Source organism: Tasmannia lanceolata, unplaced genomic scaffold (assembly GCF_043159265.1).
Source record: "Tasmannia lanceolata isolate RefF3 unplaced genomic scaffold, GAP_Taslan_0.1 ptg000018l, whole genome shotgun sequence".
In the NCBI taxonomy this organism is placed as follows: domain Eukaryota; kingdom Viridiplantae; phylum Streptophyta; class Magnoliopsida; order Canellales; family Winteraceae; genus Tasmannia; species Tasmannia lanceolata.
The window spans coordinates 49184506-49472863 of record NW_027518695.1 but is presented as its reverse complement, the minus strand read 5'-3'; the positions used below and the strand labels follow the sequence as shown (position 1 = coordinate 49472863).

General features: G+C 40.2%; 2 protein-coding genes and 1 long non-coding RNA gene across 6 annotated transcripts; 1 reads left to right on the top strand and 2 right to left on the bottom strand.

Moving 5' to 3' along the window:
* Positions 1–110414: 110414 nt before the first annotated feature.
* On the bottom strand, positions 110415–115802 carry LOC143850381 (uncharacterized). Its single transcript, XM_077359636.1, has 3 exons — positions 115622–115802; positions 110757–111749; positions 110415–110422 (listed from the first exon to the last, which is right to left on the bottom strand). Exons 2-3 carry the CDS (start codon positions 111676–111678, stop codon positions 110415–110417), a joined length of 930 nt encoding a protein of 309 aa, XP_077215751.1. The 5' UTR covers positions 111679–111749; positions 115622–115802.
* A 10598-nt stretch (positions 115803–126400) lies between these two features.
* Positions 126401–241925, top strand: LOC143851184 (phospholipid-transporting ATPase 2-like). Of its 4 annotated transcripts, none has more exons than XM_077360530.1 (25): positions 126401–126540; positions 126773–126964; positions 130231–130444; positions 135983–136099; positions 137221–137313; positions 137436–137610; positions 155541–155707; positions 160119–160223; positions 162408–162505; positions 162594–162736; positions 174730–174826; positions 174937–175046; positions 175155–175319; positions 198431–198585; positions 198682–198762; positions 198914–199034; positions 202723–202829; positions 210807–210938; positions 217482–217635; positions 239586–239703; positions 239871–240044; positions 240209–240260; positions 240892–241019; positions 241120–241270; positions 241474–241925. In XM_077360530.1, the coding sequence occupies exons 2-25, from the start codon at positions 126843–126845 to the stop codon at positions 241810–241812; spliced, it is 3318 nt and encodes a 1105-aa protein (XP_077216645.1). In that variant the 5' UTR covers positions 126401–126540; positions 126773–126842; the 3' UTR covers positions 241813–241925. The 4 variants fall into 4 exon arrangements, with proteins under 4 accessions (XP_077216645.1, XP_077216644.1, XP_077216648.1 ...); XM_077360531.1 differs by lacking the exon at positions 126401–126540 and adding an exon at positions 126556–126679; XM_077360529.1 differs by lacking the exon at positions 126401–126540 and having other exon boundaries at positions 126550–126964.
* On the bottom strand, positions 207829–208842 carry LOC143851510 (uncharacterized). Its single transcript, XR_013236367.1, has 2 exons — positions 208750–208842; positions 207829–208481 (listed from the first exon to the last, which is right to left on the bottom strand). It is a non-coding gene; the product is annotated as an uncharacterized LOC143851510 (long non-coding RNA).
* Positions 241926–288358: the final 46433 nt, after the last annotated feature.

Sequence of the window (288358 nt, the reverse complement as noted above, 5' to 3'; positions counted from 1 at the left end):
GATTCCTAAAGTTTCTATTTCGATAGTTTAAAGATTGAATAAACGATGGAGCATTAGAATTCTCTGAAAATTTTTATAACAATTTGAATTTGCTTAAGGATTTTACAATTTCAGTTCAGATTACAGATTTACACATAAACTTAGAGCAAATCTAATTGGATTAAGCTGAATATTTACAGTAGCTTTTTCTTGACCAGAAAAGGTTACTGTAATATTTTCATGAATTTTCAAATTGATTTACTATTAGTTTTTCAATGTTGAAGGTGTTAGTCCAGATTATAGATTTACACACCGACTTGTAGGAAACCAAATCTAAATGATTTTAAATTTTTATAGTAACTTTCTCTTGACCAGAAAAGCTTACTGTAGTATTTTCATTAACTTTAAGTGTGTTTTGCTATAGATTGTCCAAAGTTGAAGAGATTTGTCCAGACTATAGATTTACACAACGACTTATAGCAAATCTCCTCTAAATGAGTTGAAATTTTTACAGTAGCTTTCTCTTGACCAGAGTCGACTACTGACTTTTCATGGATTGTTAAGATGATTTAATATCAATAATCGATTTTAAAGATATCTGTCCAGATTATGAAATTACAACGAAACACATAGTAAAAATAATCCAAATTAACCCAAACTTTGCGAAAACATGTACCTTCAGCCATAAATCTCAATAGAATGTTTCCAGAATTTTCCATTGCAATGTGCTATTTTTTCCTGATTTAACATGGCATGCTTGATTTGGCATAAAATCATAAACAAACATCTAATAGCAATTAAAAATCTTAAAAAAATTTAAATAGATTAGATCAGGTCTTAATTACTTCTCATCCAAATTTCATCTCTGGAAACCCTATATATTTCTCGAAAATTAGTTTTTTCCAAAAATACCCTTAGAATTAAATAAATTTTTAAACCTTTTAATTAAAATCCAAAATTCTTCCAAAAATTCATACTGTTCTAAAACATAAAAAGTATACTATGTTTAAATTTTCATTGATTTTTGATCTGTTTTGACATCTTTTTAAATTCGATCTTTGGAATTTTACCCCTTTAAGGGTAAAGTTCAAAAGGTCAAATCATGGTCAAAACGAAGTCAAAGTTTCTGAAATTTCCAGATTTCTATGCTTTCTAATACACAAAAGACTCAGAGATTGAAAAATTCAAGAAATTTCAAAGGCTTATTAAAGTTTGCTTTGTAAAGTAGATTTAAACCCTCTTAATTTCAAAAATTAGATTTTAATATTAAAAAATAGATTTTTCAAGAAATAATTTTAGATTGTGAAATAACCTAAACCTGATCTCATCTCCTCAAAATTTCACATGCAAATACTTTCATCTTCATAATTTTTCAAAGAAAATCACAAATTCAATCCTAGCATGCTTCTAGTTTAAACTCCATAAAGAGGGTTTTAGAAGACCAACCTTGCTAGCTCTCCTTGTCTCTAGGGTAAGTAATCCTTGGATAGACGTTTGACTTACCTTTTTAATCGCAAAGAAAACCCCGAAGAATAATAATATAGCCTCCAATGTTGAATATGTTGAATATATGAAAGCATTTTGTGTAGAACCAAGTGGAAGAGATGAACACCAAAACAACAATAGAGAGGAATGAATTCCAAGGAGGAAGAAAGAGAAAGTTGAATTTTCTAGAGAAAAGCCAAAGGTTTTTTTCTTGCTTTGTTTTTATAGAAAAAGTTAGGGTTAGATTGGATTTGGAAGTTTTCAATATCAGGACTCCTACCTTTAGTTAGTTTCCAATTCTCACCTATGACTTGCTTTTCCCTTACCTTCTAAATTGGATTTACTTCTAATATTGATTTCTTGCAAACCAAGCAATGTTAAATTACATAATGGAGATCCTTCAAGATCAATCTAGAAGCCTTCTCACATAGGAAACTAGCTTTTATGAACGATTTTCGTCCAAAAAGAGCTGTCGGATGTTTGAGCTCATTTTTGACCCATTTAGAGGCTGATTTAGAAAAAGTCATAAATTAGAAAGTTGTAGATCTTTTTGAGACATCCAAAACAAATATATTATCAAAAATTTTGAAAGAGAAGGTAAAACGTTATGGCCATTTTAGTAACCTAGCCATACAAGCCCTTTCTAATTATAACTGTTCATTTCCTTATTATTTTTACAAAACAAATATGATGTCACCAACCACCTCATCCCATGTTGGACATTTTTGCATGTAACCTCCTCATGTGGGGCGACCACTTATGTGGCCGACCCACATGGGTGGGTCCACATGGTCCCCCACCTTGTGGGCTTTAGCCCAATGGGCCTTCTCATATGGGTTTTGGGTTTTTTCATGAAAATTTAATAAAATTCTTTTAAATTCAATATTTCATGGATGGACCTAACCCATGTGACCTTTATGGTGCACCCCTAACATATGGTTGAACCATCGACTTTAAAGAAACTAATGTTTTGGACCAAAATACCCTTATTTGAACATTACCCACCAAAATGCGACCAAATTTTCCTCAAATTGGTTCATTTTTTAAAGGGGAAAGTTAAAAATGGAAAGTTTTCGTAGTCAAACCTCAAAAATATAAACTTTTTAAGTTCGCTTCTTTTGGTGGGTAATATCAAACAGGATCATTTGACATTCCCTGAATATGCCTAAAATGCCCTCAACACTCAAAATTTTCAAATCAAGCGAAACCCCTGAGAGGTTCTAAATTTAGCATGTTTTTCAAAATTCATGGAATCACTCAAGATTTTTCATACTCAACCCGGGGGTCCAACGAAACACATTGGAAACTACCAAATTACCCCTGTGGTGCAAAAATTGATAAAATTAGGAAAAATCCTGAGAAATTCCAAAAATAGTAGATTTTCTTACTTGATTAGAAACTTGAATTCTCATCTTCCGGAGACTAATGGAACCTCCTAAAGACCTTCGTGATTGCGAATCAACTTTAAAACACCTAAAATGAGGTGAAATTCATCCTAAAATGCAAGAATGCCTAACCTGATGCAGATGACTGACACAGACCAAACTAACATTTCCCTTTTTAAAGCGTAGCAAAAATGGGGTGTCTACAGATGCCAATCTTTGGTATAGATGACATAGTCATTGAATACCAAAGTAAAAGTGACAGATCCAGTTTGCGTAGCTTTAATTAACAAAAGATTCACTACACACAATGCAACCTAAATGCAAGACCCTAGACAAAGTCCTAGAATTTCAAGAAATTGGATTATTATGATGAAATTGTTTGTCATAGAGGCACTAAGCTTTTTCTCTATGGCAGAAGAAAGAATCTTTTTAGTTTAGAGGCTCCTGCGCTTTTACTCTAAACCAAAAGGAAGAAGAATATCTCGATTTAGATGCACTTTCGCTTGTTCTTTGAAAAGAGAAAAAATGGAAGATGGAATTTCGATCCAGAGACACTTTCGCTTTTTCTCTGAAAGGAAAAGGAATTTTCAATCTATAGGCACCTTCGCTTTTTCTCTGAAAAGAAGGAAAAATGAATTTTCAATCCAGAGGCACCATCGTTTTTTCTCTGAAAAGAAGGGAAAAGGGATTTTCAATCTAGAAGCATCTTCACTTTTTCTCTGAAAAGAAGGGAAAAGGGATTTTCAATCCAGAAGCACCTTCGCTTTTTCTCTGAAAAGAAAAGGAAAATAGATTTTTGATCTAGAGGCACTTTCACTTTTTTTCTGAAAAGAAAAGGAAGATAGATTTTCGATCCAAAGGCACCTTTGCTTTTTCTCTGAAATGAATGGAAAAAGAATTTTCAGTTTAGAGCCACTTTCGCTTTTTCTCTGAAAGAAAGCAGAGAGAATTTTCAATCTAGAGGCACCTTCGCTTTTTCTCTGAAAAGAAAGGAGAGAGAATTTTTAATCCAGAGGCACCTTCGCACCTTCGCTTTTTCTCTAAAAAGAAAGGATTTTCGATCCAGAGGCATTTTCTCTTTTTCTCTGAAAAGAAAGGAAAATGAATTTTTGATCCAGATGCACTTTCGCTTTTTCTCTGAAAAGAAAATTGAAGATGAATTTAGATCTAGAGGCACTTTTGCTTTTTCTCTGTAAAAAAAGGAGGATGAATTTCGATCCAGAGGCACTTTCGTTTTTTCTCTGAAAAGAAAAGGGGTTGAATTTCGATCCAGAGGCACTTTCGTTTTTTCTCCGAAAAAAAAAGGAAGATGGATTTTCGATCTAGAGGCACTTTCACTTTTTCTTTGAAAAACAAGGAGGATGAATTTCGATCTAGAGGCACTTTCCCTTTTTCTCCAAAAAGTAAAGGAAGATGGATTTTCGATCTAGAGGCACTTTCGCTTTTTCTCTGAAAAGAAAGGAAAAAGAATTTTCAATCCAAAGGCACTTTCGCTTTTTCTCTGAAAAGAAATGGAAAATAGATTTTGAAATTTAATCTGAACTTGATTTGATGACCTGAAATGAATGTGAATTTGAAATTTTGAAATGGACTTGAGTTTATGATTTGAAATGAACTTGAATTTGAAAATTTGAAATGCAATTGAGTTGATGATTTGAAATGAACTTGAACTTAGAGATTTGAACATGAACTTGAATTTGATAAATTTAGAAATTGATGAACTTTAGATGTGTGAAATTGGATTCGAGGACAAATAGATATTGTGGAAGACCAAAATTCAAACGAATGACGAGACGACGCATATCATGAGCTAAATGCAACGGCTATCGACATTTATCCCTAGAGAAGAAATGATGAAACATGACTTATGAGAATTTCTAAGAATGCTTTCAGGAACTTTTAAGAAGAGGTCATTGCCTAAATACCATTGGTCTTCATTGCTGGAGATTCTTGGTATTCATAATTGAAACCTTGATCTAAATACCTGAACTGGTAATCTAGAACAATGGCTCTCTTGGATACTGAAATTGAAAGGTGGGATTTTTTTTCTGGCAGGTATTTTGACAAACATTTCTCGACGGTCATGGTATGCAATACGCTGGAAAGAAATTCTGAATTTTAATATTTCATCTTGCTGAGGAATCGATCCAACCATCGTCACATATGAGACTCTCCCAAGCCTATGGTGCCTTTCTAGGACATGGTCTTCTTATGGAAACTGTGCCTTCTGATGTTCTGCTTCTAAATTCTTTCTGAAGTGGCTTGCTTAAATCGAATCTTTCATATGACGACTCCTGAAGTTCTTCCATCAAGATTTGTATGGCTCAAGTACAGTTGCAGATAAGCTGACGCCTTACCTTTTTCGCCAAGACAGCTGCGACCTTCGGACTAAAAGACAATGATGTCGTGTGTAGGGCTTTTCAAAGAATGACTTAAGGTTTAGCAAAGATGTCGACCAAACTTGGAACAGGTTGCTTACGTATCCCAGTGCGGGAATCAGGTCGTGTGTAGTTCAGGGCAGATGCCCTTAGTATAAAGGTAAAAATTTTCTCTTTTTTTTTCTTTTCTTCTGTACTAGACTTTTTCTTATTTCTTTCTTCTTCTCTTTTTTTTTGAAGGACCGAACTTGGATTGACCAAGTATAAAGGTAAAATATGTAATTTTTTTTTATGGATTTATTTTGACAGCGACCGAACTTAGATTGAACAAGCTGCCTACGTACCCCAGTGTAGGGATCAGGCCGAGCGTAGTTCAGGGCAGATGCCCCTAGTGTAATGGGTTTCAAAGAAAATATTATTTAAGCTCAAAGGGTTTTGCAAAATGGTATTCTATTCTTCTTATCATTGGGTTATGACTTTAGGGGTTTGTTCGGCCAAATGAGGCCTTCCAATGTTCAGGTTTAGAATTGATCTAGGTTGATAAATTTTCTTCATTATTTTTTTTCACAGAGTTTGACGGCATTTCCAGGTAAGAGATAATGGGTCTTCTTCTTTCAAGATTCTGATATGCACTTTTGACTTTGATGGAGCGAAACTTGTTCTTTAACATCCTCCATTTATAAATCGGTAACTTTTGATATTTGACGATCGCTTTTCAATACTTGCTCTTGAACTCTTATCTTGAATTTGTTGGTTTCATATTATGAATTTGGGAACCAAGGTCATTGACTGGAGATATGAAAGTTGTTTCCAATCCATGCCCCTTATATAGTATATGTCTCTCACTTCATTATCTTTAGCTTTCTATCTATGTCTTACCCCTGGTATCAGTTATAACGCATATAGATAATCCTCTTATCCTCAAAATGAGTTTATTTCGTGCTTTTTTGGATGTTAATGCCTTTTCAATTGGCATTTACTGGATTAAAATTTTCATGCCAATGTTTATCATTTCAATTTCCTCTTTGTGAGGCTGGGCCCGGCGCTCTTCCTCTTGTTTGAACATATGCTGCCAATCAAGGAGAGTTTCGTCGGTATCTTTTTCTTTATTTGAGGAGGGAGTCTCATTTTTATTTACTAAGATCATAAGCAATCACTGAAACATTATTGGGAAGCAAATTTCATTTAATAGAAAGACACTACAAATGATGACCTATCCTGAACGTGCTTAGGATTCACAATTTTTAGACTTGAAAATAAATGCAGAAAAAGACTCACCCGACTAGGCGTTGACTCTATAACCTTGTAAGACTAGACTCAATTCCTGAACTAACATATTGACCGACTCAATACAAAATAGTAAATGACTGAAACTTTAACTTTAAACGCTGCAAAGATCTGGCATTGGAGGCTCGGTAAATGCTGGTTCATGACTGGTACTTTCAACCTCCTTCACTGCAACTGGACCTATGCTTCTTTGAACCTTGGGTTGTCTTAAGCATTGGTCGGTGACGGTACTGCATGAGTCGGCATAGGATTATTGACAACGTTAGGCCTTTGTTGAAATGCTAATTTTTTCTCATCAATCTACTTCTGGATCACATACTTCAAGGCTATGCATCGATCAGTGATGTAGCCCGGGCCCTGGTGGTAATCGCAGTGCTCATGTGCTCTCCAACTTCGGGGTAAAGGATTGGGAGGTGGTCTAATGGGAGGTAAGATGAAGCGACCTGAGGCTAAACATTCTTGTAGGATTTTAGAAGGTAGAACAGGTAAAGGATCAAAATCCTTCCTTGGTTCCTGCTGGGGTGTGACCATGGGTTGATCATAATCCATGACTATAGGGTTCTGAGGTCTTGGCGGTTGAGGATTAACACGAGAGACATTGCCAACCTCTTTGACTTGTGCGGCTGCAAGCTTCTTAAAATCTCGGGTATTAGAATTGCTTCGGTTATACACCCCTTGTGACATTGCTTCTTCAATTTGTGTGCCAGCATTAATGAGGAGCTCGAAGTTAGGATAGTACTTGAGAGACATGTGATAATAGAGCAGGACAGGTTTTTTAGTATCATCTGAACTCGCGCTTTCTCAGTGGGACGATCAATCATCTGTGCTGCCAACCCCCTCCATCTTTTCACAAATGTCAAAAAAGATTCCCTTGAATCTTGTTTGGTCTTTTCCAAGTCTTTCTTAGTGATCTCTGCCTCGTCATCATACTTGAATTGCTCCACAAACTGTTCAGCAATGTCTTTCCATGTCCTATAGCGGGTCTTGTCCAATCCCAAAAACCACCTTCTGGCAACCTTAGTTAAAGAGACTGGGAAAAGCTGGGCCATCTGTTCAGAAGATAAGCTCTGAGGTTGGCACATGATAGTGAACATCTGGAGATGGGAAGTAGGGCACCCCGTGCCATCACACTTATCAAAGTCTGGCATCTGAAAATTTTTAGGGAGACAAATTTCTGGGAAGAGTGTAAGATCATTTAAGCTAAATGTTCCTTACTCATGAATCTGTATGTTGTCAACCTTCTTAGTTAGCAGTTCTAATTTCTTCATGACCGACTTATCAGCTGGCATTGAGACCGAATTGTACTTCTCATCACCATATTGTTCTTCATCAATAACATCAAATGGGCCTTGAGGAATGGGAATTACCATAGGCTTAGGAGGAGGCTCTGACATGATAGGGTTCATGAGTTCTTTGCCCTTTGAAGGTGATGAACCAAACTTCTCGGCGAATTGGGCTTTAAGAAACTGATTATCTTCTTTGATTTCTTTCATTTTCTCGAGGAGTGTAGCCATCATAACTTCAAGTTTATTGGTCTGAGGGTTCTCAACGTGTTCTGCCGTGGGTGTAGATGGAGATGAAGGAGATAAAGGAGGAGACTTCCTGACCCGACGAGAGTCTGTTCGAACCCAAGTTGCTTGAGGGTCATCAATGGTGAATGCTCCTGACATGGAAACAATAAGCACAAGGTATAAGATTGAGATTCAGCATGTATTTCTTCTCTATGATTAGAGATGACTCTGGCCTTTGCAACCAATGGGATGACAAAATGAATCCTGAAATGAGCAAGGTATGACAATGGGGACATGATGAGTAAATGGGAATGCCCCTAGTCTAAGGACTACGGAAATGAACACTTGGGTATAAAGAAAGAAGATTTAAATAATGCTCCTAGTACAAAGGAACATAATTCTAAACTAGGAATGCAAGGAGCTCAAACTCGGGTATCATGGAATGGACTTTCTTGACTAGAATGAGACCAATGAGTTCTTCAAATACAGCTTTAAGTATGAGAGACGGATGAACAGACAAATGAGAGGAAATGACAACCTTGACAATGATCCGAACAAAGACTGACGAGGTAATGGACCTATGAAATGTACTTTCTAAACCTCAAAATGATGAAGATTAAGCAAGAAAAATTTAGAAGATGAAACCAATGAAAGCTACGGGATCATAGGAATATGGAGATAGAATCACCATTCGTGATAGATGGATCATAGATGAAGAAAGACACAATCAAGATAAGATCGTACATGAGAGATAATCTAAGAAGATAACCTATGAGATCTTGGAAAAAGATGAGATTTATATCCTAACTCTATGGAAAAGCTTTTAATCTTCTTACATCTTCTTACCTAAAGGCATCCACCCTAATCCTAATCTAACGGAGTGGAGAGAGGATCTCGACTCATGACTTCGTTTGTGTACCTAAAACCGATCGTACCATTGGAAGATGGACTACGGCCTAATCTGGACACAAATGGGTAGGATATCCTAATCTAGGCTCACACACGTGATGCACGCTTGTTCGTACTATATGCATGTGTGGAGTAATCTAGGGGTAAGGCCAAGAGTTCCCTTAGCGCGAATCCGTGCTCAATATATTGTACCAGTGTCTGGCGTATCAGTACGTGAACAAGAGATCTGTTTACGCACCTTAAAGGTACTAGGCTAAGAGTGGAATGCTTCTCCATTACGGAGGCAGCAGGTGATGAAATTCCAGTCAACCATGCTAGATAACACTCCGCGTTCCTAAAATAGGACGTGTGTGCATGTGAGATGCAACAGTTTAGATGCAAGTGATATAAGTGTGTGAAATAAGTTTACGTCATCTATGATGCCTTCAGGTTTTGTTAGATTAAGTTTGAGTATGATGTGATGAGAAAATAAAATATACAAACTAATCTATCAAGCATATAAGATATAAGATAGAGTTTTCATGAGCCAATTAAAATCAATTCAAATGAGTTATCCTTTGGAATTTTAATGAAGTTAGGTGGTCCCCAGCAGAGTCGCCAATCTGTGGGACCCGATCCCGCGAGAGGGGCGCAGCGCGTGACCCGCATCTCTTGGTCGCCCGTACCCACGCGAATGGCATGTGCTGTTTTTTATTATTAATTTAATTCATCTTTTCTGTGAACTTGGGATCACTAAAGCAATCCGAATTTCACGCAAAAGAGAATGACAGAGTCGCCATCTAGATGAAAGATCTAGGACCCATAATTGACAAGGAATGTAGATTCGTTACCTGATTACGAGAATGGAAGGTATGGGGAGTTACCACCACATGTACCATTCTTACCCGATAATCCGGTCTTCAATTCCAAAAGTTAACTCTCTTGAATTTCTTTTAAATGGCTAATTTAACTCTATATTAATGTGCGAATTATATGACATGCATCCTAAGATCTAATTTCAATACATTTCCTAATGTGTATCTTGATTTTCTTAATTCGTTTGTATTCAATATATGTGAAAGTTCTCCTAAAATTCTAATTTGGGGAAAAGACCTAAGTGATTTAATCAATTTTAATTTAAGGTTTTAAATGATGAAAGAAAATAAAAACTACTCTAAAAAACTCCACTGATTGTATGTGGGGCCGACTCGTGATTGGTATGCCACAAAGCATCCAAGCTGCCTACATACCCAAGCCTCACTGGGATCAGAGTCGACGTAGTTCGGTGCTTAAACTAAGCTATATGCCTAGACACCAATCTAAACTAGACTAACTGTTTCAACAGTTTTCAAAAGATTACTTAATTCAAGTTGAATTGATATTATTATCTTAGGACTCCATCTAAGAAGCTATATGATCTTATCTAAATGCAAGACATCCCTTAGACTAAAGTAGGTAAACCTACATCCTAGGTAACTAGGCGTGTCGTATGGAAAAAGAGGTAACTAGATCTATGACTCAATGGCTAATAATAGCAATTGGTCCTGATGAGGCTGGACATCCTAACTCTAGGACACCCTAAAACCTAGAACACAACATCACGTAAATGTTCCTGAAGCGGCTCTAAAGGTTCCTACGAGGGAGACCGCAATCCAACGGTTCCAAAGACATGGATTAAATTAATTCAGTTTGCTGAAATTAACGATTTTTAGTTCTTTAAAGGTTTTCGAATCATAAAATCTAAGGAATACCAATGGCTCTAATATTGACAAATTTCAGCCTTGATTTGCATTCATGGAAGGGAATCGTGTTTTCCACCCTTGCATAATTTAGCATGTAAGTTATAATATGTTATTGCTTGGCATATTTCTTAGGATTTTTGTGGACAGTGGACCTTGGAGCCAACAACATACTATAATTTAAATGCTCAAATTATTAAGGATTGATCGCAATTAAGATACGATTATGGACGCAGTCTTGGTTGCTAAACTATCATAGCATTGCAAATTAGCAAAGGAAATCAAGGATTCCCAAAGTTTCTATTTTAATAGTTTAAAGATTGAATACACGATGGAGCATTAAAATTCTCTGAAAATTTTTATAACAATTTGAATTTGCTTAAGGATTTTACAATTTCAGTTCAGATTATAGATTTGCACATAAACTTATAGCAAATCTAATCGAATTACGTTGAAATTTTTCCAGTATCTTTCTCTTGACCAGAAAAGGTTTCTGTAATATTTTCATGAATTTCCAAAGTGATTTACTATCAGTTTTTCAATGTTGAAGGTGTCTGTCCAGATTATTGATTTACACACCGACATATCGGAAATCTATTCTAAATGATTTAAAATTTTTATAGTAGATTTCTCTTGACCAAAAAAGGTTACTGTAATATTTATATGAATTTTAAATGTGTTTTGCTATCAATTGTCCAAAGTTGAAGAAATATGTCCAGATTGTAGATTTATACATCGACTTATAGCAAATCTCCACTAAATGAGTTGAACTTTTTACAGTAGTGTTCTGTTAACCAAGGAAGACTAGTGCAAAATTTTCATGGATTGTTAAGATGATTTAATATCAATAATAGATTTTAAAGGTATCTGTCCAGATTATGAAATTAATACAAAACACATAGTAAAAATAATTGAAATTAACCCAAACTTTGTGAAAACTTGTAATTCAACCAGTAAATCTCAATAGAATATTTCCAGAATTTTTCATTGCAATGTACTATTTTTTTCTGATTTAACATGGCATGCTTGATTTGGCATAAAAATCATAAACAAACATCTAACAGCAACTAAAAACTTGAAAATTTCAAGAGATTAGATCAGGTCATAATTACTTCTCATCTAAATTTCATCTCTGGAAACCAGATATATTTCTCAAAAATTAGTTTTTTCCAAAACTACCCTTAGAATTAAATAAATTGTTAAACCTCTTAAATAAAATCTAAAATTCTTCCAAAAATTCATACTATTCCAAAACCTTAAAAGTCTGTTATGTTTAAATTTTTATTTATTTTTTATCTGTTTTGACATCTTTTTAAATTCGATCTTTGAAATTTTACCCCTTTAAGGGTAAAGTTCAAAAGGTCAAATCGTGGTCAAAACGAAGTCAAAATTTCTGGAAATTTTTTATTTCTTTGATTTTTAATACACAAAAGACTTAGAGATTGAAAAATGAAGAAATTTCAAAGGCTTATTAAAGTTGCTTTGAAAAGTTGATTTAAACCCTCTTAATTTCAAAAATTAGATTTTAATATTAAAAAATAGATTTTTCAAGAAATAATTTTAGATTATGAAATAACCTAAACCTGATCTCATCTTCTCAAAATTTCACATGCAAACACTTTTATCTTCATAGCTTTTCAAAGAAAATCACAAATTCAATCCTAGCATGCTTCTAGTTTAAACTACATGAAAGAGAGTTTTAGAAGACCAACCTTTCTAGCTCTCCTTATCGCTAGGGTAACTAATCCTTGGATATACGCTTTGACTTACCCTTTTAATCACAAAGAATACCATGAAGAATTATAATAGAGCCTCCAATGTTGAATATGTTGAATATATGAAAGCACTTTGTGTAGAACCAAGTGGAAGAGATGAACACCAAAGCAACAAAAGAGAGGAATGAATTCCAAGGAGGAAGAAAGAGAGGGATGAATTTTCAAGAGAAAGCCAAAGGTTGTGCTTGCTTTGCTTTTATAGAAAAAGTTGGGGTTAGATTGGATTTGGAAGTTTCCAATGTGAGGACTCCTACCTTTAGTTAGTTTTCAATTCTCACCTATGGCTTGCTTTTCCCTTACCTTCTAAATTGGATTTACTTCTAATATTGATTTCTTGCAAGCCAAGAAATGCTAAATTACACAATGGAGATCCTTCAAGATCAATCTAGAAGCCTTCTCACATAGGAAACTAGCTTTTATGAATGATTTTCGTCTAAAAAGGATTGCCTGATGTTTGAGCTCATTATTTACCTATTTAGAGGATGATTCAGGAAAAGTCATAAACTAGAAAGTTGTAAATCTTTCTAAGATGTTCGAAACAAGTATAATTACAAAGTTTTTGGAGAAGAAGATAAAAAGTTATGGCTATTTTAGTAACCTAGCCATATAAGCCCTTTCTAATTATAACTCTTCATTTCTTTATTATTTTTACAAAATAAATATGATGTTACCAACCACCTCATCTCATGTTGGACGTTTTTGCATGTGACCTCCTCATGTGGGGAGACCACTTATGTGGCCGACCCACATGGGTGGGTCCACATGGACCCTCACCTTGTGGGCTTTAGCCCAATGGGCCTTCTCATACGGGTTTTGGGTTTTTTTTGTAAAAATTTAATAAAATTCTTTTAAATTCAATATTTTATGGTTGGACCTAACCCATGTGACCTTTATGGTGCACCCCTAACACATGGTTGAACCAACTCCTTTAAAGAAACAAATTTTTTGGACCAAAACACCCCTATTTGACCATTACCCACTAAAATGAGACCAAATTTCCCTCAAATTGGTTCATTTTTAAAGGGGAAAGTTTTCGTGGTCAAACCTCAAAAATAGAAAGTTCTTAAGTTTGCTTCTTTTGGTGGGTAATATCAAACAGAATCATTTGGCATTCCCTGAAAATGCCCAAAATGCCCTCAACACTCAAAATTTTCAAATCAAGTGAAACCCCTGAGAGATTCTAAATTTAGCAGGTTTTTCAAAAATTCATGGAATCACTCAAGATTTTTTAGACTCAACCCGGTGGTCCAACGAAACACATTGGAAATTACCAAATTACCCCTGTGGTGCAAAAATTGATAAAATTAGGAAAAATCGTGAGAAATTCCAAAAATAGCAGATTTTCTTACTTGATAGAAAACTTGAATTCTCATCTTCCGGAGACTAATGGAATCCTCTAGAGACCTTCGTGATTGTGAATCAACTTTAAAACACCTAAAATGAGGTGAAATTCACCCTAAAATGCAAGAATACCTAACCTAATGCAGATGACTGACACAGACCAAACAAACCTTTCATTTTTTAAAGCGTAGCAAAATTGGGGTGTCTATAGAGGAGAACTATATATTATATCTAAATTTCCACCTAAATTAATTACAAGTATGAAATTTGAAGACAACACTATTATAACAACATTTTTTAGATATGAACTATTGACTCCCCAACTCTATCATCTATAATGATATTAACATAACCATGTGTTCCAGCTTGCCTAATCCCATCTTGTCTTTTACTGAATTAATTTCACTTATACTTTCAACTTTAATTAGCTAAACAGTTCACATCGAAATACTTCCACATCAAACAGCTAGGTTCTTTCTAATACAACAGCCCCCTTTACTCCATTACCTTAACGTGACCATTGCCATCTCGATCACCAAAACCAAACAACCTATACCCTCCTTTTTCATTTTATTCTTCCTCTTACCAACAGACCAAATCTAACAGCTCTTTATCTTACTACACCTTGGAGTCAACCCAATTTCATATGAGAGCCTTATTTATTAGTTGCCCTACATCGTACTCCCTTTTCTATAATTTCTCAAGTGATTAGCTAACCTCACTCTATCTAGAGTTTCTTTCAATAATAGAAAAAACAAGCTGAACAAGATAAACTCTTATAGAAGCCAAACATAATAATATTGAGCATCTACCAAAATGCAACTTGCATTAGGAAAATGAGCTATGCAATATAAACTCCCACAAAAAAATGCCATAACACTTAAATATGAAGATTTTAGCATAATCAGTAGAAGTAATTTAATACCATTACTGATAAAAACCTAATAAAACTTCCACAACAGTACTCTCAATGGAATTTCAAATAAATAACAAGCTTTAAACAGATTTATTATCAATATAACCTAATTTTACATTTAAAGATAAGGCATATAAACATGTTCCAAGAGCACACTTCCACAACGAACAATATTTCTATCAAATTAAGATTAAAGATCACGTTCAATTGCTGTTTCAACACTAAAAACTCTAACATAATTTATTAAAATCCATAGATCCTAATTATCATCTCATTGATTTACCTTAGAAACTGATTGAGAAATTAAATAACCGCAAGTGCACGGGTCGTGTAAATACGGGTCGAACTCAAGGAAGAGAAATCTAGTTGTCAATCCTATTCTTTTACCGATTAGAATACTAGCTATGATATAATGTTGCCTGGAATGGACTCAGGATTTCCGTGGACTTAGACCTCGGAGCCAACACTATATATAAGCGTGTATTCTATTCAATCTAAGAATCGGATTCAACTACGATCTTGATTTGGAAATCTTAATTTAGGCAAAGTGTACCAAAATTCTAATGATCTTGATTAACTACTTATCTAATCTGATTAGAAAACTAAAATTCTAAAGGCCTAAATTAATTGAAAAATTGCGAAAGTATTTTGGAATAGTGTAAAAACCTTAATTCAATATAAAAGATTACTTAGGGTTAGAATCCACCATGGGTTTGGATTAGATTGATTAATTAAAACAATTCTTGAATTAGGTTGAAAATTCGATTAACTAGTCAATAAGGAATAAGATCAAAGGGATGTCATTCCTTATAAGTAATTAATCAAATCCACTCTCCAATTTACATTGATTATATAGAACTTTATATTTGTTAATCAACAATCATTCATACGAAAGGGGAAAGCCAATGGCATGAATGATTGGGATTTTCCAAACACAAACTCCTACACAATTTTTTCAATTGAGTAGATTGATTTAATTATAAATATTTCTCCTTCCCCATGGTTTCAACTAAACCCTAAGTAAATAGGATTTAGTTACTCATGAAAAAGGGAAGAAAAACAAAAATATACGAGATAGATGGGAGAAGAATTGCCATATAGAACTTGAAAGAAAATTAAACAAAAACTAATTACTTCTTCATAACTTGAATTGAAACAAAATTACATCAAATTGAACTTAAAATAAATAACAAAAATTAAATAGAACTTAGTCTTTTTCTCCTCCAACTTTGGTTGCATCTTCCTCCTTCAAGCTTTAATGTCACCTTGAGTTTTAATGGTAGATGATGATGCCTTGGATTGAGAGTTGAAAAGAAAAAGAAAAAAAAAGAACAAGAAAACCTAAGGGAGAGAGCTTGAGAGTAGTGGAGAGAAAAAGAGAAAATAGAGTAAGAGATTAAAGAGAGGGTAGAGAGTAGTGGAGAGAAAAAAAAAAAGAATAGAGTCTAGAGAATGTCTTCTTTTTCCCATATGTAGCTTTCTTCTCCTTCTATTTTCATCTCCAAGAAAAGACACAATCTTGGCATCTTTTTGTATTTTTGGCAACCCCACCTGTCTTTGGCAATTTCTGAAACTTTTAGTATTTGTTGGTAAGAGCAAACTTACTCTTTTCTTTCTTCACAATTTCAGCAACTTAGCACCCATTTTTGGTAAGTTGTCTCTTCCTTTTTGAATTTTCAACGTGGGAGAGTGGATGGAATCTTGCTATAAGACAAAAGAAATGTATTAATATATTACCAAAAGTTATGAGAGTAATATTAAATAGCAAATGGGGCCACTTTCTATGGTATATGATTTCAATTTATAAACTTACTATCTTTCTACAAACCCAAAACGTGGGTGCAAGCCAAATTAGCAAGTGGGTCCAATGTGTGCATGGAATAACAATTAGAAAAAGCTATTTTCTAACAAAAACATGAGAGGGCTGTTGTTATGAAAAAATTACATGCTTTAGAAACAACTAGAAAATACTATTTTCTAAAGGGAAAGAACCATGGGCTGTATGTAATGTGAAATGGAAAGTGGGTGCAAGTGGGCCCCCACTAGCTTGCATGTAATAACAACACACAGTTTAGAAACTATCAAAACGTTGGCTGCTGTGCTTTGTTTTGGAAACGTGGAACCCACCATTTCTATTGTTAAAAAATTCAAACCTCTTTGTTCAACGATCCTTACTGTTTTCTCTCATCTCACGTGCATGTATATGCATGCTTTTGTAACTCAAGCATGAGAACTGAAGTGGGTCCCACGTTAATTGCCATTCCTAATCCAAAAAAAAAAATAGAGCCACACGTGGACCCCCATTGCTTGCTTGCTTCCGGTACATACTAAAAAATACGGGCTGCTCTTGTACAATTCCAAATTGTTTTCTTGCCCTTTATGTGGAACTTTGCCTAAATGTTAACAGCCCACTTTAAATCTTTCAAGAAATGATCTCAACCATCCAATTTTGTGGACTGCATCATAAATGGATCGCACCCTACAAATTGACTCCATAAGAAGATCCGAACGGTCCAAATGGTGGGCGACTATGTAAAGTAGTTGCACCCTTCAACCCACTGCCACAACATAATCTAAACCGTCGAATTGATGGACCTCCGTGTAAATTGATGGTACCCATAAACAATTCTTTAGGGTGATCTAGATCAATTGATGGATCGCATCACAATTCACTTGCCGCCCCCTTTCTCAACTTTCAGCCATAATAGGTTCCACTTTCAAGCTCACACATAAACTCTACTTTGTATAGAATCCAATGATTTGTGAATTTTTTCTTTGGAATTTCATCTCTTTAGCTCCATTTTCCATGAACTCCATAAATAGCCCTGCACACCACAAACACGGAAAATACTTTAAGTAGCATCGCACTAAACATTAAAAATATGCATGATTTCTTACCTAAGATTCACACATAAATGTATTCATCAGAAACCATCAAGTGAGGTCAAACATGAACTAAACATGATACTCACAAAAACATAGCTGATATAAACACTTATCTGAGCTCTAGCAAGATTAATTGAATAAGAATGAGCAGATTCCAGAAGCTCAAAACACAGATTTCGTATCTTTGCCTCAGATCTGAAGTATATGACTCGGATTGTCCAATACTTTGCCAAAGAAGAGCAGAAATGAAGAAACGTAGAGCAGAAATGAAGAAATTCAAAGTGAAAGCTCTCAAACCTTTATTATCCTTCAGAAACTCATTAGAGTTTAAGCAATTTCAACCAAAGCTTATGGCCAATGAGATTGATGAGAAAAAAAAATCTCAATTCCAATGATAATGAAGTTAGATCAATGAATCTTAAAGCAGGATCTAGAGTTTCAGGTTATGAAAATAGGGTTTAAGAGGATCTTATAGCTTCTAGAAAAGAAAGTAATGGATCTAAATCTTTTGAACTTGAGGTAGGGTTTCAACGAAAAGAAATCAAAGCTATGTGATGTGGTTTGCATAAGATGAGCGAAGATCAACCGTAATCCAGCAAAGACTGCTGGAGAAGATGAAGAAAATGATTAGGGTTTGAAAATCGTCATGTTTCTCTCTCTCGCTCTCTCTCTCTCTCTGCAAAAAAATTTTAAACGAAAGTCAAGAATCTCAAAAAAAGAAGAAGAGGGCATCTCTATTTATAGCTATTTTGGTGTTAATTTATCACCCCATAAGTTTCCCTCGGACAACCTCTTTTGATAAATGTTCACATGGTTTCGGTTGAATAAGGTGGTACATAAGAAAGAGTTTTAGTAAAAATTGAAGGATAATTTCGTGTTCCTTTAAGCTACCTGGGACAACCTCCCTACCGCAAAATACATTAACTGGACAACCCCAGACTGGATAAATCACTCCCCTTCTGCTTCACTTCTCTACTCTACGACGCTCGTTTGCTAGGCAAATATCAACGGACTTTGACGAAACTTTGTGAGGACCTACTTGTGACCCCAACCTACTATAGGATAGAAAATGGGACTCTAAAACACTAGTTTACTAAGGTTTTAACTCAAACCATGTTATTTGGGGCGCGGTCAAAATGGGGTGTCTACACATATACATCAGGCATCGATCCAAATTCACAAAATCTGTGGATAAACCCAACCAAAAAAGCACATATACATCAACCATTGTTCGGTAAACCTGAGAATACACAAAACCAGCCATTGTGCACTAAACCCTGTTTGAAAACCACATTTACATCATCCAATGTTCACCGAACCTGTGAGTACCTAAAACCAGCCATTGTACTTGAAACCAAAGTAAAAATCCCAACCACAAATACATTAGCCAATGAATCATACTTCACTAAATCTGTGAATACGAAAAGTGTTCACTAAATCCAACCCAAAAACCATAAATACACCCAAGTGACACCCAAAAAACTATCAACATGCCAAGAGCTATCATTTGGGACCACGAGCTAAAGATTGTTGCGTCCCAACATACGACCCAGTGTAGTCATCACCCCTTGCCACACCCGAGGTACTGCTCGTAGCCGAAGTACTTCCCACACCTGAAATAGATTTCTTCCGAGGAGACTGCATTTGAATCAGGAGCATCAAGTTAGCTGATATGGTATTATTCAAAGTATAACATAACAAGTAAAAATACTACTTACTTGTCTTGTTGGAATTGAGTAAAACTGGCCATTATAGAGACCAATCGAAATGGTGCACCTCTCCCGCCTCGCCTCCCTCCACCTCGACCCCTCCCACCTCTTCCTCCACTTCCTCAACTAATCAATGTTTCCTGCATGCATAAATACTACATTAGAAGTAGCCACATGAGCAAAGATATCCCTTACATAGAAGCTGATTTAGAAGGGTAGAGGTATCACATTAATATCGACTTACCTGTGCAGAGCTATCGATTACACCTTTGCCTCTGCCACCATATGATGGAGCTCCTCTTCCTCCACTAACTATTGTTTCCTGCATGCACTAATTAGAAATAAATATCACTAAGTAATCACATAAACTGGTTGTAAAGGGGTTACCCATTAAGTACATGACTGAGCTATCCCTTCCCTTCAATCTACTATTACATGCCCAGACCTATCCCTTACACCGTTCCCTTACACCTCTGCCTGTTATGTACATGATGAATTAATCACATGAATAGTGAATTATCTGTCCAGAGCTAGGAGGAACACCTCTGCCTATGCTAACATATGATGGAGCTCCTCTTCCTCCACTAACCAATGTATCTTGCATCTACAATTAACATGAAAATATCATGCATATACTATTAACTATTAAGTTCATGGTGAATTAATCACATGAGTAGTGAATTACCTGTCCAGAGCTAGGAGGAACACCTATGCCTCTGCCACTAAATGAATGGGCTCCACCCCTTCGAATGGGCTCCTTTGATCTGGTGTTTCCATCAGTTCTTCCACTAGGTGTAGTATCCCTCCCTGACTGTTGCTTGAATGTAAGTGTCCGTTTAGAAGTAGCCATTTGTTTTCCCTTGATTGGCCCTTTGCAAGTACGTGAGTTGTGGCCAAACTTCCCACACTTACTGCATTTCAAAGATATATACTTCCTTGTCACTTTGAAAGAATTCGAAGGTCTCCGAGGCTCATCTATATCCCTCCTCCTCAACTTCTTTAGCCTTCCTAGAGGCCTTCTCAACGGAGGGGGTTGTACATGATCCATGTCTAATCTAGGCCATTGTTCAATGCTAGGCATGGGGTGAATGATCTCTTCATAACTTCTAAGGAACGCATATCGATGATAGTAAGGATGCACATATTTTTTTACCTCCTCTTGCTTTAAGAATATCGCAGCTACTGCATGGCTGCATGGGATACCCGTTAAATTCCAATTTTGACAACCACAAAACTGTTGGTCTAAATTCACCACATATTGTTTTCCAAATTTCTCAACCTCATACTCCACATGGCAGTGACAAGCTAACATCTTTATCTTCTCCAACTTCTCCAGAATTTTAGGGCATATGGGACCCTGGTACTTCTCCATCTCTGATCGTTGCTTTTGAAACCTACCCATAAATAATCTCCTTATTGTTTCCAACATTGTAAAAATTGGCTTATCTCTAGCAGGGAGAATGAATGTATTGAAAGTCTCACACAAATTGGTCACCAAGAGACCGCACTTGGACTTAGGACTGAAGGCGGATCTCGCCAAAATGTTGGATTTATCAGATATTCATATGCTTTCTTATCTAGCTTCTCCAAGGCAGTCATATGCTTTTCAAATTCAATCGAAGTAGAAGCATATGCCGCTGCCCACATAGTGTCTTTGAGGATCTTCCCTTTATACTCCGCCTTGAAATTAGCATACAAATGCCTCACACAAAACCTATGGGCTGCATTAGGAAAGATCTCCTCAAAGGTCTCAACAAGTCCCTGTCAGAAAAGGATAAACATGTTAGGTTAGTTGATATTGGATGACATAAATAAAGAGCACCATGAAAAAGAGAAATACAGGTGTGACAACCCAAGATGGGGGGGGTGAATTGGTCAATTAGAAATTTTAGGCTTAATTAGGGGAAGATTAAAATTTAATCCACTAATTAAACACTAATTAGTCTAACCCTTGTTTAAATAGGCATATTAACCAAAGCTAGGGTTTTGACATTCTAATCATGCACATTTCCTAACCCTTGTTCAAATAAATATTATAATGCAATTAGGGTTTAAACATTTTAACCAAGTGCATTTACTAACCCTTATTCCATTAAAGCATAAACAAGTTAGGGTTAGAGATTACCAATCACCACACGTGCAAGAGAAAGAAAGGAAGAGAGAGAGGGAGACAATGAACACAAGATTTATAGTGGTTCGGTCAATCACAAGACATACTCCACTCTTCACGTCCACGCACGAGTTCCACTATCTCGATCCTCCTTCAAGGCCGGATCAATGAGCCATTTACAATGACCGAGCTTTTCTTTTCTTAAGGGCCAAAGCGTAAGCCCATCTGCGTGAAGCCTTCGGCGAGGGATTACACCCTCATGTGCCGGATTCACTATTCTTAACGGGTCGAATCAAAGACCCTCAAAGATGAAGAACAAAAAGAAAAAGAAAAACTTTCATGCCTCTTAATAGGTGGATTACAACATTCATAACTCACAATCATTCCAAAGAAATAAGCAAATAAAAAGCCCTATGGAGTGCCTCTTGAAAGAATGTGGAAATACATGTTCAAAGAGGTTTATGCTTTTGATTCAAAAGTTGAAGCTCAAAGAGAAACGGGATTTGATCTTTCTCAAATGTTCAAAAGCTTGTTTAGATAGGTTTTAATAGTGTATATATAGTGTATTTGAAAATATGACCTTTGGGGGTAAAACTGTAAAAAACTGGGTTGAAAAAGTCAACCTGCGAAAGCCCCAACAGCTAGTTTGCCCGACTGTCGCGGTCGACCGAACCACCGCGGTCGTCCGCCCCTATCGGGCGCCCTTTTTTATTTTCAAATATCTTACGGTCGCGGTCGACCGGCGAGGGCTACTTGTCCGCTCAAAAATTTGGCTCAAAAACCTATCCCGGTCGACCGACTCACGGCGGTCTCTCGCCCAAGACCAAACTGGATTGTTTCTGTTTGAAACATAAACATATCCGCGGTCGCCCGGCTTGCCCCAGTCGACCAGCCTGATAAATTTTGAGATGTCCTGGACTTCCAGGTTCCATCCTGTGGTCGGTCGACCGGCCCTGGTAAAAATTTCATTTTACCTTTAAAGATCAGGGGCTTTCGGGCTAAGGTCTTTGGGCTTAAGTCCTAGGTTTTCAAACACATTTTTGGGTGTGTTAATGATTTTCAAAGATGTAAAATATTAAGTATAAAAACCATTAGAAAACCTTTTGAAAGTGCATTTAAACTTAAAATCAAGAGGACTCCAAATACAATCTAAAAGATGTAAACCTTGAGTATTCTTGGAATGTAAATGCTCCTTTGCACTTTCTTTGACTTCTTCTACTTGGGTGAAGATCTTGACCTTGTCTTGGCTCTTGTGACTTGTCCTCCAATCTTCAATGCATGTTAAGGTACATGAGATGTCACCAATGGCTAGTTCATCTCAAAGCTCCTTCTTGACACTTTGTTAGGAACTTGTGGGATCTTGATGTTGAGCTTCTTGACTTGAGCATCTTCAAATAATGATGTCTCCAATGTAGGTGCAAGCTCTTGGTTCCTTTGCTCCTTGATCCACAAGCCATGTGTTGAGAGGAGTTGTGTAATGGCGATTATGACATGAAAATCCTGTATATAGCACAACACCTCAAAGAAACACATCAGTCCATAAATGCTAATCCATTTAGTTTGCTAGCATCAAAACAAGAAGGTAAGGTGAATGATTAACCCATGGGAACCCTTGGGCTTACATTCTCCCCCTTTCTTTATGATGGCAAACAAATTGATTAGGGAGGCAGGAGATATTAAACAAATAGATGAATAAGCATTAAATATTATAAACATTGAAGCCATGCTCCCCCTCACTATATGCACAAGAGTAATATATGACTGTAAAGCATGTGGTGCATATACAATGTGGACTACCTAATCAATTCTCAAAATTCTCCCCCTTTTACCTACAAAAAAAAGGTAGGGATATATAAGTGAAAGTGCAAGTGGGGTGTCAAGATACAGAATAACTCATAAGAGTTATTCTAAATGTATATGATATTACATTAAAGCTCATATGATGCTTATCAAAATATAAGGCAAGGTAAAATGCATGATAAGCAGATTTTTTTTTTAAAGATATGCAAGTTAAGCACAATTATGGGAGTAATAAACCGTGTAAGCATATCACAATGGTCAATATAAACATAAATAAGATACCATTTCGCTCTCCCCCTATTTATTTGTTAGAGGCCCTAGGTGAAACCTATGTTAGGGCCAGACAAGGTAGAATGGTTGGAAAGGTGATGGGTTTTAATTTTGAACTCTCGGGTAATGAGCAGACAAGTCTCTTCCAGAGTATGGATACTCTGAACTTATAAAATAACTCTTTTAATCACAAGTTGCTTACCCTAGAGATTTGAAATTAAAGCTCTCCCTAACTATGTGCAATGAACTAAATGTAATAGTTCAAGCACATAGGGCAATTCAGTCGCCACTTTACACCTTTAACCATTCATTATTAATCCATTTAAAAGAATTTTTCATTTAAAATATGAATGGAGGAATATCAGACAAAAGATATACCAAATGAAATGAATGTAGTCTGATATAAAAATGCACATGGATACAAAAATAGAAGAGTGAATACCATATCCATGGCAAATAATGGAACATGTATATATAGATAAAACAAAATAAAGTTCTATATACATGAACCAAAAATGGAAGAAATTTTACAATTTAAGCTCAATTTATAATGTCATGATTTCTCTCCCAAAGAACTTATCATGTATATTAAATGTCTAAAGTAAATCATACATGATAAGAACAATCAAACATAGACATGTGGAATGTCAGTGTAAGGCACATCTACGTTTGAAAAATGGCATAGATGAAGAGAATTACTGTAATACACTTCTATGACCCATGAAGCTGCAAAGACTATGCTTATGAAGGATAGGCACAGTGAATGATAAGCATATACCTTGCACGGAAGGTTGTTAAGGAAGTCTTTGGACCTGATTAACGATCCTCTTGGAATTGGCAGATTAGTTACTTCTCGAGATGATTTGAAAATCTCTCGAAAGAAGTAAAACTGAACTGCACATCATTCTTTCCGGAACTCTTTTTCAAAATAATTTAGATGAGCTCTACAATACTCTACATATAGTTAGAGCTCACATGCAAGGGACTCTATAAGATGAGTTACGGAATAACTCTCCAAGAGGGAAACGATTGAGATACAAGACAAGTGATGAAAGATTAGACGAACTTAGATCAGTGCTTGATCTTTTCATCCTTGTCCATAATGTTGGCATCCTTAACAATCTTCTAGATTTGAGAGACTATGTACTTGTCTTAAATATTTTTTCTCAACAAAGGATCATCCTTGAAAGGATTCAGGAAATGCACATGCCAGCCAATAGATATGAATCATCAATTTCCTTAGTCTATGTTCATCCTTCATTGTGGAAAGAGATAGGATTGGACGGAGAAAAATTGTGTACATCTACAATCTTATTACATCTGGCACGATGGAGAGAGACAAGTACCTTAGACAAGCTGCGAAGAACCAATTTTCTGAGTTGGTCTTTTCTTTCGTAGACAAGCAAGGTGATGAGCAATGGGACATGACAAACTCAAGGATATTAAGGAAGATACTCTGTCAGCTAAGGAATCATCTCTCCCTCAAACAATTGTCATTGGCCTTAGATAAAAACTATAGGATAAGGCATGACAATACACAATGGCTATAGATATAACTGTAAAAACATAGCCATTTGATCTTATCATGATAAAAGATGTTCTTACCTTTAAAAGCACATGATAAGAGACTACTCCATAGACAATGAGATGATCATCTTAAGCATTGCCCTATGAAGGAGAGTTCTAGAGATTTTTCAAACTCTAGAACAAGATACTTATCATTGGAAATTATGAAATCATATAAGTTCATCCATGTTAGACCTAAAATCGGTAACAGGTACAGCAGTGATGTAAGAGCTGAGCTGGATGACTAGGGGAGCTGAGTCCTGAGGGACCGGAGTGAACGAGGAGTGAGGTGGTCGAGAAAGAGTCCTGCTATGAGGGCTGAGTCCTGCACAAGGCAAGCGAGGTCAGAAGACCAGACCGGGTTTTACTCCGGACAGGCCCTTCGACACTCAAGTCAGTATGAGCAGGAGTGAAGGGGAGATGTCTAAGAGTTTTTAGGGAGAGAAGGGATTTTTCGCATTACCCATTGGTCTGAGCTTTGATCCTCTATTTATAGGGAAAATCTGGTGAGGTGTCCTGGACAGGTGTCCAGGACAGGTGGCGGCCTGTGAGAGGCTGCAGCTCACCTACTCTGAGACAGGTGGCGGCCTGTGAGAGGCTGCAGCTCACCTACTCTGGGACAGGTGGCGGCCTGTGAGAGGCTGCAGCTCACCTACTCTGGGACAGGTGGCGGCCTGTGAGAGGCTGGTGTTTTCACACCCCATCAGTTGCCCCCCAGTTTTCCAAGTCATTGAGAGACTTGGGAAAGTGTGATCAATCGATTCTCTTAATGGGTAGGCATTGTCTGGGAGTGAGTCAGAAAATTAAGTTCAGAAATCCAGTCCGGAGTCCGGCTGGAAGTTGAGTTCGGAGATCCAGTCCGGAGTCCGGCTGGAAGTTGAGTCCGGAGATCCAGTCCGGAGTCCGGCTGGAAGTTGAGTCTGGAGATCCGGACTCCAGTCCGGAGTCCGGCTGGAAGTTGAGTCCGGAGATCCAGTCCGGAGTCCGGCTGGAAGTTGAGTCCGGAGATCCAGTCCGGGGTCCGGCTGGAAGTTGAGTCCGGAGATCCAGTCCGGAGTCCGGCTGGAAGTTGAGTCCGGAGTCCGGCTGGAAGTTGAGTCCGGAGATCCGCTCCGGAGTCCGGCTGGAAGTTGAGTTTGGAGATCCAGTCCGGAGTCCGGCTGGAAGTTGAGTCCGGAGATCCAGTCCGGAGTCCGGCTGGAAGTTGAGTCCGGCTGGAAGTTGAGTCCGGAGATCCAGTCCGGAGTCCGGCTGGAAGTTGAGTCCGGAGTCCGGCTGGAAGTTGAGTCCGGAGATCCAGTCCGGAGTCCGGCTGGAAGTTGAGTCCGGAGATCCAGTCCGGAGTCCGGCTGGAAGTTGAGTCCGGTTCGGACCGGACTGATTTTTGTCGTTTTGTTGAAACGCGTTATATCCAGTTCGGCTTTTTCCGGGCTGATTTTTGTCGTCTTGCGGCCAGTCCGGTTCGGACCGGACTGATTTTTGTCGTTTTGTTGAAACGCGTTATATCCAGTTCGGCTTTAAAGATCCAGCACGGAGTGCGAAGCATGGAGTACGGAGCATGGAGTACGGAGCATGGAGATGTGAATTTTCATGCGCGTAGGAACACGCGCGTGTTTGATCGTATTTTTGAGTGGGAGAATGTGTCCGTCATAAATATGGGACACGTGGCGCCATTCGAGTGTCCTCGAGATGCGTGCGTCGCATTTAATGCCCCACCGCCTCTGAAAAGCTATAAAAGGAGGTTTACCCCCTTTCATTTTTTTTACTTTTTACTTTTCATCTTTTCTTTTATTCTTGCTCTGGGAGCTTCGACTTCTCAGTTCTCAGCTCGCAGTTCGCAGTGGGAGTTACGCAAGGACTTGACGAGCTCCACTCACCGGTATTCCTCTCAGCCCTTCTCTTTACTGCATGTCTGATAGTAATTCGAGTTCCGAGTCCGGTACGGAGTCCTCCACTAGCAGTAGTTCAGAATTTAGGCCGCCGCAGGAGCCTATAATGGCTAGGACGTCCGCTAGGATAGATCTTGTAGATAGCGACGACGGAGGGGACAGGGACGAGGTGTTTTTAGACTTGAACGCCACTCCACTCCCCACTGGTAGTCTCCCCCGAGCAGAAGGGAGTGTTGAAAGTGACGTTGCTGAGGCGTCTACAACATTCCTTCCTGGCCGGGCGGTGGAGGTGGTCGCTAGAGCGCGGATGGATGCCAACCCAAAATACAACCTGCGAGCTCTAGTCGAGGAGAACTACCTCACCAGGTCCATGCTAGGGGACATTAGGGATAAGTACTGTGTGCCTCCAAGATTTGAACTGAAGGCAGCTATAGAGGGAGACAGAGCCTGTAACGAGAGTCGAGATCTCTGTATCTATGAGGAGTCAATGAGGGCGGGACTCCGATTTCCTTTGCACCCATTCTTCGCAGCGGTGCTTCGATACTACGGATTGGCCCCAGCTCAAGTAGCTCCGAACTCATGGAGACTACTGACTGGGTTCTTGTATCTCGTCCACGGCCGGTTAGAGAGGAGCGTGAGCTTGTCGCTATTCCGTGCTTGTGCACATTTGAAGAGGCATAAGGAAGGGGGCTGGATCTACATCAGCCAGCGCCCTGAACTAAAAATCATTACCGGCATCCCCTCGTCAATACATTCATGGAAGAATAGGTTCTTCTACGTCGAGGATAAGGAGGCTAGTGAGCCCTGGCCTGTCCCTCTAGTGTGGGACACTCCGGACACTTCCAAATTAAGTCGAAAGCCGCTCCTCGAGAGTGAGGACAGAGAGACTTTCGCCTTGATGCGGAAGGAGATTGAGCAATCAGGCCTTATCCGCTGTGCAGAGTTCTCAGGAGAGGAGGTGCTAGTTGGACTGGGCGTGAGTGCCGCGACTCCAGAACGTATGTAGCTAGACTTGTCTTTAGAATATGTTTACTTTTATATGCTTGCTTCTGACTGGTCGCTTGTCTTGCAGAAATGAAGAAACAATCGACCGTTGAGAAGATAAGACAGGGAGCCCAGCCACGGGCACAGGAGGGTGCTGCACAGGCATAACAGGAGCGCCAGAAGAGAAAGGCGACTGTACTGGCGAGTCCGGCCCCATCACAGGGCACTCCTCCACCTCCATCTCAGAGGGCCAAGACTACGGTGAAGCTAATAGGCCCCTTTGCCCAGGGCGCTGGCTCTTCTAAGTCCGGTGGTGCTTCTACTGGAACCGGTTCTGGAGCTCGTCCTCCTACGGGGCTTAGTGAGAACGTCTTTCGACCCAATTGGGCCGTTCTGAAGGATGACACTGCCCTAGGCGAGAGCCGAGTAGCAGCAGAGATTATGAGCAAGTGTCTACTACGGAAGGACAAGCAACAGGTCCTTCACGAGCCGCCAGCTACAGGAGAGGAGGCTGTGTTATCCTCAGCTTACCAGGTAAGGAAGAGGTGATCAGTTTGCTAACTTTCTGCTCATTTCCTCCTTTGACCATACTGATGCCTGTTTCTTTCTGCAGATCTTGCTCTACTACAATGATCTCAAGGAGAAGAGTAAGAAGTTCTCCGAAGCCATCACCGCATCTGAAGAGGTGAACGGAAAGTTGGCCACTGAGGTCCAGGAGCTTCAAACGAGCATCGGGCGAGTACAGGAGGAGAAGAAGTTGTTGATGGAGGATCTGGCCTCAGAGAAGAAGAAACTGGTCAAGGCTGCCGAAGCCATGGAGGCCCAAAGAGGAAGAGCCAAAGAGAGGCAGGAGACGGCAGTGAAGGAGGCCACAGAGGCGAAGGAGGCTGAACTTTTCAGCCTGTCGAGCGAGGCTTATAGTCTTGGATACTACGACTGCCTCCAGGAGCTCTAGGCCTGCAATCCAAACTTAGTGATGCAGAATATGACTCTCCCTGCCAGGCCAAAGATTACTGATGAGGAGCCAGATGCTCCTACTGATGCTCCTGCTGACATCACCTCTCTTCCAGATGCTTAGTATTTTTATTTTTATTTTTTGTTTATTCTGACCTCATTTTGTAATGGTCCTTGAGACCCTACAGCTCTTAGCAGCCTCTTTAAAATGAATTTTGTAATGGCCCTCGAGGCCCCACATATTCTGATCAATGAAATCACATTTGTCCTTCTGTCTCTGATATTTCTCAACTGAGTGATCTGCTCGACTTGTCTTTTTAATTTTGATAACCTGGGACTGAGGCTGTTGATAGTCGAATTGTGACGAGCTGGTCTTCCAGCAAGTACCCAAGTTTAGGAACTGGGTTTCCAACAAGTACCCAAGTTTAAGAACTGGGTTTCCAGTGAGTACCCAAGTTTAAGAACTGGGTTTCCAGTGAGTACCCAAGTTTTGTGAACTGGGTTTCCAATGAGTACCCAAGTTTAAGAACTGGGTTTCCAATGAGTACCCAAGTTTAAGAACTGGGTTTCCAATGAGTACCCGAGTTTTGTGAACTGGGTTTCCGATGAGTACCCAAGTTTTGTGAACTGGGTTTCCAATGAGTACCCGAGTTTTGTGAACTGGGTTTCCAATGAGTACCCAAGTTTTGTGAACTGGGTTTCCAATGAGTACCCGAGTTTTGTGAACTGGGTTTCCGATGAGTACCCGAGTTTTGTGAACTAGGTTTCCAGAGAGTAAGAGTGAAACAAAGTCTACAAAAAAGATTATTTATTTATAACAACAAATTTACAAATTTACAAAGTCACCTTTTTACGCCGGACATTTTGTCTATTGATAATATCTCCTGAGATTTTTGGAGTTCCATGCGTGAGGTAATAAGTGCTCCTCCAGTGTCTCCAGCTTGTAGCTTCCTGGCCGGATAACTTCTTTCACTCGATATGGCCCTTCCCAAGTCGGGGAGAGTTTCCCGACTTTCGTCGGTTGGGAGACGGCTGCCTTTCTCAGGACCAAATCTCCTGTCCTGAATTCTCTGGGGCGAATCTTGGAGTTGTGATAATTTGATACCCTCTGCTTATAAGCGGCGACCCGGATTCGAGATTCTTCCCGGATTTCTTCTAGTAAGTCGAGATCGGCACGGAGCCCGTCGCCGTTAAGCTGCTCGTTGAAGCTGGTGATTCTGGGAGACGGAGCGCCTATATCGACTGGTATCACAGCCTCAGTGCCAAAGGAGAGGTTGAACGGCGATTCACCAGTCGTCGTTCGAGGAGTAGTGCGGTAAGCCCACAGAACGTGATAGAGCTCATCTGCCCATCGGCCAGCTTTTTCATCCAGCCTCTTCTTTATCCCCTGAAGCAGGATTCTATTAGTTACTTCCGTTTGCCCATTGGTCTGGGGGTGAGCAACCGAAGTGAATCTCTGTTCAATCTTTAGGTCCGAGCAGAACTTTCGAAAGTTCCGGCAGTCGAATTGTTTGCCGTTGTCTGTGATCAAGACACGGGGAATCCCAAATCTACAGACTACTGCCTTCCAGAAGAAGTTCTGCACATTCTGCTCAGTGATCTGGGCCAGAGGTTCTGCCTCCACCCACTTAGTGAAATAGTCGATCGCCACTACCACGAACATGCGCTTTCCAGAGGCCGGTGGGAAAGGGCCCAGGATGTCCATCCCCCATACTGCGAAGGGGAGCGGACTAATAATTGGAGCCATTGCTACGGTGGGCTGGTGGATGGTAGGAGAGAACTTCTGACACCTCTCACACCTTTTAACCAGATCAAAGGCATCCTGCTTGATAGTAGGCCAATACAGTCCTCTGAGCAGCACCTTTATCGCCAGAGCTTTGCCCCCCAGATGTTCTCCACAAATTCCTTCATGAGTCTCTTGTGGTGCATACGCGGCGTCGCTCGGCCTCAGACACTTTAGATATGGGAGAGTATATGACCTTTTGTATAAATTGTCACCACTGAGGGAGAATCGGGCAGCTCTCTGTATCACCTTACGAGCTTCCTTCTTATCCTCCGGGAGTCTAGCATCGCGCAGATAACCCATGATCTCATCCATCCAGCACGGCTCATCTTCCACCTGCATGACTTCCATGGCTTTACTGTCGATGCTGGACCTTTGTAGAAACTCCATGTGTATGCTTCCGAGAGTGGTATATCCAGAGGCAGCCAGTTTTGACAGCACGTCAGCTTTGGCATTTTCTGTTCTTGGTACTCTGATGACCTCGAAACTTGCAAACCGGCTGGAAATTTGGCGAACCTTGGCGAGGTATTTAATCATACGCTCGTCTCGGGCTTCGTAGACCCCTTGGATCTGGTTTGCTACCAGCTGCGAGTCGCAGTATGCTTTCAATTTTTGGGCGCCGGTCTGAATCACTAGGCTCATTCCGGCAAGGAGGGCTTCATATTCTGCCTCATTGTTTGATGCACGGAACCCGAATCTCAGGGCGTAATCCGCAGTGAACTCATCAGGCCCAGTGAGGATGAGGCCAGCTCCACAGCCGTTTTTATTTGAAGATCCGTCGACATATACTTCCCAAGTCGGTGTGCTGGTTATGGAGTCCTGTCCGGCTGACGGTGGCCTGATTTCCGTCCGAATTTCCTCTGTCATACGTTCTTCAGGGACTACTTTCTCTACAACTGGGAGCTGCAATGCTTCAGGGTCGGCGACCTGCTGGGGGATAGTGCACTCGGCTACAAAATCTGCCAGTACTTGGGCCTTGATAGCTGGCCTGGGTGCGTACTGAATATCGAACTCGCTTAGCTCTACAGCCCATTTCACAAGTCGCCCGGAGATATCTGGTCGATGGAGAACTTGTCGAAGTGGCTGATCAGTCAAGACCTTTACAGTGTGAGCTTGGAAGTACGGCCTTAACTTCCTGGCGGCCATTACCAGCGCGTAAGCCAATTTCTCGACCCGCTGGTACCTTGTTTCTGCGTCGTGAAGAACCTTGCTGACATAGTAAATAGGTTTTTGCTGGCGGTGCTCTTCACGGACGAGGACAGCTGCCAGAGCCGTGGAGCTGATGGAGAGATACAAAAATAGCTCCTCGCCCGGCTCCGGCTTTGTTAATAATGGGGGAGAGGACAAATACCTTTTCAGCTCTTCGAATGCGATCTGGCATTCTTCCGTCCAGGGCGCAGTCTTGAGTCCCTTGACCGCGCTGAAAAAGGGCAGGCACCTTTCCGCTGATTTGGAGATAAAGCGACCCAACGCCGCTATCATTCCCGTGAGCCGCTGGACTTCCCTGATGGTTTTTGGAGCAGTAAGCTCCATCACGGCTCTGATCTTTTCTGGGTTTGCTTCTATCCCTCGCTGGCTCACCATGAATCCTAAGAACTTCCCCGAGCTGACACCAAAGGTGCACTTGGTGGGGTTAAGTTTCATGTTGTGCTTCTTCAGGACCTGGAATGTTTCACTGAGATCAGACGCATGATCCTGCGCACTCCGACTTTTGACCAGCATATCGTCTACATAGACTTCCATGTTACGGCCGATCTGGTTCTGAAAAAGTCTGTTCACAAGCCTTTGGTAAGTAGCTCCGGCATTTTTGAGGCCGAAGGGCATAACTCGGTAGCAGTAAGTCCCTTGATCTGTGACGAAGGAGGTCTTTGGTATATCCGACTCGTACACCCTGATCTGATTATATCCGGAGAAGGCGTCCATGAAGCTCAACAGTTCATGACCCGCTGTGGCGTCAATGAGTTGGTCGATATTCGGGAGTGGATAGCTGTCCTTAGGACAAGCCTTATTTAGATCGGTGAAGTCGACGCAGGTCCTCCATTTCCCATTAGTCTTCTTGACTAGGACTACGTTTGCCAACCAGACCGGGTATCGAATCTCGCGAATGAAGTCAGCCTTCAGAAGCCTCTCCACTTCTTCTTTTATTGCCTGCCGCCTTTCGAAGGCGAAATGTCGTCTCTTCTGCTTCACCGGTTTACAGGTTGAATCAACACCGAGCCTGTGTGTGCTAATCTCTGGATCAATGCCGGGCATATCGGCAGGAACCCATGCAAAGACATCTGCATTGTCCTGGAGAAAATTGGTGAGCTGGTGCTGAATGCTGCTGCTGAGGGAGGAACCGATCAGAGCGACTTTCTCACTGTCCTCTGGGCACAGTGGGATGGAGAGGAGGTCTTCAGCAGGTTGAGTCCCTCTGAGCTCGTCCCTTACATCGAGCAGTTCAATTGGCAGTGATTCCACTGCATTTTTGCCTTTGAGTGCCATTGCGTAGCACTCTCTGGATTGAGGCTGATCTCCTCGAACTTCCCCCACACCATTGGGGGTTATGAACTTCATTTTTTGGTGGTAGGCCGAGGCTACTGCACGGATGAGGTTCTGGCCAGGCCGTCCCAAGATAGCATTATAGACCGAAGTGGCCCTTACTACCAGAAAGTTGACCATGGCGAAAGCTTGACAAGGTGGATCTCCGACAAGAACAGGGAGCTCGATCTGCCCCACCACTTTCACGACCTCTCCGGAGAAGCCAAATAAATCTGAGTTCGCCGGCTTCAGACGGTCGTCGCCTATCATCATTTTCTCAAAGGCGTGGTAGTATAGAATGTCCGCCGAACTCCCATTGTCTACGAGGATTTTCTTCACCTCCCAGTTGGCAACGAGCATGGTTAAAACCAGTGCATCGTTGTGGGGCAGGATAAGATTATCCAGATCTGCATCTGAGAAGGAGATCTCATTCTCCGTTCTCGTCTTTTTGCTGGTTGTGTGCACGGCGTTAACTCACCGCGCATATGTTTTGCGAGCGGTAGAGGAGGTGCCCCCAGCCGCAGGCCCACCCATAATTGTACCGATGACCCCCCTTGGCTGAGATCGGGGTGCCTCAGGCTGCGCATTGGCCAGCTGAGGGGTTTTGTCCCGAGCAGGGGGCTGCTGTGATCTTCGAGGGCTGCGGCCCTGGGGGCTCTTTCCTCTGCGCTCTTGGTTGCGGCTGTCAGTTCGGATATACTTTTTCAAATAGCCCCGGCTGATGAGTTGCTCAATTTCCTCCTTGAGTTGCCAACAATCATCTGTGTCGTGGCCGTGGTCCTTGTGGAACCGACAGTACTTTGAAGGATCTCTTATGTTTCCCTTGGAGATCATTCTAGCAGGCCACTTCACGAACTCTTCTTCGCTGATCGCCGCCAGTATGTGCTTTCTGGAGGTGTTGAGAGGCGTGAAGTTTTCTTCTCTTCTCTGAGGAGGCGGAGACTTCTCTCTCCTGGGAGGTTTATCCTCCCTGCGCTGCTTAGGGAGATTCATCTCTTCAGAGGTTATCCTCCGATTTGAATTAAGAGCTGTCAGTGTTTCTTCCACCGTTATGTACTCTTCTGCTCCGGCCATAAGATCCGCTAGTGAGTGCGGATTTTGTCGAGCCACCGCTCGACGGAAATCATTAGACCTGGCGCCTGCGAGGAGCGCATTCATTGCTGCTGAGGGATCTAGATTTGGCACTTGAAGTGCCTCCCTGTTGAATCGGCGGACGAACACCTTCAGAGGCTCGTTGTCGTCCTGTCGCAAGGCCATCAGGGAAGCTGTTGTTTTCCTTGGCCTGCGGCTGCTCATGAAGTGGCGGACAAGATCCTCTCCAAAATCATCAAAATTGTTGATGGAGTTCGGTTTGATCCTGGAATACCAGTCTCTTGCCGCGCCAGTTAGCGTCGTTGGAAACGCTCTGCAAAGAAAGCCATCGGAAGCTCCGTGGAGGAGCATAATTGTTCTGAACGTCTCCAAGTGGTCCACGGGGTCTGTAGTGCCGTCATACTGAGGGACGGCGGGCATTTTAAACCCTCTGGGTGCTGGGGCACCCAGAACATCATCAGTGAATGGCATCCTGCTTGAGAACGCCCTGGAGACGGGCCGGCTCTGGTCCTTCGCCAGTTCCTCTATCCGATGACCCATCTCCTCCATTCTCTGTAGCAGTGGATCCGTCCTATGGTCCAAGGACCTGATCCTTTCCACAGACTGGCTCGCCGCGGAGCCGGATTGGCTCTCCCGACTCATACGACGAGGTCGACGTTTCGCTGGTGGCGCACGATCTTGATGAGCTCGGCGCCTCTGTGCGGAGGGGGACCGCGACCTTTCACGGTGATGAGGCTCTGTTTGGGCATGCCTCGTCGTGGGGTGAGGGACTTGTCTGGTGGAATGATGAGTTCGGCCCTCACCATGGTGTGATGACTCTCCCCTGTGGACGTCTGGCCTTCCTTGGACAGATCGCGGAGCCTCTGGGGGAGGTTGAGGGGGCACTTGAAGTAGTTGCTGGTACTGCCCAACGAGGGCTGTCATCTGCTGAAATAGAGCTTGAACTTGCTCCGGGGTGGGCAAGGGATTCAGATGTTCTGAGCGAGCCGGGCTCTGCTCTGCTGTAGCAGAAGCTGCTACTACTAGTGATGCAATTCGCTCGCTCCGGGTCCTGCGGGGTAGCGCGGTTTGGGTAGTCCGCGCCCGCGCAGTAGGCATCCGCGTACTCTTGCGTCCTGCCATTTTTGTGAGTGGGATGTGTAAGGACAGCTTTTAGTTCTGGAGTCCCACGGATGGCGCCAATCTGTTAGACCTAAAATCGGTAACAGGTACAGCAGTGATGTAAGAGCTGAGCTGGATGACTAGGGGAGCTGAGTCCTGAGGGACCGGAGTGAACGAGGAGTGAGGTGGTCGAGAAAGAGTCCTGCTATGAGGGCTGAGTCCTGCACAAGGCAAGCGAGGTCAGAAGACCAGACCGGGTTTTACTCCGGACAGGCCCTTCGACACTCAAGTCAGTATGAGCAGGAGTGAAGGGGAGATGTCTAAGAGTTTTTAGGGAGAGAAGGGATTTTTCGCATTACCCATTGGTCTGAGCTTTGATCCTCTATTTATAGGGAAAATTTGGTGAGGTGTCCTGGACAGGTGTCCAGGACAGGTGGCGGCCTGTGAGAGGCTGCAGCTCACCTACTCTGGGACAGGTGGCGGCCTGTGAGAGGCTGCAGCTCACCTACTCTGGGACAGGTGGCGGCCTGTGAGAGGCTGGTGTTTTCACACCCCATCAATCCAAGATAAGTATAAAGCCTAAGATGATATGACATTAAGGCATAGGCTAAGGGATTTTGTCACAAATGAGAGATGATCTCAAAAATGTAAGAATAAGAGAAATTCCAACTACCACACATATGAAGCAATAAAGCTCCATATGGGTGAACTCATCACATGTAGTGTGATACCCATATCTAACTATATATGATAAGATGGAAAGGACATATATAAATGTAAAGCTCCCCCTTTGTTAGAGACTCATACATGGTATGAATCCAGAGGACTGTCCTAACACAAAAGCACCAAGGGATTTAAAGGTGAATGATTTACAAACCACCCTTGGGCTACAAATGCATGATTGCTATAGGTAGTCATATGATATCAAAAGAGATGATAATCTAGCAAACCATGCTCCCCCTAAATATGTGCATGTAATATATAAGTATGACACACAAAGCACATATGGCTTATCATGGTTAAGATGTTGGCTAGAAGCCAAAGTAATTTGATGTTTTAATTAAGATGAAGGTACAATCTTCCTCTTAGCCAGTAAGAAGGCTAAAAGTACCAATTGAGTAGCTTTTAACTTTAAGGTTCATCATCTTTACCATGAGCTAATACCATACAAGGGGAAATAACTATAGATTATATATAAAATATGTCAATTTAGTACAAATCTATAGAACTCGGACAAAATGTGAATAGTCTATAGAGAACATGTCTGAGAGAGACATCCATGGCTCATGCAAGTGATAGTCTATCACTTATGGGTAAACATGAGTAAGATATGATATTTTTTAAACCTCCATGGATAGTCTACCAAGATTGGACACAAGGGCGTATGGTCCAACCAACCACTATCCACAAATCATTAGATACAAGTTTATTCTATCTCAAGCAAAGTTTGACACATTTAAACTTTTCTAATTGTGGATGCTAAGTGCACAAGTAATGTGATTTTGCACTTAGGTGGATTTTTACAAAGAAAAAAATATGATCATTAAAGCACGCTAAAAATATAGATACATTCAGTTAAAGATTGCACCCTTATGGGTATCTACATTCATGATAACAAGATATATCAATTAAGCTCATATATTCTAGATACAAAGAATAAATCAATGAATTGAGGTATCTAGAATGAATGTGAATGATATAACAATTTAGCATAGCCCCTAAACTAACTCATTCACTAATCAGTTTAGAGGGATTCTTTTGGAACCCATATCCCTTTGGTTCCATCCAAGTTTGTTTGTGGGAGTGTACCTTTTCTTATCCAAACAAACTTGTTAGATTTCACAATTCCAAGCTTACACTCAGAATTGTGATGTCCATATCTACCACAATTGGCAGATGTAGAACAATTAGAATCACAAGACTTGGAAGTATTTTTATCTTTTTCTTCTTGAAGTCTTTGATTCTTAATAGAGAATTTTTCTTTTCCTAATTCAATCTCATTAAATTGATTTTCATGTTGATGAGATAAATTAGTTTTCAATTGTTCTTCATTTTCACAAACATGTTTATATTTTTCAATTAATTCTATGTTTGTGATTTCAAGGCTTTTAATTTCTTTTTCAAAGGCATTGCATCTTTGAAATAAGAAAACATTTTTATTTAACAAAAATATGCTCAATTGACTTAATTTCTCATTTCTTCTCAAACTTTCATTTATTTTCAATTTTAGATTTTCAATTTGAATTTTCAAATCGAAAATAGAATGTTTGAAAGAACTTTTTTTTGCAAAAGATTTTTTCTGAAATATCTTTTTGTCTAAAAATTTTATCATTTGAAAAGAGACAAATATTTTTCTCAAAAGTGTTTTCTAACGAAGTCCAAATATCTTTTGCATTGATGCAATTTGAAATATTATCAAAAATGTTTGGAGTTAAACCACAACAAAATAAAATCATTGCCTTTAAGTTCAAGAAAAATAATTTTAAATCACTTTCAGTGCATTTCCTTGAAAAAAAAATTCCCTCTTCAATGACATCTAAAATGTCATGATCTATCGTTTTGAAATAGGCTTGCATTTGTGCTTTCCAAGCTCCATAATTCGTTCTATCAAAGAATGGAGGAATTAGGGCGGATTAGCCTTTCTCAAAATTCATAGGGATTGTCACAGATCTTTTCTCTTGTAGATTTTTAAAGTTAAAAATCTCTTTAAGAGCCTAGGCTCTGATACCAAATGAAATACAGGTGTAACAACCCAAGAGGGTGGTGAATTGGTCAATTAGAAATTTTAGGCTTAATTAGGGGAAGATTAAAATTTAATCCACTAATTAAACACTAATTAGTCTAACCCTTGTTCAAATAGGCATATTAACCAAAGCTAGGGTTTTGACATTCTAATCATGCACATTTTCTAACCCTTGTTCAGATAAATATTATAATGCAATTAGGGTTTAAACATTTTAACCAAGTGCATTTACTAACCCTTGTTCCATTAAAGCATAAACAAGTTAGGGTTAGAGATTACCAATCACCACACGTGAAAGAGAAGGAAAGGAAGAGAGAGAAGGAGACAATTAACACAATATTTATAGTGGTTCGGTCTATCACAAGACCTACTCCACTCTTCACGTCCACGTGTGAGTTCCACTATCTCGATCCTCCTTCTAGGCCGGATCAATGAGCCATTTACAATGACCAAGCTTTTCCTTTCTCAAGGGCCAAAGCGTAAGCCCATTTGCACGAAGCCTTCGGCGAGGGGACACACCCTCATATGCCGGATTCACTATTCTTAACGGGCCGAATCGGAGACCCTAAAAAATGAAGAACAAAAAGAAAAAGAAAAACTCTCATGCCTCTTAATAGGCGGATTACAACAATAATAGCTCACAATCACTCCAAAGAAATAAGCAAATAAAAAGCCATATGGAGTGCCTCTTGAAAGAATGTGGAAATACATGTTTAAAGAGGCTTTTGCTTTTGATTCAAAAGTTGAAGCTCAAAGAGAAATGGGATTTGATATTTCTCAAATGTTCAAAAGCTTGTTTAGATAGGTTTTAATAGTGTATATATAGTGCATTTGAAAATATGAGAGTTTGGGGGTAAAACTGTAAAAAACTGGGTTGAAAAAGTCAACCTGCGAAAGCCCCAACTGCTAGTTTGCCCGACTGTCGCAGTCGACCGAACCACCGCAGTCGTCCGCCCCTATCGGGTGCCCTTTTTTATTTGCAAATATCTTACGGTCGCGATCGACCGGCCCCATGACGGTGGCCCGACGAGGGCTACCTATCTGCTCAAAAATTCGGCTCAAAAACCTATCCAAGTCGACCGACCCACGGCGGTCTCCCGCCCAAGACCAAACTGGATTGTTTTTACTTGAAACAGAAACATATCCGAGGTCACCCGGCTTGCCCCGGTCGACCCGCCCGATAAATTTTGAGATGTCCTGGACTTCCAGGTTCCATCTCGCATCGCCCAGCATAGCCCGTCGACCGGCCCTAGTAAAAATTTCATTTTAACTTTAAATATCAGGGGCTTTTGGGCCAAGGTCTTTGGGCTTAAGTCCTAGGTTTTCAAACACATTTTTGGGTGTGTTAATGGTTTTCAAAGATGTAAAATGTTAAGTATAAAAATCATTTGGAAACCTTTTGAAAGTACATTTAAGCATAAAATCAAGAGGACTCCAAATACAATCTAAAAGATTTAAACCATGAGTCTTCTTGGAATGTATAGGCTCCTTTGCACTTTCTTGGACTTCTTCTACTTGGGTGAACATCTGGACCTTGTTTTGGCTCTTGTGACTTGTCCTCCAATCTTCAATGCATAGTCCTCCAATCTTCAATGCATATTGAGGTACATGAGGTGTCACCAATGGCTAGTTCATCTCCAAGCTCCTTCTTGACACTTTGTTAGGAACTTGTGGGATCTTGATGTTGAGCTTCTTTACTTGAACATCTTCAAATGATGATGTCTCCATTGTAGGTGCAAGCTCTTGGTTCCTTTGCTCCATGATCCACAAGCCATGTGTTGAGAGGAGTTGTGTAATGGCAATTATGATATGAAAATCATGTATATAGCACAACACCTCAAAGCAACACATCAGTCCGTAAATGCTGATCAATTTAGTTTGGTAGCATCAAAACAGGAAGGTAAGGTGAATGATTAACCCATGGGAACCCTTGGGCTTACAAAAAGCAATGTCAACAAGCTTTGGTTTGAACTCATACCTTCTGTCTGTCAGATATTGAAGTCCAACCATGAATCTCAATTGAACCAATGTCATTTAACAATGTTGTCAAGAACCAAGTCCATGATTCCTTTAGTTCCGCCTCTACAATGGCATAAGCAATAGGGAACATTTGGTCATTGCCATCTTTTCCAACTGCAGATAAGAGTTGACCACCACAAGGACCTTTTAAATGCCAGCCATCTAGACCTATGAAAGGTCTATAGCCTGCCAAAAAACATGTCCTTGTCGCATGCAGACTAACATATAGTCTTTGAAACGTAGGTAACACGTCTAATGATGGCCTATCAACCTTTAGCTTTAAACAACTTCCGAGATTTATAGCCCTTACGAGGTCACAATAATCCCAAATTCTTCCATATTGTTCCATATATCCTCCCTCAATGTTGTCAACAGCTTTCCTCTTTGCCCTGTATATTTTAGACTTCGTAACATCCACCTTGAAGTCTCTTCTCACACTCCTTTGGATCGCAGTTACTTTCCAATAAGGGTCATCTCTTATCTTCTCCATGTATTTCAAAGAAAGCCAAGATGCAGTAACTTGGTGGTTTCTAAATGTTCTTGTGCATGTATGCTTTTGAATGAAGCTTTTAATTTGGAAACCCTCCCCCTTCTGCATAAGAGAGGCATGTATCCTCCAACCACAATTGCAATTGCTCTTGGAAACAGCAGTAACTCTTGTACTCTCATTCTTCTTCAATACGTAGTTGAACCTATGTGCTATGGCATACTCCTTCAAAGCACCTCTGAATACTTGAGGTGAACTAAAAACCATCCCCACAACTAGAGTTGGGTGTTGCATGTCAACAAGCTCTTTGAACTCTCTTATCAGTTCATCTCCCTCATCAGAAGATCCTCTTGGAATTCTCAAGTCTCCATCTTCCTCAAGTAAATTAAAGTTAGGAGGATTTTCATTTACAACCTCCTCCTCAACTGCTTCAGGTAATTCCTCATCACCTACATCAATTCCTTCATCAACATAATCATCAGAATCACCACCACTACTGCCTATGTTGGCAGATCTTCTACCAACAAAATAATCATCATCACTGCTACTATTACATCCACGGCCATCATCTGTTAGTTCATGACCCACCAAACCATAGTTAACTCCATCTCCCTCCAAACCCACGGAACCTTCAACTACCTCTTCATCCACTTCTACATCAAATTGTTTACCACCATCAGTTGTTGGGGTGGGGGTCTCCACATGTCTATCCAAACCATCAGGGCCTTCATTTGTTCGAATATGTGTCTCCACCTGTGCAGCCAAACCAACAGAACCTTCATTTGGTGGAATACGGGGGTGTCAACATAAATAGGAATAAAAGGCTTCCCTCGATGAATGGCTATCATTTCCAAGACATCTATGTCATTTTCTATCTTGCGAAAGCCACCTTCCCTAGGCCTTCCTTGCACCTTATAGTAAATGAAAAGGTGGATAGGAATGCCAACAATTTCTACCAACATGTCTTGTATTTCAAACAAAGATAGTTTGTCTCGGTCAATATCATCAACATGGTCAACTTTACCTCCTTTATGTCTTACATTTACTGTCGAATTGTCCACCATGATGGACCTCAAAGGAAATATATTGGGAGCCCATCACTGTTAGAGGAAAAAACAAACAAACAAACTTAGCATATCGACATAGTGTTTGAGACCACAAATAATCCTAATCTATACAGCACAAAGCAGGATTTTTGAAAGATTGCAAAAGGGGGGACCAGACATCACAATCATGTAAAAGTTTCCTTTTTTTTACAAACAGAAATTGAAAAACGACATCACAGACAAGAAAACCCACCACATTGTTGTATGTACTGTAATGGAGAAGTGTCTTTTTCCAATCTATGTTTGCAAATGGGGACCACATGTCCCTCATTTGCAAATAGAAATTAGAAGAAGACACGCAACTAACCCCACCAGATTTCCAATCTATGTTTGAAACCACACATTCAAAGAGTAGAATACACAGATTCCAAATAAAATCCTAAACAAACTGGTACAAAACCCACATTCGTGTAGTAAAAACCACAATGGTAAAAACCCCTAAACACATTGTAGAAACAGAACCCAGATTCGAGTATTAAAATAATGATAGATTCAAAAAAAAAACCTTTAACTCATAGGGTTTCTGTTGAAAGACGAATATTTAGTATAAAAGACATATTATTATAGTATAAAAACACTATTTTAATGTAAAGCCCCTTTTTATTCTCTACTAAACAAACCCTAAAAGAAAACCCTTTTTTACACAGAGAACTATGGGGAGGGGTCTTCAAAAACCTATAAAACCCTAACATCATTACACAGTATAAAAACAACACTATTTTAATGTAAAGCCCCTTCTTCCCAAACCATCAACCTCATTAATAATGAAAAGAAAAAATGAGTAGCTTATCAAAAAAAAAAAGATAAGTTGCTCACCTCAGTTGTTGTTGCAGTGAACAGAGCTTCAAGACGCTCAAGGTTGAAGATTAAGTACATTCGAAAAACCCTAGCTTCGTTCAATAGAAATGAGGAAATAGACGAAATGGGGTTTTTTTTTACTTATAATGAAAGGGTATAGTAGTCATTTCACCCAATCCGTCAGCTCCATTACGTTAAAAAAATCCATGGGAACCACAAGGGGTGTGTTTGATGACTTTGAAACCTCAGGGTCTAAAATGGAATATGGCCACACCACAGGGGGTCTATATGTAATTTTCCCTAAAAAAAAGAGGGGAGGAAAGAGAGATGAAAGATGAGAGTAAGATATGCATGAGTTCTAAAATGGATGTACGAGTCCTAATATGCATGTTTTATCATGAATTAAAACAAGAGAAAATGAGAAGAGAATTGGGAGAGTTGTATAAACTACATGAACTCTAATATGGAGAGGTATAAATTAAGCTATCATGAACATGAATCTGAATCCTATGATGAGTAAAAATCAAAGGACCTACCTCTTCTGAAGCTCGATGTAGACCCACTTTGCTCTTTCCCCTTGAATTTTTCTTTCGATGTTGTATTTGGTGAAGCCCGAATGCTAATCCAAGTAGATTAACAAAATGAGTACATTAGAATGTCCGATCAGGGGCCGGCGAGAATTGGGAAAAGTGCGTAACTGAGGGAATTGTAGGGTGAATGTATAGGTCCGATTGGCTTTTTGGGTGAGGGAGTAGAACCAAGTGGTCTGGAATGGAAAAGGAAGAGGGTGTATGAGTACATGGGCATCCTAATGAGGTATAAGAACGGGGGTGATAGCTATGGGTACTCTATTGGATGGAGCATAAGGAATAAGAGATCAATTAAGGGGATGGTGTAGGATGTATGGGCGTACGATGGCTATGGGTATGATATTTTGTCTAGGCTATGGGATATGGGCTTGCTTTTCTATGGGGTGATAAATTGACATGGGATTGGAGGAGGAGCTTGGACGAACTCTATGGAAAAAAAGAAACTTGCCCCTTTTTTCTATGGAGTGGGTGGGTATTTATAGGGAATGAAGAGCCAAAGTTGCTAAGTTGGAGCCGAAGAGAAGCAATGGTTGAGATTAAAAGTTGGCAATTTAGAAAGGGCTAAAGGGAGAAGATGAAAGTATCTAGAGGATTCTTTTCCTCAATTTTGGGAAACACTAGATGATGCCACTTGTCCGAATCACTAACCATTATGTAAAGCTGCCATCTTCTGCCCTTTATTACATAGAATACCTCCTATTATAAAATAATACAAATATCAATGTGGATCTCCCAATTTGGACATTTTCCCACCATCAAGTCATAGCTGTCCAAAAAAAATCAACAAGATTATCTTGCATGCCCCATATTTAGCAACCACTTCACGTAAAAAAAAATCTGCTATTACCCTTTATGTATGGCTACTGTTGGGGGTAAAATCAACATTAACCGTTGATGAGCGACACGTGGCACCTCTGAATAAACAGAAACTGACTCATCCAACCTAGGAGAAAGTAAATAAAATCTTATCCTCTCCTTATAAATAGCATCGTCCATACTTGGGAAACCACCTCTCAAACAGGTAATATGCCCTTAAGGCGGTGGATTTCCAAAGAAAGGAGTCCCATTCATAGTAACGTATTTGTATAGGGAAATAAGATATCTATTAAAAATAAATGTAAACTTATCTCCTAGGGAAGTCAACCAATTAGGCAAGACTCCTAAAAATAGTAAGATTCTAATCATCGTGGACTCTATTCTCTATAAAAGGGATCCTCATATTCATAATGGAACTACGTTAGACTTGATCCTCAAAGAAGGGGTACGTAGGCAGCTTGGCAACAACCAAGTTCAGTCACAATCCCTCTCCTTCCATCTTCGTGGGTAACACTTCTAAATTTAATCGCCTTCCCTTCAATTCACTTGTGATTCCGATTTCTAGCTTAAATATTGAAGTATTATAATTTCGGTTCTACTAAACTCTTTTATGTTAGTACAAGTTGCTTACAGGATCAACTCTATCACCACTAGATCATGTAGAGTGGATTTCGGCATCGTCAGATTGGCGCCATCCGTGGGACCTCCATGACAAATTTGAGATCAAAAGCCTTGAAATTTGTCACTGCCAAGCTACATGGTGAAGGAATAACGACTAGGAGTCAAACACAGGCCACAATCCTCGGAAATCCTATTCTAGAGGAAGCGCCTACCAATGAAGATACTACGCCAGTCACTATGACTATGTTCAACCAACTAGCAATGCAAGTTGGGGATGTCTCTGTTGCTCTTCAAGAAATATTAAGACGTTTACCACCTCCCCCACCGACGGTTCAAAACATCAGTATTCCTCCACTAATCGCGGAAGTGAGGAATCCGCCTTTAGAGAAGAAAAAGACGAATCGCCTGAGGGCAGAAATCCTAGTAGTAGAAGGCCAGTAAATCATCGACCTTCGGCTTCAATCACTATCCCCACGCCGAATCATGGAAACGAGGAGGCGAACGATCGACGGGCACCGGAATTGACCTTTAGGCCTATTCCAGCCCAGAACAACAATATCCCCCAAAGGGCTAATAGCGCGGGAAATCCGAATCAAGGGCAAGACAACCCACATTAAAATTTGAGAAACGAAATTAGTACCACTGATTAGGGTCTCCTCACCGAGCTTCAGCGACAAATCAATGAGATGCAACATCATGTTAAGAAACCTTATGAACTAGATCTTCTAGCTGAATGGGAGAATGAAATATAATCACCATTCGTAGAGGCCATAGCATAAGTCCAATTGATACCAAATTTCGACCTGTCGAGGCTCAGTCTCTACGATGGTACATCAGACCCATTGGAATACCTGCAAGCCTATCGAAGGGTGATGGAATTCAAAGCCGCTAACGACACAGTCATGTGTCGCGCTTTTTCTTCATACTTGAAAAGGGGAGCAAACAGTTGGTAGGGCCGCCTTAAACCCAATTCCATATCCTCGTTCTGAGAATTGGGTCGGGAGTTTGTTACGTACTTTGCTAATAGCCGACCACAAAAGAAGCCCGCCAACGCACTCCTTGCTCTCTGATAAGGAAAAGAGGAAACTTTGTGATCCTTCACAGAGCAGTTCAGGGCTGAGTTATCCCAAATTAAGGACCCTAATCATGAGATGGTTAGAGCAGCGATGAAGTCAGTTGTCCATGATAGAGATCTCAAAGTAGCCCTGAATATCGGCCCTCCCAGAGATCTCCAGGAACTAATGGCTGTAGCAGACAAATATGTCAACAACGAAGAATCTTTCGCTATAGAAAGAGAGTTAGAACTCACCAAAGCTCCGGAAAAGCGGAAGGAGGAGACTCGGTCGAACAATGGATAGGCTAAACCTCCTCGATCCGACAATCGACGGTCACAATCTGGCAACTAAACTCCCTCACGGCAGTTTGAAAGGTACAATTACACTCCTCTGAATACGTATGTCGCAAACATCCTTTATGAGATCCGAGGAAAGGAAGACCTCCAATGGCCAAAAAAGATGAAAGGAACTGGTCGAAAGCGTAACACTAGCAAATATTGTCATCATCACGGCAATCATGGCCATACGACAGACGACTGTTATAACCTAAAGAATGAGATCGAAAGGTTAGTAGAGCTTGGGTGCATTGATAAATACTTATTGAACCTGAGAAATATCGGATCTTCTCATAAATCCGAGGTTCGAAAGACACCCGGTCCCTCTAATCCAATTCCCTCGTCCATCGGACCTGACCAAACCAGACACGTCTCTGAACTTCGACACTCACCAGACGTAAGAATTGATGCTCCACTCAGGATTGCAAGAAGCATCAATGTGATCACCGGAGGTTTGGCCTCAGGAGGACCAACAATTCCCGGACAGAAGGCTTATGCCCCCCAGATTCATGCGGTGGAGGCTTTAGCAAAGTCGTTACGGTCGGATTCGACCGGTAATGAGGAACAAATACTCTTCTCCGAGAAAGATTATGAAAAGTCCACGTCCCCCATGATGACGCGGTAGTTGCCCGCCTCACTATTACAAATTATAACGTAAGTAAGGTACTGATAGAAACTTATAGTTCTGTCAATATTTTGCATTACGATGCTTTTAAGGAGATGCACCTCTGGATGGACAGACTTGTACCAGTTGAATGGTCGATATATGAATTTTCTGGTGGATCGATCCGTATCGAGGGTACGATAAACCTCCCTGTAACGTTCGGTACCGAACCTCATCAGAAAACTATCATGCGAACCTTCTTGGTGGTCAAAGTCCCCTCCACCTATAATGCTATCATAGGGCGTCCGGCTCTGAATAAGCTTGAAGCAGTTGTTTCCACTCCCCACCTCAAAGTCAAGTTCCTGGCAAAAGCAGGAGTCGGAGAGGTAAGGGGAGATCAAGAAAGAGCTAGAAACTGCTATGCCGATTACGCCAAGGTAGTAAAAAAGTCAAAGAAATCCCTCCAAATAGCCGGTACCGACCCACGCTTGGATAATTACCTGACGCGCGGAGAACCGGTAGAAGAGCTAACTCAAGTACCACTGTTTGGAGAAGACGATGAAATGACAGTCCAGATTGGATCACTTCTCACAAGTACGCCCGAACCAACCTGGTCAATTTTTTGAAAGCTAATGCGGATGTTTTTGCATGGTCTGCTTTAGATATGCCAGGTATCCAAACGGACGTTGCTTTCCATCGGCTCAATGTCGACCCCTCTCATAGGCCCGTTAAACAAAAGAAACGGAACTTCGCTCTCGAGCGATAGAAAGCTATGAAAGATCAGGTCGATAAACTCCTACAAGCTGAGTTCATCCGAGAAATACATTACCCAGAATGGCTTGCCAATGTAGTAATGATAAAAAAAAGCAAGCAGGAAGTGGTGGATATGCGTAGACTTTACTAACCTAAAATAAAGCCTGCCCAAAGGACCACTATCCCCTCCCCAGAATCGACATGTTGAGATGCTACATTCGGCCACGAGATGCTCAGCTTCATGGATGCTTTCTCCGGATATGACCAGATACGCATGTACTCCCCCGATATCCCCAAAACGTCCTTTGTCACAGAATAAGGGCTATTTTGTTACAAGGTCATGCCCTTTGGCCTTAAGAACGCGGGAGCCACGTACCAACTGTTGGTGAATAAAATTTTCGCCTCACAAATCGGTTGGAACATGGAGGTATATGTAGATAACATGCTTGTTAAAAGTTTAAAAACTACCAACCATGATACCGACCTTCAGGAAGCTTTCACGATGTTGCAGAAATATCAGATGAAGCTCAACCCCTCAAAGTGTGCCTTTGGGGTAACCTCCGGCAAGTTCCTCGGATTCATGGTAAGTCAACGAGGCATAGAGCTTGATCCCGAGAAGATACAAGCCATCCTCAAAATGACACCTCCACGAACCGTGAACGAGGTACAATGGCTCGCAGGAAGGATAGCGGCTCTGAACCAATTCATGTCCAAATCCACCGACAAATGCCTCCCATTCTTTAAGATACTGGGAAACATGAAAAATTTTCAATGGACTAATGAATGCCAAGAAGCATTCGAAAAACTCAAACTGTATCTCTAATCTCCTCCGGTATTGATGAAATCATTACTGAACGAAGAGTTATACCTCTATCTAGAGGTAAGCCCCTTGGCTGTGAGTGTTGTACTTGTCAGCCAAGAGCAAAGGACAGAACATCCTATATATTACGTCAGCGGAGTACTACACGATGCTAATGAAACAAGGTATCAAAATATTGAGAAGTTCGCATTTGCGGTGGTCGTTGCCGCCAGAAAATTGCATCCATACTTTCAAGCCCACACAATAGTTGTTCTCACCGACCAACCATTGTGAAAAATCCTTCAGAAGCCCGATAATTTGGGCAGATTAATCAATTGGGCGGTCAAACTGGGCGAATTTGACACACAACTGCGACCTCACCCCACAATTAAGTCGCAAGTGCTTGCTGACTTTGTTGTAGAATGCACGGCTCTGACCGAAGACTTGGGGGGGAAGGAGGAGATAAAAGAGGAACAACAGGAAAAATAATATCCATGGATGTTGTTCGTCGACAAATTAGCCAATGCAGGCAGAAGCGGAGCAGCTAGTCTTGGCCGGACCCGACAAATTCTTAGTAGAATACGCTTTGAAAATCGACTTCGATGCTTCCAACAATGAAGCCGAATATGAAGCACTTCTTGCCGGACTATCGTTGGCTCTTGAATTGGAAGCTGACAGATTGAAAGCCCATACTGACTCTCAACTCATCGTCGGGCACATTAATGGACTTTACGAAGCAAAGGACCGAAGAATGCTCAAATACTTGGAAAAGGTGAGAGGGAAAATCTCCCTTTTCAAGGAATTTGAGATTGTACAGATTTCTAGAACTCTTAATGCAAGAGCTGATGCTCTATCTAGAATGGCCTCCTCTGAAACCAATAGCTGGGGAAACGTGTATACCGAGGTCCTCTCCCACCCTAGCATAGAGAGAGAAGAGGTTACCCATATCGATAACGAACCCAGTTGGATGGACGCCATAATTCAGTACCTCAAAAGATGATACCTTACCTGAGGACCGAAAGGAACCAAGCAGAATTACTGCCAAATCTGCCCCTTATATCCTAAAAGGTGAAGTACTTTACAAACGATCATTTTCCTGGCCACTATTAAAGTGTCTCCGATCCACAGAGGCCGACCGAGCAATGGCTGAGGTACATGAAGGCATATGTGGAGATCATTCGAGGGGCAAGGTGCTGGCTCACAAGATCCTTCGCCGAGGACTCTTCTGGCCGACAATACTTGAAGACACGCAGAACTACGTCAGGAAGTGCGAACAGTGCCAAAAGTTTTCCTCGGTACCTCGTCAGCCAGTAACCCAATACTCCCTTATCTCCAGTCCAATTCCCTTTGCGATGTGGGGAATGGATCTATTAGGCCCCTTCCCACCATCAGTCGGCGGACATACGATGCTATACGTCGCGATAGACTATTTCACTAAATGGGTAGAAGCCAAAGCAGTAAAGAAGGCCACCTCCAAGGCAACAAAAAATTTTTTCTACCACGACATTATATTCAGATATGGAATACCAAGGGTGTTGGTTACAGACAATGGGCCCCAGTTCGCTAGCGAACAATTTAGGAATTTTTCCGAAAGGCTCATGATCGACCAAAGATTTACTTCGGTGGGACACCCACAGGCAAATGGACAAGTCGAGGTAACCAACCGAATCCTCCTTCAAAGTTTCAAAAAAAGAGTTGAAGATGCCAAAAATACGTGGGCGTTAGAGTTACCGAACGTCCTATGGACCTACCGGACTACCCCACGAAGCACAATGGGGGAATCCCCTTTCAACCTAGCATTCGGTGTCGAAGCAATTATTCCAGCTGAGATAGCCATCCCTTCTCCAAGGGTCGAGAGCTATAATGAACAAATGAATGACGACCTCATGAGAAGCAATTTGGACCTCGTTGAGGAGACCAGGGAGAAGGCTCGAATCAGGGTCACCTCATATCAGCAAAGGGTTGCTCGGTACTACAACCATCAGATGAAAGAAAGAGCTCTTAAGCAAGGAGATCTGGTACTCCGACGGGCAGAGGTTTCAAACCCAAGGAACACCGAAAAACTCGCCCCCTCATGAGAAGGGCCCTACAGAGTTATAAGGATCCTACGCCCAGGAGCATACCAATTAGAAAATCTGGATAGAACACCGATCCCCAGGACATGGCACATGCAGAACTTAAGGAAATTATATCAGTAAGTCTAGTTAATTTTTTCTTTATTTACTTTCGTTATTTCGTTTCTTTTTTCTTTTTCAAATGCATGAATAAGTAGAGACAATTCTTATGAAAGGATGTAATAAGGAGTAGCTTAATGAAATAAATTTAAAGTTTGTTTCAAAAGTGTTCCTATTATGCTCCTCTGTGTGAAATATGTTTCTATGCATGCTTGAAAATATTAAATAATTTCAGTCCCTGCCAATCGTGTAGGCAAACTGATTGAACAAGGTAAAAATGCTTGTCCAACCCTTGAAATGTGCAGAGACGAAGCTCATATATACTTATGTTTAAAATATAAATTATATGGTTAACTCATAAGGTTAATCCCCACCGGACGAGCTTTTAAGCCGACTGAGTATGGTAAGGCACTTGTCCGACCCATGAGACAGGAGGACTGCCATTACATCAATTAACCACATAAGGTTAATGCCCACCGTCCAAGTATATAAACCGGCCGAGTAGGGTGAGGCACTCGTCCGACCCAAAGGTAGGAGGACCCGATGCCCAGATCTTCGGATCAATCAGATGATATGTGAAGTGCGAGTGAGGTTGATCATCTCGGATGCCACTAAAAATATCACTGGATAACGAGCTCCCTCCTAACATGAGGGAATACCAGAAAGTTGTTACCTTTATAAAGGAACAATAGAGCGTATCCCTAACTAACATGAGAAATAGGGAACATGATCGAACGTCCGGCCCGCTTCTCGTAAAAAGGAACAGGACCGAGCGTTCGGCCATTCACTTACCTGGATTTTCCCTTTTTTTACTTTTAAATAAGAATGAGAGAGGAAATAACTAGCGTAATGAAAGAAAACCCTGCCCCTCACAGAGGAAAGGCATGAGGTTTATAAAATTAAAAGCATGAGTCTCATTCCCCCCATAGAGGCGAGGAATAGAACTTGTGTATCGTATATATATAAAAACAAAACGAAGGTACTTATAAGTACCAAATCAACAAGAGCCAACAAAGGCACGGCACCACAAAGTATATGCCCCACTGTAGAGGCAAATATTACATACCAACAAAATAAATAAGTTTTTGCACTTCAAGTGCATCCAAAATAAACTTATAAAATTAACAGAAGAAAAGACCTAAAGATCCAGGTCGGTCACGAGTGGAGGATCAATGATGACTGTATCGGTCTTTGGGGAGACAAAGCGGTCCACGGGGAAATCCGGTATGATTTCTAGAACTTGCCTTTTGCATTCAGCAAATCCCTTGACCTCGAAGTCGAGGGCATGGAAGGCCAACTCAAAGCCGTATTCCTCGCTTTCTTTAAATTTGGCCACCGTCTGAGCCTCAGCCGCCGCTCGATCTTGAGTGAGCTCGTTGAGGGCCTCTTCAGACTCTTTAAACTTCCTCTATGCATCCTCCAAATCCTTGAGCAAAGAGTTTATGACCTCCTCCTCGTCCTTCTCCTTCATCTCTAGTTTGGATACTCGCGTTTTCAGAGTGCGGTTCTTCCCCTCTAGGCCGCTAACTACGTCCCTGAGCTTTAGATTGTCCGCCAAAGTGTCCGTGATACAGTTGGAAGCCATGGCGCTGAGATCATTCATCTAACAAAATATATGGAGGGATAAGTTTGCGGAGTATAAAGAACGAAAAGGAAAAAGAAAGGGCCCAATAGTCCTTACTTTCTTCCGTTGATGGAGGAAGGAGCAGCTCAAAGCTCCGGAACTTAGCTTTCGTAATTCTTCCCTATCACTCGGAGGCACACTGCTCAGGCACATTTCCACCCCAACCCACTGGTTATGAATGGCAGAGTCTTTGTCCCTGACCTTCCAGGAAAGGAGGAATGGGTCACCCTGGACTTTGGCCTCGTCCTCTGTTATCTCAACACGGTGAAAGAGAAGTTCTGTTCACCTACTCCCGTCAACAATAAAAACAGGGGGAAGGTCGCTAGAGGCTCCATCGGTCGGCATTTCAGAGGTGGTCCCCTTAAGCTTCTTCCCAGGGTCAGGTCTCTCACCACCAGAAGGTTCTCTGGACTTTCCGAGAAGAGTCTTTAAGGATGCGGCAACAGCAGATTGGCTCCCCCCATATTTGACTCTCCGAGCCCTTTCCAAAGATGCTACCGGTATAACTAGAGTCGGTTGCGAGAGAATCTCGGGCTTCTTAGGAGCTTTATCGGGAACCTTAACTTTTTTGGGAATCCTGGCCTTCTCTGAAACCTCGGCATCTTTGGAGTCACCAGCAGGATGGGAAGACATTCCTGTACAAAAAAATAAAACGATTGATAATCCTCTCAATATAGGAGCAGTCGGTTAAATGGGCGTGGAAATGAGAATTACCTCTCTTCGAGGCTCCGACTCCTCTGATGGAAACTTTGGGCCGAATAACTTTGCGACACAAGCCATACTCAACGAGCTTTTCTTGGTCCTTGAAGTCCCAGGTATCAATTCTAAAACCTGAAGAAATGGAGCCGAATATTGTATTCCCCATTTTCCAAGGATCGGTACGACACTTGATTTGACAGCGGAAGGTCTCCTCCAGTCAAAAGGAAAATCCCATCCGGTATTGAAAGGTGGCCGAACGAAGAAAAAATCATTTTCCAACCCTTGATCGATGAAGGGGTTTTGGCCCCAACCATTATGTTTCTACGGTGGGTGATAGTTAGCCATCCCCCATCATCTTTCAGCTTGAAGGTTTGACGGAAAATATCGACCGATACATCGGCGTTCAGAAGTTTGCTTTTGGCCAAATAGGCCAATAAGTTCCTCCAACTGTTCGGAAAGACTTGGGAGGGAGCTACCCCATAAAATCAGAATATCTGAGGGATTACCCCTATTAAAGGGAACCTTAGACCTCCCTTGAAAGCTTCAAGGTAGAAGGTCGTTCCGCCCTCAACAGAGCTCTTGCACACCCGCTCTTTGGAACTTGACAATCGAATGACGTATTCATCGGGAATAAGGTACTCATTACAAATATCAACGATGTTCTTTCCTATGAGGGTACAAACTTGAGAAGTAGCCACTTCTGGTTTATGAGACTGCCCAATATCCCCGAAGACTTCAAAAAAGTCTGCCGACTCTTTGAAATTCCAAGGGTAGGCCCGAGTACTATTCTAATGGCAACTTATGAGGAGGAAAAATTAGGTTTCCAACAAGTTTTAAGCTTTTGAAAACTCTAACCCAATTTTGAAGATTTAGGAGATCAAAAAGGCAATTAAACATACAAGTTAAATCATAAGTGCAATGCAAATGTAAACAAGAGATAAGAGAGAGTGCACCCGAGATTTAAAGTGGTTCGGTCCTCAAAACGTGAGGCCTACTCCACTCCACCAACCAAACCCGTTGATGGCTTCACTATTTTGATCTTCTTAACTTCGGCGAAGATCGGTGCCAATTACAATTCCAATTGCCTTTAACCTTGGTGGCAATCCTCACCACGGAGAGTGGGCTTCGCTTCTCCGAACACTCGCTTGAATACAATCATTTGAACAAGAAAGAAAGAACAAAAAATCCCTCACAAGGGTTTACAAGGTTTGTAGAAGTTGTACAAATTTGAGCCTATGATCCAAATCCTAATTCTAGAGGATGAGAGGTATAAACAAGCTTGATTCACTCTTAGGATGTTCAAATAGAGTTTTTGAGTGTTAGGATTAATAATTGGGAAGTTTAGAATACCCATATATATAGAAAAACCCGAATATGACCATTTGGGGGCATAGTCGTAATTCTGGCAAAGTTCCCCAACGGATATATTTTTTCCCGTTATAGTGTTCTCGGAGTTCCGAGAGATTTTCTCGAAGTTCCGAGAATTTCTCTCGGAGTTCCGGGAATTGAAACAGAAGATGGAAAATGTTACTGGACCAAATCTCGGAGCTCCGAGAAATTGTCTCAGAGTTCCGAGCTCGGAGCTCCGAGAATTCTCTCGAAGTTCCGAGAAGCCTATTTCCAGCAGATTTTCAATTCTTGTTTCTTATTTGTTTTGGGCTTCCAAATCTTCACCAAGTGGGATTGTTATGAGGGTTCCAAATTGTTGGAACACCACAAGGACAACCACTTAAGCATTTAGGGTGAGTGAATACTTATTTATGCCTCTTAAACTTAAGCTAGGATTGGATCAATACAAACTAAAAAAAGGCTTAAAATGGTCTTCACTTGCAATGCTTCAAGTCTTCTAGAGTCTTGAATTTCCGATGACTTTGGCCTTCCGAATGTGGTCAAATAAGTGCTTCTTGGGCTCAATCCAAATAATCTTATCTTAACACAATCATTATCTACAACTTAGACATTCAAACACATTAGTGATATAAAATCACTTGTGTATTGGAATCATCAAAAGAAGATGGGAATGCCAAGGTGGGAACCATTGGGCTTACAATCTCCCCCTTTTTGATGATGACAAGCACAAGAGATTTTCCAATAAAAGCATACATATATTTCCTTACACAAGATTTTTCTCCCCCTTTGCCATCAATCAAAAAGATGGGGTAAAAGAAAATCAAAGGGATAAAATTTTCAATTTTAAGCTCCCCCTTTTTCAAGGAAAAAGACAAACAGAGAACTCTCCCTATTTAAAGTTTTTATTCAACACAAGAGGGGATATTTAAACAACCATACAAAGATATTCAATTTTAAATGCAAGCCCCTAATCTAAACACATATGAAGAGAATCATATGGGGGCTTTAGGAACCCAAGCTTTCTTGGTTCCACTACAATCCCTAATCTTAGATGCACATTGGAATTGGTAGTGACCATTGATTCCACAATAATGGCATCTAACATGAGGGTTAGATAGACTAGTCCTATTATAAAATACATGATTAGGTCTATGACTAGCCTTTTTCAAGATTATGTCAATAATTTTATCACCATTTAAGAATCCATGGAGACATAATCTTAACCTTTCATTTTCATTATGAAGATGGGTTATTTGATTTAGAAAATCATTAGTGTCATCTTCATAAGATTTAAAAGAGCTTGCCACATTATCAAATTGTACTAATTGGCAAGATTTCTCATCCAAAATACCCTTAAGGGTTTTAATCTCAAGTTTAAAATTTTCAATTTGTGCTTGAGATTTAGATATGGAGGAAGATGACTCATTTTTCAAAACATCAAGTTCATTTTCTAATTTTGAAATAGATATTTTAAGAACTTTATTGTTAAAAATTTGAGAATGCAAGGTAATACACAATTCATCATAAGATATGTTTCCACTATCACTACTTGATGAATTACAAGAGGGGTTAGAATTTACCTCATCTTCATGGGTGAGTGCCATGAAGCAAAGATCATCCTTATTAGCTTCCCCTTCACTTGAGCTTTTTTCTGAAGTGCTAGAAGCATCCCAAGCGGCTACAAGACCCTTGTTCTTCTTCCATTCCTTCTTCTTTCCCTTGTACTTCGAGGAAGATGAGTTGAGAAGAGGGCACTCCGGTTTTTTGTGTCCCGTCTTCTTACAATTATAGCATCTTATACCACCCTCAAATTCACTTTCTTCTTTCTTCTTCTTTTTATCCTTTTTGTGCTTCTTTTTTCATAAGCTTTTGAATTTTCTCAAAGCTTCTTCTTCATCACTATCCGCCTCACTTGAGGAAGATGAGTCCGCTTTCACCTTGAGTGCTAAGGATCTACTCTCTTTTTCTTTCTCTTTTGGCTTCTTCTCCTCTTGTCGGCTAGTGAGGAGCATCTCATGAGTGATAATAGATCCTACAAGCTCCTCCATAGTTAGCGTCTTGAGATCCTTTGATTCTTGTATGGGGGTGACCTTTGGATCCCAATGTGGAGGAAGTGATCTAAGCAACTTACCCACAAGCTCATCAGTAGGATAAGATTTACCAAGATTAGCTAATTCATTTGATATTTTAGAAAATCGGGTATACATTTCGGAAATACTTTCATTTTGACCCATTCTAAACATTTCATATTTGTTCTTTAACAAGTTTATTTTGGAATCCTTGACTTGTGATGTTCCCTCATGGGTAACGGCAAGAGTATCCCAAATAACCTTGGCGGAATAAAAAAGAGCTACTCTATTAAACTCCTCCGTAGATAAGGCGCAAAACAAAGAGTTTATAGCTTTGTAATTTAAATTTGCATGCATTTTCTCTACAACATTCCATTCTTCAAATGGTTTGGAAGGCAAAGTGTATCCATTTTCAACAATATGCCAAAGCTTCACATCTATAGAGAGAAGATAGATGCACATCCTTGTCTTCCAATGTCCATAGTTGGACCCATCAAAGAAAAGAGGTCTAGTTGTGGAATGGCCTTCCGGAAGTCCGGTTCCATTTATGTTTGCTATTTCACAATTAGAAAGTTGCCAATGATCTTATGATCTTTCCCTTGTTAAAAAAAAATTTTACCAAAGATTTTAAGAAAAGAAAATATTTTAAGAGCCAAGGCTCTGATACCAAGTAAAATTCCAAGGGTAGGCCTGAGTACTATTCTAATGGCAACTTATAAGGTGAAAAAATTAGGTTTCTAACAAGTTTTATGCTTTTGAAAACTCTAACCCAATTTTGAAGATTTAGGAGATCAAAAAGGCAATTAAACATACAAGTTAAATCCTAAGTGCAATGCAAATGTAAAGCAAGAGATAAGAGAGAGTGCACCCGAGATTTAAAGTGGTTCGGTCCTCAAAACGCGAGGCCTACTCCACTCCACCAACCAAACCCGTTGATGGCTTCATTATGTTGATCTTCTTAACTTCGGTGAAGATCAGTGCCAATTACAATTCCAATTGCCTTTAACCTTGGTGGCAATCCTCACCACAGAGAGTGGGCTTCGCTTCTCCGAACACTCTCCTGAATACAATCGTTTGAACAAGAAAGAAAGAACAAAAAATGCCTCACAAGGGTTTATAAGGTTTGTAGAAAATGTACAAATTTGAGCCTATGATCCAAATCCTAATTCTAGAGGATGAGAGGCATAAACAAGCTTGATTCACTCTTAGGATGTTCAAATAGAGTTTTTGAGTGTTAGGATTAATAACTGGGAAGTTTAGAATACCCATATATATAGAAAAACCCAAATATGATCGTTTGGGGGCATAGTCGTAATTCTGACAAAGTTCCCCAACGGATATATTTTTTCCCGTTATAGTGTTCTCGGAGTTCCGAGAAATTCTCGGATCGGAGTTCCGAGAATTTCTCTTGGATTTCCGGGAATTGAAACAGAAGATGGAAAATGTTACTTGACCAAATCTCGGAGCTCCGAGAAATTCTCTCAGAGTTCCGAGAAGCCTATTTCCAGCAGATTTTCAATTCTTGTTTCTTATTTGTTTTGGGCTTCCAAATCTTCACCAAGTGGGATTGTTATGAGGGTTCCAAATTGTTGGAACACCACAAGGACAACCACTTAAGCATTTAGGGTGAGTGGATACTTATTTATGCCTCTTAAACTTAAGCTAGGATTGGATCAATACAAACTAAAAAAGACTTAAAATGGTCTTCACTTGCAATGCTTCAAGTCTTCTAGAGTCTTGGATTTCCGACGACTTTGGCCTTCCGAATGTGGTGAAATGAGTGCTTCTTGGCCTCAATCCAAGCAATCTTGTCTTAACACAATCATGATCTACAACTTAGACATTCAAACACATTAGTGATATAAAATCCCTTGTGTATTGGAATCATCAAAAGAAGATGGGAATGCCAAGGTGGGAACCATTGGGCTTACACTCTTGGACCAACAATATGTGTTGTTCCTCTAATGATTTTCTTATCTTTAAGCTAAGAGGGGTCTGATCGGATCAATAGACACTAATAGTCGCCTCCGAATCAGTTTTAGCCTTCTTAGAAGTTCTAAAGATTTTCTCTTTCCTAGTGAATTTCCTTTTCTTGCGAGACTCTAATGGAGCCGATGGCTCACTAGCACTAGCCTCATCTCCAATCTCTTTATCCGGAACGGCCCTAGGAGGAGACTTTGAGTTCTCCATGTGGCAGCGCTTCCAAAGAGATTTTGTGAGTCTGTAGCTTCAGACATGCCTATGAACGGAAATAAAAAGGTAGAGGAAGGAGAACTTACTGAATCTAGAACGGATGAGGGTATCAGATAAACCTTCCAAAGCAAGAAAAGTCCCGTTGTTCCTTAGCACCACCCTTGAAGCGAAATCAACAAGGTAAAATGGTTTTGTGTAAAAAGTAAAAAGGGAAAAAAGCCTTATAAATGGGTTAAAAACTCTTGGGCGAGAAAAATAGAGGTTACCATTCAAAGAGGGACATGTGTCACTTCCCTAGGCATTGGTGCTTCACATCTCCCATCATTGCACCGAAAAGGATGGTTGTTACCATTATGAGTAAAAGCTTCATTTCCCAAGGTAGTAACCATCAAAAGGAAAAGGAAAGTGACCATGTGACTCGGTACCGACTCTGTTCTCCTACAGATAGGTTCCTATCAAACAAGCCATGATAAACGAGAAAAGGGATAACAAGGGTGATTCCTAAACATATTCATGCCTCGGTAACGATCTATGTACACTCATACCAGCATAGGATAACTTCTCGAATGAAATTTTAGGGAATCAGAAGCATGGATCTCCAAGTAAAGGTCTATTCTAAGAGGTAAATACCGATTAATGTACACATGCATATTGTCACTGGTACAGACAAGTTGTAGAATAAAAAGGAAAGCTGAGCAGACAATTGACAAGTACAAGTAAAGTAAATTTTCATTGATTTGATCAAACTAGTTACATATGGGGGGGCTTCGAGGTCAAAATCATGAAAACGAAAAGACAAAATAAAAAGAGACTATGATCAACAAAATCTTGAAGAAGACCGCTCGAACTTTCGCACCATCGCCAAAAAGGAGCTGCCCCCGGATCCTAGGAGAAGTGCAAAGAACAATGTCTTCGCCTCCTCGATAATGAGATCAGAACCCCGGGATACCGAGGGAAGTCACTCGGTAGGGTTCTCCTCAGAAGGAACCTCCGAGGGACCTGCATCCCAGGACAAACTCGTGAGGCGGGCATGCAACGCCATGTTTTCCTCCTCCGCGCCATTTTCTCCTCCTCCAGTAGGGCCGCGTCACACAGCTCCTTCCGCCAGTTTTATGAACCTGCCAGCAAACTCCAAACTCCAGTCCTATGCACGCCTTACTGAGCGCCGGTAGTTACAAGCAAACAATCGCAGCCCCTTCAAGTCGGACATCTCGCACTGGTTGTCTGATTGGGCGGGAGAGTAAGGTGCAACCTTTTCCGGCCTCTTTTTGGCCGCCGACAGTGTAGGAGAGGGAGGCGTAGCGGTCTCCTCTTTTACTCCTTCTTTCTTCACAGCCTCCTTTCCTGTAGAGGCTCTCCTGGTTCTCTTTACCACCGGCTCTACTGGCGGCTCCGGTAGAGACGTAAGAACAACCTCCGCCTCTGGCATCAATTCCACATCAATGATTTGGGCTTCGAAAAGCCCTAGAGTTGAGAGGTCGAGATCTTCCGCCATGGGGTTTTTCAAGGAAAACGGTTGAAGTAAAGAAAAGAAAGAGGAAGACAAGTCACAGCCAAAGAGATTTGGTGGTTGAAAAGAGAAGGGAAACCCCTATAAATAGAATTCCAAGAGAGGCAAAAATGCTACGAAGCGCCATTAGGCGCCTTTTGGGCTTTTTTCCGCCTCCTTGCCACATGGCACAATGCCATTCGCCCTAAGAAACGACGCCCATTATGAGGGGATCCTTTCCCGTCACTTCATTATGATAAAAACCGTCATTTCGAATATCAAGAATGACTTGACGGTTCCCCGTTATGAACAACGAGGAATGAGAAAGTTAAATATGATTGCATTTATAAGACTCGGTTTCATTTCGGAAAACCGACCAAGTATTGAAGATCGAATTGATCGATGCGAAGGTGCGTTCATATTATCATCGGTACCGAACAAACTCCCTACGAAATAGATGAATCGCCAAACTACTTCCTCGACCCAAAAACGGTTCAAGAAAGTGAGGGGGCAATATGTTGGGGTAAAATCGGCATTAACTGTTAATGAGCGACACGTTGCACCTCCGAATAAACAGAAACCAACTCATCTGACCTAGGAGAAAGTAAATAAAATCTTATCCTCTCCTTATAAATAGCATCGTCCATAGTTGGGAAACCGCCTCTCAAAGAGGTAATATGCCCTAAGGCGGTGGATTTCCAAAGAAAGGAGTCCCATTCATAGTAACTGTAAGCCCAATGGTTCCCACCTTGGCATTACCTTCTTGTTTTGATGATTCCATATACAAGTCATTTTATATCACTAATGTTCTTTTGAATTTCTAAGTTGTAGATCTCATTAGTGTGCAATCAAGGAAGCTTGGATCAAGGCATTGAAGCTAACTTGGAATGATTTTGGAGTGCCCCAAAGCTAAGAAGATCCAAGAAGCATGATGGACTTGAAACCTTGAAGTTCAAGAGAAGATTGAAGTGCTTTTGAAGTCAATTTAGTTTGTACTTCTCTCCTTTGTTTTTAGAGATGTCAAAGGCACTTAACAAAGGTTTAAAATAAACCTGAAAATATATTTGAAAATGTATGACTAAAAGCCCATAGACCATGGCCCAAGACCCTGAGTTTTTATATGTTAAAATGGTTTTTCAAACAGGGCCGGTCCACCGGGGTGTACCGGGCGACCACAGAAGCAGTGCTGGAAATCCAGCACTTGCATTTCAAAAGCGGGCCGGTCAACCGGGGAGTGCTGGACGACCGCGGAAATGGTTCTGTTGCGCAGAAATATTTCCAGCATGGTTTGGGTGGGCGACTGCCATAGGCCGGTCGACCGCGGATAGTGTTTGAGCTAAATTTTTAATCAAACAGATTGCCCTCGTCGGGCGACAGCCATTGGCTCGATCGACCGCGACGGTTTGAAATTTGAAAAATAAAAAAGAGAGCTCGATAAGGGCGGACGACCGCCGCGGCATGGAAAACTAGTTGTTGGGGCTTGAGCAGGTTGACTTTTTCAACCCAGTTTGTTTACAGTTTTACCCTCAAACGATCATATTTTCAAATGGGCTATATATACACTATCCAAACCGTTCTAAGACATCTTTTTGCAATATCTTGAACATCCTAAAGAAAAACTCAAAGTGTTTTAGTGCCTCTCTCATCTCTAAGCAAGGAAGTGGATTAGGCTTATATTTTTACATCTTTTATCCATCCTTGGTAACCCTCTTGAAGGGATTTTAGTTTTCTTTCTCAAAAGATTATTGTAATTTGGCGAGTGTGCGTGGAGTCGCGGAGCCATCTCCAAGAGAGCGAGTGTTGGGGACGTGGAGCTTTCTCCGGGTTGGCAAGTCTTGCGAAGCGGAGCCATCATCTTTGTATTTGGGTTGATTCCCCTCTGTTAAGGGAATCTGTAGTGAAATCACCAAGAAGTCTTGGTGGAGTGGAGTAGGTCCTTGGTAGTGACCGAACCACTATAAATCTCGGGTGCACTCTTTCTATCTCTTTGTGCATTTATGGTTTGTTTTCATTTGTGTGCTTAAGGTTCTAAATTGCCATTTATTTTTTAATTCCGCAATATTTTTGGCAAAGTTTTGAAATCCAATTCACCCCCCTTCTTGGGTTGCCATCACCCCTGCGATTTCACTTGGTATCAGAGCACAAGGCTCCTATTTAGGTTTTTGAAAATTTTCAAAAATAGAAGAGAAAAAGATAATGGTAACCCCATCCGGATATGTTGAAGGACAATCCGTTTCTATATCCCCATATTTTAATGGTTCAAATTACGGGTATTGGAAAACCCGGATGAGCTTCTTTTTACAATCTTTAGATTATGAAATGTGGGAATTAATTGAAGATGGATACATTCCTCCCACAAGTGAAAAAAGTGAGTGGACGGCCTGTCAAAAGAAGTGAGCCGCATTGAATGTTAAAGGAGTGAACACAATCTTTTGTGCTCTATCTCCCGACGAATTCTATCAGGTGTCCACTTGTAAAACGGCTAAGGAAATAAGGACAACCCTTGAAACCACTCATGAGGGGACTTCACAAGTCAAAAAGTCTAAAGTTAGTCTCTTGTTAGTGACATAGAAGCTTTTAAAATGAGTGAAAATGAATCTATTTCTTAAATGTATTCTCGTTTAACTAATATTGTTAATGAGCTTGAAGGTTTAGGTAAAACTTATACAAATTTGAAATTGGTGATGAGCCTTCTCCGGTGTCTTCCATTTAGTTTGGACCCCAAGGTCACGGTGATCGGAGAATCGAAAGATCTTGATAATGTGAAGTCGGATGAGTTAGTTGGATCCCTCATTACACATGAAATGAAGATGAAGAGAAGGGAAAGCCAACAAGCCGAAGCTTCAAAGCACAAGGAGAAAGACAAAGGAAAATCCATTGCCTTTACCTCCAAATCATCATCTTCTTCCTCAAGTTCTGATAGTGATGAATTGGAAGCCTTCAAGAAGTTTAAGAAAATGTGAAAGAAGAAGGGAAGAAAAGATAAGAAGAAAAAGGAAGAAAAGAATGAGGACTTAATAAGATGTTTTGAATGTGGCAAACCCGGACACATAAAGCCGGAATGCCCTCTCCTCAAGCACAAAACGAAGAAATATGGGAAGAAGAAGTTTGGAGCACACGCTGCAAATTGGGACGGGCTTAGTGAGAGCAATAGTTCATCATCAAGCGAGAGCTCTAAGGAAGAAAAATCAAACATATGCATCTCGGCCCAGAAAGAAGATTTTATTGTGTGTCTCACGGCTAACACCGAAGAAAATGAGGTATGCTCCCATCCATCTTCTAGTTCAAGTTCTAGTGATAATGAAATGTCTTATAATGAAGTTTGCCAAACCTTAGATTTGCAAATGTCAAAAAATAAGGCTTTAAAGAAAAATCTTTCTCTTATTAAAAAAGAACTTTAATCTTTAAGTTAAAACTTTTCTTCTAAGTTTCAAGCCCAAGCCAAAATGGAAGATGATTTAAAGCTTGAAAATGAGACCCTTAAGAGTCACTTGAGTGAACTTGAAACTCAAGTTTTGAGCTCTCAAAACTTGGCAAGTTCATCCTAGTCTTTTGAAGATGAAAGATTTGAGTTTTCAAACCATTTAAACCATCTTCAAAATGAAAATGAGAGGCTAAGGACATGTCTCTATGGCTTTATGAATTGAAATAAGATCATAGACATAATCCTTAAAAAGCCTAGTATAAGATCTAGTAGTACATATCATAATGTAACTAGCCTAGCTAACCCCTCAATTCGATGCCATTATTGCGGCCTTCATGGGCATTATCAATTCCAATGTGCGTCAAAATTGGGTAGGGATAGCATTGGGACCAAGAGATCTTGGGTTCCCAAAAGCCCCACTTGATTTCATTTTGAAATAAGTGTAGTTTAAGGGCTTGTGCTTAAAACTTGAATATCCTTCATAATTTGTGATTTAAAGCCCAAGGTTCAAATGTATTCTTGGTTATTTGATTACCAAGGCATGTTTTGTCTTTAAAAAAAAAATCCCTCTCATTTTGAGTTTTTGTCTTTGATAGGGGGAGTTATATGTTTGCATGATTTCCTTGATTTAAGGGGAGTTTATATATTGTATATCTTTTCCCTTGTTTTTATCTCTTGCCCCATTATTTTTGTTGATGCCATAAGGGGAGAGAATTGCTATGCTTATTGGAAAATCTCTTGTGAATGTCATCATAAAAAAGGGGGAGAATGTAAGCCCAATGGTTCCCACCTTGGCATTACCTTCTTGTTTTGATGATTCCATATACAAGTGATTTTATATCACTAATGTGCTTTTGATTGTCTAAGTTGTAGATCTCATTAGTGTTCAATCAAGCAAGCTTGGATCAAGGCATTGAAGCTAACTTGGAATGATTTTGGAGTGCCCCAAAGCTAGGAAGATCCAAGAAGCATGATGGACTTGAAACCTTGAAGTTCAAGAGACGATTGAAGTGCTTTTCAAGTCAATTTAGTTTGTACTCCTCTCCTTTGTTTTTAGAGATGTCAAAGGCACTTAACAAAGGTTTAAAATGAACTTGAAAATGTAGGACTAAAAGCCCATAGACCATGGCCCAAGACCCTGATTTTTTATATGTTAAAATGGTTTTTCAAACAGGGCCGGGCGACCGCGGAAGCAGTGCTGGAAATCCAGCACTTGCATTTCAAAAGCGGGCCAGGCGACCGGGGAGTGCCGGGCGACCGCGGAAATGGTTCTGTTGCTAAGAAACATTTCCAGCATGGTTTGGGTGGGCGACCGCCATAGGCCGGTCGACCGCGGATAGTGTTTGAGCTAAATTTTTAATCAAATAGATTGCCCTCGCCGGGCGACCGCCATTGGCTCGGTCGACCACGATGGTTTGAAATTTGAAAATAAAAAAGAGAGCCCGATAAGGGTAGACGACTGCCGAACCTTGGTCGACCGCCGCGGCCTGGAAAACTAACTGTTGGGGCTTGCGTAGGTTGACTTTTTCAACCCAGTTTGTTTACAGTTTTACCCTCAAATGGTCATATTTTCAAATGGGCTATATATACACTATCCAAACCATTATAACACATCTTTTTGCATTATCTTGAACATCCTAAAGAGAAAATCAAAGTGTTTTAGTGCCTCTCTCATCTCTAAGCAAGGAAGTATATTAGGCTTATATTTTTACATCTTTTATCCATCCTTTGTAACCCTCTTGAAGGGATTTTAGTTTTCTTTCTCAAACGATTATTGTAATTTGGCGAGTGTGCGTGGAGTCGCAGAGCCATCTCCACGAGAGCGAGTGTTGGGGAGGCGGAGCTTTCTCCGGATTGGCAAGTCTTGCGGTGCGGAGCCATCATCTTTTGTAATCCGGAAGGCTATCGATCACCCATGTTTTGATTGTAACGAAACCCATGTTGATTGAGTATGCCAAAGTGTTTGCATATGAGATGAACAGGTTAATGCACTGAATGCAAGCAAGACATCGTGGACATCACAAATGACCTATGGAACCTCGACGATCACAAACCGAAGGTCAATCGAAGACAAAGAGAAGATTGAACTAGAAGATTGAAGACTCAAGAAGCCCAGAAGAGATGTTGATCTCATGTGCTTAGTTCTTTTTATGTCTCTCTTGGTTTATTGAATATCTGGCACTTAGGGAGTCCTAAAATAAACTTAGACATCTCTAGGAATCACACTCCCTATAGTAGGTTCAAGGCCGTAGTAAATTTCCTCAAGAAATATGATATTTAGTATCCAAAGGAATACGGACGTCCGGGATATTGGCGGACGTCCGTCTGAACTTTTGAATCTCAAGTGAAATAACCGAGAAGAATATGGTTGTCGAGAAAACTGGCGGACGTCCGTCTGTACATGAGATTTTTAACCGAGAAATATGCGGTCGTCCAGGATATGGCGGACGTCCGTGAACGGACTTTGGCATGCGTTTGGAATTTAAACGACTAGTTCCGGCGGACGTCCGGCACTTCCTCCGCGACACGTTTGAAAGCCAAAAGTTAGGGTTTCTTTGTGACTTGCTATTTAAACAACATCTTGGAAAACCCTAAATATAACTCTTGTGTTCTAAAAACCCTAACTATCATCTTTCAAGGCGTTAACTCTCACCTACTCTAATCTTAATATTGATTGTGAGATTCTTCTACATTGAGTTCTCTCTAGGGTGCCATTACTTTCTATCTTCTAAGAGAGAACTTTATAGGGTTGATTTTCTTAAGTGAGAGATAAGAGTTATTATTGTTCTTCTACATTTGTATATGCCTATTAAAGAGGCTTGAGAGCTTTGATTCTTTCATCTACCATAGTAAAAGAAGAGTTGTTACCCTTGGTGAGTTTAAAGACTTGGTGAGTTTAAAGACTCAATTGTTGTAAGGAGCCTTGAAGCCGGACGTTGTGTGGTCTTCGGATAGTGGACAACCTTGAGTGCGACCTCAAGAAGAGTGGAGTAGGTCTCGTTTGTGGACCGAACCACTATAAATCTCGGTGTTCTCGTGGTGTGCATTCTACTTACTCTCTCACTATCTCCTTGCAATTATATTGGTAATATCCTAACATCCTTGCATTACAAATATTCTTTTAAATAGTTATATTGTGAATCATAAGGAAAAGATATTTTAAAAAAAGGGTTTCTAAACTACAATTTTTTATAAACCTAATTCACCCCCCCCCCTCTTAGGTTGCCTAGCATATTTTCACTTGGTATCAAAGCTTTGGACTCTTAATATAGCATTTTGAGTGTTCAAAATCTTACAAGAGTAAAAGATCATGGCAACCTCTTCCGGAAATGTCGAAGGACAATCCGTAACAAGACCACCATATTTTAATGGCACTAACTATGGTTATTGGAAAACTAGAATGACTTTCTTTCTTCAATCACATGATTATGATATGTGGGAACTAGTAGAAGATGGATACATTCCGCCTTCAACCCAAAGAAGTGAGTGGACGGATGCTCAAAAGAAGAGAGCCCCCTTAAACTCCAAAGGAGTAAATACACTTTTTTGTGCATTATCTCCCGAGGAACTTAATCCAGTCTCTACTTGCAAAACGGCCAAAGATATTTGGACCACCCTCGAAACTACTCAGGAGGGAACCACTCAAGTTAAAAAGACCAAGATAAATTTTCTTGTTAGTGATTTTGAAGCTTTTAAAATGAAAAATGATGAATCTATTTCTGAAATGTATACTCGCTTCACTAACATTATCAATGAGTTGGAAGGATTAGGTAAAACCTACACAAATGAAGAGATCGGGAACAAGCTACTTCGATCGCTTCCCGCTTCCTGGGATCCGAAGATTACTGCTATTGAAGAAGTAAAGAATCTTGATACCATCCTTCTAGAAGAACTCGTTGGGTCTCTCATTACCCACGAGATGAAGATGAAAAAGAGATCGGATCAACAAGGCCATAAGGACGACCCAAAGAAGAAGGGAGTCGCCTTCAAGGACAATGCGGACAGTGAGAGCGAGAGCGAAGGAGAGAAGTTTCAAAACCTAGGAGGACTAGCTCTCCTCACAAAGAAGTTTCGTCATTTCTTAAGGAGAAAGAAAGGATGCTTCAAGAAGGATAAGCCATCATAGAGAGAGAAAGATGCAAAAGAAGATGACCCTCCAAGATGCTATAGATGCAAGAAAGTCGGACACATCCGACCCAATTGTCCCCTAAACAAACTAGAGGACAATTCGAAAAGGAAGAAGAAAGAAAAGAATAAAAGCTTCGGTGCAACTTGCGATGGGCTCAGTTGCTCATCCGCAACCGAGTCATGCGAGGAAGAAGATGCTAACGTATGCTTCATGGCTCTTGAATCCCATGAAGATGAGGTATATGTCGAAACCCTTAACTCAGATAGTGAGTTCATTGAAAAAGAAAATGATATTGAAAATCTTTTACATATGATGAACTCTTTGATGCTTGTGAAAAGTTTCAAGAAGGTCTTCTTCTTGAGGTTTCGAAAACCAAGAACCTCAAGAGTTCAATAGAGAAATTTACCAAAGAGTTTGGAATTCTCACAAAGGAACGTGATCTTCTCGCCTATGAAAATAACTCCTCGAATCAAAGGATTGACAATCTTGTCTTAAAAAATAAGGAATTGAAAGAAGAAAATGAAAAGTTACATGAAGACATTGAAAAACTCTTTCTTGAAAATAAAGAATTGAAACAAGATAATGACAAGCTCCAACTAAACTTCTCATGTGGAAAATCTAAACTCGATGAAATTCTTGAGAAGAACATTTCCAATGGAATGGCCGGTTTGGGATACCGACCATTTCAAAAGAAAAAATCTTACAAGAACAAGTTTGTCCAACCGTATAAACAAAAGAGAGACTTAAGGTTAAACATGAAGGCTAACTCTTTTGTTCCTACGTGTCATTATTATGGAAAAGTCGGACACCATAACTATGATTGTAGAGTAAGAAAGCAAATAAATGTGAAGTATGTATGGGTAAGAAAATATGAGTTGTATGATACTAACATGGAAGGACCCAAGAGAACTTAGGTACCTAAGAACAGAACATGAACTTTGTCATTGTAGATGTGTGTGAAAGGAAGTATCACCACCGACAAATGGTACTTGGATAGTGTGGGACCTGATCCCGCGAGAGGGGCGTGGGGCGCGAGCCGCCGCGCGCTCTCCTTTGGTCTCTCGTTCCCACGCGATTGGCGTGTGCATTTTATTTGTTGATTTGAATTCGTCTTTCCTGTGGACTTGGGATCACTAAGGCAATCCGAATTCCACACGAAAGAGACTGACAGAGTCGCCACCTAGATGTGGGATCTAGGACCCATAATTAACCAGAAATCTAGACTCGCTACCTGGTTACGAGAATGGAAGGTATGGGGAGTTATCCACCACATGCACCATTCTTGTCCGATAATCGGTCTTCGATTCCAAAAGCTAACTCTTTTAAATTTATTTTAAATGGCTCATTCAACTCTATGTTAATGTGCGAACTAAGTGACATGCATCCTAGAATCTAATTTCAATGTGAATCCTAGATGTGTATCTTGATTTATTAATTTGTCTGGATTCATTCTAAGTGAAAGTTCTCCTAGAATTCTAATTTCATGGAAAACCCTAACTGATTGGATTAAGTATTTACAAGAAAATTAATATACAAAACACCACAATTTGTTGTGGTGCCGACTCGCGGGTGGTATGCCGTCAGACATCCAAGCTGCCTACGTACCCAAGCCTCACTGGGATCAGAGTCGACGTAGTTCAGTGCACCTAAGCTAAGCTACATATGCCTAACTCAACTAGGACACCGACTTAGACGGATTTGACTGTTTCAACAGTTTTAAGAGGAATTATTTAATTCAAGTTGAGGATTTTATTATCTTAGGATTTCATCTAAGATGCTATATGATTCTTATCTGAATGCAAGTTGTCCCTTAGACTAATGCAGGTTTTGCCTACATCCTAGTTTACTAGGCTTGTCCTAGGGAAAGATCGGGTGACTAGTGTAACTAGACCTATGGTACGGTTGCTATTCATAGCAAGCGTCCGTGATGAGGCTGGACTCCTAACTCTAGGACTCCCTAAAACCTAGGACACGGCACGACACCAGTGTTCCTAAATTGGGCTCTAATGGTTCTTAGATTGGAAACCATAATCCAATGGTTCCGAAAGACACAAGATAAATCGATTTAAGTTCTCGAGGTTAATGAGTTTCAGATTTCGAAGATTTTCAGTTTCTAGACATTTAAGGATTACCAATGGTTCTAGGGTTCACCAATTTCGGCCTTGAATGGCATCCAAAGGAGGGAATCGTGCGCTCTTTCCTTGTGCAATTTAATACTTAGGTTATAGCATCTTATTGCCTGGCAGAATCTCAGGATTTCCGTGGACACTAACCTCGGAGCCAACAACATGCTATAACTTAAATATTCAAATTGTCAAAGATCAAGTTGCAATTGGGATACGATTATGGATGCACGGGCCATTTTTCCAGGAAAATCTAAAGATCCTAAAATTTCTGTTTCAATGGATTAAGGAGTGAACATGTGACAGAATTTTAAAGTTCTTTAGGAATTTTTATATGATTTTCAATTAATTTCGAATTTTCCATGGATTTTATCAATTTTAAGCATATGAGCGGTTTTACAAGTGAAATTGTTGCAAATAAATTCGAAATGATTTGAAATTTCTACAGCAGTAAGATGAAAATGTATTTAGCTTACAGGATGAGTTTTGCATATTTTTACATTAAATTCACATTTAATCTTGATTAAACCATTAAATGTCCAGATTGCACAATTAACACATAAACTAGTAGAAATATAACTCTAAATTCTATGAAATTTCTACAGAAATACTATATGAATCAAAATAGCATGCAGTGAGATTTTCATGAATTTTAGAAATTATTTACTACCAATTTCGGATTTTACAATTTCCAGACCAGATTATAAATTAACACTACATCCCATATTAAAACAGATCCAAATCACACGAAAATTTTACAGTAACAAGTAATATGGAAGATAAGACTACTGTAAAAATTTTATGAATTTTAATGATGATCTGATGTTAGTAAAAATTCTCCTAAAATCTGATAAGTTTCAAAGAAAATATTAAATAATATACCAAATAAACTCCAAAAATCTTTACAAATTCATGGTAAAATGAATCAGTAACATATTATTTTCCCACGAAATTTCATTAATTTTAGAATCTGTTTGGTATATAATTTAAGTTTTCTTCGTCAAAAGATGTTTTTTGAAGAGTTTTCCATTTTTAAAACACAATTTGCGGAAAAAATCAGAAAAATTCGGAAAAATACAGAAATATTTTGAGAACAATGCACCTACCTGTGGTGAAGATCTCCGCCCAATCCAAAAAATATAAAAAATCCTGCCGCCGCCGATCCGCTCCGCCGTCTTTCGCTTTCTCTGGAGTGTTTAGAGGGAGTGATTGAGGGAGTGAAGAGATAATGGAAGAAGAATATTAGGGAGAGGGATGGAAGAATATATTGAAGAAATGGATTGGAGGGAGTGATTAGAAGAGATAATGGAAGAGAAAGAGATAATGGAAGATAAATTTCTTTTTTTTTTCCTCTCTCTCTTATGGATGGGAAGGGAGATATATATAGGGAGAGAAAGAGAGAGAGAGAGATATGTTGGTGGAGAGCTCATCATGTTGTCCCTCTTAGTGGAGAATCCATCATTATTGTTCTTAGTGGAGGGCCCATCATGTTTCTTAGTGGAGAGTCCATCATTATTGCTCTTAGTGGAGGGCCCATCATGTTTCTTAGTGGAGAGTCCATCATTATTGCTCTTAGTGGAGGGCCCATCATGTTTCTTAGTGGAGAGTCCATCATTATTGCTCTTAGTGGAGGGCCCATCATGTTTCTTAGTGGAGAGTCCATCATTATTGCTCTTAGTGGAGGGCCCATCATATTTCTTAGTGGAGAGCTACCATCATTGCTCTTCATAAGAGGCCTCACAAGAGGCCCCACTGAGGCCCCACAACGCGGGCCCCACAATGTGGGCCCTCGGTTGATTCGATTTTAAACAAATGTTCAATGCGGGCCCACCAAACGAGTCCAAATTTAATCAAAATGCATCATGCGGCCCCACCAAATGGGTCCAACTTTCTCGATCCAAATTTAATCGAAGCACCCAATGCGGGCCCACCAAACGGGTCCCAATTCTCTCTGGTTTAGATTTTTCTGAATAATCCTTCTCAACATTTAGCGGGAAAATACGAAACACGACGGAAACGACCAAAAATATTTAGAAATGTAACAAACGGATGCGGGAAAGAAAGACATTGGAAAACCGACGGAAAACAAACCCTAATTTCTTTATCGATTAAGGTAGAGCAAAATGGGGTGTCTACAGATGCCCCTCTTTGGTAGAGATGACGTAGTCATCGAATACCAAAGTCAAAATGACAGAGCCATTTTGCGTAGCTTTAATCGACAAAAGACTCTACACAAACGGAACTTAGACGCAAACATTTACTACCTAATGCAAGGCCCTAAATGAAATCCTAGAATTAGAACATAATAAGAAATCCTGATGCGGTGCCGTTCACAAACGGGCAACGAGAGAATGAGATACCACTTTCGAATGGATTCCGAACAGAAAGAACAAAGATCGTTCTCAAGCGGTTTTTTTTTTTTTTTTTTTTTTTTTTTTTAAAAAAGAAAATGAGACATCTTTCACAAGCGGGCTCAAGGAGGATAAGAGACCATTCACAAATGGATTCAGAAAATGAGGTACCGTTCACAAACGGGCTCAAGGAGAAGACGAGACCATTCACAAATGGACTCGAAAATGAGGTACCGTTTACAAACGGGCTTAAAGAGAACACATGACCATTCACAAATGGACTCGAGAAACGAGGCACCGTTCACAAACGGGCTCAAGGAGAACATGAGACCATTCACAAATGGACTCAGAAAATGAGGTACCATTCACAAACGGGCTCAAGGAGAATAAAAGACCATTCACAAATGGGCTCAGAAAATGAGGTACCGTTCGCCAACGGGCTCAAGGAGAAGACGAGACCATTTACAAATGGATTCGAGAAACGAGGCACCGTTCACAAACGGGCTCAAGGAAAACATGAGACCATTCACAAATAGACTCAGAAAATGAGGTACCGTTCACAAACGGGCTCAAGGAGAATAAAAAGACCATTCACAAATGGGCTCAGAAAATGAGGTACCGTTCACCAACGGGCTCAAGGAGAAGACGAGACCATTCACAAATGGATTCGAGAAACGAGGCACCGTTCACAAACGGGCTCAAGGAAAACATGAGACCATTCACAAATAGACTCAGAAAATGAGGTACCGTTCACAAACGGGCTTAAGGAGAAGACGAGACCATTCACAAATGGACTCGAGAAACGAGGCACCGTTCACAAACGGGCTCTAGGAGAACATGAGACCATTCATAAATGGACTCGAGAAATGAGGCACCGTTCACAAATGGGCTCAAAGAAACAAGATAGCTTCAACCACGAAGAATTTAGAGATTTTTCATAAACTTGAATTTGACGTAGGATTGGATTTGATGAATTTTTGATTTTTCAGAAATAAGGCAGCGTCCACAAACGGGCTCAAGGAGGACATGAGACCATTCACAAATAGACTCAGAAAATGAAGTACCGTTCACAAACGGGCTTAAGGAGAAGACGGGACCATTTACAAATGGACTCGAGAAATGAGGCACCGTTCACAAACGGGCTCAAAGAAACAAGATAGCTTTGATTGATGAACTCAACAATGAAGAATTTAGAGTTTTTTCATGAACTTGAATTTGACATAGGATTGGATTTGATGAATTTTTGATTTTTCAGAAATAAGGCACCGTCCACAAACGGGCTCAAGGAGGACATGAGACCGTAAATGGACTCAGAAAAATGAGACACCGTTCACAAACGTGTTCAAGGAGAAGACGAGACCATTTACAAATGGACTCGAGAAACGAGGCACCGTTCACAAACGGGCTCTAGGAGAACATGAGACCATTCATAAATGGACTCGAGAAATGAGGCACCGTTCACAAATGGGCTCAAAGAAACAAGATAGCTTCAACCACGAAGAATTTAGAGATTTTTCATAAACTTGAATTTGACGTAGGATTGGATTTGATGAATTTTTGATTTTTCAGAAATAAGGCAGCGTCCACAAACGGGCTCAAGGAGGACATGAGACCATTCACAAATAGACTCAGAAAATGAAGTACCGTTCACAAACGGGCTTAAGGAGAAGACGGGACCATTTACAAATGGACTCGAGAAATGAGGCACCGTTCACAAACGGGCTCAAAGAAACAAGATAGCTTTGATTGATGAACTCAACAACGAAGAATTTAGAGTTTTTTCATGAACTTGAATTTGACATAGGATTGGATTTGATGAATTTTTGATTTTTCAGAAATAAGGCACCGTCCACAAACGGGTTCAAGGAGGACATGAGACCGTAAATGGACTCAGAAAAATGAGACACCGTTCACAAACGGGTTCAAGGAGAAGACGAGACCATTTACAAATGGACTCGAGAAACGAGGCACCGTTCACAAACGGGCTCTAGGAGAACATAAGACCATTCATAAATGGACTCGAGAAATGAGGCACCGTTCACAAATGGGCTCAAAGAAACAAGATAGCTTCAACCACGAAGAATTTAGAGATTTTTCATAAACTTGAATTTGACGTAGGATTGGATTTGATGAATTTTTGATTTTTCAGAAATAAGGCAGCGTCCACAAACGGGCTCAAGGAGGACATGAGACCATTCACAAATAGACTCAGAAAATGAAGTACCGTTCACAAACGGGCTTAAGGAGAAGACGGGACCATTTACAAATGGACTCGAGAAATGAGGCACCGTTCACAAACGGGCTCAAAGAAACAAGATAGCTTTGATTGATGAACTCAACAACGAAGAATTTAGAGTTTTTTCATGAACTTGAATTTGACATAGGATTGGATTTGATGAATTTTTGATTTTTCAGAAATAAGGCACCGTCCACAAACGGGCTCAAAGAGGACATGAGACCGTAAATGGACTCAGAAAAATGAGACACCGTTCACAAACGGGTTCAAGGAGAAGACGAGACCATTTACAAATGGACTCGAGAAAAGAGGCACCGTTCACAAACAGGCTCAAAGAAACAAGATAGCTTTGATTGATGAATTCAACAACGAAGAATTTAGAGTTTTTTCATGAACTTGAATTTGACATAGGATTGGATTTGATGAATTTTTGATTTTTCAGAAATAAGGCACCGTCCACAAACGGGCTCAAGGAGGACATGAGACCGTAAATGGACTCAGAAAAATGAGACACCGTTCACAAACGGGTTCAAGGAGAAGACGAGACTATTTACAAATGGACTCGAGAAAAGAGGCACCGTTCACAAACAGGCTCAAAGAAACAAGATAGCTTTGATTGATGAATTCAATAACGAAGAATTTAGAGATTTTTCATGAACTTGAATTTGACATAGGATTGGATTTGATAAATTTTTGATTTTTTTGAACTTAATGAAATCGAGGATGTTATAGATCGTGCCTGACAAAGATATCGGAAACTAGGACTTTGACGAATGATGAAACGGCAAACCGAAGAACCATTACTAACAAGAATGGATTAGAAACACTTTTATGAAACTTCAACAAGATTTTTCTCAAAGAGACTGCTGGTCTTGTCTTTGGGGATTTGGATGACTGAAACCTTGAACAAGACACTTGAAATTGGTAATCTAGAACAACGGCTCTCTTGGATATAATCATGGAAAAGTGGGACTTGCCTCTTGATAGGTGTTTAGATAAACATTTCTTGACCAGGAAAGTATTTAACTAACTGGAAGGAAATTCTGAATTTTAACGGTTCATCTTTCTGAGAAATTGGCTCGACCATCATTGCATCTGAGGCTCTTCCAAGCTTAAGATGCCTTCCTGGGGTATGATCTTTTTACGGAAGCTGGGCTTTCTGATGTTTCTACTTCTGAATTCTTCTGGGTTGATCATCTTTGAAATATAGCTGTTTGACTAGATTCTCGAACTTTTTCAGGTACAATCGCAGGGAGCTGACGAGGCCGGGCCTCCTTCACCGAGACAGTTGCATCATTTGGACATATGGATGACGATTGACTCTTTTTAAATAGAAAACTTAGATAAAAGGCACTACTCAAAGGATTGAGGAGCTCTAAAGGAGTGAACATAGAATAACAACGATTGATTAACTACACTGACAGACACAGTAATGCTTCTGACTTAGTTAACGTTTTATTTGGTAAGTCTATCCTTTCAAGGAATATTTTTTTCAATTGGTAAACACTGGACTTTTTCCTTAAAACAGTAATGCCTCAATGATTTAATTACAACTCCTAGGATTGCTTAGCTCCAATGCCCCCAGTTTTGAGGATGTCACTTGAATTTGTTTGAACTTCAATTGATCTTCAGTCCTGATACCGGCTGTAACCTTCTTATAAATTTGCTTGAACTTCAGTTGATCTTCAGTCTTGATACTGGCTGTAGCCTTCTTATAATGATTCTCTTACCGTGACCAAGTCACCTCTTCAGGGTTTTTAACTTGGCGGACCGTGGTAGCCTTAACTTTTGCCTGAACCGTCTTTCTAGGTTTTCGATTCAGCAGGCTATCCCCTTAGCTTTTGCCTAAGCCGCCCTTTCGGGTTTTCAACTTAACAGGGGAATGATCTTAAATTTTGCCTAAACCGCCCTTTCAGGTTTTCAGTCTAGCAGATCTTCAAACTCCATTTTTTTTTATTCATCATCATTTTTTTTTTGTTTCGGGACCTAGATCATTAGTTCTGAACACCGGAAGGACTTTATAGGTAGGATAGGGCTTTTCAAAGAATGGCTTAAGGTTCAACAAAGATTTCGACCGAACCTGTGAATAGGTTGCCTACATATCCCAAGGTAGGAATCAGGTCGTGTATAGTTCAGGGCGAATGCCCCTAGTTTGAAGATAAATTGTTCGAAAATTTATTGATTTTTCTTTTTTTTTCTTCTTTCTGGAATAATTGACTTCTCTTCTTTAGGAACTTGTCCCCTTTTTTTTTTCTGAAAGGATTGAAATTTTTTTTTTTTTTTGGATTGATTGAATTGCTTTTCTTTTTTGAATTGACCGAACTCAGTTTAACCGAGCTGCCTACGTACCCCAGTGTAGGGATCAGGTCTCGCGTAGTTCGGGGCGAATGCCCCTAGTTTGATGGGTTTTCAAGAAAATTTCATTTAGGCTCGAAGGGTTTGCAAACCAGTATTCTTTTGACGTTGGGTTCTGATTTTGGAATTTATTCAGCCAAAGGAGGCCTTCCGATGTTCAGATTGGGAATCGATCTAGGTTACTAGAGTCCCTCTGGTACTGATTATTATTATTTTTTTCATTTTTTTTTCGGAGTTTGACGGCATTTCCAGGTAAGAGATAATGGATCTTCTTCTTTCAAGATTCTAATACGTGCTTTCGACTTTCATAGAGCGAAACTTGTTCTTTGACATCGTCCATTTATGGATTTGTAACTCTTGATATCCGATGACCACTTTTCAATACTTGCTCTTGAACTTCTTATCTTGAATTTGTTAGCTTCATGTTATGAATTTGAGAACCAAGGTCATTGATTGGAAATATGAAAGTTGTTTCCACTCCATGCCCTTTGCATAGCATATGATATTCACTTCATTCTTTCTTGAACCTTCTATCTGGGTCTTTCTCTTGGCATTAATGGTAACGCTTACCGGACCATCTTTTTATCTTCAAAATGGGTTTACCAATTCTTCACACTCTTCAGAGGGTAATGTATTTTCAATCGGCATTTACTGGATCAAGGTTTCAGTGCCAGTGTTTACCACTTTAATTTCATCTTTGAAAGGCTGAGATTGGTGCTCCTCCTCTTGTTCAAGTAATCGTTGTGACTCAAGTGGAGTTTCGTCAATTTTGTCCTCATTTGAGGAGGGAGTCTTATTTTAAGATCAGAAGCACACTTAAGAAATAGACACAAGTGAACTCTTGGAACTGAAATTTTATTTAAAGAAAAAGATACTACATCTCACAACCTATCCTGAACATGTTCATGATTCACAACTCTAAAAGAAAAGCAAAAGATAACTTGCCTGGACTAGGCATTAACCTTGAACTGTAGAACCGGACTCAACAATTGTACTGACCATGATGGCTGACTCGCATAGGGGAACGCCCCTAGTTCAAGGATTATGATAGTGAACTCTGAAGGACTTAGCAAAATATTCTTGAAAAAGGTTGCCCTTAGAGTAAGAAAAGACCAAGGGTACAAGCAAGATTGGATCATCTGGACCAGGCATGATCAGATCATGAGATTGCATAATCGAAAGATTGTGAGATTCTGCTCCTGCCAGTTAGGGGATGGCATGAAGATACGATCGAATCGTATGACAGAAGAATGAAAGACGCACGATCAAGAGATTAGATGAGATAGTATAGGATTGCTTTCAACGGATAGATCATGAATGACTAATCCTATGAGATCTTTGGAAATGATGGGATTTATATCCTAACCCCAAAGGAAAAGTTTTTAGTCTTCGCACATTTTAACAGTGTTACCTGAAGGCATCAACCCTAATCCTAATCTAGCGGAGTGGAGAGAGGATCTCGACTCATGACTTTGTTTGTGTACCTAGGACCGATCGTAGCCATTGGAAGATGGACTACGGCCTAATCTAGACACAAATGGGTAAGATATCCTAAACTAGGCTCACACATGTGGTGCACATGTGTTCGTATACTGCATGCATGTGTGGGTTAATCTAGGGGTAAGGCCAAGAGTCCCCTTAGCGCGAATCCATGTTCGATATACTGTACCAGTGTCCGGCGTATCAGTACGTGAACAAGAGATCCGTTTACGCACCATAAAGGTACTAGGCTAAGGGTGGAATGCTTCTCTAGCACAGAGGCACCAGGTGATGAAATCCCAGTCAACCATGCTAGATAACACTCCGGGTTCCTAAAATAGGACGTGTGTGCATGTGAAATGCAAGGGTTTAGATGCAAGTGATGTAAGTGTGTGCAATAAGTTCGCGCAATCTATGATGCCTTCAGGTTTTGTTAAATTAAGTTCGAGTAAAATGTGATGAGAAAATAAAACGAGACAAACTAATCTAACAAGTATAGAGTTTTTATGAGCCAGTTAAATTAAATTCAAATGAATTATCTTTTGAAATTTTAATGAAGTTAGGTGGTCCCCAGCAGAGTCGCCAGACTGTGGGACCTGATCCCGCGAGAGGGGCGTGGGGCGCGAGCCGCCGCGCGCTCTCCTTTGGTCTCTCGTTCCCACGCGATTGGCGTGTGCATTTTATTTGTTGATTTGAATTCGTCTTTCCTGTGGACTTGGGATCACTAAGGCAATCCGAATTCCACACGAAAGAGACTGACAGAGTCGCCACCTAGATGTGGGATCTAGGACCCATAATTAACCAGAAATCTAGACTCGCTACCTGGTTACGAGAATGGAAGGTATGGGGAGTTATCCACCACATGCACCATTCTTGTCCGATAATCGGTCTTCGATTCCAAAAGCTAACTCTTTTAAATTTATTTTAAATGGCTCATTCAACTCTATGTTAATGTGCGAACTAAGTGACATGCATCCTAGAATCTAATTTCAATGTGAATCCTAGATGTGTATCTTGATTTATTAATTTGTCTGGATTCATTCTAAGTGAAAGTTCTCCTAGAATTCTAATTTCATGGAAAACCCTAACTGATTGGATTAAGTATTTACAAGAAAATTAATATACAAAACACCACAATTTGTTGTGGTGCCGACTCGCGGGTGGTATGCCGTCAGACATCCAAGCTGCCTACGTACCCAAGCCTCACTGGGATCAGAGTCGACGTAGTTCGGTGCACCTAAGCTAAGCTACATATGCCTAACTCAACTAGGACACCGACTTAGACGGATTTGACTGTTTCAACAGTTTTAAGAGGAATTATTTAATTCAAGTTGAGGATTTTATTATCTTAGGATTTCATCTAAGATGCTATATGATTCTTATCTGAATGCAAGTTGTCCCTTAGACTAATGCAGGTTTTGCCTACATCCTAGTTTACTAGGCTTGTCCTAGGGAAAGATCGGGTGACTAGTGTAACTAGACCTATGGTACGGTTGCTATTCATAGCAAGCGTCCGTGATGAGGCTGGACTCCTAACTCTAGGACTCCCTAAAACCTAGGACACGGCACGACACCAGTGTTCCTAAATTGGGCTCTAATGGTTCTTAGATTGGAAACCATAATCCAATGGTTCCGAAAGACACAAGATAAATCGATTTAAGTTCTCGAGGTTAATGAGTTTCAGATTTCGAAGATTTTCAGTTTCTAGACATTTAAGGATTACCAATGGTTCTAGGGTTCACCAATTTCGGCCTTGAATGGCATCCAAAGGAGGGAATCGTGCGCTCTTTCCTTGTGCAATTTAATACTTAGGTTATAGCATCTTATTGCCTGGCAGAATCTCAGGATTTCCGTGGACACTAACCTCGGAGCCAACAACATGCTATAACTTAAATATTCAAATTGTCAAAGATCAAGTTGCAATTGGGATACGATTATGGATGCACGGGCCATTTTTCCAGGAAAATCTAAAGATCCTAAAATTTCTGTTTCAATGGATTAAGGAGTGAACATGTGACAGAATTTTAAAGTTCTTTAGGAATTTTTATATGATTTTCAATTAATTTCGAATTTTCCATGGATTTTATCAATTTTAAGCATATGAGCGGTTTTACAAGTGAAATTGTTGCAAATAAATTCGAAATGATTTGAAATTTCTACAGCAGTAAGATGAAAATGTATTTAGCTTACAGGATGAGTTTTGCATATTTTTACATTAAATTCACATTTAATCTTGATTAAACCATTAAATGTCCAGATTGCACAATTAACACATAAACTAGTAGAAATATAACTCTAAATTCTATGAAATTTCTACAGAAATACTATATGAATCAAAATAGCATGCAGTGAGATTTTCATGAATTTTAGAAATTATTTACTACCAATTTCGGATTTTACAATTTCCAGACCAGATTATAAATTAACACTACATCCCATATTAAAACAGATCCAAATCACACGAAAATTTTACAGTAACAAGTAATATGGAAGATAAGACTACTGTAAAAATTTTATGAATTTTAATGATGATCTGATGTTAGTAAAAATTCTCCTAAAATCTGATAAGTTTCAAAGAAAATATTAAATAATATACCAAATAAACTCCAAAAATCTTTACAAATTCATGGTAAAATGAATCAGTAACATATTATTTTCCCACGAAATTTCATTAATTTTAGAATCTGTTTGGTATATAATTTAAGTTTTCTTCGTCAAAAGATGTTTTTTGAAGAGTTTTCCATTTTTAAAACACAATTTGCGGAAAAAATCAGAAAAATTCGGAAAAATACAGAAATATTTTGAGAACAATGCACCTACCTGTGGTGAAGATCTCCGCCCAATCCAAAAAATATAAAAAATCCTGCCGCCGCCGATCCGCTCCGCCGTCTTTCGCTTTCTCTGGAGTGTTTAGAGGGAGTGATTGAGGGAGTGAAGAGATAATGGAAGAAGAATATTAGGGAGAGGGATGGAAGAATATATTGAAGAAATGGATTGGAGGGAGTGATTAGAAGAGATAATGGAAGAGAAAGAGATAATGGAAGATAAATTTCTTTTTTTTTTCCTCTCTCTCTTATGGATGGGAAGGGAGATATATATAGGGAGAGAAAGAGAGAGAGAGAGATATGTTGGTGGAGAGCTCATCATGTTGTCCCTCTTAGTGGAGAATCCATCATTATTGTTCTTAGTGGAGGGCCCATTGTGGTACCCGATCCCGCGAGAGGGGTGGGGCGCGAGCCGCCGCTCTCTCTCTCTTGGTCTCTCGTATCCACGCGATTGGCGTGTGCATTTTAATATTGATTTGAATTAATCTTTCCTGTGAACTTGGGATCACTAAGGCAATCCGAATTCCACACGAAAGAGACTGACAGAGTCGCCACCTAGATGTGGGATCTAGGACCCGTAATTAACCAGAAATCTAGACTCGCTACCTGGTTACGAGAATGGAAGGTATGGGGAGTTATCCACCACATGCACCATTCCTGCCCGATAATCGGTCTTCGATTCCAAAAGCTAACTCTTTTAAATTTATTTTAAATGGCTCATTCAACTCTATGTTAATGTGCGAACTAAGTGACATGCATCCTATGATCTAATTTCAATGTGAATCCTAAATGTGTATCTTGATTTATTAATTTGTCTGGATTCAATCTAAGTGAAAGTTCTCCTAAAATTCTAATTTCATGGAAAGTCCTAAGTGATTTGATTAAGCATTTACAAGAAAATTAATATACAAAACACCACAATTTGTTTGTGGTGCCGACTCGCGGGTGGTATGCCATCAGACATCCAAGCTGCCTACGTACCCAAGCCTCACTGGGATCAGAGTCGACGTAGTTCGGTGCACCTAAGCTAAGTTACATATGCCTAACTCAACTAAGACACCGACCTAGACGGGATTGACTGTTTCAACAGTTTTAGGAGAAGTTATTTAATTCAAGTTGAAGATTTTATTATGTTAGGATTTCATCTAAGATGCTATATGATTCTCATCTAAATGCAAATGGTCCCTTAGACTAATGCAGGTTTGCCTTACATCCTAGTTTACTAGGCTTGTCCTAGGGAAAGATTGGGTGACTAGTGTAACTTGACCTATGGCACGGTTGCTATACATAGCAAGCGTCCGTGATGAGGCTGGACTCCTAACTCTAGGACTCCCTAAAACTTAGGACACAACACGACACGACACCATTGTTCCTAAATTGGGCTCTAAGGGTTCTTACGACGGAAACCATAATCCAATGGTTCCGAGAGACACGAGATGAATCGAGATGATGAATAGTGTGAGGGAATGGGAAAGATAGAGAAAGGTGCGACTGAACTTGGGAGTGCCAAATTGCCTACGTACCCCGTGATGGGGATCAAGCCACACGTAGTTCCACTGGGGAGGTTACTTGGATTTTGGAAAACAGAATTGGTATTTGGATCAGGAATCGGGTTTGTATTTGAGCATTGGACTTGAGATTCAGAAACATTGATTTAGCAATGGGATTTTGGAATTGGGAATTTGCATCAAAGAATTGAGCATATAGGAATCATCAAGGGTTTGAATTTTCGGAATTCAAAGTGGGCGGGCTTATGAGATTCGGCCAAATGGATTCAGACATGCGACTCGGATTGTGTTGGGATATTACTTGGTTGGATTGGGTTAATGATTAGGGTCAAGTGAGTCGGGTCTAAGTTAGGAGCAAACCCGAGACTAGCCATGGTCTAACTAGGAGGAAGCAGGGTACAAACCAGGGTGCGGACCAGGGTGCACCAGGGTGCGAACCAGCAGGGAACCAGGGTGCGAACCAGCAGGGGAACCAGGGTGCAACCAGCAGGGAACCTGGGTGCAACCAGCAGCGAACCTGGGTGCGAACCAGCAGGGAACCAGGGTGCGAACCAGCAGGGGAACCAGGGTGCAACCAGCAGGGAACCTGGGTGCAACCAGCAGCGAACCTGGGTGCGAACCAGCAGGGAACCAGGGTGCGAACCAGCAGGGGAACCAGGGTGCAACCAGGAGGGAACCTGGGTGCAACCAGCAGCGAACCTGGGTGCAACCAGGGTCTAACCAGAGTGCGAACCAGCAGGGAACCAGGGTGCGAACCAATATCGAACCAGGGTGCGAACCAGTAGGGAACCAGGGTGCAACCAGCAGGGAACCAGGGTGCAACCAGTAGGGAACCAGGGTGCAACCAGCAGGGGAACCAGGGTGCGAATCAGTAGGGAACCAGGGTGCAACCAGCATCGAACCTGGGTGCAACCAGCAGCGAACCTGGGTGCAACCAGGGTCTAACCAGAGGCTAACCAGGGGGAAAACGGACCCTACATGCTTCCTAACATGGTTTTTCTTTTAAAGTAAAAGATATGCATGAAAACAGACCCTACATAGAATTGAAATAAATGCCTACCTCTTTGGAAACCCACTTTGTGTTTGATTTTTCTTTGATGTTAATTCCTTGAAGATGATTCCTTGCTTGATAATGACTGCTTTTGATATATATCACCCAACGTATAAAATCACCCGATCCGGCAAGGATGGCCGAACCCTTGAAGAGATGAGGGAGAGGGATGAATTTTCTAAGAGAGGGGTTCTTTTTTTCTTTCTGTTGGATGGTGGGATGAGAGGGTATTTATAGGAGAATGGGATAGGAGGTTAGGTGAGGTTAGGTGAGGTTAGGTAAGGTTAGGTGAGGTTAGGTGGTTAGGTGAGGTTAGGTGAGGTTAGGTGAGGTTTGGATGGTTAGGATGAGAGGAGAGGTTAGGTGAGGTTAGGTGAGGTTTGGATGGTTAGGATGAGAGGAGAGGTTAGGTGGTTTTGGATGGTTAGACCCAGGTCAAGATCTGCCATTGATCTAACGATTTACGGAAATCGGGTCTCGGAATGGAATCAGGGTTCGGGCTATGAAGTGACCCTATCTTATTTTGTCCCGATTGATGATCCGTAAAGTCAGATCAAGATATTAATGACCTAAAACATATATTAGGTTATTGTTGGTTAAAGTAAAGCAAAATGTGGGTGTCTACAGATGCCCCTCTTTGGTAGAGACGACGTAGTCATCGAATACCAAAGTTAAAATGACAGAACCATTTTGCGTAACTTTAATCGACAAAGGAACCCCCTAAACACAATGCAACCTAATATAATGCAAGACCTTAGATGAAATCCTAGAATTGGAATGCAATAAAACAAACCCGCTGCGGTGCCGCTGGCAACGAGAGAAATGGGATACCATTTTCAAATGGATTTTCGGAGGGAAAGGAATATCGCTTTTGAACAGCTTCAGAGGAAATGAGACGTCATTTTCAAATGGTCTCAGAGAGAATAATGGATGACTTTTGAAAGATTCTTAATGAAAATGCAGCATCATTTTTGAATGGGCTTGGGCAAGATAAAATACCGTATTTATACGGATTCCAAGGAAATGAGACATCATAGTTGTATGATGTTCAAAGGGTATAAGAGATCATTGTTGTATGGACTTGAAGAGAATGAAATACCGTATTTGTACGGATTCCAAGGAAATGAGACATCATAGTTGTATGATGTTCAAAGGGGATAAGAGATCAAAGTTGTATGGACTCGAAGAGAATGAAATACCGTATTTGTACGGATTCCAAGGAAATGAGACATCATAGTTGTATGATGTTCAAAGAGGATAAGAGACCATAGTTGTATGGACTTGAAGAGAATGAAATACCATATTTGTACGGATTCCAAGGAAATGAGACATCATAGTTGTATGATGTTCAAAGGGGATAAGAGACCATAGTTGTATGGACTCGAAGAGAATGAAATACCGTATTTGTACGGATTCCAAGGAAATGAGACATCATAGTTGTATGATGTTCAAAGGGTATAAGAGACCATAGTTGTATGGACTCGAAGAGAATGAAATACCGTATTTGTAAGGATTCCAAGGAAATGAGACATCATAGTTGTATGATGTTCAAAGGGGATAAGAGACCATAGTTGTATGGACTCGAAGAGAATGAAATACCGTATTTGTACGGATTCCAAGGAAATGAGACATCATAGATGTATGATGTTCAAAGAGGATAAGAGACCATAGTTGTATGGATTCGAAGAAAAGAGGCACCGTTCACAAACGGGCTCAAGGAGAAGACAAGACCATTCACAAATGGACTCGAGAAATGAGGCACCATTCACAAACGGGCTCAAGGAGGACGATACCATTCACAAATGGATTCGAGAAAAGAGGCGCCATTCACAAATGGGCTCAAGGATAAGACAAGACCATTCACAAATGGACTCGAGAAATGAGGCACCATTCACAAACGGGCTCAAGGAGAAGACGAGACCATTCACAAATGGATTCGAGAAATGAGGCACCGTTCACAAACGGGCTCAAGGAGAAGACAAGACCATTCACAAATGGACTCGAGAAATGAGGCACCGTTCACAAACGGGCTCAAAGAGGACACGAGACCATTCACAAATGGACTCAGAAAATGAGGCACCGTTCACAAACGGGCTCAAGGAGAAGATGAGACCATTCACAAATGGACTCAGAGAATGAGACACCGTTCACAAACGGGTTCAAGGAGAAGACGAGACCATTCACAAATGGACTTGAGAAATGAGGCCCCGTTCACAAACGGGCTCGAAGAATTTAGAGATTTTTTATGAACTTGAATTTGACGTAGGATTGGATTTTTTTTATTTTTTTTTTAATTAAGGATTTGGATTTGATAAATTTTTTATTTTTGGAAAATGAGGTACCGTCCGCAAACGGGCTCAAGGAGAAGATGAGACCATTCACAAATGGCCTCGAGAACAGAGGCACCGTTCACAAACGGGCTCAAAGAGGACATTAGAGCATTCACAAATGGACTCAGAGAATGAGAAACCTGTTCACAAACGGGTTCAAGGAGAAGACGAGACCATTCACAAATGGACTTGAGAAATGAGGCCCCGTTCACAAACGGGCTCGAAGAATTTAGAGATTTTTTATGAACTTGAATTTGACGTAGGATTGGATTTTTTTTTTATTTTTATTTTTTTTAATTAAGGATTTGGATTTGATAAATTTTTTTATTTTTGGAAAATGAGGTACCGTCCGCAAACGGGCTCAAGGAGAAGATGAGACCATTCCCAAATGGCCTCGAGAACAGAGGCACCGTTCACAAACGGGCTCAAAGAGGACATTAGAGCATTCACAAATGGACTCAGAGAATGAGAAACCTGTTCACAAACGGGTTCAAGGAGAAGACGAGACCATTCACAAATGGACTCGAGAAATGAGGCACCTTTCACAAAAGGGCTCAAAGAGGACATGAGATTTTTCATGAACTTGAATTTGACGTAAGATTGGATTTGTTTGAATCGGGGATTGGATTTGATGAATTTTGGATTTTTTTTTTTTTTTTTTTTTTGAACTCAATGAAATCGGGGACATTATAGATCGTGCCCAGTAAAGATATTGGAAACCAAGACTTTGACGAATGATGAGACGACCAACCTTATGAACGAAGAACCATTAGTAACAAGAATGGATTAGGAACACTTTTATGAAACTTCAACAAGATTTTTCTCAATGAGACTGTTGGTCTTGTCTTCTGGGGATTTTGATAACTGAAACCTTGAACAAGATACTTGAAATTGGTAATTTAGAACAACGGCTCTCTAACATGGAAAAGCGGGATCTGTTTTTTGACAGGTGCTTAGATGAACATTTCTTGACCAGGATAGTATTTAACTAACCGGAAGGAAATTCTGAATTTTAATGGTTCATCTTTCTGAGAAATTGGCTCAACCACCATTGCATCTGGGGCTCTTCCAAGCTTAAGGTGCCTTCCTGGGGTATGATCTTTTTACGGAAGCTGGGCTTTCTGATGTTTCTACTTCTGAACTCTTCTGAGTTGATCTTCTTTGAAATGTAGCTGTTTGACTAGATTCTCGAACCCTTTCAGGTATAATTGCAGGGAGCTGCCTAGGCCGGGCCTCCTTCACCAAGACAGTTACATCATTTGGACATAGGAACGACGATTGACTCTTTCTAAAGAGAAAACTTAGATGAAAGGCACTACTCAAAGGATTGAGCAGCCCTGAAGGAGTGAACTTAGAATAACAAAGATTGACTGACTATACTGACAAACACAGTGATGCTTCTGACTTAGTTAATATTTTGTTTGGTAAGTCTATCCTTTCGAGGAATAGTTTTTCAATTGGTAAACACTGGACTTTTTCCTTAAAACAGTAATGCCTCAAGGATTTAATTACGCCCCCTAAGATTGCTTAGCTTCAACGCCCCCAGTTTTGAGGATATCACTTGAATTTGCTTGAACTTCAGTTGATCTTCAGTCTTGATACCAGCTGTAGCCTTCTTATAATGATTCTCTTACCGTGACCAAGTCACCTCTTCGGGGTTTTTAACTTGGCGGACCGCGCTAGCCTTAACTTTTGCCTGAACCACCATTCTAGGTTTTCGATCCAGCAGGCTATCCCCTTAGCCTTTGCCTAAGCCGCCCTTTCGGGTTTTCAACTTAGCAGGGGAATGATCTTAAATTTTGCCTAGACCGCCCTTTCAGGTTTTCAGTCTAGCAGATCTTCAAACTCCGTTCGTTTTCTTATTCATCATTTTTTTTTATTGTGTCTCGGGACCTAGCTCATTAGTTCTGAACACCAGAAGGACTTTATAGGTAGGATAGGGCTTTTCAAAGAATGGCTTAAGGTTCAACAAAGATTTCGACCGAACCTGTGAACAGGTTGCCTACATATCCCAAGGTAGGAATCAGGTCGTGTGTAGGTCAAGGCGAATGCCCCTAGTTTGAAGATCAATTGTTTGAAGGTTAATTGATTTTTTTCCTTTTTTCTTTTCTTTCTGGAACAATTAACTTCTCTTCTTTTGGAACTTGTCCCTCTTTTTTTTTCTGGAACGATTGATTTTTCTTTTTCTTTTTTTTTGAATCGACCGAACTCGGTTTAACCGAGCTGCCTACGTACCCCAGTGTAGGGATCAGGTCTCGCGTAGTTCGGGGCGGATGCCCCTAGTTTGATGGGTTTTCAAGAAAATTTGATTCAGGCTCGAAGGGTTTGCAAACCGGTATTCTTTTGACGTTGGGTTCTGATTTTGGGATTTATTCGGCCAAAGGAGGCCTTCCGATGTTCAAATTGGGAATCGATCTAGGTTACTAGGGTCCCTCTGGTACTGATTATTTATTTATTTTTTCTTTTCTTTTTTTTTCACAGAATTTGACGGCATTTCCAGGTAAGAGATAATGGATCTTCTTCTTCCAAGAATCTAATACGTGCTTTTGATTTTCATAGAGTGAAACTTGTTCTTTGACATCCTCCATCTATGGATTCGTACTCTCGATATCTGATGATCACTTTTCATTGTTTGCTCTTGAACTTTTCATCTTGAATTTGTTGGCTTTATGTTATGAATTTGAGAACCAAGGTCATTGATTGGAAATATGAAAGTTGTTTCCACTCTATGCCCCTTGTATAGCATATATCTTCTCACTTTCTTCATTTTCTTTGAGCTTTCCATCTATGTCTTGCCCCTGGTATCGGTTGTAGCTTTTCTAGACAATCTTCTTATTCTTGAAATAATTTTATCAATTCTTCACACTCTTTAGAGGGTAATGTATTTTCAATCGGCATTCACTGAATCAAAGTTTCAGTGCCAGTGTTTATCATTTCAATTTCATCTTTGAAAGGTTGGGATTGGCGCTCCTCCTCTCGTTCAAGTAATTGCTGTGACTCAAGTGGAGTTTCGTCAATTTTGTCCTCATTTGAAGAGGGAGTCTTATTTTAAGATCAGAAGCACACTTAAGAACAGACACAAGTGAACTTTTTGGAACTGACTGAAATTTTATTTAAAGAAAAGCTATTACATTAGACGACCTATCCTGAACATGCTCAGGATTCACAACTCTAAATAAGAAAGGAAAACAGAAGATAACTTGCCTGGACTAGGCATTGACCTTTAACTGTAAGACCGGACTCAACAATTATACTGACCATGATGACTGACTCAACATAAAATAGTAAGTGACTAAAACTTTAACTGCTGCAACTGTTTGGCGTTGAAGGCTCGGCGAAGGCTGGTTCGTTCTGAACATCATCATGGCTGATACTTTCAATTTTGGACAATGATGACTGATTCGCATAGGGAAATGCCCCTAGCTCAAGGATTCTGAGAGTGAACTCTGAAGGACTTAGCAAAATAATCTTGAAAAAGGTAGCCCCTAGAGGAGGAACAGACCAGTTGTACAAGCAAGATTGGATTATCTGGACCAGGCATGATCAGATCATGAGAACGCATAATCGAAAGATTGTGAGATTCTGCATCTGCCAGTTAGGGGATGGCATGAAGATACGATCGAATCGTATGACAGAAGAACGAAAGGCGCACGATCAAAAGATTAGATGAGATAGCATAAGATTGCTTTCAACGGATAGATCATGAATGACTAATCCTATGAGATCTTTAGAAATGATGGGATTTATATCCTAACCCAAAGGGAATTTTTTTTTTTTTCACATTTTATCAGTGTTACCTGAAGGCATCAACCTTAATCCTAATCTATCGGAGTGGAGAGAGAATCTCGACTCATGACTTTGTTCGTGTATATAAGGACCGATCGTGACCATTGGAAGATGGACCACGGCCTAATCTAGACACCAATGGGTAGGATATCCTAAACTAGGCTCACACACGTGATGCACATGTGTTCGTATACTACATGCATGTGTAGGTTAATCTAGGGGTAAGGCCAAGAGTTCCCTTAGCGCGAATCCCTGCTCGATATACTGTACCAGTGTCCGGCGTATCAGTACGTGAACAAGAGATCCGTTTACGTACCATAAAGGTACCAGGCTAAGGGTGGAATGCTTCTCTAGCACAGAGGCACCAGGTGATGAAATCCCAGTCAACCATGCTAGATAACACTCCGGGTTCCTAAAATAGGACGTGTGTGCACGTGAGATGCAAGAGTTTAGATGCAAGTGATGTAAGTGTGTGCAATAAGTTCGCGCGATCTATGATGCCTTCAGGTTTTGTTAGATTAAGTTTGAGTAAAATGTGATGAGAAAATAAAACAAGACAAACTAATCTGACAAGTATACAAGAGATAGAGTTCTTATGAGCCAGTTAAATTAAATTCAAATGAATTATCTTTTGGAATTTTAATGAAGTTAGGTGATCCCCAGCAGAGTCGCCAAACTGTGGTACCCGATCCCGCGAGAGGGGTGGGGCGCGAGCCGCCGCTCTCTCTCTCTTGGTCTCTCGTATCCACGCGATTGGCGTGTGCATTTTAATATTGATTTGAATTAATCTTTCCTGTGAACTTGGGATCACTAAGGCAATCCGAATTCCACACGAAAGAGACTGACAGAGTCGCCACCTAGATGTGGGATCTAGGACCCGTAATTAACCAGAAATCTAGACTCGCTACCTGGTTACGAGAATGGAAGGTATGGGGAGTTATCCACCACATGCACCATTCCTGCCCGATAATCGGTCTTCGATTCCAAAAGCTAACTCTTTTAAATTTATTTTAAATGGCTCATTCAACTCTATGTTAATGTGCGAACTAAGTGACATGCATCCTATGATCTAATTTCAATGTGAATCCTAAATGTGTATCTTGATTTATTAATTTGTCTGGATTCAATCTAAGTGAAAGTTCTCCTAAAATTCTAATTTCATGGAAAGTCCTAAGTGATTTGATTAAGCATTTACAAGAAAATTAATATACAAAACACCACAATTTGTTTGTGGTGCCGACTCGCGGGTGGTATGCCATCAGACATCCAAGCTGCCTACGTACCCAAGCCTCACTGGGATCAGAGTCGACGTAGTTCGGTGCACCTAAGCTAAGTTACATATGCCTAACTCAACTAAGACACCGACCTAGACGGGATTGACTGTTTCAACAGTTTTAGGAGAAGTTATTTAATTCAAGTTGAAGATTTTATTATGTTAGGATTTCATCTAAGATGCTATATGATTCTCATCTAAATGCAAATGGTCCCTTAGACTAATGCAGGTTTGCCTTACATCCTAGTTTACTAGGCTTGTCCTAGGGAAAGATTGGGTGACTAGTGTAACTTGACCTATGGCACGGTTGCTATACATAGCAAGCGTCCGTGATGAGGCTGGACTCCTAACTCTAGGACTCCCTAAAACTTAGGACACAACACGACACGACACCATTGTTCCTAAATTGGGCTCTAAGGGTTCTTACGACGGAAACCATAATCCAATGGTTCCGAGAGACACGAGATGAATCGAGATGATGAATAGTGTGAGGGAATGGGAAAGATAGAGAAAGGTGCGACTGAACTTGGGAGTGCCAAATTGCCTACGTACCCCGTGATGGGGATCAAGCCACACGTAGTTCCACTGGGGAGGTTACTTGGATTTTGGAAAACAGAATTGGTATTTGGATCAGGAATCGGGTTTGTATTTGAGCATTGGACTTGAGATTCAGAAACATTGATTTAGCAATGGGATTTTGGAATTGGGAATTTGCATCAAAGAATTGAGCATATAGGAATCATCAAGGGTTTGAATTTTCGGAATTCAAAGTGGGCGGGCTTATGAGATTCGGCCAAATGGATTCAGACATGCGACTCGGATTGTGTTGGGATATTACTTGGTTGGATTGGGTTAATGATTAGGGTCAAGTGAGTCGGGTCTAAGTTAGGAGCAAACCCGAGACTAGCCATGGTCTAACTAGGAGGAAGCAGGGTACAAACCAGGGTGCGGACCAGGGTGCACCAGGGTGCGAACCAGCAGGGAACCAGGGTGCGAACCAGCAGGGGAACCAGGGTGCAACCAGCAGGGAACCTGGGTGCAACCAGCAGCGAACCTGGGTGCGAACCAGCAGGGAACCAGGGTGCGAACCAGCAGGGGAACCAGGGTGCAACCAGCAGGGAACCTGGGTGCAACCAGCAGCGAACCTGGGTGCGAACCAGCAGGGAACCAGGGTGCGAACCAGCAGGGGAACCAGGGTGCAACCAGGAGGGAACCTGGGTGCAACCAGCAGCGAACCTGGGTGCAACCAGGGTCTAACCAGAGTGCGAACCAGCAGGGAACCAGGGTGCGAACCAATATCGAACCAGGGTGCGAACCAGTAGGGAACCAGGGTGCAACCAGCAGGGAACCAGGGTGCAACCAGTAGGGAACCAGGGTGCAACCAGCAGGGGAACCAGGGTGCGAATCAGTAGGGAACCAGGGTGCAACCAGCATCGAACCTGGGTGCAACCAGCAGCGAACCTGGGTGCAACCAGGGTCTAACCAGAGGCTAACCAGGGGGAAAACGGACCCTACATGCTTCCTAACATGGTTTTTCTTTTAAAGTAAAAGATATGCATGAAAACAGACCCTACATAGAATTGAAATAAATGCCTACCTCTTTGGAAACCCACTTTGTGTTTGATTTTTCTTTGATGTTAATTCCTTGAAGATGATTCCTTGCTTGATAATGACTGCTTTTGATATATATCACCCAACGTATAAAATCACCCGATCCGGCAAGGATGGCCGAACCCTTGAAGAGATGAGGGAGAGGGATGAATTTTCTAAGAGAGGGGTTCTTTTTTTCTTTCTGTTGGATGGTGGGATGAGAGGGTATTTATAGGAGAATGGGATAGGAGGTTAGGTGAGGTTAGGTGAGGTTAGGTAAGGTTAGGTGAGGTTAGGTGGTTAGGTGAGGTTAGGTGAGGTTAGGTGAGGTTTGGATGGTTAGGATGAGAGGAGAGGTTAGGTGAGGTTAGGTGAGGTTTGGATGGTTAGGATGAGAGGAGAGGTTAGGTGGTTTTGGATGGTTAGACCCAGGTCAAGATCTGCCATTGATCTAACGATTTACGGAAATCGGGTCTCGGAATGGAATCAGGGTTCGGGCTATGAAGTGACCCTATCTTATTTTGTCCCGATTGATGATCCGTAAAGTCAGATCAAGATATTAATGACCTAAAACATATATTAGGTTATTGTTGGTTAAAGTAAAGCAAAATGTGGGTGTCTACACCCATCATGTTTCTTAGTGGAGAGTCCATCATTATTGCTCTTAGTGGAGGGCCCATCATGTTTCTTAGTGGAGAGTCCATCATTATTGCTCTTAGTGGAGGGCCCATCATGTTTCTTAGTGGAGAGTCCATCATTATTGCTCTTAGTGGAGGGCCCATCATGTTTCTTAGTGGAGAGTCCATCATTATTGCTCTTAGTGGAGGGCCCATCATATTTCTTAGTGGAGAGCTACCATCATTGCTCTTCATAAGAGGCCTCACAAGAGGCCTCACTGAGGCCCCACAACGCGGGCCCCACAATGTGGGCCCTCGGTTGATTCGATTTTAAACAAATGTTCAATGCGGGCCCACCAAACGAGTCCAAATTTAATCAAAATGCATCATGCGGCCCCACCAAATGGGTCCAACTTTCTCGATCCAAATTTAATCGAAGCACCCAATGCGGGCCCACCAAACGGGTCCCAATTCTCTCTGGTTTAGATTTTTCTGAATAATCCTTCTCAACATTTAGCGGGAAAATACGAAACACGACGGAAACGACCAAAAATATTTAGAAATGTAACAAACGGATGCGGGAAAGAAAGACATTGGAAAACCGACGGAAAACAAACCCTAATTTCTTTATCGATTAAGGTAGAGCAAAATGGGGTGTCTACAGATAGCGGGTGCTCGAGACACATGACCGGAGACCCATCCAAGTTTTCATCCATTACCATTGGGAATCAAGGTAAGGTCACCTTCGGCGACAACAAGAAAGGAAAAATCATCGGTGAAGGTACAATTACTTTTAAAGACATTACTAAATCCAATGTTTTGCTTGTTGTTTAGCTATGAGTTTTAGCATTAGTCAACTTTGTGATGTTGTTAATGATGTCACATTTAGAAATGATAAATGCATTGTCAAAGGCACACACAGTAACACAGTTAGTTTCATTGCCACTAGAAATGATAATGTTTACACTCTTGACTAGAAGAACTCAGAACACAAAATGTCAAATGTCTCTCGTCTATTGATAACAATTCATGGACTTGGCATAGAAGATTAGGACATGCACATATGGAATTATTGTCAAAACTTTGCAATAAAGAAATAGTCAATGGTTTGCCTAAACTCAAGTTCTCAAATGATCATGTTTGTAGAGCTTGTCAAAAAGGAAAACACACCTGGCGCTAAAGCGTGGGTGTTTTGTACCCATTACAAGCCAAGGACTCTTTTAAACCCAAAAGTGTTATGTCTACCACTAGACCACTACAACTTCTTCATATGGATGTTTTTGGTCCTATGAAAACTTGTAGCATCGGTGGAAAGAGATATGTATATGTTGTTGTTGATGATATTTCTAGATATACATGGGTTATGTTCTTGAGTAGTAAAGATGAAACCTTTCAAATATTTTTCAAACTGTGCAACAAGGTTCAAAATGAAAAAGAAATTTCTATTACATCTATAAGAAGAGATCATGGAACCGAATTTGAAAATATTGACTTTCAAAACTATTGCTCTAAACATGGAATTGATCATAACTTCTCTACACCTAGAACTCCTCAACAAAGTGATGTAGTGGAAAGGAAAATCGAGTGCTTCAAGAGATGCAAGAACTATGTTAAATGATTATGACACCCCTAGGAACTTTTCGGCCGAAGCTGTTAACACGGCATGCTATGTCATTAACAGAGTTCTCATAAGACCAAGAACTATTAAGACTCCATATGAACTTTGGAAAGGAAGAAAACCTAACATAAGTCACTTTAAAGTCTTTGGCTGTAAATGTTATATTCTAAATATCAAGGATAATCTTCATAAATTCGATCCAAAGTCAGATGATGGGATCTTCCTTGGATATTCTAACCGAAGTAAAGCATATAGAGTTTACAATAAAAGAACCTTGATTGTAGAAGAAGCTATCCATGTAAAATTTGATGAATCTCAAGACCCCAAATCAATCATTAATGATGAAGAAGAAGACGACCCTCAAAAATCTCTAGAAAATAATAAAACTAATGACATAACAAAGAAACTCAAGGAAGTCAATCTTGAAAATGAAAAATTAATTGAAGAAGAAGAAAAGGAGGAAGAAATCATGACTAACAAAGGAAAGAGAATTATGAAGAATCACTCAAATTCACAAGTTTTAGGTGACCCTTCACATGGAATCAAACCTAGAGCACAATATAGAACTATCTGTGGAGAATTTGTTTTTTTATCTCATATTGAACCTAAAAGCATCACCGAAGCCGAACAAGATGAATTCTGGATGATTGCTATGCAAAAGGAACTCAACCAATTCGAGAGAAATAAGGTTTGGAAGTTGGTTCCTAGGCCTAACAATCAATCCACCATTGGCACTAGGTGGGTCTATAGAAATAAACTTGTTGAACATGGAAACATTCAAAGGAACAAAACAAGACTTGTTGCTCAAGGTTACATCAAGAAGAGGGCATCGATTATGATGAAACCTTTGCTCCGGTTGCTAGATTAGAAGCTATAAGAATGCTCATTGCCTTTGCATGTCATAAACGATTCAAACTCTATAAAATGGATGTTAAAAGTGCTTTTCTAAATGGTTATATAATAGAAGTGTATGTTGAGCAACCCCCTGGATTTGAAAATTTTAAATATCCTAATCATGTTTACAAATTGGACAAGGCATTGTATGGTTTAAAACAAGCTCCTAGAGCTTGGTATGAAAGATTGACATCATTTTTGTTGAACAAAGGTTTTGAAACCAGAAAAATTAATAAGACTCTTTTCATCAAAAGAAAGAATGATGATATGTTGATTGTGCAAATTTATGTTAATGATACTATTTTTGGTTCAACAAATGAAAGTATGTGTGGTGAGTTTTTCCAATACATAAAGAATGAATTTGAAATGAGCATGACGAATGAGCTTAGATTCTTTCTTGGTCTTCAAATACATCAATTGAATAATGGTATTTTCATTAACCAAGAAAAATATACACATGAAATTGAAAAGATTTGGCATGGATACATCTCCTGTGAAACCTACCCCCATGAGTACATCTACAAAACTATCTAAAGAAGATAATAGTGCAAAAGTTGACCAAAAGAAATTTAGAGGTATGATTGGTAGCCTCTTGTATTTTACTGCTAGTAGACCTGACATCATGTTCAGTGTTTGCTTATGTGCACGATTTCAATCAGACCCAAGAGAGTCTCATTTGTTTGCAGTCAAAATAATTTTCAAATATTTGAGAGGAACTCCCTCATTTAGTTTATAGTATTGTAAATCTGATTCTTTTGACCAAGAGGGCTACTCCGATGCCTAGTTTTTCTATCATCGAGTAGATAGGAAGAGCACAAGTGGAACATGTCAATTTCTTTGGAGATCACTGATCTCCTAGTTTAGCAAGAACCAAAACTTTGTTGCCCTATCTACTACTGAGGCCGAATATATTGCGGCTGGAGCTTGTTGTGCTCAAGTTCTTTAGATGAAAAATACACTGTTGGATTTTGGCTTAAACTTTAAATGTATACATATTCATTGTGATAACACTAGTGCCATAAATCTCACCAAAAATCCAATCCAACATTCCAGAACTAAGAACATTAAAATTAGACATCATTTTTTGAGAGATCGCTCTAAAAAAGGAGACATTTCAATTGAATATATTCACACCAATGATCAACTAGCGAATATCTTCACAAAACCTCTTAATGAAGAACGTTTTTGTGATATCCGTAGTGGCTTAAACATTTCGAGCATGTCTCATGTACTGGAATTCGATAATGATCATTGAAATTTTGATTGTTTGATGTGTGGGCAAGTCCCCTTGGCTATTGTGTATGATAATTGTGTGCATGTATGATTATTTCCATGAATCACTTATTTCTTATGCCACTAGAACTCTTGGGCTATTCAAAAAATACAATTACTGGCTCAAAATTGAACCAAAAGAGTTAAAATGTTCAAATATCGTCCTTCTGGGCGGACGGACACCCGCCGTCTCCTGGACATCCGGGAGAAAGCGCTAAGCGTGGACGAACGGGTTAAAACCCCATTTGACCACTCATTTTTCACTTTCATCTCTTTCCTCCTTCTCTCTTTTCTCATCTTTTTACTTTGTCCGGCAAACCATTCCATCCGGCACCACTCTGTCCGCCAACCTCCCTCTGGCGACGTTGCTTCGTCTGGAGTGCATCTCTCCGTCATTCTTGTTCTTCTTTACTTTATTTTCGATTGCACGATGTCGAAATCTCGCACCGCTCAAGGTGAAGGTTCCTCACGAGGAAGAAACAAGGGAAAATGCGTTCGCGACCAAGATTGATCACCTTCTCCTCCGCCGCCGCCACCTCAAACGTACTCGGAACTCATGATTCAACAAATCCCTGAGCAGAAGATTTTAACTGGACGTCGAGTCGACACGGAAGCCTACGAGCAATTCCCTCTCATCAACGAATTCACTAACCTTGGTTGGGAAAGTATTCTCGCCTACGAAGGTCCATGGTGCGTATATCCCGCTTTTGTTTAAGAATTTTATTCGAATCTTAGGATTTCCCTTGAAAACATGACCCTCACTACCAAAGTTCGTCACAAAAAGGTAACTCTTTCCCTAGACGAATTTGCCAACATCTTTGACCTTTCCAATGATGGAGCTCAAGTTTATTTTTGGCCAAATGACAACATTGATTCTACCAGTATTCCATCTCTCACCATGAACTCAGGCATTTGCAAAGCCTATGATCCATCCACTCCGGTCAAGACCCATGACCTTTTTGAGACTGCCCGTATCTATCATCTGATTATTTACAGTAATATCACCCCTCGGGCAGGGTGTAAGGATGAAGTACGCTCTCTAGAGGCGTTTCTCACATTTGCACTCCTTACCAATACCCCTGTCAGTCTCGCCTATGTCATCTTTCGACATATGGCAAAGGTCCCCACAAAGGCACACACTCATCTTCCTTATGGTTTGCTCCTAAACCATTTGTTTCAATTTCTTGACATTCCTCTCGAGAATATGAAATCTTCTCCGGCCACTATGGACATTGATAAAACCACCATTCGACGGATGTGCATTCCTCAATTCCTAGAAAACATCCATGCGCATGTAGATTCTAATGTCCTTGAGGATAGTGCCGACGAGGCTGGTGAGGACGATCCTGATGCTCCTATTGTTGATCTCGTTCCTCCGCATCCATTCCCATACACTGGTGGTCCAGTTCCTCCTACCTTCACAGGTACTGCACGCGATTTTGTCATCCTCTACCTGTGGTACCTAGCCCGTGAGGGAGTGTGGGGCGCGAGCCGCCACGCGCTCTCTCTTGGTCTCTCGTATCCACGCGATTGGCGTGTGTTTTTAATTGTTGATTGTAATTCGTCTTTTATGTGAACTTGGGATCACTAAGGCAATCCGAATTCCACACGAAAGAGACTGACAGAGTCGCCACCTAGATGTGGGATCTAGGACCCGAAATTAACCAGAAATCTAGACTCGCTACCTGGTTACGAGAATGGAAGGTATGGGGAGTTATCCGCCACCTGCACCATTCTTGCCCGATAATCGGTCTTCGATTCCAAAAGCTAACTCTTTTAAATTTATTTTAAATGGCTCATTCAACTCTATGTTAATGTGCGAACTAAGTGACATGCATCCTATGATCTAATTTCAATGAGAATCCTAAATGTGTATCTTGATTTATTAATTTGTCTGGATTCAATCTAAGTGAAAGTTCTCCTAGAATTCTAATTTCATGGAAAGCCCTAAATGATTTGATTAAGCATTTACAAGAAAATTAATATCCAAAACACCACAATTTGTTGTGGTGCCGACTCGCGGGTGGTATGCCGTCAGACATCCAAGCTGCCTACGTACCCAAGCCTCACTGGGATCAGAGTCGACGTAGTTCGGTGCACCTAAGCTAAGTTACATATGCCTAACTCAACTACGACACCGACCTAGACGGGATTGACTGTTTCAACAGTTTTAGGAGAAGTTATTTAATTCAAGTTGAGGATTTTATTATCTTAGGATTTCATCTAAGATGCTATATGATTCTCATCTAAATGCAAATGGTCCCTTAGACTAATGCAGGTTTGCCTTACATCCTAGTTTACTAGGCTTGTCCTAGGGAAAGATTGGGTGACTAGTGTAACTAGACCTATGGCACGGTTGCTATACATAGCAAACGTCCGTGATGAGGCTGGACTCCTAACTCTAGGACTCTCTAAAACTTAGGACACGACACGACACCGGTGTTCCTAAATTGGGCTCTAAGGGTCCTTACGACGGAAACCGTGATCCAACGGTTCCGAAAGACACAAGACAAATCGATTTAAATTCTCGAGGTTAGTGAAAAAAAAAAATGGAAGAGATGATGAAATAGTGTGAGGGAATGAGAAAGATAGAGAAAGGTGCGACTGAACTTGGGAGTGCCAAATTGCCTACGTACCCCGCGATGGGGATCAAGCCACACGTAGTTCCGCTGGGGAGGTTGCTTGGATTTTGGAAAACAGGATTGGTATTTGGATCAGGAATCGGGTTTGTATTTGAGCATTGGACTTGAGATTCAGAAACATTGATTTAGCAATGGGATTTTGGAATTGGGAATTTGCATCAAAGAATTGAGCATATAGGAATCATCAAGGGTTTGAATTTTGGGAATTCAAAATGGGCGGGCTTATGAGATTCGGTCAAATGGATTCAGACATGCGACTCAGATTGTGTTGGGATATGACTTGGTTAGGCAAAAGGGAGGAAGTTCTATTAGGTGTAAAAGGGCATTAGTAGAATAGGGGAATGACTCGGTTGTGACATGGAAGGCCGCAACTTGGTCGAATGCGACTCGGTTGCATTGGGATGGGTTGATTAAGGAATTGGATTGAGTCAACTAAGGGGGGAGTCCAATCGGTTAAAGAGGTTGAGCATACTCGACTAGAGAGTTGGGTCAACTCGACTAGGGAGGTTGGCTAGAGTTGACTCAGTTGAGCTGGGTTGGGATCCCACTTGGATGGATTGTATTGGGGCGATTTGACTTAAGCTGCAGGTGGCCTGGCTGGGTTAGATTTAATGTAACCAGATTTATGGATAAATGGTGTGCCTCAGTGAGTGGACAAAGGTATGGCTTGGGTTGATGTGACTCGGTTGAGTTGTGCTAGGGTCAGGTTAGGTGGGGTTAATGGTTGAGTTGGATTGGATTGGGTTAATGGTCAAGGTCAAGTGCGGGTTGACTTGGCTTAGACTGGATTGGAACTGGTTGAGCGTGGATTGGGGTGCGGCTTGAGGTTTGGGTGGTTGGAGTATCTTAGGAACCAATAGGGCAAAGTGGCTCTTAAGGGGAATGAATTAATTGGGCCGAATGGGCCCGATGGCCGGGTTAACTGGGTTGGCCGGGTCTATTGTAGGGGTGTATGAGGGTACTGTTGGGTGGATGAATGAAAGGCATGTGGTGTATGATGTGTGGCTATGGTTATAGGGTTTAAGGCTTATGGGTATGGGTTTAGGTGTGGTTAATGGTTAGGTTGGATTGGGTTAATGGTTAGGTTGGATTGGGTTAATGGTTAGGGTCAAGTGAGTCGGGTCTAAGTTAGGAGCAAACCCGAGACTAGCCATGGTCTAACTAGGAGGAAGCAGGGTACAAACCAGGGTGCGGACCAGGGTGCACCAGGGTGCGAACCAGCAGGGAACCAGGGTGCGAACCAGCAGGGGAACCAGGGTGCAACCAGCAGGGAACCTGGGTGCAACCAGCAGTGAACCTGGGTGCAACCAGGGTCTAACCAGAGTGCGAACCAGCAGGGAACCAGGGTGCGAACCAGCAGGGGAACCAGGGTGCAACCAGCAGGGAAACCAGGGTGCAACCAGCAGGGAACCTGGGTGCAACCCGCAGCGAACCTGGGTGTGAACCAGTATCGAACCTGGGTGCAACCAGCAACGAACCTGGGTGCAACCAGGGTCTAACCAGAGTGCGAACCAGCAGGGAACCAGGGTGCGAACCAGTATCGAACCTGGGTGCAACCAGCAACGAACCTGGGTGCAACCAGGGTCTAACCAGAGGCTAACCAGGGGGAACCAGGGTGTGAACCATTAGGAAAAAATAAAAATGAAGATAAGATGGGTTAAGAGAAGAGGGAAACATGTATAACTTCACAGTCTACCATCAAGAAGAATGAGTAAAGATTGATCCTAGATGCTTCCTAACATGGTTTTTCTTTTAAAGTAAAAGATATGCATGAAAACAGACCCTACATAGAATTGAAATAAATGCCTACCTCTTTGAAAACCCACTTTGTGTTTGATTTTTCTTTGATGTTAATTCCTTGAAGATGATTCCTTGCTTGATAATGACTGCTTTTGATATATATCACCCAACGTATCACCCGATCCGGCAAGGATGGCCGAACCCTTGAAGAGATGAGGGAGAGGGATGAATTTTCTAAGAGAGGGATTCTTTTTTTTCTTCTCCCTTGGATGGTGGGATGAGAGGGTATTTATAGGAGAATGGGATAGGAGGTTAGGTGAGGTTAGGTGAGGTTAGGTAAGGTTAGGTGAGGTTAGGTAAGGTTAGGTGAGGTTAGGTGAGGTTAGGTGAGGTTTGGGTGAGGTTTGGGTGGTTAGGATGAGAGGAGAGGTTAGGTGAGGTTAGGTGAGGTTTGGATGGTTAGGATGAGAGGAGAGGTTAGGTGGTTTTGGATGGTGAGACCCAGGTCAAGATCTGTCATTGATCTAACGATTTACGGAAATCAGGTCTCGGAATGGAATCAGGGTCCGGGCTATGAAGTGACCCTAGCTTATTTTGTCCCGATTGATGATCCGTAAAGTCAGATCAAGATATTAATGACCTAAAACATATAAATCAATGATAGAGGGGGTTCTCACATGGATTTAACACACTAAATTCACTAATCAGGGTATTTTTCAATTTTTCGGATCTAATCATCTCACCAGGTACATCTCTTTATCATTTTGTTTTTTTTTTCAAAAAATTTGAGGATGGATCAATATATTAGGTTATTGTTGGTTAAAGTAAAGCAAAATGTGGGTGTCTACAGATGCCCCTCTTTGGTAGAGACGACGTAGTCATCGAATACCAAAGTCAAAATGACAGAACCATTTTGCGTAGCTTTAATCGACAAAGGACCCCCTAAACACAATGCAACCTAATATAATGCAAGACCTTAGATGAAATCCTAGAATTGGAATGCAATAAAACAAACCCGCTGCGGTGCCGCTGGCAACGAGAGAAATGGGATACCATTTTCAAATGGATTTTCGGAGGGAAAGGAATATCGCTTTTGAACAGCTTCAGAGGAAATGAGACGTCATTTTCAAATGGTCTCAGAGAATAATGGATGACTTTTGAAAGATTCTTAATGAAAATGCAGCATCATTTTTGAATGGGCTTGGGCAAGATGAAATACCGTATTTATACGGATTCCAAGGAAATGAGACATCATAGTTGTATGATGTTCAAAGGGTATAAGAGACCATAGTTGTATGGATTCGAAGAGAATGAAATACCATATTTGTACGGATTCCAAGGAAATGAGACATCATAGTTGTATGATGTTCAAAGGGGATAAGAGACCATAGTTGTATGAACTCGAAGAGAATGAAATACCGTATTTGTACGGATTCCAAGGAAATGAGACATCATAGTTGTATGATGTTCAAAGGGGATAAGAGACCATAGTCGTATGGACTCGGAGAGTGAAATACCGTATTTGTACGGACTCCAAGGAAGCGAGATATCATATTTGTGTGATGTTCAGAGAGAAAATATCTTTTTCCAAATGGATTCAGAGAGATATGATGATTTGAGCTTTGAGAGAAATCGAAATTTCCAATTAACAACTTTAGAAGCAAAGGATTTAATAACACTATGCAGCAAAAGAACTTCAGGGCTTAAATATGGGATGCCACTTCATTAGCAATCTGCCTCAGTTTGAGGCATTCTAACCTTCTTCTATTCGTTGACCAGAGATTATTCTTTCAAAGATCTTCGTCATTCGTGACAGCGTCACCTTTTTCCAAGTTCCTCAGAACCTGTTAATGAACCTGCCTTCAGAGTGATTGCACCCTACAACAATTCTAAATTTTTTTTTTTTTTTTTTTTTTTTTAAATAGAACTACAGACACTTGTAATAAAAACACAAAATAAGAAAGATTACTCCAGTAATCTCGTGATGCTTCTGACTTATCAGTATTTTCTTTTGGGTTAGACTAGCCTCTTTTAAAGAACGTTTCTCCATTGATAAACATCTTCACTTATTTTTAATACAGTGATACCTCATATATCTTTCTATCAACTTTCAGATTGCTTCAAAATTAATGCCCCTAGTTTCGAGAATCATTGTGTATTAGCTTCGCCTGACCTACCGCGAGTTCAGAGACCGATGTAATTCTTTTGGCGTGAATCCAATCTTACCACGACCAAGTCTTCCTTTTTTGGATTTTCAACTTGGTGGACCGCTCGGCCTTAACTTTTGCCTGAATCGCCTTTTCAGGTTTTCGACTCAGCGGGCCACCCCCTTACCTTTTGCCTAAGCCGCCCTTTCAGGTTTTCAACTTAGCAGGGGAATGATCCTAAATTTTGCCTAGATCGCCTTTTCATGTTTTTCAATCTAGCGGATCTTCAAGCTCCATTTCTTTTCTTTTTTATTATTTTTTTTTTATCTTCTTTTCTTTTTACTTGAACACCAAAAGGACTTTATAGGTGAGGTAGGGCTTTTCAAAGAATGGCTTAAGGTTTTGCAAGGGTCTCGACCGAACCTATGAACAGGTTGCCTACGTATCCCAGTGTAGGAATCAGATCATGCGTAGTTCAGGGCGAATGCCCCTAGTATATTGGGATTTGAAGGAAAATTTTATTTAGGCTCAAAAGGGTTTGCAAAAGGTTATAAATTTTTTGATTTTTGGTTATGAATTTGGGATTTATTCGGCCAAAGGACGGCCTTCTGATGTTCAAGCATAGAACCTCTTGAGTTGATCAAGATTTGTTGGTTCTGGCAATATTTCTCCATTTAAATTACGGAGCTTGACGGCTTTTCCGGGTAAGATTTGGTCCACAATGTATGGTCCTGACCAATTTGGTTTGAACTTGCCCCTTGGGTCAAACATTGGTGCTCGATTCTCTTTTAGAACAAGATTGCCTTCTTCTAAATCTCTGACCTTAACCTTTTTATTAAAAGCACGGGCTATTCTGCGCTGATAACCTTGCACATGGTAAAGCGCCTTTAATCTCTTCTCGTCTAGCATGTTCAACTCTTTATACCTGGCATCTGCCCATTCATTTTCTGGTAACTTGACTTCAGTCAATACTCGGAGCGAAGGTACACGGATCTCAACAGGTAGCACTGCTTCCATCCCGTAAACAAGAGAGTAAGGGGTTGCCCCAGTTGAAGCCCTAATTGATGTTCTGTAAGCCCACAAGGCGTATGGTAACTTATTCGACCAATCTTTATAAGTTTCTGACATTTTGCTAATGATAGTCTTGACATTTTTGTTTGCAGCTTCTACCGCTCCATTTGTCTGCGGACGATAAGGCGAGGATTTATGATGCTTAATCTTGAACTCTTCGCAAAGAGAGATTACTTCCTTCTTGAAATGAGATCCATTATCTGAGATAAGTTCATGGGGAATTCCATATCTGCAAATTATGTTGGTGCGTATGAATTTAGCAACTGATGAGGATGTAAGCTTTGCATAAGAAGCGGCCTCAACCCACTTGGTGAAGTAATCAATAGCAACGAGTATGTACTCGTGACCATTAGACGACTTGGGAGAAATCTTGCCAATGATGTCAATTCCCCATACCGAAAACGGCCAAGGAGAGGTAAGAGAATGCAATTCGGTGGGTGGTACATGGATGAGATTCGCATGTATCTGACATTTATAGCATCTCTTCACAAATGTGTGACAATCTGCTTCTAATGTCGGCCAATAATACCCCAGACGTAGGATCTTCCTTGCCAACATCTTCCCATTCATATGAGGCCCACACACCCCTTCATGAATATCTGCGAGAATTTCTTCTGCCTGATCTTCAGTGACACATAAGAGTTGAATTCCATCGAAAGACCGTCGATACAACTCTCCTCCACAAATGACGAAATTAGCTGCCAATCTCTGCAAAGTCCTTATTTCTTTACTCGACGCCTCATTGGGATGCCCCTGGCCTGAGATGTAGTTCTTTATGTCTGTATACCATGGCTTTCCATCGGGACATCTTGCAGCTATTTCTATAGCATCAACATATGCAGGAGCCCATTGCTCTTGAACCGTGATGGGCCTCATCTTCATATTGTGAGGTATGTCAATCATGGAAGCTAACGTTGCTAAGGCATCGGCGAATCTATTCTTCAACCTTGGCAAATAACTGAAAGTGACGCGTTGAAATTGCTTAGCGAGAATATCCAAGTATTCATGATATGGCAATAGCTTTTCTTCTTTGGTTCTCCACTCTCCTTGAGTTTGGCAAATGATTAGCTTCGAATCTCCATATACGTCAAGATTCTCTATGCCTAAGGCCAATGCAGCCTCAAGCCCAACAATGCATGCTTCATATTCTGCCATATTGTTGGTGCAATTGAATTGTAACTTAACGGCAACGGGGACATGCTCATTTCGAGGCGACACAAGCAATGCCCCTACTCCTTGTCCTGTTTGGTTTGCTGCTCCATCAAAATAGAGGGTCCAACCAGTTTCTGGATACTCATCTTCAACCATCATGATCTCTTCATCTGGGAACATCGGCTTGAAATGCTGACTTTCTTCTCGGGGTGCTTCCGCCAATTGTTCAGCAATGGCTCGGCCCTTTACTGATTTTTGGGTTACATGAGTGATGTCAAATTCAGACAACAATAATAACCATCTGGCAGTCCTGCCTGTCAGGGCTGGTTTTTCAAAGAGATACTTCAGAGGATCCATCCTCGACAAAAGCAGGACCTTATGTGATAAAAGGTAATGCCTGAGTCGCTGAGTGGCCCAAACCAAGGCTAAGCAGGTTTTTTCTAGGACAGTATACTTTTGTTCATACTCCAACATCTTCTTGCTAAGATAATACACAGCCTTTTCATGCTTGGTTTCTGGATCTTGCTGTGCTAACATACAACCCATTGTGGTTTCTGTTACTGACAAGTAAAGCAGCAATGGATGCCCCGGTATCACTGGTGCTACTATCGGTGGCTCAGACAAACTTTGCTTTATCTTTTCAAAGGCCTGCTGACATTCCTCTGTCCATTCTTTGGAAGAGTTCTTCTTTAAGAGCTTAAAGATAGGTTCACAAGTTGATGTCAGATGAGCGATGAATCGCCTTAGGAACTGTATCCTTCCTAGGAATCCCCGAATTTCCTTCTCGGTTCTAGGCGGTGGCATCTCCTGGATAGCCTTAATCTTCTGAGGATCTACCTCTATACCCCTTTGACTCACCATAAATCCAAGCAACTTACCGGAGGTAACCCCGAACACACACTTGCTAGGATTCAGGCGAAGCTGGTATTTGAGAATTCTTTCAAAGAACTTCTTAAGGTTCGGGATATGATCTTTCCTTTCCTTGGCTTTTACAATCATATCATCGACATAAACTTCGACTTCTCTATGTATCATGTCATGGAGCAAGGCTGTAGCTGCTCTTTGGTATGTCGCACCGGCATTCTTAAGACCAAATGGCATTACCCGATAGCAATATGTCCCCCATTGTGTAATGAACGAGGTCTTAGCCATGTCCTCGGGTGCCATCTTAATTTGATTGTAGCCCGAGAAACCATCCATAAAAGATAGTAATTCATGCCCGGCCGTATTGTCCACCAAGATATCGATATGTGGTAGAGGGAAATCATCTTTTGGACTTGCCTTGTTCAAATCCCTGAAATCTACACACATTCTCACCTTTCCATCTTTCTTCGGTACAGGTACTATATTTGCGAGCCATTCTGGATATTCCACCACTTGCAGAAATCCAGCATTCAACTGCTTAGTAACCTCTTCTTCTACTTTCAGGACCCACTCAGGCTTCATTCTCCTTAGCTTCTGCTTTTTAGGTTTAATCCCAGGCAATAAAGGTAGCTTGTGCTGAACAATGTCTTCGCTCAACCCGGGCATATCTTTGTAGGACCAGGCAAAAACTTCTTTATATTCCTTAAGTAGGTTTATTAATTCATCGCGCTCTTCAGAGGATAGAGTATTTCCAATTCGTATTTCCTGTATTAAATCTTCTGTTCCGATGTTTATAATTTCGATTTCATCTTTAAGAGGCTGGGCTCGGCGCTCCTCCTCTTGTTTGAGCATATGCTGCAATTCAAGGGGAGTTTCGTCGATCCCCCCTTCCTCATCTGAGGAGGGAGTGTTATCATTATTATTAAAGTCAGAAGCAAACACAGAGACATACTGAGAATCAGATTTCATTGAATTGAAAGAAGTTACATCATTATCATTGGACTCATCCTGAACAGGTTCAGGATTCACATAGTAAATAAACTCAGAAAATGACTCGCCTGGACTAGGCACTGACACTGATTCACTCGACTTGACTAGACTTGACTTAGCAATAAAATAAGATGGAAAAACATCAGAACTCCAGTTTGAAAGATTTTCTGTTGCAGGTGCAATCTGACTCTGAGGTTCAGTAAAGGTATCATTACTCTGAATAACTGCCACTAGCATATCTTCACAATCTGTCTCTTCTTGTTCTTCAGAATAGTAATCAACATCAGGCACATTTTCTTCAAACAAAGATTCCAGCACATCTGGCTCAAGGTAGACTAACCAGTCCTCAACAGTTTTCTCAACATAATATATCGGCGGTTCTGTTTCTGGGAGAGCAAGGCCACTGAATATTTCAAAACCGGGTATCATGATCCCTGTCACTGAGTCATACCATGGTTCAGAAAACCCATAGTATGGAAACGTCTCACCTTCTTTGATAAAATGACCATTCATTGATAAGGGATATGGAGCCATTAGGAGTACCCTTCCGGTGCGGCGGATTTCTTCCTTCAATTTCAACAATTTTTCCATGGCTTCCTCCTCCTCTTCAGTAGGTACATATCCAAGACCGAAAATTCCATGGTTTGCTTTGATTGGGCGCCAGTGAGATGCCTTGCTTGGATCACGGCCCAAATTCATACCAGGGAAGTAGTTCATTTTTCTCATCATCTTGGCCACCACAGAACTGATGGCGAACGGCAAACACAACTCCTCCCGAGAGGCATCCTTGTAAGAGATAACAGCAACCTCGAATGCGAAACCATTCAAGTTGTAGTCATCTGCTTTTGCAACTGGAAGGATCAAAGTTTCTCCTGTTATTTGCCCTATTTCTGGCTCTTCATCACCTCTGACAGTGAACAACTTCCCATCTTTAATGAACTTCAATTTTTGGTGAAGGGTTGAAGCGACAGCACCTTCCTTATGCAACCAGGGACGTCCTAGAAGCATATTGAACGAGGCTTTGATATCAATAACTTGAAACTCAACCTCAAATTCTTGACCGCCCATAACGATCTTGGTGGTGAGGACTCCGACCACATTTCTTCGGGTATTGTCATATGCGAGGATACCAAGGGTTGATTCGGCAAAATCAGTGGGACCGAAACCCAAGGTAATGGCAGTTCTTAATGGACACACATTCAACGCGGATCCGTTATCTACCAACACAGATGGTACTTTCTTGCCTCCACAAACAATAGTGACATGAAGAGCTCTAGCATGATTCCGACCTTGAGGAGGCAGCTCTTGATCTGAGAAACTAATGGCCCTGGTGGCCTGGGTTAGAGCAACAACTTCAGCCAGTTGCTCCGGAGATATCTCTGAGGATACCTGTGTTGTATTCAATTCTTTTAACACAGCCTCTCTGTGTTTCTTTGATGCTATCAATAATCCCCATACAGATATAACAGCCTGAGTTTTCTTTAACTGCTGCACAACTTCATCATCTGGATCTTTCACATATTGCGGCTCCTCTCCTCGAGCCAATGCCCCTGGATTTTCGACTCTCAATTCAACAGGTTTGAAAATTCTTCCGCCCCTTGTCACATGTCTGACTTCATCCAATTCAGGCTCATCATAAGTGATAATTTGAGGGACTTGTGGCTCATAGGTGATTACCAAGGGAGGTACAGACTCTCTTAGGTGTGATTCATCACAGAATATGATTTGGGGTTCAGAGATGGGTTCTAAGGCACATATGAGGGTAAGAGGGTCAAACTCAGGATCTCCTATGGTTATGGCATTAACGGCAGCAGGAGGATTTGCATGACCAGGTAATGGGTTTTGGGTGACATTGGGTCTTGGCTGGAATGCAATGACTTTCTCATCAATGAGTTTCTGGATTCTAAATTTCAAGGCAATGCAGTTGTCAGTAAGATGACCAGGACCTCTGTGGTACTCACAGTGTAGGTCAGCTCGCCAACTTGCAGGTAGAGGATTGGGGGGAGGCCGGATGGCAGGTAAGGTTATGCGACCTGAAGCAAGACACTGCTTAAGCACCTCTGAAGATGGAATGGGAAGAGGGGTAAATTCTACCCGGGTTTGTTGCCGAGGTGCGGTTGCGGTTTGAGCATAGTCCATTACTAAAGGTTCTTGGGACCTAGAGGATTGAGCATTGGAACGGGAAATACTATTGACTTGGGCTGGAGGGGACTTTTTGAAATCTCTGGGGTTTGGGTTGCTACGGTTGAATACACCTTGAGCCATAGCCTCCTCTATCTGGGTGCCAGCCACGATGAAGTGTTTGAAGTCTGGATAGTATTGCAAAGACATGTGATACTGGAGCTGGGGGGAAATATTTTTCATGATTATCTGGACTTGTTCTTCCTCAGACGGGCGCTCCATCATCTGAGCTGCTATTCTCCTCCATCTTTTCACAAAAATCAAAAAGGATTCCCTCAAGTCTTGCTTTGTTCTCTCTAAATCCTTTCTGGTGATTTCTGTCCCATCATCATATTTGAATTGCCTGATGAACTGCTCGCCGATATCCTTCCATGTCCTGTAACGAGTCTTGTCCAAGACCATGAACCATCTCCTCGCAACCTTGGTTAGGGAAACTGGGAACAATTGAGCCATTTGCTCAGAAGATAACCCTTGAGGCTGACACATGATGGTGAACATTTGCAAATGTGTGATTGGACAACCCACACCATCATATTTGTCGAAATCGGGCATTTGAAAATTGGCAGGAAGGCGAATTTCGGGAAATAAAGTAAGATCACTGGGATTGAAACCACCCTGGTCTTGAAACTGAATGTCTTGAACTTTCCTGGTAAGAGTCTCTAATTTCTCCATAACAGACTTATCAACCATGGACTGAGAAGGCCTACTGTGATTCTCGCTGTACTGCTCTTTTTCTAAGTCTTCTTCGACTTTATCAGGGATATTGATGAACACTGTTTGGGCAGGTGCTACTGGAGTAGCTGCTTGGCGCATAGGCCCTTTATCCTTGGACAACGACGGTCCCAACTTTTCAGAAAGCTGAGCCTTGATAACTCGGTTTTCTTCTTTGAGTTCTTGAAGCTGTTGGAGAATCAAGGTAAGAGTATCGGTAATAGCAGCGGGTGGAAGACCATCTTGGTTGTCTGCCATTGGTGAGGATGAGGACGGGAAAGAAGGAGATGCTGGGGTTCTTAGAGAAGGTGGCGGAGAAACAGATTTCCTCTCTAACCGCGAAGAGACCCGAACCCAAGGAGTATTAGGGTTAGCTATGATGTTTATTGCCCTGTAATATCCGAAAGACATATTTTAAAATCAGAGAGAAGAATAGACGATGATGCACACATAGACAAAGATAATGAAAGAGAAGGATGGACTTTATTGATCAATCATTAAAATTTGAGTACATGGTTCAATCTTTCAAAGATAAACATGGAACTAAGCATTCTTTTTAGACTTCTTCTTCGGACGACAATCTTCCTCAACTGACTCCTTTAAAGGTTTGATGATTCTTGCATCCCAAGCAGATGAAACAGCTTTGACAATCTTGGGCTTGAGACCCTCAGGCGGATAGAAATGATGAAGGGGAGGCACAATGGATTGCTCCCTTCCATACTGACGCTGAATCCTGGCAGGAACATAAAAGGAAGTCTTTTTGAGACCAAGAAGGCGAACGTAGTTAGCTTCTCCGGTGTTGAAGACAGCTTCTTGGATTCCGGGAATTTGCCAATAAATCTGATCTTCTTGGCGAGAATTTAACCATTCAACCCAATCGCTTTTATGATCGAAAGAAACATCATGACGCCATTCACTGAAGGTGTATAACGTATGATCAAAATGGACAGGAGCTGCAATTTTTAGCTTGTGGCATAACCACACTTGAAGTAATGCAGGACATCCTGAGAAAGACCCAACGAAAGAGCGAATATAAGAGCTTGGACCTGAACTGGCACGAAGGTGAGCCATATCATCCAATCCATTGAAAGTTTCTGCAAGCATAGTAGGAATTGGATTGGCGCCACGATCCATTTGATCAACGAGGTCCAGAAGAACAGCTGACGCAAAGCGAGAAGGCTGGACAGTGAGGAACCTAGCAAAGGAGCAGAATCTCAAAGCGCGCCGTCGAGCTTTTTGAATATCAACAGCACCAATGTATCCAACAGGAGGGTAAATGTCAATCAGTCGCTGCATGGACACTTCTTGGCCTTTCATGAAAGAGTTCATGGATTCATCTGGATTATCCATCAAGCAAAGGAACAAAGGACGATAATCTGGAACACAGGATGGCTTCACTAGAGGGCCATCCACAGGATATTCCAATAAGGCACACCATTCTTCAAAGGTGGGACACATTTCTTGGTTGCCAAAACGGAAGACATGATGATCGGGATCCCAACACTCTGATGCGGCATAGAGTAATCCCCAATCGAGCTTGATGGTTGCCACGTAGCCGAAGAGATTTTTCTCTTGTTCACTTATGGCGTAGATATGGGATTCTCTTAATGTACCACGGATCCAATCAAGAATTGTACGAGTAGACATAGTGCCCGTAAGCCAAGAGAAGGGATATAAGAATGATCAGGATTACATGAACACGAGATTAGGATAAGTTCCTGCCAGTACAAGGAAAGTATGAATACATGATCGAATCACACGATAGAAGAATGAAAGGCATACGATCGAAAGATTAGATGAGATAGCATAAGATTGCTTTCAACGGATAGATCAAGAATGACTAATCCTATGAGATCTTTGGAAATGATAGGATTTATATCCTAACCCCTAAAGGAAATTTTTTTTTTTTTTAATCTCGCACATTTTAACAGTGTGACCTGAAGGCATCAACCCTAATCCTAATCAAGCGGAGTGGAGAGAGGATCTCGACTCATGACTTTGTTCGTGTACCTAGGACCGATCGTAGCCATTGGAAGATGGTCTACGGCCTAATCTAGACACAAATAGGCAGGATATCCTAAACTAGGCTCACACACGTGATGCACATGTGTTCGTATACTACATGCATGTGTGGGTTAATCTAGGGGTAAGGCCAAGAGTTCCCTTAGCGCGAATCCCTGTTCGATATACTGTACCAGTGTCCGGCGTATCAGTACGTGAACAAGAGATCCGTTTACGTACCATAATGGTACTAGGCTAAGGGTGGAATGCTTCTCTAGCACAGAGGCACCAGGTGATGAAATCCCAGTCAACCATGCTAGATAACACTCCGGGTTCCTAAAATAGGACGTGTGTGCACGTGAGATGCAGAGTTTAGATGCAAGTGATGTAAGTGTGTGCAATATGTTTGCGCAATCTATGATGCCTTCAGGTTTTGTTAGATTAAGTTTGAGTAAAGTGTGATGAGAAAATAAAACAAGACAAACTAATCTAACAAGTATAGAGTTTTTATGAGCCAATTAAATTGAATTCAAATGAATTATCTTTTGAAATTTTAATGAAGTTAGGTGGTCCCCAGCAGAGTCGCCAAACTGTGGTACCTAGCCCGTGAGGGAGTGTGGGGCGCGAGCCGCCACGCGCTCTCTCTTGGTCTCTCGTATCCACGCGATTGGCGTGTGTTTTTAATTGTTGATTGTAATTCGTCTTTTATGTGAACTTGGGATCACTAAGGCAATCCGAATTCCACACGAAAGAGACTGACAGAGTCGCCACCTAGATGTGGGATCTAGGACCCGAAATTAACCAGAAATCTAGACTCGCTACCTGGTTACGAGAATGGAAGGTATGGGGAGTTATCCGCCACCTGCACCATTCTTGCCCGATAATCGGTCTTCGATTCCAAAAGCTAACTCTTTTAAATTTATTTTAAATGGCTCATTCAACTCTATGTTAATGTGCGAACTAAGTGACATGCATCCTATGATCTAATTTCAATGAGAATCCTAAATGTGTATCTTGATTTATTAATTTGTCTGGATTCAATCTAAGTGAAAGTTCTCCTAGAATTCTAATTTCATGGAAAGCCCTAAATGATTTGATTAAGCATTTACAAGAAAATTAATATCCAAAACACCACAATTTGTTGTGGTGCCGACTCGCGGGTGGTATGCCGTCAGACATCCAAGCTGCCTACGTACCCAAGCCTCACTGGGATCAGAGTCGACGTAGTTCGGTGCACCTAAGCTAAGTTACATATGCCTAACTCAACTACGACACCGACCTAGACGGGATTGACTGTTTCAACAGTTTTAGGAGAAGTTATTTAATTCAAGTTGAGGATTTTATTATCTTAGGATTTCATCTAAGATGCTATATGATTCTCATCTAAATGCAAATGGTCCCTTAGACTAATGCAGGTTTGCCTTACATCCTAGTTTACTAGGCTTGTCCTAGGGAAAGATTGGGTGACTAGTGTAACTAGACCTATGGCACGGTTGCTATACATAGCAAACGTCCGTGATGAGGCTGGACTCCTAACTCTAGGACTCTCTAAAACTTAGGACACGACACGACACCGGTGTTCCTAAATTGGGCTCTAAGGGTCCTTACGACGGAAACCGTGATCCAACGGTTCCGAAAGACACAAGACAAATCGATTTAAATTCTCGAGGTTAGTGAAAAAAAAAAATGGAAGAGATGATGAAATAGTGTGAGGGAATGAGAAAGATAGAGAAAGGTGCGACTGAACTTGGGAGTGCCAAATTGCCTACGTACCCCGCGATGGGGATCAAGCCACACGTAGTTCCGCTGGGGAGGTTGCTTGGATTTTGGAAAACAGGATTGGTATTTGGATCAGGAATCGGGTTTGTATTTGAGCATTGGACTTGAGATTCAGAAACATTGATTTAGCAATGGGATTTTGGAATTGGGAATTTGCATCAAAGAATTGAGCATATAGGAATCATCAAGGGTTTGAATTTTGGGAATTCAAAATGGGCGGGCTTATGAGATTCGGTCAAATGGATTCAGACATGCGACTCAGATTGTGTTGGGATATGACTTGGTTAGGCAAAAGGGAGGAAGTTCTATTAGGTGTAAAAGGGCATTAGTAGAATAGGGGAATGACTCGGTTGTGACATGGAAGGCCGCAACTTGGTCGAATGCGACTCGGTTGCATTGGGATGGGTTGATTAAGGAATTGGATTGAGTCAACTAAGGGGGGAGTCCAATCGGTTAAAGAGGTTGAGCATACTCGACTAGAGAGTTGGGTCAACTCGACTAGGGAGGTTGGCTAGAGTTGACTCAGTTGAGCTGGGTTGGGATCCCACTTGGATGGATTGTATTGGGGCGATTTGACTTAAGCTGCAGGTGGCCTGGCTGGGTTAGATTTAATGTAACCAGATTTATGGATAAATGGTGTGCCTCAGTGAGTGGACAAAGGTATGGCTTGGGTTGATGTGACTCGGTTGAGTTGTGCTAGGGTCAGGTTAGGTGGGGTTAATGGTTGAGTTGGATTGGATTGGGTTAATGGTCAAGGTCAAGTGCGGGTTGACTTGGCTTAGACTGGATTGGAACTGGTTGAGCGTGGATTGGGGTGCGGCTTGAGGTTTGGGTGGTTGGAGTATCTTAGGAACCAATAGGGCAAAGTGGCTCTTAAGGGGAATGAATTAATTGGGCCGAATGGGCCCGATGGCCGGGTTAACTGGGTTGGCCGGGTCTATTGTAGGGGTGTATGAGGGTACTGTTGGGTGGATGAATGAAAGGCATGTGGTGTATGATGTGTGGCTATGGTTATAGGGTTTAAGGCTTATGGGTATGGGTTTAGGTGTGGTTAATGGTTAGGTTGGATTGGGTTAATGGTTAGGTTGGATTGGGTTAATGGTTAGGGTCAAGTGAGTCGGGTCTAAGTTAGGAGCAAACCCGAGACTAGCCATGGTCTAACTAGGAGGAAGCAGGGTACAAACCAGGGTGCGGACCAGGGTGCACCAGGGTGCGAACCAGCAGGGAACCAGGGTGCGAACCAGCAGGGGAACCAGGGTGCAACCAGCAGGGAACCTGGGTGCAACCAGCAGTGAACCTGGGTGCAACCAGGGTCTAACCAGAGTGCGAACCAGCAGGGAACCAGGGTGCGAACCAGCAGGGGAACCAGGGTGCAACCAGCAGGGAAACCAGGGTGCAACCAGCAGGGAACCTGGGTGCAACCCGCAGCGAACCTGGGTGTGAACCAGTATCGAACCTGGGTGCAACCAGCAACGAACCTGGGTGCAACCAGGGTCTAACCAGAGTGCGAACCAGCAGGGAACCAGGGTGCGAACCAGTATCGAACCTGGGTGCAACCAGCAACGAACCTGGGTGCAACCAGGGTCTAACCAGAGGCTAACCAGGGGGAACCAGGGTGTGAACCATTAGGAAAAAATAAAAATGAAGATAAGATGGGTTAAGAGAAGAGGGAAACATGTATAACTTCACAGTCTACCATCAAGAAGAATGAGTAAAGATTGATCCTAGATGCTTCCTAACATGGTTTTTCTTTTAAAGTAAAAGATATGCATGAAAACAGACCCTACATAGAATTGAAATAAATGCCTACCTCTTTGAAAACCCACTTTGTGTTTGATTTTTCTTTGATGTTAATTCCTTGAAGATGATTCCTTGCTTGATAATGACTGCTTTTGATATATATCACCCAACGTATCACCCGATCCGGCAAGGATGGCCGAACCCTTGAAGAGATGAGGGAGAGGGATGAATTTTCTAAGAGAGGGATTCTTTTTTTTCTTCTCCCTTGGATGGTGGGATGAGAGGGTATTTATAGGAGAATGGGATAGGAGGTTAGGTGAGGTTAGGTGAGGTTAGGTAAGGTTAGGTGAGGTTAGGTAAGGTTAGGTGAGGTTAGGTGAGGTTAGGTGAGGTTTGGGTGAGGTTTGGGTGGTTAGGATGAGAGGAGAGGTTAGGTGAGGTTAGGTGAGGTTTGGATGGTTAGGATGAGAGGAGAGGTTAGGTGGTTTTGGATGGTGAGACCCAGGTCAAGATCTGTCATTGATCTAACGATTTACGGAAATCGGGTCTCGGAATGGAATCAGGGTCCGGGCTATGAAGTGACCCTAGCTTATTTTGTCCCGATTGATGATCCGTAAAGTCAGATCAAGATATTAATGACCTAAAACATATAAATCAATGATAGAGGGGGTTCTCACATGGATTTAACACACTAAATTCACTAATCAGGGTATTTTTCAATTTTTCGGATCTAATCATCTCACCAGGTACATCTCTTTATCATTTTGTTTTTTTTTTCAAAAAATTTGAGGATGGATCAATATATTAGGTTATTGTTGGTTAAAGTAAAGCAAAATGTGGGTGTCTACACTACCGTGGTCTCCAGGGGTCTTTTGTTCATCACTATGATAGGCTCCAGCACTCTGCGGAGCAATTTCGATTGGAGAATAAAGCACAGTATGACACTCTCTCTAGGTCCATTGCTACCCTCTCAGGATCTCTGACTGATCTGTCGATTGATGTGTCACATATTTATGAGGATTTCACTGCGTTCCACGAACGCTTTGGTGCCGCTCCACCACCACCAGAGGACTAGGACTTCGAGTCCTATTGCCTCATTTGCATGCATGCACCTTGGTTTTATATTTCTATCTATTCGTTTTGGAATGTATCATTCAGGTTTTACAAACTACTTATCTCTTCACTGCAGCGTCCTTGATACTTCTTTTGGGGCTTTCTAGCTCCTTATGTTGGTTATTATGGCTTGGTTGCTTGATGCCATAACTTAGACATGGTTGATATGCTCTGATATGGTTTTCTTTTATTGTGTGGATGATCTATATGTTGGTTGAATGGTATGTATATTATATGGTTGATATGGTTGAATTGTATTTACTGATTTGGTCTATTTTTCTTTAACTGGATGATGGATTACTTACTTCTCACAATGCCATGGTCTCTTTATTTGATTAACTGTTGAATGGAATCCTTTTTTCTTATGTCGAAGGGGGAGAAAATGCATATATGATATGACTTCATTGCTTGCACATATCTTCAAATTGCTTGCACATATCTTCAAAACTATATGATCTGGTTCAGAAGTCTCCTATACTAACTGGTGCAAATATTAAGGGGGAGCTCCTGTTGAGGGGGAGCAAGCATTATATATTATCTCTTTAGCTCCTACCACGCAATCAATCTGGGTTTTTGCCACCAATCAAAAAGGGGGAGATTGTAAGCCAGAAGGCAATTGTAAGCCCAAGGGTACATCCCTCTCTTGTTTTGATGATCAACAAACCCAAATTGATGGTAGTTTGCTAATGGCTTCTCTAGTGTTGTGATTTAGACAGGTTTCATCCCTGTCAACACTAGAAGCTAGAAGAACAAGGGCTAGTCTTGGAGAAAGTCAAGTGTTGGTGGTCAACCTTCAAGCCATATGGTGTATCGAAGAATCAAAGGAACCACAAGTGCAAGAACATGTTCAAAGACTATCTCAAGACAAAGGATGGCTCATCCTCTTGGCATTAAATGTTTGCATGCTGTGATGTTTTCAAATCGTCTTTAAAACCATTTTTCTAAGTGCATAATGTATTTGAAAACACATGTCTAAAGCCCAAAGACCAAGGCCCAAACTCCCTTGCACAAAATGTTTAAAACCAAGTTTTTAAAGAAGGGCCGGTCGACCGGGCTAGGCCGAGCGACCGAGGGATGCAACTTGGACTTCCAGGACATCTCGAATTTTATCGGGTCGGTCGACCGGACCAATCCGGTCGACCGCATATCGATTTTCTAGAAATCCATAAAACTTCCAGGTTGGTCTCAGCGGACAACCGCAACCCCCCCGGTCGACCGCGTAATGTTTCAAAGGCAAAATATTTTTCAAACAGGTAGCCCATGGAGGGCGACCGTTGTGGCTCGGTTTAAATTTTGAAAATAAAAAAGGGCCCGCGATAAGGGCGGGTGACCGTTGTGGCTTCGTCGACCGCGCGGATGTCGCGAAAGAGCTGTTGGGTTTGCAGTGGGTAGGTGCAACCACCCAGTTTTATTACAGTTTTGCCCTTAAACCCTCCTAAATCAACTAAGGCTATTTAAACCCTATCAATGACCTTCTTTAACACCTTTTGAAAATTTATCAAACCCTAGAGCTTTCTTCTTTGAAATCAAAAGGATTATTCTTCAAACCTCTTATGCATTTAACACTTGCATTCATTTCTTGTCAAGAGGAACTCCTCAAAGCATTTAGTTTCAATCATTGGGAGTATTGTGAGCATTGAGAGTTGTATATGTCTTAAAGAGGCTTGAGAGCTTTTCATTTTTCCTTCTTCCTTCTTTATTGTATTTGGAGTTGGAAAGAAGAGTTTCTTTTTTCAAGGCGGTGATGCAACGAAGAAGAACGTCCACGGAGGCGGATTGTATCGAAGGGTGTGTCCTCTTGTTGAGGAGGTGATTGTTGCATACGCTTTGTGAGACGGCGTTGAGGAGTCTTACCGTAGCGGAGAAAATCCCAAGGAAAGACCAAGTACTTATGTAGTGGAGTAGGTCAAGTTGTAACCGAACCACTATAAAATCTTCGTTAGTCTCCTTGCTCCCTCTCCTCTCACCCGTTGGTGTGCGCGGGGTGGGCGTATCGAACCACCCCGCGTACACCAACGGGTGAATCACCGTTCAACCTGTCCTTTGGAACCGAGGCAGTAATACCAGTCGATTTAGGCACCCCGTCTCCCAGAGTCACCAACTTCAGCGAGCAGCTCAATAATGATGGGCTCCGTGCGAACCTCGACTTGCTGGAAGAAGCCCGGGAAGAGTCTCGAATTAGGGTCGCCGCTTACAAGCAGAAAGTGTCCAACTATCATGATTGGAAGACACGCCCCAGAGAATTCCAAGCAAGAGATCTAGTCATAAGGAAAGCTGCTATCTCCCAGCCAAAAAAGGTCGAGAAACTTTCTCCGACCTGGGAGGGACCGTAAATAGTGAAAGAGGTAATTCGCCCGGGCAGTTATAGGCTGGAAACGCTGGAGGATAACCTATTACCCCATGCATGGAACTCCAAGAATCTCCGGAAATACTACCAATAGTAAATCGCCGGGCGTAAAAGGTGACTTTGTAAATGTAAATATTGTTAAAAATGAATGATATAGAGACTCTTTTGCAGATCTCCGCGTACTCTTGGAAACCCAGTTCACTAAAACTAGGGTACTCGACGCTTGGTTCGCCACGGCTCGTCTCCGCAAAGACCGGGAGCGCACTCCTGGTCCGGGGCCAGTCCGGATGCAAAAAACCAAAGCTCCTCAGAAACCCAGTTCGCTAAAACTTGGGTACTCATCAAATTGGAAACCCAGTTCACTAAAACTAGGGTACTCGACGCTTGGTTCGCCACGGCTCGTCTCCGCAAAGACCAGGAGCGCACTCCTGGTCCGGGGCCAGTCCGGATGCAAAAAAACCAAAGCTCCTCAGGAACCCAGTTCGATAAAACTTGGGTACTCATCAAATCGGAAACCCAGTTCACTAAAACTAGGGTACTCGACGCTTGGTTCGCCACGGCTCGTCTCCGCAAAGACTGGGAGCGCACTCCTGGTCCGGGGCCAGTCCGGATGCAAAAACCAAAGCTCCTTAGAAACCCAGTTCTCTAAAACTTGGGTACTCATCAAATTTGGAACCCAGCCCGGATGCAAAAATCCAAAGCTCCAAAGAAATCCAGTCGCTAAAGCCAGGCTACTCGATGGTTGGAACACCACGGTTTGCCCCCGCAAGGACCAGGTTCAACCAACCTAAGCTTGAAACGTATGTTTGGGGTGTTATCTACCCAGCATAGAACCAAACAGTATTAACCTGAAGCAGACAAGCGGAGAAGGGGTGGACAATAAAGTTTACTTTCCATTCATGAAGTAGGGCCTCAAAGGACCATTACAAGAATAATGCCTCAAAAGGCTACTACAAAAGTTGGGCCTCCACGGGGCCACTACAAAAAGAAATCATCAAAAGAGAAGGAAGAAGGGGAGCTCAAGGCACCCCCTGGCTACCATCCCGTGCTGGCTCCGTCTCCGGGGCCACTGGTGCAGCCGTTGTGGCCAACTCGCCACCGCCCATCGTCGGTGGGTCAGGGAGAACCATTCCAGTCAAAACCACGGCCGGATTGGATTCCTTAACCTGCTCAAGGCAGTCAAAGCCCCCGATCTTGTAGGCCTCACTGGACAGAATAACAAGTTCGTCCTCCCTTTTCTGAACGGCCGCTATCTGCCTCTCTCGGGCTCTCTCTCTCTCTCTCTCTCTCTCTCTCTCTCTCTCTCTCTCTCTCTCTCTCTCTGAGTGTTGACGGCTTCTCCTGCCTTCTCCTTCTGTGAGGCCAACTGAGCGGCAAAATCCTCCTTGAGCCGCTTGTTTTCCTCGGCCGTCTTTTTGATGGACCTCTGTAGCTCTTTTGCCTCCTGTATCAATTTCCCGTTCTCCTCCTCAGACTTTGTTATAGCCTTAGAAAACTTCTGGCTCTTCTCTCGGAGGTCGTTATAGTACAATAAAATCTGCAGACCAGCCAGTGTTAACACAGGAAAGCGAAGCAAGAAATAAAGATAAACAAGCACTCGAGGGCCATCTCACCTGGTAAGCGGACGAAAAGATGGCCTCATCAGCCGCAACTGGAGGTTCGCTGAGAATCTGAAGTTTGTCATTGCTGAGGAGAACTTTGCTGAGGAGCTCCTTAGCTACCCGGCTCTCACCGAGGCCGGTGTCATTTTTCTGAACGGCCCAATTGGGCCGAAAAACATTGTCTCCGGACCTCGCCGGGGGAGGACGGGCTCCAGCAGATGTCCCCCCCGACTTCGAGGACCCTGCACCTCGGCCATAGGCGCCCACCAACTTCACTGTACTCTTGGCTTTGGGAGGCGGCGGCGTGTCCTGGGTTTGGGCCGAACTCGCTATCTCTATAACCTTTCTTTTCTGGCCTTGCTGGACCTTCCCGAATGCCCCCTTCCTCATTTTGTCTATCAAGGACTGCTGCTGCATCTCTGAAAGTCGACATAGACAAACAAAACCAGTCAGAAGCAAGAAAAAGAGGAAAAATAAGTTTTAAACAAGACTAGCCACGTACGTGCCGGGGTCGCAGTACTAAGGCCAAGCCCAACCAGAACCTCTTCCCCGTGGAAATCCGAACAATGAATGGGTCCCTCACGGTCCAGCTCCTCCCGGAGTAAGGCAAACATCCTCACATCCTCGCCCTCAAGGAACGGCTTGCAACTGTATCCAGGGTGTCCCATTTCAAAGGAACCGGCCAGGGCTCGTTGGACTCCCTGTCCTCGACGTAGAAGAACCTGTTTCTCCATAAGTGTATCGAGGAAGGAATGCCAGTGATCATTTTGACCTCCAGGCGCTGGCTAATGTAAATCCAACCCCCGCCCTTGTGCCTCTTCAATTGCGCACACGCGCGGAACAACGGCACAGACAAGTTCCTCTGAAGCCGGCCCTGGACGAGGTATAAGAACCCCGTCAGCATCCTCCATGAGTTTGGCGCTACCTGAGCCGGGGCCAGCCCGTAGTGTCGAAGCACCGCGGCGAAGAATGGGTGCAAAGGGAACCTGAGTCCGGCCCTCAACGACTCATCGTATATGCAAACATCAGAGCTTTCATTACAGGCCCTATCTCCCTCCGTCACCTCCGTCAGCCCAAACCTGGAGGGAACACAGTACCTATCCCTAATGCCTGCCATCATGGACTCATCAAGGTAATTCTCCTCGTGAAGAGCCTGTACGTTGTATTTAGAATTGGCGTCCATCCGGGCCCTCGCCACGACCTCAACAGCCCGGCCAGGGAGAAACGTTGTGGACACCTTGCCGGCGTCACTACCAACACTCCCCTCTACTTGGAGATAACTATCCGTTGGGAGCGGAATGGTGTTCAAATCCAAAATCACTTCGTCCCCAACCACCTCGTCATCACTACCTACGATATCCACACTGCCATCAGGACTTGCCATTTGGGGGGCTGGTGTCCAGATCGGCCTATCCTGGGTCCTAATCGACGACCTAGACCCTGAGCTACTAGAGGACGACTCCCCCGAACCGGACTCAGAACTAGAGCTACTACTTGACATGAAAGCAGGAAAAGAAACGAATGAAAGGCGCGCTCAAGAAGATTACTGGACAGAACTGAAATCTCCCGGTTTCGAACTGAAAGCTCGCAAATCCTCAGCCGTTCACAACCACGAACTACGCAACCCGAACTGGCAGAACAAAAAAGCAGAAGGAGAGTAAAAAGTGAAAAGTAAGAAATGAAAGGTGAAAACCCTCCTTTTATAAGCCTTGGAGATGGGAACCTGCATTTAATGAAGGGCACGGGCACGCGGGCGCCTGTACGGCGAAACATGTCTTTCATTAATGATGGGCACAAACTTCGAGGCAAGGGCGTAAGTGAAAATACGCGTGTATCTCCAAAAGACTAAGGGCACCTGTGAAAGTGATCGTGTGGAGGATAGCTCTTAAAAGCGATTGAGTCCGGCACAAAAAGCAGTCCGGCCCAAGCCGGACTGGATATGACGCGTCTCGCTAGATGACAAAAAGCAGTCCGGCCCAAGCCGGACTGGATATGACACGTCTCGCTAGACGACAAAAAGCAGTCCGGCCCAAGCCGGACTGGATATGACGCGTCTCGCTAGACGACAAAAAGCAGTCAGGCCCAAGCCGGACTGGATATGACGCGTCTCGCTAGACGACAAAAAGCAGTCCGGCCCAAGCCGGACTGGATATGACGCGTCTCGCTAGACGACAAAAAGCAGTCCGGCCCAAGCCGGACTGGATATGACGCGTCTCGTTAGACGACAAAAACAAACCGGCCCAAGCCGGACTCCATATGACGTGTCTCGCTACACGACAAAAAACAGTCCGGCCCAAGCCGGACTGACAAATTTCGGGACTGACTCACGAGCCGGACTGACAAATCTCCGGACTGACTCACGGGCCGGACTGACAAATCTCTGGACTGACTCACGGGCCGGACTGACAAATTTCAGAAGTGACTCACAAGCCGGACTGACTCACAGACCGGACTGACTCACGGGCCGGACTGACAAATCTCCGGACTGACTCACTGGCCAGACTGACAAATTTCCGGACTGACTCACGGGCCGGACTGACTCACAGGCCAGACTGACAAATTTCCGGATTGACTTACAGACCGGACTGACAAATCTCCAGACTGACTCACAGGCCGGACTGACAAATTTCCGGACTGACTCCCACCGATCAGAGATATAACTCACCACATTTCCCCAAGTCATCATAATGACTTGGAGAACTGGGGGGCAACTGATGGGGTATAAAAACAGCAGCCTATTAGATGTCGACACGTGGCCCAAGGATGGCCCACCACAGACCCCGCGTCAGCAGGGGTAGTTTGGTAATTACAGCAGAGTAGGTGAGCTCGAACCTCTCGCTGGCCGACACCTGTCCAGGAGTAATAACTCCTCAACTACCCCCGTTTTCTCTCTATAAAAGGGCTTCCAAAGCTCATAAACAGGGTAATAACTTCTCACCCACCACTCTTAAACTCGCTCTGCACTCCTGCTCATACTGACTTGAGTGTCGAAGGGCCTGTCCGGAGTAACACTCCGGGTTGGTCATTCTGACCTCGTTTGCTCTTTACGCAGGGATCAGCTACTCAGCTCCCTCACCTCGGTTTCACGGGTCCTCCAACTCGGCTCTTACGTCACTGTCATATCTGTTACCGATTTTAGGCCTAACACCTGGATTCATGTTTCTTTTAACTAGAAACCCTAACTTTTTCACATCCTAAAGCCTGTCTGTTACTTTCCTCGTTTAAAACTTTAGATTCTCTTAAAAAATCTATATCATAGTTCGGAGATCTCAAACTTGAGTTGTTCTAAGCGATTCTTTCACCTTTTGTTGAAGAGCTTTGGAATCAAAATTTCTGTTGACAAGATCTGATCATCATAATATCATTGCTGATTTTGAAAGTTCAGATCGAAGTTGATGAAATAAAAATTCAAAGGCATTTATCAACTGTTTCGGAAGAAATTTCAGGTAAGTTTCTCTTTTGGAATACTTATGTATATTTTGAGTTGTTTGATTAAAAAGGTTAGATGTTTAGATGAAATTGCTAGGTTTGTATAAGAATTTTCATTTAAAGCAAGATCGAAGGTTTTTCTTCTCATGATTTGCATAGATTTGTTCTCTAAATTGCACATATTGATGAGATGATAAAAAATAATTTCTATAGATCTCGTATGAATTTTCTGTATTCTTTTATGAAGGTTTTTTTTTCCATATGATTTTATCTCTTGATTTCACTCTGATCTTACTAATATGACTGAATTTCATGATTTTATTTATCAATTTTAGTAAATAAGGTAGGAACTAGGAAGTCAAAGTATAAGTTTATGCTCTAAGCAAAAACTTGGGAAAAAGTTAGTGTATTCATAAAAATAGAGTTTTTTTTTTATGAACACCCCTTTCCAAGACCACCCAATTCAACCAAAACCAGTGCAAAGAAGACTGAATCCATTCGATTTCGAAAAAGGATTACTAATCCGTCATCAGTGGTTGTGAATGACTGACTTTTTCAATCTTTTCGACCTTGGTTCCGTAGGAGCAAGTTTCAGATGTAATTGAGGGCAAAGAGGGAAGATTTCGTGAGACTCTACTTGGTAAACGGGTCGATTATTCAGGGCGTTCCGTCATTGTCGCGGGCCATTCGCTTTCATTACATCGATGTGGATTACCTCGAGAACAAATACAAGGAAGCTGTCCTTAGCAAAATAGGAGGTGTGCTTTATCAAACTCTATAAATAGTAGACCCGACAAAAAGTAACCCCGACCCGCAGGTCTACCCGGCCCGTCCGGGTATTGCGGGTCTGGGTCATAAATTAGAACCCGTTTGCAGTTTTTACTTGGCCCGTACGGGTCGTAAAATTGATGACCTGTGGGTACCCGCAGGTACCCGTAAAACTTGAAGTTGGTTAAAAGTTAAAAGTTAAAACCTAAATGGCTAAATATCGTGTGTGGCTCTCCTAATTTTCTCTCAAGTCTCAATAGAACAAATAGGCTTGAAACCCTAACCGCTTTCTCTCCGGCCGTGATTCCGGCCGTCTCCGACCATCCGGTCCGTTGCCGGTGTCTGACGGCCTCCTACCTTCATCGAGGTTTCTCTCTCTACCTCTCTCTCTCTCTCTCTCTCTCTCTCTCTCTTTCTCATCTGTTTTAATTTTATTTTGATTTTAACAGGGTTAGGGGGTATGATCCTAAGCCTAACTCTATGTCTCTCTTGCCCTCAGATCACTAGATTTTTGGGGTAGGGTTTGAACTTTGGGGTTGGGTAATCCCTGTTAGGGTTAGGGTTTCGATTTTTTGTCTGTTAAGGTTAGGGTTAGGGTTAGGATTTCGAAGGAGAAGGGTATTATACCCGAAGGTCTCAAAAATCTTCCCCAAAACCAATCATTTCACACACACACAAAAATCCTAACCCCTAGCTTTTCTCTCTCTCTCTCTCTCTCTCTCTCTCTCTCTCTCTCTCTCTCTCTCTCTCTAAAGCTTCGATGTTTAGTTCAGTTCGTTGAATCGAAGCTCGTTTGCAAGAGATCTGCAGAACAAGGTGAATTTTTGTCTTTTTTTTTCTTTTTCTTTTTTCTAGTTTTGTTTCTGGTCAAGGCATTCAATTTGGAGCCCTACTTTCCAGAAAAAAACAGTGGATTTCCAAACTGGTTTTTATCTCATTATCAAGTAGCTAGAAACCACTCCAGTTTTACTATCAAGCTCTGTATTAGGTGTTGAATCTTGTATTTGGAGTTTATGAGTTTAAATCAATGGGCCTTTACTTAATTTCCCTGAAACTGAACTTCCATGGCTGCATATACACTAATTTTCATATATGAGCCAAACAAGCTCAAGAATCACATGCACTTGTAGAAGTACAAAATTACACTGCGCAACTATAATACTTGTTTCAGTTGCCGGGTTACCCGCTACCCGCAGGTATGCCCGTGCCCGCCCGGGTAAGATCTGGGTACATAAAATGGCTACCTGTAGAATCACGGGTAAAAGCTACCCGTACCCATCGTACCCGTACCCGTCCGGGTCGTGCCCGTACCCGCCCGGGTTACCCGTTTGCCGGGTCTACTTATCTGACCTCTCATAGCATTACAAAACTTGCAGGTCCATTCAAATGTCGCTGTACAGAGTTAATTAACCAAAGGTTGGTCTAAAGAGAAACAACACACTGATGGCCCACCATTTCCACTCAAATCCATGCATTGGGATGGGATCCACGATGATGTGTCTCACCACCTCCCATCAAACCTATGCATCCTGTAGAGCCAACCATTTTACCGCACAGGTTTTCTTGCGGTGGGGCCACCACCATCTCTACCCAAACCCGTTGTGGCTCACCATTTCTCCTTGCTGTGTTATTGATGGGTGGGCCTACCATCTCTATCCTAACCCGCTTGTATTTTTCGACATTCGGAGGGGAATGTATTTGACGAAGAAGAAAATCCTAGATCTATTCTTGGTAAGCACACACCCTTTCTCCTTCTCGCAGACTTGACGAGCGAAATTCGACTTGAAATCCTGGCCCTTGATTCTCTTTCTAAAGATTTTATTTTATTTCCCCTATATTCATTTTTTGCAGGGATGTATTTCTAGATTTTGTAGGCCTTTTCTGTGTGTGTTTTTCTTGTGATGATTTGGTTGTTTTTTTATCATTGAAATTTGAAGAGGGAAATTCTGATTTTCTTTTTCAGGATTTTCATCCCTCGTATGATGCTTGCAAGGGGTGTATATATAACATGATCATTTGCTTTTTGGTTAAGAATGAGGCGCTATGTATACATCGACGATAGCGATCAACAAGATTTGTATTGTGATAATCGCATATCAAATAGGAAATATACTATATTGAATTTTCTCCCCAAAAATCTATGGGAACAATTCAGGTGATCCTTTAACTTTTATTCATTGTTTCCTCAAATTATTGCTTACTTTTTATTCATTGTATCTTTGTTTTGGTAAGTTATTTTGTAGAATTTTGTTGATATAAGTATTCTTGTGCAGAAGTATCATGCTCCCAAACTTCTAATTGAACAACTTAATTTGTTATTATAATAATGTTTAGCCACACTCTTATGATTTATGGATGCACACACGAGTGTCGCGTATCATGTCAGACACGGCAAACCCTCAAAATTTAGTAACAAGAACACGGCAAAAATAGAAAGTATATATAATCAAGATTTGTGGATATGGATTCCGTGTGTCAAGTTTCGACATGGATACAAGTTGTCTGACATGGCAACATCTAAAAATTTAGAAATGGTGGCACGTACATACATATGAAATTGTTGATTACTATCATATTTTGTAACAATATAAATATGGTAACCATTAAAAAAAGGGAAATGATTTCAGCACATCCATGTTTTGATACTTGCGCTCATGTATCTTGTCTTTTAGCATTTAATTGTCGCGTAATTGCTTTTTAGAGACTGCAAAAACGCTTTTACAACTCTTTAAATGTAAAAGACAAGAAACATGAGCGTCATGTATCAAAACATGTTTGTGTGGAAATCATTTCGCTAAAAAACAATATAAATATGGTATTCATTTAACAAACTAATAAATCTTAGAATTAATCACTTATAATCTAAAACAGACATGAGATGATCATTAATATGGTGTTTGCCAATTTGTTCTAGTTCTATTCCGTATCCAAAATACTGTGAGAAACGGATGCCAATATGATACAATGAGTATGATATTAGAATGAGAGTTTGTTTAGGGTTTTAGGTTTAGGGGAGGGGATATAACAACAAATATTAGTTAAAGAAGTGCTAAAAGAAGAGGTTATAATAAAAAAGAGAGTTTATAATAAAAGAAAAGTTAATAATATAGGAGGTTTACACAATATTTCATAATAAAACAGAACGTCACACTTGCAACAATACAAAAATGTGTCCAAAGGAGTTCATTTAAAAGAGGTATACACAAAAACATCAAGTCTAACACTTCTAGCAGTACATTTAAAAGTGCTGAAGGAGTGTCGACACATGTCGTCATGCTTGTCACAACACGTGTCAGCAATGAATTCAAAGTGTCGACTAAATCCTGACTTGTGCCATGCGTCTGGATTTTCCTAGGTTCGATGGATCAAACCTGTTGAGTGGATTTGGAAGGGGGACTAGTGTTTTGTGTGCCACCAAGTTCTTGATGATAAATGGGTTCAGATCTCTTCGTTTCACCTTGAAGTCAAGGCATTACAATGGTACCAATGAGTGAGAAAATTGGCATGGGATGATTTCAAGCAGGGCTATACCATGTTGAGAGTTGGAAATACCATGTTGAGAGTTGGAGAGAAGAGAATGAGAGAAAATTAGTAAGTTGGAGAAGAGCTCCCCCTCACTTATGCATTTATATAAAGAGGAAAATGTACAAAGACGAAAGTGCCCATAGTCACATATACACTTCTAATAGTGAAAATGTTTTCTACTTGGTGAGAGGTGCAAGAATCAAGATGAGGTAGTTGAACCTGTGTTTGGTCTCCTCATGATCTCTAGGTTCAAGCTTATGAGCTTGGCACTTATTTTACCATGGAAGAGATCAATATGAGTTGGAACATTTCTTTTATTTCCTAACGAAGTGCATTTTGAACCAAATAGTGTCAAAAAGTTGTTAATGCCATGGAGTAAATGCATTGGCAGTCAGTCACAGTTTTAAGTTTGCGAACAGATTGTGTGGCTAAGTTTATAATGCCATAAAAAGTGATTTTTTTTTTCAAGGGGAAAATTTCTCCATTTTATGTGGCTAAGTTTATAATCCCATAAAAAAGTGTTTTTTTTTCAAGGGGAAAATTTCTCCTTAAAAAAGTGTTCTTAGATGAAGACCAGATTTTTAAAGTAGATATAGTCAGATTTAAAGTAGGATACTGTCATTACTGTCATTGAAGTGGATCCAACATAGAATAGCTTTCCCCTCAAATGTTGTCTAGCAATCATTTAGCTCCTGATCATATCTTGAATACAAAAATGGATAAGTAAAAAATGACTTAAAATTTTGTCCAGCAACTTGATTATAGGAGATTAACTTCTTTTTAAGGTCATGCATTATCTGTAAATTCCGGCTTCTTCTACGGGCCACTACGCCATCCATGACCTCGTCTATGAATGATTAGTGCATAATTATTAGAAAACAATATTGTTGTAATTGCTACCCTAGCGTATTTTAGAGTCTCTTCCTGTGCGTGCGCTCGGTGGGGTGTGTGCGTGCGTGTGGGGGTGATTCTTCCTAGTGGTAGATCTGATGAATTCCAAATTTTGGGAGATGAAAGGTGGATAATGGTTAGGATGCGATAATGTTTTCAAATGATGGTGAGGTGATTATTGAAATAGGAAAAATAAATGAAAAATGCATCAAAGCATGAGGTTAAGTGCGAGAATCCTGCTTTTGATGGTTGTGATTGACGTTGTTGGTTAGTTATCAAGTAATATTCTATAGAAGCAGCTTGAATGAGAGTCTAGAGCTTAAATACCATGAAGAAACTAGACTGGCATTATCTGAGATTAGCAATGAACCTAAATAAGGGCTTGATACAATAAGATTATGGAAAAATGGGAAATGCTCTTACAAGATACATGATGTACACACCAAACAGCCTTAAGAATTAAGGTCTAACTTAATGACAAGAGCATTACTAATATACATATTTAAACAAAGTTTTTAAACAATGTGTGCATCCACTAGAAGCTGAACTGTTTTCACCATATTTTTGTTTTCTCATACAACTACATGCTCTATCCACTTCCCTATCCTGGTGGTATACCATCTATTTTCCCTTATTCATATCTTTGCAACAGAAATCGAATTGAGCATCCACTGTTTTCTAATTTATTTCTAGTTTCTTGTAGGAACTAGGGTGTATATGATCATCCACTGTCTGAGTAGCTTGCGTTAATTCATCTATTTTCGTGTTTGTATAATCTTACAATGTTTCGTACTTACTGTTCATTTCATGTGTTTTTTTTGCAAATTAACTGTACATTTTTAATTTGAATTCTAAAGCATTAGCAACTTCTATTTCACCGGAATTTTCTAAAGTACTGACCATTTAATTGTCGTTTTATTTTTTTATGTTGATGGATACCATTCTTCCACAATTCTTTATACTGTTCTAATAAATTCTTCTTAATATGTTTATTTTTGCTTCCAGTCGGTTCATGAATCAATATTTTTTGCTGATTGCGTGCCTCCAACTATGGTCACTTATCACTCCTGTAAATCCTGCAAGTACATGGGGTCCACTTATTTTTATATTTGCAGTCTCGGCTACGAAAGAGGCATGGGATGACTATAATAGATACCTCTCTGACAAGCAAGCAAACGAGAAAGAAGTATGGGTTGTAAAACAAGGGACAAAAAAGCAGGTATTGTGAAAATCAATTAATTGTACTTGTTTTATTATATCAATGGAAAACCAAAATGTAAAGTCATGGGCAACCACCCGATCAAACTGGTTCACTCAGGGGATTCTCATTGCACTTGTACAATGGCTACTTCTATGGGTAATATTTTGAATTGAAACCATGTTTTAAAATCAATGGTTCATATAGAATATGCTCATAATTACTGTATTATTGTTTATATCATTAGTAGACTAATCTGAATTCTTTTGCCTATTTTAAATGGTCCATCTGCTCCCTTTAAAAAATGGAATTTGATGTACCTGTATCGTTGGTAGAAAATTTGTTGCATATTCAACTAGAAAGACAATCACTATCCAAATTAACATGAATGGGCATAATCCCATATACACATTGCGTAGGTGTTTGATAATTGGGATCATTGACCTGACGGGTCACCATTGATAAAGATCCTTCACAAGAAATATGATTTCAAGTGAATGGGGCATACTTATTTCGATTGAAACTTTGAAATTTCAGATGAAATTTGGGTTAGAATCTCACCCAAAAATCTCGATTCTTCATAATTATTTAATAGGGCATCCAATGTACAATGACTACAATACCCTCTATCTTACCATTAATGACTAAACTACCCTTTGCACATTATTCAACAGGTTTTAAATTTCTACTGAAACTGTTACAAAATAACCAAAATGTTTATGTTTCCTTCACCGAAATCAAACCGAAATCGAAACCCATATTGAAACCAAAATTGTAATTGTATTAGTGGAATCTATAGCAGTAACTGTTATATAATTATATTTGTATGAATTGCATGGGAAATGTCGTGCATGTATTATGTAATAATATTTATATGAATTATATGTGAAATGTGGTATGTACTAAATTATCAGACGTGTATGTCAGTTAGTGTTTAATCTTGTTTAACAATTATGGATGATTGTCTTACTTATGTGATGGTTTATTTGTGTTTATTTGTTCTTATTCTAGCATTTCGTGAAGTTTCATCGTAAAATTCTATCATTTGCATATATTTCTATATATTTCTACAATTTTATATGATTTCCACCAAAATTTCCCATTGAAATCGAAACGTTTCTGTGGTACCAGACGTGTAAACCAGTAGGTGTTTGATGTTGTTAAACAGTTATGGATGATTATCTTACTTATGTGATGGTTTATATGTGTGTATTTGTTCTTGTTCTAGTATTTCGCGAAATTTCATCGTTAAATTCTATCATTTGCATATATTTCTATGATTTTACATGATTTCCACTGAAATTTCCCACTGAAACGGAAACGTTTCTGTTTCCTTGGCAACTGAAACCGAAGCCAAAACTGAAATTTTAATCCTTGAGTGTACGGCTCCGGCTAGTAAACTTAGTAGAATCGAGTTTCTTGCAACGACTTTCGTGTAGCTACATGACAGACTCATATATTCGAGAGAAGCACATTGAGAGTGAGCATTCTTAAGGATAGTGGTCTTTTTTTGAAAAGACGGTTAAGGATAGTGGTAATGACCTTATGAGATCCGAGGTATTTAGTTGGGATTACATAGAAGTATTAGATTGCCTAAGGATAGTTGTAAAACTTGTAATGACCTTATGACATTCTACACTTCTATGTAATACTAGCTAAAGTCCTTGTATTTAAGGCTTTCTTAAATATTTCCTGCCATTCAAAAAAGAAAAAAAAAAAAAAAAAAAGATGGAAATCCTGAAATTTCTTTATGAGATTAGATAATAGTGATGGCCTATGGAGAGTAGCCAAATTTCTATATGAGATTAGTGCTATGCAAAAAATGATAGGCACATTTCTTTTGTTCATATTCCCAGGAGCGTCAACAAACTAACTAATTTGGAAAGAGACATACTTTAGGAATAGATGAAGAGAGAACCGTATTCAAAATACCTCCCTTGATTTCTTCTATGAATATTATTTGAAAAGAATTGTAATTCACTATTGTTAGGTTCTTTATTCCAATCACCAAAAAGGCGGAGGACTGGCAATGCCCCTATTGTCTTTACCACAACTTCGGCTGGCAAGATAGATGTAGAAGATGCTCGAAAGCTAGAGCGAAATCGACCCCTTCACCTAGTTCGCTTCCGGATGATGGGAGAAGGCCTACAGGGAGTTCTAGGCAAAATCAAGGTACTGGGGTTTGGTTCTGCTCTCCCTGTCAATATCTTAATTTCAGATGGCAGAACGAATGTCGCTGGTGTTATCGGGCCAAACTCCCCTCGAAGTGGGTTCCTGGTTTTAGCTCACCTTCTAGGGTAGAATCCAATGGTGGTGATGATGATATTTGGCCTGATTCGGGCAAAATCTATCACCACAAAAGCTCAGGGAATCCTTTTTTATCTGTCTCGGGCAAAGAGGTGGACACACGAATGGGTTTACTAAGAGGTTGCCTAATAATGAAAATGAAAAATCATATCGAGACCTTACCTGAGCTTTGGAATTGGGCACAAAAGTATTGGAATATCCCATCTTTACATTGTCCTTCTATATTGGCGAAGAATGAAATCCTCTTTATGTTTGAAACAGAATCACAGGCATCACAGATCCTTCGTAAGGGTCCTGAGGCTTTGGGTAATCATTTGCTCGTCCTCTAACCATGGAAAAGGGACTTTATTCAAGGTGAGGAAGCTCATTAGTTCACTTTTATGGTATCCCTTTACATGCTTGGGCTGTTTCAACGGTGGAGGCTATAGGGGTCCTCTTTGGTAAGATTGTAGAAACCAAGATGGAAGGCAATCACCAGAATTGTATGAGTTATGTCTCGGCCAAAATTCTAACCCCACGTTGGCACCTCCCTAGATCCTGTTTTAAAATCAAAGTTCTTGACCAGACCTATACTATTGGGATTGAGCTCCCTATCTTGACTACTGGAGCGACGAAGGATCTAGCTCAGGGGATCGGGGTTTCTTTCTCCGACAAACCGTTGGATCAAGCAGGAATTTCAAATTTCAAATTGTCTAAACCTGAGGGCATGTTTCTTATAGTTTCTTTACCTTTCTGTAAAGGGCTCATTACTTTGCTTCCATGGACAGTTCTGATGAGCTAATTTGGTCTTTGGAGCAGCGTGGGTTGTTTTCAATTAAATCTTATTATTCTCTAATCATGCATAATTCCATGGACCACTCTGATGAGCTAATTTGGTCTTTGGAGCAAGGTTGGTTGTTTTCGATTAAATCTTATTACTCTCTAATCGTGCATAATAGTTTGATTTTAGATTTCCAAACATTTGGAACTACCTAACTTCTCCTAGAGATATTGTGTTATTTTCGTGTGTTAATAGTACTAATTATTCGAAAGAAAAATCCATGACCTGCTGCATTGTGTCTTTCGTGGATCTTAAAGGGAGCCCTTGAACCACATTTTCATACATTGCCCTCGGCCGGCTTCAATTTGGAGCTATGTTTTGGTTATTATAGATGCCGAGCCATTTCTGGAGCAGTAGTCGGGAATGTAGAATTGGGTGGGAGAAGTTATTATTGAGAATTGTTGGTTGACTCTTCTTGAATCCCATGCATGCCATGTCACAACAAGGAAGCAGGATGATCTTATGGGATCGATAAGTAGTGGAGTGGTACCCTTCATAAACAAAAAAAATAGTAGTAGAGTGGCTGTGAAGACTAGAAACATTGTCTGGGACGCCGTTCCATGGGATCATGGTCAAAGGACTTCATCTCTCATTTTAGTCCAACCTTTTGCGGTGGTCTGGGGCTGTAATAGAAGATTGGGGGAGCAGGGATAGGCTTTCGACATGGAAGAAAGGGAGGGAGTTTTGAGACGACTATTATGAAATGTGAGTTATTTTCCATTGTTGTCCTTTGAAGGAAAGGAGGAAGTGAGCATTCTATGCATTTTTTGAATGATAGCTTTTTCCTGCATTACATGAGAGAATAGAAAAGGAGAACTCAAGGATTTATGCTGTACCAAAATCTAAGGGAGAAGCTTGTCCATGTAGGGAACTTGCCAAGTTGGTATATAATGGAAGAAATTCTGTTGCTGGCCGTTTGAAAGGTAAAAGTATCAAAAGGTAGAAGTAGGCCTGTGAAGAGAGTTGGGGAAAATAAGAAGCTTATGGTTATCAATAGCCCTTAGTTGGAACATAAGGGGCCCAGACAACTTAAAAAAATGAGTCCTAGCTGAGCAAAAACCAATAGTTTTTGCACTGCATGAGATGGAGACAGATACTAATACTATTGAGTATACAGAATTACAATCTTTGTGGTGTGGAAATGGATGCAGGTGGACATTTCTTGGGGCAATTGGAGCTTTCGTGGGATCCTTCTAGCTTAGAACCTGATGCAAGACCAATAAGAATAAAACTAGATATTGTAACTCTGATACTAATTGATGCAAGACATTCTGTGGAAGGGCTAGGTAAGGTTTTTGGAAGTAAACTAGATGAAATCCAAGTCAAGGGTTTCAATAAGAAAGCAATTGAATTCTCAAATTGGGAAAACATGATAAAACTAACAATTGGCCTAGGGGATCATAGAAGATCTGACCGTTGGGTCTCTTCAAAGTTTGGATGGAAATAGAAATAGAAATAAATCTATCCTAAATTCCTAATTGCCATGAAAGAAAATGGAAATAAATCTAGCCTAAATGATATGTAGGAAAATAGAAACAAATCAGCCCGTAGGATTTGGGTTGCATCAGAAGAGCCACCAATGGAATGAATCAAATGAATAACTTAAAGCTAGTTATGAGGTGGCTCCTCTCCTGAAAGAGGGGGGCTGTGAAATGCGATTTATGAAATTGCCTAGACTCTCTCTCTCTCTCTTTCTCTCTCTGTATATATATACTAGTATTCTAGGCCCATGCTATGTATGGGTGTAAAATGGTGGGTCCCACACCATCAAAACATGAGTTGTAAAATGGTGGACCCCACCTGGTCCCCGATGCATAAGGTTGGGTTGAGATGGTGGGCCCCACCCCATCAAAGGTTGAGGTGTAAAATGGTAGGCCCCATCCCATCAATTACTTGAGGTGTAAAATGATGGGCCGCACCTTATGCATGGGTTCCAGTGGTGGGCCATCTACATCAAAACATGAGATGTGAAGGGACCCAATTATGCTAGGCATGGTTATAAAATGTTGGGCCCTGCACCATAATAGCATGAGGTGTAAAATAGTGGGCCCCACCATATGCATGGGTTTGGGTAGAGATTGTGGGCCTACCAGGTCAAGTGTAAAAGGCTGGTCACAACTCATGCTATGCTTGGGTATAAAATGTTGGGCCTCATCTCTATCAAAACAAAACATGAGGTAAAAAGAAAAGGAAAGAAATATGCTTAGTATATATTATAGATAGATAGATGTATCTATACTAAACACTGATGGTAGGGAATGCCTCACTTTTGATCTTTGGTTCTGTTCTATTTTAACATTGAATCACTAAATTTACTGGTCTGCTTTCATTCTCATTGGTAGGTATTCCATTTGACAATGTCAATTACTACTCTCTGTATTATGTTTTTTCAAACCTCTTTTTCCTACCCTGATGAGGTTTTCATGTTTTAGATTCAAGCACAGGACATTCATGTCGGTAACATAGTATGGCTTCGTGAAAATGATGAAGTGCCATGCGATCTTGTTTTAATTGGTACTTCTGAACCACAAGGCATATGCTTTATTGAGGTATTTATAGGCTTTGCACCTTTTATTTTATTGTTTTATATTGCTTATCATTCAGCAGAAGATACTCTGCCTACCATTATTCTTTGAAAGGTTTAGCCACAGGCCATGTGAAATGTGAACTTTACTCAGCAAATTCATCAATTCTCTGTATATGCTATTATATTAAGCTATTAAGAGAGATTATATGGTGTCTCCACTTGTATTTTTGTGGAAACACGTGTGCGGAAAAAGTACAATGGGCCTACCAATTTGGATGATTGAAACTATTCATTTTTGGCCTATCGTGCCCCAAAAAATCTTCTCCATAGGACGATCCCAACCATTCTATTTGTAGAGGCTTCTATACCGTTCGTTTTTTGAACTTTCAGAGCCGTCCATTTTGCACCATATATATCAGAGGGTTAAGATCATCTATGAAGAAGATTTTTGTGACACAAATGTCAAATTTATCTTTTAAGACCTTCTGGAGGGCTCATCAACTCATATTTGTATTTGTATTCTCTGACATTCGCTTCATGTTCTGATGCAGTCATTAAACGATTAAATTAAAGAAAGTCTGTCTTAGAGCCCTTCAGTGGTTATGGTCTGGGTGACTTCCCACCTGTAGTATAGGCAGCTGAAAAATCCCTAGTGTTTCACTATTCGAAGTAAGAACGTTATGACACTTTGTGGTTTTGCTCCAACTGGAAGGCCAAGATATTTTTCGTCCCTAGATGCGGCAAATGAAAACAGAAAAGGACGAATGACTTTTTTTGTATAATAAAAATTCTGACTATACTAATAATTGTTTGGCGCACTGCCTTTTGCGATAACATTCAATGCATTTGATCAAACTTATAAACATTCTATTATTTTTCTACTAATATTTTTCAAATGATGCTATTCATGTTGTGCTTCAACTGTTCTAGATCAAACAGTGACATTCTAATATTCTATCCTTTAGTATGCTCCTCATTCCTTTGAGTATTTCTTTAAGCACAAATGCCAATTGTATGTCCGGGTTGATTTTGTCTAGATTTTTTTTGAACTTGGTCTTTCGAGACATACCGGAGTGTGGTGTGATATATATCTCCTTGACATATATGGTGCCTGTGAAAGTAATTACCTATTTACATCTGCAGACTGCAGCCCTAGATGGTGAAACTGATCTGAAGACAAGGGTTATACCCTCAGCTTGCATGGGGATAGCTTCTGAATTGTTGCACAAAATCAAGGCAACCTTTTCTTCTGGATTTACATTGCTGGAACATTTTTTTATTTTATATATCTGTTTGCTATTTGAGTGCAATTGCTTTCTTTCTTTCTTTCTTTCATTTTTTTTTAATTTCATGGGCAGGGTGTCATTGAGTGCTCCAACCCTGATAAGGACATTCGAAGATTTGATGCCAACTTGAGGTTGTTTCCTCCCTTTATTGATAATGATTTGTGCCCCTTAACAATCAACAATACATTGCTGCAATCATGCTACTTGCGAAATACAGAATGGGCCTGCGGAGTGGCTGTGTATACAGGCAAGTTTTGTTATTTAATATCTTGGAGTAATGGTCACTGATCTTAGCCTCAATCCATATTATCTTTTTTTTTTTTAAATTTCAATGCATTGGATTGATGGTCATCATGTGAATGCATGAGTTGGAATGAATTTACTTCACTTGTTTAAATCCTATTTGGATATTATAGTGTGGGTTATTGTATGGTATTGCCATGTGCATGATGTAATTGTTCTATATTAAGAAACACAATGTTTTTTGTATGCATATGTTAGTGGTATGGTGTTTCTGCATTACTTAGTGTGTTCTTGTAACAAAGGGTAGTTTGGGAGCTTTAATTTATCACTTATGAGTGGGCTTAATTTTAATTATTTGAAAGTCTTATATATTATAGAAATTTTGTAGTGTTGCGTGATAGGACTAACGACTTCTCGTCCCTTCTCCCATCTCACAAACTTCTCTCTTTCTTTTCTCCATTTTTTAATATTAAATGGTATTAGAGTTAAATCCTAGAACAACCAAGGGTTGTCCCTCTTGTTTGCTTCTTGGAAGTTAACCTTCTGCATTGTTGAGGAATGCGAATCTTGTAATTTCTCTCCTAGGAAAAAAAACGAGGTTTTAAACATTGTTTAAGGCCATCTTTGAGGTGACTTTTCTTGTATTTTGATGTGGATTGGATCTCTATTTTGATGGGATGCATTTTCATCGGCAATGAGTAGAACTTTGTTTTCATGCTTAAATATAGAACTTTGTTACAGAGGAAACCCTAGTTTCTTTTGGTTTGGAACAATATTTCAATCATATTTTGGTGGCGGAGGTGCCGACTGGTTGTGTTGACTTGTGAACTGGTTAATTTTAATGGTGAGGATTGGCTTATATGTTGGCATTTGGATTTTTGTGAGCTGTTTCTTGCTGAAGTTGGAGCTGGAGTTTGTAGTTGAATGCTTTATTCCTCGCTGTCCTGTTATAAGACTTATTTTCTCTCGTTACTATAGCTGTGGTCAACAAGGACTGACAGAGAGCCTTAGTATCACATTCAAGGAAGCACGGGTACTCTCCCGGGGGTCCCGTACCCGTACCCCACACGTATGGGGTGCGGGTACGTTCGGGTACGCCCCGGGTACGTCCCGGGTGCGCACCCCTCATTTAAAAAAAAAAAACAAAATTTTTGTTTTGGGTGCGTGTCGGGTGCGTCGTGGGTGCGCACCCACCCGTGCCCGACACGTTTGGGTGGGTTTTAATTAAGAAGGGGGGTGCTTCAACGACTTAAGGGGTGGCTTTATAACATATTGGGGGGGGCGGGGGTGGGTGGGGGGTGGGGGTTGTTTAGAAAACAAATAAAAGGGAAAAAAAACCCTCGATTCTCTCTCCCTCTCTCAAAACCCTACTTTCCTAAACCTAAACCCATCTTCTCCGGTGAGATCCCTCCACTCCGGCGACATCCCTCCCCTCCGACGGCCATTAAAGGTAACCCTCTCTCTCTCTCTGTGATTCTCTCTCTCTCTCCTCTCTCTCTCTCAGCCTCTATCTCTCTCTCTCTGTTACTCTCTCTCTCTCTCTGTTTCCCTCTCTCTCTCTCTCTCAGCCTCTCTCTCTGTGTTTCTCTCTCTCTCTGTATCTCTTTCTCTCTCTGTTTTTTTTTTTGGATTTTGTCAATCGATTTTGAGTCCAAAACAGATTATTGGGCCCTGTTTGTTTTGGATTTTGAGAACAAATTGTGAATCCAAAGCAGATTTTTGGACTCACAATCTGTTGAATCTAATTTTGAGTCCAAGAATCAGCTTCGGACTCACAATCTGTTCTCAAAATCCAAATCTGATTTTTGGGTGCAATACATGTTGGCTGTTGAGAGTCCAAAATTGAGTTTTGGGTGCAATACCTGTTGGCTGTTGAGAGTCCAAAATTGATTTTTGGGTGCAATACCTGTTGGCTGTTGAGAGTCCAAAATTGATTTTTGGGTGGAATACCTGTTGGCTGTTGAGAGTTTAAAACATATTTTTGGGTGCAATACCTGTTGGGCTGTTGAGAGTCCAAAACTGATTTTTGGGTGCAATACCTGTTGTCTGTTACTCTGTTGAGAGTCCAAAACTGATTTTTGGGTGCAATACGCCAATACCTGTTGAGACTTGAGAGTCTAAAATTGCTTCATTATAAATTTATAATTGCATTGCATTGGATTGCCATTTGCCATTTGCCATTTGCCACTTGCCTTTTGAATTTACATTGGTATGTTTGGTTGTGTATACAATTGTTTAATTTACATGGGTATGTTTGGTTGTGTATACAAATTTACAATTGTTGTTGCCTTGTAACCTTGTTTGTTTCAATTTGTGTAATTGAGAATTAGAGTCCCTTGTTTTGTTGGGTTGCAACGTTACTAAAATTGTTTTTGTTGTTTAATAGATTTTAGAATGTCTTCATCCGGTGCTAGTGCCGCCCAAGCCGCACATACGTCTTCTACTGATGAAGATTTGTCGAAGCCTTTATGGAAGCATGTCTCTAGATTTGATAAAGATCCTAAGGGTGGAGGGAATGTGAGGTGGCAATGTAATTTTTGTAGTAAGAGTTTCAGTAGCTTGTATACAAGGGTTAGGGCGTACTTGTTGAAGATAGCGGGACAAGGAATCAGACCATGTGCTAAAGTGAAAGCAAGTGATCTACTTGCAATGCAAATGTTTGAGGAAGAATGCAAAGAGCGTATGAAGCAAAATGCTCCCAAGAGAGTGCCATTGCCGCCATCATCAAGTAGTGGATCATTGAGTTTCCCAAGTAATATGTCTGTCCCTCCAAGTTTTGATCTAAAGAGGAGGAAGACAAGTGGTCCAAGTGGAAGTGTGAGTGCTATTGAAAAGGCATTCAACATGGCGGCCCGTGATCACCTACATGGCGAGATTGCTCGGATGTTTTACTCCGGTGGCTTGCCATTTCACCTAGCAAGGAACCCACACTATGCGAGTTCATACTCTTACGCGGCCAACAATCCAATTTCCGGTTATTTGCCTCCGGGGTACAACTTGCTAAGGACGACTCTACTACAAAAAGAGAGGGCAAATGTTGATATGTTGTTGCAACCCCTTAGAGATACATGGAAGGATAAAGGGGTGAGCATTGTTAGTGAGGGATGGAGTGACTCACAAAGGCGGCCTCTCATTAACTTCATGGCGGTAACCGAGGGTAGCCCTATGTTTCTCAAGGCGGTAGATTGTTCGGGGGAGACAAAGGACAAACATTTCATTGCCAACTTGTTGAAGGAGGTAATTATGGAAGTTGGGCATGAAAATGTTGTCCAAGTAATTACCGACAACGCGCAAATTGTAAGGCGGCCGGGCAACTTATTGAGGCACAATTTTCTTCCATCTTTTGGACCCCATGTGTGGTGCACACCCTCAACCTTGCTTTGAAGAACATATGTGCGGCGAAGAATGTGGAAGCAAATCAAGTTACATATGATGAATGTAGTTGGATAACGGATGTTTCGGGAGATGCTAGCATCATTAAGAATTTCATAATGAATCATTCTATAAGACTAGCCATATTCAACGAGTTCAACACTTTGAAGTTGCTTTCCGTGGTGGTGACTCCATTCGCTAGTGTTATGTTATGCTTAAGAGATTGAAACTCTTAAAGCAAGGTCTTCGAGCAATGGTTATTAGCGACAAATGGACTTGTTATAGAGAGGATGACGTGGGGAAAGCGAGGTTTGTAAAAGAGAAGGTGTTAGATGACGTATGGTGGGATTCTATTGAGTACATACTCGCATTTACATCCCCCATCTATGACATGCTTAGAGAGTGTGACACGGATACGCCTTGCCTTCACTTGGTTTATGATTTGTGGGATACCATGATAGAGAAAGTAAGGGCGGCGATGTATAGGAAGGAAGGAAAGAGGAAAGAGGAAAGAGGAAAGAAGAGGAGTCCAAATTTTTTGACGTGGTGAACGAGATTCTTGTTGCTCGTTGGAACAAGAGCAACACTCCACTTCATTGCTTGGCTCATTCATTGAATCCAAGGTTAGGTGACTTTAAATTTATTTAGATTATTAGCTATTTATATTTATTTCTAAGTTCTAACTTTTGACTTGAAATTTGAAGCTAAATTAGTTTTTTCTTTCTTAAAGGTGTTATAGTGAGCAATGGCTCAGTGAAGATTCGAGTCGGGTGCCTCCACATAAGGATGCGAAAATTTATACCGAGAGGATAAAGTGCTTCAAGAGGTACTTCACCAATTTCGAGGACCGCACGAGAGTTAATGTGGAGTTCGCCAAATTCTCCATGAAGTCCGGATTATTCAATGATGTTGATTCCATCAATGAACAGTTCACTATCAAGCCTTATGAGTGGTGGGCCATCCATGGTACATGTGCCCCTATGCTTCAAAGCATAGCTTTGAAGATTCTTATGCAACCTTCATCGTCATTTTGTGCCGAGAGGAATTGGAGCACTTACTCTTTTGTGCATTCTTTCAAGAGGTTCAAGATAACTCCACAACGGGCTCAAGATTTAGTTTTCGTCTATAGCAATCTTCGGCTTCTCTCAAGACAAACTCCACAATATAAGCAAGGAGAGACAAAGATGTGGGACATAGGTGGCGATACATTTGATTCCTTCGAGGATGTAGGGGTACTTGAAGTTGCTAGTCTTTCTTTGGATGAACCGGAGTTGGAGTCCATTGTTTTTACCGACGACGTAGAGGACGATGTTGTCAATATTCGAGATGATGCGACGGACTTCTAGGAATAAGGATTGATGATGCATTGATGCTTTATGTTATTTTGGTGCTTTAATGATGAACTTAATCACGTATGAAATGAAGAGTAATATTAGAATTTTCCATTTTGGTGATGTTATTGTTATTTGATTGCTCTCCTTTTCTCTTTCTTTTTTATAAATATATAATAAAATAATAAAAATATTATTATATTCAACACACCCGAACGCACCCGCACCCGCACCCAAGTTTTTTGGAAAATCGCATACCCGCGTACCCGTGTCGTGTCGCACCCGCACCCGTGCTTCATAGACCACAATTACCCTCGGAATGTTAAATTCGAGAATTATCTTTCTTGGTTTTGTTGGCGAAAAATCAAAATTGAGTTATCTTGATTGTTGGATCAGAGAACCTAAAAGTTAGTGATCCAAAAGATGCTTTGTGGTATTTTGATTGCCTCATTGTGATGAGATGCCTTTTTAATTCCCCGGTGTCATATATTAGTAGTGAGTTCTTGCTCTCTAAAACTGCTATGGAAGTTTGAAGTGTAATGCATGAACTTTATGGAAAACAAAAAACTCTCCTGGCTATATCAATTGGATCACGAGCTAGCTTAGTGTAGACATGGTGACAAAAAATTTATTGCCAAGGCTTTAATGCCCTTCAAAATATTTGGATGGAATTGAGTTTTCTTTTTCATATTCTGTCTCTGTGTCAACCAGGTGCCGATGAAATTTGAAAAAACTTAATATGAAAGGATATTTGAGTTCTTAATTTTTTTGATGGGTAAACTGGGGTTAGGCAGGACCCCTATCACATATATGAAATGAAAGAGTGTAACGACCCGGATTTGGGGCAAATATTTAGGCATGAATTTTTTTCCTTTTTTTTCAAAATCCCAAAATCCGAGTTGCTACCCCAAAAGGGAAACAAGCTGACACACATCTATAAATTACTAATTGTATTTCATTTTGAAATTACATACCTTCATCACTAAAATCCAAAAGTTTCCTGACAAGGATAGCTTCTCAGACCAACAAGTTCACCCGGCCGAACACTCTTCCCTTGATCCCTTTAAGCTCTCTTATTTTGTGTTCATGTCATCACGTCAACCTACAAAGTCTGTATGTTGTAACTGAGTCAAAACGAGCTGAGCAAGATCACATAGTGGGCTCACATAATAAGAGTGCACAATAATGAAATTGCATTGTTGAGCTTTCTTAATTTTTCACTCAGATGAGGTTGCTTGTTGAGCTTGTATGCAATGAATGGAGAAAAGGTCAGCTGCTGATGTTGATGCTCATTAGCAAGCCCAGAAGGGATCTTGTTTGAACCATGGAGTCCAGGGGACCAATCTATTCTTAGGTTGGGGAAGTTGTTGGCAATCTCAGAACCAGAATCATCATTAGATGGATCGGTTGCATTAGAACTAGTAGAGAATCATGTAAAACCATGAAAACCACTAAAATCTGATGAAAATCACTAAAAAACTCTTAGGCTGAGTCCAGCTCTTCTTCCATAAAGAGGAGAAAGAACAAGAAGTTTGAGTAAGGCTTGACGTTGGATCCATAAACGTTGATCTTCTTGGCAAAGATGTTCTCCGTTCTCTTCTTTATGTTCGTCCTCTAATGACACAAGAGGCAGACAAGAGGAAAGTTTCCGTTGTTCTATGCCTACAGATCCTTTTTTTTTTGAAAGGATGCCAACAGATCCTAATGTGAAAGAATTTCCTCTTCTCTTTACTCTTGCAGCACAATCAATTGGTTACCTCTACGCCGCTGCTGAGAGTGATCTTCTGAGAGGTTTCTCTTGGGGAATCTGTTGTATCTCACCGTCAGTATGTAAAAAATACCATTGTTATTTCCTCCGCTACATAGTATCACCTTTTTTTTTAATCAATATCCTAATTTTGTTTATTTAAGATGCTGTAGGACTGATTAGGGAAGTTAGTCTCAAGTCTGTTGAATCTAATTACAACCGTGGAGATAAGGGGTAAAGGCTTATATTTAGGGGTGTAGCTATTGTTTAGGTGAAATGAAGTCTAGTAGTCGGCTAGGTAGCATGGAGTAGGTGACTGTTGATTTAGCAGAAAACACAAGTTATGTGCAGGGATTCAAGAATGGGAAACAACAGAGATTAAAACAAAGAGAATGGAAAGAATAAAAGAAGAATCGCTGTATGTTTCCTAGCAGTCATACCTAGGGTGGAGTATCACGCTCCGCAACAAAGGTTGTAGCAGTTGAAAATATCTCTCCAATTCTATATCTCATAGGGCCATAGGCCTTAATATTCATAAGCAAACCAAACCCTTGGAAAATTGGTTGTGGGCTTTTAGAGCTATAATCCTACTAGTTCAAAACATAAAACTTTTCGAAGACTTGGACTCTTCTTATTCACCTTGGACTTGGACTCTTCATCTCTTATTCACCTTGGACTTGGACTCCTTTGTTGGCCAAACATGTAGAAACAAAACCCTTTGTATCAATAAGATTCTGATCCATGAAAATTTGGGCTCTCCCTAATGTTGTCACCATATGATGAGCTCGTTTGGTTCACTTAAATGACAAGGCTTCGTTTGGTTGCACAAATGCTCGGCAGCCGTCGTAATTTGGCTTGGATTTGGCATGCCATTACATGTTTGTTTGCGAAAATAGCATTGGACTCCCCTGGATGTCTCCCATGTAATAATTACTTGTCTGCTTCCTTGTCCCCTCTTAAAACAAATCCTTCCGAAAAATTTTGGTTGAATTTTCTAGGGAATGATGCTCTTTCTCTCTCTTTCTTCTCTCTCTGTATTGGTAATGACACCCATACTTATTCTCCTACTCTATGAGGATATGCCGTGCAAACCAAACACTACCTACACTATTCTCCGAGGTAATTCCAGACAAATCAAAATGCCTTTCTCCTCCCTTTTGACTCCTTATTCCACTACTGTCCGAGCCACCCCTGCCCAACCAAACATAGCCGAAGTGAATTAAGTATATGCGGGCCCCTTGGATCACATAAATGACTTAATAATAAAGTACAAACCGCCCTTACAACTAAGGGGAAAGACAAAGATCCCCATTAGCTAGGGAATAGCTCATGTGGGCCCTCCATCATTCTGATGCCAAATCAGGACAAGGGCTTTGGAGTTGGGTCCTTGTCTCCTCTGGTACACGTTCTGGGTCTATTTTAGATTCTTATCTAAGAGACAACATATCAGAAGATCAATAAAATCCGTTGTTTGTTGGATTCATATTTATGATGCTTGGGCAAACTCTATCATCAAAATTCTTTTCTTTTAAGGCATCTCATTTCTCTATTAAATACCTTGGGCTCCCTTTATAGGAAGGCGCCTTGAGTCTACACGTCTTGGTCCCCATGGTTGAGTGGATTCAGTCAAATTGAAAACTGTCATGGCAACTAGTGCATACCTTTATTTTCTAAGAGGATACCCTTTTAAAGTCGTCTTTTTCTACCATCTCCACAATTACCTTTCCACTTTTAAAGTCGTTTTTTTTCCACTTTTAAAGGCAACTTTTTCTAACATCTCGACATATTACCTTTCTATGTTTCGGATCCCCATCTTGTGGCTGAAAGAATTGAGCGGATCCAAAAATATTTCCGATGGAATTAATCTCCAACTTCAATAACAATCAACTTAATCAATTGGAATCTGACTTGCCATCCTAACATGTGGGAGGCATTGGTCTTAAGAACATAAGATTCCAAAATAGATCTCTATCAGCAAAGTAGTGGTGGAGATTGTTTAACAACATGAATGAATTATGGGGCTCTATAAGTAAGGCAAAGTACTAGAATCTTGTTTCGAATCACCGTCGGATTGTTGGCAAATCAGGGGTCTCAAATATGTAGCTCTTGAAAAAGGTGTTTAACCAAGTTAATTAAATATCCGATGCAATATTAGAAATGGGGAAAGTACCCTCTTTTGGCTGGATAGATGGTGCATGATCTGAAAGTTTCATCTATTTAACAAGTAGTGAATTTTTATGGGGACCATTCTAGGTCCGATATTCTTATTTTTAAGTGTCCTTTAGATGTCTTTTAACTCCCTTAAATTATAGGAGGGGTACCACAATCTTCCCCCCCAAAGTTGTTGGTGATTAAAATGGGGCCCATGTGTTTATTACAAAAATCTTAAGTGATAGGGGCATTTAAGTTATTTATAATTAATCGTTTAAGTTGTTAAGTGATTACAAAGGCTCACATTGCAAAGAGAGTGCTTGTATTTGTGGGACTTTAAGAGAGTTAGTTTCTATGATGAGTTAGGAGTCCTAGTGTAGTTGAAGAGTCCTAGTTTACTTGTAGCAAGATTGTCTATGTAATAGTTTTATTTCAATTAAGAGTTAATAGTTTAAGTATAATAGGAGTCCTAATTAGACTACGAGTTGTTTTACAACCATGATTAGGAGTCATTTTTTTATTATTATTCAATTTTCATATGGAAGGCCTATTGGTCTTGAGAACAATTGAATTTGAATGAAAATTGATGCTATCTTATATTTATTTGGTGTGATGTCTTTTTCTGAAGTGTGATGCTTCATATCTTGTCAATTTTCTTCCTTTTTTTTGAATGTTTAACAAATGTATTGATTCAGTAAGTAAAAAGGAACAAGCCCCACGACCGAGATGGTCGATACAAAGAGGAAGGATAAAGAGATTATACATACAATAGGAAGAAATTCTCAAGGAGGAAAGAAATAAAAAAACTCCAAATCCGCCCTATCTATTTCATCCCTAGCAAGGTGATCGGCCACACTATTAGCAGATCGCCTAACATGCTGAAATCTATCCTTAAACTCGTATCTTTCTTTCTTTCTTTTCACTTGTCCTTCTCTCTTCTCACCTTCACCCCATCTCGGTTTGGATTTTTAATCCGACGCCCCTTGTCCTTCTCCCTTCTTGTATCATTTTCTTTCACGGTTTTCTATCCCTAAACTCTTTAACGTTCTTTATTTCTTTTCACTTATCCTTCTCATCGCTGCCCCCATTCCCTCTCGGTTGGGATTATAAGATGACACACCCATATCCTTCTCTCTTCTTGCATCCTTTTCACCATCCCCTCTTTATTTTCTTATATCTTTCTCGTCCCATTTATCTTTTCCCCTCCTCTTCTCCATCACTTCTTCACCCTTTCTAGTTGTGTTCATAAAACGCTTCTCTTCTATCCTATCTTTCTCACTATTGAACTTCCCTTGATCTTAATCGCTTTCCTGATCTTGATTCTTTTCTTGTTCCCTTTCTTTTCTTCTGTTCTTTTTCTCGCTCTTCCCAGAAAAAGTAATCTCTGAACCTCAGATTACATCAATTTGGCATCAAAGCTAGTTTCATTTCACTTTAGTATCAGAGCCTCAATTCGAATGGCTTATTGAAATAGAGGGCTATGACGGAAAGATTCAAGGCTATGGATCTTAATCAATTCACTATGGGGATTAGCGACATAACATGATTTTATGGAGTTAATGGATGAGAATGTCTTGATTAGGTAGAAGCAAGGTTGCCAAGGCGGGAATCGAAAGCGGGATTCGATTTGGGATTTGAAAGCGGGAATCGAAGGCTCCTGGGATGGTTGGAAGCGGGAATCGTGGGTTTGCCAGAGAGTCGACGGAGATTCGACGGGGATTCGTCGGGGAATCGTCGGGGAATCGCTGAGAGTCGCTGGGGAGTTGGGATTCGCTGGGGATTCACAGGGAATTGCTTGGGAATCGGGGTTCCTATAAAGTGGGAATCGGGGTTTTCATAAATTGGGAATCGGGGTTCCCCAGAATCGGGGATTCGAATCGAATCACGGTTTGGATTCGCGATTCGGGGATTCGCGAATCCCCAACTCCAGGTACGAATCCTGATTCTCTGGGTAGAAGCATGGAGAATTATTTATCGTTTCATAATCCTATCGATGATCAAATGACTTGCATTACAAACATAATTTGGCCGGGCGTGCCTTAGAGTGAGGAGTAACACCGAAGCAGAAATGACACATAATGGGAAAACCATTCATTGGATTGACATGAGGCATCAATTTTTGGAAAAAGTTTGCTCGAAAGACTTTTTAGGAATGTAAAATGCTACTAGCTAGAACGATTTAAGAGGATATATCCAAGAAAGACAAAGCTTGAGCAATAAAATTATCCTGTTTTAAGATCTAGAAAACTTGGCGAATTTACTTGGACAAACAACTATACAAAAGACAATTATCTTCAATCATCCAGTTCCAAGCTCGTATGAGAGGATTGCGCGGATTGGTAGCGCGCAGTCACTCTATTTAAATCAATGAACAAGAGCTGCACTAGTGATCCAACAATAATTTTTTTTTTGAAAGATGACATACTTTATTAATATTAAGGATGCATTCGGGACCGGGAGTCCCATCATGCTTTATAGAATATTAATGAGTAACGGACTGGGCATACCCAAGGCCAACTCGAGGAGTAGAAACTGAAATAACCTAATCTACTCCTTTCTTCCTTTCAACCACCTTTTGCCTTTACAACTCCCTTAATGATTCTGCACAGTTACATTTGTACCCTTCTAAACATTCGGGTAGAAGCAGCTTTTCTAACAAGGGCCAAAGTTGCACTCTAAAGTTCTAAAACTCTAGATCTGACGAGAGCCTCCAGGAAGGTATAGCAAGACTAGAGTATCCGATAAGGCAGAATCTCTCAAGCCATGACTTTTGAATATTGAGTATTTCTGGGAATAGGTAGATAATTCAGAATGCTATTAAACATATTAGCTATCTTGTGTGGGCCTCAACCAAGGTTTAAATTTCGGTTTCGAGCGAAATTTCGGTGTTTCCCGAAACTGAAATTTCGGTCGAAATTGGGTAAAAGCTCTCGAAATACCTGTTTTTTAAGCTGAAATTTCGGCTGAAATTACCAAAATTTCGGTAATTTCAGCTGAAATTTGGAAGGGATTAAAATAATAATAATTAATCGTTTATTTTGCCGAAATTTTGTAATTTCAGAAATTTCGATTTCGTAGTGATTTTGTTTCGGTCCGATTTCGGTCCAAAATTTCGGATTTCGGTCAAAATTTAAAACCATGGCCTCAACAGGATTAACCATCTACAACCTTATCAGTGACTTTCCATGCTAAGATTCTTTCGACGACCTTTGCAGCAAAACCTAAATTACTTCTTTAATTCCAACCTAATCAACACAATAGTCCTCCTTTCTTTGACCTGAGACTTCTTCAGACAAGACTTTACTGCTCAAACTCCTTCCCTTCCTTTCTTCCCTGCCTCTTTTTTCTTATCTCTTGCCACCATTGCGAGAAATATGTCTTTGGTTGCGCCTAGGGGTGGCAATGGTTCGGTTTCGGTTCTCTTTGACCCCCAAACCGACCCAAACTGAAATTTGAATTGGTTTGGTTCTACTGAACCAAAACCAAACCGAAATTTGAATCGGTTTGGTTTAACCAAACCAAAACCGAATTTTCGGTTCGGTTTGGCCAATTTCGCCACCCATTATTCACAATCATTGGAAATCAGGGGCAACGGTTCGGTTTCGGTTCGGTTTGAAATTTGAATCGGTTTGGCTCTACCAAACCGAAACCAAAAGTAAACCGAAATTTGAACCGGTTTGGTTTAACCAAATTTGAAACCGAATTTTCGGTTTCGATTCAATTTCGGTTCGGTTCGGATGATTTTGCCACCGTTAGTTGCGCTCAAGTTCTCATCATATTTAATCCCAAATACATCACCCATTCTTAAGAAATCTGCAAATTCATTCGGGACTGGGGCTTGACCCAATGATTCTTCTTGGCTACCATCAACCTGCTTTTCCTTACCTTTAGGGTCCCCATTGGGCCCTTGGGGATCCCCTGAACGTGTTCTTCTTCCCGCCTTAAGACTTCCAGGATAGGGGCTGCCTAAAAATTCGGGCTATCTTGGCTGTTCTCAACGTCCCTAGTTACCAAAGTTCTTTCCTCCCAAAGGCGCCGCCGGGTGCGTCTTTCATTTTCTAAAACTTTGCTGAACATGGGGAGCTCAAGGAGGGAAAGATGCATTTCCCTATCACTCGTCGATTTAGAGTGATTAAGGTCGGTGCTAGCAATACTGGAAGAAGCTCTCCTTAGCCTAGCCCAACGCTTCTTTAGCGGGCTAAGAGAAGGCTCACAAGGGGTTGGAGATTCCTTCCTAGCTAACTTTTCATTGTAGCGCAAATCTTTCTGGAGTTCAAGATCTCCGGCCCCAAAAGAGAAATTCTGGGCAGAAGGGATGTTTCCACCCAGATTTGATTCCTTTTTGGCATGGCTAGTGAGGAGATGCTGTCGAAGTTTCGGAGGAGCTTTTGAGAGTCCTCAACAAGCCTTCTCTTTCTGTGGGCCTCTTTCCTAAATATACCTTTCAGTTTCTTGTGAATACGGATAGACCACCTCGAGTGGCTAGTAACTGTACTTCCGAGGTAGTACTTCTACGCGATAGGTTACCTTTCCGTATACACGAGCGCTTATCCTTAGAATTTTTGCTTTCAATATTAAGTCTGATTTTTATTTTCAGAGCTCTTTTCTCCTTATCCGGATTCAATATACAGCTATTAGCAATACCCTTACGGAGAGCCTTTCCTTTCACGCCTCGAGTAGCCACAATTAATGTTTTCGGAGCTGATTTACCTTCAGACTGACCCCACCTTCTAGATGCAGCGACTCTACTCTCTGACATTCTAGGTGACATGATGGGTGCAGGATCAAGTAAGGGTTTGGAAATTTCAAAATTCAAACTTGGGCCCACCAACGGCTCCCTGGCCGTATTGCCACCCTTGGGATTAGCGCCTGTTACCCATTCTGGTGGGACCGCCCTCGCCGGTGGCTGACTGCCGGAGCCCTGCTAGGGGCCCTCACAAACAGCCAAATTATCCTTACAGCTGGACTCACCCATTACCGACATCGCCAGGCTATAAATACTATCCTCAACAATCGCCTTAACTCCTACAAAGTAAATGTTGGATTCTACTAAGATTAATGGTTGAGGGGATAGATTTCCGAAGGGGAGTTAAGATCAGAGCCGAGGCAAAGGCTATACAATGATCATGATTGCCAAAAAGTTGGGGTTGAATCACCTGGCCCAGATGCTGCCCGAGGGTTTCCACAGTTGTCAAAGACGCGGCATGAAGATATCATAAAATCTAACCCTAATGGTTCTAGCACTCGTGTTATATGCCGGAAACCAGGGTTGAAGGGCGGATGGATACCCCCCCCCCCCCCCTCAAAGCATCACCTCCACGCTTAAAAATGGAGGTCGCCTGTAACTCTGACTCAAAGCAACTCCTGCATGCCCCAACATTTTTTAGCCTACTCCCAAACGTCTTCTAACCATGGTTTAAATTTCGATTTCTGTACCGGTTCGGACATCACCCAAAACCGAAATTTGAGCCGAAATTCGACAAAATGTTAAAAATAGTATTTTATTTGTTACAAAATTTCGTTTGAAAATTTAGGAAAATAATAAAAAATTTAAAAGTAGAGATTTTCTACTTACGAAAAGCTTTTCAAATCTGTGGTAAATGGCACGTGTCACAACAAAGTAAACTTAGATTGGGTCAACAAAAAAGCAAATACCACATGTCAACAGGAGAGTAACTTGGCTTGCATGAGCCCAACGTGGCTTCTCCATTCCCATTGAGAGAGAGAGAGAGAGAGAGAGAGAGAGAGAGAGAGAGAGAGAGATGGGTTTCACATGGTGAGAGAGAGAGATAGAGAGTGATGTATATCTCATTCTCGTGATAACTTTTACAACTTTCCTTTTGATAATTACACCCATTGAAACTTAAGAAAAACCAAAATTTTGACTGAAATTTCGAAATTTCGGACGAAATAAAGTAACATTTCGAGTAAGTGTATTTTGGTTTCGGTCTCAACCGAAACACGAAATTTCGGATTTCGGTCAAAATTTAAAACCATGCTTCTAACAACCATGATCCCGCCTTTAAACTCCCAACGAGAACCGAAATTTCGGATTTCTGTCAAAATTTAAAACCATGCTTCTAACAACCATGATCCCGCCTTCAAACTCCCAACGAGACATCTCTTAAGACTCCTCTTTCTTTCCTCCACCAGACTAGGTGGGGCCTCGAGTGCCAGTGTTCAACGTGAAAATCAACCTGATAGGGGACAACTTTAGGCTTCCAGACCATGGCTGGGTCAATTTGGACTTAGGCTCAGAGCATTTTCTACAGACATTTCGTGATCCAAAATTTTTGTATTGACATTTCAGGCACATCCAATCACTACCATTAAAGTGCAGGCGTCTGTTAGCCTCAGTGGGTCGACGTCCGGGGATTCTGGCCCCAAAATCGAACCGTCTCACTCTGGTGTACCTGTCCTCAATACTACCCAAGGACCCCGAATGGGATCTGGGGGAATTCCATTGGGGCCGAACCGGGTTATCGCCTTGCCTAAACAAACATAAAGTCCTTCGACAGCAAATGCTGAGAACCCGCAGGGATTCAAACGCTTCCAAAGCGTATACCCTGATTCTATAAAGTTGAAGGAATGAGGACGAAATAAAGTAACATTTCGGGTAAGTGTGATTTCGGTTTTAGTCTCAACCGAGGTCCGAAATTTCGGATTTCGGTCGAAATTTAAAACCATGCTTCTAACAACCATGATCTTGCCTTCAAACTCTCAATGAGACATCTCTTAAGACTCCTCTTTCTTTCGTCCACCAGACTAGGCGGGACCTCTAGTGCCAGGGGTTCAGCGTGAAAATCAACCTGAGAGGGGAGGACTTTAGGTTTCCAGACCATGGCTGGGTCAATTTGGACTTAGGCTCAGAGCATTTTCTACAGACATTTTGCGATCCAAAATTTTTGTATTGACATTTCAGGTACATCCAATCACTACCATTAGAGTGCAGGCGTCTGTTAGCCTCAGTGGGTCGACGTCCGGGGATTCTGGCCCCAAAATCAAACCGTCTCGCCCTGGTGTTCCTGTCCTCAACATGGTTTTAAATTTCAACCGAAATCACCAAAAACCGAAACGATATTTTAATTCGGCCGCCGAAATTTCGGATTTCGGTCGAAATTTAATATTGAATAAAATATTATTTTGTTTGTTGTACCGGATTTCGACCGAAATTTCCAAATTTCAGCCGTAATTTAATATTGAATAAAATATTATTTTGTTTGTTGTACCAGATTTCGACCGAAATTTCGAAAATTTGAAATTTCAGGTCCGAAATTGGTACCGAAACCAAAATTTTAAACCTTGGTCCTCAATACTACCCAAGGACCCCGAATGGGATATGGGGGAATTCCATTGGAGCCGAACCGGGTTATCGCCTTGCCGAAACAAATATAAAGTCCTTCGACAGCAAATGCTGAGAACCCCCGAGGGATTCAAACGCTTCCAAAGCGTGATACCCTGACTCTATATAGTTGAAGGAATGAGCCACTGTATGGTCAAGGTTGGAGCTACACGAACAAATAAGAGGATCCGCCAAAAAACTAGAGGCAGCGGCCGTCGGAGGAAGAATACACCGACCTCTGAAAACATCCCTAATATTCATCCCTTTTTTAGTTTTCCTTTACTATTAAATACTTCTTCCTTTACTATTAAATACTTCTTCCAACAATAATTTCAACACTACGTGACTTGCCCATATTACGTAAGGATTCAAAAAATGTCCATCATACTTTTGTCGATAAGTTTGCCCGTCGACACGATCTGAATATGGTCATAGTAAACAAAAGTGAATATACGGTAAGAGAAGATATTCAAATCCAAGATAATACTTTTGTCGATATATGCTCAATGGAGTTACCGATCATAGTGTCTGGACCCTTGCCAAATTTCCAGTATTTAATTGGGAGAGCACGAGCAAGCGCTAAGGAAAAGATTTGTCCAAAGCCACTTGTTTATTAGAAAGGACAGTCGTATGAGACTTGCGTGCAATGATTTCAATTGAACTCCCACCGTCATGCCAATCATTATATTTGACGGAGTCGAATCTTTTGAAGTTGGAGAGTGTGATGGAGACCATCCTAAGGCTATATTCTAATTTAAGTGTCCTTTAGGTGTCTTTTAAGTCTCTTAAGTTATATGAGGGGTTCCATGGTCTTTTTCCACCAATATCGCTTAGTTTCTTTAAGTCGTAGGTGCTTAAAATAGGGCCCACATGTTTATTACGAAAATCTTAATTGACAAGGGGCATTTTTTAAGTTATTTGTAATTAATCACTTGAGTTGTTAAGTGACCTCAAGGGCCTACATTGTAATATAAGAGAGTCCTTGTATTTGTGGGACTTTTAAGTGGGTCAGTTTCTATGATGAATTACGTGTCCTTGTGGGTTTGAAGAGACACGCGAACATTTCAAAAAAAAAAATAGCTCTATTTCAATGTGAGTTGGTATTTTAAGTATGATAAGAGTCCTAATTTGACTAGGAGTTGTTTTGTAACAAGGATAAGGAGTCTTTCTTTAATTTTTGTATGGCTTGCATAGCCTATAAATATGGAACGTTATTGGCCCTGAAAACAACAGAATATGAATCGAAATTGATGCTCCACATTTTGAATAGTGTAGTCTTTTTAAACAAGATTGTGCTTGAACCACGTTTCTTATTTGTATATACATTGGACAACCCCAGAGTAAACTTTTATCTAGGTTTTGTTTATATTCATTGTATTTGAGTAGATGTCCTGACTGATTGTCCATTTTGAGTACTAAGATTCCTTTGAATAGCTCTTATGGTGACAAGGTAATGCAACTATTTTCTGCTTTGGTGTTAGAGTCTTAGTTTTACCTATAAGTTCCTAGTAACGATTTAGCTAATAAGTATGAATTTTTAAAATATTTTCAGTAAGTCCGAAGAAACTATTGTTAACATAGATTAGAATATTTATTATTTTTTTTTGAAAAATATACTTCAACTCTAAAAAGCTCTGTTGCCTGAAAGTTTTATTTATATATTCTTATGGGAACCTTTTATTTTCCAACAAATATATTCGCACAAAAATCTCAATGTTTTAGAATAGGGAACACTGGAGCTACAAAGATTTTAGCCAAATTTTGTAATTTGGTATTTTTTAGAAAGCATTTTTGTGAGTAAAATGTTTGGTGATATATTTTTCAAGAATGTCTACCTATTGGACACTTAATAATATTCAATGAATGATTGGGATTTATTTTGAAGAATTTGAGCTTATCTGGAGAAAGCCCATGGTCATATTTTGCAATGTACGCTAAATTTTATTAGTGGGGGACTCATGTGGTTATCACTTTTTTTATCTTATTTTCAGGCAATGAAACTAAGTTGGGCATGAGTAGAGGTATTCCAGAACCAAAACTTACTGCTGTTGATGCAATGATTGACAAGTTGATTGGAGCAATATTTTTGTTCCAAATAGTGGTTGTTATTGTTCTTGGCATAGCGGGTAATGTCTGGAAGGATACTGAAGCTCGAAAGGTTTGTTGCATTTTGGTCTTTCATAAAGATTAATCTCATTCTTTGAACATAATAATGTATTGGTTTCTACATTATGAGTGTGCATTATCCACATCTCTGCTTGTAATGCTAATGGAACACATAGTTTATTCAATGATTTTTTGTGAGCATATATCTTCTTAAACTATCCGCCACTTCTTGCTGATTTGGTTGATCTTCTTGTTTACAAATTATATATTCACTTTTATTTAGTTCTCTTCTATACTATCTGCCTTGATATATGTTCACTGTTATCTGCTCGACCGAACAGATAACTTATCTGCTCTGTCGCCTGAAATAGAGTGGGACCCGATGTATGGAGTTTTAAAATTAATAGCACAATGTAGATTAATAACCATTCATTTGTTGGGCACACCCTATCTACGCCAAGGCCCGACATATGAATGGTTTGGATCACCCAAACAATGCGGCCCCACTCTAATCTGGCGATGGACAGTCCGGTCGGTCGACCAGAAACACTCTTTCTATATATGTATATGTGTGTATATGTGTGTGTGTGTGTGTGTGTGTGTGTGTGTGTGTGAGAGAGAGAGAGAGAGAGAGAGAGAGAGAGAGAGAGAGAGAGAGAGAGAGAGAGAGAGAGAGAGAGACTATTTGTGCATTTTCTCTCTTCTTCTTTGTTAAGTGACCATTTAATTAATAAATGAAAAGGGAAATTACAAGAGGTTTGTAGATTAACCCATTACTTCTAACGTCTTTGAACGCAACATAATTTGCTACCTCATTAGCATCACACCCAATATGACATAAGTACAAATGTTTCTTTGACCAGATCAAGTATCTCGTCTACAAGGTCGGTGAATATCTAATTTTCACATGCTTTTCCTCAAGGCCCACTCGGATAATGGCATTGTATGAGTTCCCTACTGCCCTTTGCCTTTTTTATTCGGTTTGCACTGAATTAGTGATTTCAGAATGGATCTAGCTTCAATTTAGCGAGTCTTTAACTCCTATTGTTCTTTTTTTTGATGAGTAAGCTAGGGTTAGGCAGGACCCCGACCAGGAATATTAAAAAACAACAAGAAGATACAAGAGAAGGGGCCAAAGAGGCCTACAAAACAGAGACAAAGCTGCTGAAAGAAAAATTACAATCTCATATAGACGTTCTCCGCACGATCAAAATTGAGGAACTGGAGGAGTGAAGCAGAGGATAATAGCACAGGTACCCTACTGCCTTTGAAAGGGAAAGCACGCTTAGAGAGAATATCAGCAGCACCATTTGCTTCTCTCCATACATGAGAGATGCAAAATGAGACGAAGATGCTCTTCAGCTGAAGGATTTGGTCCAAAAGGGCTGCCTTCTTCCATGGCGGCTTAGCTGAAGCGAGAATCAGGTCCACCACGAACTTGGAATCCGATTCCAACCAAATTTTTTCCATCTCCATTGATGCCGCCAGCTCCAGGCCATATTTGACAGCCAGCAACTCAAGTTCATAAATTTCTTCTCTCAACTTCCAATGCGAACATTGCTATTGCCATACCAAGTCCAAGACCCCCACCGTCTGAATCAAGGGAAGCATCAGTGTTTATTTTGATCTCTTCTATAGCAGGTTTCTTCCAAAGGCATTGCTTTAAGAGTTTGTCTAACAGAATGAAGCGATATCCGAAGTTCAGCGCACAAGCTTAAGATCTGGGATTAATGTTGTCTGATAGGTCCATACAATTTATCTTAGTCTTCAGCTCATATTGTTCTTGGGGACACAAAATATGACTCGCATGGCTTTCAGAAACACTGATCTTGGCTGGCCCAAAATTTCCCATTGAACTCATATAAAAAGCACTTGTATGGTCCATTGTTTTAGTAGATGATTTTATTGAAAAAGAAAAGAGACTAGGAAAAAAATAATAACGAGAAGAAGATATCAGTCTCGAGAAGGCACCATATGCCAAAAATACAAAACCACATAAAATATTACCACTTGGCATTTTATCCCAAATTTTTACTTCGTTACAAAGGGGACCCAAAATTAGCTAATTTGTTGGATCTAAAGTTTTCTTCTCTGTGGATGCGAGCTTACTGCCTCCATCTCTCTAGAAATCCTTAAAATCTCCACGGCAGCCGCAGATCTCTCTTAAGCCATGAAATATTGTTAAGAGAATTGCCCTCCACGCATACTCGATGAACCAAAACCTTAAGCCATTTTATCCCAAATCAAGCAACTTTGACTTCAACATTGATAGCTTGATAATATCTACTTGGACCTGCATAAGCCAAAATAACCCTACCATTAGGGTCCAAGCTAGTCTCACTAGTAACCGCCTTTCTGTCATGATATTAGTCCCTTTGATACTTTATTACTTCTGTCATAATTAAGCTTAAGCTATCCCTCCGAGGGACCTACCGACAACCTGTGGTCTACTAGGTGGAATGTCAAATGAAAGAAACACTTTTCCAGTTGAATATTAGAGAATTTGAGTGGCAGTTTCCTTTAGATCTGGATTTTGGACTGTTCTTTTGTTTTTTGGAATATCCTTGTGATGAATTTTCTTTTGATAGTTTTGGCACTTGCATCAGTATTTCCGTTCTAGTTATGTTCTTTTGATGATTGTGGAACTACATAAGATTTATTTGTTATTGTGGTGGTTTTTGTTCGTAATAAATTCCCAAATGCTATATTATTCTAGATTTGTTCTATTTGTAGGAGGATGGTTGACTGCCTGCTTTTTAAAAAAAAAAAAATCATGGATCTTATTATGATTTCTTGATTATTGTTGGACATTTGTGCATGGTTGTCAGACGTTTTTTTATGGTTGCTGACCAGCATAAGTGGTATCAGATGATCCGTACCCAGGGTATACAACAAAAAGGAGCTAGATCTTGGATGTGTTTATCTAATCCCGTTCTGAGACCATATAGAAACTAATAACAATTAAGGCCGTAGAAGAAAGACAGAAGAAAAGAAGATAGAAAAGAAGGAGAAGAAAAATATCTTGGAATTATAGTGTACTTCTCTTCGTGGGGCATACCCTATTTTATCCACTTAAGTAATATAATTCAGAAATGACATCAATCCCCATATGGCTTAGTGACATAAATAAGAGAGCAAAACCATAAAACTCAAATGATGGTCAAACAAAACATGTAACTAATGTATATTTCAATAACCTACTCAGCACGATGATGGACTCTTATATGCTGATCGTGGGAACTTGGTTTGGACTCCTTCAAGAAGGAACTCTATGAATTTGGAGGTCGCATCTGTGGTCAGTCTGGCAAAGACTCTAGACAGCACATTCTGTAGAAGACAGGGAAGGGATAGGAGGGTGTTGATGTGGGCCCCAAGTGAGAATTTCTCAGTCAAATCCTTGTATCATACGTGGACCTCCTGGAGTTATCAGATTTTGTTGGAAAGGGCTGGGAAAGATCCTCACCACTAATCACCTCATTCATCATCAATGAAGCATTATGAACAGATGTATCATTGGACCATGCATTGCTATGGAAGATCTACAATGGTAAAGCGTTTTGTATTCTTAGGATATGGTAGTACTGCTACATAGTTTGAAGCAATTTGGAGCCTAGAAGGAGAATTGTTCCAAGATGATAGCCACTTCCACAAGGGAAATTCAAGTTGAACTTTGATGGTTCTAGTCAGAGCAATCTTGGTCCGATTGGCATAGGGGGAATCATTAGAGATGGGGTGGCGGGTCAGGCTCATCTATCCAGGTCTAGTGGAAGAGAAGGGGTCTTCTAAGGTCGAGGGCTTGGCTCTTAGACATGGGGTTGAAATGCTTATCTTTATGTTTGATGGCCTAACGTTTATTGCGGGGGACTCAATGTGATCAGGTAGTTAAGTTCAGGAGACCCTTGTGTTCTGGTGGATGTGTTCGAGGAGGCTTTGGACTGTTTATAAGAACATCAGGTGCAATTTACTTATATAGGGAGAGATGCTAATGCACAAGCATAGTCCTCTTATCATTAAGGACCATATGCCATTGCAGTAATGGGCTCCAGATTCTGAATAATTTATTATTTTACCATAACAAAGTTGCTTCTTAATGAATTATTTCAACACTTTGTAGCTGAATACATTAGTTGATTGTTGAATTATTTTGATTGAAACATCTTTACTTCACTGGCTACTCCTTATGCTTTGACTTTGGATTGGAAGTTCTGAAATTTAGTTATCGTTGCAGTTCAGAAGTTCATCATATTAGCTTTTATTGTTTTCATGGTATTTTTTTTTTCGTTGAAGATTGTTTAGTCGGAATTTACTTTTGCTTGTTCAATATTCTCTCTATCAATCGAGATATCTTTCATTGGTGTACTGTTGAGCTATTATTTTTCTACGGTTGGCTTAACCTCACAACACTTAGTACCTTTCTGCCATTTGATAGTTAAGCCCAATACTCACTTTCTGATTCCTTGTAGCAATGGTATGTTATGTATCCAACGGAAGGACCGTGGTACGAACTTTTGGTTATCCCTCTCCGTTTTGAGCTTTTATGTTCGATCATGATCCCTATATCTATTAAGGTATGAAGCTACATAGTTTATATTTTTCATTGTTGTTCTAAGCTACTTTGTTACTTTGTTATGGGTTATGATTCTTCATCTTTATTTCATATTATAAGTTCTTGACCCAATTTAGAAATCAGTGTAGGCTGACCCTGGTTCTTTATTGGAATCCCAAGTTCTCAGTAGACAGATTCTATATATATCATGTTTCAAACTAATAAGGATCGCAATTAATTTAATTTTTAAATTTCAAGGTTTTGTACATGTGTCTAACTAATAAGGACCTGACGTGGATATTTACATCCCAATTAAACTCGACTTACAAATGGTGTAAATTATCAGTTATCTAGTCTTTGTAGTTTTAAAAAAGATCTAATTAAGCAACTTTCACACAGAAATATAAGGGAAATGATATTTACGCCCCTTTTGATCACCAGGGACACCCATTGCCGGTATTCTTTGCAATCAAAGCCACTGGATTTTTCTGACATCAAGTACATGAGCCCTCTTTTTGTCATTGATACACTGACGCGGGTGCCCCTGGTGATCAAAAGGGGCGTAAATATCACTTCCCAAATATAAAATCCTTAAACCAATCTGCATGAGTTCATCACCTATTATCCTGGAATGGGAGATCCAATTTTGTATTAAAATAGCATATTATTGTGGTCTATACTTTTTAAGATAATTATTTGCAATAAAATGGAATACTTGAGGTATAGGTTCATTCTTGTTATTGCTAAAAATGTTGTTTAATAGCTGACACCCAAGGAAATAGGTTTGACGCATCTAATATAGGATATTTATTTTTCAATTGTTCTTACTATTCTTGGTGTTTCTAGTACTTTTTTACCTTCTTAAACAAACTTTACCTTTTTTTTTGGGTGCTCTAGGTTTCTTTTTCTGTTTTGTTTATACTAATTATAGATGTTCTCGAGATATCGACATTGCTCATCAATTTAAGAGTTTCTTTTTTTTGGGGTCCTCTCAATTTTCTTTTCTTTTATCCATAAATTAGCTTGAATACCCGAAATAAATACTTAATTCTCTGTTATTGTGTCAAAATTTTGAACTTGGAGTTATGAACCTATGATTTTGGATGAAAATCAGAATTATGTAAGAAGATTTCAAGTTCTTCAGTTTAATAGTCCTTCATTGGGTCTGATTCTAGGCCAGGTGGCCTTTTGTGGCCAACTTTGTTTTTTCCCTTTGCCTTTTGGTTTCTCTCTAAAAGTCCTTTTTCATTCTTAAAAAATTGACCCTTTTACTTTCACCACCAATGCACTCAGATGTTTTTTTTCCCTTTGCCGTTTTGTTTCTCTCTAAAAGTCCTTTTTAATTGATCCTTTTACTTTCACCACCAATACACTTAGATGGGTGGTATGGGTGCCACCTTTCGAACCATCTTGCATTCTCTACTCCAAAAATGTAGCAATGGGCACATTTCTATTGCAAATAGATAGATAAATAAGTTATAAGAGAGCCTAGTAAAAATAAAATGAAGAGGTAATTACGGAAAATATCAACATAGTTCTGGTCAAGAGCATCTATTAATATCTAAACTAGTGATCGATTAAAAGAAGATGACAATCATGAAATAACTCTTTCAAGATAACATAACCTGCATGAATGTAATGCAACCAAAGTCCAAACACTAATTTGTGAGAGATTCACTCATGAGTAATTTGAATACCATGAATGTGGAGGCGGTGTTGTGTGCTAGGAGTGAAAAAACTTCAGCATAATGAAAGAAGAGAAAAAAGGCTTTGTAAGAGTCTCGTGTTGTGTTAGGAAGTGTCCAGGTAGCACTTGGACCACCTACGGTTTTTAATGTTTCTTTCTTTGATGTATTTCGGTATTTCCTATTAATTTTTTCATTTTTTAAAATAATAATTCATTGCGAGTTGTCCATGATGGAGCATCACGCCAACTAGCTGTAATCAGTGACATTGGTAATTTATTTCACAACCTCAACAAATCTTGCATAATCCTTGTTTTATGAATATTGTATTGATCAGATTTCACAGCGATTTATTAGAGATCTTGTTCTGAATAGATTTTTATAATTGCGGCCTCTTACTGTATTTGTTGAGTTCCATGAATTCTTTGGGTTTTTATATTTCCTAGGCTAGGCTATTTGAATTAGTAGGGTAACTTTATCTCGATGTCAAATGTTTCAAGAGGAATCTGTATTTGTGCCAGGTATCTTTAGATCTTGTGAAGAGTTTGTATGCAAAGTTCATTGATTGGGACGAGGAGATGTATGATGAGGAGACTACTACTCCTTCCCATGCAACAAAGTAAGGAAGTCAATTTATATGCATCTTTGAGATATTCATCAAGTTTTGGTACATAATTTTTAGGGCAAGATGTGTTGGTTGCTTGCAGCACAGCAATAAGTGAGGATTTGGGACAAGTTGAGTACATTTTGACTGATAAAACTGGGACACTTACCGAGAATAGAATGATCTTTCGAAGATGCTGTATTAACGGCATATTCTACGGAAATGAAAGTGGGGATGCCTTGAAAGGTCTGTTTTGCCATGATTTATCAATGGAGATATCTACCTTTCTGTTATCAATACAGTGTTTTATCTAATTTATTTCTCTCTATTGCACCATGAAATATCCTTATATATGATTTTCTGTTTGTGGTTTTTTCAAAATTTTGATACTTTGGCTGATGGAAACAACTCCGTATTGATTTTTAGGGATTTCATTGATGAGGAAGTATTCATTCCCTTTAATCTTGCGTATTGTAGAATGGAAAAATGAAAACGATGAAACCTCTGTCTAGATACGAAAATAGGTTTGCAAGTATTAAATGGAGATTATGACTGAGAAACTACCAGTTACTCCAAAGCTTAAACTGTTGGAGATGGCGTTATTTAATCCTTTTTATACTTTAACACTCCCCCTCACATGTGGCCCCTCTTTTGGGTTTGGGCTACCCGTGGCACATGTGGCTCCACTTTTGGGTTGACCATTTTTTTTTGAATGGTTGGGTTGACCATTGCATGTGGATTTTTTACATCAAGGAGGTTTGAACTCAGGACCTTCGCTCTTATACCATGTGAAACAACAAGTTACTCCAAAAGCTTAAGCTGTTGGAGATGGCGTTATTTAATCTTTTTTATACTTTTAACACTGACATTAAGGGAAGGCTAGATGCAGTCAGAAGAGGGGAGGTCTAGTCTTGACTTCATCTAATTTTCATTGTGCACAGTGAAGAATTATTCTTTCCCTTGCTAGTTGCCACCATGCATTAGCCTTGGAATCTTTTATGGTTTTGATTCTTTCTCCATGTTTTCACAGCTACCTTAAGGATGAGATTGCATGATTTCTTTCTTTTATAGCTAAACACATGAAGTAAGAAATGAGTTTGAAATGAAAGAAAGGATATGGAACGAAATAAAGCTTTAACTTTCCTGGACTTGAAGCCTTTAGAGGAGAATCGAAGCCCTTGAGGTTGAACTTGAGTTGAAGAGAATAGTAGCCTTCACTTGAAGTTTGAAGCCTTTGGAAATTTGTAGTGTGGTCTTGAGTCTTGACCCTTGTAGTTGTAAGTTGAAGGTAAGCCTTCCCTTTGCTCTAAAATGGACTTGGATTAAAGATTATAGAAGTTGAAGAAGAGTGTAGAAGACTTAGTAGAATAGTGTAAGTGAAAGTAGAAAAGAGAAGGAATGAATCACTTATGTGAAGGTGAAGGAGAAGTTGGTAGGGAAAGGGCTATTTGTAGAGTTTTTTATGGTTTGTGTAAGTATAAATGACTAAAATACCCTTCCCAACAGCTATAAACGGTCACATTTTGGGGCCAAAATGGTAAAAATAGAAAAATAGCCATTACAGGGGCATTTCCGTAAATTTTGGGCGTTTAAAAGTCAAAACTAGCCGTTATTGACGATTTCAGACGAAATCTGGAATTTCGTCTGGAATTAGGGGTGTAAATGAGCCGAGCTTGGCCAGGCTCGGCTCGGCTCGTTAAGCTCAAAAGCTCGGCTCGGGCTAGAACCAAGCTCGGGCTCGCGAGCGGCTCGCGAGCCTTACCGAGCTCGGGTTATATTCAGTTCACACCCCTCATCTTCCCTGGACAGCCCTATCTAGTGTAATTTGACTACTTTTTTTACACTATAGGGGGTGGTCCAAGTAACAAATGGGGTTCCAAAAATGAAGTGACATATTTTGCCTCCCATTTTCACTCCATGGACAACCCTTTTAGTGTATATATTAATATATAATATATATATTAAATGTATTAAATTCTTAACGAGCCTTAACGAGTCGAGTCGAGCCGAGCCGAGCCTGGCCTAAATCGGGCTCGGCTCGTTAAGCTTAACGAGCCTGGAGAGCCGGCTCGGCTCGGCTCGTTAAGGATTCGAGCCGAGCTCGAGCGAGCTTCCGAGCCCGAGCCAAAATTGACACCCTTATCTGGAATGACCGAAATTTCCATCGAAACAAAATTTTTGGGATTTGTTTCGTTTTCGGAATGAAATCGAAACGTTTCGTCCATTTAACGAAACAGAACGAAATTTACATCTAAGCCGTAGATGGATTTCTTTAATCGACATACGGAGGAGGACATCTCTCCCTAAGCAACATACCCAGGAGGTTGCTCCATGTACACCTCCTCCGTGAGCTCACCATGAAGGAATGCATTCTTGACATCTAGCTGATGGAGAGGCCAGCCATGGTTGACATCAAGAGAGTACAGGCGGTATAGCCTTTGGCAACCAAACGCGCCTTAAGGCGTTCAACAGATCCATCAGGCAAGTACTTAACCATGAAAACCCAACGACATCCAACAAGACGAGCACTAGGAGGAAAAGGTACTAAGTCCCAAGTCTGGTTGGCCTGAAAGGCCTCCATCTCAAGGTCCATGCCTCCCCGCCACCCCGGGTGATCAAGTGCCGCAGGCAAGGGACTCTGGTAAGGAAACAAAAGATAAGGAAGATACAAAGCTGCGAAAAACAGGTTAGAGATAATCATAGGAAAGAACAAAAGAGAGAGGATGAGTAGTACTATGAAAACGAGTACGAGAATCAATAGGAGAGTCAACAAGTGCCTCTGTAGGGGAAGGAGGGTTCTCATGCTGAGCTAACGATGGTGCTGCCGGAGAGAGATGAGCCGCATATTTGAGGCGGCGTTGGTAGGTCTTCTTAGTTACTGGCGGTTGACGAGCAGGTACTTGTAAGGGAGAAGTCTCGCAAACAGGGACAATCTCAGGCGTAAGGGAGGAAATGGAGACGGAGGGACAACCGGGCCAGGAATAAGGAGAGAAAGATCGGAATAAGGGGAGCTAGGGGTAGCCTCCTGAGGACGGAGAAAGTAAGATTCAGTCTCAAAGAAGGTAGCATCTGCCGAGACAAAGGACCAACATAATCGTGGGCTGTAGCAACGATAACCTTTATGGGTTCGTGAGTAACCCAGGAAGATACATCGTTCAGATCAAGAATCCAACTTATCCAATCCAGGACCAAGGTTGTGGAGACAAAACTCCGGGTCCAGATGGTTTTTGTATGGCTTTCCTCCAGTCTTGTTGGGATTATGTGAAAGGGGATGCCATGAGATTCTTTTGTGAATTCTTTGATGGTTTGGAGCTTGATCGTGGAACTTGTTCGACTTTCATTGCTCTTATTCCTAAGGTGAAGGGGGCCTCATCAATTGGAGAGTTCGGCCTATTAGTCTAGTCGGGTGCCTTTATAAGCTTCTTGTAAAGGTTCAGGCTACGAGGTTGAAAGTGGTGATGCCCTTCATTATCTCGGAACATCAATCGGTTTTTGTTAGTAAGAGGCAAATTCTAGACTGCTCCCTTATAGCTAATGAGACCATTGACTATTATGCTACATGCGGATGGAGTAGTGTGGTTTGCAAACTGGATATGGAAAAAGCTTATGATAGAGTGGAGTGGCATTATCTGGATTATGTGTTGGATAGTATGGGTTTTGGGGGAAAGTGGAGAGGCTGGATGACGAAGTGTATATCTTCTCCATAGTTTTCAGTTTTGATAAATGGTGTTCCTTTTGGTTATTTCAAATCTTCGAGGGGTCTTAGGCAAGGAGATCCCCTGTCCCCTTTTCTCTTTGTTATGGTCGCAGAATCTCTTAACGGATTGTTAGCGAAAGGGAGTGTCACTAAGATTATTCAAGGTTTCTATGTTGGTCATAACGAAGTGGAGGTCACTCATCTTCAGTTTGCGGATGATACTTTGCTCTTCTCTTCGTCAGAGGTCGAATCAGTTCTCTATCTTAAAGCTATTATTCGTTGGTACGAATTGATTTCTGGCCAACGGGTGAATTTCCATAAGTCTAAGCTGTATGGAGTCAATATTGATCTTGAGTTGTCTCTTGGATTGGCGGGCATTATGGGCTGTAAGTTGGATTATCTTCCTTCATCTTATATGGGGCTGCCTTTGGGTTTTGGGAGGCTAAGTATTGCTAGCTGGGCACCGATTATCGAGAGGGTGGAGAAGAGATTTGATACTTGGAAGAGAAATCTTGTATCTCGTGGTGGTCGTCTTACTTTGATTAAGGTAGTATTAGCAAGCATTCCGATCTATCAATTGTCGGTATACAGATGCCCCGTGAGTGTTTCAAAAAGAATTGAACAAATTCAGAGGAGATTTCCTTGGGGGGGGGGGGGGGGGGTCTGAGAAAAATAAGGGTATTTCGTTAGTGGGCTGGAAGAAGGTCTGCTTCCCGATAAAAGCAGGTGGTTTGGGTATTAAAAGAGTTAAGATAGTGAATCAGCCTTTGATGGGAAAGTGGTTGTGGAGGTTTGGTGAAGAAGTGGATGCTCTTTGGGTGAGGGTTATTGCTAGTAAGTATGGCTCGGATTTGTGTCGTTGGGTATCTGTTGATAGATTTTCTAGGAAAGGTTGCACGGTTTGGAGGGATATCTTGGGTGTTTCTTTAGATTTTCATAAGGGCATTAGGTTCTAGGTGCAGAGTGGTGATCAAGTGAGATTTTGGTTGGATTTATGGTGTGGAAAGGTTCTATTGAAAGATGAATTTCCGGACTTATTTTTGGTGGCGTCTGAGAAGGATGTTTTGGTTAGGGATTGTTTTGTTAGGATGGATGGTAGGGTCATTTGGGCGCCTGCTTTTAGGCGGAACTTCTTTGATAGAGAGCTTATTTCAGTTTCTAGGCTCTTTGATGCTCTTGAAAGGTGTTATATTAAGAGGGATGGGGCGGACACCAGGATATGGATTTGGAATACGGGGGGTGAATTTTCGCCTAAATCTTTTTACAATCATTGATTGCCTTCTTTGATTACTTCTGTGACTGCCAAAGTTTGGGATATTCCTGCTCCACCTTCGGTTGTTGTGTTTGGCTGGGTGGCCTTATTAGGGAGGATTCAAACGATTGATTTTTTGAGAGATAGAAAGATCATCATTATTAATTTTTGTATTCTTTGCCAAGAAGATGGAGAATCGGCGGACCATTTGCGTCTCCATTGTAGCTTCGCGAGGAAAGTTTGGGGGAGGGTTTTGGGGAGGTTTGGGGTGCAGTGGGTTTTTCCGAGGGACATGGCACAGGCTTTAGAGAGTTAGCAATATGCCCCATGGGGATTGAAGGGGAAAACTTGGTGGAAGCTATCTTTTCTTACTGTTATTTGGTTGATTTGGAGAGAGATAAATGCTAGAACTTTCAGAGGCATTTCTAAGAGTGCTACATTCATTGCTTCTAAAGTAACAGCATTAACAATTTTTTGGGCAAAGTCTTTACAATTGTTTCATTTTGTCTCGGCTTTTGATCTATGGTATGGATGGTTAGAGGTTTGCTCGAGCAGTGACAGGAGGAATAATATTGTACAGGAGTGGGAATCTCCGGGGTATTGCTTGTGTAAGCTTAACTTTGATGGATCTAGTATTGGTAATCTCGGTCCTGTGGGTATTGGTGGGCTTTTAAGGGATGATTTGGGTGTAGTGATTTGGTCTTTTGCCGGACCAATTGGGACTGCTGATTCAAATGAGGCGGAAGTAAGGGCTGCTCACCAAGGTATTAAGCTGCTTGAGGGGGAGAATCTTAATAATATTGTTGTGGAAGGAGATTCTATAAATGTAATCCGATGGTTATCCGGTTCTCATAAATTCTCGTGGAGGTTTGGGATTTTTTTAATGAAATCCTTGATATTATCGGTGATTCTCATGTGAGGTTCAATCATGTTAGGAGATCGGCGAATGGAGAGGCGGATTCACAAGCCAGGAGGGGGTTGATTTGGAGTCCTTGGAGAAATTTGATTTTCTTCCCCCTTGAGGGTGTATTGCCTTCTTTGTATTGTTTGTTTTTTATTTATACATTCTGTCCGCCTTGGTCTTTTTTAATGAATTCTACCTTTCAGAAAAAAGGACCAAGGTTGTGGACAGAGCACACACAACCAAAGATCCGAGGCGTGAGAGTGAACGGGTCATGATGAGGACGCAAAGTAGTTAAGGGGGAAGAACCGCCAAGAACCAAGGTAGGAAGCCGATTGGCAAGATAGTTGGCAGTAAGGACTGCATCACCCCAATAAGTCTTTGGAACCCGCATTTGGAGGACAAGAGTTATGGCCCCATCCAGAAGGGATCTCATCTTCCGTTCCGCTGCACCATTTTGTTGAGAGGTGTAAGAACAAGAAGATTGATGAAGTATACCACGGGTGAAGAGGAACTCATCAAAACGATTCAATGTGGAGAAATACTCTCTGGCATTATCAGTCCGAAGACATTTCAGAGAACAATTAAATTGGTTTGTAACTTCTGCATGAAATACAAAAACAGAGAAAACTTTTGAACGATCCTTAAGTAAATAAAGCCAAGTCATGCGTGAATAATCATCCATAAATATAACAAAATATCGATGGCTAAACATAGAGGTAGTCCGTGCGGGACCCCATACATCAGAATGTACTAAATCAAACGGGTGCGAGGCCCGACTGACAGGCCTAGAAGGAAAGGACACCTTATGGTGTTTTCTCAGTTCACAAGCCTCGCACTGAAAAGGCTGAACATGTGAAGTAACAATGGGTCTGCCGTAAACGCTCAAGGCAAGGATGACTAAGACGACAATGCCACTGATAGGCGTCGATGGAACTGTGTAAAATGGCACGTAGAGAGTCACAGTCCAGACGATAAAGCCCATCCACCTCACGGCCTGAGCCAATTGTCCTTCCTATCAAGAGATCCTGAAACAAACAACAGAGGGATAAAATGAGACAGAACAATTAAGATGTTTAGTAAGCTGACTGACTAAAAGTAAGCTAAAAGGGGACTTGGGGACACATAACATAGAAGATAATGAGAGGCCAGGACGAGGGGAAATATTCCCAACACCATAGATAGGAGTAGAGATCCCATCAGCAAGCGTAATGGACTGAGAGTAAAGAGGGCGAAATGAACTAAGGGAAGAAGTACCTTTCATGTGATTGGAGGCTCCAGAATCAATAATCTAGGAGCTTGAGCTAGTAAGAAGAGAAGCATGAGAGCTACCTGGTTGAGCGAAATTGGCACTCGGGGGGTTGCTGGTCAACCGTAGACGCTGTAACTCATCATAGTTGGCACGAGATAGAAAGACCCCATCAATATTAGGGCTAGGGATGGAATGAGATGGAGAAGCCAAGGACTCTGAAGTATCTGGTGCGGAAAGGTGCGCGGAGTGGCCAAAACGAGGCTTAGAGGAGGGGCGTAGCGCAGGATGCAGGGTATTGCACGTCTCAAGATAATGGCCATCACGATGACAGTGAGAGCAATAGGGGCGAGGCCGACCACCACAACCAGCAGGAACATCACGACCAACACCACTACGAGCAGAGTTACGTCCACGACCACGTGCAAAGGTGCTGCCACCACGGGTAGCACGATCACCCACACCAGATGCTGCTGTGGCAGTGCTATCAAGGGATGGAACATGCACATAATCACCAAGAAGGCACTGCTGGGCACGCAAATAAACCCTCTTCAGAGAAGGCATAGTGCCCGAGCCAAAAATCTGCTGTCGAAGAGGAATGAAGTCGAGGAAGTGAACAACCCGAAGCTGATCACGTTACTAGGCTGCTAGAGTCAGGTCTGTGGTGGGGGGGCTGAAGGACATCCAGCTGCTGGCAATGTGAGACAAACTGACTAATATGTAGAAAGAGGGGTGTCACCACGTCGAATGTGCATCCATTGGGAATATGCGGCACAAATGCGGGCAAGGTTGCCTACCCCAGAGTATAGAACAACAGTCTGATCCCAAATCTTACGTGCGGTCAGAAGGTGCATCATGGTACTGGCAATCTGAGGAGTCATACTCTGCTAGAGGAGAGTACGAATAAGGGCATCATCCTGTACCCACTTCTCATAAGAGGGATCAATAGTGGCAGGAGGTCACGACGAATAAGGCATAGCTTCCCCCTAGCAATGAGGTACGTCTCCACAACCACTTTCCAATTGATGTAATTGGAACCATCAAGCTTGCGTTGTGATGGGTGGTAATGAACCATCCACCAAAGAAGAGGGGTTATACGAGGAGAGTGAGTGAGACAGAGGGGTAGTAGCCACAGAAGGCTGCCTTAGAGAGGGATCCTCAATGATGGGGCAATCCATGTGAAGAGAAGAGGCCCACTGACGATAAGGAGCAACTCTGAGAATGGAGATTAGAGAGGTCAAGATGAGCGAACACGGCTCCGAAAAGAGACAGCTAAGGAAGAGGGCATGAGAGAGAGCTCCTAGGACATGAAGAAAAACAGAGACGACATCGGAGCCTCGACAATAGGAGAAGGAAAGTCAAATGTATTTAAAACATGATGAAAGAAATAAGAAAAAAAAGAATTAGGGTTAGGGTTTAGAGGAGAGAGAGTGAGAGGGGAGGGGTATGTGAACAGTAGGAGAGGGGAGTGGGTTTTGCAAACAGAAGGGGGCGGGCGGGGGTGCACAAACAGAAGGAGGGGCCGCACAAACAAAAAAGGGGGGGGCGGTGAGATCGCGGGGAAGGCGAGGGGTCAGGGGAGGTCACTGGCGGGGTGAGGGCGTGGGGTTCACGGCGAGGGTGGGAGAGAGTGGGGGTGGCTATCGGCAGACGTGATAGGGCCGAAGTGAGGTGGGGCCGAAGGGAGGGAGGAGATGTTGATGGCGTCGACGGCGGCGAGGAAGATGGTGTGTCAATGGTGGTCCCTAGGAAATCAAAACCTAGGGCTCTGATACCATGTTGATGAAAGAAGATGGAGAGAAGAAAGTGAGTTGGAGAAAAGACTCCCCCTCACACATGTATTTATTTAAAGAGAAAATATACAAAATGACTTCTATGCCCTTAGGCAGAGACATAAGCATTTATCTAACAATTTTTATTATTTCATACCATATTCACTTAGATCTGTCAAAATTTAAAATCTATATAAAAATTTCATTTTTCCCATCATAAACGTATAGATCTGTTAAGCTTGAATAACATTTTTTTAAATTTCAGTTTTCATACTCTATGCACATAGATTTGCTAAGATTGGAAAGGAAAAACACACTTACACGAACACACACAACATGGATTTTTGCTTGATAATTAGAAAAGACATGTTATTTGATTGCATGAATAATTGTAAAGGACCGAGCCACCCTCTTCCTTCTTCTTCTTCTCTGTCTCTCAAAGTTGGGGATATGAATTTGGGGTAGAAAGAGGAGGCACATGGAGTGTTCTCTTTGTATAATGTGAGAACGTGAAGAGTCAGTCACCAAAGTGGGCCATGGATCTGTTCGGTATTCCTTAGTTTTTCAAGGAAGTTTTTAAGTTTCAAACCATTTAATGTTTTTAAATTAGATTAATTAATAGCCCTGGATTTATAGATAATTGGATTTAGGATGATCAAAGACTTTCCCGAAGAGTCTTCCCAATGCCTCCACTGTTGATGTTGCCCAAACATGTAGAGGGATCCCAATGAAATTAGCCCAGATTGCCTTTTCCTTTTGTGGTTTTACCTGCTTCCACAGAAGGAGGGAAAGGAGGAAATTACCTCAGGCCTTTTATTTCAAACTCAGTATTCTGGATGCCCTTTCCTCACTTTCGAACATGAATCAAATCTCGTTAGGACCATAAATGCCAGGCTTAGATAGCGACGGAATATTCCATAAGATCTTGGTACGGTTCCATATCTCAATGAGATTCCAGTTTCTCCATTTAAGTCTACCAACCAGTCAAGACTTCAGAAGATGACATCGAACCTCTACCTCCTTCCCTGAGATGATTAGAGTTGGGATTCCATCTTCCAACCCCTCTAGTATATCTCCTGAGTCAGGCCATGCTCCCTCACATCTGTTATCTGGTGGAGCAGTATTGAGGTTACCAGACGACGAGCACCTCCAAGATCTGTCCTTAAACCTTCCATTCTTGCAACACCGAGAGATGCTTCGCCACCTAAAGTTGAAATAGCTGCATTTGGAGCAAATCCAATCAACTCTTTTCCCCTCGAGATTTACCTTTTCCCCCTTAGCCCCCTTGTTACCTCCCTTGGTCATACCTTCTCTGTTCGTCAAGCACCACACTAGCTTATTAATTCTGAAGAGGACTAGAAGCAGAGACTCGTCAGGTCTCCGGGCTTGTTCTACGGGGTCGGTGGCGGTCCCTGCGAGGCTGTTGCCTATTGGTTGATCTTGAACGGTCTCTGTGCTGGTGTGGTTGGTAACTTAGGGACTCAGATCGCCCTAGATCGCCCTCGAGTGTGCCACGCATAACGATCCGAAGAGATGGGGTGGTGTTTGCAGTACATGGGTGCTTCTTCTTGTCTGGCTTCCACCCTTTTTCCTTGTATCGGTTGCCCCTACTACTGGTCCCTCGAAGGGTGATGCTCTGCAAAGTCTTTGAATTGGTTTGCAAGAGCAGGCACCTGTTGCACTAGTGCATGAAATTGTTCAGCTGTTTGAGCGTCTGTGGGCGCTTGAGGCTCTTACGGGACAGAAGGCTGACGCTCCAGCAAGGGAGGAATGACGACCTGTGAGGCTATACGTCGCCCTTGAATCAGCATCTCGGGCTGAGCTAGTGCGGGCGCTCTTCCTAGCTGCCATAGTAAGATCTGCGAAGGATTTTCGTTTGTGTCCCACGGATGGCGCCAATCTGTTGCTGCCAAAAATTGGGGATCTGCTGATGTGGCTTCGGAACAGCTGATGTGGGCCTGCACGAGGTAGGAAACGGTCAGACTACATACGCAGAGTCGGTGCTCCGGGGAGGCACTCCGATTCTTTAGTTAGTGGTTGCAACAGATAAGGAAAGTAAAGCTATGAATAGTAAGTTTTGGAATTCGGACCCCTTATCTTTGAGCCTTAGAAGGCTATTTATAGTTTTCTGTTAAGCATGAGATTACCTAAGTACCCTTAGACAGGTGTCGGTCTATGATTGGGTGGGGGAGTAGCCTAGAAGCTTCCTTTGAGGCATAATTACATGATTATGCCTCAGCCACATGGCACCCTGTGATTGGGTGTTTATTTTGGTCCCCCATCAGGAAGTGCTGCAATAAGGACAAATAGTCAAATACACACTAAAAAACCATCACATAAGCAAAAAGCCACCCATAATGGTTTAACGACATCAAACACTTAGTCACGTCGTGCATGTCTAATAATTCAGTGCATACGAGATTTCAGTAGGAATTCTTCTAAATAGGTATTCAAAGCCAAATTATTTGCATCGGGGATGGCAATCAGCTCAGTTTTGTGTAAGGGATCCCTATTAGTAAGGGGGCGTTCTTCAACGAAAAGCTGAATGATGCCAAGATCATGAAGTACTCAACATCTTTTTTCTGTTGCACAAACAAGGTGTTCTGTTCAAAAAATGAAAGTGCTTACTAATAGTGGGCTGTGCATTTTAGTTGTGGTATGTGTTGCGGTGGGAATGAAAATGGAACCATTTATGATTCAGTACATACCACATTTCACATACAATTCATATGAATATTATTATGTAGTACATGCTGGTATAGTATACCACTAATACACTTAATAGTGTTGGTTTCACTATGCATTTCCGTTGTGGTATGTGTTTCGGCCGGGTTGGAAATGGACACATTTTGGTCATTTCGTGCTGGTTTCAGTGAAAATTTAAAACTATGCGGGAAGGCCAGATATCGACACTTTAGCTCGTCTTCATTTTGTTGTGAATCACTTTTAGTCAATTTGATTTCCTGAAAATGAATTGTCTATACTTCAGCGACTTCCCATTCTTTACTTTTTGAAAAAAAAAAACTTCACATTCTTTCTGGTTTTATCCAATGGTCTTGTCTGAGTGGATAACCAAAGAATCTAACATTGGCCTATATAGCATAGGCCCTAATTATTTTCTGACCAACTTTATATAAGGACATGAAAGAACCTATGCATATGATCGTATGTATTTGTATGCATACTTGTTTGCTCCTTTTGGATTATTTTGACTGTAAATTTCTTTTGCTACAAAGTCAAGCATTTTGGCCTTCATAATCATATGAATAACTGTTGGAAATCATATTGAGAGTTAGCTTTCATGTCATAGCATTAGCAAATCACCTTTCTTTTTTATCCAAATCTGATACGCTTGTTTCTCTAGCTAGACAAGGAGCTGCTCAATGCTGTTGGCAGCAATAACCCTGATGTTATCAGATTCCTTACAGTTATGGCGTTATGCAATACAGTTGTACCTCTGAAAAGGTAAATTTTATATTCATATTGTATTTGTTCTTTATGCATTTACAAAAGGCACCTTATTTTTTTTCTTTTTAGATTTTCATGTTTTATTTACCCGCTTTCTGTATCCGCAGTAAAAGTGGAGTGATTTCTTACAAGGCACAATCCCAGGACGAGGATGCTCTTGTTCATGCCGCTGCTCGGCTGCATATGGTTCTTGTTAATAAAAATGGGAATATTCTCGGTATGATTCGTCACTTGTGGACCGTTCGATTGAGGATTCTCCTATCTATAAGGCATTTTGTAGCTGCTGTATGAGAAACTTAATTTCTGCTAACTGTATATTTTGCAGAAATCAATTTCAATGGTTTGGTTATTCTATATGAGATATTGGATACTCTAGAGTTCACTTCTGATCGGAAGCGGATGTCAGTGGTCGTCAAAGATTGCCAGAATGAGAAGCTTATCCTTCTGTCTAAAGGAGCAGATGAAGCAATTCTTCCTTGTGCAGTTTCTGGTATTCCTATTTTATAATGGGTGCAATTTAGTCACTTGACAAACTGTATTTCAAGCAAATATCCTAGAAAATATGCACTTGAAAAGATAGTAACTTCAAGTCTAACCATGGTTTTAAATTTCGGCCGAAATACTGAAATTTCGGGAAAAGTGTAAGTTCTAATCTTTTCCTGAAATTTTCTTTTTTTCCCAAAATTTTGGCCGAAATTAAGGAAATTTCATCACAATAATGAAATTTGTATTTTTTTTCCGAATTTTGTTATTTCGGCCAAAATTTCGGTTTCTGCTATGACCAAAACTGAAACCGAAATTTTAAACCATGAGTCTAACAGTTTACACTTATGCATACATAAAAGGATGCTGAATGCTTCTGTTGATTCTAGATGAAGCGTATTCTTATTGTAATGATTCCATTGCCTTATATTCCTTTTATGCTATTGCTAGAAGTTATGTTTCATTTGCAGAAGGGAAAGTGGGATAAGGATCCCATGGATGTTGGTTCCTGCTTGCCCCGTAGACAGTAGTGAGTACAACTCCAGCACTGAGCTAGAGTTGCAGTCACCTATTTTTTTGGGGAAAAACTGGGAAACAGGGTTCCACAGATCCCCATAATGACCTACTGGCACAACCAAACCGTGGATTATTGAAGATCCCAGAAACTCTGCTGTTTTTTAGTATCTACAAACCAAACATGAGGAGACTACTTGGATAGGAATTGGAGGATGGTGTTTAATGACAAAGAAGAAATTGAGTCCTTCAATGCTAAGAATCAGCTTTCCTTTCCCCCTCCGATAGGAATTGGAGAATGGTGTTTAATGAACATGAGAAGACTACTTGGATACAATACTTGAGGTTCTCAAGTTGTAGGGCGGTAGATCAAACACAAATTTTTTTCTGCTGCACTGCTACTGTTGAAGAAGGCATGAAGGGAGCTACAATCAATTGTTTTTTCTCTCTTTTGCAGAAGTCAACAACAATGGATCTAAGGTTATCTTCCTACTCTTTCCCCGACTGAAAAGATTATGCTCATGGCTCATCTTACGATGGAAGAGGTTCGTAAAGTTGTCTTCTGCCTGAATAAAGATATAGCTCCTAATCCAGACTATTTTTCTCCTGCCTTCTAAGAATATTGGGAAGCAATCATGACTTATATTATGAATGTATTGGATGAGTTTTGTTTATGCCATTAGTCAAGTAAGGCCTTCTATGCTTCCTTTATAGTATTCGTCCCAAAGATGATGGATGTTTCAAATATTTAGAATTTTGTGTCAATTAGCTTGGAAGGGAGTGGCTATAGAAGGCATTTTCAAGGTGCTTTTATTAAGGGCCAAAAAAGTTATGTTGATCCTCATTACCTGTGTTAGAGAGAAAGAATGAGTGAAAGGGTTTATAAGTCAGGGATGTCTCCCCCTTACATATGTATTTATAATAACAAGACAATAGTACGGAGACAGTTATGCCCTTAGGCATTCTACATATTCTAACACTCCCACTCAAGATGGAAAGTATATATCATACATTCTAAGCTTTTTACAAATATCACTCAACTTAGCTTTGCTTAATGGCTTTGTAAACATATCTGACAGCTGATCTACGGATCGAGTGGAGCCTGTGGATATCTCTCCTCTTTGGATTCTCTGACGAATAAAATGGCAGCCCACCTCAATGTGCTTTGTTCGGACATGGAAAAGCGGATGATAGCAATATCTATGGCAGCCTTGTTATCATAATACAACCTAGAAAGGGAAAAAGGAACAACACCAATCTCAGACAATAGTGAGCGCAACCAGATAAGCTCTGTACTTGTATGTGCCATGGCCTTGAATATTCAGCTTCAGCACTAGACTTGGCTATGACGTCTTATTTCTTACTTCGCCATAACACCAAGTTCCCTCTTACAAAGGTACAATATCCAGTAGTCGATCTCATATCTGTTGAAGATCTAGCCCAATCTCCATAAAAAAAACCATCAATTCTCATATGACTATGCCTCTTAAACAACAAGCCTCTTCCTGGAGCACCTTTCAAGTACTTGAGAATCTGGATTACTGAAGCCCAATGAGAGGTATGAGGAGAGCTCATGTATTGACTAACTGCCCCTACAACATACGAAATGTCTATACGAGTAACTGTAAGGTATATGAGCTTCCCAACTAATCTCCTATATTTGCTAGGGTCATGCAACATGTCCCATCTTTAGAAAAAAGCTTCACATTAGGATCCATGGGTGCATATGCATGTTTCACTCCAAGATTTCCCGTGTCTTCTAATCAATTCAACACATACTTCCTCTGTGATAGAGAGAGTCCTTGAGAAGAACGTGCCACCTCTATCCCAAGAAAGTACCTTAGGCGACCTAGATCTTTAGTAAAGAATTCTTTCTGCAAGATTGTCTTAAATTTCTGTAAACCCTCTGAATTACTACCAGTGATAATATCATCCACATACACTATAGAAAATATACAATCATCTGCAACTGATGACTGAAAACTGAATGGTCAACAACACATTTTCATTCCAAAACGCATGAATGCTTCACTGAATCTTCCAAACCATGCTCTTGGGGATTGTTTTAAGCCATAAAGAGACTTTCTTTGGTGACAGACAGATGAGGCCATCTCCCCCTGAGCAACATACCTAGAAGGTTGCTCCATGTAAACCTCCTCATTGAGGTCGCCATGGAGAGAGGCATTGTTCACATTGAGATGGTAAAGAGGCCAAGCATGATTTACTGCCAGAGAAAGTAACACTCGAACAAAAGGAATCTTCGCAACAGTTGATAATGTCTTAGTATAATCAACGGCAAAGGTCTGAGTATGCCCTTTGGCAACGAGGCGTGCTTTGAAACGCTCAAGAGTGTTATCTACCTGATATTTAACAGAGAACCAGAAGACAGATGAACTAAATCCCAAGTCTGATTAGTATGAAGCGCACCTATCTCTATATCCATGGCAGCATGCTGGCCTGGATGAGAGAGAGCTTTGGCCACAAACTTGCGTTAGAGAAATAGAGGACAAGGAAGACGGTGAGATTATCATGTGAAAGAAAGTGAGAAATAGAGTGAGCAGTAGAGTGAGAGCGAGTGCAGAAAGTATTAGGGGAATCAGAAGGTACCATAAGTGAAGGAAGAGATGATACCTGAGAGGGAGAACTCTTGATCTCTGGTTGAGAAGATGAGGCTGGGAGAGGTGGTGGATGATCTGCGCGTCGACATAGTTGGTAACACTTCATCGGAGCAGGAGGCCTCGAAGGTGGAGGAACTGAGACATGGACAAAAGTCGATGCCGGTACATCCATCGTTGAAGATGGTGACGAATGCACAACAGGGTCCGAGAGTACCGGGAGAGGGAGAGCAATCTGTGAGTTAGGAGCAGTCAGGAGCAGGACTTAGGGATGCAAGAACCTGTGGAAAGAAGGGCTAGGACTCAAAGGTCACATCGGCAGAGATAAGATGAGGACTGTGGAAACGATAACCTTTCTTGGTATGAGAAAAGCCCTTAAAAACACATCGCTTTGACCTAGGTCTAACTTATCATGACCGGGGCCGAGAATCTGAACAAAGCAAGCACACCCAAACACCTTAGGCGTGAGAGGAAAAGGATGTAGCTAAGGGTGGAGAACTCGGTAGGGTGAGTCACCATGAAGAACCGTTGAAGGAAGACGTTAGCAAGAAAGCAGGCAGTAAAGACAACATCACTTTAGAAGTATTTTGGTACTTATATTTGAAAGAGTAAGGTGCGAGCCACCTCAAGTTCAGAGTTTCCTCTCAGCCACGCCATTCTACTGAGAGGCGTAGGCACAAGAGGACTGATGTAGGATGCCATGAGTGGAGAGATAATCTTGAAACCCATTCGAACCTGAGAAGTATTCCCTAGCATTATCTGTGCATAAACATTTGAGAGTGCAATTATATTGTGTTTGAATTTTAGCACGAAAGGTTTGAAAAGTAGAAAAAACCTTTGAACAGTCTCTAAGTAAAAACAACCATGTTATATGCTAATAATCATCAATAAAAACAATAAAGTACTTATAACCAGTTGAAGATGCGACCTTAGACGGCCCCCATACATCTGAAATGGACTCGAGACTTGACTAACTACTTGGGGAGGAAAAGGACACACAATTGTGTTTCCCGAGTTCACATAACTCGCACTGGAACGAAGAAACAGATCCAGGAATCGAAGGCGTCTGCTGAAGTTGCTGAAGAGAAGGGTGTCCCAGACGATAATGTGACTGATATGTGTCGAAAGTACCATGCGAGGCAACAAGAACCATGCGACACTCCAGACGATAGAGCCCATCTACCTTACATCCCAAGCCAATCGTCCTCCCAATCAAAAGATCCTGAAAGAGACATTAAGATGGATAAATGAGACTGAGCAATTTATAGTCTTAGTAAGCTGGAAATGTCTTGCTCCATTTATTATCTTAAAGATTGAGAATAAATGCTACTTAATAGGTGTTTCTGTTATGTCCGAGGAAGGACCCAATACTCTTATTGATAATATGGGTGTCAGTGATGAGGTTAAATCCTTTGGCGATAGTAACTGTATCAATAGGGATCTGAACTCAAATGCAGTTCAAATGGATTATGTTTAGGAGAGTAATGAATCCATCATAGATGCAGAGGATCACGGTGTCTCTAGCAATATATGGCCAGCAAAGAAGATGAACTCTGGAGAGAGGAGATACGGGAAAGTGGTAATATCGAATCCCCATGAGATGGCAGAAGAACCGTTGGATAATCCGCAATTCAAATTTGAACTTGGTTCCAGCTGAGCAGAATGTTCATTGGCTGGTACATTAAGGTATAGAAATGCCAAGATATATGCAGGCCGGCAAGTTGGGAAGGAAAAGAACTTTAAATATTATGCCCTGGCACGTGGCCAAATAGGACGGGATAATGGGCAGGCGGGAGAAGAAGTATGTCTCCCAAAAAAGATGAAGAATGTCAGTCCTTACGATCTCGATAAAGACAGTCATAAGAGTTGGGGAAAAAAATCAATGGCCTCTCAATACACGTCCCTCAGTGGTGACATGTGCCATGTTCTCTCCAGCCCTAATTAATGAGTCAAGGTGGGATACAACTCGTCTTCCTTTAAAAATCGTCTCTTATGTGCAAAGAGGTAACGGGATCGATGCAAATGAAAGGACGTGCTCGCTGTCACTGGGCGGAAGGGGCGGTTGGCTTCTGTATAATAAGAAGCTTGTGAAGAGATTTACTGGCAGACGAAACAAGAAGAAAATTATTTCTAAATTGCTATCAATGTTAGGAAAATCTGATCATGCCGGGGATTCCATATTCTTGGATCGTGACAGAAACTCTGGGTGGATCGATATACTGGGTGTTGGAGGAAAGAGACTGTTCAAAAGGCCCGGGGAGAGTAGCAATAAAAGAAGGAAGCGGCAAGACTTATTTAATAGGCATGAAGTGGCCCAGGAATATCTTAAACTTCAATGGCAAAAGCTTTAAGAAGAGGTCAAAGGGAAGGAAAAGGAAGTGGAGGAACTCACTAGCAAGAAGACCTTGGAAGAAGTATGCATCTCGGTCTATGAACTGCCTTGTTTTAAGAAAAAACATCATCAAGGTGTTGACTCATTGGTTGGTGAAAATCGGAAGGAAGACCTCTCTCCGGAACCACCGGAAAAAAAACTTATGGGGAGGACTCCTGAACTAGATCAAGTCTCTAGGCCTTCACGCGAATCTATGGAGGCTGAACTCAGTGTCAATATAAAATCTTGTCTGGATAGGGCGGATCATGATTCGGAAGAAGATAATGTTGACCTTTCGGATGACGATGATAGGGCACGAGTGGATGAGTTCGAGGAAATGGCGAAAATGGGTAGCACGAGTGGATGAGTTCGTGAAAATGGGTAGCACAATCGGGATTGGTTATGAAGAAAATGTGGATGAGACTAAGAGGATGTTCTTTGATATTGAGAAGCGCGATGTTGATGAATGTAAGAAGGGGAAGACTCCGAGTAATGGGAGTAGGGAGCTTAAAGCCCTCACCAGATAGAGTGGATGCTCCTGGGTGTAAATAGAACTCATAGTAGTTCTAGTTGGGAAGAGGTTGAAAGCATGTTTTGATGGTTTCTTTCTCAGAGTTGTGGGGTGGGTTTGCCAGTCAAAGGATGATTATAGCAGCACTAGTTGTGACTTGTGAGTGCTTAGGGGTTTTGTTCTGTATTTCTGGAATGGGAACTTGTTTGGTTCTTCTTTGGCAGGACTACTCAGAATTGACGAAGGGAAGAGGTGTCTGAGATTGAATTCCTCGTGTGCTTGAGAGGCTTTGGTCTTTCGCGAATCGGGTCTTTTGCTTCTCTTCTTGCCAAGCTTGGATGTTATGGATGGGGCATGATTGCTCATCTCTTTAGGAACCTTTATGATTCTAGTGAATGTTCTTCTTATGCAATGGGATGGTCGAGGTTGGGGATGAATATTTTGATGTTTTTAGGACTCTTTTACGTTTGTTTTTTATTTCTTATGTAATGGGGTGGGGCTGCTGGTCCCCAATTTATGAATAAAATTGTCAATTTTCAAAAAAATAAAATAAAATCTTAGTAAGATGGCTGACAGAAAGTTAACTAAAGGGGGACTTAGGAACACAGAAGACTGAAAAAGTGGAAGGCCAGGGAGAGGAGAGATACTATGATCACCAAAGATAGAAGTAGTGGTACCATCAACAAGAGTAATGGATTGAGAAGCAAAATGAAATGGACAAAAAAATACTAAGTTGAGAAGAGTTATCAGTCATGTGATTCGAGGCCCTCGAATCAACAATCCAGGAACCATAGCTAAAGAGAAGCGTAGTGTGCGAGCTACCTGGCTGTGTAAAGCTGCAGTAGCATGGGTGCTTAAGCGAAGACGCTAAAGCTCCTCAAAGTTAGCCTTGGAGACTGTGAAAGAATCACTGAACGTCACAGGTCAGTAACAAGGGAAGGAGGATCAGCTGGAGAATTAGCAGTAGAAAGATGGGCCGAGCGGGACTGCTGAAGCTTTGGATGCAGCTGAAAACAAGTGCTAAGATGGTGGCCCTCTCGCTAATAGTGTGAACAATAGGGCGACCGAGGCCCCCACCGCCAACACAACCTCCAGGACCCGGACCGCAGCTGAAAGAACCACCTCTATGACCAGTGCGGCCACCACTATCATAGGCTGCCGGGATAGAACTATCAGCAAAAACAGAGACATCCGGGGAAGGAAAGGTCAAAAGACACTGCTAGGCACGAGAGTAGACATCTGTGAGAGAGGGAACAATCCTAGACCTGATAATCTACTAACGAAGATGAACAAACTCAGGACCCAAACTGTCGAGGTAATGGACAACACTAATCCGGTCCTGCTGGCGTTCAAGTACAGTGACATCTGACATGAGAGGCATCAAGACATCAAGTTGTTGGCATAGGGAGACGAACTGGCTATAATGGGCAATAAGAGACATGTCACCACGACGAAGACGCATTCACTCAGAGTATGATGCACATATGCGAGTAAGATTAGCTACTCCAGAGTAGGGAGTAGAGTAGCACAGTATGATCCCAGATCTCCTTCGACGTAAGGAGGAGCATCATGGTGCCAGCAATAGAAGAAGTCATACTCCGCCATAAGAGTGTGCGAATCAGCGCATCCTCCTATTCCCAGTGCTCATAAGATGGATCAGTGGTACCTGGAGGGGCCTGGCGAATAAGGCGAGCTTTGCCTCGAGCAAGGAGATATGTCTCAACTCTGACCTTCTACAGTGGTCACAATTTGACAATGGTCATCTGTGGGTATGATCCCTCGAAACAAGACGGATAGCTAGAAGAGAAAATAGCCGATGATGATGATGTGGCATGAACCGTAGAGGTCACGCTGATAGAAGGATCCTTAATGCTGCGAGGAGGTAGAAGGCCCATGGGTCATTAACTTCTTTTCCCGGAGAAGAAACAATGATGGTATCTGAGGAATAAGCATCGGCTAACTCTATGCCAGCAACTGCGGTAAGATAGAGGATGCAAGCGTTTTGCGGAATGATTGGGCGGAGGTTTTCAAGTACATCGAGGTTCAAAGCCACCCCGACGCGCGAGAAAATCTTATGATCCACCGTACATACAGGTAAATCCCAATGCAATAATCCTTAGTCAAGCGACTAGAGACAGCTAACCTGACTTAATGAAAAGCCCAGTTTTGACAGGAGGTTCCATGAAGACCAAGAGATAATGAAGATAACAATCATGAAAGTCGTTAAGAGAAAAAAAGATAATTGAAGAGACTAGATGGGTCCAAGGACATAGCGCGGCTCCTTGAGAGAGAAAGACAAATGTAGATCAACATAGAAAAGAGAGACGAAGCTGCAGATAAGACAAAGAAAGATGTAGGAAGAGGATTTACACCATTAGAAGAAGGGAGAGAGAAGATTTATGAAGTAAAAAAAAGGTTAGGGTTGAAGGGTTCTACGTGTAGGGGAACAAATATATGATGTGAAGAGTAGGGATGGAGGGGCTTCAAATGAGCGTAAGGGCTGCGGGCGTGGATGGGAGAAAGAGAAAGGGTTAGATGGAGAAAGAGAGAGAGGCACCGTTCACGACAATGTTCACAGCACTGTTTGGAGGAAGATGGTGGCCAAGGGTGATGCGTGAGAGAGAGAGAGGGAGAGACAGGTACTGCGATTAGGGGGGAAAGCTTCTTCAATGTTCCCTAGGGCATCGTATCCCTAGGGCTCTAATACCATCTTAGAGAGAGAGAGAATGAGGGAAGGGGTTTGTAAGTTAGGGATGTGGCCCCCTTGTAAGTTAGGGATGTCTCCCCCTTACACGTGTATTGATAATAACAAGAGGATAGTACAAAGAGAGTTACGTCCTTAGGCATTCTACATATTCTAACAGCCTGTAATCAAAGTTGGCTACCAAATTGTAGACCGTTGTTTTAGCCAACGAGGTTATTCACCCAGTCAAGTCCTCTGGGTCCTCATGAATGATCTTGAAACCAGATCTTGATAAATCCAAACTTCTTTGTCTTGATAAATAGAGGGTAGTGTTATTTGAAACCAAAGGATGGGCTTCCGCCTTTGGAAAAGAAATGCTATGATCTGGATCCTGACTCGACTCTTAGTAAAGATGATCTTTGGCCTGATTCAGGGACAATCTCTACTCTCTTTATGGTTGGTTCTCCGGTCCTATCCATTTCGGGAAAAGAGGTGGAATCAAGATTATCGTCTCTTAGATGCTGTCCAATTGGAAAAATTAAAAAGTGGGGATCTTTAGCCACTTCAGTTATTGATAATCTTTATGATCTTTGGCGGTGGGCCAAAAAAGTATGGAATCTCCCCTCTCTATCATGCCCATGTCTTTTGTCAATAGACGAAGTCTTATTTATCTTTGAATCGGAACAAGAAGCTTCAACGATCTTGGACAAAGGCAATGAATTGTGGGTAGGCAGACTTCATTCCCTCCTCTCTTGGTCCAAAGATTTCTACCCGGGATTGGAGGAATTCTGGGTCCGATTTTATGACATTCCTCTTCATGTAATCATCAGTTCAAGCTCTAGGTAATCTTTTCGATCAAGTCCTAGAAGTAAAAATGGAAGGGAACCATAACCAGTGTATGACCTTTGTCCCTGCTAAGATCCTCGCTCCGAGATGGAATTTCTTGCCACCCTCCATTCAAATTCAATTTTCCGAACAAGTATACACGATTGGAATTGAATCTTTGGCTAGTAGGGGCCCATTGTCTGAGTCACCCCTATCAGATTCTGACATTTTGAGAGGCTCTCAAGACCTGGAAAACTCTGTGCTGGCAATGGATTATCCGTCGGCGCCTCCACCGGAAAATCTTGGCCTGGGAGTTGTTGGACCTTCGGGGCCCCACCCTTCGAATTTGAATTTCAAATTTCCCTCAGTGCCAGCTTGGCCTCCTACCTGCAGCCAGGTCTACCGACCTTGTACGAAAAATGGCTTAAAGCCTAAGAAACCTCTGGCTGTGAACCACTCAAGGTATGTCAGCCCATTTCGCAATTTGAATTTGAATTTCAAATTTCCCTCAGTGCCATCTTGGCCTCCTACCTGCGGCCAGGTTTACCGACCTTGTACGAAAAATGGCTTAAAGCTTAAGAAACCTCTGGCTGTGAACCACTCAAGGTATGTCAGCCCATTTCACAATTAGTCGAAGAAAGGACGTTTTGCAGGTTTCAGAAAATATCTAGGTTTTGACAAGAAAAAGACCATCACATCCATTCCTGAAAGTGGCTTAGAAAATCGTGAGAAGAGACCCCATATAAATCTGTTTGATGCAAATTTTTGTAGGGGGCTTCTGCCCAAGACAAAAGAAAAGTTGTTGGGCCCCCTTCGGAATCACATGGTAAGCCCCGTGCATCGAGATATCCTTGTTTCTTGAGGCCATTTCTATCTGGTAGAAAGGTTTCCCTATTGGCAGATAGGTTTTTCTTAATTTTAGGCTATATGGAAGGGTTGAGTTAATTAGGTTCTTATTAATTGTGGCTATTATTATAAAACGATAAAAGTAGGACTTCCGCGTGTTGGTATCGTAAGGGCTTTTCTGGCGGTGGCCTTTTTTGGCAATGATGGGAGTTGCCTTGTTTGGAAAGGAACATAATTTTTAATATTTGTTTCTATCAGGAAGAGGTTGTGGGCCCTTGGATGTGAAGGTACGGGCATTGCTTAATATAGGTTTTTTAATGGGAGGATAGATCATTTTCTAGGTCGGTTTGTTTTCTTCAGCAAAAGGTAAGTTTTTACTGTGGTAAAGAAAATGGTCGATCCTTCTCCTTCGTCCTATAAAAGTCTACGGAAAGAGATTCCACAGTATACAAATTGGTTCCAACATCGTCAATGGGCTCGTAGTCTATGGTACAATTCTGCAAAAGCTTCGGTAATAGCCCCCACTGTCCCAGAACAAATGAAAAAGATTATCAAGAGTCAGTGGAAGCAGTTTCAGGAGGACTAGAAACTTATTTCTGAAGAGTTCTTCTCTCTAACAGGTACACCCAATATAATGGAGAATTGTACACCGGTGTACAAACTTCCTTTTTTCCGATGCTGGTTGGAGTGTACTGATAACTTGAGGTGGCTTGAATGGGAGGAAAAACGAACCCTTTGTATTCAGAAGATAGCAGAGATCGTAGCTATCCGGAAGAACTCGGTGGAAGAGGTTCCTTTTCCACAATTTGCCTCAGAGTATTGGCCTGAGGACATGGACTGGAATTGGATATTGGGATCTTAATGGTAGAACTAAATGAATGTGCATGACAGCCTTAAGGATCCGGATTGTTAACTTGTTTTGGGTATCCTGATAGAGATCTATGTGCTTTTTGGATCTGGATTCATGAACGATGGAGGGAGCAAAGAGGAAAAAGAAATAGAATGAATCTTAGAGAATAGGTTGTTTCGGATGATACTCTTGGGGAATCTTATTTCTTAAAAAGTTGGAAGGAATGGTGGGACGCCCTGGACGATGCTCTAAAGTTTCGAAAAATACAAGGATATTTTGGTTTTAAATACTTAGGATCGATAGTCCCAATGCTCTCTTGGTAGTTCAGGGTATGCCCTGAAATGCCTATATAGATACTATGTAATGATTCTGGGGTCTTCTTGTCCCCATTGTACTCTTCATGGTATCAATATATATATGTCACTTTTCAAAAATAAAAATAAATGGAGGGTAGTGTGGGCCTTGTCGGCCCTTCTAAAGGTCTCAGGCTAAGTGCCCCACTATCTCACTTTATATCTTCAGAAAAGCTAGGGAGGATGCTTTTCTTTGAGTAATGCTTTTCTTGCAAGATCAATGCAAGTAATGTTTCAGTGGTTGAGGTGGCAAAATTTTAGAGTTTAATGCCTTGGCTCTTCTATAAAGTATTTGGGTTTCCTTCAAAAGACGGAGGTCTACGTGGTTAACTGACAACAATTTTGTCTTCCAAAAAAGGCATGGGGTAAGGGTTGAGTTTGTAAGAATCCAAAGCATAGATATGCTTAAAAATTGTGGGTGGAACACTAAAGATCTTTTGGTCATAATTGTATATCCTAATTACTTGGTCCAAGGTTGCTATCTTCATTTAGGAGAATGAAATGCGAAGAGCTGTACTATATTAAAATCCTGGAAGCCTATTTCCAACTCCTTCATCTAGAGAAAGAGAATTGACATAGGCAATGATTCTAACACTCTATTCTGGTTAGACAATTGTTGTGAAGACCATGGTTTTAAATTTCAGCCGGCATCGAAATTTAAAACCGAAACCGAAATTGTCACCAAAATTTCCTCCAAAATTTCATTTTCGGCTGAGACCGAAACTAAAACCGAAACTTCAAACCTTGGTGAAGACTCCACTCCGCTTTACAAGTTCCTCAATCTACTCTTAAAATCTTAAACCCTTGAACTAAGGGTACAAATTATATAGACCGGAGGGGTTCTCATGTGATCATTATTCTCTTCTAACAGGGAAGCATTATTCCCTCAGAGAAAGAAAAAATTGGTTATTGGGGAATCATAACACTCTAATTGGAAAAAAATATTTTGGTTATGCAGGTCATAGTGATGATGATCAAGCATTTCATGTAGTGGCTGCTTTGGTTCGGTGTGAAGTGCCTTATGTTTAGCATCTGCGTGAGAACGTGGGCAGAGGAATATTCTAATATTTTAACTTTGGGGTGCTTTCTTCTTTTTTCCTATTGAATAATATGTTGTAGGGTAGTTTAGTCATTACCTCTAGTATAGAGGGTGTTGTAGTCTTTGTACTCACTTGCCCTATTTGGGTCTATATACATTGTATGTGTGTAGAGCTCCCTAGTGGAGACTCTCCATCTCTCCATTCCTCTTCTTCTTCCTATCTCTAACCCTAGCTCATTCTAACATGATATTAAAGCAAAGATCCTAAGGAAGAAAGAAAAGAAGAATTCTATCCATCACGCCATTACCTCTCTCTATCTTTCGTCTTTGTGCGCATAGCGCTATTGTGGTTTTTCTTTTTTTTCCCTTTTGTTTCTCAGAAGTCTCTCTCCTCCTAAATCTTCTCCCTAAATCTCTCTCATATCCATCTTTTTCTCTTTGTTTTCTCTATGCGCAAACTCTCCCATGTTGTTTTGTGTTTCCGTAACCCTTGATTTATTTTCATTCCTTATCCAACTTCCTAAAATCTCACTCTTTCTCTTTCATTTCACCAAACTCATTTCGTGTAAACCCATTTTGGGTTCTCTCCTCCATTACAAATCTCTCTTTATCTTCTCTTTTATATAGCGTTTTGGCCTATGGCCTTTGTCTATCTCATCTCATCTTCAAGGTGCACCCCAAGTGTTTGATGAAATGTCTCAAAGGGGTTTTACTCCTTGCTTGTCTTCTTTTTCTGGCTAGTTGAAGGCCTTCGGTCTCAACTTGAGGGGGAGAGTTGTCTTGTATTGTTTCTTGTTGTTCTCTTGTGCTTGTCTTGTTGTTGTCTTCTTGTCATCTCTTTTTTTAGCATTGTCTTCTAAGTATTGTTTTCTATGTCTTTTATGTAGTTCTTCAAGGCGCACACCAAGTGTTTGCTCAAATGTCTAAGAGAGGTGTAGTGTCTTGTTTCTTTGTCTTCTTCAAGGAGCACACTAAGTGTTTGGTGAAATGTCCGAGAGAGGTGTTGTCCCTTGTTTGTCATCTTTTGGTTGCAAGTTGAGAGCCCGTCGGCTTCAACTTGAGGGGGAGGGTTGTCATGTTGTTCTTTGTGTCTTTTCTTTAGGAGTGTTGTCCACTTTGTTGTCTTTTCTTGAGGGGGAGTGTTGTTAGTGTTGTCTTTGTCTTCTTGAGGAAGTGTTGTCTTGTTTTCATGTCTTGTTTTTCATGTCTCTTCTTGTTGTTCGGCTTTATGCCTTATCTCTTCATGGTGTCTTCTCCTTCATGTCTTCTCTTGGCGTAGTTTTACGCATTCACCTTTCTTTCTGGCTTTATGCCTTATCTTCACTAAGCAATGGTTCCCCATCGTTGTTCGGTTATCTTCGTTTTTTTTATCTTGTTATCTTGAGGCGACGGTTTCCCCGTCGACCTCTCATTAGGCGACGATGTTCATGCCGTCGACCTTCTTTCTATACGATTGTTTCCCTATCGTTGGTTGGTTATCTTCTCCCTCCTTTTCCGGGCGATAGCTTCCATATCCATCATTAGTCGGCTCTCTTACAGACGACGGTCTTTTCTGTCGACCTCTCTTTTCCTGGCGATGGTTTCCCCATCGTTGGTCGGCTCTTTTCAGGCGACGATGTTCATGCCATCGACCTTGTCTCCAGGCAATAATCTCCCCATCGTTGGTTGGTTATCTTCCTTTCTTATCTTCTGGCGACGATGTTCATGCCGTCGATCTTGTCACCCGACGATAGTTTCCCCATCGTTGGTTGGTTATCCTCTTCTTATCTTCTTATCTTTTCAGGCGACGATGTTCATGCCGTCGACCTAGTCTCGAGATGATGGTTTCCCCATCGTTGGTTGGTTATCCTTTTTCTCTCTATCCCTTCTCTCCAGGCAACAGTTTTCCTGTTGACCTTGTCTCTGATGGTTTTCCCATCGGTTGTTATCCTCTTCACTTGGCGTTGTGCTACTTTGCCAATGTTCGCTGTGCGCACCTTTGGTGTGCCCCTTTTGCTTGTTGGATTGTAGCTGTTCTTGCCATGGCACCTCCATTGCTCTCGATATGTGGATCTGTTCGCCGTGCTCTCATCCAGGGGGAGGCCCTGTTTGATCGCTCTCGTTGTTGTGCTACTGTAGGGGAGCTGCTCTTTTTGATGGACATTGATCTCGATGCTGTTTATTGTGGCAATTGCTATCATTTTTAGTATTATGCTTTCATTATGTATTTACCACACCAGCTTGAGGAGTGTTATACCAAGCTGGATGTGTGTATGAGCTTATTGTACTTTCTGTTATTTTTAGTTGTTGTAATCTCCTTTGTACCAAGCTGGAGTTCCCTAGTATATACACTCCAGCTTGAGTGGGAGTGTTGAATAACATGTTGTAGGGTAGTTTAGTCATTACCTCTTGTATAGAGGGTATTGTAGTCTTTGTACTCACTTGCCCTATTTGGGCCTATATATACATTGTATGTGTGTAGAGCTCCCTAGTGGAGACTCTCCATCTCTCCATTCCTCTTCTTCTTCCTATCTCTAACCCTAGCTCATTCTAACAGTTCCGAAGTGATTATATGGACCGAATGCCTGAGCTATTATTTTCCTGTTTCTTCTATTCTCCCTTCTTTTGTTGGAGGTTTTGTGTGTGTGTGGTGCTAAGGTGGTGGTGGTGTATGATTTTAAATTTCCACCGAAATCTACACAAAATGACCGAATTGTGTTTGTTTTCATCCACACCGAAACGATACCAAAACCTAAGCACCTACCGAAACTGAAATCGTAAGTGCAATTGTGGTATACTATATGAGTATGTTTTAATTATATTTATATGAATTGCATGTAGTGTTAGTGTATCATTTTTAAATATTTACATGAATCACACATAAATATGGTATATCCTGAATTATCGGACAAGTGCGACACTAGGTGTTCGTTTTTATTGAACCATTGTGATGGTTTCCCAAGCCGAATCCGACCCGAACTAATTTCCAACACGATGATGTTCAACCCGACCCGACCCGACCCGAGGAAGCCATTTTTTCCAACCCAAACCCGACCCGACTTCAACCTGACCCAACCCTAGTTTTTAAGCTTAAAAAAAAGCAAAAAAAAAATCATAAAAATGTCGGGTTTCACTCGGGTCGGGTTGCCAAAACCTCAACCCGAACTCAACCCGGGCTGAGATAAGTCAACCTGAACCCGAACCCTACCTGACCTTTTTTTCGGGTTGAACCTGACCCGATTTGCACCCCTAAATTTCAGTCCAAATCTGTCTATTTAGTTGTTTTGTCCTGCTGTCCTTGTCTCTTAAATGTTTTTACTATTTTTATTGTCCATTTACTTTAGATTTACATATAAATTTGGGAATTCCCCCCATTTGAATCCTTTAAAAATAGCTTCAAGACCCAAATCTAAAAGGAAAAGGTCAACTTTCCAGTACTAGTAGAAAATTAAGAAAACAATGGGTCGGGCCAAAATTTTAACTTTCGAACAATGGGGTATTTTTCCAATTTTTAAAATTCATAAACTCTATCATGTCCAAACATTATTAAATCCCAAAAGTCTGGTAAAAAAAATTTCATAATTTGGTCTCTAAATTTTTTTCATCTTGTTAGACACTAGTCAACGCACTGGTAAACACACGCATTTCAGTTTATAGTGACTTTCCTTTAAGTAAATTTTGGATCTTTTACATATTGGAATAATACCAATCTCAGATAAGAGTGAGCACAACCAAATGAGTTCAATACTTGTGTGTGCCATTGGTCTGTATTCTGCTTCTGCACTGGACTTGGCTACGAAACCTTGCTTCTTGCTTCGCCATGAGACTAGATTACTTCTTACAAAGGTACAGTACCTAGTAATTGACCTATTTGCTGGAGATCCAGCCTAGTCAGCGTCAGAGAACCCTTCAATTTTCATATGCCAGTGCCTTTTAAACAACAGACCCTTTTCTGGAGCACGTTTCAGGTACTTGAGAATTTGGACCATTGCAGCCCAGTGAGAGGGACGTGGAGAGCTCATGTACTGACTGACTACCCCTACAACATTTGATATTTCTGTGCAAGTAACCATCAGATATATGAGCTTACCAACCAGTATTCTATATCTACCAGGGTCTTCCAACAAGTCACCTTCTTCTGGAACAAGCTTCACATTGGGATCCATGGGTACAGATGCTGGCTTGAACCCAAGGTTGCCCATCTCCTCTAGTAAATCCAAAACATACTTCCTTTGCGATAGAGAAAGGCCTCTAGAAGAGCGTGCTACCTCTATCCTAAGAGAGCACTTGAGACTAGGGGTGTAAACGGATCGAATTCGAATCGGATATGGCTATATTCGAATTTGATTACAGTATAGACTATCCGAATTCGGAATCGGATTCGAATTTGACGGATATTTAATATCTATTACCGAATTCGTATCCGCCGGATATATATATTTTTTTTGAATGGTATCCGCCGGATATTATTCGAATTCGGATATTATCCGTATTCGTTTATCCGGTAAATTCAAACATTTTATTCCAACACTTTATCTTTCTTCTCCTTCTTACCCCTCAAATGAATTTTCCAAACCCTAAAACCAGACCTCTACTTTCTCTTCACAAAATTAACTCTCAAACTAAAATATATGAGATCCTCTTCTTCCTTTTAAAACAAAGGCAGAGAGAGAGGCGACGGGGATGGATCATGGTGTTTGTAGTGGTCTTTGGGTTTTTTTTTTTTTTTTTTTTGTATATGATGGAATGGGTTTGGGCTATTTTGAACAGGGGAAGTGGGAGTGCTGATTGTGGAAGATGAAGAGAAATGGGGATGGAGATGGGGATTGGGTTAAAGATGGAGGTGACTGGCGGTGATGGAGGTGGCTGTGAGAAGGTGGAGAGGGGCGGCAGTGGATTTTGGTGGGTTGGAGGCACCAAGGAATGCCAAAGATGGTGCCTCAGCCTCCTCCTTTTTCCTCTCTCTTGCTTCTCTTTGTAAACCGTAGAAGTCTCCTCTTTTAATTGCATTTTGGGTTTTTATATAACCATACGTTGGGAAATTGATCTGAGCCATCCATTTACCATCAATGACCTAGATGGCCTTTTTGCTTTAGAATTCTCTAGAAACTATGACATCTTCTTTCAATCACCACCACCCATTTGTCTCTTTCATCCTACAGCCCACATTTGTTGCTTCATAAAGACGCCATCTCAAACTCCAAGAATGCCCTTAAAATGAGAGATTACTTCATTTCCTACCCAAAAGACTTTTTGTTTTTTTTTCTAAAAAGAAAATTCACTTTTCTTTTAGAAACAAAAGATAGTGTGTCATTACTAAAAATAAATATTAATGATATTATTAATAATAAATAAAAAGAATTTACTTCTCGAATTCGGATGTTAAACGGATCGGATATACCATTTACCAGATTCGCATCCGCTTAGAGCCGGATATCTCATAAACGGATTCGGATAATATCCGCTTGAAACGGACCCGGATATTATTCGCTTTAAACGGATTCGGATGTGGACAGTAATCGAATTTTCGAATATCCATTTACACCCCTACTTGAGACGACCCAAATCCTTCGTGGAAAATTCTTTCTGCGAGGTCTTCAAATGTTGTATGCCTTCTGAATTACTACTTGTGATGATGATGTCATCGACATACACGATCAGCAAAATGCAGCCAGCTGAGGAGTGATGACTAAATACAGAGTGGTCTATGGCGCAATTTTTCATGCCAAAGCGCATGACTGCCTCGCTGAATCTCCCAAACCATGCACGTGGAGATTGTTTGAGCCATAAAGTGATTTTTGTAGGCGACACACATAGGAGGACATCTCCCCCTAAGCAACATACCCTGGAGGTTGCTCCATATACACCTCCTCAGTGAGGTCGCCATGAAGAAATACATTCTTTACATCCATCTGATTCAGAGACCGACCATGATTCGTTACCAAAGAAAGTAGTAGACCAGCATATGGAATCTTCGCAACGGGAGAGAAGATTTCAGTATACACATCATCGAAAGTCTGAATATACCTTTTTCGTTACCAGTTGGGCCTTTAAGCGCTCAACAGTACCATCAGGCAAATATTTAATGGAGAATACCCATCTACAACCAATAGGTCGAGTACAAGATGGTAGAGGAACCAGATCCTAAGTCTCATTAGTATGAAGAGCTCCCATTTCCGTGTCCATGGCCTCACGCCAGCCCGGATGTGCAAGAGCCTCAGCCACAGACTGCGGTAAAGAGATAGAAGACAAAGAAGACACAAAACTTTTGAAGGTAGAGGTGAGATTATCATAGAAAACAAAATGAGAGATAGGATGTGCAGTAGAGTGAGAACGTGTGAGAGAAGTAATAGGAGAATCAGAAACCGCAACTCAGGAAGGGAGATATGATACCTGATAACTGGAGTCTGGGATCACCGTCTGAGAAGAGGACAGGTCGAGATGAGGTGGCATAGGACCATCATTGTGCCGGCGTCTTTGATACTGCTTCGTAGTGGCTGGATGAAGTGGCGGCGCCGAAGGTGTAATAGATGAAGGAGCCATAACTAGTGGGGCTGCAGAGACAGATGGTGATACAGGAGGGACGAGAGAGGAAGGGAGACCTCTAAGTCTAGAAGAGAAGTGTGAGGCTCCGATCCCCGAGGGAAGAATGGCTCAGACTCAAAAAATGTAACATCAATGGACATAAACCAACAGCGGGGCCAAGGACTATAGCAACGATATCCCTTTTGCGTACGATAGTATCCCATGAAGACACAACGTTAGGAGTGAGGATCAAGTTTATCACGATATGGACCTAGATGATGAATGATGAATAAAACAGACCCAACCAACAACACACGGGGTGAGAGGAAATTGATCTGGCCAGGATGTAGAACCATAAAGGACGAGTAACCACATAAAATTGACGAAGGAAGGCGATTAGCCATGAAGCAGGCAGTAAGGATGGCATCACTCCATTACATCTTAGGCACTAGCATCTGAAAGAGTAGGGTACGTGCAATCTCACGTAAATATCAAAGTTTCCTCTCAGCTACACCGTTCTGTTGAGAGGTGTCCTGAACTAGGTGAACTGAGAAGAGTTACCAGTCATATGGTTTGAAGCTCCAAAATTAATGATCCATGATCCAGAGCTAGAGAATGTTGGGCCACCAAGAAGCAGCATGTGCATAAGATGAGTGTAGCGGAGATGTGAATGCTTAGATGGATGTGCGGCCACACAAGGTTAGATCGAATTAAAAATGAAGACATCCGTAAAAAGGTCGGGTTGGCACCAATTGAGGAGAAGATGAGAGAGCATCGTCTAAGATGGTTTGTGCATATCCAACGTTGGCTCTCGGATGCACGAGTGAGAAGAAGTGACTTGTGCCAAGTTGATGGAGTAAAAGGAGGTAGGGGTAGACCGAAAACAACTTGGGTAGAAAGAGTGAGGTAGGGCTAGGAACATTATAGAGAACATGACTTTGGATAGGATAGAATGGAAAAAATGATCCATGTTGACGAACCCAAATAGTGTCATGAGTAGACTTGGGCTTTTTGAACCGGGTAGACCCTTTCACCTTCTTCTTGAAAATTTTCTAAAGGATTCATTAGTCAACCCCAACTAGTTTGGGACAAAGGCTTAGTTGAGTTGAGTTGAGTTGATCCGGAGCTAGAGAGAAGGGTAGTGGGTGAGCTATATGGCTGGGAAAGCCTGCAGTAGGTGGGCTGGCACTGAGACGATAGTCAGCAAGTGATAACGTATATGAATCATTAGCTGGCATAGTAGCGGAAGCAGAGGGCTGATCGAGCTCAGAAGAACCAGTAGCAACCATGTGTGCCGAGCGAGCCAGACAAAGCTTGGAATGAAGAGTGTAACAGATGTCAATATGTAGCCCTCTCTCTGACAATGAGTGCAAAACGACCGTCCACTGCCACCACCAGCATGGCCACCTCCCCCTCCTCCACGGTTACGACCACGATCAAAGGAGGCACCACCACGACTGCGATGACTGGTGCCATCATAGGCTGCTAGAGCCGAGCCATCAACATATACGGGAGTCGAATCACCAAGGGAGCACTGCTGGACACGGGAGTAAACCTCTGTGAGTGAAGGAATGGATCCAGATCCAATAATCTGTTGACGAAGATGAGTGTACTCCGGACCCAAACTCTCAAGGTACTGAACAACATTATTCTAGTCTCTCTGGCCAGCAACAACGGTGAGATCAGTCGTGAGAGGCTTAAAGACATCAAGTTGCTGGCATAGAGCTACGAACTGGTTGTAGTGAGTGGCAAGGGAGAGATCCCCACTTCAAAAGCATATCCACTCAGAGTACGTGGAGCAGATACGACTAATGTTGGCCACACCAGAATAAAGTAGAGTGATTTGATCCCAGATCTGCTTGCGGTAGGGAGAGGCATCAGAGGACCAGGAATGCGAGGAGCCATACTCTGCCAAGTAGAGTAAGAACTAGAGCATCCTCCTATTCCCACCGATCATAAGCAGAGTTGGTTTTAGAAGGGGGATCACGACGAATAACGTGGGCTTTGCCACGAGCAACAAGATAGGTTTTTACCGCTGCCTTCCAAGTAACATAGTTTGCCCCATTTAACTTAACAGTAGTTATATGTGGGAAGGAACCATCCATAGAGATAGAAGGAGGAGCTAGAGAGGGTGTCGCACGAGCCACAAGAACCACTCTTGTAGATGGATTCTGGATCCATAATGACGAACAATAAGGGAAATGACAACCCTGACGGCGACGGGGCTCAGAAAACAACGAGAGATGATAGGAGGGACAAACTAAGGGAAGGACAGTACGCTAGACGCGGCTCCAAATAAGATATACATCTGAATCATAGAGCCAAAGAGATGCCATAAGTAACATATATTGAGCCGTAAAGAAGATAAAGGTAGAATCGAGCGAGAATCTAGTGCATTAGAGCACTAGAGAGGGTAGAGTAAAAGAGGTGATTAAGGACAGGGTTTTCGAAGGGGAGAGAGAGAGAGAGAATGGGGAGTTGGGAGGTTGGGTATCGAGAGATGTGAGAAAGAGGGAGACAGAGAGATGGGTGGGGCGAGAGATGGGGTGGGGGTTGAGAGAGGGGAGCTGAGAGGAGGGCGGGGGGGGGGGGAGGAGGGGAGAGGGGGAAAGAGAGAGAGAGAGATTTGGGGGTGCTGAGAGATGAGAGAGGGCTGAGGGTGGCAAATGCGAGGGAGGGTGGGTGAGAGAGAGAGAAAGATGAGGGACGAGAGAGAAAGAGCAAGGGGCGAGAGAGAGAGAGAGAGAGAGTGGCCGAAAGAGGTTAGGGTTGGGGCATGGCTGGGTGGCGGCGGAGAAGGACCCGGGGGGGGGGGGGAGAAAGAGTTTGAGAAGAATGAGAATGAGTTAGGAGATCTCCCCCTCACCCCTGTATTTACATTAAGTGATCATGTGGTACAAAGTCTATTATGCCCTTAGGCATATTACACACTCTAACAAAAACCATGCTCATCACTTGGTGTGATAGCTTGGGCTGTCAGAGCTTGTTGATTTTGCTTATCTGACTAAGACGAACATAATACTTCTCATATGATTCTATAGAGTGACTTATAATAGCAGGAATTGTAGTAGTGTCTACTAGAGTAGGATTTGATAGAGGCCTCATCATAAAGCATCTCTTAATTTTTCTTATGGTTGATGTTTTGTATCATAAAAGTGATACCTATCAAACAAAACATGCCAGAGATTAGGATTTTGCGAGAAAATTGCAACACCAGTAACCCTTATGCAAGAAACAAATTTGGGGATAAATTGGCTTGCTGTGAAATTGCCTAGCAAATCCCATATATTGAGTCCATACTTTGGTTAAATATGGTATAAATTGGTAATCACTACGTGAAATTTTGTCCTTAATTTTCTTTCAGTATAAATTGATAGCATGGTTTTAAATTTCGGTTTCGGTTAAAATTTCGGAGTTAACCAAAACCTCGAAATTTCGGGCGAAATATGGTATTCGCGCATGAAATCCCGGATTTTTGGGACGAAATTTCGATCGAAATTCTTCGAAATTACTGAAATTTCAGTAATTTCTTCAAAATTCGTTAACGGAATAAAAAATTATTATTTTATTATAAATTCCTTAAATTTTCGAATTTTCGAACGGAATTTCGAACGAAATTTGGTAAATATCAGGAATTTCGGTTTCGGTACCTTCTCGTTTCGGTCGTCGACGAAATCCGAAATTTCGGAGAAATTTAAAACCATGATTGATAGTCACCTTGGTGCAAAACTTGCCCGTAGTTTTCTTTTGTAACCACTATTGTCATGTAGTTGGGGCCTAAAATCTACCGCACAAGGCTTAGGTGCTATGTCCCTATGGACAAGAGTCCATTTGTTTTCCCTATGGACAAGAGTCCAATAAAGTGGAAAAAAATCTTCACTCAGAGTATAAGCAATGTCCTATTAGTAATTGACTTGTGGAATCGTAACTTTTGACATATTTTGTGTATTATATTCAGTGTTGCATTTAAATTTATTAATGTTAACTATCTTTTGTACCTTTTTGTAGGAAAACAAGTAAGGACTTTTGTGGAAGCCGTGGAACAGTATGCTCAATTAGGGCTGCGGACACTTTGTCTGGCTTGGCGTGAGTTGAGGGAAGATGAATATAAGGAATGGTCTTTGATGTTTAAAGATGCCAATAGCACATTTGTTGATAGGGAGGTAAAGAGTACCATATCCTTAAAATCTATTGTTGAGGCTATTGTTTGACAAGTGCATTATTTGCGTATTTTAATTTACTGACCCACTGTATTTCAGTGGAAATTAGCTGAAGTTTGTCAAAGGTTAGAGCATGACCTCGAAATCCTTGGGATTACTGCAATAGAGGACCACCTGCAGGTGAACATTTTTGTAGTCGTGGAATTAATATTATCCAGTGGATGTATTTAATCATTGATTTATCTGTACAAAATTTCGGGACATTTCTGTGTGTTAAGATTCCACACTACATTGATGACATTTGTATATGTTTCGTGTTCTGTATTTATAGGATGGAGTTCCAGAAACAATTGAGACACTTAGAAAGGCAGGAATCAACTTTTGGATGCTGACTGGTGACAAACAAAATACGGCCATTCAAATCGCACTTTCATGCAACTTCATCTCTCCAGGTAGATTGTTAACGTTAACAGTTTTTGTCTTTCTAAAAGGAAATGCATAATGACAATGTAGCAGTTTCTTTCTACTGACATACACTGATGAAGCCTGAGTACCATTTCATATACATATATAAACTACAGTAAATGTTAATAAATTTTACAGAAATGTAGATGATTTATCAAAATATATTAATATTGTAGAATATCGCCAATAAGAAATAAAAATATATGTGCTTATTATTGTTTTCTCAATGTTTATGTAATCAGAAATCTTTGACATGGAAAATTTGTGAAATGCTAAAATTACATTGCTGCATGTGTTTTCATAAAACAAATTTTACCATTAAAGTGATTGAAGATCTGACTTGTCAACCTTGGAGAAAACTGCAATGCTGGTATCTATCAACTGGTATACACAAAAGGATGCAACTATGTATTATTATTATTGTTGTTGTTGTTATTGTTGCTTTGCTTCTGAATGGTTTGTATCATCAGAAATGCTCGACATGGAAAATTTCTAGACAATTGAAATTACATTGTTGCATGTGTTTCCACAAACTAACTTCACCGATAAAGTGATTGAAAGTCGAATAGAACAGAAACTAGGTGGTATATGATTGCAAGAGCTGCCTCTGATGTTCCACCTATTGGATAGATCATCGGCATTCCACTCGAAACTTTAAATCATTATATTGTTGTAGCATCTTCTATTGTTTCTAACATGCTCAAGTCTCATTGTATGCGTAGCCATTTCCTTTCTGAAACAATGGCTGCATCCATACTTTTTCTTCATGTGACAAATCTTGTGTTCCGTGCTTTCCGTGGTAGTTACTGAGATCTGGAAATGACTGTGTCTATTAAATTTAGAGTCCATAATTGGCGTGAATTCTTTTAGAAGCAGAGATTAAAATGAAGTTATTTAGCTCGAGAAAATATCAACACCTTTAATACTTGTTCATTTTACTAAAATCTTTAAGCAACATGATCATCTCATCTTCAAGATTCGAGTGATCTATGGTTCTCTAGTACGGATGCCAATTTAAAGCTTTTGTGTTAATATTATTTAGAAACTGGCATGATTTTAGAACCCATGAAGACGGATACACAAATTTTATCTTCGCACTTTAAATTAGGTTCCAGTCGAGAAAATTAAAGAAATGTATCTATCAGAGATGAGGGAGACATTTCCAAAATTCTTCAATGCAAAGGTATTCAATCCTGTTTCCTATTGTACCACACCCCCAATTCCAAAATTCGTTGGTGTCCATCCCAAAGAATGAAAGTTGAATTGATTGAGTACAACCTTACTATGATCTTTGTGGAAGCAAACTATTTTTTGAATAACCCCAGTTAACTATTCAGTTAACCATCTACATTAACCAGCGGGAGTATAAGCTTTCAATGCTTATTCTTCAAGACAAGTAATGGTGCAAGGTACACGGAAAATGCTCCAAAGTGCTCCTTTCGGGTGCTGTGCTCCTAAAGTATACATCTCATTTGAAAAGGTGTGGTTTAGTCGATGAATGAGATGTTCCCTGCCATCAATCATGCATTGTGTGGATGTTGCAGTCCGTCCTATGGTATTCAAAATGTTTTATTAACATATTATATTTTTGGTATTATACAGGTGATGATAGAACAATATGTTTAGGTGAGCATGTTAATTCAGTATAGTTCATTATTTTTTATTTGTATCTATAGATTATTTTGGGTACGTATATATCCGCTGTCCTTGTTGTGTGGTTAAATGATGTAGGGGATATGGACCTAAACTAGAACTTTTTGGCGATAGCAAATTAGGCTAGGGTGAGTTTGGACACTGCCCAGATGCAATGATATCCAGAGTAGGTGACAGCAGACCACACATTTTGAGGTGCCACTACCACCTTTATGAAATACAAAAATCAAGTGCAAGGATATACAAACTAGTCAAATTGCATTATTATTATTATTGTAGGAAAAGGTTTCAAGTGTCGGTTTCGGTATTGATAGAAATGGAAATATGTTGGTTTCAGATGGAAATTTGGTTGAAATCCTGTAAAATTATGGAAACATATGGAAACATATGCAAGTGGACATTTAAGATGAAACTTCAAGAAATGCTAGAATAAGCACAAATACACACTTGAAAGCTATCTCATAAACAAAAAACGCCCTTGATGGTTTAACAACATCAAATCAAAGTTTTAAATTTTAGTTTCAGCTTCGATTGCCATGGAAACAAAAAAGTTTCAGTTTCGGTTTGAAATTTGTGGAAATCATGTAAAATCACATAGAAAACATATGCAAATGATAGAATTTTAAGATAAAACTTCAGGAAATGCTAGAATAAGTACAAATACAGATTTAGAAACCATTGCATAATCAAGACAACTATTCAGTTTGATTTCACATCAAAATTGAGTACATACGGCATTTCACATGTAATTCATAAAAATATGTATACATTATACATGTATTACATTTTACATACACTTCATATAAATATCAATATGCAACACATTGATACGGCATACCGCTAATATACTTATGGTTTTTGTTTTGGCATGCATTTCATTTTCGGTAGCGGTTTTGGTGGGGGATAGAAACAAAAACATTTCTGTTTTTCATGTCAATTTCATAGAAATTTAGAACCATGCATCAAACACCTTGTGACATGCATTTTCGCGCATGCCACTATTCAGTACATACCACATTTCACATGCTATTCATATAAATATTTATCTATAATTAATACACAGCATTTCACATGCAATTCATATAAAAATATAAGTATGGAACACTTAGTGGTATAGTATACCACTAACACACTAACAATTTCTGTTTCAATATGCTTTTCGGTTTAGATATGTGTTTCGATGGGGATGGTAGTATTACTACTAATACAGTTATTGTTTTGGTTTTGGTAAGCATTTCAGTTTTGGTATTGGTTTCGGTAGGGATGGAAACAGAAACATTTTGGTTGTTTCATGTCAGTTTCGATGGAAATTTAGAATCACGTATCAAACACCTAGTGACATGCGTTTTCGCGCATGTCATAATTCAATACATACCACATTTCATATGTAATTCATAAAAATATTTATACATAATTAATACACAGCATTTCACATGCAATTCAATATATATAAGTACGGAATACATACTGGTATACATATCACATTTCACATGTATTTCATAAAAATATTTATCTATAATTAATACACAGCATTTCACATGCAATTCAATAAATATAAGTACGGAATACATACTGGTATAGTATACCACTAATACATGAATGTTTTTTGTTTCTCTATGCATTTCGGTTTCGATATTGTTTCGAGGGGGATGGAAACAGAAACATTTCAGGTTTTTCGTGTCAGTTTTGGTGGGAATTTAAAGCTATGCTGAATAGTGATTTTGACCTACTCCTGGCAGTGGCTAAATTTCAATAAGGTCAAAGCCGCTGAACCAAATTGTTTAAACAATTCTAGGCCTATATATTTTTATATTCTTTCTTGATATTAATTTGTAATGATAGTAGGACTTATTCAAAATATTGCATGTCAGTAGCTGTCTCTGATAAATTCTTTTTTTTCTTGGAAACTGTACTAAAAAGGACTTTGGTTTCATGATCCTTTGCTATTGGGCTCTTAAGGAATCAGGAGCAAAAATCCACTTTAAACTAATTCCATCTTGAAATTGTTTCCCTTGTTAACAGAACCAAAAGGCCAACTTTTATTGATTAATGGGAAAAGTGAAGATGAAGTTTGTAGAAGCATAGAGAGAGTCTTACTCACAATGAAGATAACTACGTCAGAACCAAAGGTACAACTTTAACCTGCCGACAGTGTTATCTCTCTCTCTCTCTCTCTCTCCAACCATTTTAAGTGATCAAACATATTTATATACATCCCATCAACATCTGCTTCCTTCCTCTAGAATTATGCAACAAGTTAGTTTTAAATGTTTGAAACGACATGTATTAAGTGCGATTACTCATGTTGTTGTTATTGTTCGAAATGGTTATTTTTGTTACTGTTTTGCTTTTACAACAGAACTCACATATGCAACAAATTAATGTGACTAGCTTTTTTTCTGATAGCAGGTGTTAGTATCAGTTCTTTTTGTATCCTTGAAAATATTTCATTAAAATGGAAATGTGGTTCCTCATGTACCCCTTGGTTCCCAAACTTGCTTATGTCGTATGAAGGTTGACTTATTCAATTTGCCAGGCGGAAACTGTTCTCTACCAATTGCATCTTAGATTGTTTTATGAACATCTTTGCTACAACTTGAACAGAGCCAATGGTTCTCCTGATATAAATATATACCTCTCTCTCTCTATGCAAAACTAACTATTTTAAGTGATTAAACATTGATATAAATTCCGTAAACATCAACTCTCTTCCTCGAGCAATATGCAACAAGTTAGTTTTAAGTATTTGAAATGTCATGTTTTAAATGTGATTTCTCTATTGTTCTTCTTCTAAAAGACTATTCCTGTTATGTTTTGCTTTTACCAATAGAACACAATTATGCAACAAATTAATGTGATTGACATTTTTTCTTATAGCAGGTGTTTTTGTTAGTTTTTTTTGTTATCCTTGAAAATATTGTTATTAGAATGGAAATGTGTTTCATACTCTACCCCATGGTTTGTGAACTTGCTTAATTCATATGAAGGTTAACAAATTCAATTTTCCAGGCAGAAACTGTTCTCTACAAATTGCATCTAAGGCTGGTTTATAAGCAAATTTGCTACAACTCTAACCTACCCAATGACACCCTTGATATAAAGGCAGTGATATTAACCTCTCTCTCTCTCTCTCTCTCTCTCTCTCTCTCTTGCAATATGCAACACTAACTATTTTAAGTGATCAAACAAATTTATATAAATCCCATCAACATTCCAGTCTCTTCGTCCATAAATATGTAACAAGTGAGTTTTAAATATTTGAATCGACTTTTATTGAGTGTAATTACTCGTGTTATTGTTCTTATTCAAAAAGATTTTTCTTGTTACTGTTTTGCTTTTACAACAGAACCCACATATGTAACAACTTTATGTGATTGGTATTTTTTCTTATAGCAGGTGTTTGTATATGTTTTTTTGTGATCCTTGAAAATATTGTTATTAAAATGGAAATGTGGTTCATACTCTACCCCAAGGTTCGAACGTGCTTACTTCGCAAGAAGGTTGACAAATTTAATGTCAGGCACAAACTGTTCTCTACTATTTGCTTCTAAGAGTGGTTTATAAACAGCCTTAGAAGTTTGACCTGGCCAATGGCACCAACATCAGGGATATTAAGGTCCCTCCCTCCCTCCCCCTCTCTCTCCCTCTCTCTCTCTCTCTCTCTCTCTCTCTCTCTCTCTCTCTCTCTCTCTCTCAACTCCACCGCCACCAGGGTTTTAAATTTTAGTTTCAGTTTCGGTTTCAAGGGTTTTAAATTTCAATTTTGGTTTTGGTCTCAGTTGGCATGGAAACGGAATTGTTTCGCTTTCGATTTAGAATTTCTATGCACTCTCAACTCAACTCAACTAAGCCTTTGTCCCAACTAGTTGGGGTCGGCTAATGAATCCTTTAGAAAATTTTCAAGAAGGTGAAAGGATCTACCCGGTTCAAAATGACTAAGTCTACTCCTGATACTAGTTGGGTTCATCTACATGGATCATTTTCTTCCATTCTATCCTATCCAAGGTCATGTTTTCTGTTATGTTCCTAGCCCTCAAGTCTTTCCTCACTGTTTCTACCCAAGTTGTTTTCGGTCTGCTCCTACCTCTTTCTACTCCATCAACTTGGCACAAGTCACTTCTTCTCACTGGAGCATCCAAAGACGCCAGCCGGAGTGCGCCACGTCACCTGCCGCATTAAATGCGTCGTTCGCGTTAAATGCGCCGTCCGCATTAAATGCAAGGCACAGGTTCCAAAGCGCTAGACGACAAAAGACCTGCCCGGCTGGCCGTCCACAACCTTAGCCGGACAGGATATGGCGCAATCGCTAGACGACAAAGCGCTAGACGACAAAAGACCTGCCCGGCTGGCCGTCCACAGCCTTAGCCGGACAGGATATGGCGCAATCGCTAGACGACAAAGCGCTAGACGACAAAAGACCTGCCCGGCTGGCCGTCCACAGCCTTAGCCGGACAGGATATGGCGCAAGCGCTAGACGACAAAAGACCTGCCCGGCTGGCCGTCCACAGCCTTAGCCGGACAGGATATGGCGCAATCGCTAGACGACAAAAGACCTGCCCGGCTGGCCGTCCACAGCCTTAGCCGGACAGGATATGGCGCAAGCGCTAGACGACAAAAGACCTGCCCGGCTGGCCGTCCACAGCCTTAGCCGGACAGGATATATCGCAATCGCTAGACGACAAAGCGCTAGACGACAAAAGACTTGCCCGGCTGGCCGTCCAGCGCCATTGCCGGACAGAATCGCATGAACCAATTATGCTCGGCTATGACGCTCAGGAAGCCTGGCCGGCCAGACTTCTGGTCCAAAATTTGGCCGTACTGGATAACCGAGAGCCTTCTGCCCGGCCGTGCTCTTTCAGGCCAAACTTCAAGGCCAGACCAGGGCGCCCGGAGGCTCCTGTCCGGCCACGGTTCCTTCCAGCTGAATCTGAGACCGGCCTGAGCTGCCCAGAGGCCTTAAGGCCGGTCAGATGCTGTTTTGACCTTCTCTTTGCTTCTCCCAGCCACTCTCATGGCTCGAAGAACCAGGGGGCAACTGATGGGTCCAAAATATACAACCAACCGGCTGTTGACACGTGGCCCTCACAGGGGCCACTGTAAAGCCAACACCTGTCCTCTGCTAGGTATGCTGCCTGGACCAATCAGGGACTTCCACCAGCACCTCCTAGGTTCCACCTGCACCTCTTAGGTATGAGATCTGGTCCATACAGGGGCTACCACCTGTCTTGGACAGGTGGAAGGACAGGTGGCTCCGAATCACTATAAATAGCCTTCATTTGTGCTAAGGTGAGGGTTCTGAAAATCTAAGACCCTTAGTGTTTTGCTCTGACATTGCTCTGTACTCCTGCTCATACTGACTTGAGTGTCGAAGCGTCCGTCCGGAGTACCACTCCGGGTCGGTCTTCTGACCCTTTGTATCCTTGTCTGTGCCTTGTGCAGCGCAGGACTCCATCAGCCCTTCAGCTGTGGCCTGCCAGATCAGCCCTTCCATAACCTGTTACCGATTTTAGGCCTAACACTGAGGATAGCCAGCAGGAGAAAACCGGCTATTTTAAGGCCTCTCTAAAAGAATATGACGCTAGCAAATCCCTAAATATTGACTATCAGCTCTCTCAATCTCCTCTTACCTACTCATAATTTAACTAGGGGAAATGTAATCAATGTAATCAACCCAACCATATTTTGATATTTGCACAAAACCAGCTATCTTTTCTCCTTTAATTACTATAAGACAACATGGGTTAGCAAAATGAGCACCGCTGGGAACCGTTTACTGATACATTATGAGCATCAACAATTAGAGCCACGTCCACTAAAAGACAAAGTATGGTGTAAGCCCGTATAATCCCGTATTTTTCAGATTGTACTGTACGGATCACATCTTAGGATGATCTAAACCTCGTTTTTTCAGATTGTACTGTACGGACCACATCTTAGGATGATCTAAACCGTCCATGTGATGGAACACAACTTAAATTGGTTGTGCCTCAAAAATCATTTCCTTAGGATGATCCTAGCCCCTCCGATATATGGAGGTTTCCAAAAATAATAATATGCGATTCCTACATAGATCAGAGGGCTAGGATCATCCTTATGGAAATGATATTTTGGGTTCAACCTATTTACATTATTGCCCATCACATAGACGGCTTGGATCATCCTATTATAGTGTGGGAATAAAAACAGCAAAAAAGAAAAAAGAAAAACCTGGGTGACCCGCGGGTACACCCGGCCCGTACGGGTGGGGTCCAGGTTCACCAAATTGTGACCCGTAAAATTCCGGGTCATTTATGACCCGGCCCGTAAGACTCGGACTCGTACGGGTTGGGTGAAATTGCTTATTAGGCTCAAATTTATGTTTAATTTTGAGAACAATAATCAGTGTGGGACTTACAATCGGTTCAAAAGGTCCAAAACAAATAGAGACCAAGTGTTTCCAAGTGTTCATTTGCTGGCCTCCACCATGGATAGGCCAATAATTTGAAAACTTTTGAACTCGAGTCTACCCGAAAGTGAGTCGAGTCAAAAGTGGGTTGTGCCTAGTCAACTATTAAGCAAGTGATTTTTATTGATTCAATAAAACTAGAGCACATTTTCAGATTTTCCAATTTCTATAGAGATTTTACACATACATCTAGAATTTCTAACAATATTTTAATGTGAAGAAGATATAAATCTTAGAGGTTAGGAACATTTTAGACTGAGTAGGAGGTCATATTTTAAAAGATTATTGGTTTTTAATTAGGAAAGATCATCTCCAACTATAGCGTGATCTCCAATCTTAGCAAGGTGTTGGAAACTATCTAATCTCTCATGTTACCAACAACTGCTCAAGGGTTTGGCAACTAAACATTTACTTATGATCAGTCTCATTCCTCTCTTATTAATAGGGTAAATTTTTTTGTCAATATTTATGAATATGCAAAAGTTCTATAAAGGAAAACAAGATTTGGGCATCTCTCAATCAAGGAGAGTTGTCAAAATAGTTAGTTCTTCTATGGTATCAGAGCACTACCATCTCCAAAAAACCTGTTTTTTATCTTTCATCTTCACAACTGCTCATAACAACGTTGAAAAAGAAATCAAAGCAAAAGAAGAAATAAGGTGAAAACACAAATCAAAAGGAGATAAAAAATTTTCTCTTTAAATATTTTATTTCAAAACATCACAAGTTTCAGTCTACATTTATACATTTTTGCACTTCTCTCTATTTATAAAATAAAACCAAGAAACAAAATCCATAACCAACTAGAACCCAAACTTCATTAAACCAAGTATGTTTCCACTACTTTCTAAAACTAAGAGCAATAAAATAATAGGTAAGATAAACTTCCCTACACACGTTTTCTTTTCTGATGCAACTTCTATTCAACCAATTCTAACTAACCACATATCGCCTAAAATCATTTTATTTAACTACAAGTCCTAGTTTAACTAGCATCGGCCCAGTCCCCCTGACGTCGTGTACCAGTCGGCGATGACTTTTAACACCCCCCAAACGCTGACTCTCTATTGGTCACATCTAGCTTCTATGCAAACTTCTTGTAGCTCATTTAGACGAACTCCTTCGGTTTCTTCAAAAGACATTAGTTCGGTAATACCAACTTCATCATCCGATGTAGCTGCAGATGCTGCATCGACAAACTTTCGATTTGGCTTACATACCTGGATGGATCTTCTGGGCTAGACTACTTCAACGTCAGATTCCTATAACTGAGTAGGTATCACCTTGTCATGAAGTTTTTATGATTCAACACACTTCCACTTTAGTTCTAGACTACCTGGAAGAAAAATCATTCAAACAACCTCAGTCAGGGCCCAAACCACCACCATGGCTTGGAACATAACAGCGCCACATACTAGTAAAGAGAGCTCTACACGCATGCAAGGCTAATAGTATAACAGAACCATGCTCAAAATAACTATATTTAATCAAATCCATAACCATCCATAAAACTAATTAATCACATAATCTCTGAATGTTAATCTCGCACTCTTCACCCCATAACTGAATAAATTATTAACAAAATCTGTCATTCGAATACTCACTCAATAACTAAATTAAAAATAAAATCTCCTTCATCGTGCTACTCTTCCCTTGCCGCTTCAAATCCAAGCTGGAATCACGCCTCAGGATCTAAAGTTTGTAAATCACGGGTCAGCCAAAGCTCATGTGAAGTAGTAAGAACTACACTAACAGATAGAACTACGTTGGATATGCCCAAACCATCTTAGGCGGTGCTTTCTCATCTTCTCCTCTATTGCTTCTAAGAGTGTTTTATAAACAGCCTTAGAAGTTTGACCTGGCCAATGGCACCAACATCAGTGATATTAACCTCCCTCCCTCCCTCTCTCTCTCTCTCTCTCTCTCTCTCTCTCTCTCTCTCTCAACCCCACCGCCACCAGGGATTTAAATTTTAGTTTCGGTTTCGATTTAGAATTTCTATGGACTCTCAACTCAACTTAACTAAGCCTTTGTCCCAACTAGTTGGGCTCGACTAATGAATCCTTTAGAAAATTTTCAAGAAGAAGGTGAAAGAATCTACCCTGTTCAAAATGACTAAGTCTACTCCTGACACTAGTTGGGTTCATCTACATGGATCATTTTCTTCCATTCTATCCTATCCAAGGTCATGTTTTCTGTTATGTTACTAGCCCTCAAGTCTTTCCTGACTGTTTCTACCCAAGTTGTTTTCGGTCTGCCCCTACCTCTTTTTACTCCATCAACTTGGCACAAGTCACTTCTTCTCACTGGAGCATCCAAAGACCTACGTTGGATATGCCCAAACCATCTTAGGCGGTGCTTTCTCATCTTCTCCTCAATTGGTGTCACCCCCACCTTTTTACGGATGTCTTCATTTTTAATTCGATCTAACCTTCTGTGGCCGCACATCCATCTAAGCACATTAGAACTTCTATGTAGATCTTGTAAAATTTCGGGAATATATAGAAACATTTGCAAATGATGGACATTTAAGATGAAACTTCAGGCTAAAATAAGCACAAATATGTAATAAAAAATCATCACATAAGCAAAAAAAAATACCCATATTGGTTTAACAACGCCAAAAACCTATCGGCATGCGTTGTCGAATATATCTGATAACACATTTCACATGTAATTCTTATAAATATTTATACATAATACATAATCCTCATTTCACTTGTAATTAATATAAATATAATTATGTAATACATACTGTTATAGTATACCAATGATATACTTATGATTCTGGTTTTGTATGCGTTTTGATTTCGGTATGTGTTTCGGTGGGGATGGAAACGGAGACATTTTGGTGTTGTGTCCGTTTCAGTTGAAATTTAAGTTTATGACCACCACCACAATCACCACAAAGATTGAGTGTCAGATCGAGTTCTTAAAATCGGTGTGGTTGAAAACGGAGACATTTTGTTGTTCTGTGTCGGTTTCAGTGGATATGACCACCACCACCATCACCACTCAGATCGAGATCTTAATATCTTGATCTCGGTTCTCTCGGAAAGCCCCTAATACCAATTGTACATTTTGATGCAATAGGGAAGGAGATGAAAATGTCATTCAGTGAATAATTTTTGTTTCTGAAATGATTCAGTAAAAAATAATATTCGCTAGGATAAAATCTTTCTATAAAAAAAGAGTAAAACACTTATGATTTCAACTATGATAAACCTGCATTTATGAGCATATCTCATTTTCCTTTTCTCAAAAATATGGCTGAAAGTTCTATTTGTCTCCAACCTTGCTTGTTCAATTTGTTCAACTCTACAACATGGGAACAACTTAAAATGAGCCAAATTCAACTTACTAAATTCCAACTCTACATGATAACTCAACATCCTAACATGACTACATAAGATCATCGGAGACATCAACTCGTAGTATGACGAGTCAAGTCAATGCTTAATATCACAATATATTTCATTATTTATATTTATTTCATAAAATTATTTCTTTGTTCCAAGATTTTCATGTTTATTTGCTTTTTCTTTTTTCCCTTTTTGTATAAATATCCAACACAGTGTTGTTCTTTTCTCTTATTTGCTTATTTTTTATTTTAATTCTTTGGAGATCTATGTGCCCTTCTGACTACTTTCTTTTCCCATAGGATGTGGCATTTGTAGTTGATGGATGGGCACTTGAAATTGCACTTAAACATCACCGACATGCCTTTACTGAATTAGCAATATTGTCAAGGACAGCAATCTGTTGCCGTGTCACACCATCACAAAAGGCTCAAGTAATCTTTTTTGTCTCTTTAGTTTTTGCCTCCTTACTTCAGTCCCTTCTAATTTTATAAGATTTTCTCTATCCGCAATTATTTTTATGCTCCAGTGTGAAATAATTAATTTTCAAATTATAATTATATTCATCGCCCTTGTAGTTTGAACCTGTAGTATTTTCACATTATGATCCTTACCATCGAAATCAATAGATGCTTAGCTATAGCATGAAGAAACAACTTCACATTATGATTGTTTTTGGGATTATGGCATGAGTTTATCAATGGAACTGGATGTCCCTTGAAGCTCTTTGATATTTATCCAGCCAAGTGATTTGGATTTTGGTTGGATTAAAAAGTGGCTATCCTCCTAATGGTTATTCTTGCTTGGAGATTATTTTCTGGTTCAAATTTCTTCAAATGCATGGTGAATTGAGGCTATACTTGGAGGCATAGGTTATTGGAGCTGAGAACCATTATTTGAAGCAAGTGCTTAATGTATACCAGGGAGACTGCTGACTGCAGCTCCTGAGCCTAGCTTGCCGCAAGCCAAAAATTAGAGTTGAAAACTTTGTTATATGATGAGAGCTATTGATACTAAGCTTCCACTTGTTTTATGTAAAGATTCTTCATGCTATTTATGCTCTTGCAGTATCTGATGTTTTCTACAATTTTTATACAAACCGTGTCCCTTCGTATGGGTTTTTTTCACCATGGTGTTTGATCATACCAAATTGTGTTTCCTTTAATTGATGGGATTCCCTAGGGATACTTTTCTCATCACTAATTCTGCCAATTGTGGTATTGAATGATTCATTTCCTACATTAGTTCATGATATTAAAATTCATACACTTCTTAGGATTCTTCTCTCAAACCCGCATAGGATACTTCATCATCTATGCCTAACACACAATCATGTGGTATCATGTGTCGTTGACCTAAAGTATGTGTGTATCTTGTTGCATAGAACTTGAGCAAAAATAGTGTTGATTTGTGCAAAGTTCTCCATCATCTCATGATATTAAAATTCATACACTTCTTAGGATTCTTCTCTCAACTCGCATAGGATACTTCATCATCTATGCCTAACACACAATCATGTGGTATCATGTGTCGTTGACCTAAAGTATGTGGTGTATCTTGTTGCATAGAACTTGAGCAAAAATAGTGTTGATTTGTGCAAAGTTCTCCATCATCTCTTTCTTCTTTTGGTTATGCCTTTCTGCTTGTTTGTCACATCTCATTAATCTCTTCAGTATTCGTTTGTTCGCTTGACTCTTCACTTGATTCAGGACCAAAGGACTTTCAAGGAGCCATCTTGGATCTGATGCCAAATGATGATATAATTTATAATAGTGGGTGTAAGACATATTCAGTAAAGGTGTAGTTTTGTAATTTTTAAGTTTTCTCTTATGTATATACATAATCATGTGGGAGGGGACTGCGATTCTCTTTCTCACGTTTTTCCCTTCTCATCTCTCTCTCTCTCTCTCTCTCTCTCTCTCTCTCTCTCTCTCTCTCTCTCTCTCTTAAAAGGTAACATTTTATCAGAGCTAAAGGTTGAAGAGCTCTCTCTTCCTCCTTGAAGGTACTTTTCTTACAATCCCTTCATCCTCTTCTTTCTTTTCTCTATCTCAATTCTCAACCCTAGCTGACAGAACCTTCTCTCCTTTTCTTTTTTTCATCAAACTTCACCCTAATCCCTTTTCCCTACCCCATTATCCTAACCCTAATCTATCCCTAACCCTAACCGCCCCTTTCACTTCACACTAACCCTAGAAAGTCCTACCACATTCTTTTTCCTTCATCCTTGTGTTGAAATCATATCCTTAACTCAAGTTCTAACTGAAATCAGCCCCTAATACTCCTTTTTTATGATCTAAACTAGCTTTTTTCATTCCCCATTCATGTAGTTGTTGGTTCTGGACGTTGATTGGTGGTCTTTTGTTGTTTTCATATATGTTTGCATGGTATTTTTGTACCCTTGTTTGTCCCGGAACCAGATGTTGATGTCTTCGCCCAAGTATGTTGGTGGATGGTTCGCTACATGGGTTGTAGCCTCATTGTTTATGGTTGTTGATTGATACTGTTGTGGTGATCGGCTTGTTGGTGATTGACTTGTTTGTTCGGTGACTTGTTGGTGGATTTCGTGGATGTTGTTGATAGTTGTTGTTGGTGCCGTCATGGTGATTGCTTGTTGGTGATTGACATGGTTTTTATTTCACTTGTTGGAGATGGTTCTTGGTGCCTTGCTGTTTGCCGTTTGTTGGTTATCTTTAGTGGTTGTTGGCTATTCGTGGTGTTTGCCATTGTTCGAGTTAGTGTTGGTTGCTATCTATTATGTATCCTGTGGAGTCCTCCTCTCAATAACTAGCCTCTCTCAAGGTTGATGAGGTCACCCATCCTTCGTACACCCCATCCTCTAGTTATTCTCATGTGGAGGCTCCCCTTCAGATGAATTCCATAAAGTTGGAGGGGACAAATTACCCGCCTTGGAGGATGGCCGTGCACACATATCTCCTCGGACGAGGTAAAGTTAGTTTTCTTGAGCGTTCACCTCCCGCTACCACGGATCTGTCATATAATAAGTGGCACCAAGATAATGCTATGGTCCGCTCATTCCTATGGGCTTGTATGGAACCCCAAATTGCTACCTCCATGATGTATCGTCAGTCGTCTAAGGAAATCTGGCAGGAAGTGGTGATGTTTTATTTTGGGGCCAATAATCTTACACGTATTTGTGATCTTTTTTTGAGTGGTTTAGTCTTTAGCGATGAGACAAATCAGTAGGGGCCCATTATAGTGATTATATAGCCCTTTGTCAGCAGCTTGATTTATTGACGCCGTTCACTGTCGATCCTGTCGTTCTTAAAAAGTGTCAGGAGGAGTTGCGAGTTATTCTCTCTTTTGATTCAATGGGCCCTGATTATCTCCAGTTCCGACAACAGATTTTAAGTTATGGGTCTATTCCCACTCTTGCAGACGTCTTTTCTCGAGTACATCGTATGTGAGTTGTTCAGCATAGTGACCCGATTGTTGATAGATCTGCCCTTGCGACATATTTTAGGAGTGATCGTGGTCGTGGTGGTAGTCTGTTTGGGCATGCCGAGATGATGGGGGCCGCGACCATGGTCGTGGTGGTGGTGGTGGCCGTGATTCAGGGGGAGGCCGAGATGGTGGAGGCCACGGACGTGTGTCTCGCAATTGTACTCATTGTCGTATGGACGGCCATAGTGTTGACTATTGTTATTGTACTCATTAGCGTATGGACGGCCTACGAGTGCTTCAACTGCTTCAGCTGCCACTTCTGCTCCAGGTCCATTTGTTTCTACTAACTCCTTGGTTGTCCCTCGTGCGGAATACGATGAACTTGTGCCCCTACGGGACACTGTCACCAACATATTAGAGTCCCTAACCACTGGATTTGACAACATCTCTACTACTGTCATGACAGCATTTAGTCAGAGGCCCACTGATCATACTCAGATGATGAAACTACTGGTTGCCCAGGGGCAGACTCGAGCAGAGGAGCATGCTGAGATGCTACGAGTTAGAGCTGAGTAGCATAGGGAAATGATGCGAGCTTATCAGGAGCTAGACCACCAGATTTTATAGCAGCTCTCCATCTCGTGAGCATCAACCTCCTCCTCAGGAGTGATAGATGGCCAGTACCTTCTCGGCAACAGTTGCAGTTGATCACATCTTACGGCTGCTTGATCATCTTTATACTTTCTTCTCTTCATGGATGTTGTTTATGCCCGATGTGGGCTTTTATGTCTGGATGTGTATGCCCAGTATGGGCTTTATGACTGCTGTGGATGTTGCCCTAGATGGGCTTGTGGATATTGTGTATGCCCAGTGTGGGTTTGATGTTTTGTTGATGGATGCTTGTGCTTAGTAGGGGCTTTTTATGTTTATCTTATTATGGATGTTTGCCCAGAGTGGCCTTATGCTTTATATTGTTTTTTGGTTCATGATTCAGCGTGTTTGATTGTATCTATTGTAGTGGTGATGAGTACTTGTATCTCACACCCATCTGTGTATCTCTGATGATGTTTTGACAAATGTGAAGAGGGTGTGTCTCTTCCATCTCTTGTTCATGTATATGGAACCTCATATTTCTCATCTATATATACATGTTCCTTGATTGCCATGGATGTGCACTTATCTGTTGGTTCAGTATTCTGTATCCATGTGTTTATTAGACTGTATTCATATTCTCCGTCTAATATTCATTCATTCTAAGCTATATTGTAATTATCTTTTGAATGGAGCAAAATTTGGTATGGTTGAAGGTGATTAATCCAAAATCATGGGCCTATGTGCTTGGTACTCTTATATTTAGATTAAGATGCACATAATCAGGGGGAGCTTTCACTCATTTGTATAAACTCCTGTATGAAGCAACTCGTAAACCTAAATGGTTATGTCATAAATCTGAGCATATTCTTGCTCAGGTAGAGACTTATCTGCTTAAAAGTTGCAAATCAAGCCCAAGAGTTCAAATCATTCACCTTTTGCACCGTAGTACCTTGTCATGCCTTATCACATAGGTTTCATCTAGGGCCTTTGACAAATTCATAGAGGGAGAGCTAAATAATTATTTATTCATGTTTTTATAGACCATTGTGATGTGCTCATATCGTTCATTGCCCCTATATTTGTGCTTAAACTTGCAAATCTGTAGATCAAAAAAAAAAAAAACAGGCTTATCATGTATCTCATTTTTGTTTTCTCTTTGATAAGCATTACTAGAGCTTAAATGTATTATTATATACTAGGCACATAGCTTAGATAAGCTATTATTGCCCTTGACACACCATTTGCACTTTTATTGCAAAAATCCTTCCTTTTTGCTGTTGCCAAAAGAGGGAGAAGTTTTGGAATTGATTAGGCAATCCATTGTATATGCACCACATACTTTACATTCATTATACTTGTGCATATAGTGAGGGGAGCATTGCTCTATTATTTATATAATATCATGCAAATTCATCTATGTGTTTGATATCTCCTTCCTTCCTAATCAATTTGTTTGCCATTATAAAAAAGGGGGAGAATGTAAGCCCAAGGGTTCCCATGGGTTCAATCATTCACCTTACCATCTTGTTTTGATGCTAGCAAACACAATTTGATTAGCATTTATGGACTAATGTGTTGCCTTGAGGTGATGTGTTATATACAGGATTTTCATGTCATAATCGTCATTACACAACTCTTCTCAACACATGGCTTGTGGATCAAAGATCAAAGGAATCAAGAGCTTGCATTCACAGTGAAGACATCATCATTTGAAGATGTTCAAGTCAAGAAGCTCAACATGAAGATTCCACAAGTTCCCTAAGCAAGTGTCAAGCAAGAGCTTGGAGTTGAAAATGCCATAGTGACTCATCCTGCACCTCTCAACATGTTTTGAAGATTGGAGGAAGTCACAAGAGCCGAGACAAAGTTCAAGAAGTTCACTCAAGCCGAAAAAGTCTAAGAAAGTGCAAAGGAGCAAAGACATTCCAAGAAGACTCAATGGTATATACTATTAGAATGTATTTGGAGTTCTCTTGATTTTATGTTAAATGCACTTTCAAAAGGTTTTCAAATGGTTTTTATACGTAAGTTTTTTTATCTTTGAAAACCATACACACTCTAAAATGTGTTTGAAAACCATACACACTCTAAAATGTGTTTGAAAACCTAGGACTTAAGCCCAAAGACCATCATGGCCCAAAAGCCCCTGAATTTTAAAGTTAAAAATGGAATTTCACACAGGGTCGGTCGACCGGGATAGTCCGGGCGACTGCGGGATGGTACCTCGAATTCCAGGACATCTCGAAAATTATCTGGCCGGTCGACCGGGGTGAGCCGGGCGACCGCGGATGTTTCAGATAGAAACAATCCAGGTTGGATCATTCTATTTATTCATTTGGTACTTGAGTGTCTCCGATTTGGCTCGTTACCAAAGGTAAATCATTTTTAAGAAGAAGTGTTCATCACAAGGCTTTGTGCAGAAAGGGTTTGATCCCTTTGAAAGAGAAGTTGTATGTACGGCTTGGTGATTCGCCATTGAAGAATCTCAATCTTAGTGGAGCATCGAAAGAGGAAAACTTGGAAGAGTGGAGTAGGTCTTATGATAGACCGAACCACTATAAAAATCGTGTGTTCCTTGTGATTGCTTTCTCCTTCTCTTCATTGCACATTGGTGATTGGTAATCCCTACTCTTTACTCGTATCTATGTTTTATTGAACAAGGGTTAGGTATATAAGTCTAAAGTAACATCTAAACCCTAGCTTTCAATATCTTGATTATTTGAACAATGGTTAGACCATATATGCTTAATTAGTAACTTGATTTGAATAATCCATTTAATTAAGCACACAATTTTAATTAACCAATTCACCACGCCCCCCCCCTCTCCTTGGGTTGTCACACCTGTATTTCAATTACCATGTGAGATTCCTTCTTCCTCTTTCTTTCATAAAAAATGGTGATTGCTAGCCTTTCAGGAACAATAGGATGTTGTATTGGATCATTAACCCTTCCATATTTTTGTTTTCACTATTTGCAGCTTGTGGAACTCTTAAAGACATGTGACTACAAGACATTGGCCATTGGTGATGGTGGAAATGATGTGAGGATGATCCAACAGGCTGACATAGGGGTGGGAATAAGTGGGCGAGAAGGGCTTCAGGCAGCAAGGGCAGCTGATTATAGCATTGGGAGTAAGACTTTCCTATATCTATTGTGTTATCATATACTTAATTGGGTTAGTGTATTTATCCACATTTCTATAAATTGGTATGGAGTTCTGTGGTCATTTAAAATCTCTATTCTTTCCAATTACATATTTACCTTATGCCATGAACTGATTCTCCCATAAGCTTATGCCTGTTATGTCATACGCATAGCAACCCTAATAGATGTGATTGCTTAAAAATCATGTAAATTATATTCCTGCAAAAATCATTAGGATTTTTCTTAGTAAATAAATCAGAATGTTTTAATCGATCACCATTATTAGCCTATCAGAATAATTACTATGGTGCAACCTTTTGCAATAGGCTGAAAGAGGTATCAAATCATGATATGTCACAAATCAAGAGAATTTACGGACATGCCAAACAGGCTGATCTGAAGTCATTGTTAATGTCGGTTAGGTGGTAAAACGGTCCTATTGGGCTGTCCCTGGTTGGGTTCAATTAAAAAAAATGAAACTAGAAGAAAAGAATTTGAAGTAGCTCAAAACAAGCAACTGGGACACCCCTTTAATAGTCCAACCCTTTGAAATTCAGTGAAAACAATGGCTCATGGAATCTGTGAGAAAAATCCCTATTTATAACCTCCAAAACGAAATGCTACCTCCACAACATTTAGAAATCCCTTCGCCACTAATGCTTGCTAAGCACAGACCAGAAACTTCTAGGTTTGGAAATTCCGAAATCTGCTAAAAATATGAGTTCTGCATGTGCAGCAAAAAAACAGCCCCTAAGAAATGAAACTTAATCCTCCTCCAGCCCTTCCTAATGTGAATTCCTCTGCTCTTCCCAGCTTTCTAATATTGCTTTCGATCCAGAACCTTGCTTTTCTGCCATTGAAAACGTTACGTATCTTCTGAATTTGTAAAACTAGAACAAAGGCTTAGACTAGTCACACATAAAATTCACCCCATAAACTCATTAGGTTATTTCTAACTTTTTCTTTTAAAATTAAGCCTGTGTGTTTAAAACAAACCCCATCTTCTAATTAAGATCCAGGCCATATATTTACTTTTCCAAGTCAAGGGGGTTTCAAAAAAGGAAAAACCTTCGATTTTGACCAATTTTTGAATTTGGGACGTGTGCAACATGAAATTTTTAGCAAGCGGGATTCTTTCCTGGGAGTGGGGAACCGCGATTCCCCGGTTCGCGAATCCGACACGGGAATCTTCTCAAATCCCGGTTCGGATTCGCCGGAAACCCGATTCCCACTTTTGATAATTGCGGTTTATAATTCCCCGGAAACGCGATTCCCACTTTTGGGAACCGCGGTTTAATGTTATGTGAAACGCGATTTTCCGGCGATTCCCTGGCGATTCCTTGGCGATTCCCAACTCCCTAATGATTCCCAGTGATTCCCGACGACTCCCCTGACGACTACCCAATGAATCTCCGCTGACTCTCCAACGACTTCACGATTCCCGCTTCCGACCATTCCGGGAGCTTTCGATTCTTGTTTCGATTGCCGCTTTCTATTCCCGCTCTGGCAACCTTGATTTTTAGAACCATCAACTTTTATTAAAGTTATAGAAATGTAGGGAAAATTCCCCACTACAAAGAAAAAGATCTGCCCAGCCACATTTTAGGAGGAATGGATCTTTGTGTCCCGATTTTAGGTTATCAATGCTAAAAATCTTTGCAGAGGGCGAGCCTTGGCGCAACGGTTAGGTTGCTCCATTGTGACCTGGTGGTTACGGGTTCGAGTCACGGAAACAGCCTCTATGCAAAGCAAGGGTAAGGCTGCGTATAGTCCTGGCAAACAGGCGGGTGGGGTTGGGTTACCCGCGGGTCATGTGGGTGCGGGTCAAACGGGTTGGGTTAAAAATGATCTGCATCCCTATGGGTTAGCACTTAGGTGACCCGCGCCCGCTGCGGGTGGGTTGGGTCATCTGGCGAGTGGTGCAGACCCGGAGGCTCGCGAATAACTACTAGGATTTTAGGAGCTCAATGGGATCAAATCTTCATATCCATACAACCATCCATAACCCATAAACAAATAAAGAAACATTTAATGGTAAATTTCAGCATAAATAATGCATGAAATGAATTGTAAGCAACAGACCACCAGTGATAAATACTTCTACTTCAAGCAGTTATTGAACATATCAAATAAATGACTCAAAGATGGATTTTAAGGCTCAAATAACTTACTTTATTTGCTGATCCGTTGCTGTCCATAACAGAAAAGAAAGATCTAGGGCCCAAAAAAATTTTAGAAAATGATAAAAGGCTAAAAATATGCTAGGGTAACTTAGGGGTAAGGTTCCTGTGGGTTTTCAAAGGCAAAAAGGTCCTAAAAGGGCAGCAGTCCGTTCATTTTAAATCTTGCTAGCAAAGAGGCCAAGATAATGAGGGAGAAGCCCATGGTCACGATCCCAAAATCCGGACAGCAGTAGCTCTCTAGAATATTGCTTGGAAGGGGTCTTGAAAGATGAAGCGAAAGAAGGAGATAAAAAGAAAGGGATGTAAGAGGTATATCCCAAAAAAAGAGGATGAAGAAAGAGGAGTGTGAGAAAGAGAGCACAGAGGGCGCGAGAAAAGAGAGAGGAGAGATTTCGAGATAAGAGAGAGAGCAATGAGAGGGACCGAGAGAGATAGAGAAAGAGAGTGAGAGATAGATCCACAGAGAGAGAGATGGTTGAGAGTATAGAGAGAGAAAGAGGTAGGGCGAGAAGTACCACTAAGGAGAAGAATGGAAGGGGAGAGATAGTGGTGCCCAGGGCGTGTTGGAGAAGGGAGGCCGTCGGCTCTTCTTTTCTTCTTGTTCTTCACAATGTTTAAAAAACTAGGTTTTCTCCCCTCTTGCTATCTCTTTTATATTGCTTTGTTGGTGGGCCCTTTTCTAGCTCACTTAAATGAAAGTGAAAAGACTTTCATACGCCTACTCACAAAGAAGAAGAATTAATAGCATAAAGGCATTATAGGAAAAACTAGCTAAGCAAAAGGGTAAAAGCAAAAGTGGTGTGTGCAAGGGTAGGCCCTAGATGATGTGGACATCCCCACATCTAGGATAATCCAATAATGTCAAATAAGTCCAAATAAATTGAAATAAGTAAGTGCAAACATAATAATAAGTGATCCAACGGTCGGATCACATCAGTTCTCCCCGGGTGAGAAGAACTTGACTCCATCGAGTAAAGAGCTGATGCATGCAGTGACACGCTACAACGTAGTCGTCGTATTTGCCCAGCATCCAACCACAAGCCCGATCGTCCGCGCCAACAGATCAAGTACCTCCAACGAAATCCTCGACGGGTATCCAATGTCCAAATGTGCAGGATGCGATCTCCACAAGATGTCGGGACAATGAGGAATGGATCTGGCAACCCTCCAAGCGATGCAAAATGAGTGGCTCCAATCACAGAAAAATAATGTCGAAAGAGTGTTGATGACAGAATCCCAATACTGAATATCTGGCCTCTCTGGTGCTGATCTGTGACTGCCCTGTACTTCTCGTTGCTCACACGCAACCGCTCCAACAGCTCTTGTTGTACCTCATTTATGTGCTGAACAAGATCCTCAGCTTCAACACTGCTACGCTCGGTGTAAGGTATGGTGCTACGGTCAAGCAAGTGGGGAATGGAAAATCCAAGGATGGCTTCAAAGGGTAAGGGAGATCTACCAATTGTACTATCAAAGAAACTGTTATATGCGAATTGTGCTTGAGGTAAGCACTTCAATAAATTTCCTAGGCTGCAATTAACCATTTCTATCGGCCCATTTGTATGGGGATGGTAAGCACTATTGACTTGAAGTTTTGTCCCCATTTTGCTCCATAGAGTTCTCCAGAGTTTCTGACACATCCGAAAACCTAGCGACACAACTCAATATGAAACGAGACACGCTAAAGAACCTCTCAACAATAATAACGATGAACTCGCACCTCCTAGCAGTCCTAATGAGAGGAAAATTCACGACAGTGCTTGGAGTTTGAGTTTTCATGGACCGGGTTACACTAGACTGGGTCATACAAGCTGTCCTCACATTTTCCTCATCACCTACAGGTATTGCTATATGAGTTTGAGGATTGAATATCCTAGGCGGAAGACAATATGATAACCTGTGATCTTGTTTACCACATGTAAAGTATTTGAATGTAGTATCTTGTGGTTCATGTCTCAAGAGTCCATACCCCTTGGTCGTACTCTTACGAGGAAGAGTGGGGCCCGAACGAATAGACATCGAGCCATTGTTGGTTGAGGTAGAAGGGACAATGTATGTTGGATAGCTATGTATGTGTGTGTTTGTGTGTATGTTATGCCATAAGGGCATAGTTGTATTTTTGCCTTTTCCTCTCTTAATATAAATACTTGAGTGAAGGAATAAGCTCTTAACTCATTCTATTCTCTCATTCTGGTTCTTCTCCAACATGGTATCAGAGCCTTAGGGTTTTTGTGCCCTAGGGACCAAATTGGAGATTCTTCTCCTTCTTCTTCCCCTCCGCTCTCTCCACCCAACCCTATGACCTAACCCCATTTCCCATTCTTCTTCTTCTTCTTCTTCCCTCTTCTTCCCTCTTCTTCCCTCTTCTTCTTCTTCTTCCCTCTTCTTTTTTTTCCCTTTCTTCTTCTTCTTGTCCTTGGTTGCCCCCCCTGCGCGCCCCCCTAGTTGCCCCCTGTTGCTCCTCTCCCCCTCCACGCCCCCTGTTGCTCCTCTCACGCCACCCTACTGCTCTCTCTTGCCACCATCTCCTTCTCTACCTCCCCTCCCCTCTCTCTCGCTCTCTCACCCTTGCCTCCCCTTTCTCCCTCCTAAAACCCATCTTCAAACCCTAAAACCCTAATCTCTTTCTTTTTCTCCCTCTTTATGGTCTAAATCTCTTCTATATATCTATCCCTTTTCTTCGCGGCTCCGATTGGCACTCGTTATTGTCATTTATCTGTGACGCTTTATGCATCTTGTCTCTCTATGCCTCTTCTCCTTCTTCTTTGCCCTCAGAGCCGCGCTCATCTGATGGAGTCGATTTTGTGACTCATTATCCCTTTTCGGTGTCCTCTTCTTTCCTTATTTGTTTTTATTTCGGGTCTTTGTGAGCCCCTTCTCTCCTGATGGACACCTCGACTACTTCCGAGCTTCCTGCTGCCACCTCTCTTACTGACAGTGCGACAGCCTCTCCCGTGGCTCCTTCTTCAAGCTACCATCCTCCCGCATACTCTCGATCTGTTGAGCAGTCCTTTCCTCAGATGACCTCGGAGCGCCTTGACGGCTCCAATTATCTTAGCTGGCGGAGAGCGGTTGAGACATATCTTCTTGCTCGCGGCAGAGTCTCTCATTGAGCGGGCTCCTCCACCCTCCTTAGATCCATCCTATGACCAGTGGCGTCAGAATGATGCGATGGTACGCAGGTTGCTATGGCAGAGCATGGCTTCTCATATTTCTCGGCCGATGATGGACTTGGCGACTGCCAAGGACATTTGGGAGCATGTTGCTCTCATGTTTTCTGGGGTTGACAACCTTACTCGCATTTTTGCGACTTATCCCTCTCCGACCATTACCGCCGGTTTATCTCTCTATGTCAGCAGCTAGATGTGTTTATGCCCCTCACTTCAGATCTGAAGGTTCTTACTCGTCAACGAGATCAGCTTCTGGCTATACACTACCTTGAGTCTTTGGGCCCGGACTTCTTCCCATTCCGCCAGCAGCTTATTGGATCAGGGGCCATACCCTCCCTTCTGGAGATTTACTCTCGTGCTCAGCAGTGTGCCCCAGGTGGCTCCTCCACTATGCTTCATTCTGAGGGTTCCGCCCGTGCTTCGTATGATACTCAGACTTCTTCCGGCCGAGACACTGGTTCTTTCGGTCATGACACTGGCTCCTTTGGCCGTGGACGTGGTCGTATGATAGGTGGTGGTCGTGGTCGACCCTATTGCACTCATTGTCAGCGGGATGGCCACCTTGTTGATACTTGCTTCGTGCTCCATCCTGAGCTCCGCCATTCCCGAGCTGCCCACCTCTCTGCTGCATCCCCTACTGATGGCACATTCCAGTCTTCTGCTTCGGATCTCCCAGACGAGCCTTTTGAGTTTTGCAGAGCTGATTATGAGGAGCTTCAGCGTCTCCGCCTTAGCAGCCACCCACCTTCTGCAGCCGTTGCCCAGTCAGGTAGTTCGCCCGCTTCACTTCTCACTAGCTCCAGCTCCTGGATCATTGATTCTTGGGCCTCCAATCATGTGACGGGTAATTCCCAATCTCTTTCCTCATTTGAGTCCTTCCCTTCTCAGTCTCGCTCTATCACTCTTGCCGATGGCAATAGAGCCTCTATTTCTGGCATGGGTTCTATTTCCCTTCATGAGGGCCTTACCCTCTCTTCTGTCTTCTGTGTTCCTACCTCTCCATTTAACTTATTATCAGTAAGTCAACTTACCAAAAATTTGAAATGCTGTCTCATTCTTTCCCTCATATTGTGTTTTTCAGGATTTCTTGACTGGGGCTACGATTGGAACGGGTCGTGAGCTGGACGGCCTCTACCACCTTCAGTACCACCCATCTCTCACCATTTTGAGTAGCTCTGTGGATGCCTATCAGTGGCATTGTCGTCTTGGTCATCCATCTCTTCAGTGCCTTCGGCAGACCTCTATTGTCTCCTCTAGCATTCAGCCATTTCAGTGCGAGTCATGTGAACTTGGAAAACACTATCGTGTGTTGTTCCCTTATAGGCCTGTATCTAGAGTTTTAAGACCTTTTGAGTTGGTCCATTCTGATGTATGGGGTCCCTCGAGGACCAAGTCTCTTTTTGGATTTACATACTTTATTGTATTTGTGGATGATTTTAGTCGGATGACATGGGTTTATTTACTTAAACATCGTTATGAAGTTTTTCATGCTTTTCGCACCTTCTATGCTGAAATTACTACTCAATATGATTCTCCTCTTAAGTGTTTACGCACGGATAATGCACGAGAATATTTTTTCTCTTCGTGGTATTCTTCATCACTCTTCGTGTGCATACACCTCTCAGCAAAATAGTGTTGCTCAGAGGAAGTTGTGATATCTTCTTGACATGGCACGTACTCTACTCTACGTACTCTACTCTTTCAGCTGCATGTTCCTAAAAAGTATTGGAGTGATGCCATTCTTACTTCATGTTTTCTTGCTAACTGTCTTCCCTCATCAGTGTTAGATACTCGCTCTCCCTTCTCGGTTCTTCACCCTCACGGTGACCACTTCCCTCTTACTCCTCGTGTCTTTGAATGTGTGTGCTTTGTCCACAAGTTGAGTCCTGGTGTGGACAAACTAGACCCCCGTGCTGAGAGGTGTGTTTTTCTGGGATACTCTCGTACCCAGAAAGGCTATCGGTGTTATAGTCCTCATCTTCGTCAGTGCTTTGTCTCTACTGACGTCACCTTCTTTGAGTCAATTCCTTATTTTCCTAGTCCTACCTTTCCTCCTCCAGTGTCTCTGGACCCACTTTCTCTTCCACTTCCGGTTCTCCCTGATTGAGCTCCTCCTACCCCTACCCCGGCGTCCTCTCCGTCCGTTTCATTGTTGGCTCCTCCTACCACATCTGGCCTTATGCAGGTATATCAGCTTTGTGCCCGCCCTAGATCACCTCCAGCTCCACCTGCGCCCCTCTCGTCTCAGCCAGAGACTCCACCGTCCATTTCTCAAGTATGACCTCCTTCTGCACCTCATTTAGACTCTCCCATTGCATCTTGTACGCGCTCTCGTACTACGGCTCATCCTATATCTTCTTATATATCTTATGATCATTTTCCGCTACTTTTTGCAGCGATGTATCTTCCTTGTTCTCTGTCTCCTAGGTCCTTACAGGAAGCTCTTACCCACTCTGGGTGGCGTGCTGCTATGGATGCTGAGATGAGCGCCCTTCAGGTGAATCACACTTGGGATCTTGTTCCTTCTCCTTCTGGTGTCCATCCTGTTGGATGCCGCTGGGTTTATGCCATCAAGTACCTTCCTGATGGCTCTGTTGAGCGCCTTAAGGCGTGGTTGGTCGCCAAAGGATACACTCAGACGCATGTGATTGATTATACCGAGACCTTCTCCCCTGTTGCCAAAATTCCCTCGGTTCGTGTCCTTATATCTTTGGCCGTCAATCATGGATGGCATCTTCATCAGCTTGATGTCAAGAATGCCTTCCTCCATGGTGATTTAGTTGAGGAAGTGTATATAGAGCAACCTCCAGGGATGTTGCTCAGAGGGAGTTCACTTCCTCTGTTTGTCGTCTTCACGAGTCATTATATGGCCTCAAACAATCTCCTCGTGCATGGTTTGGCAAGTTCAGTGATTCTCTCATGGGCTATGGTATGAAACAATGTGAGGTAGACCACTCTGTGTTTAGCCTCAAGTCTGATGCGGGATATGTCATTCTCATAGTCTATGTAGATGACATTATCATTACAGGGAGTGACTCTTGTGGCTTCTTCAGACACAGTTCTCTACAAAGGATCTTGGTCGTCTTTGATACTTCTTAGGGATGGAGGTATCCTATTCAGGTACAAATGTTTCCCTATCTCAGCGAATATGTGTTGGATCTTTCGGATGAGACTAGATCCTTAGGGATCAAACCTGCTAGTACCCCCATGGAACCAAATACTAAACTTCGCCCATAAGAGGGGGACTTATTAGAGGATCCTGGCTGGTATAGGAGACTTGTTGGGAAGCTCATATATCTCACTGTCACTCGTCCTGATATTTCCTATGTTGTGGGAATAGTTAGCCAATTTATGAGTGAGCCTCGCACTTCTCACTGGGCTGCTGTGGTGCATCTTCTTCGCTACTTGAAAAGTACCCCAGGCAAAGGCCTACTTTTCAAGAAACATAATCACATGAGATTGGAGGGCTTTTGTGATGCTGATTAGGCTGGATCTCCAGCTGACAGACGATCCACTACTGGATATTGCATATATGTTGGGGGAAATCTTGTATCTTGGCGCAGCAAGAAGCAAAATGTTGTGTCCAAGTCAAGTGCAGAAGCCGAGTACAGGGCCATGTCTCACACTTGTGAGCTCATTTGGCTGCGTTCTCTTCTATCTGAGATTGGGTTTCCTCCATCTTCTCCTGCAGAGTTGTATTGTGATACAAGGCGGCTATCTATATTGCAAACAATCCAGTGTTTCTTGAGCGTACCAAACATATTGAGGTAGACTGTCACTTCGTTAAAGTATAAAAGATAAATAACGCCTTTCTCCAACAGCTTAAGCTCTTGGAGAAGTTGGTAAGTTAACATGGTATCAAAGCCAAAGGTCTCGAGTTCAAACCTCTCGGATAGCAAAAAAATCCACATGCAATGGTCGGCCCAAAGTGGGACCACATGTGCCACGTGTTTGCCAAGTGGGCCACACGTGCGGGGGAGTGTTAAAGTATAAAAGATAAATAACACCTTTCTCCAACAGCTTAAGCTCTTGGAGAAGTTGGTAAGTTAACACACTTTATTAGACACAGGATCCAGCAATGCGTGTTGCGTATTACATTCACTCGATCTGCCAATCATTTAGCCGACATCTTCACCAAACCATTGAGCGAAGCTAAGTTTATTGATATTTGTAACAAGCTGGGAATGTGTAATTTATACATTCTAGCTTGAGGGGGAGTGTTGGATAGCTATGTGTGTGTGCTTGGGTGTATGTTATGCCATAAGGGCATAGTTGTCTTTTTGCCTTTTCCTCTCTTAATATAAATACTTGAGTGAAGGAAGAAGCCCTTAACGCATTCTATTATCTCATTTTGGTTCTTCTCCAGCAATGTCAATGTCCTTTTGCCTCGCTTTACCTTGCACATGTGGAGTGGCTAGGAGAGTATCCTTAGGAGTCATGGCATCCTTGGAAACCTTAATGCCAAGATGCTTGTTAATGCGATTCCGGTAACTCTCATCCTGGCTAACATATCCAAGTGTTGATCCAATGTAGACTGAGCATGTCGTTCCCAGGCTCGTCGAGGTTAGACTCGACTTTGCCCATGATGTGAAGCATTGGTCCTATAAGCCATAACTTGGGCGTGTGTGGTCTATGTGCAGGACAATCCTATAGAGACTGAGAGACAATAGGATGCCGAAATAAGAAAAATGACGATGCTACACTACAAATTTGACACCTAACTATCCTAGCACAGATCCTACGACCTAAAGATACCCAAACAAACAAGATTGACTATGTGAAATTCAACTGACACGAAATGAAACTCTAGATATTAGATGACTACGAAACTGACCTAGACTTACGCTATAACCTAAAGATGCCCTAATAGACAAGACTGACTAATCTAGACTCTAATAGGAATTTAACCGAACATTTTGTGTGCACTAGACAAGCTAACTAGGACTCACAATTAAAGAAGGTTTATTTCATGACTTTTAACGAACACTTGGTGGACAGAAGATGACAGACTTGAGTTCTGTACTCTGATACAACTTTGGTGCAAACCCAGAGGCTCACGAATAACTACCAGGATTTTAGGAGCTCAATGGGACCAAATCATCATATCCATACAACCATCCATAACCCATAAACAAATAGAGAAACATTTAATGGTAAATTTCAGCATAAATAATACATGAAATGAATTGTAAGCAACAGACCATCAATGATAAATACTTCTACTTCAAGCAGTCATTGAACATATCAAATAAATGACTCAAAGATTGGATTTTAAGGCTCAAATAACTACCTTTATTTGCTGATTCATTGCTGTCCATAACAAAAAAAGAAAGATCAAGGGCCCAAAAAAATTTTAGATAATGATAAAAGGCTCAAAATATGCTAGGGTAAGGTTCATGTGGCCCGTGGGCTAGGTAGCACAGGTACTCTCCCGGGGCTCCCGCACCCGCACCCGACACGTGTCGGGTGCGGGTGCGTCTGGGTACGCCCCGGGTACGTCCGGGGTGCGTACCCCATTTTTAAAAAAAAAAAACAACTAGTTTTGGTGGTTGGGTGCGTGTCGGGTGCGCACCTTTATTGTCCATTTACTTAAGATTTACATGTAAATAACGGAATACCCCCCTTTTGGATTTATTAAAAATAGTTTCAACACCCAAATCTAAAAGGAAAAAAGTCAACTCTCCAGTTCTAGTACAAAATTCAAAGAAAAAGGGTCGGGTCAAAATTTTAACTTTCTTAACTTCCAAACGGTGGGGTATTTTTCAAATTTTAAAAATTCATAAAATCTATTGTGTCCAAACATTATTAAATCCCAAAAGTCCGGTAAAAAAAATCTCATAATTTGGTCTCTAAAAATTATTCATCTTGTCAGGCACTGGTCAACACACTGGTCAACACACTGGTGACAGACTTTTTTTTCTAATGAATGATGTATTGATGCCTCATGTTATGAAATATGGAACTTAATCACTTATGGAATGAAGAGTAATATTAGAATTTTCCATTTTGGTGATGTTATTGTTATTTAATTGCTCTACAATTATTTTTTTAAAATTTTTATAAATATATAATAAAATATTAAAATATATTATTATATTCGGCGTACCCGAACGTACCTGCACCCGGTTTTTTTGGCAAATCACGTACCCACGTACCCGTGTCGTGTCGTACCCGCACCCCGTACCCGTACCCGTGCTTCATAGCCTGTGGGTTTTCAAAGGCAAAAGGGTCCTAAAAGGGCTGAAATCAAGGAACCCAGCAGTCCTTTCACTTTAGATCTTGCTAGGAAAGGGGCCAAGATAATGGGGGAGAATCCCATGGTCACGATACCAAAATCCAGACAACAGTAGCTCTCTAGAATATTGCTTGAAAGGGGTCTTGAAAGATGAAGCGAGAGAAGGAGATCAAAAAGAAAGGGGATGTAAGAGGTATATACCAAAAACAGAGGATGAAGAAGAAAGAGAAGTGATAGAGAGAGAGAGCACTGCGGGTGCGAGAAAAGAGAGAGGAGAGATTTCGAGATAAGAGAGAGAGCAATGGGAGGGACCGAGAGAGATAGAGAAAGAGAGAGGGAGAGAGGGAGAGATAGATCTGAGAGAGAGAGATGGTTGAGTATAGAGAGAGAAAGTGGAGAGAAAGATATAGAGAAGGGAGAGAAAGAGGTAGGGCGAGAAGTACCACTAAGGAGAAGAAGAATGGAAGGGGAGAGATAGTGATGCCCTAGGGCTTGTTGGAGAAGGGAGGTCGTCGGCTTTTCTTTTCTTCTTTTTCTTCACAATGTTTCAAAAACTAGGTTTTCTCCCCTCTTGCTTTCTCTTTTATATTGCTTTGTTGGTGAGCCCCTTTGCTAGCTCACTTAGATGAAAGTGAAAAGACTTTCATACCCCTACTCTCAAAGAAGAAGAATTAGTAGAATAAGGGCATTATAGGAAAAACTAGCTAAACAAAAGGGTAAAAGGCAAAAGTGGTGTGTGCAAGGGTGGGCCCTAGATGATGGGGACATCCCCCACATCTAGGATAATCCAATAATGTCAAATAAGTCCAAATAAACCGAAATAAATAAGTGTAAACATAATAATATGTGATCCAACGGTCGGATCATATCAGGGAGTAACCCGCAATTTCGTTTGGTGATAAATTCAGCCCCTTCTATGTATGAAGTCACCCCCTAATTTTCAAAATGGACGGTACAGCCCACACCATAGGATGATCCAAACCATCCATTTGATGGGCCCCAGCATAAATAGGTTATGCCCCAAAAATCATTTCCATAGGATGATCCCAACCGTCCGATTTATAGAAATTTGCATAATGTGAGTCCCTCTTTAGATCAGAGGGTTAGAATCATCCTATGGTAATGATCTTCTGGGCACAACCTATTTACGTTGTGGCCCATCAAATGGATGGTTTGGATCATCCTATGGTGTGGGTTGTACCCCCCATTTTGAAAAATAGGGGGTGTATTCAATTTAATTCCAGTACTCAAGCCACTCAAACCAAAAAAAGAAAAAACAAATTGCGGGTACCCGCAGGTTCACCCAACCCAACCCCTGTTTTGGCGGGTTGGGTGACCCACGGGTCAATTTTGACAGGTCACACAAATGTCAACCCGTATCCGCAAATTTGCGGGTGGGTTGGGTCAACCCGCGGGCACGGGTCGATTTTGCGAGGTCTAGCTGCCTACATCTAGCCCTCCCCAGTCCCCGCAATGACAGGAGCCTCGTGCACTGGCCACCCCTAATTCTAAAAATCTTTGTAACAGTTTTATGTATTAAGGATGAATGGAGTTGTGACCCAATTTATGTTATCAATTCTAAATATCTTTGTAATATTTTTTGTCTTTAAGCTCATTTATGATGGACTATTCCATTTTTTTGAATTCCTCGGCCACTTGTATTAATTACATTCTATATTTATCCCTTATTTTAGAGTATACCATAATATCATCTATGTATACTAGACAATATTCTTTATGTTTTCTAAATATATTGTCCATTTGCCTTTGGCATATTTCGGGTGCTTTGCACCATCCAAACGGCATTACTAGTGATTCATAGTGTCCCCGTGGGGAAATGAATGTTATGTAGGAGATGCTTTTTTCATCCATCCTGATTTTCGAATAACCTAACTTACAATCAAACTTTGAGAAGAATAGGGCATCCTGAATACAGTTAATTATTACCTCTTTGTTTGGTATTGTGTACTTGTCAATTGTCATATTAGCATTCAAGGCTTTGCTTGACCTTATTACCATAGCTTCTAGTAGCTCATTGATTTGGATATTGAATTGATCAATATCTTTTAGATTGTTAGTATCAAATTTTTCATTGACAACTTTTGTGGGGTCTTTTAGGATTATCTCAGCTTTTGGTTGAGTTCTGTCCCAAAGTTTCCATAAGTTTTCACGAAAATTTTCCATAAACAACGCTTTTGTCTATTCCAGAGTTGGCTCCTGAGGTGATATATCATTTTTAGATTTTGTTAAGAAGGCGTTTATTTATTCTATCCATTGGTCGTTTTCTTTTTCTAGTTTGAAGATTTTATCAACCCGTCTCTTTCCTTGTCTTTGGAGGAGTGCTTGTTTCATATACATTATACATTCTTTCTGATGGTATATCCATCAGCTAGTCAGATGGGTTGAAATCCAAGATGGCAGTTTTTGAATGCTTCTTTCAACTTTTCAATACTTATTGGAGGTTTTTTTTAATAGTGATCAAGGTTTTAAATTTCGGTTTCGGTACCGATTTCGAACCCCACCGAAATCCCAAATTTCGGGCCGAAATTTGGCAATCCATCTCGAAATTCTGGACCGAAATTCCGAAATTTAGACGAAATTTTGTAACACTTTTTTTTAAGTAAAAATGACATTTTCTCGAAATTTCGTACCGAAATTATCGAAATTTCGAAATTTCGAATCAAATTTTGATTTCGGTCCCCATTGAAATCCGAAATTTCGAATTTCGGTCGAAATTTAAAACCATGATAGTGATATGGTTTTGGTATTAGGCCAGAGGCATTTTTTGCAGAAAGAATATATTTCCAAATATGAGTTCTCTGTCTGGGTTATCAAACCTGATGATTCTTTCTACACTGAACATTGTTCTTGCAATTTTTATTGGTACATTTTCGCTTCTATGGTGTGGAGTCATTTTGCTCCATCTGCCATGTGAGGGATACAGGTGTACTTGAGGTTTTGAAGATTACTTCAACATGAATATTGTTTGGAGAGACATTTAGAGAGGTTATTTTAGCCTTTTTCCCTGAAATCCCAAGTGGGCAACCAAGAGGGGGGTGAATTGGTTCCCTTTTAAAAATTTGCTCTTTTTAAATCCCTTTTAAGATTCACCCTTGATCTAATCTTGTGCTAATCAAGTTTTAGCTTAGTTGTGTGGATTTGAGATCTTGAAGCACTTTTAAGATTTTAGTTACTTGATTACACAAAATGATTTCCTAGTTAGTTAATATAACAAAGATGATTATGAACTAACTAGAGATAAATAGGCATTCATAGAGAAGAGATAGAGGGGATAGACAAAATACCACACATCAAGTGCACATGATTTTATAGTGGTTCGGTCTTCAACTAGACCTACTCCACTCTTTCAAGTTTGTCTCCTTGGGCACTTCACTAAGGTGGGATTCACTATAGCCAAATCCTCGGGCCGTACAAGAACCTTCTCTGCCTCCGAGGGAACAAACCCTCTTTGCACTGCAATACCGGATTCACCTTTCTTTACAGGCCGAATCGTAGATCCTCTTTGCACAACCACCTCCAAGGAGATTAACTCTAATCGCCCACCGCCTCACAGGGTATCATTCCTCTTTGCGCCGGATTCACCTTTGTTGTTGGGACGAATCGTAGACCCCGATTACAATGAAGAGGAAGAAGATGAAGCTTACTCAATGCCTCTTGATAGGCTAATACAACCGATGAATAGCTCACAAACTCTCCAAAAGATTAAGCAAATAAATGCCCTATGGAGATCCTTTTGTTGAATGTAAAATACACAAATCAAAGCATTGAAGAGGATGAACCTAAAAACCTTAGATTTGAAAGTGCTAGTTGAAAAAGATATTAAATGATCTTGCAAAAAGATTGTTTAGATAGTCAATGATAGGGTATATATAACCCAAGTAAGAATATGACCGTTTGGGGGCACTCTGGTAAATAACTGGTCAAGAAAAGTCAAGTCGCGCAAGCCCCAACCGCTCTATTGCCAGACGGGGGCGGTCGACTGGGATGTCGCGGTCGCCCGTCCTTATCGGGCGCTCCTGTTTTAATTTCAAATTTTAAACCGTCGCGGTCGATCGAGGTAGTCGCGATCGCCCGCCGTAGGCTTTCTGGACGATTTATGTTTGGTCCAGAACCCTATCCGCGGTCGCCTGACCTATGGCGGTCGACTGGCCCAAGCATGCTGGATGGCCTCTGGATTTCCAAAGGCTCATCTGCGGTTTACCGGTGTGCCTCGGTCGACCGGCCCTCTAAGTTTGGGTAGGTGCTGGAGTTCCAGCACACTTCCCGTGGTCGCCCGAGAGACCTTGGTTGACTGGCCCTGTTTTGCAAACTTGGTTTTACATATTGAAATTTTAGGGCTTTGGGCCATGGTCTTTGGGCTTTTGTCCAAGGTTTTCAAACACGTTTTGGGGTGTGTGGATGGTTTCCAAATATGTTTATGAAAACCATTTGAAAACCTTTTGAAAGTGCAAATACATTTTGACAAGAGGACTCCAATACAATCTATAAAATGTAGAACCTTGAGTCTTCTTGGATTGTCTTGGCTCCTTAGCACTTTCTTGGACATCTTCAACTTGTGAGTGAACTCTTCAACTTGCTTTGGGCTTTGTGACTTCCTCAATTCTTTGAACATCTTCAATGGTACATGAGGTGGTCACCAATGTTAGTTCATCTCCAAGCTTCTTTTGACGCTTCGCAAGGCACGCTCTTGGGATCTTTGACTTCAGCTCTTGACTTGAATATCTTCCGAGGATAATGTCTCCAATGAATTTGCAAGCTCATTTGATTCCTTGTGCATGTTGATCCTCAAGCCATGTGTTGTGTTGTATTGTGTAATGGCGATATGACATGTAAGTTTCCTGTCTAAGGCACAATACTCCAAAGCAACACATTAGTCCATAAAGACTAATCAATTTGGGTTTGCTAGCATCAAAACAAGAAGGTAAAGGTGATTATTTGAACCCATGAGAACCCTTGGGCTAACATTCCCTTTTTGTCTTCTCTGGTAATATTTGCCTTAATAACATAGGATCTTTAATATTCTATCACCTTATTGCAAATAGTATTTTTATGTAATTTTATACAATTGGTAAATGCGTGAAATGTTCTCATCAGATTAATACATTACACGTAGTAATAATATAAAGAATCATCACATTAGTTCTAACCGATGGATTCATACTATTCGAAAGCCATGCCATAATTTGAGCACTCTCTTGGATCCACTCATTATATGGTCTAAGAGGGGAAGGTACATCTATAAGTTACTTCAGTTTTCTCTTTGCAGTCAAGAAAACTTGAACAAATTTGGATCATTGTAGGTAATTTGATCCATTCAATATACTGGACTTCATCTAAAGTACAAGAAATTCCAAAGGACCAAATACACCCGATCTTCACTCTAATTTACTCTCTATATAATCTGTGTGATACGACCAACTACTTCAAAAGCTTAAGCTGTTGGAGATGGCATTATTTAATCTTTTATACTTTAACACTCCCTCTCACGCGTGGACCCTCTTTTTAAGGTTGGCCTACACGTGGCACATATGCCCCCTCTTTTAGGCTGGCCATTACATGTGAATTTTTAATATCAAGGTGTTTTGAACCCATGACCTTTGCTCTAATACCATTTGTGGATAGAACTCACCCTTAAAAGCTAGCCGTTAAGCCCATCCACATCTTTGTATCTTTCCACTGTGGGATCTTTTGCTTTTGCGTGGAACCCCAACAATCTCCCCCTCCACGCAGAAGCAACATGGCTAATCTCGCCCCTCCATGGTGTAGAAACGTGGGAACTACGAGATCTTCTCTGAGGGAATTTCACCGTCCTTAAAGGTACACCGGGGTTGCCGAGATCTTACCCGAGGGAATTTCACCATCCTCAAGGGTACACTAGGGTTATCACGCTCCTAGCTCTGATACCATGTGAAACAACCAATTACTACATAAGCTTAAGCTGTGGAGATGGTTTTATTTAATCTTTAATACTTTTAACAATCCCAAAAAAAAAATTGTGAGATTTTTTCTCCTTGTTCCATGTTTGATTTTCAAAATAAAGAAATCTATAATATCATGATAGTGTGTTGCCGAAGCACATAATATATGGTTTGGAGGAGCACACACTCTGTTTGAAATCATTGCTTCAATTTGTAGATCATTGGGAATAAATAAACATATTCCCATCACGGTTCTGACAGTCATTTCCATCCTGAAAACACATCCAGACTGCCGACAACATCTCTAACTCCTATATTTTGATATGTATAAAGAGGAACCTAATAAATAAAGAGGAACTTAATATGCATGAACATCATTGGAGAATAGGCAGCTACGCAATTCGAGAATCCTGGATTTGAGGTTTTACAATTCAAAAACCCTATATTAGGTTTTCATAAAAAAAAAAAAGGGAAAATAGGAAGAAGGGTTAGACGCAAGAAGGGGGAGGCTTAAACAAAAGATTAGAATTGCTCTGATATTAGATGAACCCAACTAGTGTCAGGATTAGACTTAGTCAATTTGAGCAAGGTAGATTCTTTCACCTTCTCCATGAAAATTTTCTAAAGGGTTCATTAGCCGACCCCCAACTAGTTTGGGACAAAGGCTTTCTTGAGTTGAGATTAGTTGAGAATTGCTCTGATATGTAATCAAATGAAGAAGAACAAGAACAAGAAGCAGAGAAAGAAAAGAAGGGGAAAATGGAGATGAAAGAATTCATCAGGGTTTAAGTCCAACCCTACAACACTCATCTAGACACAGGCGCACTATCTCAAATTCTTTTATATTTTGATTCATCAAAATTGGAACTCAACATCCAGGATCACCATCTGATAATAAAGAACCAATATTATGGTGGCCAAACAATTAGAGAACCCTAGATTAGGGTTTTCAATTCAAAAATTCTAGATTAGGGTTTCACAAATTCAAACAAAGAGAGAAATAGGATGGGGAGTAAGAAGCTGGAAGGGGAGAGACTTAAAACTGGATACAAATTGCATGGATAACATGTTACGTCAAAGGCATGGTTTTTCGGTGGGGACCGAAACCGAAATTTTCCGAAATTTCATTTTTCGCCATTTACCAAATTTCGGACCGATAAACCGAAATTTCGATTAAATGGCATTATTTAATAAAAAGAAAAAAAGTGTTACAAAATTTCGGATTTCGCTGACATTTCGGTTTTCAGTGGGGTCCGAAACGGTTACCCAAACCGAAATTTTAAACCATGGTCAAAAGTAAATGACTAATGAAGATGAAGAAGAGGTTGAAGAAGAGAGAAAAGAATGGGAGATGGAGATAAAAGAATTAATTAGGGTTTAATTCCAACACCACCACTTTCATCCTTATTCATATAAGATATAAATTACTCTAATTACAAGTATTCCATTATTGCTATCCATTCAAAAAATAAAAAGTATTCCATTAGTGCTATAATAAGGCTGGCTCCCTTTCTTGTAAAAATAAATGCAATTAGTAGTCACTTAAGTGAGGGATTCTATCGTACATAAAGTTATCTTAGCAAGTATCAATGGAAGCAACGACGATGCATCACCATCTTTTACAGAAGGCATCACCAGTGATTGATGTGTTGAAGCTATGGCTGATGAGATGAGACCTCTTTTCAAAAATACCGCTTTGGAAGACCTTCTAGCAAGAATGTTGTTGGATGCAAATGGATCTATAAATCTAAATAGAAACCATATGGTACTAGAGAATGGTACAATGCCAGATTTGCTGCAAAAGATCATAATCACAACATGTTCTTACTATGACGAGACATTCATCCCAACAATCATGATCACCTTTGTTTGACCAGTTGTTTCCTTATCCAAGGGACAATCAAGATTACCATTGTTTGACCGGTTGTTTCCTTATCCAATTCCTTTGGACGGTCCTTGACTCAATCAGATGTCAAGAATGTTTTTCTTCATGGAAATCTAAAGGGGGAGGGGGTGTTACTAAACAACTAGTAGATAAAGTTATGTATACAAGTTGAATAAAGCTATATATGGGCTCAAGCAAGACCGCATGCCCTGTTTGACAGATCACATCACACACTGAGAAGATGTACTTGCTTATGCCCACATGCTTGATTTGACAGATTACATCACACTCTCATAAGATGTCATTTTGAAAGGGGTAAATCAGATAACTCCTAGATCATCTGGTATGCCTAGATCTTAGCGTATGTTGATTATATTATAATAACTGAGAGTAACTGCAAAAACTAAAAGCATAAGAGAGCTTGATATTAGACATTTGATTGGATAAATCTGCCTAGATCTTAGCGTATGTTGATTATATTATAATAACTGAGAGTAACTGCAAAAACTAAAAGCATAAGAGAGCTTGATATTAGACATTTGATTGGATGAATCTTGGTGAACTATGGTGCTTATGTGTAAAGACTCGTCGTATAATGGAGTAATAACATTGAGCCAAGTAGATAAAAGATCTCCTTAATAAGTTATGTATAATGAATTGCTGACTGGTCAACATTCTGTTGTTTTGAATAAGAGGGTGACAGGAAAAGGAGAAAGGATGCAAGATCACTTTATATGCTAGAGCTTGGTAGGTGCTCTTTATTACCTTACATTCACAAAAATAACATTGAGCAAAGCACATAAAAGATCTCCTTAATAAGTTATCTATGATGAATTGCGGGCTACTCAGCACTTTTTGTTGGTGTTTGCATGAACAACCCAAAGAGGAGCATTTATAGCAAGCAAAGAGAGTTTTGAAGTACATAAGAGGCATAATAAACTGCGGACTGTTTTATGAGAAGTCCAAACACCGACGAGTCACATTTTCAGGATACTCGGATGCTAGTTGAGAAGGGACCCAGTACACGAAGGTCAATGACAGGATTCTGAACAGTTATAAACAGTTATAAATGGATGCCTCTTGTTTCTTTGAGCAGCAAGAAAATAAGGATTGTGACTAGATCCAACGCAGAGGAAGAATATTGGGTCATGGCATCCACTGTAGCTGAGCTCGCATGGGTGTGGCACTGGCTACATGAGCCACGTATTGTTTCAAACTCACATACTTTGTACTGTGACTGCAAAAGTGCAGTGTAAAAATGTCATAGAATCTTATTTCATGCTAGGACCAGACACATTGAGATAAATTTTCATTTTGTTCATGAAGGTGGAAGTGTAGAGATGACATCATGACGCATACTGAGTGACGAGCAGGTGATTTTTCACCATGGGATTGACTTCAAATCATCATTTTCATCTAGTTTACAAGCTGAAAATGTTCAGAGGAACATTTTATCCTTGAGGTTTCAGTTTTCTTTTTCTTTGTGTGTTTCAGTCATGATGGAAATGGAAATGTCAGTTTTGGATGGAAATTTCAGTGCAAATCCTTTAAAATCACATAAACATATGGAAACGTATGCAAATGATGAATTTTCAAAAAAAAAAAAAAACTTGAGGAAGTGCGAGAATAAGCAATGCACACTAAAAAACATCAAAGAAGCAAAAAAAGCCAACCACCCATTGTAGTTTAACAACATCTGACACCTAGTGACATGCTCGGTCGTGGATTTCTAATAATGTATTACATGTCACATTTCACATGTAATTCATTTAAATATTTATACATAATACATTCACCACATTTCACATGCAAGTTGTATAAATATAATTATGCACTCACTAATACACTTACAATTTTGGTTTTGATGTGTGTTTTGGCTTCGGTATGAACATTTCTTGTATGTTATTAGTGTGTGTATTAATATGATTAAGATTACATTATAAGAATACTGACACAAAGAAACGAGGCGTGTGGCCTCTCAATCTCTCCCTTATCCCTCTACATCCTTCTGTTTTTTTAAACCCGGAATTGATCTAGCAACCCAAGCTGACGGCTTAAATTTTATTAATAGGATAATAAAGTCCATGAAGGGGACATACCACCACCTTATCTCATGAAACAAAAAGAAAAAAAAACAATGAATATGTTCTTATCTTTCTTTGAGGTCTTCATAACAATATCTTTGTGTGCTTTGAATATCTTGTCATTATCTCAGGTTAGTATTATCTCCTTGCTGCACCAGCATTTCCATAAGGTTCTTATTGCTGCAAATATTTGCTCTTTGCATGCTAAACTTTGCAAATTCTAACAGAATTGGTTTATAAGTTGCCCATATATTTTGTTATGAATGCATCAAGAGAGCAATAAAGTTGTTAATATCTCATTGTTCTCTTTAAATGCTCATCGTTGGAGCTTTCAGAGTTTGCTTTTCACATTTCTTTCATTGCAACTAAATTGATCCTGATCTACGTGGTGTATTTTTGCTAATTTATAATTATATGCAACTGTTTTTCATGGTTTTGCAGAGTTCAAATTTCTTAAAAGATTGATACTTGTACATGGGCGGTATTCATACAACCGTACAGCATTTCTCTCCCAATATTCCTTTTACAAGTCATTACTGATTTGTTTTATTCAAATCTTGTGAGTTCCAATGCCATATACCTCACAATTTTCTGGGTTTTCCTGTATTGTGATTCATCCATGCTGTTTGTGAAATCTATTACGATACCCTGACATTCCCTGTAGTAGTTGTCTTCAGACCTTTGGGGTAGCCCATGGCTGTAACCCTAATATTGGAATCCTTTTAGTTTCTCTTTCATTTCAGGTGTCTCTGGAACTAGCCTATTCAACTCTGTCAGTCTTATGGCTTATAACGTTTTCTACACTAGTATCCCTGTTGTAGTGAGTGTCCTTGACAAAGACCTAAGTGAAAGGACTGTGATGGAACACCCGCAAATTCTATTTTATTGCCAAGCTGGAAGGTTGGGAGAATTTTCTTCAATTAGTTTTGTCTTTTATATGCCATGAAATATTATTTAGGAAATTTTCAGAAGCAACATAGTTTTTGGACTATGGTATATAAAATGCTACCCCAGTTCATATCATTGCAAACTTGCTTGAATTAATCTGTCTCTTTTGGAACCAGGCTTTTGAATCCAAGCACGTTTGCTGGATGGTTTGGGCGGTCCTTATTCCATGTGAGTGCAGTACCTTTTTTATGTAAATATTGTTCTGACTTCCCATAATTGCCGTGTTAACCCTCTCAAAATCAAATTTCATTCATTTATTAATGTTGAGTTCCCGATCAAGTCAATAGGTAAGTTAAACTAGTCGTCTCATTTCTCATTTCAAACCTGAGTGGTTTTTTGCAAAAAGCCTCATGCAATAATGAAATGGCAGAAAAGTCACCCCTTCAATGAAAGAGAGTGAATGACCTTATATTTCGGAATTCAGATTGTAATTTTGAAGACTATGCTATAAAATAGAGAATAATTATTGAGCAGGTTTCTGCGAGATAAACTTTCTTTTGCTCTGCATATTTTAGATTTTGTGTATCTACTTCATATATTGTCCATATAAGTTCCAGAGAAGATGTTATCCAAGTATAACACTCCCAAGTTTGAACCTATATACAACTGATGGTATGAGAAAAATGCAAGCATCCCCATCATAATTTATCAAGTCAATTAATATATTGTTTATGCTGCGTGTTTGAGTTGTGCTCTGGAATCACCTTGAGCATCTTTGTTTAATGAATAATCTGGATGAGGAGGTCACTCTTCTCTTAAACTCCTGGGATAAGTTTTAATAGAACCACATGATTTTCAGGCACTTGTTGTATTCGTAGTCAGCATACATGCGTATGCTGATGAAAAAAGTGAAATGGATGAGCTGTCAATGGTCGCACTCTCCGGATGTATTTGGTTGCAGGCTTTTGTTATGACAATGGAGACCAAGTAAGTGTCCTTAATTCCAATCATCATATCATTAGACGTAAATTGTTTCAACAAGGAAGAACTAGATCTATCTTACTTTATTTTTTTTCGACAAATGCAGTTCCTTCACAATCTTACAACATCTCGCGATATGGGGAAATTTGGCCTTCTTTTACATCATCAACTGCATAGTTAGTACCATACCATCGGCCGGAATGTATACTATCATGTTCCGTCTATGTAAACAGCCATCATACTGGATAACTATGATTGTGAGTTATTTCACTGCTCAATTATTTCTTGCATATGGCTGCAACTCGGGTCAATTTTTGGGGATTCGTGTTGAGATTTTACCAAAAAATAGGTTCAGGTTAGGGTTGATTCCAATTCATTTTTTTGCAAAAGCTCAACCTGGCCTGACCCAAATTGCACCCCCTTGTTTTGCAGTATCTGATGGAATTGCTTTGCATTTCAGCTCATTGTGACTGCAGGGATGGGCCCGGTGCTAGCGCTTAAGTACTTCCGATTTACTTACAGATCGAGTGCCATCAACAAACTTCAGCAGGCAGAGCGTTTATGCGGACCGATCTTATCTCTGGGCAATGTGGAGCCACAGTTAAGGTCCATAGAGAAGGATGTTGCTTCATTGTCTATAACTCAGCCCAAAAATAGAAACCCAGTATATGAACCATTACTATCTGATTCCCCAACTGCTACCAGAAGATCTTTAGGACCATCTACTTCATTTGATTTCTTTCAGGGCACCCAGTCAAGACTTTCTTCAACATATTCAAGAAACTGTAAGGACAATTGAGTCCAAGGGGTTTAGATGTCCAATGGGCGATTGTATTCTGTAAACCAAAGCATATACACTGATATTTTGACAAAGATCGAATATATGTCTACCTGCTACCACAGTTGCTGTCATTTCATTGCATGGAACATGTTGGGTTTGCGCAATCCTAGCTGCCAATTTTAATAGGGTTGGAGGAAGAAGTGAGCTCCTATCAATAGTATTATTGTTAGTGATTTTGGATTTTCAAAATCATGTATTTTGCATGTTTTAGTGTTTTGGAAAATGTTTTATCAAAAGTGTTTGGGAAAAAGAAAATGTTTTCTTGGAAAGATTTGCTTTTACAAAAGGATGTAGAAGTGTAGTTGAAAAGATAGTCCCGTACCGGATGAGAGAAAAGAAATAGAAGGGCTTATAAAGCACTACACTTTTCTATTACTTGTTTGATTGCACATTGGGTTCAACCCATGGTTGGACCCGCGGGACGGTGCAACGCACCGTTCGCACACGCGCAGCGTGGGCAATGGGCTATAGGGCGCATAGTGGCGCTTTATTGGCACTTTTTTTAGGCGCATTTTGCACTTCGCACGTATGCAACGTCGCAAGGAGCGATTGGAGCCTTTAATTTTTCCAGATTTGATCTGCACCGTTGGATCAAGATGAAGGTGGACCGGTTGGATGGATGGGTCAAATGGTTCGTAGGCCCATCAAGCCGAATGGTTCGGTTGGGTTGTGCTTCGGTTCGGACCTAATGATCGGCCCAACGGGCCCATAACTCCAACGGTCAAAGAGTGATCAAATGGGTTGTGTCCCTTCCCCCAACGGTCAAGTGCCAAGGGGGTGCGATCCACACCATAGATGGTTGATCTAACGATGATTGGGTTGGAGAGAGGTTTTACTCAAACCAACAGTCACCTCTAAGATCGATCAGGACCGTTCAATATCAATGGGTGCGATCTAACGGTCAGATTTCAAACATTCTGGAAAGGTGCCCTGTAGAAGTGTTTTTCACACTGAAAAGACACCATGTGGTCTACAAAATGTGCAAAATTCGGTCATTTCAGATATAAAAAAAATGAATTGGCAATTCTGACAGACTTTACACTCTTCTACACTCCTACAAAATCCCCAAGTATTTCTACAAACTGTTTTTCTTTTGTTTACTGTTCTAGATACTGTTTTTCTGCAGAAACATTATCTAGAAATTTCTCTAAGGCTTGAAATTTCGGAAGGGCATTTCGGGTTTGATTCCGTTAGTGCTACGCGTCATCAAACATTAGTAGGGCTTCCCTACTAGGCTTCATTGTATCTTGGAGGCAATTCGCGGATCCCCTTTGCACACTATTAGTGGGGGAGAATCTTGTCTTAAGGAAAGTGATATCACGCCTTGAAGCAACAAGTTTCTGTTTTCTATCAACAACAGTATCCTCAATTTTTTCCAACAATCTTAAGACAAGATTTTCTACTATTGTTTCAATGGCGCTTTATTCGGTTCGTCAAATGACCCAAGACTTTGTTAAACTCCAACGTTTCGACAAAGAAAATTTCAAGCGCTGGCAGAAGAAGTTGCACTTCATTTTGACATCACTCAAAGTGGTCCGGGTTCTCACTACTCTAACGCCGACAACAAATGAAAATGAAACTTTGGCGGAGGCTCGTGCAAGGATGAAGTGGGAACAGGATGACTACATTTGCAAAGGGGACATCCTAAATGCTATGTCAGATACACTATTTGACATATATCAATGCATGGGATCAGCAAGTGAAATCTGGAATGCACTTGAAGCCAAATACTTGGCGGAAGATGCCAGTAGCAAGAAATTCACTGTGAATCGATTTTTAAATTTTAAAATGGTAGATGCTAAGTCTGTTATTGATCAATTACATGAAATACAACATGTAATTAATCAAATTCATTTGCAAACTTCCACCAACTTGGAAAGACTTTAGAAAAAGTCTAAAACACAAGAAAGAGGAAATGTCTATTGAAGACTTGGCTCAATGTCTCAGGATTGAGGAAGAGTCAAGAATCAGAGACAAGAAAGACGATGAAATTGTATCCTCTAAGATCCATTTGGTGGAAAATGTCAAGAATTCGAACCAACAAGGAAAAGGCAATTGGAAGAGAAACAAACACCCTGAAAAGAAAACTAATAAGAATAAGAAAAGAAAGGGTGCTTGTTTCAACTGTGGCAAACCAGGTCATTACAAGAGTGAGTGCCGACTTCTTAAGGATAAGAAGTCGGGTGTACCAACAGACAAAAAAGTTTGTCGCCATGATTTCAGAGGCAAATATGCTTGAAGATGGCAATGATTGGTGGATTGACTCTGGTGCGATGATGCATGTCTGTAAAGACAAGAACCTGTTTTCAACTTATGAAACAGTTGAAGATGGAAGCGTGTTATACATGGGAAATTCGTCGACAGCAGGAGTCAAAGGGAAGGGCAAGGTGGAACTTGAGTTCACATCCGGCAAGCGACTCACTCTAACCGATGTCTACCATGTACCAGAAGTTAGAAAGAACTTAGTGTCTGGAAGCATTCTCAACAAGAATGGCTTCAAACTTGTATTTGAATCTGACAAGTTCATTCTTTCTAAGGGGGGTACTTTTGTTGGGAAGGGATATATGTATGAAGGGATGTTCAAACTTAATATCAATAAAGTGAATGTCTTTGCTTATGTTTTGGATTCTTCTTTATCTTTATGGCATAATCGTTTAGGACATGTAAATACTAGGAAAATGAATGATATGGTTAAGTTAACCTTAATTCCTAAATATGAAAATGACTTAGTAGATAGATGTAAAACATGCATGCAAACCAAGATAATCATTAAGTCATTCCCTAAAGTAGATAGAACTTCTAACTTGTTAGATTTAATACATAGTGATGTATGACATACATAGTGTTCCCACAAAGGGAGGTAAAACGTACTTTGTTACATTTATTGATGATTATTCTAAGTACTGTTATGTTTATCTACTTAGTCATAAAGATGAGGTTTTAGAAAAATTTAAGATTTATAAAACTGAAGTCGAAAATCAATGTATAATAAGTATTAAATGTCTCAGACCAGATAGAGGTGGTGAATATCACTTTCCTCATTTCTGTGAATCAGTAGGCATAGTCCATGAAACTTCTGCCCCTTATACACCACAACAAAATGGTGTAGCAGAAAGGAAGAATATGACACTTACTGAAATGATTAATGTTATGCTTGTTAATTCTGGTTTAAATAAGAGTTTTTGGGGTGAAGCCTTACTTACAGCTTGTCACATTTTGAATATGGTACCTAGTAAGAAATCTAATATAACCCCTTATGAATTGTGGAAGAAAAGAAAACCAAACTTAAGTTACCTTAAAGTTTGGGGTTGTAGATCTATAGTTAAAGTCCCTAAACCTAAGTTAAGGAAATTAGGTGAAAAAGGTATTGAGTGTATCTTTTTGGGATATGCTAGTCACAGTAAGGCCTATAGGTTCTTAGTTATAGAACCTAATGATTTCATAGATGTCAATACCATAATTGAGTCTAGAGATGCCTTTTTCTATGAAAATAGGTTCACTTCAATTCCTAAAGAAATTGAACCTACAACTTCTGTAAATTATCCTTTAGAATCACAAACAGAAGTTGGTGAACCTAGTGTACAACCTAGTAAAATAAGAAGAAGTTCAAGAGATAGAAGGGATAGGAGTTTTGGCCCTGACTTTGTAACCTACCTGGTAGAAGGGACAAGAGAAAAACTCCAAGGTTCTGTCTTGTTAAACTTAAGCATAGAAAGTGACCCTCAAACCTATGGAGAAGCCATAAAGTCACAAGATGCTGCTTTTTGGAAAGAAGCAATTAATGACGAAATGGATTCTATCATGGGTAATAAAACTTGGATTTTGGTTGATCTACCACCTGGGTCTAAACCTATAGGATGTAAATGGATCTTCAAAAGGAAGATGAAAGTAGATGGGACTATAGAAAAATTTAAGGCAAGGTTAGTTGCCAAAGGGTTTACTCAAAATCCCAGTATTTATTACTTTGACACATATGCACATGTTGCTAGGATATCTACCATTAGAGTGTTGATTGCCCTTGCTTCCATATACACACTTCACATTCACCAGATGGATGTTAAAACCGTATTCTTAAATGGTGAACTTGATGAAGAAGTGTATATGGAACAACCTGAGGGATTTATTCTGCCAGGCCAAGAGCATAAAGTATGTAAGCTTATCAAATCTTTATATGGGCTTAAGCAAGCCTCTAAACAATGGCATGAAAGATTTGATAAAGTCTTAGTGTCAAATGGTTATAAGATACATGAGTCAGATAAATGTATATACAGTAAATTTAAGGGTGGCAAAGGTGTTGTTATTTGTTTATATGTTGATGACATGTTAATTTTTAGTACCGATATTGAAAGCATTCAAAGTACTAAATCATTTCTTTCTCAAAACTTTGATATGAAAAATATGGGTGAAGCTGATGTGATTTTTGGTATTAGAATCATAAGACAGGATAATGGTCTTATTCTAACACAATCACATTATATTGAGAAAGTTCTCAAAAAATTTAACCATTTTAAATGTTCACCCATTTCAACACCTTTTGACCCAAATATAAAGTTGTATCTTAATACTGGCAGGACTATTTCTCAACTATATGCTAGTGTAATTGGTAGTCTTATGTATGCTATGACTTGTACTAGGCCAGACATAGCATTTGCTCTAGGTAAACTTAGTAGGTTTACCAGTAATCCTAGTTTTTCTTATTGGAATGCAGTCTATAGAGTTTTAAAATATTTAAAGAAAACTATAGACTATGGTTTATGTTATAGTGGGTATCCAACTGTAATAGAAGGATACTCTAATGCTAGTTGGATAACTGAACGTATAGACCATTTTTCAACCAGTGGGTGGATTTTCACCCTTGGTGGGGGAGAAGTCTACTGGGCCTCTAAGAAACAGACATGCATAACAACTTCAACTATGGAAGCAGAGTTTATAGCTCTGGCAGCATGCTGTAAAGAGGCGGAATGGCTTTGGAATTTGTTATTGGAAATTCCGTTATGGTCTAAACCAATGCCATCGATTTATGTCCATTGTGATAGTCAGGCCACACTATCAAGGGCATATAATCATGGTAAGTCCAGACATATAGGACTTAGACATAGTACTATAAGAGAGTTACTTACTAATGGAGTAGTAACTATTGATTTTGTGAGATCGAGCCAAAACTTGGCTGATCCATTCACTAAAGCTCTTGCAAGAGATCTGGTGTGTAAAACATCATTAGGGATGGGGTTAAAGCCATTAACCAATAGTCACAAATGATGGAACCTCAACTCAACACTTGAATAAACATCAAGTCTTGAGTTCAATGAGTCCAAGTACATCATATGGAGTGATTGCAAGCACTATAATCTGTATTATTTGCCATCCCAAGGTAAAGTGCTTGGTACCTGTAATGTTTAAAAGGAGAAGGCTGAGTATTTAAACTCTTAATAGGCTTATAACATAGTGTTGGAGTGTTTTAGTTACAGGGGCACTCTTGATAAGCCTACCTATGTGAGTGTGGGAGTGGTGCCGCTTCCTATGAGACCTAGCTAGTCTCTAGAGCGCTCATGAAACCAAGATATAGACACAAGGCCAGTACATGTGTCGGTTTTAGAAATTGCCCAAAGAGGTGAAATCTTATGTGTGAGACGTATCCGGTTAACCAAATAGAATAGCTAGTTCAAAGATACGTCTACTATGCAATTCTGGTTAACTTAGATGTGTCCTCACTAAGTGAAGGTTCAAATCGATAGATACCTTCATTTATGCATAAGATTTCCAACCCTGATGAGAAAATTTTCTTTGAATTTGAAAATGGTGGGGGATTGTTAGTGATTTTGGATTTTCAAAATCATGTATTTTGCATGTTTTAATGTTTTGGAAAATGTTTTATCAAAAGCGTTTGGGAAAAGAAAATATTTTCTTGGAAAGATTTGCTTTTACAAAAGGATGTAGAAGTGTAGTTGAAAAGATAGTCCCGTACCGGATGAGAGAAAAGAAATAGAAGGGCTTATAAAGCACTACACTTTTCTATTACTTGTTTGATTGCACATTGGGTTCAACCCATGGTTGGACCCGCGGGACGGTGCAACGCACCGTTCGCACACGTGCAGCGTGGGCAATGGGCTATAGGGCGCATAGTGGCGCTTTATTGGCACTTTTTTAGGCGCACTTCGCACGTATGCAACATCGCAAGGAGCGATTGGAGCCTTTAATTTTTCCAGATTTGATCTGCATCGTTGGATCAAGATGAAGGTGGACAGGTCGGATGGATGGGTCAAATGGTTCGTAGGCCCATCAAGCCGAATAGTTCGGTTGGGTTGGGCTTCGGTTCGGGCCTAATGGTCGGCCCAACGGGCCCATAACTCCAACGGTCAAAGAGTGTGATCAAATGGGTTGTGTCCCTTCCCCCAACGGTCAAGTGCCAAGGGGGTGCGATCCACACCATAGATGGTTGATCTAACGATGACTGGGTTGGAGAGAGGTTTTACTCAAACCAACAGTCACCTCTAGGATCGATCAAGACCATTCAATACCAATGGGTGTGATCTAACGGTCAGATTTCAAACATTCTGGAAAGGTGCCATATAGTGGTGTTTTTCACACTGAAAAGACACCAGGTGGTCTACAAAATGTGCAGAATTCGGTCATTTCAGATATAAAAAAAACGAATTGGCAATTCTGACAGACTTTACACTCTCTTCTACACTCCTACAAAATCCCCAAGTATTTCTACAAACTGTTTTTCTTTTGTTTACTGTTCTAAATACTGTTTTTCTGCAGAAACATTATCTAGAAATTTCTCTAAGGCTTGAAATTTCGGAAGGGCATTTCGGGTTTGATTACGCTAGTGCTACGCGTCATCAAACATTAGTAGGGCTTCCCTACTAGGCTTCATTGTATCTTGGAGGCAATTCGCGGATCCCCTTTGCACACTATTAGTGGAGGCGAATCTTGTCTTAAGGAAAGTGATATCACGCCTTGAAGCAGCAAGTTTCTGTTTTCTATCAATAACAGTATCCTCAATTTTTTCCAACAATTATTACCTTTGAAATGATTATTTCTATTTTTTTTCATTGTAGCTATTGAAAGATAACACTGAATCCGTGAAGTTATGGATGTCACGAGAAAATTGACTTGGAATGTTACGGGTGCCCATTGCTCGGCCCTAATGCTCTGTTCACTTGCGTTCCTGGGAAAGCAAATCCCTAGAAAACAACCTCTTTTTTCCTTGACAAGACAGAATTCTAGTGTTCACTTGCTTTCCTGAGAAAGTAACAAGCCTAGGTGGAAAATGTCAAATAATGACATGGAAATTGCCAAAAATGATGTGAAAATGTCTCTTTTCTCACAAGTGTGGGAAATCAAATGCCACTATTTTGGTCAAATTTGCTTTCCCGGGAAAACTAGTGAAAAAAGGTGGGCAAGCAGTTTCTCCAGAAACCTTTTCCTACACAGTTTCTGCGCACGGGAACAGGCGCGGGAAACCTTTTCCTACACAATTTTCCTGGATTTCTTTTCCTAATGCCACGTCAAATTCCCGGGAAACCTTTTCTTTTCCTTTCCCGGGAAAACAAGTGAACAGAGCCTAAGGGCATGTTTGGTTTGGCTTTCCATCCTGGAAAGGCTTTTCGAGGAAAGCCTTTTCCTTTCCTTTCCTTTCCAATGAAATCCTTTCTGTCGTTAGGTACAACAAACCCAAAATAGAAAGCTTTTTTCCTGGAAATGTATTAAACTCGTTTGGATAAGTTATTTGGAAAAGAAATATGTACTCATTTATTAAATGACTAACAATGGCCTGTGGGCTCCACATGTATACTAATGAGTTATTTATCATTTTTACCAATAAATAAAACAAATACCTGTCTAGACAGACCATTTTCTGCAAAATTAATTGTAAAAACCGAAAAACTAATATGATATAAGAGATCTCCAAGTCGATAAATAAACAGATCTTCACAATTTAACTTTAATAAAAATCTTAAACAATAGTCTTTATCCTAAGCAAACAATCATTTTCTCATTCTCCAAGCTCAAATTTCAACCATGGAAGCCGCTTCTCTTCAGCAAGGCTTAGGAACCATAATGCATCCTTATTATTGGCCATCAGGATCCATCTCATTCTCAATCTTTTGAAGTGCTCCATGACCTTGTTTACTAATAAGCTTTCATCAATAGAGGAGTTTATCTTATCAAGGGTGTTGGTAAGATTGACTAACATTTCAGCCATAACATCATCAGTGTTCTTCTCCTTCTTCTTCTTTACTTTTGTTGAGGGAACTGGCGATATATCATGCGCTCTTCTTTGCCTAGACAATCGACCATGACCCCTCAGTGAAGATTCTGTGTCTTCTATCTCACGATCTTCTTCTAACACATCGTTTCCTTCATTCATAAAATCCATATTAGTGTCAATGTCTTGATTCATAAAATCCATACTAGTGTCGATGTCGAGTTCTAATCTTGTTTTTGGAGCTTATCCATATTATTAGAGTATTGATTTAAGTTTTGCCCATTTATTTCTTGTGATCAGGGAAGAAATTTCTGAAATTCCTAAAATTGTGGGAAATCCCAAAGTTCGGTTAAAACCATGGTATTAAATTTCGGACCGAAATCACTGAAACTGAAATTTTCCAAAATTTCATTTTTCGCCATTTACCAAATTTCGGACCAAAATTTCGGATTTCGATCCGAAATTTCGATTAAATGCCTTTATTTATTAAAAAAAAAGTGTTACAAAATTTCGGTCTGAAATTTTGAAAATTCAGTCCGGAATTTTGAACCAAATTTTGGTTTTTGGTGGGGTCCGAAACTATTACCGAAAACGAAATTTTAAACCATGGTTAAAACTATGCCCATGCCAAACATCAAGATTGAGGCCTAAAAAATCAACTAGCTTTTCTTGGAAAGCCCTAAACATGATTGATTTTATTTCCTTTTTAAGAAAAAAAAAAGTGTAAACATTATCATGTTGCAGAGTAGGAATTATCTTAGAGTTCTAATCTTGTTTTTGGAGCTTATCCATTTGATTGGAGTATTGATCTAAGTTTTGCCCAGTTATTTCTTGTAACCAGGGATGAAACTCGTACTAAGATTTTTTTCCTTTTCGAGCAGGTCCTCTACGTTGGCTTTTTTCTAACTTGTGGTGCAAGGATAATAACACTAAACGTATGCGATTAAAATCGGAGTAAAACTAGGGACCGGAGTTCATGAAGAAAACATAAGAGTAAAATGCATAGCTACGGAATCCATGTATAAGTTCATATCAGCATTCCAGTAGTACATACTACTGAGCAGAAAAGGCATAATGACTTGTTAGATTGAAATCAGGCCTTCTTAGATGTGGAGTTAAAAAATTATTCGTTCCCCCATGAAGGAGTGTTTAAAGAAGAAAATTTTCGAACTTAATATAAGAAGAAGATAAAGTGACTACAAATCTTTTATCATACCCTGCACGTGCAAGTAAAGAGCATAGAAGTCGAAGTTCTGGTTGTGGTAGGCTGAGCAGTACAGCAAGTGTATCAAATTCACTATTTGCACCAGAAGCCGATGGCCTTGAGTATTCATCAGAGTTGGTTGATTTAACATCCCCACTGAACGAAGGTGTCCATATTTGTATGTGCTTCGGGCAGGGCACTCTGAGAACCAGATGGTTGTATAGAAGGAGATGCCCCATAACTGTTTAATAGGCCCGAATTGGTTTCTGCATTATTTATGAGGACTTCGAACAGATGTAGCAACTGACATCCAAAAAATAAAATGAACGACAAATTAGTAATTCAGATCATAGATTTAAATTTCGGCTGAAATATTTCAAAGTCGGTTTGGACTGACACTGAAAGTATGTCGAATCAGAAAGGTATAAGATTTCGGCGAAATTTCGGAATTTCGCTAGTGAACTTTCAATTTTTATCCCTTTTAACAAAATTTCAGCCAGAATTTTACAAAATTCTATCTAAATTTGTAAATTTTCCACCGAAATCAAAAAATTCCATGGAGATTTTAGAAATTTCGGTAGAAAAATTTTAAAAACCAAAACTTTGTATAAAAAAACCTTTACATTATTTCGCCCTTTTTGGTTTCAGTTGTTGCCGAAACCGACATGTAAATCCATGCGTATGAGAAGTTGCAAAAACAAGTTGTAAATACCCAAAAATACCCCCACTTAAATTTTCGTCCCTCTCTTTAAAAGAGGGGCGTTTTTGTCTGTTCAAGTTTGACTCTGATTAGGGCTTTCTAATAAAGCCTATAAATAGATTATTGTGGCTAAACAAACCCTAAAAACGGTTGTGCAGCCCTAGAAAGAGAAATTGGAGAAAGAGAAGAAAAAGAGCAAGGAGATCGCGAATTCGGAGTCGAAGCCGCGAATCCAGGTAAGATCTATGAACTATGAAAGCTTTGAATAATTAGAAACTCTAAATCTAGGGTTTGAAAATAGAAAAGAAATAAGAACTTTGATTAATATGGATTAGGAATAAGAAACCTCCGGATTGATCTTGAGTTTTCTTGGTTTCGATATTAGACTACGATTCCAACAAACTCAAAGTCGATTATTAAGAATCCGAATTCTGAATTTTAAGTATGGAGATCCGAATGAGAATCTTTAGTGATTTTTCATAAATCGCGCGTTTGAACTCAGAGCATGAGATTGGATTAGATGGATTCCTCTCGTCGATTCGAGTCCAACGAATCCAATCTCGCACGAATCAGAACTAAATCGAAGAAGTTATGGCTTCTTGAAGTTTCGGGACGAATCTGGAATTTTCCCGAAAAACCGAGTCTGCGACCTTCGGACTTCCGAAGAAACTTTCAAACTTCCGAAGGGAGGCCAGTAGTATTGGTCTGCAACCTTCGGACTTCCGAAGGGAGGCAAGTAGTATTGGTCTGTGACCTTTGGACTTCCGAAGAAACCTTCGGACTTCCGAAGGGAGGCCAGTAGAATTGGTCCGAGGCCTTCAGACTTCCGAAGAAACCTTCGGACTTCCGAACCTTGAAAATGTGTAAAACTTTGGAAATCATAACTCCTTCATCTCTTATCCGTTTTCGATGCTTTTGTACTCTATGGACTCGGCAGAAGACGTACTTTATGATAAAAATAGATTCAGAAGTGTTTGAAGACTCCATGATAATGGCAATTCTAAGAACACCCTTATTTGTTGTCTATGCCCTGGTCAGATTGGAACATTGAAATATAATCAGATTTAAGGAAAGAACGAACGACATTTAGGTACGTAATAACGTACTACTTTGGGTATTATAAACCCTTTTTCCCTTTTGAATCAATATTGACTTTAAAAATCTGTATTGAGACCTTTGAACTACTGAACTAGCTTTGGTTTAGTATGTCTGTTTCTGTTTGGCCTATCTAGTGTTTTACCACTATTACTCTGAACCTTAGAAATAACTGTTATGAATATCTGTTCTGACTGAATGCTTAGAACAATTTGAATAAGAACCTTGGACACTTTTGTGGAGGCTTGGATAATTTCTGGACCCTGCCATATGGGGTTAAAACATTTGGCAACTCTGGACCCACCATGGGGGTAGTACACTGGAACTTCTAGCCTGTCAGTGGGATAAAACGCTGACCCTGTCGACTTGTATCGGAACCTTGAGGAACTGGTTCCAACACCGTGGATTGTCGGTGTATAAGCAATAACATGTCTTCTGAACCATGCCGATGACTCCAAAGTGTATTTGAACTCTGAAAACCTTTGAATTAATCAGAACTTAGACTTTGAGTTTGCTTGATTGCCCCTTTAAATCAGAACCATATTTGATATACACTATATCCACCTCGTGCCCACTGTTCAGTCAAGAATCCTACATTCAGTTTTGACTTTGTTAATTGACCCTATTGAACCCTGTTAAGTTTAGACTGTACTTAGAGTAGTGCTTTATTATGTACTGAGCTTTTCAGCTGACTGTGGTTATATATTATTCTCAGGTTTTGATCCTCGTGAGGTTAACGGGAAGCAGGACGCTTAGTTCTGGATTTTGACTTTGGCTCAGAGACTAGTTTAGTTTATTCATTTTCAGATTCTTTAGGAAGTGAGTACTTTGAATAAGATGTAAAGACCTTATTATATTATTGCTTATTTCCGTTTTGACTCTTTGGGGAGAGATGAGTTTTGATTTGACTCTGATGGGTCCGTATTAATTTGACTGTGACACTTTAATTATGAATGTCAGGTTATTTCTATTTTCTACTTTGTAGCCTTGTACATTTGTGGGACTTGTCTTGTAGGTGTATGGTGCTGCCACGTCCTACGCCCAGGGTGGGGTTTGGGGCGTGACACAAGTGATAACCCATTCAGATAGAAGCATTACGTGGTCAAGATGAAAGACATTCCTTGAATGCAGGGGTTGATTCAAGAGCTTTAAAAGTAATACTGCATAAAAATCTCGTTTCTGTTGCTGCTTTCTTTCTTCTTGGTCTTCTTCAATAACAGCTTTGCCACGCACCGTATCAAATACTCTGCAACTCTTGTACAGGTGGCCTTGGCAATTCAAGCTGAAGTAAAAGCTTTGCCACATAGGGGTGACTTCGGGCCGAGTATGAAAGAGTCTCAAGAATACACTGAGATAATCAGTGAGGAACTCCTGCAAGTTAATCACTGAGGGTCCAGTAAGTACCGCAGTCAACTATCATGAGAATGTTTCATGCCAGTGATACGTGGATGCAAAAAGAACTCAACTAAGACCTTTTATCGGCAAAAATTGTACAAAGCATAAGAGAATTCGCAAACTCTAAACCAAACCAAAAACAACAAATTGATAATATATATATATATAGGGCAACCCGTGCGATGCACGGGGCGACAAAAAATAGAAACCCAGGATGCATCATGGAGAAATTTTTATCAAGATACATGGATAATCCTGATTGCAGAAAAATGAGTATTACTTTTTGCAGTGAGAGACAAAACTATTTCAGCATTTTTAACCCATTAGTTAAATATTTAAATCATCTTAATTCTTCATATTTTGTTATTCGCTCCAGACAGATGGTTGAGCATGTATTTTCACCAGTACGTTCATAGAGTTTGCAATTCAATAGTGTATCATCTCTATATGTGCAATCAATTGTCAATTGTCACCAAACATAAAAATTATCAATTAGCAAGAGGAAAGAAATATAGTTAGCGGTCATTAACTTCTCATAAGCAAATTATACAAAATTAGACTGTAATTTCTCCATCATTCAATTTCAATGAAAACATTAAGATTCGAAAAAAAAGAAGAAAATATAAACTGGATATATTGATATGTCTAAGGAAAAGATAAAACGGTTTAAGCATTTTGGTCATTTAAAATTGTAAATGGGGAAAAGCAAAAAAATCAAAAATAGATATCTATGGAAAAGAAATATGAAAAGATTAAAAGCATTTAATCATTTTTCAAGAGAAAATAATTTGTTCAAAAAAATGATATGCAATAAACAAAAAGAGATTTATGCTTTTTGGATACAAAAAAATAAGAGGAAAAATGTATATTGAAAAAAAGAGAGAGAAAGCAAAAAAGAATATTTTAAAGTTTAATGTAATGTTAAAAAGCTGGAACATGAATTCGATGGAATCGATTAAAACTTTAGGAGTGGAGTTTACTTGGAGCAAGCATACTTGCCTTACATAGGAAACATTGTGCCCCAGTCATTATTAATAAACTCATTTCTCAAGTGTAAGCATGAAATCTAGTGAACAGTTGAAGTCTACTTACTACAACAAAAATAAAAACAAAAAATCCAGGTTTCGATGCTCTCTAATTGAAGAGACTTGAAGAGACTGTACATACAAAGACACCGACCTCACCATTTTTTTTATTTTCCCAGTTGTCCTCAGACATTTTTGATCTGCAAGGAAAAAATTACTTTCCACAATTTTCAGTGAAATAGAAGATCCATCTAAATTACGGGCATAGAACTGGGATAAAACACTTGCTCATATGGACATCAGATAGTCCACAAAATCCGTGACGGAGATTTCCAATCTAATCTGGCTTGAGAACCCTAATTTGGTGAGATATGAAGAAGAAACCCTAATTCGGTAAGATATGAAGAAAAAAGACATTCGCCTCTTGTCGCATGCACTAAAAGGAACTGAGAGAGGATAAAACAGTCTGTAGGAAAACGGGAGGACCATCTTTAAACGATCATCTTGTAATTTATTGGCACACGTGTTTGTAACTAGGATGGTTGATATGGTGGGCCATCTCTTTGGCTGACAAAGTGGGTCTGGCTGGTCAAGTCGAGAAATATGAGATAGGTCCGAAATATCCGCTGATAAATAATTTTTCCTTTTCTTTTGAATTTTTGAGAATTAAATAAATGTGTTCAAACAGAACTTAAAAAAATAGGGAAGAAGGCCAGTCGTGTAATAATAGGGAAGAAATATAGTTGACTAATGGAAAACTTATTTTTGTCAAAAAGAATCGATCTAACGAGTAAAATTTCGAGTCGAGTAGGTTAACTTTGAGGCCGAGTCAATAGAATTTCGTGTTGTTTTAAGAATTGTCTGGTCAAGTCGGTGAAATGTTGCGTTGGGTCGGGAAAAGTTCAGGTCATGCTATGAAATTTCCGTGTCATATTGGCAGAGAGTTGACTAGACCCGACTCAACCCTACATTCTCCTGCACGCCTTGATATTTTACCATTATGGCCTGAATATTACCCAACTTATCCCAAAATTACCTCGATTAGACCCCAAACCTGAGGGCATTTTAGGACGAAGGACGACTTACACAAGAGGCTTTTCGATCTGCCTGTATCCACCGAGTGGTTGCTTTATTCAAACGAGTCATCTAGTAGTCTCATTGTCTAAACATCGAATGAAATAGGTGGCCGGGTTCTCTATCTACAATCCTATTGATATGATAGGCCCGCCCGGGTGTATTGTATGCGAATACGCTATGCTATGTACGTCATTAACACAGAGCCCCTCGCAAGTTGCCGCAGCTTCGCCTAAGACTCAAACGCATAGTGGATGGCGCAATGCTCCTTTGATTGCTGCTTAAGGTCCTACATCCAATAGTACATTGTATTTAACCCTTTAGTGGGTTTGTTTTAACATTTGCTTTTAACTTCGCATCTTTCACCCTTGGTTTAATTTAGCAAGACGACCCCAAAAGTGTGGTCATGTCAAGATAGTAGGTCAACACGACTCAACTTTTTCCTTACACTACTTGACAGTTTCAACATGACCCAACATTTTTCCAACAACACCTCACATTTCCCCAACACAACCTAACATTTCACTATTTTTACGCCGAATCTACTACTTCAACTGGATTTTTTTACATTACATACCTTTTCAACATTGATTCAGTTCATTTCTCAAAAATATTAAAGTAAAAGAATGGTGTGATTTACAGTTTAAGTGGCCGACGGTTGTTGGTTTCACTATTTCAATGAAGTTTGCTTGCAAGAATGGCTAGGCAAAACACAACGAATGATAGGTGGATCCTCGGGAAGGTGACGACCAAAGAGGAGCAAATGCAGCGGCCAGAGAGGAATCAACGTCATGGGAAGAAGGCAACAACCGAAGAAAACGCAGCAGTAATTTGTCAAAAATGTTAGAAATGGAGAAAAGAGATCTAAAACCACTTCGAAAGGCATTTCTATCTTTTTATTCGTACGACCACAGTTTTATGTGAAAATCGAGTCAAGCTGTCATTCCGCTGTAATTTCAGAAATAAGAAACAGTTTTGGGACTTTTCCCCTGTTAGCCCAAGGGTTCCCCATGGGTTCATTCAATCACTTTATTTTGATGATTAACAAACGCAAATTGATTAGTCTTTTATGGACTAATTGTTTGCCTTGAGTGTTGTGCTATGGACAAAAAATTCACAAGTCAATCCGTACTAGCACACACCATTGATACATATGCTTGAAGATGAACCAAATATGTGTCAAAGGAGCTAGAGCATACAAAGGATCAATCATACCTTGGAGTATCAACCAAGGAGAAGCTCAACATTAGTCATCTCAAAGCATTGAACAAACAAAGGAAGATCAATGAAGGCCAAAGCTTGTGGATCAACAACTTGTTAAGGAGCTTGAACCAACTTGAAGGAGTGATCCATGCAAGAGACCAAGACTTGAAGATGAGCTTTAAAGTTGAAGATGTGAGTAATGAGTCTTGTGTTAGATTGTATAATTTAATCCCACTTAGGTATCCCATGTTGAGGCATAATCAAGTCACTAATAAGGTCCCAAATAATATTAGAATATAAGAAAAAAACTCGTGGACCAAAGCCCTAGTGCCATAGATAGTTTAGAATTGCAAAAGATTCAAATCGGCACACTTAGCACTTGAATTTTGAGATCAGGGTATAAATCCTATCATATTGATCCTAAACATTTTTAAATATTTTCGAAAATATTTTTAACAGAAAGATCTCATCATTTCCATTCAAATCGAGTATAAGAACGTCAAAATCCGATGAGAAACGAGTGAGATATAAATTTTACAAAACCGGATCTAAAATCTGGAAAATGCCAAAAATGCCCTGAAATAGATCCGTTGGGAAGTTGCCCAGAATTACAGAAATGCCCTTGTAACGGCTAGTTTTGGATTTTCTCTATATATGTGTTCCCTAAGCATGTGACCTCATCTCTCTCATTCTTAAACTTGTTTGTAAACATATTAGAGAGTGGAAAACACCCTCCTTGTGCCTCAATTTGGGAATATCTAAAGGAATTAGACCTAAGCTTATCTTTGTAATTATCTTTGAGAGACTCATGTGAGCTTTACATTGTATTAAGCCTTCAAGAGGCTAAAGAGTGTGCTTCCATCTTCTTCTTCATTGTAAACTTGGCAACAAAGGGCGCCGTATTTAAGACCCTTGGAGCTTGGACGCTCGGATTGTACAAGGCGAAAGGAACGGCGTATTTAAGTTCCTTGGAAGATAGTGGATTCTTCAAGGAGACAAAATTTGAGAAGAGTTGAGTAGGTCTTGGGGTTAAGACCGAACCACTATAAATCTTCGTGTCTCTTGTGTGGTATTTATCTCTCTCACCCTCACTCTTATTTGTGCTTGCATTTATACACTTAGAATTGAGTGAGTAGTTAGCATTGGTAATTAACTTGCTTATCTAGTACCTTGTTAATTAGCCCATTTAATCTTGTTAATTAAGTTTGCATGAACCTTCGACTAAGTGTTTGATAAAAGGCTTAAAAGAAACCATTCATCTAATTCATTTATCTTGTTGTGGGATTTACAATCTTTAATCAACCACCAAGTATTTTCATAGAAAGATTAAAAAGGGAATAATCAACTAGGGTTTTCAAAAGCCATCTAACAAGTGTTTGACAAAAGGTCTAAGAGAGGATATTCATTTAAGATTTTAAAACTATTCTTACAAAAGTTTTTAAAGAGGATCATTTTTTTTAAAGACACCCAATTCACCCCAATCTTGGGTTGCCTAGTGGGATTTCATCCCCAAAAGATAATTATGGCCCAATAAATCATATAATAAGAAAATAAATAGAAAATTTTAGTGGATTCATTGGAATATCAGCCCATAAAAGTTGCCTTTATGCATTATTATCCTCATTGCTTGTTGCAGACGATAAGAAAACAATTGGCATGAACCGACTGCATGAAAATTCTTTGATCCATCATTATTATTGGCCATCACTAGACTAGCCTATTGTGCCCCATTGCGCCCCAACCACATCAGATGATTCTAGTTCTTTGATTGAGCACGACCAAAAGCACATCATTTTCTTAGGTTTTGGATGTCATGTCATCAAAACCCTTTGTTTGCTAGCCGCTATAGCAATGAAATCTTGAAGGAGACTAACATCCTGGTCGTCTCTTGCTTGTCTGATGATGCGGAATGCCCTCAAACTCCCAAAATCCAAACAAAAAGCCACCAAAAAGGTAACTTTTGCTTGGATTTTCTTGGGAATGATGTTCTTTCTCTAATTATACGTGTTTTCTCTTATTATTTTGGTAATGACACTCCCTGTACTACTCTATGAGGTTGAAAACCAAATAATACTTACCACTATTCTACGGGATAACTACCTGCAACCAAACGGACCTCGGACATTTCAGTTGGCAAGTTGGACATGTTAGGTTTGTAGAACGGTGGTGAAAATGAAAACTCTTTTCATGTTTTCACTATTTTCTTTGTTTGGCTGTGCAAGAAAAGGCTTTTTAAGATGGAAAAGCCTCTCCATTTAAAACGAAAACACTCAATTTTGTCTCTATGTTTGGTTGCCAGAATTTTTTTAGATCTTGGGACTTTGGTGGAATTTCCGTAGGAAACCCACGTTTGATTGGTGGGCCCGAAATAATCCCAGGAACCAAAATAACCCCGCACGAAACCCCAGGAAGGAAAAAAATAATCCCATGAACCAAAAACAAGCTTCCAGAAGAATTTTTTTTCTTCCCAACAATTCAAGCAACCAAACAAAGCATTTTTCCCCACCGTAGTCCGATCAACCAAACATGGGATTTTTATTTTACCGGGATACTTCCAGGGAGTTTTTTTCCCACCAATCTCCCAGGGAGTTTTTTGTTTTTCATCTTAAAACATCGAATGATGCTTTTCTTTATGCTTAGCAAGGCATATTGGGCAATGTTCGCATTTGTAGGGTCCATTAGCTTTTGATAACTAGTATGTAGCTATTTATTATAGATTTGGCTCCATTAGTTTCTTCCTACTCACTCTGAAATACAGGTGTGACAATCGAAGAGGGGGGTGAATTGGTCAATTAGAAATTTTAGGCTTAATTAAGGGAGATTAAAAAATAATCTATTTAATTAAGCACTAATTAACCTATCTCTTGTTCAAATAGATTTATCAATAGAAGCTAAGGTTTAGACATTCTAATCATGCACATTTAGCTAACCCTTGTTCAAATGGATATCATAATGTAATTAGGGTTTATAACATTTAACACAAGTGCATTTACTAACCCTTGTTCAATTAAAGCATAAACATAAGTAAGGTTAGAGATTATCAATCACCACACGTACAAGAGAAGGAAAGGAAGAGAGAGAGACAATGCACACCACAATGAGGACACTAAGATTTATAGTGGTTCGGTCACAACTTGACCTACTCCACTCTTCCAAGTTTGGCTCCTTGGGTACTCCACTATGGTGAGATTTCAAGCCTAATTTCGAAGCAATTACAATAAGCTTTTCCATTCTCAAGAGCCAAAGCGAAGCCCGTTGCACGAAGCCTTGGTAAGGGAATCAAACCCTCACACATGATTCACCTTTCTTCACAGGCCGAATCGGAGACACTTTTCTTCACCTTTCTTTACGGGTCGAAGAGAAGACCCTCTCATGAAGAACAAATAAAATGTAAAACTCTCAATGCCTCTTAATAGGCGGATTACAACTTTGTAAGCTCACATTCACTTCAAGAAATAAACAAATAAAAGCCCTATGGAGTGCCTCTTGATAACATGTAGAAATGGAAGATCAAAGAGGTTTTTAGCTTTTAAAATAAAATGTTGAAGCTCAAAGAAAAATGGGATTTGATCTTTCTCTAATGTTCAAAAAGCTTGTAGAGTTAGGTTTTAATGATGTTTATATAGTGTATTTGAAAATATGAATGTTTGGGGTAAAACTGTAAATAAATAGCTTGAAAAAGTCAAGTAGAAAATGCTCCAACGGCTAGTTTGCTCGACCACGGCGGTCGACCGGGCTATGGAGGTCGCCCGCCCCTATCGGGCACCCTATTCTATTTTCAAATTTCTTACCGTCGCAGTCGACCGGCCACATGGCAGTCTCCCGGAGAGGGCTAACTGTTTGTTCAAAAAATTCGGCTCAAAAACCTATCCCGGTCGACCAACTCACGACGGTCACGGCGGTCGCTCGCCCAAACTATGTAGGATTGTTCTGTTTTGAAACAGACACATATCCGCGGTCTCCCGGCTTAACCCGGTCGACCGGCACGATTAAATTCGAGATGGCCTGGATTTCCAAGTTCCATCCCGCAGTCGCCTGGCCTAGCCCGGTCGACCGGCCCTGGTAAAAATTTCATTTTAACTTTAAAGATCAGGGGCTTTTGGGCTATGGTCTTTGGGCTTAAGTCCAAGATTTTCAAACACATTTTTGGGTGTGTTGATGGTTTTCAAAGATGTAAAATGTTAAGTATAAAAACCATTTGAAAACCTTTTGAAAGTGCATTTAAACATAAAATTAAGAGGACTCCAAATACATTCTAAAAATAAGAACCTTGAGTCTTATTGGAATGTCTTGGCTCCTTTGCACTTTCTTGGACTTCTTCGGCTTGAGTGAACATCTTGTCCTTGTCTTGGCTCTTGTGACTTGTCTTCCAATCTTCAATACATGTTGAGGTACATGAGGTGTCACCATGGCATGTTTAACTCCAAGCTCCTTTTTGACACTTGCTTAGGGAACTTGTGGAATCTTCATGATGAGCTTCTTAATTCGAACATCTTCAAATGAGGATGTCTTCAATGTCGGTGCAAGCTCTTGGTTCCTTTGCTCCTTGATCCACATGCCATGTGTTGTGAAGAGTTGTGTAATGGCGATTATGACATGAAAATCCTGTATACAATACAACACCTCAAAGCAACACATCAGTCCATAAATGCTAATCAATTTAGTTTGCTAGCATCAAAACAAGAAGGTAAGGTGAATGATTAGCCCATGGAAACACTTAGGCTTACATTCTCCCCCTTTTTGATGTTGGCAAACAAATTTAATAGGGAGACAGGAGATATTAAATAAATATATAGATGAGAATTTAAACACTATAAAAAATTAAGCAATACTCCCCCTCACTATATGCATAAGTGTAATATATGAAAGTAAAGCATGAAGTGCATATAAGATATGGACTACCTAATCAATTCCCAAAATTCTCCCCCTTTTGGCAACAGCAAAAAGGTAGGGATATGTAAGTGTGAGTGCAAGTGGGGTGTCAAGATGAAGAATAACTCATAAGAGTTATTCAAAGTGTATATGATATGTCAATGAAGCTCATATGATGCTTATCAAAATGAAATGCATGATTAGTAGAGTTTTTTTTTTTTTTTTTAAGATATGTCAGTTAAGCACAATTATGGGGGCAATAGACTATGTGAGCATATCACAATGGTCTATATAAACATGAAAAAGCAACCATGTGGCTCTGCCCCTATTTATTTGTCATTGGCCCTAGGAGAAACCTATGTGAAAAGGCATGACAGACAAAATGGTTAAGCAGGTGAATGATTTAATTACTTGGGCTTCATTTGCAACTCTTGAAACAGATAAGTATCTACCTGAGCAAGGATATGCTCAAATCTATGACTTAACCTTTCAAGTTCACAGGTTGCATCATGTAGGGAATCTCTTGACAATAAGCAGACAAGTCTCTCCCGGAGCATTGATATGCTCTGAGCTATAATATAACTTTTTGATATTACTTGTTTCTTGCTTATAGAGATTTACATATATCAAATTGAAAGCTCCTCCTATCTTTGTGCATCTAATCTAAATGTTAGAGTTCCAAGCACATAGGCCATTGATTCAAGTTTAATCACCTTTAACCATTTTGAGTTGCTCCATTCATAAAACAATCACACTTTGAATATGAATGGATGATTATTAGACATAGAATATGAGTTTAAGTCAGATGGTCTAATAAACACATTGATAAGAGAATGAAATCAATGAGGTATATATCCATGGCAGCCAAAAGATCATGTATGAATAGATGATAATAATAAAGGTCAATGTACATGATCAATAAGGAAGATTAATACCACATTTCTTTTATCACTTCAAGAAATGATAAAAGTGATATTTGGAAATCTCTTGAAATAAGTAAAACTGAACTTTTTTTCTTCTATATGGAGCTCTTTTACAGAAAAATACTTAGAAGAGCTTAGATCAATGCTTGACCCTTTCTTCCATGTAAGGGAGCATCTTTTGACAAAACATTCCGGATGAAAGATTGGGTACTTATTTTAACTCTTCTCCTTTATCAAAAGGTCATCCTTGAGAGGATGATAATGAAGTGCACATGCCAGCCTTTAGACAGAGTCTTCAATTTTCTTAGTCTCTATTCATCCTTCACTGTGGAAGAATGTAGAGATAGATAGAGGAAAATTGAGTACATCTACCATTTTATTACATCTGGCACAACGGAAGGAGACAAGTACCAAAGACAAGCTACGAAGGACATATGATCTAAGTGAGGTCCTCCGAAGCTAAAATCTTGGAAGAAATGATTGGACATGACAAACTCAAAAATATTTTTAAATCATCCCTCTTCCAAGAAATTGTCATTGGCCTTTGATAATTCTTATAGTGCAAGGCTTGACAATACACAATGGCTAGAGATAAGAATGTAAAAGCACAGCCATTGGAACTTATCATGATTAAAGATGTTCTTATCTTTAAGAGCACATGATAAGAGATTACTTCATAGGAGATAGGATGATCATCTCAATCACTATTCTATGAAGAAGAGTTCTAGAGATTTTTCAAACTCTAGAAAAAGATACTTATCATTGGCAGAGATAGAAACGTATAAGTTATCCAAGATAAGTATAAAGCCTAAGAAGATATGGCACGAGGCACAGGCAAATGGATCTTGTCAAAAGATGAGAGATGATCTCAAATGTAAAGAATAGGACAAGACCCAACTACAACACACATAGAGCAATGTGGCTCCACATGAGTGTACTTATCATATGTGATGCACATCTGTAGACACCCCCATTTTGCTCCGCCTTAGTCAACAAAGAAGTTAATGTTTTGTCAGTTTGTCAGTATTCTCCATTTCGGTGTCCGTCCCCTAGGTTTTCTCGATCTTTTCGGTTATTTCTGTCATATTTTGCGTCGTCCTGATGATTGTTGAGAGGGGTTGTTCGCAAGAATTAAAGCAAGAGAGAATTCGGCCCCACTGGATGAACCCGCGTTGAACAATCTGGTATGGACCCATTATTGTGAAAAATTAAAATCTAAAGTTGTGGCTCGTCATATTGGACAATTTAGATCGTCCAATGGGAGTGACTTAGGGGGCCCACATTATGATGATCTAAGTCACTCACTCGATAGGCCACAAATTGGACAGATTTGATCATCTTAAGGACACGGTCTGAGAGATACGGTTGATTTACATCAAATAAAAGGCTCGGATCAGCCCACTAAAATGTACGGATTGGATCATCTAGAGGATCATCATTTTTGGGGGCAATGCGAACCATTAACAGGAGGTTCGGATAAGCCTACAAAATTGATTTAAAGGGACAACCACATATGTGTAACCCGGCAAATGGACGATTTTGATCATCTATGGATGTCAATTTAAGTTGTGGGTTTTTTATCAAAGCAGTTGAGTCCATTCCTATATTAATGTCAAGAGGATGAATGTCTTGGCTAAAGATAGAAATCATGGAAGCAATAACCTACCCGGCATGGCAACAATTACCTTTGATATATATAAATACATATATGTATAATGGCAATTATGATGTCAATGGATGGAAGAAAAAATCAAAAAAAAAGGAAACAGCAGCCAAGCTTTCTATATTTTCAATCGATTATTAAGAAAAGAGCTAAAAAAAAGGAACAGGATAAAAAGGAAAAATCATGGTTGTCTCGGGGTAATTAGAGGAGGTGATATAGATGGAAAGAGGATTTTCAACATAAGAAAAAAGAAGAAGAGTAGCAGCAGAAAAAGGCAAGGGAAGAAAAACTATAACAGGGAGAGGCTCTTCAAAGAGAAAGAGGCTTTGATTATCAATGCTAGTTCTAATTTTGAAGAAGGATATCAATTCTCTCCGAGGCCTAGAAAAGAAAAGAGAGAACAGAGAGGAGGAGGAGGATCGATCGCTCGGACCCATCTCCATCCGAGCAAAATTACAGAGACTCTGTTTATTTGAAAAGAGAGAAAAAGAGGGGGGGACGATACTACAGGAGGTATTTTCATTGGTGAGAGAGGTTAGAGAAAAGAAAAAGGAGGGAGAAACGATAACAGAACAGCCACTCCCCACGGCTCTCGGCTTCGGTTCAACTCCCCTCTGTTTCTTTCAAACTCTCGACCTTCTCTCTGTTTCAGCAGAAAAGTGGCTTCCAAACTCTCCACCCTCACTCTATTCCAACAGAAAGATAGATTATCGTTCTTCTCTTGTTTCACAAAGCAACCGAAAAGCAGAGTTTCGGATCCCTCTGTAAAAGAAAGAACGACAGAAGAGGAGGATATAAAACAGAGCATCGTTTCTGTTTGCAAGGAACACGGGCTGATTCTCTCTCTCTCTCTCTCTCTCTCTCTCTCTCTCTCTCTCTCTCGGCTGTGAGAAAACAAGAAAAAAAAACAAAAGGAGAGAAAGAAAGAGAAAACGGAGCGGATCGAGTGTCGACGGAATTTTTCGGATTTTTCGGCTTTTGGATTCGGCGAGGAACTCATCACAGGTTAGTACACTATTCTCAGATTTTTCCCGGATGATTTGGTATTTTTTTAGATTTTTGCATGATTTTTAAGCATTTAAATGAATTTAATTCAATATTAAATGTATGTGCTTAAAATCATGATCTGCATGAGTGTTTCAATTCCATTTCGTCCCGAAATTTAATACAATGATCTACTTAAATAGACTAAAATAACTATCGGATCCGATCGGACATTGGATCAAAGGTTTTTTAGAATTTGAGTGAAGAGTGGCATTTTATTTAAAATAATGGCTGAGAAATTACGAAATTCGAAAAAATAGCCATCTCAGGATGATCTATTTTTTGGAATTTAAAATTTTTCTTGTGTTCATCATATCAGAACAAGATTAAAGGACATTTTCCGGAGTCGTAATTTTCTCGAAAATCGTGTTTTAAAAATAGAAAACTCTTCAAAAACATCTTTTTGACGAAGAAAAATAAAATATATACTAAAAAGATTCCAAAATTAATGAAATTTCGCGAAAAACTAATATGGTACTGATACATTCTACCATAAAGTTTTAAAGATTTTTAGATTTTTTTTGGCATATTATTTTATGCTTTCTTTGAAAATTATCAGATTTTGGGAGAATTTTCACCGACATCAGATCACAAATAAAATTCTCAAAATTTTTACAGTAGTCTTATGTTCCATATTTCTTATTTCTGTAAAATTTTCAAGTGATTTGAATCTTGTTTCATATGGGATGTAGTGTTAATTCATAATCTGGTCTGACAATTGAAAAATCCGCAATTGATAGTAAATAGTTTCTAAAATTCATGAAAATCTCACCGCATGCTTTTTTTATTTATATCTTACTACTGTACAAATTTTATTGAATTTAGATTGCTATTTCTAGTAGTTTCTGTGTTATTTTTGCAATCTGGTCTTACTATTGTTAAATCAAAATTAAATATGAGCTTAATGTAAAAATCTGCAAAACTCATCCAGTGAGCTACATACATCTCCATCTTGCTGCTGTAGAAATTTCAACTCATTTCGAATTCGTTTACAATAATTTCACTTGTAAAATCACTCTTATGGTATAAAACTGATAAAATTCATTGAAAATCCGAAATTAATTAAAAATCATCACAAAGTTTCTAAAAAACCTTAAAATTTTGTCACACGTTCACTCATCAATCCATCGAAACAGAAATCTTAGGATCTTTAGATTTCCCTGGAAAAATGGCCAGTGCATCCATAATCGTATCCCTATTGCACTCGATCTTTGACAATTTGAATATTTAAGCTATAGCATATTGTTGGCTCCGAGGTTAGTGTCCACGGAAATCCTGAGATATGCCAGGCAATAAGATGCTATAACCTAAGTATTAAATTGTACAAAGAAAGAGCGCACGATTTTCTTCCTTGGATGTCATTCGAGGCCGAAATTGGTGAACCCTAGAACCATTGGTATTCCTTAAATGTCCAGAAACTGAAAATCCTTAAAATCTGAAATTCATTAACTTCAAGAACTGAAATCGATTCATCTCGTGTCTCTCGGAGCTATTGGATTATGGTTTCCGTCATAAGAACCATTAGAGCCCAATTTAGGAACACTTATGTCGGGTCATGTCCTAAGTTTCAGGGAGTCTTAGGTCTTAGGGAGTCCTAGAGTTAGGAGTCCAGCCTTATCACGTACGTTTGCTATGGATAGCAACCGTGCCATAGGTCTAGTTACACTAGTCACCCAATCTTTCCCTAGGACAAGCCTAGTAAACTAGGATGTAGGCTAACCTGCATTAGTCTAAGGAACAACTTGCATTTAGATAAGAATCATATAGAATCTTAGATGAAATCCTTGGATAATAAAATCTTCAACTTGAGTTAAATAACTCCTCTTAAAACTGTTGAAACAGTCAAATCCGTCTAGGTCGGTGTCTTAGTTGAGTTAGGCATATGTAGCTTAACTTAGGTGCACCAAACTACGTCGACTCTGATCCCAATGAGGCGTGGGTACGTAAGCAGCTTGGATGTCTGATGACATACCAATCGCGAGTCGCCTCCACAACAAATGTGGGGTTTTGTATATTTATTTTATTATGAATTCTTAATTAAAATATGTAGGATTTCCTTGAAATTAGAATTTTAGGAGAACTTTCACTTAGATTGAATACAGACAAATCAAGAAATCAAGATACACATTTAGGATTCACATTGAAATTAGATATTAGGATGCATGTCACCTAGTTCGCACGTTAACAGAGAGTTGAATGAGCCATTTAAAATAAATTTAAAAGGGTTAGCTTTTGGAATCGAAGACCGATTATCGGACAGGAATGGTGCATGTGGTGGATAACTCCCCATACCTTCCATTCTTGTAACCAGGTAGCGAGTCTAGATTTCTGGTTAATTATGGGTCCTTGATCCCACATCTAGGTGGCGACTCTGTCAGTCTCTTTTGTGTGGAATTCGGATTGCCTTAGTGATCCCAAGTTCACATAAAAGATGAATTAAAATCAATAATAAAAATGCACAAGCCAATCGCGTGGGTACGAGAGACCAAGGGAGAACGTGGCGGCTCGCGCCCCACCCCTCTCGCGGGATCGGGTCCCACAACATCACACATCCTATGATAAGGTGGATGGACAGACATTGAGCATGTATAGCTCCCCTTTGTAAGTGACTCATACAATGTATGAATCAAAAGGGCTGTCTAACCACATAGACACCAAGGGATTTAAAGGTGAATGATTTTCAAACCGCCCTTGGACCACTAAAGCATGATTGCTATAGGTAGTCATATGATATCAAAAGAGGTGACAACCTAGCAAACTATACTCCTCCCTAAATATGTGCAAATAATATATATACATATATATATATATATGTATATATAACACACAAAGCACATATGGCTTATTATGGTTAAGATGCTACCTAAAAAGTCAAAGAAATTAGTGTTTTAATTAAAAGTGAGTGTACACTCTCCATCTTACTAGGTAAGAGGACTAAGAGTACCTATTGAGTGATTTTTAAATTTAAGTTTACCATCTTTAACATGTACCTAATAGCATACAAGGGAAAATAACTATATATTATATAGATTATCAATTAAGCTTAAATCTATAAAACTTAGACATTATAAGAGGGATCATTAGAATCACATGTCAAAGAGAGACATCCATGGCTCATTCAATGAGAGCATTCATGGATAGTCTACCATGTTTGGACATACGAATCATGGTCCAAACATCTATGCCTATATCCACAAACCACCATATAAAAATAGGGCATTTAAGCACAAAGTGCAAAAGGCCCGTGAAAAATTAAGATGTGTGGGAAACAAGTGTTCCCATCACAAGGGTTACATGATAACCGTAACAATGAGAAACAGCCCAACAATGGTACTAGATTCATATGACATTTTTAATTTTACTCAATTGAGTTTCATACATTGAATCTAGACTCATTTTCAATTCTCTACACAAACAAAAAATTTCATGCAGGACTGTAGAGAGTAATCCAAGGACTTCTAGAGAATGTCAAGTGATGAACACCTTGGAGACATGCATTCCAAAAAGAACTACTATGACTAAAGACAATTTTATCTTAGTCATGAGAGGATATTTATTAAGCATTTTTGGAATACATCAATTTAACCCATCAAGATTTCTTATGCATTTAATTATAATTATTAAACACATAAGAGTGGGTTATAATGACAACTAGGTGCATAGTAGTAAACCTACTTACTTATCTAGGGCAAATGAGATGTCTATGAAAGGATTTGAGTGAATTTCCTTAGACATGGCTTTTAACACTCAATTTTGCTAGAAATCATATGCCTCCTAAGTTGAATATACAAAGATCTACAAAATATCAAAATTGTCCTAAATAGAGTTTAAGAATGAAAGAAATGAACTTGAAGGATCAATTTGAACTTAAGGACAAAAATGATTGTTAATTTTCATGGAAGCACACATATGGTTTTCACATTTGAATTTTCTATTGTAGATTTTCTTGTAGATGCTAAGTGCAAAAGTGATGTGATTTGCACTTAAATAAGCTTAATCAAGAAAGATATTCAATAATGCAAAAAACTATAATCTAGGACAAAATATATCATTGAATTATACTTAGATTATAGGAATAAAGAGATGTGATCATTTAAGCTCAAATGAATATAGATACATCGCAAGTTAAAAGCATAACACATATGAGATCTATATTCATGGATAGAAGAATATGACAACTAAGCTCAAAAATCTAGATATAAAGAATGAATAAATGAATTGAAGTATCTAGAATGAATGTGAATGATATGACAATTTTAGCGTAGTCCCTAAACTAACTCATTCACTAATTATTTTAGAGGGAATCTTTTGGAATCCAAATCCCTTGGTTCCATCCAAGTTTGTTTGTGGGAGTGTACATTTTCTTATCCAAACAAACTTGTTAGATTTCACAATTTCAAGCTTACACTCAGAATTGTGATGCTCAACTCTACCACGATAATTATATTTCGTAGATGAGGAGCAATTAGAACATAAGACTTTGAAGTAGGTTTATCATTTTCTTCATTAAGTCTTTGATTCTTAATGGAGAGTAGACTTAATGAAGAGTTCTTCATTCATTTGTTCTTCATTTTCACAAACATGTTTATATTTTTCAACAAGTTCAATGTTTGTGATTTCAAGGTTTTTAATTTATTTCTCAAAGGCATTGCATCTTTGAAATAAGTCAACATTTTTATTTATTAAAAATATGCTCAATTGACTTAATTTTTTATTTCTTTTCAAACATTCATTTATGTCAAATTTTAAATTTTCAATTTGAATTTCCAGATCAGAAATTAAATGTTTGAAAGAAACTTTATTTGCAAAAGATTTTTCTGAAATCTCTTTTTGTCTAGAAATTGTATCATTTGAAAATAGACAAACATTTTTCTCAAAAGTGTTTTCTAATAAAGTCCAAATATCTTTTGCATTGATGCAATTAGAAATATTGTTAAAAATTATTGGAATTAAACCACAAGACAATAACATCATTGCCTATGAGTTCAAGGAAAATAATTTTATGTCACCTTCAGTGCATTTCCTTGAAAAAGAAATTCCCTCTTTAATGACATCTAAAATGTCATTATCTATGGATTTGAGATAGGGTTGCATTTGTGCTTTCCAAGCTCCATAATCCGTTATATCAAAGAATGAGAATTAGGGTGGAAAGGCCTTTCTCAAAATCCATAGGGATTGTCACAGATCTTTTCTCTTGTAGATTTTTAAGATTTAAAAATCTCTTTAAGAGCGTAGGCTCTAATACCAAATGAAATACCGGTGTGACAATCCAAGAGGGGGGTGAATAGGTCAATTAGAAATTTTAGGCTTAGTTAAGGGAGATCAAAAATTAATCTATTTCATTAAGCACTAATTAATCTAACCCTTGTTCATATAGATTTATCAATAGAAGCTACGGTTTAGACATTCTAATCATGCACATTTAGCTAACCCTTGTTCAAATGGATATCATAATGTAATTAAGGTTTATAACATTTAACACAAGTGCATTTACTAACCCTTGTTCAATTAAAGCATAAACATAAGTAAGGTTAGAGATTACCAATCACCACACGTGCAAGAGAAGGAAAGGAAGAGAGAGAGAGATAATGCACACCACAATGAAGACACCAAGATTTATAGTGGTTCGGTCACAACTTGACCTACTCCACTCTTCCAAGTTTGGTTCCTTGGGTGCTTCACTATGGTGAGATTTTAAGCCTAATTTCGAAGCTCTTACAATAAGCTTTTCCATTCTCAAGGGCTAAAAACGAAGCCCGTTGCACAAAGCCTTGGCAAGGGAATCAAACCCTCACACATGATTCACCTTTCTTCACGGGCCGAATCGGAGACCATTTTCTTCACCTTTCTTTACGGGCTGAAGAGAAGACCCTCTCATGAAGAACAAATAAAATGTAAAACTCTCAATGCCTCTTAATAGGCGGATTACAACTTTGTAAGCTCACATTCACTTCAAGAAATAAACAAATAAAAGCCCTATGGAGTGCCTCTTGATAACATGTATAAATGGAAGATCAAAGAGGTTTTTAGCTTCTGAAATAAAATGTTGAAGCTGAAAGAGAAATGGGATTTGATCTTTCTCTAATGTTCAAAAAGCTTGTAGAGATAGGATTTAATGATGTATATATAGAGTTTTTAAAAATATGACCGTTTGGGGTAAAACTGTAAATAAATGGCTTGAAAAGTCAAGCAGAAAATGTCCCAACGGTTAGTTTGCTCGACCGCGGCGGTCGACCGGGCTACGGCGGCCGCCCTATTCTATTTTCAAATTTCTTACTGTCGCGGTCGACCGACCACATGGCGGTCGCCCGGAGAGGGCTAACTGTTTGCTCAGAAAATTCGGCTCAAAAACCTATCCCGGTCGACCGACCCACAGCGGTCGCCCGCCCAAACCATGTAGGATTGTTCTGTTTTGAAATAGACACATATCCGCAGTCACCAGGCTTAACTCGGTCGACCGGCCCGATAAAATTCGAGATGACCTGAATTTTCAAGTTCCATCCCGCGGTCGCCCGGCCTAGCCTGGTCGACTGGCCCTGGTAAAAATTTCATTTTAACTTTAAAGATCAGGGGCTTTTGGGCTATGGTCTTTGGGCCTAAGTCCAAGGTTTTCAAACACATTTTTGGGTGTGTTGATGGTTTTCAAAGATGTAAAATGTTAAGCATAAAAACTATTTGAAAACCTTTTAAAAGTGCATTTAAACATAAAATCAAGAGGACTCCAAATACATTCTAAAAATAAGAACCTTGAGTCTTATTGGAATGTCTTGGCTCCTTTGCACTTTCTTGGACTTCTTCGGCTTGGGTGAACATCTTGTCATTGTCTTGGCTCTTGTGACTTGTCCTTCAATCTCCAATGCATGTTGAGGTACATGAGGTGTCACCATGGAATGTTCAACTCCAAGCTCCTTCTTGACACTTGCTTAGGGAACTTGTGGAATATTCATGATGACCTTCTTGATTCGAACATCTTCAAATGAGGATGTCTTCAATGTCGGTGCAAACTCTTGGTTCCTTTGCTCCTTGATCCACAAGCCATGTGTTGTGAAGAGTTGTGTAATGGCGATTATGACATGAAAATCCTGTATACAACACAACACCTCAAAGCAACACATCAGTCCATAAATACGAATCAATTTAGTTTGCTAGCATCAAAACAAGAAGGCAAAGTGAATGATTAACCCATGGAAACCCTTGGGCTTACACACTCCATGTCGCTCCAGAAGTAGATAATTGATTAATGAGAAAATATATGGTGCACGCCCATACATGCTCGTGTAAGCCATATGACGGGAGTACCACCCTTGATATTTGATCCAACAGTAGCACCTTAGAAACAATGCAGTGCCTCTTACACAAGCATGCTTGCTCATACACCGTATAAAATATCGATTAATATGCAAATGATGACAATTGTTTTTCAAAGTTTCGCAAAAGAAGCTTTCTACTTCGCTTTATTTAGAAAGCGTGCTGCGATGGAGACCGAGAGTGGAATCGAGAGTATAACCTAACAAATCGCCCACATGCCACATGGCATGGAAAGGGTAGTTTTGCCATTTTCATGGAGAAAAAAGCCAAAAATAAAGGAAAAAATTTCTAATGTGTCAAGAGGCTATTTCTCGGTTTCCATATCATTATTCATTTGCAAAAACAGCCTTGCAGTTTGACAATTTGTAAACAGAGTCATCACATTTGAGTAAATTTGCAAATCAGGTGATGCCGTCAATTTGTGTATGTAGAAGAGGATCAAGGTGTAATAGATTTTGATGCAGAACTAAAGAATCAACACAAAAAGAAAGAAAATACATGAACAATAAAAAATAACTAGAAGAAAAACATGATCGAGAGAGAGAGAGAGAACCTGTGAGGGGACGATCTCAGATAGACGGAGGAAACCCTAATTTGGTGAGATATGAAGAAAAAACCCTAATTTGGTGAGATATGAAGAAGAAACCCTAATTCGATGAGATATGAAGAAAAAAGACAATCGCCTCTTGTCGCACGCACTAATAAGGAACTGAGAGAGGATAAAACAGTCTGTAGGAAAACGGGAGGACCATCTTTAAACGATCATCGTGTAATTTATTGGCACATGTGTTTGTAACTGAGATGGTTGATATGGTGGGCCATATCTTTGGCTGACAAAGCGGGTCAGGCTGGCTACACCAAGGTTCGAAGGAGAAATAATGGGTTATCTCAGACCTTGGCCTTAATGAGAAATATGACTTAGGTCCGAAATATCGGCTGATAAATGATTTTTCCTTTTCTTTTGAATTTTTGAGAATTAAATAAATGTGTTCAAACTGAACTTAAAAAATAGGGAAGAAGGCCGGTCGTGTAATAATAGGGAAGAAATATAGTTGGCTAGTGGAAAAACTTGTTTCAGTAAAAAAGAATCGATCTAACGAGTGAAATTTCAAGTCAAGTAGGTTAACTTTGAGGCCGAGTCAATGGAATTTCGAGCCGTTTCAAGAATTGTCTGTCAAGTCGGTGAAATGTTGAGTTGGGTCGGGAAAAGTTCAGGTCATGCTATGAAATTTCCGGGTCATATTGGCAAAGAGTTGACTAGACCAGACTCGACCCTACATTCCCCGGCACGCCCTGATATTTTACCGTTATGGCCTGAATATTACCCAACTTATCCCAAAATTACCTTGATTAGACCCCAAACCTGAGGGCATTTTAGGACGAAGGACGACTTACACAAGAGGCTTTTCAATCTGCCTGTATCCAGCGAGTGGTTGTTTTATTCAAACAAGTCATCTAGTAGTCTCACTGTCTAATCGTAGAATGAAATAGGTGGCCGGGTTCTCTTTCTACAATCCTATTGATATGAAAGGCCCGCCCGGGTGTATTGTATGCGAATACACTATGCTATGTACGTCGTATTGGACCCCGATCCTGAGGAAGGCGAGCGAGGATACGAGATCCCCGTCAATCCTCTAAGATCTCCACACGTGAAGGAGAGCTCTACCAAAAAACTCTCGAAAGAGTGCCCCTCACAGCATGAGTGACGATGTATATATATGAGATACCTCTTGATTTGGGGACGAGCCCGGAACCAAGACGTACCTAAAATAACTCAGAGTCGCCATCCATGGATGGCCATGGAACCAAAACGAATGCTCTGTGCAATGAATAAAATCCAGAGATATAATTTGGGTCCGTGCCTGGTGACGAATGAGGAAGGTCCGAAGAGCACTCCACCGGCCCGAGTGCAAGCACTCGGTCTCTTATGCCATTTTTAATTAACTTTGAAGAGTTTTGGGCGAAAATCATGTGAAATGGGAACAGATATCCCTGAGAAGACGTCTCTACCTAAGCATGCATGTCCCGTGATAGGTAAAGAAAAATAAACATCCAGGTCCTAAAAGAGTCGATATCAGTGTCACCTGACATTGACACTAAAATCCGTCTTCTCTAACGGAGGCAGAGAATATTAGAGTCAATCCAATATTAGATAACCCTGCTACCGGTCTCCATACATCATGTCTAACATCCATGCCTAAAGAGAGTTGATACTAGTATCATCTGTCATTAGAATGAATACTAGAATCCGCTGTCTCATAAGAGGCGAAGAAAACTAGTATCGATCTAATAACAAATAACCCTGTTACCAGTCTCTATACATCTATCTAATCCTAGCTCAACACATCTAGGAAAAGAGTAAACAAACACATGCATGACTATAGCTAAAGAGACAAACCTGCACAATGAGCAAATGTCAGTAGATGATAGCAGAAGTAATAATCAACTATAATAAAGAGCTACAACTAAGCATGTGATCAGAAAATAAGATGAGTAGGAAACAAGGAGCTACAGCTAAACATATGAATAAGCAGTAAATCAGATAAGATAAGCATGCAAATGCTACAGCTAAGCATGTGAGAGCTACAGCTAAACATGTGAGTAATCAAATAAGGAAACAATATCAGTCTGAAAGAAAACACACAGTCATGATCCCATGTAAGAAACAGTGATAACCACAAACACAAACACTAAACCACTAACAACAAACCCTAAGACTCTATATGTTTTTTTGTGCCCGAATCTTTGGATTGTCTGATGTTCATCCAAAGTCGCCTACGTATCCCCGCCTCTACGAGAATCAAGGCCTTGTAGCTCTTGCGCGCCTATTCTAAACTATGATACCTAACACATCTAAGACTGCTATCCTAAACTCAATCAACTAGACTCGACAAGTTGTTAACAGCTTCTTTTGCAATTATTTAAGTTCAAGTGAATTGTGAATTTTAGGACACCCTATATGCCCTAACTAAATGCAAGTTTTAGCTCTAACTAATGCAGGTGGGTCCTACATCCTATGTATAACTAGGTCGTATGTCCTAAGGAAAATAATGGGATTACTAGCGCATCCTAATCTAGTCATCAGTCAGCGATGTAGATCGCCAACTGACCGGACAGAGGCGAGGACAGACTCCTAGCTAGGTCAGATTCCTAACTCTAAAGCACTCAAGACATGTACGACAGACTCCTAACTCTAGAGGAAGATCTTTTCAAAAATAGTTTGCAAAATTTATATTTGAAAGAGTTTTCAAAAGTTTTATCTACAAAATTTGACTAGACTTGGGATAAGAATCCCAAGCTGCCTACGTACCCCGTGGAAGAGAATCAAGCCAACGTAGTTCGGAACAGATTTTCCTAACTACTCTCCTAATATTTTGACCTTTTCAGATGCTTTTAAAACATTTTCAATGTTTTTGTATTTTGAGTTTATGTTGTTTTTGTATTTTGAAAGTGTTTTCACCCTTTAGCTAAAGGGAACCTATGACCACACCCCGTGATCCACAACCTGGTGGAGTGTCAACTTTAAAGGACAGAATCCCTAGAGCTAAAGGGTATACTATCTAAAGGACAGACTCCTATATTGTGTAAAGGTAGGATAGACTCCTATCATATATAAGGGCAGGACCGACTCCTTATATCTGTAAAGGTTGGACAGAATCCTATACTTTGCAAAGGTTGGATATAATCCCATGACTTTATGAAAGGTTGGACAGAATCCTAGCTCCCTATGATGATAGGACAGACTCATGAAAGACTGACTCTTAACACTAAATGACAGACTCCTAAACTAGAAGGTAGACTCCTTATCTAAAGACTGACTCTCTAACTAAAGACAGGCTCCTATGCTAATGGACTGACTCCTAAACTTTACACTTTGAGAGGGGGATGCTATCTAGACAAAGCATGTCTTCTGGAAGGAGAAACAAATAAAGATGCTTGTGAGACTTGGCAAGTTCCTAAAAGGGAGGACAACTATGACCAATTATACAAAGCCTGTCTCCTATAGGAAGAACAACTAACTCTAATGAGACGCTGAATGTCTACTATGGAGGGCTCTAAGTAACCTTATCATTGCCCTTACAATGATAAATAGGAATAGGGCAACTAATAGACCAAGTTAGTCTTCAACTAGAAAGGGGTGCAACTTGTGAGACTTGGATAGTCTTCTAAAGGGTTGACTCACTCATGAGACAAAAGCTGTCACCAAATGGTATGACTTTTCTACATGAGACATTGCGTGTCTCCTAAAAGGGTGGGCTCTAAATGACTCTTTCATTGCCCTAATCCCAATGAGGTAAGAGATGTAATCAAGGAATCCGAAGGAAGGAATGAGACAAAGCTTGTCTCCGAAAATGAGACTCACAAGATTTGGAAAGTTTTGATATGATGGAAGTGATCTTATAAGTTTAAATGTCTAGGTTATCAATGAAGCTCAAACAAGTGTGTTCATCATTTGTCTCTAACAAGGTCCTAGCATCTTTTAATTATCAGTCCAACATCTTTTATTTCAGTTTTGATTTTCACTTGCACGCACTTAACATTTTTGCATCACAAAGCATTACACAAAGCATGGAATTCAAGGCATCCAAACATAGCAAGACTTAAAAATTAACTTAAGCATGAGTGAAAGCCTATAACATGTATAATATCATAAATTAAACTCAAAACATTCAAAGCATTTCATCTCATCCATCACAAACTAGGCTAAGTATGAATCAACCATCAAAAGCATACAATTGCATTCTACATGTAAGTTGAAACTTTGTATTGAAACTCACACTATCTAAATGGCACAATTTCTGCTTTGGTTTTGCAAAACAGAGGATCATAAATACATTTTCAAGAAAAGTGTTCAACTACAAAGTTTTAGGAAATTGATCAAACAGACTTTTCTCCGTTGACAATTGTGGACGGATCTTGCTGGAAGTGGCCGGAAAATGGCCATTCCTGATCAAGTCCAAATCTGGAAATATAGTGTTTTTTGGCTGACATCTGAAAAGTAGTACAACTTTTTTATTTTTCATTGTTACGAGGCCCGAAAGATGTCAAATAGAAGATATCAGAAATATCTACAACTTCCGTGTGTATCACTTTTGCTAGATCTAACCAAATTTTAGTAAAAAATTGAAAATAAAATCTAGACAACATGTAATTCAACACAAATTCATAACATTTCACATCAAAACTTCATTCAAACACAAGATCTATGGGAATTTGACACAAATATATGATAACACATGCTGATTAGGCTTAGATCTAGCCATATTAGTTCAGTTTTGAAGATCTTTAAGGAATTCTTACAAAAAAATGCATAGATTCACCATTTTTAAAGTTTTTGAATGAAATTTCACATTAAAAGGCATCCAAATATTAAATCTATGAGAATTTCATTTAAATTTATGATGAAATATGTTATTTAAACCTATATCTACCAATTTTATTATCAGATTTTAAATCTTACACGGATTGTTACAAAAACACACATAGATTCACTATTTTGCATCGAATTTTGAGCTAAAATCCTAAAACGGCCATAACTTCTTCATTCTTGGTCAATTTTGGGCCATTATACGCCAAATTGAAGATCTCAACGAGTTCTACATCTCCACGTGAGAAATTTCCATAAATTCCAACCAAAAATTGATGAAAATGGCAAAAACGAGGCTAGACAGCACCTAGTTTTGCTATTTTCACATAGAAATTTTCACATAGAAATTCAACTAGAACTCAAAATTTGAGGTGAATTGCTTTACATCTTCATATGAGACATGTTTTTAAACCTATTTTGGTAGATTTTAGCCCCAGGTTGCTAGATCTAACCATTTTTAGGGAGTTTCCACTTAGATTTCCCATTTTAGGTTAGATTTTTCAAAGAAAACTTAAAATAAACTCAAAATCCACCAACCTTGTGTAAGAAACTTCAAATCCTAGCATCTCTTGGACTCTTCTCTTGGATCTCTCCTTGAAATCTTCTTCTCCTCCTTTCTCTCTCTAGAATTCTTTCTCTCTTTCTCTCTAGAAAGCTCTCTCTAGAATCTTCTATTTTTCTAGAAAGCTCTCTCTCTCACTCTCCCTCTCTCTAAAATTAGATTAAGAGCCATAATTTTCTTTAAATGAGAGCCCACACCCTCTATATATAGATTTTAGGCAAACATTTTTACCCCTTTAAGTTTACAAGACAACCCCCTTTTATGTATATTCGTGTTTTAACTAAAAAACAGGTAATTTCAAGTAAAATTTTACATGGGCGACATTACAGGGATAATGCACCCCCCTTTCTGCTCTAGTGTAAAAACTGGTTGGTTTATAGGATATTTCACTCCCCTTCTAAATACACTACGCTTCTAACTCAGGTCGTCTTATTAGGCAATTCTTATCGGATTTCGATAAAATTTTGCAGGGACCTAGATGGGACCCTAAGAAATCCTAGGGTGAAATTTGGGTCTTTAAAACATTAGTTTGAAGGATTTTCATTAGAACTTGGTGGTTTAGGGCCTTGTCAAAATGGGGTGTCTACAGTCGTTAACTCACAGCCCCTCGCAAGTTGTCGCAGGTTGGTCTAAGACTCAAACGCACAGTGGATGGCGTGATGCTTCTTTGATTGCTGCTTAAGGTGGTACATCCAATAGTACATTGTTTACCCCTTTAGTAGGTTTGTTTTAACATTTGCTTTTAACTTTTCATTTTTCACCCTTTGTTTAATTTAGCAAGACGACCCTAAAAGTGTGGTCATGTAAGGATAGTAAGGTCAACACGACTCATCTTTTTCCTTACACGACTTGACAGTTTCAACATAACCCAACATTTTTCCAACAGCACCTCACATTTCCCCAACACAATCTGACATTTCACCATTTTTACACCGAATCGACTACTTCAACTGGATTTTTATACATTACATACCTTTTCAACATTGATTCAGTTCATTCTCCAAAATATTAAAGTAAAAGAATGGTATGATTAATTTACAGTTTAGGTGGCCGACGGTTGCTGGTTTCGCTATTTCAATGAAGTTTGCTTGCAAAATTGGCTCGGCAAAAAGCAACGAATGATAAGTGGATCCTCGGGAAGGTGACGACCAAAGAGGAGCAAATGCGGCGGCTAGAGAGGAATCAATGTCATGGGAAGAAGGCAACAACCGAAGAAAACGCAGCAGTAATTTGTCAAAAATATGAAAAATGGAGAAAAGAGATCTAAAACCACTTCGAAAGGCATTTCCGTCTTTTTATTCGTACGACCGCAGTTTTATGCGAAAATTGAGTCAGGCTGCCATTCCGCTGTAATTTCAAAAATAAGAAACAGCTTTGGGACTTTTCTCCAAAAGATAATTATGGCCCAATAAATCATATAATTAGAAAATAAATAGGAAATTTTAGTGGATTCATTGGAATATCAGCCCATAAAAGTTGTCCCTATGCATTCTTATCATCATTGCTTGTTGTAGATGATAGGAAAATAATTGGCATGAACCGACTGTATGAAAATCCTTTGATCCATCAATATTATTTGTCGTCACTAGCCTAGCCTATTGTGCCCTATTGCGCCCCAACCACATCAGATGATTCTAGTTCTTTGATTGAGCACGACCAAAAGCACATCATTTTCTTGGATTTTGGATGTCATGTCATCAAAACCCTTTGTTTGCTTGCCGCTATAGCATTGAAATCATGCGGGAGATTAACATCCTGGTCATCTCTTACTTGTCTGATGATGCGGTATGCCATCAAACTCCCAACAAAATCCAAACAAAAAGCCACCAAAAAGGTAATTTTTGCTTGGATTTTCTTAGGAATGATGTTCTATCTCTAATTCTACGTGTCTTCTCTTACTATTTTGATAATGACACTCCCTGCCATTACTCTATGAGGTTGAAAACCAAACAATACTTACCACTATTCTACGGGATAACTACCTGCAACCAAACCGACCTTTGGAAATGTTCAGTTGGCAAGTTGGAGATGTTAGGTTGATAGGACATTGGTGAAAATGAAAACCCTTTTCATGTTTTCACTATTTTCTTTGTTTGGCTGTGCAAGAAAAGGCTTTTTAAGATGGAAAGGCCTATCCATTTAAAACGAAAACACTCAATTTTGTCTTTCTATGTTTGGTTGCTGGATTTTTTTTGGATCTTGGTACTTTGGTGGAATTTTTGCAGGAAACCCACGTTTGGTTGGTGAGCCCAAAATAATCCCAGGAACCAAAATAACCCGCACGAAACCCCAGGAAGGAAAAAAAATACTCCCAAGAGCCAAAAACAAGCATGCAGAAGAACAAAGCCTTTTTTCCCACCATAGTCCGATCAACCAAACATGGGATTTTTATTTTACCAGGATACTTCCAGGGAGTTTTTCTTCCCACCAATCTCCTAGGGAGTTTTTTATTTTCCATCTTAAAACCTCGAATGATGCTTTTCTTTATGCTTAGAAAAAGATATATTGGGCAATGTCCGCATTTGTAGGGTACATTAGCTTTTGATAACTAGTATATATCTATTTATTATAGATTTGGCTCCATTAGTTTCTTCCTACGCACTCCATGTCGCCCCAGAAGTAGATAATTGATTAATGAGAAAATATATGGTGCCCGCCCATGCATGCTCATGTAAGCTATATGACGGGAGTACCACCCTTAATATTTGATCCAACAGCAGCACCTTAGAAACAATGCAGTGCCTCTTACACAAGCATGCCTGCTCATACACAGTATAAAATCTCCATTAATATTCAAATGATGATTATTATTTTTCAGAGTTTTGCAAAAGAAGCCTTCTAGTTTACTTTATTTGCAAAGCGTGCTACTATGGAGACCGAGAGTGGAACCGAGAATATAACCTAACAAATCCCCACATGCCACATGACATGGGAAGGGTAGTTTTGCCATTTTCATGGAGAAAAAAGCCAAAACTCAAGGGAAAAATTTCTAATGTTTCAAGAGGCTATTTGTCGATTTCCATTTCATTATTCATTTGCAAAAACAGCCTTGCAGTTTGAGAATTTACAAATAGAGTCATCACATTTGAGTAAATTTGCAAATTATGTGATGCCGTCAATTTGTGTATGTAGAACATGGGGTTGTTTGGCTACCAAATTTCTGTAAGCAAGTGTGCTCTTACTCTTCCTCTAGGAAAAGATGGCAATCCCTGTGAAACCTTTCTCTACCTTCCAATCTCTTCCTCCACAAATAATAGACGATTGTGGCCTTCTTCGGCAACTCAACCAAGAGGGGGTTAGTAATATTTCAAGTAATAATATTGTTACTATAAAGACGGATCGTCCTCCTAGCTCTATTTCCCTTGGTATACATAAGCTCATAATATATCCGGATACACCATAGAAGAAAATTCATAACCAAATTTCCTTTGATTTTTTTTCTTAAGCCAAAAGCCAAGCTCTAGAAGAAAAAGAATGCAAGAGAAGAAGAAACAGATTTATGAAAATGAAAGTGGAAAAACTGCAGATCTTTGAAATTAAAATGAAGGTTCCTAGACATGCCACTGTAAGACTTGGTGGCCTTACTTGCTCTTATTAATAAAATAATATTTTGGCAATTCAATTTTTATGGCATTTAAAAAACATGTTCTAACCAAGCATGAAAATGCTTGATGACAATAGAGCTATTGGTAGCAAGTGTGTATGCTACTTACCCTTGGACCACCTACCACACTAGGATAGAGATCCTAGGGCAAAGTGTGGACACACTAGGCATGGTCCTAAATAAGCTCAGGCCTATGTGAGTGATAGGGTTAACTCCCTTAGTGGCTAGTGACAAGTCAGTGCAGCCCGTGTGTGAATCAGGTTGCTATCATGCTTCTGATGCACCCCTGTGCACGCTATGAGCAAGACATGGAGAAGAACTTTGGGATAGGACCTAACAAGCTTGAGAAGTCCCGGGACCATAGTTATTAAAGTCGTGTTTTTGTAAAAATATTTGATTTCAAAAATATTTATTTTATCCTAAGTTGCCCTCATATAAAAGATTATACATACATATATATATATATATATATATATATATTAACTATATAAAATTAGAATTATGGTATATATAGATATAAAGTCAAACATGTTTGAATTTGTCAAAAATTAATAAAGAGGGCAAACTTGGGAATTGGAATCAAGAGAAAGGGCATGAATGACAAAAGTCAAGGGTGAAAAGGTAAATGGTTAATGGTATTTATTTAGAGAATATTGTGCATATGTAAACTACGGATTATGTTTCATATTCAATATATGCACTTATTACATACATGCATATGTAAAGCACATGTTAGATTTTTGTTCAATGTATGCTCTTATTACATGAATGCACATGTGCATAGTTATTTTTCTCTATCAATAAACTCACCATTAACCCGTGTTATGTAATTCACCCTTAACTAACATTCATTGTTTCTTAACTCAAAAGACACATTTGGAACTCTATAAATAACACACCCTCAAGCCTCATTTGGCATTCTCTTATGTGCTCTCGTGGGTTCTCTTTCCAAGTTCTATTGAATGATTCCAATTAAAGTTTTTCAAAAAAGTTTCTTTTAGTTTTCTCAAGCAAGTTAGGTCCCTTGTCCCTTAGAGCTTTGTAGGCAGACTTGGTGTTCAAGCTTTGGAGAGACACCCAAGTACTGTGAAGTTGAGGATTGCAGAAAACTTCTAATCCTCTCTTGCGTGTCTCACCGGCGACGCCTACACAAGCTCTTCCAAAGTCAGCGGAGCAGGTGAATCGCTTGTGGATGATTCGTAGAGGGTGCTCTTTGGTTTGGTGAATGGCTCTATTTGATTCAAGATATTTTCATGTTATCATTTAATCTTATTTTATTCTTTTGTTTCAGTTTATTACATATATACTTGTGCTAATGGATCCTCTAGAGATCCCATCTCTTCCTCTATATCCCTTGGCAATGAACAGGTTCTTGATGGTCAGAATCATGGAGCCGAAACGACGCAAGTGAACATTGAAGGTATTCGAAGAACAACAGGAGATATTTACAAGTTGATGAATTCCTGTTATTGTTTTTATTTGATTCATTTAGATAGGAGCTAGAATCAGGAGAGCGAAAAGAGAGATGAGAGAAAGTTGTAATCTTGTACTCATGATATAGTGAAAACGTGTCCTTTTTTTTCATTTAACATTAATAAATATAGCAACGAATTTCTTCAGAACATGGATTGTTTCCAACAATCACAAGCGAGATCCTGTTTCAAGGGTCCCCATGTTCTAGATTAGATATTCAGCTCCATTAAAAATACAATTAGGGATACATGGGAGCTACTATTAAAATCTAGAGCGAGTTTAGAGTTATATATATATATATATATATATATATATATATATATATAGAGAGAGAGAGAGAGAGAGAGGAAAGTGTTGGTGAGCTTAAGCTCACCAAACTTATGGTGAGCTTAAGCTCCCAATCATATGGGGGCCTACTTTGTTAGGATGATCCAAAGCATTCATTTGAAAGGCCCTTGCATAGATGGGATGTGTACCAAAAATCAGCTCCATAGGATCATCCTAACCCATCCATTTGTGGAGGTCAAAATGGACAGACATTGTTTGTCCACAAATCTCCCCTTTTTTGTCCTCCACAAATGGAGGGGTTAGGATGATCCTATGGAGCTGATTTTTGGTACACACCCTATCTATGATAAGGCCTTGCAAATGAATGGTTTGGATCACCACAGAAGATGTGGGACCCATGTGATTGGGGAGCTTAAGCGCACCATAAGTTTGGTGAGCTTAAGCTCACCAACACTTTCCTCATATATATATATATATATATATATATATATATATATATATATATGTTTGTTTATATCGTTTAGATTTGATCTAATGCTCCAGATTCTTTTCTTTATATATCCATGTCTGTTGGAACATGGAGTTAATTTGGAAATCTAAGCAAAAGTGTGATGAATTATCTATTTTGGCAACAATGATTTTTCAATAGAGTCGTCTCTCTAAAGGGGTAAAAGGTTGTCCCGTTGGAGGGTTGTCCTGCTCTATGAAAATCATTGATGACAAAATAGATTATTTTAGCCCAACTTTATGTCATATGATTAAATAAATATATATAAAAAAGAGGTTTTCCTAATTTACCGGATATGTGTGGTTTTCTTAAACGTCGGATGCCCGTAGACATAGGGGTTGAGATTACATACACATTGAAAAGCACTTTAGGAAGTTTGTGGCATAAAAATATCGGATGCCCGTAGGCATAGATATTTTTAACACCAAGTGGTTTGAGACATGTAAATATTTATGGAATTGCCATGCTACTTAAAAGAGCGAAGATTTCAAAGATTAAAATCCCACCTAATAAGTCCCTTTTAACATGATACAGATGTTCAAGTATTGCCTGCGCCTAGTGTTTCTAGTGCCTACGCCAAAATTCTCAAAGACTGTGTGTTGGATGGAAAGAATTATGAGGATTGGCGTCGTAGGATCATCATGGTCCTTTCCTTTAACAAATATAAGTTTGTTTTGAGTGAAGTTGCTCCACCTCCGCCTGGTCCTGAATCATCAGCCCGAGACCGTGTCATTTCACAGAACTGGCATACTGGCAATGAGTCATCTTTGTTGTTCATGCAAGGTTCCATGAATGAACTGCAACATTTCTACCAAGATTTCAAGACCGCTAAAGATGTTCTAGATAGTTTGGGTTCCCGTTTTGGTACAAAGTCCATCTCTCATATTAATTCCCTGTGGCAATCATTCATCCGTTCTAACTTAGAAGAGGGTGGCGATGTTAAAGAGCATATCCAAAAGATGATTAACTCAGCTCATGAACTTCGAGTTTTAGGGAAACAGCTTGATAATGCAACAATCATTTTCACCATTTTAGGTTCTTTACCAAAATCATTTGATGAAATTGGAAGAATATATTTCATGTCAGGCTTCGATTGGGATATTGAAACCTTCATCCAAAAGATGGATACATAAGTTGATCGACTTACCCTTTTCTCGTCCTTCCATGCAGTTAGTTGTTGAACCTCCCCAACAAGCCTCCTCATCTAAGAAAGACAAGAAAAAGAAGAAGTTTTATCCTCATGCCAAACAATTCAAGAAGTACCAACCATTTCCTAACAAAGAAAATTCACAAAAAAAGTTTCCTCGACAGTACAAAAGTCAGATGAATCAACAAGGTCAAGGAAAAAATGTCCAACAAGTTATCTGCTTCAATTGTCACCGACCAAGTCACATTGCAAAATATTGTCGGAATAATGGTTCCAACTCGACACCTCAAGGTAAACCCTTAAAAATTCCTTTGCATGTGATAAATTTCATTTACGTAAAACCTAACTCTTTGTGGGCTGAGTTTGGTGCGATGGTCCATGTGTCCTTTGATCAACCGGGGTTCCAAAACCTTAGAGATGTTGATAGCGAGGATAGCTTTATCCTTATGGGTAATGACGATAAAGCTGTTCTGAAGGGGATTGGAGACTATGTCTTAAAGTTAGATGATAATGAAGAGTTTATATTAAATGATGGTTTGTATTCTCCTTCGATACGAAGGAATCTTTTATCTATTTCGAAATTAGAAAAGCATGGTTTCGAGTTTTATTTTGGTAATGGAAAGTTTCTTATGTGGAAAAATGGAAAAAGTGTCTTAACTAGATTTAGACAAAACGATATGTACAAAATCAAATTGAATGGGGATCAAATTTTTCAACTTGAAAAACCCTTAGTTAATCCAACTTAACTCTAGCATCTTAGACTAGGACACCCAAGCAAAAAGAGATTGGGCAGGCTAATGAAGATGGGAATTTTGAAAGATCTAAGTCTAGAAAACTTCCCAGATTGTAAAGCTTGCCTATCAGAAAAAATGACCAAGCTCCCATTTCCCAAAGCCCAAAGAAGTGAGGAAGTATTGGACTTGATTCACTCAGATATTCGGGGTCCTCTGAGTAAAAGATGTAGAAGTGGAGAAGAGTACTTTATCACTTTTATAGATGATAAATCTCGATATGGGAAGGTGTACCTATTACATAAGAAGTCTGAAGCGCTATAAATATTTAAGAAGTACAAATCTTGGGTGGAAAACCGTTTAGAGAAGAAAATCAAAATTCTGAGAACCGATAGAGGAGGTGAATATTGTTCTGACTTATTCCATGCCTTCTGTGAAGAGAATGGAATAACCCACCAAACCACTGCTCCTAGGACTCCCGAGCAAAATGGGATAGCTGAGAGAAGGAATCAAACTCTTATGGATATGATCAGATCCATGATGTCTGTTGTAAACCTACCCACATTCTTTTGGAGTGAAGCACTTTTCACAGCCGTCCACATCCTTAACCGTCTTCCCTCCAAATCCTTAGCCTTAACACCCTATGAGATCTTCTATGGTCGAAAACCAAGTTTAGCATACATCAGAGTTTGGGGATGTTTTGTTTTTGTCCTTGACCAAGACCCTTCAATAAATAAATTGTCACCTAGGTCTCGTAGATGCATCTTCACTGGCTATGCTGAGAACTCTACAGCATATAGGCTCTACGATCCTAAAGATAAGGTCATAATCGAAAGTAGAAATGTCAAGTTTCTTGAAGATAGGTTCGATATACATGAAGAAATTGTTGGTGACAAAGAAGCCTTAGAAGATCTAACCGATACCCAACCATTTATCAATACCCAACCATTAGCCACGCCAGAACCATCATCACCCAATCAAAAGAAGAGAAAGGAAAATCTCATTCCTCCTAGAAGAAGCACTCGGATACGCACACAAACACTTTTCTCACCGGATTTCTATGTATATTGTGGAGAAGTGTATACAATGGTCAAAATTGACT

Bases quoted from the DNA above. Each gene is read 5' to 3' on its own strand.
- LOC143850381 (XM_077359636.1), bottom strand. From the start codon at position 111,678: ATGTCTACTCGTACAATTCTTGATTGGATCCGTGGTACATTAAGAGAA.
- LOC143851184 (XM_077360530.1), top strand. From the start codon at position 126,843: ATGAGGCGCTATGTATACATCGACGATAGCGATCAACAAGATTTGTAT. The intron at 136,100-137,220 runs GTATTTATAGGC...TTACATCTGCAG, and splicing joins AAGGCATATGCTTTATTGAG to ACTGCAGCCCTAGATGGTGA. The intron at 240,045-240,208 runs GTTGGGAGAATT...TTTTGGAACCAG, and splicing joins TTTTATTGCCAAGCTGGAAG to GCTTTTGAATCCAAGCACGT.